Raw genomic sequence first — 240,604 nt, 5'->3', positions numbered from 1 at the left:
CTCTAAGGAACATTTTTGCCAAGCCAGTTCTTCACTCTTGAGCAAAGAGTGACTTTTTGGACCATCTGTTGTTCTGCAATCATGGGATTCTGTTTATAGGTCATATCCTAGTCACTGTCTCTGTATCATTGCTGGAAAGTGGAAAATAAATGATTACATCAAAAAGTTACATTTAGGGCTAGAGAGATGGCTCAGCCCTTAAAGGCTAGATTCACAACCCTCTCCCCCACCCCAAAAAGAAAGTACATTTAAGTGTGGCCAGTAGATACCTGTCTCTGTCTGTGTGTGTGTGTCTCACTCTTTAGTTTGAGATGGAATGTCATGTAGACCAGACTGGCTTCAAAGACTGTGTATCTAAGGAGCCTCCTTCCACTCCTGGTCCACCTTCTGAGCGCTGGGGTTACAGCTGTGGGAACACCATGCCCAATGCTATGGCAGTGCTAGGACTCAAACAGGGCTTCCATGTGTTCTGGGTAAGCACTCTGGCAGAGGAGTCATAGTCCCAGCCCCTTAGTGTTCCTGTTATCTTTGTAGTGATGAATACATTGCTAACAGGACTCAGGGAGCAGGGCTGCAGGGCACGGCATCCCATAGGCAGCTGCTGTGTATTTCCTCCATTTCTGGTGAGCCAATAGAAGCAGTTAATCCATCAGATGGTGTCATGCCTTTCTAGCACAGCACCTCTACAGAGTTGTTTTGAGACAGGTATAGCCCTGGGTAGTCTGGAACTTACAGAAATCAGAGTGGCCTTGAACACAGAGATCACCTGCCTGTGCTCCTGAGTGCTGTGATTAAAGGTGTACACCACCACGCTTGGTTTTACAGACATCTTTTTGAGGATTGTGTATGAAGAAGAAAGGCTAGAAACTGAATTTTGAAATTTGCAGCATAATCTGCCACTGTGGAAAAGTACCAGTTTGTTTACCAGTTCCTTGCTGCTAGTTGTAGTTTATGTGACAATTGATTAAATGCTGTGATTTAGGGGGACAGCAAGATGGCTCAGAGAATACAGGCGTTTGCTGTTTAAGTCTGGTAACCTGAATTCAATCCCCAGAATCCACATAAAGATGGGAGGAGAGAACAAACTCCAGAGTCGTCCTCTGTTCTCCACACATTCAGTGATAAGGATTTAAGGAGATGGAGAAAGGGCTCAGCAGTTAAGAGCACTTAACTGAACCCCGAGTTCAATTTCCAGCACTCATGTAGGGCAGATCACAACTACCTGTAACTTCATCTCCAAATGATGTGATCCCTCTTCTGCCCTCCTCAGGTACCTGCACTCACTTGTGCACAAACACAGACATACATACGCATGTAATTTTTTTTTTTTTTTTTTTTTTTTTTTTGGTAATTGAGGGGATTGGAGAGATGGTTTAGAGGTTAAGGTTAAGGGCACTGGCTGCTTTTCCAGAGGTCTCGAGTTCAATTCCCAGCAACCACATGGTGGCTCACAACCATTTGTAATGAGACCTGGTGCCCTCTCCTAGCCTGCAGGCATACATGCAGGCAGAACACTGTATACATAATAAATCAATCTTAAAAAATGAATCTTTAATGAATCATGCAAGGACAGATGCTGAGGTTCTGATTATACTGCCTCAGTGCTGTGCTCTCAGATTCCAGGGACAAGCTGGGTCCTTAACCTCCCAGAAGGCCAGAGCTGATAGCACCTGTTGAGTGACCATGGGAAGGATGGGTGTCCTGGAGTTTGGGATCCATTCTAAACACTACTGCAACTGGGTGGCACTCAGGAGGCAGAGGCAGAGGCAGGGACAGGAATATCTCTTGAGTTTGAGGCCAGCCTGGTCTACAGAGTTCCAGAACAGCCAGGGCTACACAGAAAACCTTGTCTCAAGGAAGAAAAAATTAGGTTTAGAGTTGAGATTCCCAGACACCTCAGGCACAGTGGCTCCAGTGTCTGGTTTCCTTTATCTGCTTATTTTAGGGAGGCTGAACAAGGTGCTGTATGCCCAAGAGAAATAAATCAGATCCTTTCTGATGAGCCTTCAACTCTAGTAAAACCCTTGGAAGAACCAAATGGGCAAGCATATTCCATGTGCTAGGTGGCAGATGGCATGGCTTTGGGAGAAAATATTGGTAGTGAAAACTGAAAAGTTTTGTTGGCTCTGTCCCTCCCAGGATCAACAATGTGTGGCCCTGCCTGCCCAGGGTACTACACACATTTGATGTGGGTGGTCAAGGATTCTTGGGGCCCTCAGTCTCCAGTCAGCTTTTACTTTACTGTTGCCCACAAAGGCTGAAACACAGTTGGCAGACAAGGCAGTAAGAGCTGAAGAGGACTGTAATGACTGTCACAGCACAGTGGGCTGGGTCCAGAAGGCAGCTGGGAGAATTCACACCACTCCAGCAAGCCTGATGACATTTAGTCTCCTCCTCAACACCTTAGAAATAGCCAAAGTAACAGAAGGCACTACAAGGAAGCAAGCACATCTTGCAAGCATAAAGCCACTTTCCTGTAATTTGACTCGCTGCATTGTGTCACAAAATAAAAATCAATGACAGAGCATCCTACATCTTCAAGAAGAATGTCAGGATGCAGAAGCACTGGTTCTGTGCAACATGAAGCCCTTTGCCATCCTGGATGCAAGAGGGATAAGAAGTGTACTTGTCATCTGCTTTTTGTTCTATGCTAGCCAGTGACTGACTACAGGGAAGCAATTGTGGTTAAGTTCTTGCTGAATATGGGGAAGGAGTGTCTACTGTGGCTTCCAAAATCACCACTGGCCTATTTCTCTGGATACTGCTAGCTAAAGGGCTCAGGCTCCCCTCTAGAGTGCCTGCCTGTATAATTTTCCTGATGCCACAGACCTCTCCAACCCAGAGCCCATGAATCCAGTCTGTTGCTGGCGCTTAAGGTGGAACAAATAGCCTGGGTGCCACCTGTTTTTCTCCTGGCTCTGGAGGATGTTGGGGAAGAATGGAATGGGTGGAGGTAGAGGTCTGTGGGGAAAGGTAACCTTTGCCCACATGTGACAGTAGTGCAGGTTCTCTCTCATTCACCCTGCAGTGGATGAGTTGCTGTGTTTACTGTTCCCCCATTATAGTCTAACATTAAGACACTTGGCAATAATGTATTTTAATGATGCCCAGTTTCTGTATGTTCTTTGAAGGTTTCTGTCTAGATAAAATTGTCTTTTGGAGCTGGGTGGTAGTGGCACACGCCTTTAATCCCAGCACTTGGGAGGCAGAGGCAAAGGGATAATTTCTGAGAGTTCCAGGACAGCTTGGTCTACAGATCGAGTTTCAGGACAGCTGGGGCTACACAGAAAAACCCTGTCTAGAGGAAAAAACAACAACAAAACACACACACACACACACACACACACACACACAAAGTCTTTTGAAAAAAAATAGTTCTTGCTGATTGAAAATGGAAAATCACTATCATGAATTCTTACTTTGAGAACAATGGATGTTTTTAATCACCGTTTCCCCAGGAAACAGGAATAAAACTGAGCAGCAGTCCATGATACGAAAATTGCCAGTGTTGGAAGAGAAGCATTGAGGCGATCTGGCTTTGCAGTGAGTCTACCCATAGCACTGGCTTTGGCCACAAGGTGGCGATCTTCACCTCAGAAAGTGTTCCTCAGGCTAAAAAGTTGAGACTTGCCCCTGGTTTATTTAACTTGTTAACATGGAGCCCTGTCTCCCTCCTGCTGCCAAAAGCATTGCAAGCTTGGGTCTCAGCTCAGCAGAGGATGTGGACATTAATAAAAAGTGGCACACTTTCCATGTGTAGTCTCTGTGGGATCACTGGTGCCTCGTGTGTTCACGTCACAGAGAGCCTTGGCCAGTGCTGGGGCCAAACCATCACTGGTGATCTTCCACCGTTTGCTCCAGAGTTCACAGAAACTCCTGATTCTCTGCCACCCAGGCTGAACTTCACCTCAGGCATACACAGTCCCAGAAATAGCATCTACCCAAGATTCTCTGACCATGGGTTGTCCTGTATGCCGTGGGGCTCCAACCTCTACTCAGCTGCCGCCCCAGCTGCTCCGTGGAGCTCCTGCCCCTTGGGCTCATCTTGTTTTGCTTTAAGGAAGTGTGTTGCTTTTAAACTACAGCACTGTCCTCTTTGCCCTTTCACTCCACTAGTGAGTGAATACACAAACGATATAAGCTAGGAGACAGATTAACAGATGAACTGTGTCTCAACAGAGCCGTGTCTCATCTGAGCAGCTGAGGTCACAGCTGCAGCCAAGTCTTCCCTGGAGTCTCAGGAGACACTGGATGCTCAGTGGCCCAGTGTTCTGGGGATTGGCCTGGGCCAATCCTCTTTGTGTAGATTCCCAGCTGTGTCATTTTACTCAGGAAGCCCCAGAGTTGGGGTGGTCCATAACCAGTGTTGCTGCTTGAGTGGAAACAAAGGTTGGGAGGTAGAACTAGTGAGAACTGCAGCCTTCCTTGCTGCTCATTTGGGATGAATGGACACACACACACTGACAAAACCCAGAGTAGGCGGGAAAGGCTGTGTTTTAAACTCTAGTCCATGTGGTTTTCTTGGTTTATGAGCATCCAGACCCAAGGCCTGCCACTGAAGCCTAGTTTGGGCTGCACATTTGCCTGTAGGGATGGTACTTTTTAGGGAAATCTCAACTGTTCTTCAGAATGACTTCTACCCACCAGCTAATACATTTCCTGGCATGGGAAGCATTCCAGAACAATAGACGAATGACAGTGGTTAGATTTAATTGTCAGCCACACTGTCTATGATCACCTGCGAAAGGAATCTCAGTGAAGGACCTTCTGGATAAGGTTGGCCTAAGTGCATGTCTAGACCTGCCCATGGGTGGCAGTGTGGGATCCTGTTGTATGAGTGACTTCAGGCTCCAACACACTGCACCCTAGAACTTTCTGTACATTGTTTTGTCAGGGTGTTTTATCCCAGCAACAGGAATGAAACCAAGAAACTTGCCTTCATCCTTTCATCATAAAGAATATGGAGAACACTCTAATGTTCTGATTCCCCTGAAGCACACAAAGCAGAACACTATGTAAGTCTATATATAACCTTTTGTTCCTGGAAAGTCTACCACATAAGCCCACAGGCCGCTGCCATTAATAATGAAGTCGGTAAACAGTGGTCCCCTAGAAAGTTCCCTAAGCAGCCTGCTTGGAGGCTTTGTCAATAAGGGATGCAGATGAGGTGTTCCCCTTAGTGGAACCATTCTGGAACAATCTTTGTAAAGTCCTGGTAAGCTTGGGGGTCTCTGGTCAGTCCCTGGCCCTACAAGACAGTGAGAGTAGAGAGGGGCACCCTTGAACCTTCGCAGTCCTAACATGTGTACCTCATTGGTGTTCTGGTGCTATGAGGCAGGCACGGGTCTGCCCAGGCTGGCAGAAGAAATGTCCCTGTGTACAGAATGGGACCACTTCTTCACGTGGGGCCACATGTTAGCTCAGGCCACTCCCTGTGTGTCAACTATGTGTATCATTTCCACATGTCCTCACATGTCTGTTTCTCCCTGCTCCCCTTTAAAAATGCCATTTCAAGTCCCACAGACCTGTTCCAAAGCCTACCCTGCTGTCTCTCTCCTTACTGGCTTCAGTTTGCCACCCTGAGCATGGGAGCAGGAGGGGAACAGCTTTTTAGTGTCTTTAATTAGGCAACAGGAAAAAACAAAGTCTGGCTGGAAACTACCACTTGAAGCTCGCCAAAAAAGCAGTGCAGGCTCCATATGCCGCAATAAGTGATGGCCACTGGCTTCAAGAACACCAGGGTGGGGCGGGACAGAGCCGACACTGCCTGACTCTTAGATAGGAAGCTGGTTCCATCTGCCCTTTTCCATCATTATCCTAACACATGTCTGTTTCCTTGTATGGGTTTGTTTATTATTTTTGGTGTTTTGAGACAGAGTTGCCATGAAGCCCAGGCTGGTTTTGAACTTATGACCCTCCTTCCTCCCTCCCTGGTGCTCAAATTCCAGGCTATCCTTTGATGTTTTATGTATGAAGGCAGGTGAAATGTCTTCTCTTGCTGGGCACTATAGCTCATGCCTCTAGTCCCAACACTTGGGAGACTGCAGCAGGAATATTGTCACGAATTTGAGGCAAGCCTGTCTACACAATGGCTGAGGCTACACAGTGTTTTCTATGTTTTCTAGGGCAGCCTAGGCTCCGGAGTAAGATTTGGTCTCAAGAAATTAAAAAAAAAAAAAAAAAAAAAAAGCCATGCCTTTAATCTCAGCACTCAAGAGGGAGAGGCAGGTGGACCTCTGTGAGTTTGAGGCCAGCCTGGTCGACAGAGTTAAGTTCCAGGAAACCCTGTCTTTAAAAAAAAAAAAAAAAAAGTATGTCTGTTGTGTGAATAGGCTCTGGAGGTCATTTTGAACACAAACCTGGGAATTATACAGTGGCATTTTTATTGCTACCTTCCCACGTCGAACTGCAGGGCATGGCGTTTCCCTTGCGGAAGCCTGTGGATATGTCACAGCTGGTGTTTTAGCCTGTTTCCAATTAGCAGGGAGAATTTGAAGGTATCTTGGAGCTGCTTGGTGGGAGCTAGCGTGCCACCCACTTGGTCTGCTGCAGTAACCTTCAGGGATCGTTTGCTGGTGAAAAGGCCCTTCCTTCCGCAGCACTTTTCCCTGGCTGTAGCAGCTGTACAGAACTAAACCTTCCCCCATGGTCGTGATTAGCCCACACATCCACTCTAAAAGGGAGTTCCAGTAGTGCATCCAACTGATAGGAGTAGCCAGTGGTTGAGAAGAACAAGGCCAGCACAGGCCACTGAGATACAACAGTGACTAACAGCACCTCCTAACTGGCCTGCCTTTCTTTTGCCTTCAAAGATAACTAGCTGATGAAAGGGACACCATCCTTTCCTTCCAAGCACTCAGGACACGGGGCACAGACAGGAAGCTGTTCGTTTTCCAAGGGAGGAGTTCATCTTGTTCCTCATCCCCCTCTCAGGGACACTGGCAGAAAAGCCCCTAATCCTAGGAAAGAGCTAGGCTTGGGCATCCCATCCCTTGCCCTACTCTTCGCAGTGCGGTCCATGGTGATTTCGCATCTCCCCTTGGAGGGGTCAGTGCTCAGCTTCCCTGTAAGGACACTGCGAAGTCCTAACTGCTTCCTGCCTTCTAAAAGCCAAGAGAAACATATGGTCATGCCTATGGTGTGTGTGTGTGTGTGTGTGTTGAACTCAGGACCTTATGCATGCTTGACAAGCATTCTTCCACCAAACTCTGTCTCCAATCCCAGTTCATTAGATTCTTGAAGGTTCTAGAACATTCCCCCTCCCCATCTCAAATAGAGCACTCAAGTGAAAAAGACTCATCATTAAGGACAGGAAGAACAGTGTGAAGGATAAGGTCCAGAGAGGCCTGCTTTATTTCTTTCTAGGTGATTGCATTTCAGGCTGGCAACATCCAATAGACTAAGTACCAACTAATGTTGTACCTCAACTACAAATCAACAATCCAATTCAGCAAGAACAACGGTGTCAATAGCTCATTGGGGGAGGATGGCTGGGTTTTCCAAAAGGGAAAAAAAAAAAAAAAATAGGTTTGAGCTGGTAAAGTGTTGAATGGAGCTGAAGGTGGGACCTGGGCACTTTGAACTGTGACAGACTAAAAACTCCTGGGAATCTCTAGAGCAAAGTCCAGATCCTACGAACATGGCTGGTGCTTCCCTTTTTGTGGTCAGTTCAGCTGCCTGGGCTGAGCAAAGGCAGGCAAGGCAAGGCTGACTCCAGCTGGCATGCCCTCTGTCCTCACACCACTAGAGCACAGCCCTTCCTGCAGGTTCCTAGGGAAAAGAAAATTCTCATTGCCTTTTGGATCCAGTTTGAAAAGAAAATGGAATAGGAAAGAGCTGCAGGTGCCTCTGCAGAGGTCCACTGGCCCTGTGCACAGAACCAGCCCACAGAGAGGTCCCTGACAGCTGCCAGCACTTCTCTGGAACTCAGGGCTCAGTGTTGGGGAGATGCCCAATGGGGAGAATTCATTACCAAAATCCCAAGCTGGTGGGAGCTGTTTGTATGGGCAGAAATGCAGACATGGTCAAGAGCAAGGAAGAAAGGTAGAGAGATCGAGAAACTAATCACACAGAAGCACACTATGAACTGTTAGCGCAACTATTCATTTTCCCGCCAAAACAAACACCCACAAGTTTCTCATAGATTTGTAGGTTCCCTGCCCAAGAACTCACTGCCACATTGTTTTTCCCAGACCAAGAAAGAATATGTCCTTCCTTCCAAAGCATGTTTTCATCAACAGTTCTCAGCTGATGGCCACTGAGGCCATGGGCCTTCCTCTGTAACTCCCATAGGTAGGAGCATCACAGCAAAGTTCCCTCTGGCTTGGGGTGTGTGTACTGACCCCAAAGTCAGAGCCCCAATCCACTGTCCCTGCTTGCTCACTCTGCAGAAGACCTGAAAGGTCCTTCACCAAGAGCTAGTGACCAGGAGAATGTGGCAGTTCCAGTGCTAGCTGGTCAGACCATCGTCACACATCCCAAACAGTCTCCAGACACAGTGGGCTCTGCCGCCACCGCTGTGAGGATGTGCACCCATGGCTGCTAGCTGAGCTGTTAATGCAGAAACAAGGCACCACAGAGGTTGGATACTTGGGTTGTGTGATTCAGGGCACGCTGGAAAAGTCCAAGGGCGGAGAGAAGGAAGGGGAGAAGACCGAGTCTTAAATACTGTCTCAGGAGGCCAGAGCCCACTAGATGGGCTCTGGCTTGAGCTTTTCTGCTAGGAAGTCATTCACAAAAGTCTCCACAATGGCTGGGGTGATCTCCTCTACATCCATCACGTACTTGGCCCGGGCTGACATGTCCAGAATTGTGAGCAAAGGCGCGGCCTCAGGCAGATTGGTGTAATCTCGCAGGGAGTCAGTCATGTCATCCTGGAAGTCACCAGAAGGGCAAGAAAACCGTAAGTTTTAACAAGAGAGTCTCCAGAGAGCATGGGAAAGGGATAGTGCCAGAATCCTGGAATGATGGGCTCCTATCAGAAGGATAAGCACTCCACCCAGCTTTAGGGATTCCTAGGTTCCGTTTCCTATATCCTCTAACCCAGGAAGCAAGCCACCTTTCTTCAGGAACACAAAAGCAACTTTAACATGCCCTCACTTTTGAAGATTATCAAGTCCTAATTGCTTGGTTTTGCAACCAGCTCTCAATACTTTGCAGACTTCACTGTGGATTACAGAGTCAGGATTTCAACTCTGGAACATTTTTCAACAAAAACAGCTTACTGTCTCCTGTGCCCTATGTGGGATGAAGGCAGGGGTGCCCAGCCAGCCTAGAAGCTACTTCACTGCATTTTTCTGAGAAGGAAGCCAGTGTTTTGCCATGCATCCCCAGCAGTTGTTCAGCTGAGTTCCCCCAGACACTCCTCATCCAAACAGTCAAGAAGACAAGGAAAAGCTTTATTTGTTGTTGTTTTGTCTTTTTTTTTTTTTTTTTTTTTTTTTTTTTTTTAAGACAGGTGTAGCACTGACCACGCCCATTGGGGGGTGGAGCTATGGGCGGAGGTGACCTGAGGAAGGAGGTCGGAGGGGGCCAGGAAGGCGCTCTCTTTCTGGCGTGACTCGGACAGGAGAGGATCGGGTTGAATTTCCTGGTGTTCATCTGTCTAGGTTGTAAGTTATTTCTCCCTGAATAAACATCTATTCGGCCTATTTGTTTATCCTGATCCTTATTTACCGCAATAGACAGGTTTTCTTGTGTTGCAGTCCTGGCTATCCTGGAATTCCCTTAGTAGAACAGGCTGGCCTCAAACTCACAGAGATCCACTTGCCTCTGCCTTCTGAGTGCTGGGATTAAAGGCATATACTATTACCAGTGGTGAAGGAAAAGTGTTTATGGAGAAACAACTATTTCAGGTGACCTTTCATGCTACATACCACAGGAAATAAGACTTTATACCATACAACATATAATATTCTAATAAAAAAAATTGAGTTGCTGTGCAGAGAAAGGGCTTGAGGTCTTCCTGACATTAAATGGGGGGTGAGCAGGAGGCACAAAATTTAAGCTCTCTGGTTCCTCAGATAAAGTTCATTGACATCAAGAAGGGCTGTCGGTGACATCTTCCTTCCTCATAAAATAGCATGTGCCTCCCAGTGAGGCCGGGTACTTCCACACCTTAGGCACTGATCACCGGATTTAGAGCTCAGGTTACTAAAAAATCCTCCATGATAAACAGAGGGAGGCACCTGGACAAATTCTGTTCATCTTGCCCCTTAGGAGGCTTGGACCAAGTCAAGAGCCCCAGTGCTTCTTCTGGCTCCCTCTGAGCAAACCAGAGAGATGAATTTTAATGTCCATGAAGGCTTCAGATTAACTACTTCTTGTCCCAAGGGACAGGACTGGGACAGAAAAACAACAAGAGGACTCTCCTAGCTCTGGGCCACAGTGCTAGGCTCAGTTAATTGATGTCTATGTTCCATCTCCCTGTCCCATGTTATCTTGTATAAGGACAGAAGGCTGGACCAAGCCAGCTGTCAAGACGAGAGCCTGGGTGGAGCAATGGATAATACAGGGGGCTCCGCCTAGCTTTGGGCCCATGGACGATGTCTCCCAATACCTGTCCTAGGTTTGAACTGGCCCATCTGTGGGAGGCAGAAGGGCCTTGGCCCCGGAGTCCCAGCAACCCCACCAGTTCTTTCTCTGTGACTTCTTTCTGTGTGGCCTTAGCAAGGGACATTGTGGAGCCTGGGGCCCCATCTCTATTACCCAGGATGCTATGAGAAGAAACCAGCTCCCTGTGCTCCCAGCCCTGCCTAAGGGGAGTTCATCCGTCACTTTCCTTCATCTATGAAACAAGATAGTATATGTTCCCACTCAGAGAGGTGAGGTACACCGGAGACTAGCAGGTGAAGTTCCTGGCAAGGCGCCTAGGGCACAGAAAACTGCAAAAGCTTTTCAGCTGGGCTCCTCATTCCCCGCCCCGCCCCCAGCCTGGCCCTTTCTCTTCTGCACCCATCTTTTCTTAGGAGCCATTCTCCAGGGGTTAGGGTTTAATACATGCAGAGCAGCCTTGCTGTGCTTTGTGTGGAGCGGCTGTGAGCCCCCAGGCAGGAGCCTCTGAACCCTCTTTGTTTCCCTCCACCCCAGGGCTGGGAAGGGCAACTGGAGCTGCCTGCAAGGGGCCCAGCGAGGCAGGCATTGAGGAGATGATGAATGGGTGGCTTAGGGTGTCTGGCTTCTCCTGGGATTCAGACAGTGTACAGGCTCTGACCAACTGGAGATTCAGACCTGTGCAGGAAGGGCTGGGGGGTGGCCTCGTAGATCCCCATTGATGTAAGCCTCAGAGGGTGCTGGGGTGGGGTAGAGAGGCAATGAGCATGTGCAGGAGGAGCCAGAAGTGCGCCTGCGCTGCTGATCACGGCCATCTTGCAGAACGCCGGGGGTGTAGGATGCAAACTCACAAGCTCCAGGTACCTGCTTAGGGAGTCTCTAAGGACCCACTCTCTGACCCTGGGAACATCCCTTGCTCAGTCTGGCACAGTGAGGGTCTTCAAGAACTAGGCCCTGGGTGCAAAAGATGGGGAATAGAGCAATTTCCAACTTCCCCAAGCACCTTCAGCTGTGTGAGTGACCTCGGGTGTCAGCTGGGTCAGAAGCCAGGGTCTAAGCCCACATTGCAGGCTGGTGCAGTGGGACTAGCCAAGCTGACACTTTGCAAAGCACTGGAGATGGTTCTGACTCAGCACCATGGATGGGAGTGAGGGTGGCTGACTGATGTTTGGGACAATGCTCTCCCAGCAGTGCATGGGGAACAGCCCTGGGAGGGTTTTCTAATGTTCTGAGGCTGCTGAGTGAGAAGGAGGGGAAGGAGACAGAGCAGGGATAGGAAATGCTTTGCTTTGTTGGTTTTGATGACTAAGGACACGCCTTTCCTCTTACATCTGTATGTGGCACAATCAGCTCGGACCCGGACCCAGAGGTCCCATCAAACCTCTGAAAGCTAAGATTATTCATGTCCTGAAGGTCCCCACTGTCAGCCTGCTCTGCACTCACCTCCCCGGCCACAAAGAACAACAGTGGTGCCTCCTCTTCTTTGGCTTTGTACTTGGCAATGATTTTCTCGGCTATTGGCTGGATCAGCTGTTTGGCAGCCTCAGATTCTCCATCGTCCTCAGAATCTGTGACAGGGAAAAAGAGGAAAAAGGACAAGAAACTCTGGATTGTCAACTAGTGGTAACCTGGGATGACCAGAGTGCTGGGCCTCTCCTCAGTGGGCTCACTAGGCACAGGTAAGATCTGTGAACAGGTCCAACCCCAGCTGCTGGCATGCAGACCTCGTCATGGAGTTTGTCACAAACCTGTCCAGGAAGCCGTGCTGCTTCCCTGCCAACACCTGAGCCCCACATAGCTTTTTTCCCAGTCAAAGAATGAGAACCATGATGGCTGGGAGGAAGCGAGTACGGTGATCCCCTCTGCAGCTCTGGTGGTGATGGGGTACCACAGCTGCCACCTTCACAACTGGTAACCAGACTTGCCAGGGAGGGGCCACAGGATAACACAAGGCATAGTCACACACAAGGCTCAGGCTGCTGAAGTCTGTGGTCAAAGGCCAGTGCAACATCCTCAAGTAGTAGAAGCTGGGAGAGGACAGGAGTCTACCCAGAAACGCCACACTGCCCACGAGGCTCAGGGTGTAGACATCAACACTCGGGACACCCCCATCTAATTCACTTTGTGACTCTACCCAACTTGTTTTGCCTCTCTGGGACTTTGTTTCCACATTTCTGGGGAAGACCAAAAGGTTCCTAAGTACCCTAAGTTCAGAGCTCTTTCCAAACAGGCTCCAGGGTGTGGGCATGAGGACCCACGACAGGCTAGACAGCCCCACAGCCCGAAGATTCCCCAGGGCTACTTCTCTTCAGCGGGTCTTCCTACCCAAGACCAGACCAGTGCTCTTAGCAGCTCCCATGCTGGGGATCCGACAACCAGACCCCAGAGAATGGAGCAGGGTGCTGAGTGTGCTCCCCAGGTCCTCCGTGAAGTTGGTGGGGGGCCGTTCCAACCATGGACCTAATAGGGTTCAGATGGAGGTGACCAGCAAAGTCCTATAGTTCTTGGCCATAGGTTGTAAAAGCACCCTGAGCCATCCTACTAGAATTCAGGGATACTTCTCTGTCCTTTTACTCGGAGAGGTATAGCTTCTGAGGGCGAAGGAGCAGGGAGGGGCCCCACCCCCACCCCCTGCTGCCCCAGTGGGCCTGGGCCAGCTCCAGTGGACCCCTGGAGTTGTTCATTATCGCATAGGAAAGTAAGTGGCAGCAGCTCTGGATGAGCCTTAGCCTAAGGGGGCTCCACCCCCTGCAGCTGCCAAGCAAGCAACCGCCCCCCCTTTTCCTTCCCAACAAAGGTTTTGTTCATGGGGGGCTGGGGGCGCCCTCCTGCTTGACCTATTTGCCCAGCTGGCAGCAGGAGCAGCACAGAAGGAAAGCTGAGCAGTAGTTGCTCCAGACCACCGCCTGCAGGGGGATAGCCATGAATAAATCATTGGGGTCAAAAGCAAGGCTGCTGGGGAGACAAAGACCCCCAGCTCAGCACTGTTAAAGACAGAAAGAGGCTGCAGGGACAGCCACCTCCCATGAGAGGTCCATTCTGACCTGGCCCCCACTGCCCCTCAGCTCCATACCTACAAAAAGGACGAGGCAGGGGCCTTCATTGAGCTGCACAGCATTGGAGTCTGAGAGCTCCAGCACGGGCTTCGGGTGCCACGGGAACTCCCTGCAGTCCTCATCATTGAGCACCTCCACTCGGCCCTGCCGAGTGATCACCTCCCCCTGTGGGTCCAGCACGATGAGCGTGGGGATACCTGCAAGGAAGAGAGCACTTACTTGGCCACTGTCCTGACAGTGTGCAGCCTGTGTTCCAGACTGGGGACACACACATAGTTACAGTGAGAATCCAGGCCAGGAACAGGAAGCCCTGGGCTGAATCTTAGCACAGTTGCTGAGTAGCTACAGAAGAGCTCTGGGTCTGTCTGTGTGGTGTCACTCCACGGGATGCTCAGCAAGCCTGTGTCTCGGGGTTCTCCGGTGGGGGTGGAGGTGGGGCGGGGAGTACTGTGAAGGAGCTGGAGTTCCCACCTTTCCCTGCTCCATCCACAGCAACTGAGTGATAAACTCAGAAAACAGGAAACACACACACACACACACACACACACACACACACACACACACACACACAGACACACACGGAACTGAGCATAGGGTCTTTAGGTGCAGCCAATCTGTCAGTGGTGGGCACACCCTAAGGAGACCCTCAAAGGCACAGCAGGCCTCCCCAATTAGCAGAGGGTCTAAAGCACACAGAGGTGGCATAGTGATCACATCCATAGACTCTTCTATATGGTGCATGGATGCACACACAGAGCAAGGCAATGATGTGAGCAGAATCCTTATACAATCACTAGGGTCATCCCAAGAGCACCAAGGAGCACAGCCCCAGTGAACAGGGATGTACAGGAAAGGAAGGCAGAGGACACCTGGGCCAGTGCAGGCCTTTGGCACACTCTCCAGCCATAGCCTTGCTGCCTGAGGAGAATCCAGTATACTCTCAGAGGAGCAGTCCCCAGGGCGGGCAGGACATGGGAGTCTGGACTGGAGAAAGAAATACCCAGAATGCTTTTCTGTGCAGGAATGCGCTCTACCTATAACCCTCACATGAACACTTGGGGGACGCCCTAAAAGTTGCTATAGCTGCTGTGGACTTGCTACCTCCTTGCTCTTTGTAACCCGCTCTCCACTGCTTCTCTTCTGGCCAGAGCTGCCACTCACACAGTCTGCCTTTGCCCTGACCTTTGGGGACACTTGTCTCTCCTCTGGTAGCTGGTCCCCTCCCTAGTAGAGCTCTCCAGGTACCCTTCCTTGGGGGCAGACCAGAGCCTGAATTTTATATGAAAGCCAGAACAATTTAGTATTTATAGGTTCTGAAGTTCCTGGTCAGTAAATCCCTCCACTGACATTTTACTTCTCCACGGGGCACACAGCAAGGCACAAGTCTGTCCCTGGTGCTTTGTAACCTGCTGTGGCAGTGGGCCCAGTGGGCAGGCAGCGTGGGCCTAGCTCCAAAAGGGATAAGTGAATCCATTTAGGTCACACCCATCAGAAGTAGCTGGATGGGCGTGACAGGGAGCAGGTGAAGAGAGCCCAGCCCCCGAGGCCCCCACTCCTGTGGACTCTGAAGTCTTGAATGGGAAGTTGTCCTTATGGTTGCCTTTCCCAAAGAGGCTGGGATCCACAGGGAGCCTGGGGCTGAAGGTCACAGGCCACAAGCCTAAGGACACACCAGTGAACCACAATGACATGTCCCCATCTCTAAAAAGCCTTGGCACAGGTCTTTAATCTGAACTGGTATTTCTGAAATTGGGCAGTTCTGAGCACTGGTAAAGCATAGCCCGCCCACTGCTATGATTAGACACAGCAGTGGGCCTGTTTTTAGCCTGGACTCAGGATGCAGACTTGGTATAGGAAGGGCCAAGAGGCACAGAGCTGGGGAGGGGAGGGAAGGGGAGGGGAGGGGAGGGGAGGGAAGGGAAAGGAAGGGAAAGAAAAAGAATGGAAAGAAAGGGAAGGGAACAAGACAAGTTTGCCATCCAGGAAGTCTGGGTCCTTTGTCTCATCCAATCATTGTGAGGGGATTCACTTGTTGCTCTCTTGAGTCCTGTGGCGACCAGGACAGGAGAACAAGGACTCAGGCTGGCTGCCAAAGAGAGCCCACTGCTGAGTCCCCGGAGATGCAGATCCTCTGGCCAGGCTCTCTCCACTTCATTCCCTTAGCTATGAAAAGCTAAAAAAGTCTTCTCTCAGCTTCAGTGCTTTGAACACCAAAGCTCAGCGTCTAGGAACCCAAGGCCGTGAGGTCCCCAGGGATAGGGCAGTGTCAGGAGTTAACTACAGCACACATAATACAGTCAGACTGGAACTGAAGAGGTCCAGGAGAGTACTTGGGCTCCCGTGTTCACCTTCATGTCCACCTTTCCCTTCAGGTGACCTTGGGCTTGACCTTTGAACCCTCTAAGAGCACACTCTGCCACTGAGTCAGAGAGCTGGCAAGGAGAAGGGCAGCTTGCCTCTAAAGCATCTGCTCTGCCCAGCACAACATAATTGCCATCTTAGTCATCCTCACAGGCTGTGGGGACCACCACGAGACCACCCAGACAGTCCCAATGGGATAGGCACACCAGCCTGCCTGTTGCGAGGGCTGTGGCTCCATCTCCAGGACATGGCCTTTGCCAAGGACTTCTCTCCCAGCACCAAGCTTGGGCCAGAGAGGTTCTGGGAACCACAGTCTCCCGAGCTACTTTCCTCTCTCTTCTTCCCTCCCTAGAGCAGTGGCAGATGTGAAGGGTGTCACCACCCCACTCTTCCCCTCCTGGGCATTCAGTCCCTGAAGCAGGCTTTCCCAAGTCAATACTTCAAAGAAAACAGGGTGAAGCTTTAAGAAACTTCAAGGGAACAGCAAATTTCTCATCAATGCAGTCATGCAAAATACCATCCACACCAGTGAGGGACTTCTTGTGGGAACAAAAGAGACAGCTTATCGCTGCTTGGCCCAGACTTGTTTCCCAGCCAGCAGGGATGGGTGTGTGTGGAGGTGGGGGGGGGGGGAGGAGAGGTGCAGATTCCTGGAGTTCTAAGAAGATCCCACAGTCCCTTAACTTCTTTCAGGCTCATTTCCAAAAGCTGCCAAATGGGGATGTCAGGTTCTATCTTAACTTGATTATGGGGAGGAATAAAAAGATGGAAATGTAGATTGTTTCATCGGAGTCCTGGGGATTCTGTACATGTTCCATAAGTGATAGCAAATATTATGAATCCACTCAGGTTTTAAAAAGTCCTCCCTGAGAAGGCAGAGCACAGAGGGTGGGAGCCATGTAGCAGAGAAGCAAAAGCCTCAAGCCAGGGTGAAGAATGTTAGCTAAGGACCAAGAGATATGAGTAAAAGTCCCACAACAGTAATGTCTGCCAAGCAAGAGGTCAACGCTCCCACCTGCAGCATCCCAAGCTCACCTTGTGAGCTCAGAACATATGCACTCCCATTCCCAAGGAAACAGTTTTGTGTGGATGGAAGGGTGGAGGTGGGACAAAGAAGCTGAAGTGGTCCAGGCACTTGAGAAAGAAAGGAGCCAGGAAGAGGAGCTCCTAGCTCTTGTCTGCATCCTGGATGGCAACTTCCGAAAGGGGCTCCCAGACCCCGAATACCAGGGGAAGGCAGGAGGAGAAAGCACACCCTGAGACAGGAAGTGCAAGCTAGGGCACAGTACTGAGAGATACTGGAAATGGCCATCATGGAGGATGCAGCCAACCGGAAAGGTTGTGATACACTGCTAAGAGGAAAACTCAGATGGCACAGCGCTACATGTACAAGTACATTACAGCTATGTGTAAGTATGTGAACAGTGATCAAAGGGACTCAGAAATGTGGAAACAGAGAGTAAGATAGGAGTACAGATGAGATAAGAGACATAGGTTAAGTTTAAATTTTAAGTAATGTAGTAATGTGGACTTTATGTTTAAAATAAAAATCAGAACTGAAGGGCAGTAAAGCTGGAGTGGGGATGACAAACCAAACCAAACCTTGGCAAAATCGCCAGCCAGTTCCACCCATCAGGTTTCCCTCGCCCTGCTGCCCCTCCCCAAAAGCTCTCCTATGCTTAGAGTGCTCAGGAGAGGGCAAAAGCAGCTGGTTTAGGTGGCAAAGCTCAGAAAAACTCAACTCAGGCCAGAGAGATGGGCTTGGACTTGGCCAGAAGATACAACAAAAGCAGCACCAAGAGACATGTATGGCTATGTTCTTATAAATCCAGAAACCAACTGTTAATCAAGAGTGAGCAGATCTGCCAGCTGGCACAGCCAGACTGCCCATCAACTTGGGAGCAGATAAGTCAGTCAGCACAGTTAACCAATGGAGTACTTCCCAGGCTTGAAAATAAACCAACTGGATATGAGTATTAGTGAGGATACATTTCAAAACCATAACGTAAGTGGAAAAAAAAATATCAAGTTGGAAAATTACATTATGACAGCATTTAAAGTATGCTTCTAAAAGACGCATGGAGGAAATGATACATTATTCATGGGTTCATATGCATGCAGGGAAATGCGGAAGCGACTTATGAGGTTACACAGTAGATATATGGTGGTGATTCCCAGGGGGAAAGAAGCAGAGGCGCACAAGGGCCTTCCTTGCCTTTGTCTGTTGTGCTCCCTTTGCTCATCTTTCCTTGTTTTTTTTTTTTTTTTTTTTTTTTTTGAGAGAGAGTTGGGTGTGCTGAGGAATGGACTCAGGACCCAGATTCTATTCTAAATATCCAAACAAAGTCTTCTTGGTGTAGTATGGGTGTTTATTACATAATCTTCTTTCTTTCCTCTATCTTTTTTTTTTTTTTCTTTTTATGTGCTCATGATTAAATGCAACCAACAAAACAGAACACCAAGGCCACTCAGTGGATTCCCAGGCTGCCCCGGCCGCCCTCCACCAGCAGACAGGCAGCTCTACACAGAGGCGCCAGCCCTTTGAATAAGAAGATTTGTCTTAAAAAAAAAAAAAAAAAAAAAAAAAAAGAAAGAAAGAAAGAAAAGAAAAAAGCCAGCATCAGCCACTTGCCCTCTATTGACTGAAAAGACACAGCTCTGAAAATGTCGAGTTTTTATGTTTACAGAATGCTTCAAATCCATTTTCTGAAGGAAGTAAGGAAGAGGACAAAGTAAGGGGCAGAAAGGGGAGGAGGGAAATGGAAGAGGAGGGACGCAGGGAATGGAGGGGGCGAAGAAAGAGTGAAAGATGGATTTAGCAAGAGGGGAAAGGAAACAGAAAGCTCTATACTGGGCACAGCAAGGCTCTACATTATAGCCACTAGCCAGAGCCACCTCCTGTCCTCCCACAGGCTAGGGGTGAAGGAGAGAGCAGAAAGACAGAAGTGCTTGGGTCCCTCGCCCAAGACAGAAGGGCCCCTAAGCCTCCTTGCAAAAGAACACGGTGTTCTGCAATACTCTCCAGCGGCCCCGGGTTACTTAGACAATGGCTAATGAGATTTGCCTTTTGCCAAGTGTGTCTAAATGGTTCCCTTAGAAAGGCATTTTTAAACAGCTTATAGGGCCACAAATTCCCCAGCCTGCACAGAGCCCTGGGAGCAGGGAGGCCTGTGGGGAATCCAGCTTTTTCAGGGAGACAAAGGGGATGGAGGGAAGCCAAATACCAAATCCTCAGCGAGCCAGGGTGGCCCCATGATGACTACAGTTTCTCACAAACCCAGGGCAGAGTCCAATCCATCTAAAGGGAGCCAGTGACCAGGCCACTGGCAGCTGCCAGAGTTTGGTCCATCTAACTTAGGGCAAACTTGTCAAGACCTGTGGCATAGCTACCCTGTGACAGAGGTGACTCACTCTCTGTGACACCTGAGCTAACTGTCAGCATTTGGTAAGGCCACTATGGACGAAGAATCTCCAATGTAGGGGCCTAGATCCCAAGACACTCAGGAGACACGTCCCTTTTACATGATATATTTTCACTCAAGCCGATCAAGACAATAGGAAGGGCCCAGGCGACTGTCAGATCAAGTCTCTCTCTCTCTCTCTCTCTCTCTCTCTCTCTCTCTCTCTCTCTCTCTCTCTCTTTCTCTCTCTCTCTCCCCTAGAGAGAAGAGACCAGGTGGAGAGGTAGCTCAGCCTGGATAGAGCTCAGAGAATGTTCCTAGCACTTCTCTGTGAAGCTACTTTATCAGTGTGGCATGGCATGGCCGCACAAAATTCTAACCCTAGCTCCTGGGAGGCAGAAGCAAGTGGAATATTACATCACATTTGAGGCCAGCCTGGTCTACATAGAAATGTCAGGCCAGCCAAGGCTACATAATGAGACCCTGTTTCAAAACAAGAAAGAAGGGACGGAGGGAGGGAGGGCATGTACCTCGTGCCTGTAATCTCAGCACCGGAAGGCTGACGTAGGAAGGTTACTACCACAGCCTGAGTTATATAGTGAATTCCAGTCTGTAAAGTGAGACTTTGTCTCAAAACTAAAGACAACCAAGGACTGGAGAGATGGCTCAGCCGTTAAGAGTACTGGCTCTAATTGCAGTGGACCCAGAGTTGATTCCCAGAAGCCATATGGTGACTCACATCCATCTGCAACTCGAATCTGACACCCTCTTCTGGCTTCTGAAAGCACCAAGCACATATGTGGTACACAGATATGCATACAGGAAAAACACCCGCACAAACACATCAAAGCTTAAGACAAAACAAAACAAAAACAACCAACAACAAAAAAAAAAACTCCTAAAAATAAATAAATAAAAGTTCAAATATACCTCCTGCTTGAGAAGCTCAGTTTCTAAGTGGTGCTATGATACGTCCCTATAAAGTGGGGTTCTGTAACGAGTATGGAGTAAGGCTGGTATCAAACAGGGTTCCTTCTTTTTAAATTTGTTATGTTTTTAAAGATTTATTCACCCATTCTCACTGCTGTGTGTGAGGAACAGGAATTCTCAAAACTTGATGTCCCTATAATGCTAAAGTCACGTGACAATAAGCGTCACTGTCAGTTTGACTGGGTTTGGAATCACCTGGGAGACAGAGGCCACAGCTGCTGAGGAGTCTGTTATGGCGTTTCTTATGGAGGGCTAACTGGGAGAGAAGACTCACTCTGAGTGTGGAAGGACCATCCCGGGGGCTATGGCCAGGACAGAATGAAGTGGAGAAAGGGCAAAAATCAGCAGTCACCATCCCCCTTTCCCTGCCACCAGAGCCAGCGGACTGTGAACTGGGTGGTTCGGTCACACCTTCCTCCTTCAAGCTGTCTACTAGGTACAGTGACAAACCGCTAACACGGGTGAAGATAGCAAGCCCATTGCCATCAGAAGCGGCTGCCGCTGGAGGACAACAAAGTCTCAACCTTAGGAAAGTCCTGGGTCCCAACCAGCCTACCAATAGGGCTCGCCTGTAGTCTTGAGAAAGGCCTGTAACCACAAGCTAGGGAGCCGCCCATGGCACAGCCTTGAGGGCTATGATGCTGGCAGGAGCCTCTTGTCCACTGAACAGTCACAACTAGACAGTCATGTCTCTTTTAAGGAGAAAACTGGGTCACTTTAGAGCGAGGAAATTTCATCCCATTGGTGGGAAAGTAAAAAACGCAACCCCATATATTTTTGTTTTTTTGTTTTTTGTTTTTTTCTGTGCAGAGATGGAACCTAAGAAAGCACCTACCCTTGTCTTTCCCAAGACAGAACCCATTTGGCTACAGGAAGGAGATGTTCATCTAGCAAAAGGAAGCATCTACCTTGTCTCTGTGATAGTAATTATTTCTGAACAACATTGTAACGCAAATCCAGTGGTCAACACTTGATAAAATGTCTTCAACTGAAAGACAGTATAAGCGCCACACACACACACACACACACACACACACACACACACACACACACACACACACGAAGCACTTCATCTGTATTACTTCTCAGCAGTTTTCTGTCAGAGGTTTATCATGCCCAGTTTGCAGAGGAGGAGACTGTAGCTCAAGAACTCCCAGCTATAGAACCAAAAGATTATCCTTTACTCTAAATGCCAGCGAAGCTCTGGAGGGGAGTTCTAGTCCAGGGACTTGGAAGCATGTGCTTCACAAGCCATCCACATCAGAAGCCACCATCTGAGGGGATGAGAAGCCTCTGTCTTACCAGAACAAGCATTTAAAAACAACCCCACCCCACCCTGTGCTTGCAGGAGACAAATATAGAAGACTGTTTGACCTTGCCAAGTCAGGGTAAGACAGCCATTCTACCTCCCTGCTGTTGTTGTGGTCTGTCAAGTTCTCTTGGCCTTAGCCAAAACTGGGTGTACCAACATTGCTGTGAGACCTAGGGTGACTGTTCAGGTGGCTTGCTGTTTCTGTCCTTGCTGCACCTTTTGGAAGTTGTCCATCCGCACTTCCTGTCTACTCTAGTATTGTTATTTTCCTTCTCAGGTCTTGATGAGGTTGAAGATTAAACTATCACAACTATTATTCTCTCTTCCTAGTTAGATATATTAGGTACTATACTTATGTTTTCCAGCTTAGGACAACTCTATTGTAAACTCCATTACGCCTTCACCCTAGGACTAGATATGTAGGTCATTTTGTTCTCGGTTTTCCTTTTCTTAGAGCACACTTGTTATTCACTGTTTTGTATATAGTTTTGTATTAAGCCTAAATCTTTTCTTTAGACTAAAAGGGGAATTGTAGTGAGATAGTCCTTCTGTGGCACTGACCATGCCCATTGTGGGGGTGGAGCCATGGGCAGAAGTGACCTGTGGAAGGAGGTTGGAGAGGGAGCCGGAAAAAGCTCTCTTGCTGGCGTGACTCGGACAGGAGAGCATCGGGTTGAATTTCCTGGTGTTCATCTGTCTAGGTTGTAAGTTATTTCTCCCTGAATAAACATCTATTCGGCCTATTTATTTATCCTGATCCTTATTTAACCGCGATATCTGGTGTCAGAAGTGGGATAAACCTTACACCCTACACCACCCCAGAACACCAAAGAGCAGCAGTAATGAGGTGTAAGTCATGTAGTATGCCATAAAATTCACTCCAAGTTACCTTTAAAAGATTTACTTTTTAAAGTTGTGTGTGTGTGTGTGTGTGTGTGTGTGTGTGTGTGTGTGTGTGTGTGTTATATACAAGCATGTCTATGTGGGTACCCAAGGAAGCTAGAAGAGGCCTTCAGATTCCCTGGAGCTTGAGCTACAGATCACTGTGAGCCTCCTGATGTGGATTCTGAGAATTGAACTTGGACCCTCTGCAAGAGTAGTGCAAGCTCTTAACCCCTGAGCCATCTTTCCAATCCCCAGTCCCCAAGTGATCCAGAGATCCACCTGCCTCTGCTTCCCAAGGGGTTAAAGGTGTACACTAGCATTGCCTGGCCCATGTAACCATGTAATTTTTTTTTAAATGTGAGGAATGTGAACACTCACAAAGTAAAACTGATGCCTTTTGTTGTTTGTTTGGTTGCTTTGGTCCTATTGAAACATAGTCTACCTATATAGTTTAGACTGGCTTGGTACTGGCACCTGCCTATATCTTCCAGATGCTAGGCTTACAGGCATGCACTACCATGCTTTGTTTCAAAGATGTTCTTCTCTGCTAAAAAGGAGGCCAGAGATGAAGGCCCAGATGGCCATCTTTCCATCCCGGTCACACAGAGTCCAGGCCTGGGATGCCTACCTTGGATTCCATACAGTCGGTTGAGACGCGACCGTCGTGCCTCATCAGTGTAGGGGACAGCGAGCCATGGCATCTCATTGAAGTACTGTTTGAAAGACTCCTCTGACCTACAAAAGATATGGAGAAAAATTTCTCTATCCTGTGTGTATTTCTGCTTGGTCCTTCCCGCCATTACCAAGTAGTACCAGCTTCTACAGGGTTGGGGTTCCTAACCTCAGGTTCCTAACCTAGCTCCTGGGGCACCAGGACACAAGCATTTGATAGTCTACTCATTCTGCTGTTAATCAAGAAGCAAATGACTCCATCCACGAGGTGGCTCCAAAACTCAAATGGCAGCCAGATGATGCCAACATCCCCTTTGCATCCTATCAATTATACCAATGCACAAATTTTCATCATCAACGAGGACACATTTAATTTTTAAAGGTTTATTTTATTTAATGTGTGCCTGCTTATTTGTGTGTTTGTGTTTTATGCAGGGACAAAAAAAAAAAAAAAAAAAAAAAAAAAAGCCAGAAAGGGACACTGGAGCTGGAGTTACAGGTGTTTGTGAGCTGTCCAAAAGATATGGGTATTAGAATCTGAATTCTAGTCTTCTGATGGGCAGTAACCACTGAGTAATCTCTCTAGTCCTGACACGTTCAACTTTTATAACAGGCCTGGACACACCACTGTTGTGCTCCCCATGTGTTTCTAGTTTGCATGCAGAGCTGTGGTGTGTACAGAACCACACACTCAGAACCAAACCTATACCTATACAGTACATACGAGAAATGCTAGAGAAGGTAAAATACACTTAGGTTATAGAAAACACATTTGGGCTAGCAATGTGCAATGACCAGGAAGGGCAAAAAGGATCCCTCTGAGTAATGGAAATGTTCTGTATCTTGACTATATGACACTACTGACATGGGCAAACATTCGAGGTAAAGCTCATTGAACTACAAACCTAAAATGGGTATATTTATTTGTATAGAAATTGTGTTTCCATAAAGGTGATACAGTTTAAAGCTTTAAACATCTTCAGGTTTGTCTCCAGTACCTTGCACTGAGATGGGGATCTGTGGGGTGTGACCATAAATAGCACAGGAAGTACAGCATGGCATCTTGAGAGCCCCTGTGACCAGGACTTGGGGAGGCAGAAGTTGCTGGTGTCTCAGCCTGGATCTTGGTTGGAGTTCTAAACTGAAGACTGCTGATTGATGAATGGAAGCAGGGACAACTGATACTAAATGGTCAAGGCTCAGGGACAAAAACCACACCCTCACTTGTGTGATTTCTTTCTTTTCTTTTCTCTTTCTTAATTTTATGCACACTGGTCTTTTATCTGTGTGTATGTCTGTAAGGGTATCAGAATCACTGAACTGGAGTTACAGTATACAGTTGTGAGCTATCATGTGGGTGCTAGAAATTGAATCTGGGTTCTCTGAAAGAACAGCCATTGCTTTTAACCACTGAGCCATTTCTCCAGCTCCTTCCCTCCCTTCCTTCCTTTTTTTTTTTTTTTTTTTCTAGTCAAGGTTTCACTGTGTAGCTCTGACTGCCCTGGAACTTGCTTTGTAGACCAGGCTGGCCTTGAACTCACAGAGATCCACCTGCCTCTGTCTCCTGAGTCCTGGGATTAAAGGAGTGTGCCACTGTCTGGCTTGTGTGATTTTTGCATCCATGTGCATTAAAGCAGACCTCGACAGAGTGGATGACCAGATTGAAGAAAATGAACACATATCCACACAAAACGGTCACTTTGTACTAGTCTCTACCCTATATTTCCATCCTCCACCCTATGTTTCCCCTTCACAATCTAGAAAGCTGAACCAAAACTGCATCTTGATTTCAGCTGACCACATCCTGGGCTGAGATGTGAGTGCCTCCATGCTTGCAGCAAGGCTTACCTCAGTTAATATCCCGGATTTGCCTATCTCAAGCCCTACTCTATGGCCTACACTGAGGAAGAAATATGAGGTGAAAGAAACTGGTATAAACCGTTACTAGAAAAGCGGTGTGGTGCTGGCACTTCAGGGTACACAGTACCTGTCTGCGCTGACAAAGATGATCTCAAACTTCTGGCCTGCTTCCTTGATCTTCCGGTAGGATTCCACTAGCACTCGAGTGAGGCTTCGGCAGGGTGGACACTGAAAGACAAGACCCCTGCCGTGTTACGAGCCTTCTCTACTTCTAGCCACTGGCCATCGGGGACCAGGTGAGAAGGGTAGGGCTGGGACAGCAAAATCCAGTTTATACAGGAGATAAGCAGCAAGCTTGCAACTCTGCATGGCACTCAGTAGGCATAGACCCTCCAGCCTAGGCAGTGTGCAGAAGGCAGCCATGAGATGCCTCCTCTTAGGGGGCCTGAGAAATCTCATCAGGATGGCTGCAGAGAGGACGTTTTTCTTGCTGCCACCATCATTCATAACATAAGCATTTACTGTCACCAATGAGCAAGGAAAGGCCAAGCCAGGGAAGTTCAGCCAGAGTCCCCCACCCTGAGAAGCTGAGCACTCTAGGCACAGTGGCGACACTCTTGCTTCCTTCAGCCTAAACCAAGGAGAGATCAAACACTCACCCAGTGTGCAGAGAAGTAGACTCCCACATGAGAGCCCTCCAGGCTGCTGCTCTCCAGTGATGGCCCATTATTTCTAAGCAAGGGCCCTGCGACAACTTCCCGGAAGGGTTTAGGTCCCCAGGGGAATTCCAGACCTGAAAAGGGCAACAGATTTGGAGAAGGTCAAGGCTCGATAGCCTGGGACCTGGGAGTACTCAGAACAGTAGGCATCACATAGTATTTATTAGCCCAGCCACAGGGTCTGTAGCCAATGCAGGAAAAAAGAACTCAGGCTAGCAAGATGGTCCCATGGCTAAAGGTATCTGGAGCCAGGCCTCATAGCCTAAGTTCAATCTCTGGGATGTGTAAAGGAAGGACAGAACAGGCTCCGAAGGAATCTGATCTCTACATGTATGCTAGGCATGTATGTGCCAACACATACACACAAATACAAATATACATGAAACAAGTTTTTAGGAAATGTAATTTACAAAAGAATTCATGCCTTATTACCACCTAGGTGTGGTTCTCACACCTGAAGATGAGAAGACCCCTCTCCAAAGGGCTAGCTTCAGATGCAGATGCAAGGTTAAAGACAGATAAGCAGAGCAGAAAGGAGACCAGACCAGACTTCCTAGGTCACTTCCTGATGGCTGGGTCTCCAGTACCTGCATGGGATACCACCCCAACCAGACAGCAATTCAATCTCATCCTGCCAGCTCCACGGTTACCACTGGAGAATGTTCCAATAGGAACCCACCCACTGTGGGATTTTCAAGTATGGTGCACCTGGGCCATATACCCAGAGGTTCTAAAGCAATGGGCCTGGGCTGGGGCCTAAGGAACCAAGTGAAGGTTGAAATGTCATAAAAATAGAAAACTCTAAAACCCAGCTGGTCAGCATTCTAAGGACACTTAGGCTCCCAGCAGGAAGAGGAACTAACATATTCCTAGTTCAACACATTGTTCTCTCAAGGGTGGTCCATGGCCCACTGTCTCAGAATTGCCTGAGGGGCCAGGGATGAGAGTCCAGTTAAAAATGCAAGTGTCCAAGCCCACCCAGAAACCAGAGGATATAAAACTCTATGGAGACGGTGCCTAGGTGCCCAGGCTGCCTGTACTATTAACAATCTCGGGAGTTGGTGGGGTGTGAGTTCACTATGTCCTGACTTTTATAAAGGGCAATACTTCTACACAGGAAATCTCCCTCTACTTCCCCCTCTTCCCCTCCCAGGTCTCACTATATAGCTCTGACTGGCCTGTACCTCACTATGTAGATCAGGTTGGCCTCAATTTGCACCACCATGTTCCTCTGCCTCCCAAGTGCTGGGATTAAAGGCAGGCATACCCTACCACAATGGCCTTTTTTTTTTTCTTCTTCTTCTTTTTTTCTCTTTCTTTTTTGTTTTGTTTTGTTTTTCTAGACAGGGCTTCTCTGTAGTTTGGAGCCTATCTTGGAACTTGCTCTGTAGATGACCATGCTGACTTCGAACTCACAAAGATCTGCCTGTCTCTACCTCCTGAGAGCTGGGATTAAAGGCTTGGGCCACCACCACCTGGCTGCTTTCTATTTTTTGAAAGTAGCTCAGTTTGGCTTTGAACTCAGAACTTTCTTAGCCTCCAGAATGTTGGGGCTTCAGGTATATATATCACTACACCCAGCTCTCTCTCTCTCTCTCTCTCTCTCTCTCTCTCTCTGTGTGTGTGTGTGTGTGTGTGTGTGTGTGTGTGTGTTTTATTATAAAACTTTTCAACCAGGGGTGAATCCTCTAGCTGGGTCAGTAAGCAAGGCACTGGAGATCTTGCAATTCCTGCAGTGCAAGGGGGAAGTGCAGACTGAGGCCAGACCCCAAGTAGGTGGTCCAGGCAGACTTCCCAGTACATAGCCAGCAGCCAGCAGCCAGCAGGTCAGCATGAGCAAGGCCATTGGGAACTGGGACTTAAACTGCACCAGACAAGGCGGTGCACTCATCACTGAGGACAAGAGAATAGAGATGGAAACTTAGCTGGATGACACGGTAGAGCATTCTGAATCCCCAAATCTGAGATCTAAACTTTTTTTTTTCTTCATTTTTCCATACAGGGTTTCTCTGTGTAGTCCTGGATATCCCCGGGCTCATTCTGTAGACCAGGCTGCCATCGAAATCACGTGACATCTGCCTATCTCTGTTTCCGGGGTGCTGGGGTTAAATGCATGCGACACCACTCACTGTCTGGCTCCAAACTTTTTTTGACAGTCATGAAATTTAAAGTTTCAGGCCTCAGCACTCAAGAGACTGAGACAGGAAAAGGGCACAGATTGGAGCAGCCTGAGCTATGAGGTAAGTTTCAAGGTAGCCTGGGAAAACAGTGAAGTCTTGACTCAACAAATAAACAAACAAGTAATTGCTGGGTGGTGGCGGCTCATGCAGCCTTTAATCCTAGCACTCAGGATCTGTGAGTTTGAGGCCAGCCTGGTCTACAAAGTGAGTTCCAAGACAGTCAGGGCTGTTACACAGAGAAACCCTATCTCAAACAACAAACAACCAAATCAATAAATAAAACCAAAAAATTTCAGATGTGAAGGTTAAGGAGAGTCAAATGGTAACATATATGAAAATGTTCCCAAATCTATAAAGTTCCAAAATCTGAAGTCTTTCTATTCTCATCCCAATTGAGGGCAGAGTCTAGGGTCACCTGCCCCAGGCACTATCCAGGAGGGATCCGATTCCACCTGTCAGCCCACGATCCTCAAGTCCAAATGTGCATCAGAGCTCATGGGAAGGGCCAGTGAGATTGTTGAGCGGGGAAAGGTGCCTGCTGCACACCCAAGGACCTTTTGCATAAAGGATACTCTATATCTTATTTTTTATTTACATCTACCTGTCTGTTGTGTGTGTGGAAGGCCAGTGGACAGTTTGTAGGGGTTGGCTCTCTCCTCCACCATGTTGGTTCTAGGAATGGAACTCAGCTTGTCAGGCTTGGCAGCAGGTTCTTTCATCCACTAAGTCTCCAGCCCTGTCGTCTCTGTGTATATTTTTTGTTTTTGTTGAGACAGGGTGTCACTGTGTATCTTTGGCTAGTCTGAGATTTGGCTAGGCTTGCTGTGTAGATCAGGCTGGTTTTGAACTCAGAGAAATCCACCTGCCTCTACCTCCTGGGATTAAAGGTACACACTGCCATGCCCAGCTACTCTACACTCCTCCCCACCCTCATGCATGTAACCTGGTAAGGTGCCTGCTGCCAGTGAACAGCACTAGAGGACAGTATCTGTGTCCTGGCTGCTTTTCAACAGCTTCCCCCAGCCCTCAAAGCTGAACATTCCTTCCCAGATCCCATCTGCTTTGGCCCAAGAATTAATGCCCCCCTAGAGGGACATTCTAAGCCTTTAAAAATCTTAACCATGACCTGGAAGATACAGTCATTTCATCAAGACCATATTCTCTAACCATGTAAACCTACTCATAGTACTTCATTAGTACTGCGGTCGAGGAGGGGATAGAGTGTTTGGGGTGGGGATGGGGAGGAGTCAGGCAAGCCCAACGTACCTTCTGGGTCATCTCGGATCACCAGGAGCCCATTTCTGCACACAACCTTCCCTGTGGTGGCATCTAGGAATATTAGCGATGGAATGTTGGAGATTCGGTATTTGTTCCAAAGTTTAAGCTAGAAAAAAGAAAAGTAACGATAAGGTGGTTAAAGCCAAACCGAATTAATTGCAGAGTTCTTTCAAGTCTTTCAGCCCCAGGAATAGACGGGTAGGAAAGCATTAGAAGGGGAAAATGATATGGGAATAACTGACTCATTCAGAGCTGCCGGGCAACAGGGATGGGTTAATTACAACCCCACATGCCCCTGTGGTCTCATAGAGTGTGGGGGACCTTGAGGCCTAGAAAGGTTCATGCTGTGACAGAGGTGGTTGATAGGGGGACATTTAGTCTCTCACTGATCCCTAGGGAACACCTGAAAGCCACAATAAGGAACTGCCACCTTTGGACAGCAATGGGACCTGTACCAGGTGACTTGGGAAGGAAGAGAATCACCTCCACCCAGCAGCAGGCAGCATGCAGCAACCAGTCACCAGCCAAGGAGGAGGGGACAGGCTTCCCAACAAGAAGTCATTAAAATGCACGGCTCTCTACACTTGTTCAGGCCTGTGGCTGGAATAGCATTTTTGCTATAGACTTGTGCCATTTGTCTTGCTGAATGAAGGCAAAAAACCTGCTCCAACCCTCAGCCCTCAGTGCCACTCCAAACAGCCTCTAGGCTGCTGACAGAGTGTTGACATTGGCAGGGAGAACTATTGGGTCTAAGAAAGATGCTGAGAACCTGGAACATCAAAGCCCTGGAGAAGCCGGATTTTCGCAGGCTCTATTGCTGGTTCACAGCCATGGGGCTAACACCCTTTCAGTGGGCTGCTGCATGCTCTGAAATGTAACCACCAAGCTCTAGCACCAAAACCATGAAGGGAAATGTTGGGTTAACTACATAGCTCCAAACAGAAAGAAGCAAAAGGCAGATGCAGAAGCATTGTAGGACTCTCTTCTGGGGAACCAGGGAGTCCAAGCAGGGAGGCTTAGCCACTGGCCAAACCAGGCAGGGACATGTGGAAGGGCAACAGGTCTCACAAAGTGGCTGCACCCAGCAGAGAGGAAGGAACATGAGGTTGGGGCTCTGGTAGTATTTAATGCAATTGCAGGCAGAGTCTCTGCCAAGAAGTTTGAGGCTTCTAGGTCTATAGAGACACATGGCTTTGCAGAAGGTTTGCTGGACCCTGCTTCAAACTGGGTGGCCATGCTTGATTGCTTACCAGCCCCACATTTCTGGTGGGCTCACAAAACAGCCTCTTAACAAGAGTGGCTGTGAGGGGCTGTGCCCAGCTGAGGACCACCACCGTCATTGCACAGAAGCCTGACCTTGACCCTGGGCTCAGATCAAGTATCCTATTGCTATTGTTTTGAGACCAGGTCTCATCACGTAACTCAGGCTGGTCTTGAATTCTGATCCTCTGTACCAGTCCTAACCCTAACCCTTGATGAATCTTTTTTTTTTTTTTTTTTTTTTAAAAGACAGGGTTTCTCTGTGTAATGGCCCTGACTGTCCTGAAACTTACCCTGTAGACCAGGCTGGCCTGGAAATCTGAGGTACGCCTACCTCTGCCTCCTGAGTGGTACCCAGCATATTTGTGAAACATTCTTTAGAGGTTTGAAAACAAACAAGGCATTCCACTGATATTAGTAACTGTTGTGCCAGAGTCTAACCAGGTTACTTAAAGGTGTCCAAGGTAGGGGGAGGGTTGTGCACTGGAGAGATGGCTCTGCATCAGAACCCAGCACCCATGTAACAAACCTCCATCCTTATATAAATATCTGTAACCCTAGCAGAGAGCAGGGAGCAGACAGGAGGATTGCTGGGGCTCGATGGTTTCCAGCCTAGCTGAGACTCAAGCCCCAGGTATAGAGAGACCCTGCCTCAAAGAAATAAGTGAGCAACAGAAGAGGGTACATAGTACCCTCTTCCCTGTGGGTAAACATACATGCACACACATAAAGGAAGGAAGGAGGAAAGGAAACAAGGAAGGAAGGAAAGAAGGAAGGAAGGAGGGAAGGAGAAAAATTTTTAAAGAGGAAGATTAAGATCACTGAATTAAATTTTTTGTTTAAACTGCAATTCTTGAGGGGGAAAAAGTAGTCACTTCAAAAAAATTGAGAAACAGCAAACCACAAAAATGAAAAGAGTTAACCCAGGATCCATTGCTTGGGAAAGCTGAGGCCATTCTCCACTCCTGCCAGCAGCAAGGGAGAGAGCCCATTTCTTAGTTCCCCTGCTAATGTTATCACTGATGTCCGCTTTTCCCATCAGATAGAGAAGATGCACCTCACTTTCCTTGCTATCTGTGGAACATTCCTTTACACTGTGTGAATATATGTTACTGTGATCGGGCCAGTAGCTGGACGGACAGGTAGTGGTTGGGCGGGACTTGCAGACAAAAAGAGAGCACAAAGAGGAAGGGGAGGAGTCTCAGAATCTCAAGCAGGCTCAGAGAGAATCATGCTGGAAGAAGGTACCGCCATGTGGCAGAGGGTAAATAAGAAATATGGGTTAATTTAAGTTGTAAGAGCTAGTTAGTAACAAGCCTAAACTAGCATTCAAACACTTACAATTAATAGTCTCCATGTGGTTATTTGGGAATTGGCTGGTAGGACAGAAAAGCCTATCCACAGCTATCTTATACTCACTGATGTTAGCACATGCATAGCTGGTAATACGTTGTCAGCTCATATACAGCTAACAACACATTAGGCTTTCTTCTGTTTTAGAATGGGAAAATGCTGAGATTAACTATGTAGCTGTAAACTGGGTGCCTACTATGTGCTAGGTCTCATCTAAACACAAAGGCATGAGAAAGAACAAGGCAGATGAAGTTATTGCCCTGGTAGAGCTCCTGCTCTCATGGGTTAAAAAAAAAAAATGACAAATAAGAATAGAAATGGGTCAGGTAGTGGTGGTGCATGTTTTTAATCCCAGCACTCAAGAGGCAGAGGCAAGAGGATATCTGTGAGTTTGACACCAGCCTGGTCTACAGAGCTAGTTCCAGGACAGGCTCCAAAGCTACAGAGAAACCCTGTCTTGGGGGGAAAAAAGAGTAGAAATGGAGCAACAATTTCAGACACTTGTAGGAACTAGAAAGAAAGCCTTGCAGGGAAAGAGCAAAGACATGCTTAGAAGAATGGCCCACATGCACATGCACATACACACATATACACATACGCATACACACATACACATATACACATGCACATATACAAAAGCACAAGTATACATGTATGATTGATGAATGACATGGGGACACAGACTTCTATCATGCAACAAAGCAAGTTATATGCATGGAGAAGGCCACCTTTAGCCCAAGGGACCTGTCAAAAGGCAGGAAGCTGGCTGCAAAGGCCAGAAGGGATATAGTCAAAGCTATAGCCCTAGTCCCTTACCTATATGTTTTAAGGAAATAGGGGTAGGGGTGTAGCTCAGTGGTAATAGACAGACAAATAGATGAACAGGCAGGCAAGCAGGCTGACTGACTGACCAGGCAACTGGAGTCCAGTTTTTTATTCTATTTTAATTTATGTGTATGTGTGCCACATGTAGGTACCCTTGGAAGCCAAAAGAGGATATTAGATCTCTTGGACCTGGACTTACAGATGGTTTAAGATGCCTGCCATGGGTGCTAGGAACAAGCAAGTGCTCTTAACTACTGAACCATCTCCCCAGCCCTACCCTAGTGGGGGCTATTGGGGGGAGGGGCATAAAAATTAATAATGATAGCAAAAAGAAAGATTGACAATACCAGTGTCCAGGCAACCTGGGCACTCAATGCTCTATAGAGAAGGTGCCTCTGCTAGATGAGAAGGACTCAGTGAGTGTAGACTTTTACACCTCATATCAGCATAGATAGCTTTCCTCCAAGGACCCACCATGGTAACTAAGAACTCCAATAACCCTTGCCTTCCATCCTATCCAGAGGGTAGTACTCCTTCCTCCTTGGGTCTCAGGAGCGTAGGAGGGTAGCAGGTCATGGCCGGTGTTTCCAATGATTGTTGGATCTTTGTTTCCAAGTCCAGGCGCACTGGCGTAAGGGAAACATTTGTTGCTTCTGTGCTTATAAGGGGCACTGAAAAGTTGATCCTCTTGTAGTCTAATTTTATGACAATGATCTATTTAGGAACTTAGTCATCAGTGAGCTGTCTGTGGCTTGGCACAGACTTTCTCAGGCTGTGGATCAAGGTTACTCAGCTTGGAAATAGTGCAGAAGGGCCAGAAACAATCATTTGGATCTTTTCTCTTTTAATATTTAAATTTTTACTCATTTATTGGAAGCAAGAGCAGGGTGCCAGATCCCTAGGGACTGGAGTTCCAGAATGTTGTGAGCTGCCATGTGGGTGATGGAAGAGCCAGAAATGCTCTTACCTGCTGAGCCATCTCCAGCTGTTCTTTTCCTTTCCTGAAATTTCCATGCATAAGCACACTACTTGTGTGCAGCTGCCCACCGAGACCTGAAGAGGGCATCAGATGCCCTGGAGTACAGATGGTTCTGGGTCTCCTGATGTGAGTGCTGGAGTCAAGCTCGGTGACCAACTCCTAACCAATGTGCCATCTGTCCAGTACCTTGCCCCTGACACCTGAACCAGAAAGCTGGCCCTTACTTAGGCTGACAAAGTCATCTTTGCCTATGCTGAGAGCTCTGCCACACTGAATGGATATGAAAAGTTGGTGCTTCAGGAATCATTCATTCTGCCTTAAAGTCCGCTGAAGGTTTCCCAGAGGCCTCTAAAAACAGGCTTCTTAGCCATGACAGCGTGGGAGGTGGTCACGCAAATATTCCATTGTAGAAAAATATACAGACAAGTTGGGCGGTGGTGGGACACACCTTTGATCCCAGCACTCTAGAGGCAGAGGCAGGTCAATCTCTGTGAGTTCAAGGCTAGCCTGGTCTACAAAGTGAATTCCTGAACAGCCAGGGCTAGTGGGGTCTGCAAAACTGTGGGTCCCAAATAGAGACCCTTTGTCTTTTTTTTTTTTAATTGTATTTACCGATCCCAGATCCCAGTTCCCTCTCCCTCCCTCCCTTCCTCTCTCTCTCACCTCTCCATGCCCCCCCAAACACCCTCCCCTCTCACCCCCCCCCACTCCACATGTAGGGTGATACCTTCCCAGAGGGGTCATCTAAATCTGTCCAGTCATTTGGAGTAGGGACTGGGCCCTCCCTCCTGCCTCTAGGTTAAGAGAGTTTCCCTCCATGGGGAATGTGCTCCCAAAGTCCTTTTGTGCACCAGGGATACAACCTGGTTCCACTGTCAGAGGTCCCTTAGACTGCCCAGGCCTTCTAACTGAGACCCACGTTCAGGGGAAGACCCTTTGTCTTAAAAGACTTCATATTGTACCGATCCTGACTTCGAAACAACAGGGAGAGCTGTGATGATAACCACCTTTGTGCCCACCATTCAGATATCCAACAGAAGCTGCACCTGCCTAAAACCTAAGCCACCAGCACTGCGAAGTGGGTGGCAAAAGCCAAGGTCCTGCTGCCAGAGTCCTGAGTCTTTTCAGGCTAATGATCACCCTTTGTCTTAGGGTAGGGATAATACCTAGATAACTTAGCACTGTGAGCTAAGTGTACCTTTTAAAAAGCACCCCAGCAGCCATGAGTAATGGGGCACACTTTTAATCCCAGCACTCAGGAGACAGAAGCAGATGGATCTCTGTGAATCTGAGTTCAGCCCTTGTCTACACTGAGAATACCAGGACAGCCAGAGCTACACAGAGAGACCCTATCACCTGCCACCCCCAAAGCACCTCCAAAAGTGAGCTCATAGTCATCTTGTTATTACAGTAAGCTTTGGGAGGGGGGTGCTAAGGACCGAACTGAGGGATTCATGCACTCCAGGCAAGTGCTCTGCCACCAAGCCCCAGAACTCCAAAACCACCCCACAACTCCAAAACCCCCAGATTTAATCATCAGCATTTCATCATCTAAATGTTTCATCTGGGGAGGAAACACGTCAGCATGGAGAACAGGCCATCTCCTGGCCCCAAACCTCACTAGATTCAGTGGGCAGGTCATGCCTTACTCTGAGCACATCATACCCACACTGTAGGGGATATAAGCCCAAGGAAGGGGGTCACATGTGGGAACACTTTGATTTTAGAAGCCACTTACACCTGGGATGCTTCATTAACACTGGCATCCAATTCATGCTTATTTCCCCCTTGTCTTGGCAGCATCCTTCTCAAAGCACGTCTCCCTGTCAGCTTTGTTTTACAGCCAATCAATCAAGTGCACAGTTAGTAGGCTGTGGATGAGAAGGTTTGCAGAATGGAGGCTTCCTTCCGGAAGTAGTTATTTTGCCATAAGTACCTTACGCAACACCAGACACTTGGAGGCCCTGTTTTATGTCAGCTATTTGTGGTTGCCTCTTAACTCCTCAACCTTGAGAGAGAGAGAGAGAGAGAGAGAGAGAGAGAGAGAGAGAGAGAGAGAGAGAGATTACTTACTTACTTACTTACTTATTTATTTATTTAGAGACAGGTTTCTCTGTATAACAGCCCTGGCTGTCCTGGAACCAGGTCCTGTAGACCAGGAGGCTTTCAAACTCAGAGATCCACCTGCCTCTGCCTCCTGAGTGCTGGGATTAAAGACCTGTGACACCTCTGCCTGGCTGATTTTCTTTTTAAAACAGTGATATTATGTTGCTCAGGCTAACCTTGAACTTCTGGTCTTGAGCCATCTATCACCTGCCTCATACTCCCTGCCTCATACTCCCACGTTGCTGGGACTACAGGCATGTGTCCTCATGCCCTGCTGGAATCTTTTTTGCTTTTGTCTCTGTGGTTTTGCTAAGTGAACCCTGATACCACATCTGGCTCTGGAAAGAATTCCTACTTGGTTTCCTGCCTCTGGCTTAAATGCCTAAAAGCATGGAAACATCGACACCTGATGCAGTTGGGGGGGTTAGGGGGGCAGGAGTAGGAGGAAGGAGGCGCTGAGTCAGGCTCTTCCCATCCAGCTGCCTTTGAACCTGAAGACTGGATGGGGGGGCAAGAGCTCACATTCCACTGGATTTGGGAGATTTTTGAAACCGATCAATGGCAAAGTAAGCATTTTAATCTTTTAAGGTGGTTCTGGGGGCCATACTTGGGGCCTTGGGTATGTCAGACAACAGTGCTCCTGAGCCACATCCCCAGTGTAACTTGTAAATCTTAAAAAGGGTCACATCGATGGCCACTGCTGCAGTTGCAAAGTGCAAGGGACTATACCCACATCTGCCCTCTCTCTGGTGACTACCCTGGCAAAGAGTCTATCCAAGGTTCATTCTGATGGTGTCTGCCATGCATAGGATCTTTTTTTCCAGTTTCCTAAAGGCCAGGTGACTGCAGTAGAATATGTCCCAGCAAACCCCGAACACTTGCAAGATCTAAATGTTAAAACATTAATGATTAGGACTGGGGAGATGGCTCACTGGATGTTTGCTGCATAAATATGATGACCTGTGAGGATACCCCAGCATCCATGGGACTACAGGCAGATATAGTTTCAGCTTGGGGGATCCACAGAGGATCACTGGGTCTTGCTGGCCAGCCAGACTAGCCAAAAAAAAAATAAAACAAAACAAAAAACAAAACTGCATGATCCATGCTCAGTGAGAAACTCTGACATAAGAGAACAAGGTGGGACATGATAGAGCAGGACACCTGACATCCTTCTCATCTACATATGCGTACGCGTGCGTGCGTGTGTGCCTGCGTGTGTGTGTGTGTGTGTGTGTGCGCGCGTGCGCGCGCACGCGTGTGCTCACGCACACTGATATACCTGTGTATATACAAAAGCACATGCAACCCCTCCTTTCCACACATATATACACCACCTGAAGACTTGATCCTTACTCCTCCCACAAATAAACAAATACTGATGATCAATTTGCCCAATTCAGAAGCAAGGAAACAAAAGGCCGCAGGAAAGAAACAAAGGGACAACATTAGCTCAACTTGGCAGAAATCACAAGGGATGACCAAACAGGCTATCCAGTTTCTAGACAGTTCCAATCGTGGGCCTGATGGCAGGTTCTGGTTCCAAGGTTGTGGTTGGAACTATCAGACCAGGGATGCTGGCCAGAAAATCTGAGATAGTGAGCCATGAAGCAATGCAGCAACTATCGAGGGGACAGGCCCGGAACTAGTCGATGGTAAAGATGTGAGCCGAGAGCAGAGCTCTTCTAAGTCACCCCATTAGCCAGCATCGACGTTTCTGGGAAATTCGACTTGGTGATTTCTGAGAAGGCCCAGTTCCACAGTGTGACCACAGATCTGCTCCCAGGCTGAGGACAGGCTCTTGCACTTGACAGAGGGGCTAAAGCTTTTATTTCTCAACAGCTGCTGCAAATCTGTGGGATGGAGCCAAAGCTAACACAGATGTAGGATTAATCAGCAAGCTGCATGGTCAAGTCAGCTGGAGCCTTCTCAGGCAAACGCCCCTGCCCTTCCTCCCAACACTGCAGTCAAAAGCCACCTTTCAGTGTGAGGCACTCACACAGATCCTTGAATTCCTCCCACCTTCCTAAATAAACACAACCCAAGGCCATTAAAGACAGCCAGAGGTAAACTCCCCCTCCTCCCACCTCCTTTTCAGGCTCTGGAGCCAGGATGCTGAGTCAGTTGAAGCCGCTCAGTGATCTCAGGGCAAGAGAGCTAACATCTCCCTGAGCGCCTCCATCTGTAAAATGGGTTAACAGAACTTGCAGACATGGACTGTGGTGAAGAATAGATGAGTCACTCTGAGTTCTCAGACTAAGTAAGGCCCAGCCCGGTGAGCAGATGTGTAATCGATGGACGCTGGCAATTGCCTCACACAGATAGCACTGTTGCTATCCCCACAGCGCCTTCTAACTGCTCCTGGAGACTCTTCTATTCCCAGAGTTCAGACCAGAGTTTTGATCCCTTTGCTCCTACAGCATGATTCCCAGGATGCGATTTGGACCGCGGCTGGAATTTGTGCAGCCTGGTCAAGCTGGTGGTCAAGGACAGTGGACTGGTGGAGGGATGGAATAGAAGGAAGGAGGGAGGGATACCAGGGCTCGTGGTCAGCAGACCAGCTGCCTAGCAACCCATCAGGCTGTTTAAATGGCTTCATGATCCAGTGTCCCCCTAGTTCCTTGTGGGGAACATTCTCTGAATCATACATAAACGATTTGTTTCAAATGCCAGTGGGATCAGGCCTCCTCCGCCTTTACCTAATAATGTCTTTGCCCCTATGTCCTACCCATCCCCATCCTTCCTTTGCCTGGAACTGGCCCAGAGAACAAAACAGCATGCAAGACCAAGAAAAAGATGCAGGGGCCAGGCTTTATGAGAACTCAACAGCCCCCATTGCACAATTTTAGCGCAGAATCTGGAGGGAGGAGGGCATCAGCGTCTCATTGGGTAATCCAGGCTGACTGACAACTCTCTATGTAGCCCAGGCTATCTTCGAATTTGAGATCTTCCTGCCCCAGTCTCCAGTATATAATAAGATTATGTGGGGCTTTGAGCGAATATGTATACATACAACATAAAACTGCTGGTGCCACCTGCTAGAGAAACAAGCCGAGACAAGAAGGAAGATTGACTTAATTGACTACAACCGGAAGAACTCCACATGTTAAATAAATCACCTGCACATGACTACCTCCACTGGAAAAAGATGAAGGGTCCTTAGCCGCCAGCCAGATCTTTAGTCAGCACCCTGTTTGTGGGAGGGCAGTAGGGAATCGTAAAATGGTCAGGGATGTGTTCTGGAGCCAGGATGCCTGGGCCCAAATCTTGACCCTGTGATACACAAGGCAGGTGATCTTTGCATCTGTTACATCATCTCTCAAAGCCTCAGTTTCCTCAGAGAAAAAAATGGGGATTATAATATTGCCTCACACCATACTGTGAGAATTAGGGTTTTAGAGTAGAGCTCGGTGCACAGGAAGAACTCCATAACGGCCAGAGAGAATGGTGAGAAAAATGGGAATGCACCTCGGTGGTAGAACACTTGCTTGGCTAGCATAAGGCTCTGGGTTCTATCCCCAGAACCACGGGGGGGAGGGGGGGGAACAGAGGGAGGGAGAAAGAGGACGGAGGGAGGGAATTGTTGATGTCACAAAAGCATACAACCACTTCTCATAGACCATAACTGGAAAAACAGGATGTACTCTCCAAGCATGGCCTAGCACCTATGTGGGCAACAGGTTCCGAGTCAGGTGGGGAGGGAAGGACCGACAGGACCTCTTAGGCCTTATATCCACTTGGAATTCCTTCAGACACACAGACAGGGTGACACCAGGTCCTGTCTGCCAGGTGAAAGCACCAAAGTCTCAAAGCTTTGCTTTTCTTGCAAGACACTTTCTACAACAATCCACTTCAGGCAGAGAAGGTGAAAACTCAGGTGCTACTTCTATCTCTTCTTCTGCCTGTGACAGCCAGTCCCCACACTTCGCTGATACATTGAAAGCTTTGCTTCCATAGTCACGCCTCAGGCCAAGGAGCCGGCAAGGGTTGCACACTATCCTTAGCAACCGCTGCCCCTTGCATCCTGCTCCAAGCCCGTCCCCCTCCAATTTTTTTTTTTTTTTTTTTTTTTTTTTTTTTGTTGAGGCAGGGTTTCTCTAACAGCCTTGGCTGTCCTGGAACTCACTCTGTAGATCAGGCTGGCCTCAAACTCTGCCTCCAGAGTGCTGGCATTAAAGGCATGCACCACCACTAAAGGTCCTTTTAAAAGTGCTAAAATTTGCTAGGCCATAGTGGCACAGTACTTAGGAGGCACAGATAGGCAAATTTCTGTGAGTTTGAGGCCATCCTGGTCTACAAAGCAAATTTCAGGACAGCCAGGGCAATATAGGAAGACCTTTCTCAGGAAAAAAAAAAAAAAAATCAAAATGCTAGAATTCAAAACCCCTCTAGATTCCTCTAGTCAGGGCTGGCATGGAACACCAGGTGCCTAATGCTTAGAATACAGCATCCTTTCCAGCACCATTTAAGGGGAGGGCATTTACCAAGCTGTTGAATTTCCTGCCTGAATGACTGGATGACTGGGGAGTCTCAGTGTTCTAAGACTACAAAGGGGCATATGGCTTCCAGGATCTTCCCTGCCAGCATCGCAGATGCAGCCTAGGGGAAGTGTCCAGGCTTCCCCATGCTGCAATTCCCACAAGCTGACAGAGGGATTGCCTACAGCCCATCTGGCCCCAAAACCTCCACTGGGTAGAGTGGTTTGAAACACCCTTTTAATAGCAGGCTGGAAGAGCTAAGGAATGGCTGTGAGTTTCCTCTGACATCAGGACAAATAGGCAATCTGTGGGACAGGCATCCCAACCCCAAAGGCAGTCATGTCCAGCAGGGAATAGAGCTTCTGTGGCTTATATCACTGCGGCTCTGCAGATAGAACTGGAAGACTGTTTCTGTCTCCCTATACTCACACAAGGCAGTTTTTACCCTTTCGCTTAGACACCAGGACCTTGGTCTGTACCCTTCTTTAAATGACATGTCGCCTGTTTTCAATCCATAGTTAGTGTCATAACCTAGAGGAGATTTTCTATACTAGTTCCTGACAGGGTCCACAAGGTTAAAACAAGAGAAGGGCAGAAGACTGGTATGGTGGTGCACACCTTTAATCTCAGCACTTGGGAGACAGAGGCTGGGGGATCTCTGAGTTCAAGGCCAGTCTGGTCCACAGAGTGAGTTCCAGGACAGCCAGGGCTACACAGGGAGACCCTGTCTCAAAAAAAATCAAAGGCTGCCAGGCATTGGTGGCTCACACCTTTGATCCCAGCACTCAGGAGGCAGAGGCAGGCGGATCTCTGTGAGTTCGAGGCCAGCCTGGTCTACAGACCTAGTTCTAGGACAGTCTTCAAAGCAATACAGAGAAACCACATCTCAGAAAACAAAACAAAACAAAAAACCCCAAACAACAACAAAAATCAAAGGGCAGGGGATGCCAGAAAGGAAGTCTAGGAATGATGGAACACCGTTTTGAAGAAGGACCATACCTTGCAGATTTGGGGATCTGCTTGTCCAGACAAGGTTGCTTCCTACCTGTTCTCCCTTATCTGGAAAGAAGTGGATGGAACCAATTTACCCCAACTGATTCCACCCTTGTGGCACCATAGTAGATATAAGGCAATCATTTACCAGAGCAGAAAAAAATGGGTCAGAGATGCTTCTCTGTTAGTTGTTGTTTTTGTTTTTAAGATTTATTTTTATTTTATGTGTATGGGTGTTTTGACAGCATGTATGTCTAAGAAACACATGTGTGCCCAGTGGCCCAAGGGCCAGAAGAGGACATCATTCCTGGAACCAGAGTTGGGGGTAATTGTGAGATGCAATATGGGAGGCTGGGAATCAAACCTTTGTCTTCTAGAAGGGCAGCCAGTGCTCTTAACCGCCGAGCCATCTCTCCAGCCCCCTGTTAGCATTTTAAATTGAAAAATAAATCATACCAAGAAACCTTCTGGGTCTGAAAACAGACACCCATCTGTTTCCTCTCAGAAACAGTGTTAGCCCAGGGGACAGGACAACAGGGTTCTTCCAGATTCCTCAGTTCTCACCAGGCTGACAAGCTAGGGCCTCACAGCTGCAGGCTGATCTGCTATGAACCTTCAAAGAGTACTGCACTTGCAGGGCGCATTTCTCACACACTGTTGCCCACTAGCCAATCCACCACGGATGAGAAAGAGACACTGACTGGACAAACTGAGGTGAGGGGTTTTTAGATGTGATCCACCAAGTTGACAGCAAGAGGGAATCCCATCCTTCCAGAATGTGCTCACCACCATGCAGGGCTTGCAATCAAAAGCCCATTTCAGCCCGCACTGAAAGGGCGCCTGCAGAGATGCAAACCCTCTGTCTTCAAGGCCTTCTGTGGAAGGTACTTAAGAAACATGGAGATGACTGAGTGTGCTAGCTGCTTCTCACATGTGATTCCACAGACTAGCACGAGAATGGAGCGAGCCACTATTGTGTTTCACACACTCATCATGGCTCCTAAACAGCTACTCACTAAGTTGCAATCCAAAACAGAAATCGAGCAGAGCAGATAGCCTCAGAAAGTTGTGCGGCTTCCAGCAGATCAGGAATGTGATTGCATAACGCCTCCTAAACCGAATGCTATAAATTACAAGCCAGCAGGCCCGACTTTTCCATGCAGGCTCTCCAAAATGAAAATAAGAGCAGGAAGTGTGGTTTGTGTGACTGGCAGCGATGTTTATCATTTCAGCGCAACCCATACCTGTCCCACTGTGGAGCCATTAGCACTCAGCGCAGCCCTCTTTCCAATTTCCTTCTTGATTGTTATTTCATCAGGGGATAAAATCTGTCCCCTCTCCCCTCTCTGGCAGCTTACAGAGATCTGCTTTCTTGGCAGAACTTTGAGAGTGCCCAGTTATAAATCCCTTGTCACCACTTTCCTGCTTCAGGAAGTCCCCACTGAGCCAGGGCCAAACGACAAGGAGAGGAAGCCTTTACAGTGATGTGAGAAATTCCCAGTCTGGTGGGAAGGAGATCAAAGATAGTCCTAAGTACTGGGTCTGCAAGGAGCCTGGCATGGGACAGCCCTCCATAAACTGGACTGGATAGGTCCAAGATGGTAACATCACCTCACTGGGAAGCCAGCATGCTAGACGCCTGCCTCCTCGGCTCTGAAAACTGCATCAGCCATCATGCCATGGGCTAGCTGTGTCCCCTCCTAAGAAGCTGTGATCGCCACGTCCCAAGATGCCTTTATATAGAAACAGACTGTGGCCTGCATTGTTCCCCTCTACCAGCCCTTGAAAGGATTCCATAGCACAATGAAATAAGGAACAGCAGGGAGAAAGAGAGGGAGGTAAATTGTTTGGAAACTAGAAGACAGGGTGGAAAAGATGAAATTCAAGACAGATGTGTGTGAGCCACAAACATATGTCCTTGAATTGATGCATCCAAAGGATTCGTGTAGAATAAGGGGAAAAGCGGTATAGGAAATACAGAAATAAATACAGGAGTGAGCATGGAATGTGGTGTTGCATTCCCCTCTTCTCACAAAGAAACATCAATTTATTGTTCTCTTTTTGCTAAGTAATGCCATTAACAGAGTATGAGGAGGATCAACGATGAAACCCTAGTAATGAAGCAGAGGTTGTCTGAAGTCCCTGTCACTCTCAAAAGGATGTCAACCACCAACAATTTACTTCCAATTACTGAGTGGTGTTGTTTTTAATCTCTAAAAGGCACTGATGCAAATAATAGCATTTGCCAGGTTCATGCCTTGCCATTAAGGAAAAAAAAAAAAAAAAAAAAAAAAATCAAGCAGGAAATTTAGATGGGCGTTTCCATTAAAACACAAACGTTTGAGTCTCGGGCCGGAAAGCCATTTTTACAATGCAGTATTAGTGCATGCATTACCTCTAAACAGCTAGTTCAAAGCCCCCACCCCCTCACCACAGTTGCAGAGAAAGAAAACACAAGTAGCCAGCTGCTCCTGGTAAGCTTCTCTCAGTTTAGGATGAAGGTGGCAGGGGGAGGACTGGGGTCACCTGGATGGACAAGTACCACTTTTAGGATACAGAGAGATTAAGATGGGCTTCTCAGCCTTTAAAAGAGAAGAGCAGAGCCTACCTAATAAGTATGCAAGCCAGCTTCCTCTTTAGTCTCTCTATCTGAGGTGCCTTTCCTGCCCCTACTCACACCTCCAGCAGCTGAAAGCCCAGCCCCTCCCTTCTTTCCTGAGCTCTAGCCCCAGGCCATAGGTGACTACAGCAGATACATACGAACACTTGGCCTTAAATGTGATCCTTCTCTCTCCTAGGAATGTAGTCCTGGATACAAAGATGAATTCAGCAAAATTAGAGGTGTGGGGATTGGAGAGATGGCTCAGGGTTCAGTTCCCAGCATGCACATGGCGCTCACAATTAATTGTGTGTGTGATTCTAGTTCTAAGTGGTTCAGCACCCTCTCTGACTGCCAGTGATGCATATATATAAATGCAGGCAAAGCATTCAAACATATACAACAAAAATAAATAAATCTTAAAAGAAAAATGACCAGAGGTATTGCAGGCTACCAGGGGACACCACATGGAACCTCTTAGGCCTTGGGACAACCTCTCCCTTCAAGCTCTTGGCCTCTGGCAGCTAGATTCTTTGTTCCTTTATCTCCAAAAAGTGATCATTTCCTATGTGTAGCAGGGATAGGAGCAAGGGAGAGATGCTAACAGACGATGGAAGAGGAAGGCGGGGCAAACACGGCAAGGGCAGGTGGGAATATTTTGTTGGGCCAGGGACAACAGAGAGGAAACAGCAGGAGGGAGGGGTGGCATCAAGACCTTGGACAAGAAGGGAACAGAGAGGAGCAAAGGGCAGAGACTGCAGCCCCAACAGGGTCCAAGCCTTCCAAAACCAGACCTGGTGTCTGGCCCTGCTATGTCCCAGCTGCACTCCATTTCCTGGATCTGGGTACCCGTGGGATTAACAACTATGAGTCTAACCCAATCTGCTTATGCCAGCCGGGGTGAATTTCTGTTTCTTATAAACAACTCCTGAGACAGAACCTAGGACAGATGTATGGCATGTCCGTGCAGGGAGAAGCTCTCCTTGCTTTACACAGCAGAGAAGGAAAACCCAAACTACCCGCACTCTGGGAGCTCTCAGAGGCCTTACAGCAGCCCTTCTCCCCATCCACTGCAGGCACAGCCCAAGCGCACCAAGCCCTATGTATACTAGGAGGTGTCTTATTATATTTTTCTTTTTGTACACAAATGTAATGCCCTTTCCATCTTAACTAATAACTTAACACATGCTTTGCCCACAGTTTTGCAATCTGAGGTTCAAAAGCATACCTAGAATACATTTCTTTTCCCTTCAAAATTTCGTAAGTGTAAGACTCACATGACATCTTGGCAACATTTGGGATTTGTTTTCTCTTTCCTTTATTAACAAAATTTTCACCTTTTCACTTAAAAGAAGCACCATGAGGCTTCTCCTTGGAATATCTGAATTACTACTGTTGTGCTTTGGGACAATTATGAACTAAAGTAAGGGTTACTTGAACAAAAGCACAGCTATCCCTCAACAATTTGCCTGTTAACAAAGAGGATTACGAAGAGACTAATGGGAGGGTAGCATACACAATGTGGATATGCAGGGTAACAGATGAGATCGAACAAAATGTCATCATACAACTTCAGAGCAGCATGCAGTTTAAAACCTACCAGCTGTTTCTTTTTAGAATTCTCCGTATAATGTTTTCAGATTGTGGGTAACTGAAACGTATGGAAGGCAAAACTTCAGATATGAGGAACCACTATATTATTCTTCTGCATGCCTGGGGCTCTAAGGAAGACACTTCCTCATGCTGGGGGTACAAGATGATTTGCCTAAAATGTCAGTACAAATTAGACCCAGGACTGATTTACTCTGTGCCAAGCACAAGGCCTAGAAATGCAGTACTTTTAAAATATAAGCTGAAAATACAATTTGCATGTCAGATGCATGCAGATGTGAGAGAAAATCAGTCTGCATCTTTGACTGTGGCTCCATGGGAAGGTGGCTGTGAACAAACCCCAACTTGCCAAGAAAAACTATTCCTTTATGTCCCCCAATTGTGGATCCTCCTCCAGACAGCTCTGTCTCCAAGGTGTGCCGCCCTAAAGCTGAGAGAGGAGGGAAGAAAGGCTCCCTGGCACATGCCTATCATCCCAGCAACTCAAGGGGACTGACACGGTAGGGCAGGCATGAGTTCAGTCATCCTGGGCTACATAGTGAGTACCAGATCAGCCAGAACTATCTAGAAAGATCGCTCCTCAACAAACAAATAATCAATGCTTGTCTTTTACAACACACTCCCAAGGTAGTTTCTGTTGTGATGTTGGGGGTGGACACAGAGCCTTGCATATATCATAAGGGTGTGCTCTACCTCTTAACTACATCCCAGCTCAATATAGTCTCAACTTGTGACAGCATGGAGGACATCCGGTGGCAGGCACGGCAGGTCCCCAACTTCAGTGTTAAAGGTCCAGTCAGGTATGCCAGCACCTTCCCATAGACTGGATTCAGAAGCTATGGGTGCCACGGGCACCACATGGGCAGTATACAGTTTCTGAGACTGAAACAGAAGCAATTTTCTCCTTCATGAGAGGCATGTCCCCATGAATCAGACCTCGGATTTTGCCATGAATCAGTTGCTTAGCAAACAAAGTGCTGTGGCCTTCTGAGCAGAAACCACACACAAATGAGCTCTCCATGAGGAACATTGGCTTTCTGGGACACACTGGCCATTTTAAAGAGCACAATAATCCTGTCAGCCTTCAGCAGAACCGAACTGTTAAATGTCAACACATTTTAGGCTGCTCTCTGGCCCACCCATATTAGAGTCCTGTGTCCAAATGCAGGGAAATTTGGTGGAAAAGCGGGGCTCTGGCTCCCTCGAGTTCTGTGCTTGGTTGAGCAACAGGGACCCCTGTGCTCCTGGCTCTCAAGCTGAGATGGCAATGCCAACAGGCAGGGAGGTGGGCTGAGAGAAGCCCTGTGCAAGGCCCTGCAGAAGAAGGGGTGCTTGGGAAGCTGGGAGCGACAGCTCAGTGGGTAAGGGCAGTTGCTACTTTTGCAGAGGACCTAGGTTCGGTTCCCAGTTTCCACATGGTGGCTTATAGCCACCCATAACTCCAGTCCCAGAAGCCCTGACACCTCTTCTGACCTCTGCAGGTACCAGGCATGCATCTGGTGTACATACATATGTACCGACAAACCTCTCACGCACATAAAATTAATCTATGAAAAATTCAAATAAAACGAACATCAGTAGGGTCCCCTTGTCCCCCACTCCATGAAGGGCAGGCTGGAGGACAGGGAAGTCACCGGGCTTTGATATCTTTTCACTTCCCTTAAAGTGCTCCCCCTAACCCCCCATGTCTCTACACCCCCACCACACACAAGCCCATCATCTGGGGAAACCATCATCCCTCATTGGCTTGCTGTGCTGCTTAAGCCAGATAGATGCAAAATCCAGATGCTGCCCCCCACGATAGTGCCCCTTTACCTGGCACAGTCACACACACACACACCCCTACTCTCGATTGCTTTGCTTAAAGACCCTAAATAGAGGCTTAATGTCAAAATAAAAACAGGAGAGCTGGAGTTTGGTCTGGCCCCTGTTGCTTGCAGAAGGCACGGGAGTTGCCTTTCTGAACTAGGGAGAGATTGCTGAGTTCTCTGGGAGTTTAACGACGAAGATAGAAGCAGACTTGGAAATGCAGAGTGGAAAAAGCATGCTGTAGTCCAGGCAGGGGAGCCAATCCCAGAGCAGCCTTCCACCTCAAACTCCTAAGGCCCCACGCCAGCTTCGGTGAAGGGAAGAAGGATCTGCCAGCCTGGCCAGGGAATGAAGCCTGTAGGCTCAGTCTGAGTTCTGCCTCCTGCCTTGGGCGACCCAATACGGCCTCGCCTGCCCGCATCACTGATAGCCCATCACAGCCATTGTCAGGTCACCCCTGTCAGGAAGCAGGCCAGGGTCCCTCCTGCCCACAGCTGTGACTTGTTCCCTAGCATTACCTCTAGAAAAAACTAGGATGGACTATGCAGACCATTCTGCTTGAAGTCCAAAAGGTTTGAGGGGCAAAAGTCTTTTCTCCCTTCAGTGGGCTCCTGAAGCTTAGAGTTGGCATCTAAGTTGGAAGTGTGTGGAGCAGAAATGGGGGGGGGGGGGAGTTGAGTGGGGAGGAAAAAGAGGGGAGGTAGCCCTGAGTAGAGTAGAGTTATGGACATCTGAGGCTATGCCAAACTTATCTGTGTCCACCCACCCCAAGGCTTGGAATTATCTCTAGCACACATGGAGCAGGAAATGGTTTCACTAACAATGTTTAACACAGCATTTCTCTAGGGGTATCTGCGTCAGAATCTGCAGGAATGGGGCACACACAGATTTCTCAGCTCCCCTGAGTCTCATTCTGGTGCTAGGGTGAAGCTCAAAAATTATAAAATTTAAGTGAGGTCCCAAGTTAGTCTCAGACCCACTAAGTATGAGCTCCATGGGCTCTTTAAGCATGGGCCCCTTTAACGGTCCGAAGATGTGAGATCAGGCACCCCTTCTTTGGGGGAGCCCTCTCTGCCTGCCTGCTGCCTGTGCTGAGTCAGATCGGGCCCCATTGGCTACCCAGGCCCTGTTGTGTCTCTGTTGAGAGCAATTCTACTGCCTAGTGAGTCAGTGTCAGTCAGTGGACCAGTGTCTTCCTTGCTGGCTGCAGACTCCTGTGGGGACCCTTTCCTCACCCATGTTTCTTAGCTCCCAGCCTAGGCCCACTGAGACAATGAAAATACTTACTCATGGCACTGGTCCAAAGGGGCCGTGTCTACTCTACTTCCCAACTCAGTAACCTTTTCCCTTGTTTTTCCTCAAGTGATAGACTTGAACTCAGGGCCTCACATCCAGCAAGTGCCCCTTTTACAATTCTCACTATGATGCCTTGGGATTTGCTGTGTAGACCAGGATGGCATTAAATTCCACCTGCCTGTGCCTCCTGAGTGCTGGGACTAAAGGCATGTGCCACCATGCCCAATGGAAAATTTTTTTCTTTTCTTTTTTTTTTTTTTGGTTTTTCGAGACAGGTTTTCTCTGTATTGTTTTAGAGCCTGTCCTGGAACTCACTCTGTAGACCAGACTGGTCTTGAACTCACTAAAGGCGTGCACCACCAATGCTTGGCTGCCCAATGAAAATTGTATTACATATTTTAACCTAACCCTTTTTTCTTAACATTTTAAACACATATCTATTTTTTTTTAAATCTATTTATTTATTTTGTTTTTTCGAGACAGGGTTTCTCTCTGTAGCTCTGTAGACCAGGCTGGCCTTGAACTCAACAGAGATTTGCTTGCCTGTGCCTCCCAAGTGCTGGGACTAAAGGCATGTGCCACCACCACCAGGCTCTAATTTTTATCTTACATGTATGAATGTCTTGTGTGCATGTATTTATGTGCACCACATGTATGCCTGGTGCCAGAGGAGGTCAGAAGATGACATCAGATCCCCTGGAACAGGAGTCACAAACAGTTCGAGACTGTTGTGGGTGCTGAGACTGAACCGGGTCCCCTTCAAGAGCAGAGGTGCTCTGAGCCATCTGTCAAGCCCCTTGAACTTTTGAGATGGAAACTTGCTAAGTGACCCAGGCTGGCTCGAATTTGCAACGCGTGCCCCTTTGGTCACCATGCCCACTCACACCTCACTGTTCCCAGGAAAGCTTTGCGAGGGTTTGAAATGTCCTTGTGCCAGCAAGTCCCTGAGAGAAGGGACCTTGCTGCAGAGGGAGTTTTGAGTCCCACAAGATTTCAGTCTCCCATGCTCACCTGAGCATGGTTCAAGAACTCAAGGTGCTTTCTATGCTGAAAAAACAAGAGAGGCTTCTGCTGACTATCTCAGGTCTGACTGTGCACTTCAGAGTTTGTGGTACCTGGGAGCTCACTATCTGAGGTCAAGAGCAGGAAAGTGACCCATTTCCTATCTATTCCAAGACAGCTTCTCAACGGCTAATGAAAGCTCGCCTGTTACCTCAGGATTGAAACATGGATAGAATTTCCCCAGATCCCATAAGCTTTGTTGAATTAGTCTCTGTCTGTCTGTCTGTTTCTTTCTTTCTGAAAATATGTCCCAGAAGGGAGCAATCCTCTCATTCTTCAACAAGTACAGGCCTGGTCCCTTCAGATCCACCACCAGTTCTGGCAGCCAAAATACCCACAAATGTTTAGCTCTGCCATGGGATATGTAGAATAAATTAAGTTTAGGGAGAAAATCATAAAACAAGCCTCTGCGCCTACAGACTGTATACCTTGGCAGGAGGAATGTGTGTGTTACAACAGATCTATCCAGCGAGCCAGAGAGCTCAATGAAAACCAGAGAAAATGATTCCTGTCATAGAGGCAGACGGCTTCGAAGCTGCTTCTCGGGGAGATGCAGACGCCAACCTCACCTTGCATCTGCCAAGTTCTTCTCTATGATGGCTGAGGAATGAAAAAGCCTCAAACCCTGACCAGCAGCAAATGGACAGCCAAAGGCTCTGGCTTTGTGAATACATGAGATGCTCCAGGGAAGTTTGGGACTCTGAGTGGATTTGTCTTCTGAAGAATACAAAATCACTGTAGGACAGGGTCTCTGGTGGGAACCTACCAGATGGGAAGTACAGCTCCACAGATCTTGCTAAGTACTTGGCTTTCTCTTGCAATTCACATTTCCAGGACTGAGCCTGCCCTGCCTTTGGGTGGTCAAGTTCACATGAACCAAGGTAGACATTGGCTAATTAAACTTATGGAGTCCAGCCACAGCATCCACAGGAGCACGGGACTTCCCTAAGGAGGGGAACCCACCCCTGACAAGAGAGATACCGGCGATGCTGGTTGGCTGGCTACTCTGCTAATTTCTTTTTCATTTTATTATTGTTTCTTTTTATTTTTAACTTATTTATTTTTATTTTATGAGCATTAGTGTTTTGCCTGTGTGCATGTCTATGTGAGGTTATCAGATCTTAGAGTTACAGACAAGTGTGAGCTGTCATATAGGTGCTAGGAATTGAACCTGGGTCCTCTAGAAGAGCGGTCAGTGCTCTTAACCACCAAGCCAGCCCCTTATTATTGTTTCTTTTTATCCTTTTGGGGGGCAGTGGTGTCTTTGTTTTGGGAGGGAGGTTTGTTTTCTTTATTTTGGTGAGTTCATTGTTTTTAAGAGACATGGCCTCTGAGCCCTGACCCTGCTGACTCAGCCTCCTAAGTGCTGACCTGATTGGGGTGTCCACCTGCTTTATCAATGGGGTTTCCCAGGCTGATGTTTTATACAGGACAGGCTACCTCATGCTTTTGTGGAACTCCCTGCCCCTTTTAACTACACTGGAGAACCAACCAGAAACTGTGATTACGCTATAGAATTTAAGGATCTTTACATCTTTGGACATGGAAAAATCATGAGCAGAGGGTATGAATCCATCTCAAGGCAACTGAGGTTGCAAGCCATGATGCAATCCTTCTGGAGAGCTGTGGGCACATAGGTTTATCCTGCAGGGCCAGCCTCAAACAGATTCAAGTAGGCTTCCTTCCATTCCGTTTCTCATCTTCAAAACTGGTTCATAATGAACCAAGAGCTGACACCATCTAACAACTAAATCTGTACACAAATCTTTATCATACATGAAAAAAGTTTGTCATCTCCAGGGAAGAACTGACCATGTCAACTGTGTCAGAAAGGGTCATCACCAATATTCTAAAGCAGAGTAACAACTTTCAGTTGACACTTGCCTGACTTTACTTGATTTTGGCTTAAGCTTTAAGTGAAGTAACAATGCCATATAACAAGCTCCTTCCTTTGCTTAAAAAAAAAAAAAATGGCTTTTGTGTTTGTGTGTGTGTGTGTGTGTGTGTGTGTTAATTAGAGGACAACTTTAAGAGTGTGTTCTCTTGTTCCACCATGTGGGTTCTAGGTTTTGAACATGGGTCCTCAGGCTTGGCTGCAAGTGCCTTTACCCATTGAACCATCTCACCAGCCTACTATTTCTTTAATCCACACCATAAATAATTTATCTCCAAGGGTCCACCAGAAACCAGGATCAGAGCTAGGCAGTCTGTTAAGAGTTTTCTTTCTTGTTGAAAGAAACTGAACACTTTTAAACTCTACTTTTTTCTTCATTATTACTGGGGGCAGGGGCACATGTGGAGGTCAGAGGGCAATTTTGTGGAGTCAGTTCTCCCCTTCCACGGGTTGGGTCATCAGGCTCACATGGCAAGCACCTTCACCCACTGTGTCATATCAGTGGCCCTCACATGCAAGGTCTGCTCAGTTTTATACCATGCCATTCTGAGCGGAAGCTTCTGGAAGCTGGAAGCACACACAGAGCACAGTCATTCAACCCATGACTGGGAAGTGAGAGGGAGGAAAAGCAACCAGGATCCCTCAGTCCTCTCCAAAGGGACTGGGCAAGTTTGGTTTCTTTTTTATTTTGTTTTTAACAAAGAACAATTGTCATTCAGGAAAAGAACCAAATTATTCCAGGAAATGTGTTCAGATGCAGTGCCTCATCCCCACTATGTTTTTAAGATGAGAACTTCTGAATATGGTCCCCCAGTCCCTGGGTCTCACTATGTAGCCAGACTGTCCTGGAGCTTGCTTAAATAGACTAAGCTGGCCTTGAACTCATAGAGATCCACCTGCCTCTGCCTCTAAGTGCTGTGATTAAAGTACCACCACACTCAACTGACCCCAAGCTGTATTTAACAGGACCTGTTTGGATGTAGACAGATAACCACATGGACTGATGGCTGGAAGTGTTCTGTGGAAGAGGATAAAGACACTCCCTAAATCACCAAAAGAGCTGAGCTCAGAGACACAGGGCAGTCTCCTATGAGGTCACTTGGAGTTTAGGTGATTTTTGGTGTGGGTTTTAATTGCTTGTAAGAGCTCCTAAACGTCAAATAAAGAGCAAGAATGTGAAACGTTAACTTCCCTGAGATGTTTATTCAAAAGATAAAAATTGGTTCCCTGTAACACTTAGGCAGGAGGGAATTAAAACTAGACACTGGAGGAGGAGGAGAGAGAAACCTAAATTACTCAAACACAAAACAGCGGCTGCTCCGACCCTCCAGAGAAGCCATTTCCCCACTCAGTCACATCCCTAACCAGCCTCCCAGCTCGGCTCCGGCTGTGCCAGTCAGTTCATCAAGGATGACTGAAGAGACCATCCAAACCCGACCAGACAGCTTCACTCTACCTGAAGAGCTTGCCTAATTTTCTCCAACTGTACTGCAGGATAGACTGCCATCTAGTATTTGTCTTTATAAAAACAAAACAGCTACTAAGAAAATTAACAGACTGAGTGGGGGATTGCTTCTAACAAGTTTCCTCTGGTCACCAACAAACCCAAGAGGCAGAGCCTGTGCCTGCCACAAAGAACAGCCCCCACACACAGGGATCGACACATAAGGCCACATCTATCAGGAGAAGTGAAATTTCTCTTAGCACACCAGCATATTGCTATATGTACTTTTGACTTAAATAAGAAATTTAAAATATTTTATTTATGCATTTGTGTATGTGCCTTGCATGTATGTGCACATGCCCATGGCAGCCACTGGATTGCCTGGAGCTAGAGTTACAGACAGTTGTGAGTTGCCTAACGTCAGTGCTGAGAACTGAACCTGGGTCTCATGGAAGAGTAGCTAGTACTCTAAACCACTGAGCCATCTCTCCAGCCCTTTGACTTTTCAACTTTGTATGTATTTAGCATTACAAGAACAAAGATAAAATTATGAGGGAGAAAAGCAAACCATAAAGTCGAATAGGAGCAGCATGTTACGAACCTGACTGTGAAAGCTGCCCCCGCACTGCACAGAGCAGGAGTGTGTGTGTGTGTGTGTGTGTGTGTGTGTGTGTGTGTGTGTGTGTGTGTGTGTGTGTTGTGGTCACCACTCTAATGCTTGCTTTTAGATTTACGTGACTTTTAGCACAAAGAGCTAAATGGAGTCTTGCACTTTGCCTGGTAGGGTTACTGGCAGATGTCGTTCAAGGTTCTCTCCATGGCACAAGGAGCACACAAATACAGAATGGAGAGCAAGGAGAGCCCCTGGGGTACTAGTTCTGAACTGGACATCTCAGGATGGGTTTAAGAACTGAGAAAATATTTCCTTGTCTTAGCACTTCCTCTGTGTCTGGAAGCAGTGACAACTTAGCAATGAGCCTCCTTCATATGAAATTACTGTTAAAAACTGCTTCAGCAAACCACGCATTCTCTTAGAGAAAGAGTTGATTCCCAGGCTGGGGCCACGACAAGTACCTCTCACTGGGTGCCAGAAAGGCACACAAGTGCTTCAAGACTGCTGGAGACAAGTAAATAAAAGGCTCAAGGGCCATCCGAAAAGACTCTTTCTGACCAATCTGAGATAATTAGAGCAATAAAAATATATTGAAGTTAATGGGCAATAGCAACTCAATAATAATAGTTAAAAAAAAATACCAACAAATCATGAGTTCAAAGTGATACTGGGGGGGGGGGGGCGCACAGGGGCCCTGTATAAAAGAATGAAAACCGATTGTGTGAGGGAGCAACAACATTCTGCAGTGACCAACGGAAAACAGACGAAGGAATGGAATATTCCTATGGTTTAAAGTATCACAGCACCGACTGCCTGTGATCCCAGAGACACAACACCTCCAAGTCCTTCAACTGTGTGTCTCTAAATAGATAACGAAACACAGTGGGAAATACACATTGCCTCCAGGGTCTACCTATGTAAGCTCTGGCTGGCCTGGAACTCATAGCCCTGCTGCTGTCTCCCAACTGCCGAGATAGTAAGTGTGTACCACCATGATGGCTTTTCCCTCTGATCTTCTTGACAAAAAATATATATAAAAGCATTTGACTTGAGTCTAATCTCAAAGAAACAACATAATAAATGGAGAATGTGGAGAATTCTACAAGACAACTGACCTGCATCCTTCATGTAACGTTGGACTTCTTGGATATGCTAAGGACTTCCCTTGTTCTGGGAAGTTACGTGATGAAATGTGTATGAGTAAAATACCACGATGTATGCATTCCATTTCCTCAGACTTTGGGGGAAAGCCCAGAGGTTGGGAGAGCTTGTTCCCTGGCCTGGCACAGCAGCATCTGAGAAAGCAGTGTAGCAAAATGTTTACAGCTGACACACTGAAGGGAGGAGTGTATCATGGGCACACAGTGCTTGGGTTCAAAAGTTCCCCAAATAAAAACATTGGGAGTTGGGTCGGCAGGACGGCTCAGTGGGTGAAATGCTGGCTGCTAAGACCCGAGTTCAATCTTCCAGACCCATATGGTGGAAGGAGAGAATGACTCCTACAAGTTGTCCTATGACCTCCATGTACACAACATGGTACACACACGCATGCCACACATACAAACTAACAATAAATTATTAAAAATTCAAGTTGGATGTGCTGGGCAGGGTGATGCCTGCCTTTATTCCCAGCACTCAGGAGGCAGAAGTAGGGGGATCTTTCAGCTCCAGGCCAGCCAGGGCTACATGGTGAGACCTTGTTTTTTAAAAAGAAAAAAGTTGTGAATGGATAGAATATATGTTTTCTTAAACTTTCATTTATTATGTGTCGGGGACGTGTGTGTGTCATGACAGATGTATGGAAATTACACTTTTTGAAATGAACTTAAGTAAATTCTCCCCTTCTACCCTTACATGGGTTCCAGGGCCAAACTCAAGTCATCCAGCTTGCACAGCAAACGCCTTTGCTCACTGAGCCATTTTGCCAGCCTACAGAATAAACCTTAATCCGTTTTCCTTCTCAGGGAATTAACAACAGTCAGTCACAGTGCTGCTTCTCGAAGTTGTAAAAGTACAAGGGAATGCTACATCAGAGCCATCTGTTCTCTGGTTCTCTGTACAGCACGGGATGGGACACCAACCTCAAAGGAACCAGGTCAGGGTGGCTATCTGCACAGAAGGAAGAAACAAAACAGAAACGCTGCCAACTCTGGTACGGAGTACAGACTGCCTTCCCTCCGTAGGTGTCTGTAAGGGACGGTGGGAGGCTCCAGAGGGACACAGCTTGTAATCCATTCCTTTCCAGAGAATTCTCTTGCCCGCCATCTCAGAAGATTTTCGATCACACTTCTACCAGAAACAATTTCCAAGAGAATTTTCAAAAAGCAGCCACAATTCTCCTAATCTCTCCCACATAGGCCCTTCTAATTAACTGTGCACCCAAGGAATGTGGGTGGCATTCATGGGGCAAAGGCAAGGATACACAGCCCACCAACCTGCCCTACAGTCTCCTGAGCATGGACATGACCCAGGAGTTGTTCAGTCTGCCTGCTGCTGGGAAGGGCTTCATGCCTTGAAGCCTTATCACATTTGGTGCAGTGAAGAGACTTAGAAACTCAAGAGCTCTTTCCAGAATTTTACCTCTAGCTCCCACTTCTCCTAAGTCTCAGACATACAGCCATACCAGTTTGTATAAAATCGTTCAAGGGTCATCTTGCCCATTATTTATTGAGAAAGATAAGAAAGTGGAGGTGGCCAGAAGTTCTGCCTTCCCAAATGCCACTAGTGTGCTCCATGTTCCCTTACATTATGTGATGTTTGCTTATTTCTTCTGTATTAAAGAGTAGCATTTTTCTAGCTAAAGAAAACCTGCATTTTACACTATCTGTCTAAAGCAGGAATTACACAGTTTTGTACCACAGCCTCACTCATCCCCTGCAAGAAGAATCCTGGCAGTGTCTCTCAAAGTTAACAATGTACATACCCTCTGGGTTAGCAATTTCAATTCTGGAAAGCGAGTCTACAGATATGCATGCATGGCTGTGTAAGAATGCTTATTGTAGCATTATTTAAAATAGCACAAGCCTAGGGAAAGGGTGAAGCAGCCACAGACAGGTAAATTATACTATATCTATCCAGTGAAATACATTGGAATTGTGAGGATGGAAGAGGATGACTGTGCACTGACAGACAAAGATCAGCAACTATAGTGATATGTTTTCAAGGTTTATTTGATTTGATTTGTGTGTGTGTGTGTGTGTGTGTTTTGTCTGCAGGTATGTATGTGCACTAAGTGATCTTCTGGTGCTCACTGAGGTCAGAGGGTGGCATTAGGTACCCTGGAAATGACATTACAGATGGTTGTGAGCTACCATGTGGATGTTGAGATTTGAGCCTGGGTCCTCTGAAAGAACAGATAGTGCTCTAAAATGCTAAGCCATCTCTCCGGTCCCTATATTAATATTTTAAGATTTATTTTTGCATATGAATCTGCACACATGCATGTGTGCTTAAGTACCAGTGCCTGCAGAGGTCAAAGGAGTCGTGTGCCCTTGGAGCTAGAGCTACAGGCAGTTGTGGGTGTTGAGAACTGAACTTGAGTCCTCTGTAAGAGCAGTTCACTTAACCACTGAGCCATCTCTCCAGTGCTATATTAATATTTTAAAAAATCAAGTGTGTTTTTATAAATAGAACAGACACCATTTATCTGCATATAGCAGAAGAATAATCCAGAAGGGTGTGTAAGAAACTTGAGTGATGACATCTCAGAAGTTAAGCCTTATTATTCCTCTTGCACAGCTCCCACATTTAACCATGTACATGTAGTCCTGCTTTTATAATTAAAGAAAAACAGGGGAGGAGGAAGGCCTCTTTAAGAAAGGTCCTGGCCACCTCAAGTCACTCCATTTCAGCCCATGCCCTATCAAGTAAATTTTTCTTTTTCTCTTTAACTGAATCAGCAATTAAAGGCTGCATGTGAACTAATCTGGTTGCTATCTCAAAATAGATGTTCTTAGCGAAACAAATGATTTAAACATGGGTCAGGGCAAGGGCAGCATTCAGATGCAGCTCTTCTGTAAACCCTCAGCTGCAGCCAGCCTAGAGTGCAAACATTTTACAGGACAGAAAACTGATGCCAGCCTCATCAGCAAGCTCCCTGGATGCGCCAGGGCATTCTTTCCAGGCTCTTAAAGCAATCCCCAGCACTGCATTCTCCCTTCTTTGGCAGGAAAAATCTAGCAAACCCATGCAGCTAAGCAACACTAAGAGTTTTTCTCCTAAGAGTAAGACAAAGCTTAAATACTTGGAGGCCAGAAAGTCTAAACAAGTATCCTAGCATCCAACTGAATGAGAAATGATGGGCAGAACCTCTAAGATGGAAAGGGGACTGGGGGAAAAGGCTTTGTCAGCAAGCATGAGGACATGAGTTTGGATTCCCAAAACTCACGGAAAAGCTGGGTGTCTGCAACTGTAGCGCTGGGAGAGCAGAGGCGGGTGGATTCCTGGAGTTCACTGGCCAATCAACCTAACCAAATTCATGAGCTCTAGGTTCAATGAGACCCTGTGGATAGTAATGGTCTGATTCAGTACCGGACACTGCATACTAGAATGCTAACATGCCAAGCAAGTTGTCCCCACTGGTACAATAGTGGCAAGATGGTTATGAAGGTAAACAACCACCTTCTGATTGGTTCTGAGGCCTGCTCCACAGTAAGAATTCATGTCTAGTACTATAAACCTGGTCAAAAGCCCATGTGTGGGGACATGCCGGTGTTGTTTCAATGAATGACTATATGCCAAACTGCCTTCTTATTGTTTAGACCCATAGATCTGTACTGCTCTCAACCCTGGTAAGAAACTTCTTTTTGCAGCATGTAGTAGTTAATGCAGAGACTACTCTTAACTGGTCAAAGGACTGAGACTAAGTGACTGAGTGCTAGTGGTGGCTCCCTCATCTACATCAACCCCCCCCATCCAAGCCTCAGGGGACATCTCAGAAAAGGGGGCAGAAAGAATATAAGGAGCCAGGGGTTGGGCACGAGAGTTATGAAACATGATCTAGACATGACATGGGTGACATACTCATCACCCCACCACAGCCTTAGTCGCTGTACAAAATCAAGCCAAGCAAATCAGAATTTCAGCATGGGTGAGGAAGGGGCTCCCAAAGCCCCACTCCTAACTGAGAAACTGGCAGTTGATGGTTGCTGACTGAGGGAGAGTTACTGGTAGGCTACCCGTGTTCCATTGGATCACCCTAAATCCATTCACAAATGATAACACTAATTGGATCCAGGAAGCTACTAAAAATAATAATTAAGATTTTTTAAAGATGACATGGGCCAGGTGGGACCTAGCACTTGGAGGCAAAGACAGGTAGAGCTCTGTGAGTTCGAGGCCAACCTGGTCTACAGAATGAGTTCCAGGACAGCCTCCAAAGCAATACAGAGAAAACTGTGAAGAAAAACCAAAAGCCAAGCAACCCCCCCCAAAAAAAATCCTAAATTGGAGTGATATGAGTTGGTGGGTCCCAGGAGATGAAGGGAAGTAGTAGTGGATGGAAACAATTAAAATACACTGTATACATGCTTGAAAACTTCAAACAATAAATAAAATTATTATTATTGTTGTTGTTTTCAGACAAGTTCTTATGATATAGCCTTGGCTGTCCTGAAACTCTACTTAGGCCAGGCTGACCCTGAACTCACAGAGCTTGGCTGGGATTAAAAGTGTGCACCAACATGTCTTCCATAATAAAAATATCATTAAAATTATTTTAAAAGGTGGAAGTAGTTGAGAAAGACACCCAGTACTGTCTTCTCCCACCCCCTCAAAACAAACAAGGAAACAAAAAGCCAAAGAAGCAATGATGCCAGTGAATCTAGACTTGGCGCAGGCTTGAACTCTAAGCATTAATGAAGTAGGAACTGGGAGATCATGAGTGAAAGGTTAGTCTAGGCAACACATCAAGTCTGGGGCCTGCCTGGACTGTAAGGTAAGCACCTGTGGCAAACAGAACAAAATAGAGTGTCTAAGTGAACGTCCTACTTAGTCATTAATTACCTGCAGAGTTCTAGGAAACTGACCCACCTTGGAGGCACCAAAGGTTGTGTGTGTGTGTGTGTATGTGTGTGTGTGTGTGTGGTTCTGTGTGTGTGTGTGTGCAGGGCTTGAGGGGGCCTCACAGTGGGACTCTGGAGATCATTTCCTCTGAAACTGAGAAACTCCAGTGAACTCCAATGAAAACCAATGAACTCACTTCTCCCTCCGCCCACCACCTAAACACCCTGCCATGTTTCCCAACCCTTCTCCCTCCTCAAGACTCGCTGAATCTTTCAGGGACCATCCCACCCCACATCTTCCTCAAACACTCATCATGCCAGCAGACTGCCCCCACCTGGGGTCCACCTATACCTAGAGTCCTTAGCCTCTTCAGAACAAGCACCCCAGTGCAGAACAGGCCCTGTGCTGGGCTCACCATCCAACCAATCTACCTGGGAAGAGGTCTTCCAGAAGGGAGAAAAGGAGCCAGGCATCTGGGGCATGCTTTAAGCCACTGGTCCTCCACAGGCTGATTTTGCTGCCGAGGGGACGACAACATCTGAGAACATTTCTGGTGTTGTAACTACAGACATGGGCTGTTGATAGCTGGCTTGGAGCAGGTAGAGCAATTGTAGGAATAAATGAACCAAGAAAGGACATATCAAGAAGACACTTTCCTTTAATCTTATAAGTCAACGCACTCAGTACAGAATACAGAACATACAGGCCCAAGTTGCTGCATCAAAGACCAGAAGTGGAAGGTCCCGCCAAGCCCATCTCAGTCTCCCCAGAAGCAAGACATCGGCTAAGTCTTGCCTCCTCACAGATGAAATGTCTACATTTGGAGTGCCCCATGCAAACAGCCCCTTTCTCTCTCATCCCCCCCCCCCCCCCCCCCCCCCGCTCATCATTTCTTAACTCCCAGCACACATCTGCTTCTTTTTAAAGGGCAGGCAGTCATGAGGCACATGGGGTGACATCAAAGGCCAGAATGTCTTGCAGAGGCCACCAGGACAGATGCTGTAGCTGCTCTTGAGTTCTTCACAGTGACCTAGGAGGGACTTACCAGGCATAAGCTCATTCCCTGTGGTCAGAGAGCTCTGGGAGCAAGTTAGAGTTCCAGGGGCCTGCCCAACACAGCTCTGTTCTGCTCTGGCAAGGCCACAAACCCCTAGTGATTACAGGCTGGCAGGAGCCTCAAGTACCCAAGTTGCCAATGAGACATGTGCTCAAGGAATTCTGGCAAAAGGCCCTGCCCCTTTCCATGTCCCCTCTTTACTTATCTTCTTCTCAGAGACCCATTTCTGCAACATTTGGATGGCATGCTTTAGAATGATGCCCTAAAAACTATCATGAGGATTTCTATAGAAACACTGAGGCCATTAGAAAGACTTCTTGGGATGATACCCGTGCTGTAAATGACTTGGACAAATTAGTGAAAAGGCAGAAAACATGAAAACATGTCAACAAGCTGAGATCAAACAATTTGTGTTTTTGTTTTTAATTTCTGTAGGCTTTGACATTCCATGGACAAGGAACTCCCGAGTCCTTCCTGTTCTGGAGGCATGTGCTTCATCTTTGATCTCAGCTGTGAACTGGCAAGCTGCTAAGATGTAGCATCATTCAGACGCCCCTGCAGAGGGAACATCCTGGAGGAGGGAGGGGGTTTGAAGCAAGCTTTAAGCCACTGGTTCTCAGCTGGGGTGATTTTGCTTCCCAAGGGACATTTGGCATCCTGGCACCTAGCAGGCACAAATTAAGGGTGCTGGGAAACATGGTACAAAGCGCAGGACCCACATTGAAAAATTATCTGGCTCAAAATGTTAGCATCGCTAAGGTTCTTGGTCCATTCTGCCTCTAGTCACTTCTTTAGTTCCAATCTGACAGCACAATAATGATGGATCAGTGAAACAATGGGAAGTTCACTCAGCCAGGGGCTGGTTCCGCGTGCCTGAGTGATGCCAAAAACACTTTGAACTTCCTGTGCAATTTTGAAGCTACGCATGGGCGAGCTCACTAGTTTCTCTTTTTAATTATTACTATCATCCTGCAGGAACATCATGGGATGAGAAGCGCTGAGTGGGTACAAATTTCTCTCTCCACGCTCTTCTGAGGAAATAGTTTGGAGTCACCAAGCACAGGGATCTATCTCCACAGCCACACATAGCCACCCATAACGGAAGGGCTGCATCTGCAGACCCAGGAAGAGAGACCAGTCTAGAGTGACAAGATAAGCAAGGGATTGATGACTAACACCACTTCAAGGGAGGTCTGTAGGTCATTCGGATTTCTGAGGAATCCTAACACATGCACTTTCTTTGGAAAGCTTCTCAGGTTGGAAAAATAGTCTGTTGCAATGGCTAGCAGGGTTGCACTTTGCAGCTACCCCCAGGCTTGTAACTGCTTTTCCAAGCAACATGCCTCACAGCATTTGTGTTGCTGTTTGCTCTATTTCCAGTGATATTTGGGGGTGGGAGTATGAGGCAGGAATGTGAAGATCTGGACATGCCCATAGAAGTATGTTATGCATGGAATTCTATATGCCATGTGTGCTGTGGCGGGGGTGGTGAATGAGTTGAGAGCTGTGGTTCTAATACAGAACAAAGGAGGCCTGAAGTAATACCAGCTGCAAGCAGAAGAAGCAGGCATGATGGAAAGTTCCAGGATTGAGGTGTAGCCTTTCAGCCATGCTGACACACACTCACAGCCAGGATACTGAACCGTGAGAAAGGAGAGAGATAGAGAGTGATTATGACTGACTACCCCCTCCATGCCATCTAAGAAGCCCACATCGTTTTACCTGGAACCGCTCTTCTTGGGCTCAGTCAACTAGTTTGCTCCAGTGGCTCACAGAACTCAAGCTGGAGTTTTACATGCAAGCCGGTACTTGTGAAAGCACAAAAGGAGCATGAGGGAATCAAAATCAATGGGTGAACACAGGGTTAAAGGCTTTCATAAGGAAGGCCTGCATGAACAGACTCAGTGAATGCTGAGACCCTGAACCAGACAAGGCAATCAGCCTTGGTCTGGCTCTTGAACACATCTTATCTTGGGCACTGCTCACATATTGCATGTCCCATTCTCTAAGCATGCCTCATGCCTTGCACAGAGAAGGTACATGAGTGCAGGAAATAAGAGCTGTGTTGATTCCACTGGCTGGGCCTACAACAGCACCTCCCGCCAGCTTCCTTCATTGATTGTGCCTTTGTTCCTCATTCATACAGGATAACTCCAGTCCACCACACATTGTGCACAATCAAAAACACTTCGCACTATGCTAAACAAGAATGAGGTGACCAGGGACTGCATTAAAAAACAGCGTTAGGAAGCATTTCCAGGTTCCTCCTACACGTGAAACCCTGTGTGAAAGGCTGGGTCATAAAAACAATTGACATATGGGACTTGCCCTTAAGGAAGCCCTGAGTCTGTAAGGAAGAAATGTGTAAATAAACCGTTAGGATACAGGGGAATGTAAGCATTATAATGCTTTGATAATGCAAGGGAAATCGGTTAATACACCTAAAATGCTGAGAACAATGTCTCGGGCTTATGAGTCATGCTACATAGGCACCAGCTATTTTCATTATTCAATCTGAAGCAAGTCAGGGCAAGCAAGAACTGCTTCTCCAAGAATGAGCTGCATTTGATCAGGAGGTAGGAAAGAGAAGGGGAAGGCATCTAAGACAGAGCAAGGGGCAGGGAGCCCATGTACTTAGGAAACAGCAAACTTCTGGGTTCTATAGAATAAAACGCTGTCAGAGATGGCAGGGGATCTATGGCGATGGTGAGGCAAGGGCCATGTGGCCTGCCCATCCTGACTAATACGTGACATTTTTGATAGAAACTATTGGAAACAAGGTTAGACCCAGACTAGAAAACTTGATCTGGACCTTGGGGACACTGGAGTAGAAGAAGACAGAAAAGTCAAAAGCTAGACCGGTGGGAAGATTTAGTGGATAAAGGTGCCACTAAGTCTGACTAGCTGTTCTATCCTTGGGACTGACACAGTGGAGAGGGCTGACCCCTGCAAGTTGTCTCCTGACCTCCACAACACACACACAAACAGACACAGACACACACACAGACACACACACACACACACACACACACACACACACCAGATAAAGGGTTTTTGTTTTTTTGTTTGTTTGTTTGTTTTCTTTTTTGATACAGGGTTTCTCTGTGTTGTTCTGGAACTTAACTCTGTAGACCAGGCTGGCCTCAAACTAACGGAGATCCACCTGCCTCTGCCTCCCAAGTGCTGGGATTAAAGACATATACCACCATGCCTGGTAATAAATACAGTGTTTTTGTTTTTAAGCACTCAAGGAGCAGAGGCAGGAGGATCATGAGTTTGAGGCCAGCCTAAGGTGATACTGTCTGTGAGGCTGTTTCAAAAAAAAAAAAAAAGAAAGGGAGGGAGGGAGGGAGGGAAGGAGGAAGGGAGGGAGGAAGGGAAGGAGGAAGAGAGGGAGGAGAAAAGAAAGGAAAAAGAAACTGGGGCTAGAGAGATGGCTCAGAGGTTATGAGCACTGGCTGTTCTTCCAGAGGACCTGAGTTCAATTTCCAGCAACCACACAGTAGCTCACAACCATATATAATGAGATCGGGTACCCTCTTCTGGTGTGCAAGCATGCATGTAGATGACTGTATACAAAATAAATAGAATCTTTAAAAAAGAAAGAAAGAAAAAAGAAGCCAACCATAATAATAACAATGTCAGCGATGGATGCCACAACAAATCTTGCAGCCAAGTAAAAACTGCACAGTGGAAAGGTCTTATAGAAGAGGCATCTGAAGGACCATTGTCTACAGGACAACCTCATCAAGACAAAGAAGGGTCAGCACGGCCAGGAGGCACCATCTGCACAGGGCCCACAGATGTGAGTGGGTGGTATGCTTAGGGAGCCCTGGAGCAGACCATGTATGTGGCTGAGTATGGAGTGTAAAGGTGTGTCCATGGGAGAGCAGGCAGAGAGCCAGTAGGCTTGGTGGTAGGAGGCCTTGAAGTCTAAGCCAAGAGGTAGAGAAAGGTCATTTGGAAACAGTATAGAAAGTCTTGGGAGTGGAGGCTGGTGGCTTCACTAAGGAACTACTGAATGACCTTGAATGACTTGTGCCCTGACCTAATTATGTTCAGAAGATGGGAGAAATGAGTTGAGAAACAGTATGGCATGTAGCTCAGCCAAATGCATCAGCGTGACACAGTTGTAAGAACTAACCAGGGGCTGGCGAGATGGCTCAGAGGTTAAGAGTACTGGCCATTCTTCCAGGGCTAGGGTTAAACTCCCAGCATTGACAAGGTGGCTCACAACCATCTGTAACTCCAATCCCAGAGGATCCAATCAATGCCTTCTTCTGACCTCTGCAGGCACTGCATACACGTGGTACACAGATAAATATGCAGGCAAAACAACCATAAGTATAAAATAAAATTAAACATTAAATTTTTAAAATTAAAAAAGAACCAGCTCACTAATCGAGACCTCATATATTTCTGGAATGTATGAATGAATGAATGAATGAATGAATGATGAATAGGGAGGGAGAGAGGGAAGAAGTAAGCAAAGTGTTTTGAGGGGAAAAAAACTGGTGGGAAATGATTTGGGTTTGAGGCTCAGAAAACTGGAGGTTCCTCTGGCAAGACACCACTTGTTAACTAATGACAGGGATGCCCAATAATAAAACCTCCCCTGAGTTGGCTGAACTTGGCCTTTGGTTCCAGGTTAAAGTCGGGGACTTTCTCTGTAGGTATCTCTTCCTGGCATTCCTGGCAACCAGCAGGGGGCAGCAAAAAGAATGATTCAAAGAAAGAACCTTGACTAAGTATGTTGGGTCTGAGCCAAAAGTCTCTAGAAACTTCTCACAGGTATGGAATCCAACCACAATACCCATGGTGGTGAAGTACTTTGTTCAGCCAAAAAGAAAGTGACGAACAAAAGACATGAGAATGACTGATGCTGGAGAAAGAATTTCCAAGTTATGTTTGGTTTGGTTAAAAAGGAACTCTACTTTCATTCCAAGCACATTTTCAAAAGTACCAAGTTCAAGGGTGAGATTTCACTAAAGGATTTTTTTTTTTAATTCAATAAATAAAAAACAGTGAGATCATAGTAGGTTTTGTTCAAGTGATTTTTTTTTTTTTTCCAGTGCTGGTGTAGAACCCAGGACTTCATGGACATAAGCAAATGTCCTGCCACACTCCTAACGAAAACCAAAACATCCTCAGCTCCATTAGGGCACAAATCCTGTTCATCTTTCTACACGGCATATATAAAATGATAGAAGTAATTCTGAACTGACTACCAAAGCTGGGGTTCACCTTAGCTCTGATTAGGAACACATGCAAGGACAAAGGGATCCAAATAATTATTTCTTCATTGCTTTTTTGAGCCTTTCTTAGAAAAGTAATGAGTTACACTTTTCCTTGAGAGAAAATCTTGGAAATGACCCATTTCCCCAACAGGGTAACATTTCCTATCATTCACACATGGGAGAGTTTAAAAAAAAAAAAAAAAAAAATTGATTTTAGCTTAGCTAGGCCAGGAAGAATTAAAAGTATTTTTTTTTTTTTTTTTTCTGATTAAAGCTAACCAGACTCAAAATAGAGAGTCCACCAAAAGAAAGCTCAGACTCTAAGGTGTGACCTTCGAGCTGGCAGGACCTCCCCACCAACCCCCATAGGAGACAAAGGAAGTAGTCAGAAAAGGAAGATCAGCTACCTGCTTCACTAAGGGGGTGTGGCTAAGCATCTGTCACTCAACTCCTTTACATGGGTTTAGAGCAGAACATCTTTTGGGCCCAATAGTCAAGGCTGACTATGCCAAGCATTGGGTGCAGGCCTATAATCTGAAAAGGCTGAAGCACAAGAGTAGGTCCCAGAGTAGCCTGCACCACATGGCAAGACCCTTTCTCAAAGAAAAGAAGGAAGGAAAGAGGCGGGGGAGGAGGGAGGGAGGGAGGGAGGGAGGGAGGGAGGGAAGGAGGGAGGGAGGGAGAAGAAAGAGTGAGAGGTACACGATAAGCTGACTGTGAAAGGTGGTTCACTTCCAAATCAAAAGCAAGCAGGGCTGTTGTTCTGGCAACAGAAAAGTCTGTCAAAATGAGGTTCTTGTCTACTAACCCCACAGCCTGGGCTTGAGCTCCAAGAATCTGGCTGGACCAAGCTCTGGTGTCCCAGAGCTCTCCTTCCTCTCTGCTCCTCAGATGCCAAGGAACTGTGTCCTGGCCTGTGCTTAGGGAGTGCACATGGGGGTCAGGACTTAGGACAAAGAGCAGACATGCAAGGTTGAATGGCTGTTTTGTCTTTAGATGGACATGAGCTATAAAAAGATTCTTTTAAGTAAACTGGAAAGGAACATGAGGGAATTTTTCAGAGAGCTGGAACATTTTACATCTTGTTTAGGATAGATAATTCTATAGGTATACCAGTTGTCCAACATACTGAACACGATGAAGAACTATGATTTTCTAAGTTATGGTGAAGTATACCTCTAATCCCAGCATTGGAGAGACGGGCAAGTGGACTGACGTAAGTTTAAAGCAAGCCTGTTCAACATAGCCTGTTCTAGACCAGCCAGTGCTACACCTTGAGACCCTATCTCAAAACCAACAACAAAAACACTGGTTCCTCTCTCCAAGAATACAGGTAACTAAGAATTCTAAAGTGTATGCAGGGTGCCTGTCTCCTGACTTGTTCCCACAAGGGATGCCACCTCCTTCCCTGTCTGTCTTTGCTATTGTTCTTTGTCTCAGTGAATGACACCAACTACACTCCACCCAGCTTCCCAAACCAGAAAATTAGGGTTCCTTCTACCTTCTTCTTCCTTACAGCTACAATCCCACAGGCATTTCCTAAAGCCACTCTTCTCATCTCTATCCCAGTCTGGACCCACGTTGCTGCCCCTGCCTCCTGACCATCTCCTCTGCCATACATAACACAACCTCCCTGTTAAAGACCTTCTGGCGTTCCCCATCATTTCAAGGATAACAATCAAATTCCTTAGCCAGATGCTCAAAGGCAGTGCCTTCTTTCTTGAAACCCATCTATAGCACCCTCCAACCGCCTCTCCCCTTACTGTTTTCCCCTCGCCCACATAAACACACCTACTACCTCATTACCTTCCTTAAGACTTTGATCAACATGACCTGGTTTTGGAAGTCTCTCCTAGGTGTCCTCTGCCTCCCTCCCTTCCTCCTTCCCTCCCTCCCCTTCACTTGACAGAGGGCTCTCTGATGGCTTTCTGTGACAAGGCCAAGCTCCGGGTACAACCACATGTCATGTGTCAGTTCATTTAATAGCAATTATGGCTCTGCAGAGTAATGACCGGGTTTCTATTTGTCTCCCAACCTAAATCATAAGTAGAGACCATTTTGTTCAATGTTTCCCTAGTACCTCCTCAGACAGTCCTCAAGAAAATTGCAGGTGCTAGAGCTTGACAAATATTTGCTGGATGAATGAAGGTCATGATGGTTAAGGCACAAAATGGCTTGCATTTCATTTTACTTTTCAATAAGCAAAGTAGCCATCTAGGACAGGCAACATACGGAGGTTTCTACCTAGCACACTTCAGCAAAACCCAGCTGTATCAAAAAGTATTTCTTAGGGATAGGTCACTCTAGTGCCTCAATTGCCTTAACTTCCTCTCTAGTTTTATAGCTCCTAACACTACCTCTTAGGAAGAGCCTGCCAGACGCACTGCATTGTCCTGACCTCTCACACAAAATCTCATTTAAATCCTAAGTGCCCCCAAAGGAGGCACTCCCATCATCATCACCCCAGCTTCACACATGAGCAAAGAGTCTAAGTAACTCTGATGAGGGCATCAGAGCCTTTGTCCTGCTCCAGGAAGGACAGAAAGCTGCTCCCACACCACAAAAGCCCATGTACCTCCTCCCTACCACTTGGCTACCATGCATTTCTGTGTTGCTATTATAAAGACACAGCCACTTCCTACAGAGTGGGTATCTACAATGATTGGAATATATCCCCCAAACTGCCAGATAGCTGTTGATAACTGAGATTCCACAGGATCATCAGGGTAGGGCATCCTTGATGGACTTGTGGGTTGAAAAGCCAGGAATGTTGATACACTTAGGAGGGAAAGGTAGGGAGAAATTTCTGTGAATTCAAAGCCAGCCTGTTTTACATGGAGAGTTACAGGCCAGCCAGAGACTGAGGTCCTGTCTCAACAGACAAACAAATAATAAACTAACGAACGAATGGAGAAGCAGCCTGGGCTGATACTTGCCAGTCTGCCTCATCATGTAATTTCCTTACCGGGTTTCTACATTAGCAAAGCAAGTGCTCCTCCTACCCATTAAGCCAAGTCCCTAGCCTCAAAACCTCTGTTCCTTATAAATTCCTCAGCCTGAAATATTTCATCACAGTACAAAACAGATTTGGACAGAAATCAGGATTCAAGCAACTCCAGCCTTGTTAGGGCAACTCAAAGGCAGGAGGGGAGGAAGAATGGGGGTCCACAAAGCCACATAGCTGGCAAGGGACAGAGCTGCCAGCAATGGAGCAAGAGACCCTGCTATCAAACAGCTGGCCACACAAGCCAGAGTTACCCACACGCAGATCCATTCTGTGGGGAGGGATGTTCAAACACAAGCAAGGGTGGGGGGGTGGGGGGCAGAGTGTGTTTATCATCTCCAATGGATTGTGATTAGAATAAAACCAAAACATCTTTAAAAAACAAACTATCTGCAATTAAAGCATGCAGGACTGAGAATAGGATTGCTATATGAAGGCTGCCCTGGGTGATGGATACACATATGTGTCACAGGCGACTCTGCAGAGAGAGAATGAAAAGTGACAGGACCTGGAAGACCCTTGCAGGAAGCCTTGAGCTCAGAGCTGGGCTGACAGCCATCCAGGACATGGAAGAGACATGATGGGCTTGGAGCCTCCTGAGAGGTGAAGGAGAGGTCTATGCTAATGAGAGTGAAATCATGGGCACACAGAGCCTCAAAATCCATATTAATGGGAGGAGACTGATGCAGACTCTGCTGAGCAGTGAGTACCACAGCATGGAAGCCAGCAGGGTCCCCAGGCCCACACAGCACTAGGAGAAAAGTGGAGAGTATGTGGGCCCCACCCTTCCCCTCTCCTGAGGAAGGGTGCCTGGCCCAGCCTCTTCCTCGACAACTGTGATGGGTGTATCAACCTACAGAACCCAAATCTTCGTAAGTGGAAAAGACCAAAAGAATTAAAAATTAGAAAGCAGAGCAAAACAAAAAACCACCATGAAGTTGCCACGCGCCTTTCTGTCTACACACCAGCACAGGCAGGACCGTGCCAGGGAGGCTGGAGAGGTGGAGCCTTGAGGGATAATATGAAGGCAGAGTCGTGTTCACCACACCCTGGCCTGGGCTCTCCCTGCTTGCCTTTAACACCCTGGCAGAAGCGGCTTGCTCCTTGTTGGCTGTGGTATAAGCAGCCTTTGTTCTTGGAGTTTAACCAGCACAGGCCTCAAGTTTCCATTCCATCCCAGTCCTCCATACTTCCTACCCCACCTTCGTGACCTTGGGCTAAAGAGAGAGAGCAGGCCAGGCAGGCCAGCTAAGCCAAGGCAGCTCCTCTCCCGAGAGCTCTTCTCCTGGGGTGACTTTCTGCTGTACTCCCCTAAAGCTAGACACTGTGGGGCTGTGGGGGGAGGACAACAAGGAATGCCCACAGACACACGTGTCCAGAGAAGCTCACTTGCCAAAGACACAGTGGCAGCTGTCCCACAGAGTGTACTGAAATGGAGACAGGCCAGTCATGACAGCATGACCTCCTGTGTGAACAAGCACCCTAAAGGCAGACTAGGGGCTGCTGGTGATGACGGCAGGCATGGTCAGCAAAACATGACAGACACTAAGGGCTGTACAAGCAAGCTTGTGGACACCTGTTTGGCACTGTTCCAGGGAAAGACGACACTTCTGAGGAGCACGGATGGGAATCACACTGGAAAGTCAGTCAAGTAGGGGACAGGCTAGGATGGAATCTACCCGTTAGCTCCCATGTCCTCCTTCCCTCCCTTCCTTCTGGAGGAGTACATGGACCAGGTCTGATTCTGTGGCTCAGGCAGGCCTGGAACTCAAGGGTCCCCTCTCCTGTGCTGGGATTTCCAGGTATGCGCCACCATGCCTGGCTTCTTTCTTTCTTCTTTCTCTTTCCTTTTTCCTCCCCCCTCCACCTCTGCTTCCTTCTCTCCCCTCTTTTGAACCCCCCCTTTTTTTAATGTGTATGGATATTTTGCCTGCATTTGTATATGTACATGATGTGTCCACGGAGACCAGAGGAGTGCCCTGGGCCCACCAAAACTGTTGAAATAGGATATTGGGAACCAAACCCAGGTCCTCTGGAATAGCAGCAGCAAGTGCTCTTAACCATCGAGTTGTCTCTCCAACACCCCCACATTCACACACACCTGCTTTTCTCCTGTGCCGGGAAATCAGCCCCAGGTCCTTGTGTAAAATAGGTCCATCCACACCTGAAAATATTCTCTGGTTCTTTTTTTCTAGATTTATCCTTATTGTTTTTAGTTATATGCGTGCATGGTGTGTGTGTGTGTGTGTGTGTGTGTGTGTGTGTGTGTGTGTATGTGTGTGTGTCTGTGTGTGTCTGTGTATGTGCATGAGCACACAAGTGCAGGTACCCTTGGAAACCACGGGTGTGAGATTTCCTGGACTGGAGTTACAGTTTTGCATCACCTGATGGGGTACTGGGAACCCAACTTGAGTCCTCTGGAAGAGCAGCAAGTGCTATTAATCACTGAGCCATCTCTCTAGCCACACTTCCTGGTTCTTAGTTTGGCTTTTTATCCACCTGACTAAAGGGGAAGTGTGATGTCTTAGAGGAGGAGGACTAGAAAAAGGAGTCACGCCCCATATGCACAAGAATTAATAAACTAAACTCATGTCTGACCTCAAGTGTTTCAGCATCTCTGGATGTCCTATTCACACACCTTTCTAAAACGTGAACAGTTATTAAGTAAGCACATATACTCCAATTGCTAATCTAAAAAGGGGGGAATAGGTAAAGCTTGTAGGGCTTCTTAGATGTTCAGCTGAGGACCCATAAGAAACGCAGAAAGGGTTAGGGATAGCTATGCCAAACAGCGCTGCCCCATGTCTCCTGGTGGGATGAAAAGGGACAAGGAGAGAATTCTGGGACCAGGGGGGTTTGTTCAGGGTAACATGGCCCATAATGATCAGGTAAGGTTTTTATAAAAGCTGTACTAACAGCTATTGCTTTATTTGCATGTGTGGCACTGGGGATGGAGTTCAGAGCTTTGAATATGCTAAGCACGAGTTCTGCCCCTGAACTACACACCCAGTCCTTTGTGTTAAGGGTTAAGGACTTTGCAGCCCATTTTCTTCTCCAGTGCTCAATTTCACCTGGTCACTTCTTAAGACACAAGCCATCATTCGAAGTGAATGGCTGTTTCCTATTCCCTTTGCTCATGCCCCATTCTGAGGAAAGGGCTCCCTGCCTGCCTCGGGGACTACAATGCTGGCCTTTGATGCTCTTGGACAGTTTTAAACCAGGGCTGCAAATATAGTTCAAAATCCTGGCACAGGATCACATGAGAGGCAGAAAGAGGCAGGGACAAGGCGGGGTCCATTCCTAGTAAAGCATCTGCTTCAAGGACCCATCCCATCTGACCAGAGTGCCGGGCTTCTCAACAAACACAGCTCCAGGGTCCCCAGTGTCAGGCCGGCCACAAAAACTATGCAAGGCTATGGTCTTGTACAGAATCTCGCCAACATTATTCTTGGCTCTGCTAACATTGCTTTGGCTTTAGAAAGTCAATAAATAAAGCAAGCAGAAGGTCCCCTAACACCCAGGCTGAACCAAAGGGTTTGCCCTTTACCGAGCTAGGGGGAATATTCAGTCCAAGGAGATACAACCTGCTGGATACCTGACACTTGCACATGGTTTTTCCTTGGGAGGCCAGCAGTGCCCAGGGAGGCTATGCTACATGAGAATAAATGTTGCTAAGCTACCAGCAGACACAGTGGCTAAGGAATAGCCAGGGACATGGGGTGGGGGATATCAACTGAAGAAAGGAAAAAGGGACAAGAAATACAACTGTACCTGAACAACAGCCTTAAAGACTGAAGGGTGATCACTGGTTGTTGAAAGTTTCAGTTCTAGAAGGGAGGGAAGGAGGGAGGGAGGGAGAGAGGGAGGGAAGGAGGGAGGGAGGGAGGGAGGGAGGGAGGGAGGGAGGGAGGGAGGGAGACAAAGACAGAGAGACAGGAGGGAGAGGGAGGAGAATGAACATGATCTCTAACACTTCTGCCTGGTGATCAGGGTGTAGCAACTGAACTTTTTTCCAGCAGAGGCTCCACCCGCTGGTTGACTGGCCAGACCTGTCCAGGAAAAGACTGTGGTGGCGAAGTGTTCCCAATGAGGTTGGGGAAGTTGGCATATAGCTGCACAGTAACAGGGCAGTGTATGTGTGCTGTCAACAACAATACCTTCTTTGGCACCATCTATTTGGAGATTTTCTAAATCCTAGGCAGTTGTCAGCCATTTATTCCTTTTACTAAGAGTCTTTGGCTTGGCAACTGGATAGTGGTGGCACACACCTTTAATTCCAATGCTTGTGAGGCAGAGGCAGGAGGATAGCTGTGAGCTTGAAGCCAGCCTGGTCTAAAAAGCAAGGATTTAATCCAAAACAATAAATAAATAAATCCTCTGAGCTTGCTTCCCCTCTGTGAAGAGGCCAAGAAAAGAATCCATTTTTATTTGTCAGAACTAGCCATAAGGTAAACAAATACAAAGAAAGTGTGTGCTGGCCAATTAAGGAGGAATGCAGGCGCTGGCAGAGACATGACCCAGTTTTTCCATTCACTGCCTGGGCATGAGCCACCCTGACTGCGTTTGCCTGGAGAGGAGGCTTTCCTTGCTCTGCTACAAGCCTACCTCCTTTTCCCTATAGAAAAACACACAGGCTTCCTTCTTACCTAATTCCCATTCAACAGAAAGGGAGTGGAAGAGAACCTGGGCTATGATGCCACAGAGGCCTGGGTTTGAACCCTTGTTCCAAGTATCTGCTCCCTCATTCACAAATCAGAAATGTCAGTCACCCTGACTCAGGTCACTGAGGTAACTAGGGGGTTGAAAGCATGTGGTCCATAGCAAACGTTCTTAGGAATGGTCTCAACGATTCAACTTGGGCTCACTGGGTACTAAAGGATGCTGCGATGCTGAAAGGAGACAGGGTTTGGGATCAAGGAACTGAAAATGCAAGAAGTAGGGTAAATTCATCTAAACGGGATGGGATGGGGGGACATTCAGCACGATTAAAAAAAGTGTTTTTAACTTTAAAAAAAGTCAAGAAATCATGGAGTGTTCTATGATCATTCATACTGAAAAATACAGCCAAGAAGCCAGAGGACTTCCCAGATAAACTGATACTCACATAAACACTGACATCCATTTAAAATTCCAGACTCAGAAGAATAAATAAATAAATAAATAAATAAATAAATAAATAAATAAGTGAAATAAATAAGCCAAAGAAATGGAAATCCAGAAGGCTAGCAGTTTCTCTGCTTCTTGGAGCACAGAGAGGAAGGCAGCACAGCTTCAACTGAGAGATGAATTCTGGTCAGGAATTGGGCTCAAGACTCAGCTCAACCCACATCGAGATGACCTTAGGCATCTCAGGAGGACTAAGTGAGAATATAGAGCGGTGAAACTGGTCCCTACACGTGTCAAATGCTGAATTAGTGATGAAGCTACTACTGCTGCTGCAGAGAGGCTCTGAGCACCATGCCTGTAGTGATGATGCAATTCAAGGCAAAAAGAGACTTCTGGAAGACAGAGAGAGATGAAAGACACACAGCTCCATCTGTGGGGGCTGCAGAATGCAAAATGAGGGTGGTGCCTGGGATTTCAAGTTTAAGGCCAGCGAGGAGCAGAGCACCAGAATGTTCCGTCTATGCTCTACCACATAACACGGAAAATACACGTCCCCCAACTCCCACTGCAAAGGGCATGTGGGAACTCAGCCAGTGCGTGATCCTTCTCACTAAATGCCCTAAACCCCGGAAGACAGGAACTTCAAAACAACAGAAGTCAACACCTGGTGTGCAGAGTGGCTTCATTAAGCAGTGTCAAACATGCCAAGGCCAGCTCAGTGTCTAGACCTGATTATTATGAAATAAACTTGATTAAGAACAAATCCCTCTTAAGAAGAGCAAAGAACTCAGCGAGTCTCGTGCGCATCGGAAGCTGTTCTCAATTATCCCTTTCTCCTGTGAACTTCACAAAGCGCCAGCAGGTGGGAGATAATTAAAGTTTTCATAAAACTTGTTTTACATGCCTCGGTTGGAACCTTTCTGTTCCATAAAGCTTCCCCTCTCTGGTCTAAAGAGGAACCCATAAAGAAGGGATTTTTTTTTCCCCTCTCAAAAGAATGTTTTTCTGGTTACATTTGGGGTTTTATGACTTGAGACAGATGAGGGTGGAGGAGGTAATTTATGGAAAGGGCTATTTCTTTTTATTCATATTTACATTCTATGAGGGAGTGAGTTTGCTTTCTGGACTCTCTCCCCATGCCTATCAGGGGAATGGAATCCTTGCTCCCATTTGACAAGATTCACGGAGCACTGAGAGGTCCACCGCTGACGATAACTAAGGCCCCTGCCTCCCCCAGCACACCGTGAACAAGAAGTGCTGACGAGGAAGGTCTGCACTGTCCCCTTCTAAAGCCTCTGTGACAGCGCTAATCTGATAGCTTGGTGTCCCACTCCCAACACAGAAACGCTACTTCTTCTTGGATAGTTTCACTCACCAGATCTAACCCTAACACAAGGCTGACACTATGAACGTTCATGGTCAAGCCTGGCATGGTGGCACACACCTTAGATCCCAGTGCTGGGGAGGCAGAGGCAAGTGGATCTCTGTATGTTCCAGGCCAGCCTGCTCTACATAGCAAGTTGCAGGCCAGCCAGGGCTACATGGAGAGGATAACAGCTAATAATCATACAGCTATCAATCCGTGAGGAGGCTAGTCATGCGGAGATGAGAAGGGCAAAGGTCATCCTTTCTAGAAAAGGGAGGCTAGGCAGTGAGAAATTAAGTAGGTTGCTTAAACACAGGGGGAGAAGATGGGGAGGGGGCAACAGGGCGGGATCTGATCCTATAACTTGGGCCTTTGGCGCTCGATAGACCAAACAGTGCATTTCATTTGACATTAACCTAAGAAACAACATCACGAACAACTCATTAATTGTAATTTGGAGTATTTTAATTGAACTGGGACCTCAGGTTTGCATTAAAGGGAAATTCAAGGAATTCAAAGAATGTATGGTGGATTGCAGCTGGAATATTGCCCACAGATCAACCACTTCCTCCTTGATGACTGTCCCCAGGCTCTCTTCTGCAGTTCAGAGATCAGGGACCCTGAGGTGGCCTTGCCAGCTCTGGAGCCTGGCATCGATCATTCCCACCCCCACCTTGCACCCAACCTTCACGGGTAAGTTGGCACTGGGGACACTGTGCTATGGTGGGCTGTCCTGTGAACTACAGAATTCTTCTTACCAGCAGACTCTCTGACCTCTACCCAGACACTAGTTATGACAACCAAAAGTACAGGTGGCTGTGACAGTGACAACGCCTCTGTATATGACCACAGTGAGTACATGTTATTTGTGTTAGCTCTCGTTGCCATAACAAAACACCTCAGACAATCAACTTCAAAAGAGGAAAGTTTACTTTGGCCCACAGGTTTAGAGATGTTACATAATGGTCAGCTGGCCCTTTGCTTTGGGTCCGTGGGAGGCAATACTTCATGGTGGGAGTGATGGTGGAGGAAACTCACCTTGTGGTGAGCCTGGTAAGCCAGAGAAAAAAGGAAGGGCCAGAATACAAAGATCTCCTTGAAGGATGCTCCAGCCCCAGCCCACAACAGGAAAGCCCCCTAATAGGCCCTACTTTTATTGGTTTCCCCACATCCCCATAGTACCTGGCTGGGGTTAAGCCTTTAACACTTGCACCCTTGGGAACATTCCAGATAGAAGACAACTGGGGACATCTCTGTAGTAGAGTGCTGCCTTGTATTCAGTTACCTCCAGGCTCTGGTGACCAGAGAGCCTGAATAACAGCTTTTTCTTTGTCTGTCTGTCTTTTTTTTTTTTTTTTTTTTTTTTTGTCTCTGAGAGACAGGCACCCCAACAAACACCAACTCCTGCTTTGTAACATCTGTTGGATCACACTCCCTTCCACCAGAATACACAGCTGAGATATAACTACAGCAAGGTCAAATCCCTCCCCTGGGTCCCCACTGGCAGCCAAACAGATACCCTGAGAGCTGTCCCCCAAACCCTTTTTGCCCGATTTCCTTTCCTTTATCCAGAGTCCTTTATAATTTCACCTCCTCTAAAGAAAGGAAGGAAGAAGTCGTTTCTTCAAGAAGAAAAAATGGGAGCCAACAGCACACACGTAAGGAGACATGTCGAGGGTCGTTAACTGCCATACAAGGCAGGGATGAGGACAGACCAGCAAGCATTACCTAAAGTGGCTACCAGCTCCTAATGGTTAATCTTGGTTGTCAACCTGACTGCACCGAGAAGTAAGGCATACCAACGAGACATGTGTGGGTGTGGAAACATTTCCATGTAGAAAGACCAGCCCTGAATGTGGGCCAGTACTTCCCACCCCCATTGTGGACTGAAAGGAAAAGGAGGCCCACCCGCAAAGGCACGCCTACTCTGTTCCCTAGCAGTGGAGTACTTTCCCTCTGTCACACCCTCTCTCCAGGATGCGCCAGCTCACTCCATGAAGCCCCTCCTCTCTCCAGGATGCGCCAGCTCACTCCAGGACCAGAAACCGACCCAGGTGAGCACAGATGGAACCTCTGCAACAATAAGCCCTTAAGCTGATTCTGTTGGACATTTGTTACAGCAATGAAAAACTAACACATGGCTCAGATAGAAGTCATCTTCCCCAAGATCACTCTAACAACATTGTCAATACCTTCCAACACTGAACACATCTATATAGGCTACTCCTATATCTCCCAGGGGTGTTGGGAAGGTTAAGTTGGTTTGTGTATGGAGTCTGGCACACAGAAAAGGGTTAAAACCAGATGTTTTTAGCTGTTATCTTAAGTGTTTCCATTTCACTTTAAACTAAAATCTCACTCACACTAGTCCAGGACATTTCTATGGAATTGGCACTGGTTTTGGAGCACACTGTTCCCGGTGATTGAATTTATCATCCAGTTTCAAACTTTGACCAACAGACACGGACTTTCCTAGACTTCTGAGACAATATGATGGACCCACCTGTCCTGGTTACTCACACACAGCCTCCTTACTTCCAGATGCCACATATCACAGAACAGTCTCTCCTTTTCTTCAAACTGGTCCTTTTCTAGGTTTGACTATTTAACTTACACCTCTCATGGACAAGTTTCCACAGTAGATAAATGCTGAATAGTAATGGAAACTGCAACCTGTGCAATAATAGTGCAAGTCTTCAGGAAAGCCACTGGCAACCCAGGTCTGCCGTGCCCAGGAAAATTAATTGCAGTGGGAGGGTGAAAACAGCCATCAGCTCCTGGCAGGCCCTAGGCAAGCCCAGGCCAGGCTCACCCGAGAGCGAGCAAGAATGCTTGGTCTTTGAGAAGGGGAGACAGAATCTAGGGTTCTGGTGGGAAAGGCAGTTGGGGGGGGGGGAGACTCAGAGATATCAGGCTGGGCAGGTAGCTCTGTGGGAAAGTTCTCATTTAGCATGGTTAGCACTTATGACACTCTGAGCCTAAATTCTGTTGCTGCAATGCAGGGAGGCAAACAATAACATGCAGGCCTGGTTTTTCTTTTTTCTTTTTTTTTAAACAGAGTAATTTTCAAATTTTATTTATTTATGATGTGCATTGATATTTTGCCTGCATGTGTGTCTGTGTGAGGGTGTCAGATCCCCTGGAACTAGAATTACAGACAGTTGTGAGCTGCCATGTGGTTGCTGGGAATTGAACCCAGGCTCTCTGGGAGAACAGCCAGTGCTCTTAACCACTGAGCCATCTCTCCAGCACCCAGGTCTGGCTTTTTAACAAAGGACAAACAGCTAGCAAAAAATCATGTGATTGGGGGTGGGGGCTCAATTTCTTCTTAACAGCTCCTTGCAGGGTCAGCTGCATTTTCAGCTTATCAGTCAGTCAGAGAGAAGCAATCACTTAACTTAATAAGGAAAGGAAAGTGCCAGGCAGCCTCGCTGATATCCTGCATGCTTCCGCTGTCTCAGAAAGAAAATAGAGAAATTACAGACAGTGCAAACTATTAGCTTCCTAATGCCTCTTCCCTGGTGACCAGCTAAGAGTTCCTCAGCTCGGTGTTAAATGAATTCCTCATTTACTATACTTAAGGACAACTTGACACTCTGCATCAGAAAGTTCTCTGAGTGCTCCGGTAACTGGGCAGTATGTAATTTTCAGATAACTACCCACCTACTGACAGGAATTTCTCCCCTCCCTGACATTCATCTTTGTGCCTATCAGGATATCAGGCCCTCTCTCAGTCTCCCTGAGGGGGCTGCTGCCCTCATACAGGGCTCAGGGCTTCTTGTTTCCTGGTGGCAGTGGCTCTCTGTACATTGTAGGCACTTACAGCACTCCTGGATTTCATCACCCCTGCCTCCCTGAGTCTAGACAAATACCCCCAAGGGGGAGCCTGAGAGCACTGACCTGGTTCTGCACATTATATTCTTTTAGGAAAACACACTCCGCTCAGTCCCCCACTGCCTGGGACACACTGGTACCATCTTTGCCTCTCAAGTCAACAGAAACTTGTTAGGAAGTCACCTCCTCTGAAAAACATCTTTTCTTCTCCACTCCTCTTTCCAAAAGAAGGGCAGGGCTGAGGCGCCTACGCTACACAGGCTCCTGGCTCTCTCTGCACACACACCTGGCTCTGTTCATGCACTTGGTTCTGGGTACACCTGGTTTTCCATGCACCTGGCTTTGCACGTGCTTTTGCCACAGCACTTCAGTCACAGCGTCACCATCACCTGCTTCCTTCACATAATATCTCATCTGCTCATTTGTTAGCGCATGGTGTTAACATGTGGTAAAGTATTGGGAACACTTGGTCTCCTGCTCTCAAGGGTGAGAGCCAATAAACAATACTATACAAGAGAGAAGTGGCTATTAGTTAGGGTTATAAAGAAAACAGAGGGACTGGAGAGATGGCTGGGCTTGTAAAGGCACTTGCTGCAGGCAGGAGCCTGGCAACCTGAGTTCAATTCCTGGATCCTACATAAAGATAGAAGGAGAGCATCTACTCTACAGAGTGTCCTCTGACCTACACATATACAGTGACACACACACACACACACACACACACACACACACACACGATGGGAGATGTCATTCTGTATATATGTTTCTCATACTGGTTAATGAATAAAGCACTGTTGGTCAATAGGAAAGCAAGACAGGCGGGACTAGGAGACAAGGAGGGTTGGAGGAAGTAGTAGGGAGGAGTCAGCATGTAGAGACCGGGGAGAGCACAATGCCAGCCCCTATCCAGTAAGATGAGACCACGTGGAAATACTTAGATTAATAGAAATGGGTTAATACTTAAGACAGAGCTAGCCGATAAAAAAGTAGTAACTGGTCAACAGCATAATATCTAATACAGGTTCTATGTGTTATTTGGGGCTGGTGCGGCTGTGGGACTGGCGGCAGAGGAAAAACCTTTCTTGTAACACACACACACACACACACACACACACACACACACACACACAGAGAGAGAGAGAGAGGTTTTAAATACACAAGTCAGTCAATAAATAGGGAAACTGAAGTTTGGAAACAATGATTTGCTCATGGCCATGGAGCTGCGTTCCTAGATCCATGTTCCTTCTTGCCACACTCTGTCTGTCTCCTCTAGGAACAGACAGACGTAGGCTAAGCAAAAATATTGAGAGAGATCTCTCTGCCCCGGAAGGCTTCTGGTAGGCCATGGGAATGGAATGGTGGTGAGTTTATTTACAAACAAAATGTATCTGCTAGTTCAAGGAGAAGAAAAACAAATGTCACTCATTTTTCAGATTCTCGCCACCAGGAAGGACCTCAACATTAGCACTTTATTAACAAGGCCAAAAATCACTCAAAAACTGGTGTCTATAAAGAAAGTGGCCAACAAATGCATGTTTTTCCTCTTAAAGGACGAGGAGGCCTCAGATGTTTAAACACTCAGGCTCATTCTGCAGTGATGGTCATAGGACTCCAGTTGCTGGGCTGGACACATCTTCTGAGATGTCAGGGGACATACTTGGACTTTAGGAAGAGATAGACCCTTCCTTCTGCTCTGGTGCACGTAACATCAAACCCCAACCTCACCATCCATAAAATGCAGGAAAGCCAGCAGGGATGGCATCTAAATTAAATGCACCAGCTCCTTTCCTTCTCCAGTTTAGTCCAGGGAAGAACCCTGGCCTGACTTATACCTCTCATGGAGATGTGAGGCCCAGATTCAACAGCCAGCTCTGCCCAGACTCTAGTTCCCGCACTCCAGTTTCCTTGGGCTCACCTTCACTGATGCTAAAACACAGAGGAAGGTCCCTCCCTTCAGCAGCAGTTACCGAGTTCAAGGACACACTGAAGGGGAAGCCAACACTGTGCCTGGAGGTTGTGGACACAACAAAACTGTTAGGTTCCATCCAATCAAGCCAGTGTCATCGAAACATTTAGTGTGAAGTTTCAACCTGGACTTGGTGTCCCAATGGATTGCCAACTGTCTGGAAGTTGGACAGTGATACCCAGCCGGGCTCCAGCCCTCCTCCACCATCTCTCAAAATATCCTTAGGTTCTCAGTTCTAGGCTGTGAGTCAAGATTGAACCAGAAACCAGAAGAAGCATTTCTACAGTCAACCCACTCCTCGATGACTTTACCCACAGTTCCCACAGACATTAAGAAGAAAGAGCTCTGTTCCTCTCCCAGTGTAATATTCCACATTAGCTCAGGAACTCTGGAGCCAGGAAGATAACAGAAAACGCTGTTTGTTATATGTCACGATGGAACCCAGGGCCTCGCCCATCTGGTAAGTGTTCTGTTGCTGAGCTACACCTATGACCCCTTAAAGAAAAAAATTAACACTGGTACTGTGAAGACAGCTCAGTCAGTAAAATTCTTGCCTACAAAGCAAGAGGACCACAGGCACCACGTAAGATGCTGAGTGTGGTGGCACACGCTGCAGTCCCAGTGGTACAGAAGCAGAGATGGGAACATTCCTGAAACTTGTTGTCCAGCTTCATCACTGAGTTCCAGGCAATAAAAGCATCATCACTATTAGGTAAAAACTTTTCTACTCTATCAGGTTTTTGTTTAAGGTTTGTTTTATTTTCTGTATATGAATGTTTTATCTGTATGCATGTGTGTGCACAGTATGTGTGCCTGCTGAATGAATCCCTTAGACCTGGGGCTATAAATGGTTTTGAGCTACCATGCGGGTGTTAGATATTGAACCTGGGTCCTCTGCAAGAACATCAAGTGCTCTTAACCCCTGAGCCATCTCTCTGGTCCCCAGTTTCTGTACAATAGTTCACTTAACACACAGGCCAACTCTTGGAACTCCAAGAGCTCCATTTTCTAGTTGGAACACTAATGTTCAAAGCGGCTAAGAAATTAGTGGGCTTCTTGGGGGCCATGCACAAGGCCCCAAATATCACAAAATGATGAGGAGGAGAAGGGTGGACTTGATTAAAGTCAGCCTGTGAGTGGCATGGCAGGATTTGAACCCAGGCTATTACCACAGTCATGACATCTGCCTTAACTCAAAGATTCAACTAGGCTGAGCCTCCTGGGCTGAGCCCTCAGAACCCTTCCCAATGAATAGCTGGTAACATTCATGTCTCTTGTTTGTAGAAGAGTTGGTTCTCCCTGGACAAGGAAGAGTTGAGATCGCATGGACAGACTCAGAACTCCAAGCTTTCCAAGTTTTGTGGGCTCAAGTAAGATTTGTAACATTAACTTTAGTGTAAAATTTTTTTGGAAGTGATTCACATAGAATTCCTGCCAACAATTTAATAATTAGACATATTTAGCTCAACCTCTGTCCATACATGCCTAACAACATCTGCTGATCTGACATGGACCCTGGAAGATGTACCAAGCCTGGAAGGAGGGCAGCTGGATCTGAGAAGGCCATGCACTGCAGTCAGCCCTGAGAGCACCTGCCAGTTTCTACCTGCATTACAGCCTCAGCCTGACTAACCTGTGCCGGCTGCATCTCATCCCACAGCTACCATGGACTAAAGGGAGGGGCCGTGGATGAAGGGACTGTGCAGGGTCAGTATTAAAGGAGCACTTTCCCGTCTTTCTACCCCGAGCTGCAGGTGTAAAGTGTTTGTTTTGAGGTGGCTGTTTCAGCCTCTCTCCCTACTCTGCACAGCACACATCAGTGGACTCATCCATATGGCGTCATTTTGTTAAGGGGAAGCCACTTGCACAGTGTGGACTAGATAATTCCTGGAAGGCTATGTTACTCAAATCACAGGAATTATATTAAAGTGATAGGCCTGGAGTGTGGCTCGGTAGCAGTGTCATATGTGCTGGATTCCATGTTCAGCATTGAGAACAAAAACAAAAGGGGTTTCACTTCTGTGTTTGAGACATCTCACTAGAAAGCCCAGACAAGCCTCAAACTCACAATCTTCCAGCCCCCACCTTCTGAGTACTGGGATTACAAAAGTATGCCAGCATACCCATCATAAACAAACAAACAAATGTGTATGCATGCATCCATATATATATGTATATATGTGTATACATATATATGTATATATACACAAATATTTTTTTGAAATTATCCCTACCCGTTTGATGCTTAACAGCTCTGAGATTCAGCTTCTTCGAATGCAAAGTTAAAGGAAAATAAAAACTGCCAATACAGCATCCCCCTCAACTACTGCAGGGATATCTATAATAATGACCAAACAGGGTTCTATGGGACTGTGCGTGGCGGATGACTGTTACTATGGCTGCCTTAAGGGAGGGCACCATTCTTACAGGTTAGTAGCACTCCCCCCTGAGCTCTACAAACACTTGCCAAACACCTGCCCTTCCTTCCCTGAAACATAAAAAACAGAACCAACATCAACAGTTCCCTAGCAAGCCAGGCTTGGGAACACAGGCCTGAATACCCAAAGCAGGGGGATTTCAAGTTCAAAGTCTGGCTGAGCTACAGAGCAAATCCAAGGCTAGCCTAGGCAACTTGGTAAGAACCTGTCAAACAAACAAACAAAAAATCCCTAGTATTGGTATCATATTAGAAGCCAGAAAGCTACTTTATAAGAAAAAAACCATTATGGTTTCTGAGTTATATTTAAACTGTTTTTTTTAAAATTATACTTATGTTCATGTCAGTGCAGATTTCTGTGGAAACCAGAAGAAAGTGTCAGATTTCCTGTGATCTGCCTGATGTGGGTGCTGGGAACTGAACCAGGGTCCTTGGGAAGAACAGCCAGCTCTTAACCACTGAGCCATCTCTCTAGCCCCCTAGAGCTGAATGTGGTGGCATTTTGTGGACAGGGCAAGAGGACCATCACAAATTCTATGTCAACCTGGTCTACATAATAATGTCCATGCCAGCCAGAGCTACAGAAAGCAAGTAAACAAACCAACAAACTAATGAAGGATGAGGGACAGGAGGGAGGGAAGGAAGGAGGGGCTGGAAAGATGGCTCAGCAGTTAAGAGCACTTGCTGCTCTTGAAGACCTAGTTTTGGTTTCCAGCACCCACAGTGGGCAGCTTACAACCACCTGTAACTCCAGTTACTGGGGAATCTGATGCCCTCTGCTGGCCTCCCAGGGTTCTGAATGCATATGGTGCACATACATGCAGGCACACATACACATGCATATATAAATTTTAAAATAAGTTAATTTTTGTAAAGAATAAGAGCATCTTGAGTGGAAATCATACTGCTGGTCATGGTCAGCAAATTCTTGAGGGAGCTAGCCAAGGGGACATGACAGTACAAAGGATGCATCTAAAAGGAGTTAATACAGAGAAAGACATCTGCACCCACCTCTACTTATCCTGTTCCTGCTGCCTCTGCATCCTAAGGCACCCAGAAAATTACCTATTAATTTAGATGATTGTTTCTGCCTGCAATATTTTAGGACTGAGAAGAGAATTAAATGTCTAAATATTTCTTACTAGCTGAACAAAAGACCTACTATACCCTTCCCATCTTCTATGGAATAGAGACAGCAATGTAAGCTTCAAGTGGCAATTAAGTGCCTAAGTGACTTGTGATCATTTTATGAAGAGTAGCTTAATGAAAAAAGAGAAAGCTTTTGTCTTCAAGAATTAATTGTAGGGATGGAGTGTGCTTAGTAGGAGACCATTTGCCCAGCATGCACAAGGGCCCCTAATACCATGGGGTGGGGGGGATTAACTGTCGCTAGAGAACATGTCTTTGTTTTCAAATCCACGTGCAGTATTTGACCACTCCAGGACAGGAGAACGCCAGCTCTGGAGGAGCTCGTGAAGACCCTCAACAGCATCCTCACCTCACAGCCAAAATCAACCTTTCTTACCGGTGCCCATGGGGCCCTCACGGAGTATCTCACAAAGGGGAGGAGGAGTGACTACAACTTGCACATCCAGACCAGTTTTGGGAAATCCTGAATCAACAGAAATTCTCCAGGTTTATCTGGTACCTGTTAGAGCTGCTGCACTGGTTACTTTTCTCATTGATGTCACAAAATACCCCAGAAAAACACCTTCAGGAAGAAAGTCTTTGTTCTAGTTCACAGTCTGAGAGCACAGTCCCTCAGAGAAGGCATGGTGGCAAGAAGACCAGGCGGCTGGTCACACTGTGTCCATCCCTAGTAACCTACCTCTGCTGGCCAGGTCCCACCCCCTGAAGGTCCCATGGCCTGCAGAAAGAGCACCCCCAATCGAAGAACATCACCCAAAGCATGGGCCTGTGTGGACAAGTCAGACAGAAACTGCAGCAGGAGCTGGGTCTGTCTCCAACCCCTCCCTCACCTCTCCCTTCTGTCTCCCTGCTCCCCGGCAGCGATGGGGTGAGCTGCTTGCCTGCATCATCCAGGTCATCCCTACTTCCCTCAAGGTCACAGACATGCTGCCTCACATCAAGCCCTACCATAACAGGGACAAACAGCCACCCAATGGGTCACTTGACACTGAGAGCCACAGTAAATCTTCTTTCTTCAAGTTTTTTTCTCATGTTTTGTCACAGTAACACATGTGACGAAACTTTGAGAGAAACTATAACAGCTAAATCCACATAGCACACAGGGCAGTGGTTCCCAAACACAGGTCAGGGGCTACATGGGGAGGGCTGCAGGGTCAGCAAAACAGTCCCTCAGCCACAAGGGAACCGAAAATTGTGAACAAACCAAACTCAAAAGCATATCCACCATTGGAAAAGGGGTCTATATGCTGGACAGCAGTACCACATGCTTTTAATCCCAGAACTTGGGAGGCAGAAGCAGGAGGATCTCTGTGAGTTTCAGGACAGCCAGAATTGTTATGTAGAAAAACATTGTCTCCAAAAATTTAAAAAAGAAGATGGAGAAGGAAGAGGAAGAATCTATGAAGCCTGTAAAATCTTTTGATGTTAAAAGAGCTCACATCTTAGCCTAGTACTGGTGGCACACACCTTTAGTCCCAGCACTCAGGAGGCAGAGGCAGAGGCAGAGGCAGGTGAATCTCTGTGAGTTCAAGGCCAGCCTGGACTACAAAGTGAATATCAGGACAGCCAGAACTGTTAATGTTAAGCAGAGAAACCCTTTCTCAAAAACAAACAAACAAACAAACAAACAAACAAAACAAAACAAAAAAAACATGTGAATGTGTGCGCACGCACGCGCACACACACACACACACACACACACACACACACACACACACTGTAAACCAGTCTAGAGCGTTTAATGAATAAACCGCCAGCAATTCCACTGTTCAGAGGAGAACATTATCTCAAAACAGTTTAAGTTAAAGAAAAAAGACATAAAATGTACAAGTCTTAGATTTGGGACCAGTAAGACGGCTCAGCAATTAGAGATGCCTGCCACCAAGCCTGATGACCTGTTCAATCCCCAAGACCCACGTGACGAAAGAGAACCAACTTCCACAGGTACTTTCTGTCTGTCCCCCTCCCCGACAGACAAACAGAGTTTTAGAACATCCTAGAGGATTTTGTCCTTCTGTTTTAATATCATTGAGGCATGATAAAAAAAAAATCTAACATTGCAATTGCTCCTTCCCTATAATCCTAGCACTCTGGAGGCAGAGGTAGGTAGATCCCTATGAGTTCATGACCATCCAGATGTACATAGCAAGTTCCAGACCAGCCAGCACTACATAATGATACCCTGTCTCAAACTAAACAATACAAAACCCAGAAACTAACAAGGAAATACTCCCAAATACAAATACTTCCCAACCCACTGGGATTGTAGAATGTGCCACTCTTCCACGTCAAAGAATAGAAGACATTGTACCTTTTTCAGTGATACCAAAGGGACAGAGTTCTTGTGTGCCTTTGAGGACAATCTCTGCATAACATTTTGACAGCCCTGCACTGAGGAGAGAAACAATAAAGGCACAGAGACCCTGCTGTGACACTGACTGTACACATAGAACACAGCACTGCTCTGTTCCTGCTGTGGTTTTACAGGATGAAACACACAGGTTTGATGGCTCGTGTTCCAAAGGACATGAGTCTTGAACTCCCGTGGGTACTTAAGATGAAGAGGGTTAACACAAAGCAGCTCACGGCAAATGACATCTGTCTTAGGAGATGTTAGCAAGTGATGCCCCTTCAATGGCTACATCTATTGTACAAAAGAAAGTCTGTGAAATATTCCCTCCATACACACAGGTTACTTGACAAGAGAAAAATCAACCTAAATGTCATTTTACCTACTCACTGGGAAGCGCTCCTGGAGAAGATGTACAAAAAGCAGTTTTTCTTCTAAGAAGTCCAGTTGTAGGTTGCAGCCACATGTCAAATCCTTTAAATCAAACAACCTATGACTCCCAATTCTAATTTTTCTAGGTGGCACAGATCAATGATAAAAGGTCTTCCCAATGCTGTGGGGTTGTCTTTAAAGCCCCCAGAGCATGATGCTGCCTTTTTCTTATTCTTTTTTTAAAGGAATTTATCATTGGTTCCAAGTTAAGCATTCAGTGGCTACAAATACTCAGAATTGATTGATTGATTGTTTTTTTTTTTTTTTAAACTATGTTTTTCATACAGCATTATTGCTTGGAGGAACAGATGCCAACAAATGTGGTCAGTATTATTTCCATTCTTCTGGCAATGCCTGTGCCGGTCAGCTCAATCCTGTCTGCCCTTGATTACTTCATCTTCAGTCACTAGCAAACTCAGAATGGCTTTTTCAAATAGAAACGGGGGGGGGGGTAGGAAGTGGGGGGGGGGTTGCATCGGGGCCCCTCTGATTAGTAGTGGAATTGGCAATGTGGACGGTGCTTTCTGACTTTCCCACACAGCTTAGCTGAGTGCAGACCAGGGAAAGAACTCCCTCACTCCAGGCAGACACCCTGGAGAGGCCAGTCAGTGTCCACGTTCTGAGGGCCTCTGGGCCTAAAGAAAGAGCCCTTCTCACTCTTATCTTTTTTAGATTTAAAAGAGGTTTTTTGTTTTGTTTTTTTTTTAGTAAAGTTTGCCAGTTAATTGCATTCTGAATACTCTCAAAAGACTCTGAGTTCCCACAGTACACATGTGTGTTCAATTTTATTGCTCGGCACTCGATATGTAGCTTTGCGGCTGTTCAAGGCCGCAAACATTATGTTTCTGTCTCCCCAGTGGATATACTAAGCTTGTTTTGTTTGTTTGTTTTCGACAGGGTCTCTCTGTGCAGCTCAGGATGTCCTGGAACCTGCTGTGTAGAGCAGGCTGGCCTCGAACTCACAGGAATCCGCCTGCCTCTGCCTCCCAAGTGCTGAGATTAAAGGTGTGTGCCACCACTGCCTGGCCAACCTTAAGTTTCTTATAGTTTTGGTTGTGAGCCTAGTCTTTAGTGGCTGAGCCATCTCTCCAGTCCTACCCTAAGTTTCTTAACAATAAAAGCCAGGCCCTGATTTCTCTTTAGAATTTTTTTAAAACTACATCAAGCCTATAAATTAATTTGGAAGAAATGATGCCTTTGCAATATTTCACATTTTCGGCTAAGAAGTCTATTTCTCCATTAATGTTTTTTTTTTCTTTTATAATGTTTAACTGCACTTTTGTAGTTTTTCCTAATTATAAACACAAAGCATGCATGTAGTAAAAATTCTCCTAGTTCAACACTAAGAGACAACCCCCTAACCAACTTTCCATATAGCTGTTCCTGTATAACACACACACACACACACACACACACACACACACACACACACACACACACACGAGTGTGTGAAATATCACTCATTTTACCCTTTTAAAAAGTTGGGCCAGTTATCAAATTATTACCTCTTAGCTGACAAAGAAAAGATATTTAAAGGTCACAAATCCAGGGATGGAGAGATGGCTCAGTGGTTAAGAGCACTGGCTGCTCTTGCAGAGGGTCCTTGGCTCCTTTCCCAGCACCCTCAGGGCAGCTCGTTCCAGAGGATCCAAGGCCCTCTTCTCAGCCACTCAGGCATCAGGCATGCATAGCCTCCACATACACACGGTGGCAAAACACCCACATATAGAAAATTCAATTAAGTTTTTTAAAAAGGTTATAAATCTATTTGCATAGATAGGTCAGGCGATAAAGTGTATCTAGGGTTGAGAGATGCACATCTTTTATTGGACAAACAGGATTCCACTCTCTGAACACACTATAATTTAAAGAGGCTTCTTTTTCCCTCTCTCAATCCGGGAATTCAACCCAAGGCCTTCTGCATGGACGCAAGTGCTTTAGCGATGTGGTCCACCCCCAGCTCGCCAACAAATCCTTTACTAACAGACACGTTTGTTTCACATTTTCTTTCGGCTGCAACGTCGCTTCAATAAACACTTTTGAACATTCCACATCTATGAACATTACTGTAGACACATTTGTTTATATTTGTAAGATGTGTTGGATAAATCCCTAGAAATTGAACTAGTAGTTCAGATTACATAGATTTTTAATTCTGGGTGGTGTTGCCAAAGAAACCCGTCAGTTTACACTCTACGCTTGTGCGGCTGCCTCTGCAGACTCTTGCCAACACTGTATGTCATCAAATACTCCTTTTGCCAACCCAACAGTCACATATTGTATTTCATTAGTTACACTTCTTTCATTCTAAGTGGAACCAGGTATCTTTTATAAATCAGTTTATATTTCTTTGTTCAAAATCTTTACTCAAATTGACTTTAAAAGCCTTCAATGCCTCAAGAAAAAACAAAACAAAAACAAACAAACAAAAAAAAAAAACAAGCGGTCCTAATCTCTGTATGTTAGAAATGTCTTTCCCAAACCTTGGTTTATCATTTGATCTGTTTTTTGGAATTCTGGAACATATGGAAGGTTTATATTGAAGTTACCCCATTTATGGTCACCAGAACAATCGAGGTGAATTTTCTGGACATGGATATCATCTCTCAGTACCCACAGGGGATCGGTTCCAAATCTGAGGACATTCACATGCTTCCTATAAAATGGCATTGTGCTTGCACATCTCCCCAATACTTTTAATCCTCTCTAGATTATTTACAATACTTAATACAATGTAAGATTTTATGTATGTGGTTTTTAATTGCTAAACAAACACCAATAAGAAAAAAGTCTACACAAGCTATACAGATGAGATTGCCTCTCCAGTTATTTGGGGGGGGGTTGTTTATTTGTTTGTTTGTTTTCCTAGACACTGTCTCACTCTCAGAACTTACTATATAGCCAGGCTGGGCATAGACTGGCATCAATCCTCCTGCCTGGTATCACAAATTAAAAACTACCAGGCCCACCAGGAGGTGGTGGCACATGCCTTTAATCCCAGCACTCAGGAGACAGAGGCAGGCGGATCTCTGTGAGTTTGAGATCAGCCTGGTCTACAAGCATTAGTTCCAGGACAGCCTCCAAAAACACAGAGAAACCCTGCCTCGAAAAACCAAACCAACCAAACAAACAAACAAAAAAAAAAAACCAAACCAAAACAACAACAAACAAAAAACCGACCAGGCCCAGGCCCTTCAGTATTTAAATCCCTGCACATGTTTGACCAGACGCTGGTTGAATCCAAGAATGTAAACACTGCACACACTAATTTCAAGAAAAAGTGGTTGAACAGAAATCATAGAATCACCAAAAATCCTTCCCCTGGCTTTATAAAATCTGGAAGAGAAACAGCTATTAACCAAGCCACTGTCAGGACCAGCAAAGTCAGCCATCAAGAGGGCATCTAGAGGCTGAGATGCAGCTCCTTTAGACAAACACATAAAACTGGATGTGGTGAAGTATACCTGTATTTGTGGAGGTAAGAGGATCAGAAGTTCAAGGTCACCCTCAGTTAAACAGTGTATTTGAAGTTAGCAAACCTTATCTATTAAAAATAATAATCAAACTGAGCAGTGGTGGCACACACCTTTAGCCCCAGCACTCAGGAGGCAGAGGCAGGCAGATCTCTGTGACTTTGAGGACAACCTGGTCTTCAGGGTGAGTTCCAGGATAGGCTCCAAAAGCTACAGAGAAACCGGGTCTCAAAAAGAAAGGGAAGGGAGATGAGGGGAGGGGGGGGGAGGGAAAGAGAGAGAGAGAAATTTCCTGTCTGCCAGCCACCTATCTGGATTTTGTTAAAATAGTAATATAAAATAAAATTGAAGAGATTTCAGGGTACGGTTAAATGAAAGCCCCTCCTGAAAAAAAAAAAAAAAAAAAACCATGAAATTACACTCCAGTTAGATAACCAGGGCACCCCCAGGGCAAGAGGATAGATGTCAGAACAAGCAAGTGAAACCCAGGTGAGTGAAACTCACAGGTCAGAGCTGACTTCCAGCCCCGCCCCCAGCTCCCCAGCCCCTCCCCCTCCCACTTCTTTTATCCTTGTTCCCTTGGAGTTTGGGTCTCCAAGCAATCAGTCCTGTGTTTTTATTTCTATGCTCAATTTTAAACCACATTTTAAAAAGCACTTCTTGAAAGGCAGAGATTGGGAGAAGAAATAGTGGTGCTCTGAAGAGCCCCTGTCTAGCTGCCAAAGCATTGTTTTAGTCAAATGTCAAATGAAAGGGGAGAGGCAGAATGATGATTTTATTTGAATTGCTTCCAAAGAAAAGCAACCTCTGGTGAAACTCGAGTCCCACTCTGCTGGAAACCCCGGCATGTAGACCACAGAAATGGAAGCAGAAAATTGCATCTTCCAGAAAGTGCAGTATCAAACAGGAGCAACCACGAGGAGTGATAAGCTTCGAGGTCCCTGTGGCTTGGGATGCGTTTTTTAGCCTTTTCTGCTCTTACCCCCGCTGAAAATGAAATTAACTTACAACACACCCTTCCCTTGCAGAGGGCTTTTGGAAATGATTAAAGGTTAACTCTCTTGTTTTAAGTAAGATCAACGTATTAAATTTCAAACTTACTGAACTGAAAAAAATAAGCAGTGAAACAAACATCTGAAACTTTAAAACCAAGGAAGGCTGGGAATATAGTTCAATGCTGGAGCATGCACTTCGCATGTGCAAGGCCCTGGGTTAAAATCTCAGCCCTGTTCTATGACAAAACCCATACAAATCAAATAAAACTAAAAGGATTTCAGGATGAGGGTAGAAGACAGTCCCTCCTAGTGAACACAAAATTGTACCCCAGCCACCTTAGCTACTAAGTACCCCACCCCCCAGTTTCTGCTGTCCCAGAGCCCTGCAGGGTAATAAGAACCCCCACATTACGCTCATAAATTACAGCAGCACCAGGCGACAAGGCTGGTCACCGCTCTGATCGCTTCCTTGGAAGGCAGATCTTTCCAGTGGTCTTTATCTTTGGCCATGAATCACATTTATTAGACATTCCTGTGTATTCTGTGACACATGCCGAAGTAACAAATCAAACAGACTTTGCCTCCAACAGGATGGCTGGTTCACGTGTGCAGGAACACAGTGATGGGTGGCCCTGACGCTATCAACACCTGAAACTAAAGTCAAACCACAGGTGGCATTTGTAGCAACCGGCCCAGCTCTTCCCGGCCCTTCTGAACCTACTCCCACTCTCTGATCACGCCATCTCACCCCTGACCCATCTTCACTCTCCATCCTTTCTGAACTGATGGGCTGATGGCTACAGGCCATCAAGGACTTGGCACAGACCCACCTCACTATCTCACCTGCTTCAGAAGGACTTTCCTGCTCTGTTCCATGTCCTGGAGAAAAAAGACCCAGGCCCCACCTCTGTAAGAGAATGCCACTAGTGCTACATAAAAGAGGGGCTAATGTTCCCTTTTAAAAATTATTTATGTTATTTTATCTTATGTAGGGCTTCACTATGCAGTCCAGGCTGGCCTCAGACTTAGATCCTCCTGCTTCAGCCTCCTGAGTGTTAAGATGATAAGCACAGGCCACTAAGCCCAGCTTCTGAGGCTGCCTTTGCAGGAGGCTCTGAGAGAACATGATGACTAAGCTGAGTCTCAGGGACACACAGAACAGCCAAGGGTGGAATTCACATCCCAAACAAAGAGAAGAGCATGCAAGTGGTGGAAAATGTTGCTGACACGCTGGAGTCAACTCCTTGTGAATCAAAAGACCTTTATGGAGCCCTTGCTTCATGGAAAGAGCCTGGCACACAACCGGGAATTCAATTATACGCTAAGTGAAATATCACTGTCATTTAAAAAAAAAAAAAAAAACAATACAAAACAAAACAAGGTTTCGTGTGTAAATCAGCAAACAGCCAAATGCAAACAAAGAAGCCACCAGAAAACACTCTCACCTCTCCTCAAACACCAGGGCCTTTTCCTTCTTTGTAACCAAAGAATGAAAAGTGCCACAAACACATCTGCCAAGCCCAGGGCCAGACGGGTGGCTGGTCTTGATGAAGGTTATTTTCTTTTATTACATTCCGTCAGGAGGAAAGTGAGTGAAGATGGCAGATGAAGTTCCCTGAATCCAGCTCACAGAGAATGCAATGCTGGGATGAAAATCAGTGGTCCCTGTAGTTTCCCTTCTCCTTCCCCACAGCCTCTTCTCTCCCCAGCTTATTCAGCTGTTCCCTGTGGGCAGACTTCCCTTCTTAGGTGATGTGTCCCATGGCCATCTCCTACGAGGCTACCAATGATGAATGATGTCTCATGGCAAAGTCCACTCTGGCACCTGAAAGCACCACCCTCCAGCTCTTCAGGAAATGGCCCCCTTCCCTTCTCCTGTTCCCACACCTGACCCTCTGCCTGTCCCCAAAGGCTGAGGCTGCCAGGGACACTCTGCTTTTTTCTATTTAAAGGTGAATTCATCTGCTCTCCAGCTCAGACAATACCTGGATTGTTGATGACCTCATGCATGGTTCACATGGAGATTCTGGACTCAGTCTGCCTCACTGTCTCTACTTGCTTACACCCAAGGGACCCTCCCAGTTAGGGTTTCCTCAAATCCACCTCTGTCTCTGGGACTTCACTACATGCAATACCACCTCAAAGCGTGGCCTCTGTCAAGTTTGTTCAATGTATCCCCGATGAGTACTTTTACAGTATTCAGTGCAGGAAAATGATGACAATAATCATTAAGTGGGTGTGAGGAATTTTGCCAGGGCCATCTCATCTAATCCCACGAACCCATGGGTAGGCACTAGCAATCCCCATTACCCAAGTGCGTTAAATGAGGCTGGCCAGCAGCATAGTTGGTACCAGCTCATAAATGACGGGCTGGCATGACATAGCAATGATGGCTACAATTCAGCCTTTAAGGAGACTTTCGATAAGGCTGGGGCTGTGAGGAAACAGGAGTTCCAGGCCATTTCCACACATGACTTAAAGCCCTACTATATTCAGCATTTCGCTCTTATATGGGGTGTGTCTGCTTACTATATCCCTACCTTTTCTTTTATGCCCTGAGTTAGGTTTCTACATCTTCAGTCACCTGTATTTTACCTGGTGACTGCCATGTTAATCATTCTTTCATGGCCTGGAAAACTCTGGTTATAAAATTATTTTTAATATTCATAAAATCATTCTCAAGATTCTTCCATTAGGAGTTCATTTGGATGAAGCAGAACATCTCAGAAGAAAATATAAAAAAGAATAAAAACTGGTTGGGCAGTGGTGGCACATGCCTTTAATCCCAGCACTCGGGAGGCAGAAGCAGGCGGATCTCTGTGAGTTTGAGTCTGGCCTATAGAGTGAGTTCAGGACAGGCTCCAAAACCACAGAAAACCCTGTTAACCCTGTTTCAAGAAAACCTAAAGAAAAAAAAGTGTGTGTGTGTGTGTGTGTGTGTGTGTGTGTGTGTGTGTACCACATGTATGTGTTGGATCCCCTAGCACTGGAGTTAAAGGTAGTTATCAAGCCACTCCTCATGGGTGCTGGGAAATGAACTTGAGTCTTCTGGAAGAGCAGCAAGTGCTAATCTTAACCATGGAGCCATCCCTCCAGTCCCTAAGGTATTTTTATAGACAACTGATTTCTTAAATGTATTTATTTATTTGGGTATGTGCATTTATGTTATGCCATGGTACATAAGGAAGGCAGAAGACAACTTGACATCGACATCCACTGAGCCATCTTGCTGGTCCCAGTTGCTTCTTTTAATATATTTTTAAAGGGGGTGACTCAGTGGTTAAGAACACTAGCTGCTCTTCCAGAGGACCTGATTTAATTCCCAGCACCAACATGGCAGTTCACAACCATTGGTAACTCCAGTTCCAGAGGATCTGACACCCTCTCTGGTCTCCATGGTTACCAGACATGCTCATAATACACATACATACATACCTTCAGGCAAAACACTCATACACATAAATAAAATAATTGTTTTGACTTTGAGGCTAGGTGTGATAGCTATTCCTGATTGTCAATGTGATTATATCTAGAATGAACTAAATCCAGAAATTGGAGGGCACACCTGTGGTCTGATCTTGAGGCTGGAAGGCATAGGTTTTTCATAAATATTTTGAGGCAGGAAGACACACCTTTAATCTGGTCCATACCTTCTCTGGAAGCCTATATGAAGAGAAGGGAAGAAGGAAGGTTTTCTTCTTTGCCTGTTTGCCCTCACCTTGACAGCACATTCATTCCTTCACTGACATTGGAGCTACTTTTTCAGAAATCCAGCATATACAGAAAACCATCTGAGACACCCAGCCTCATGGGACTGAGCAACTACTAGAGTCTTGGACTTCACATTCACAGCTAGCTGTTGATGGATTAGCTGGACTGCAGCCTGTAAGTCATCCCAATAAAGTCCATATATACATATATAAACATACTCACATATATAGAGAACCCTGACTAATATGTATGTAGACTAGGCTGGACTCAAACTCAGAGATCCATCTCTGCCTATGCCTCCTGAGTGCTGAAATTAAAAGTATGTGCAACTACACCTGACTTACAATAAAATTAAAAAGACCAGCTATCTTAGAAGTTACTATGTAGTTCAGGCTAATCTTGAACTCCTAACTCTGCCTCCATAATGCTACGAGTATAAGCATGCACCACTACACCTGTCAAAATAGTTATTTGTAACTGACATGTAATTGTATATATTTAGGGATAATTATTCATTTATGGTGTTTTGAAATAAGGCTATACTCCATGATCCACACTGACCTGGAACTCAAGTTTCTCCTGCCTCTGCTTTCCTTTGTACTAGGGAAACAGACATGTACCAGATGGATTTTTAAAAATGATACACCTTGGGTTTTTTGCTTTTTGGATTATGGGTATATGTGTGCATCTGTGTGTGAGGATATGCACATGAATGCAGGTGTCTAGAGAACAAAAAGAGGTGTCAGATCCCTGGAGCTATTGTTGCAGGTGATTGCCAGCCTCTGGATGCAGGTGCTGGGAATCAAATGGGTCTGCTAGAGAGTGGCATGCACTGCTAACCACTCAGCCATCTCTCCAGCCCCCAGTTAGGGATTTTAAGGAAACAACTATGAATTTGCATGGTTTAAAGAGACACTGTATCTGAGCAAAACTCAGAAAATAAGACATTCAACAATGTACTCTAGTTCACTGTTTGAGAACCTACAGCTTTCTGGATACTTCATGGTACCCTGGGGATGAAATGGAGAGCTAGGGACCCACAATGCCTATCTTCAGAGAGTTTACACGCTCACAGAGAAATAGATGCCAGACTGTCTCCAACATATACTGTTAGAAACTCCTAAAAGAGGGGCTGGAGAGATAGCTCAGAGGTTAAGAGCACTCTGACTTCTCTTCCAAAGGTCCTGAGTTCAATTCCCAGCAACCACATGGTGGCTCACAACCACCTGTAATGAAATCTGGTGTCTGGTTTTCAGGGACACGTGCAGACATAACACTTAATAAACAAATAAGTTTAAAATGAAAAGAAGAAGCAGCAGCTCCTGGAAAAACTGCCCAGGAGACTGCAAAGTACACTCAGCACTGGGAAGAACTGATCTGGGATCAGAAACAGGGCATGTTGAACAGCTGTTTAAACTAATGATGCCAATGCATATTTGATAACTCAGGATACTATTCATGTACCATAGACAAAAAGCATGCAACAGTTTGTGTGGTTTAACACTGTTCTTGAATTTTTAAAAAGATTCATTGTTGAAGTTTGGATCTGGGACGTCTTCCCAAAGGCCCATATGCTGGAGGTTTGACTTCCAGAGAAGCACTACTGAGATGTGGTGGTGAGACACTCTACTCTCCCGGCTCTAGGCAGGTGCTAAGCATTGGTAAAGCATCATTAAAATCTGTTAAAATACCTGTTAATAAGGCTCCTTAAGAGCATATTGCAAGCACTCCTGATGTTCTTTAAATAAGGAAAACCTTGGACAATTTGACTCCCTAATCAGCAGCTGTTGGACTCTTCCTTCTTGCTCAAACTACCTAGAGTAAAAGGCCTATCAGTCTACAACCAGCCAGGCTACCCTATGCCACCAGCCATCTGGAACACCTTACCAAAGCTTCGAGACAACTATGTAAAACACTGCAGGAGATTGTCCTGGCTCCTGGAAGCACAGCCCCAGCCAGCACTGTCTGTCTAAATAGTCTAATCAATCTTTGCTATCACAAGCCTGCATAAGCCATGCCCATGTTATTCAGAGAAAAACATTTCCCCCTGGCTGAGTGAGTACTTTGACCAGTAGCAAGGCCATGATTGGTCCACAACACAAGCCTCAATTACTATGATTGGTACTAGCTGCAAACTGTGCTTGGACAAACAAATGCCTATTTGGTCCAAACATCTCCTCAGGGGCTACATTCCCCAGTATCCAAACGTGGTCCCACCTGACAGAGGTAAAAATCCCAAGCTACCTAGCAGTGGCCACTGATAACTGGAGAAACAGCTGAACAGTTCACAAATGGCATGAAGGTGTGAAGAAAGGGGCCAGAAGCAGAGATGACGGGAAAGTGGAAAGCTGACAGGAAGGAACCAGAGAGGACCATCTGCAGGCCCTGGTCACCAGCAGTCCACACAGCCCCACAGCCCAGAGTCTCGGACCCAAGAATGAGAGCTGTAAAGCTGGCTGCTGCCAAGGGTCAGGATATGGGACCCTGGCAAAGGCTGACACTGGCTGCTGCTTCTTCCTGTTTTCTTCCTCAGCTTCATGGGGGGGGGGGCAGTGCAAGAGTGCATGCCTACCCCCAATTCTGTGATCTTGATCTCTTGATAATGTGAGCTCTCTATCTCTCTCCCTCGTTTTCTGAGACAAGGTCTCATGTATCCCAGGCGGACCTGGAATTCACTATGTAGCTGAGAATGACCTAAAACCCCTAATCCCCCTGCCAGATTACAGGCACACTCCACCATGCCTGGCTGATTTTTAATAGTTTTGTGGCAAAAACATACAGAGTGTAATTTTTACCATCTTCACCAGTGACACTAAGTGCATTCGCACAGCCATCTGCTCCACAGCGGTTCATCTTCCCAGCCCGAAGCTGGAAGCCCCGTCCCCATTAAACACCAACTCCCCATTCCCCTGCTTCCCTGGCCCCTGGCAACCCTCAAGCCTCATTTCATTTTAAAACGCAAACATTCAAAGACGGAGCCTCATTCACACTTTAGGCGTAAATTACTTTCACCTGCTAAACCTCCGTCACTCAAAAAAGACTGCCTGAGCTAAGCAGGCTAGAGCTACAGAGCTGAAGACAGGCAATGTGGCTTTAAACAGAGATGCTTTGAAATGAGCCCAGGGTCCTGGGAACAGTGGGGGTGAGGACCACAAGGCCCCACTGCCTCTGGCTGCTCTAAGGCACCACAAGGGAAGGGGCAGTGGAGGTGTCCAGGGCAGGACTGGAACACCCGCCCTGGTTTGAGTCCCAGCAATACAGGCTCACTCTTGAGACAGCAGAATGGACAGTGGTAAAGAACCACAGGGAGCTAAGGGCCAATGAGCTGAGGCCTCCCAGAACTCAACGGCAGGAATTTCCCCCACAGTACTTGACAGCTGGCCATGCTGCACCTGCCTGAACGCATCCACTGACAAGAGTATGCAGAGCCTGACATTCCCAAGCAGCACATCCAGATGGCTTTGGAAGTTCCCGAATCTGAGTTCTGAACAAGCTGTGGAGACCTCTGCCCTGCCCCCTTGCTCTCTCTTACTGCTAGTGCATGCTACTTTAAGAATTCTATCAGTGAGCAGTAGCTCCAGCCTCCTGACTTGCTTTATTCTTCTCTCATACAATACATCCTGAGCATAGTGTCCCCTCCCCCCCAACTCCTCTCAGCCACCCTTCCCACCTCCCCTCTCCTCCAGATCCACTCCTCTTCAGTTTCTCTTCAGACAAGAACAGGCCTCTCAGGGATACCAACCAAACAAGTTGCAATATGGCACAAACCCTCCTATCAAGGCTGGACCAGATAACCCGATAGGAGGGAAAGGGTCTAAATCGCAGGCAAAAGAGCCAGAGACATCCTCACTCCCACTGAACATGAAGCCACAACCAGAACATATATGCAGAGGATCCTAGTGCAGACCCACGCGGGCTCTGTGATTACCGATCCAGTTCTCTGTGAGCCCCCGAGACTGATCAGTTGATTCTGTGAGCCCTGTTCTCTACCCCTTTCTCTTCAGATCATATAAATCTTTATACTTTTACTGAATTTTTTTTTTTAGGATCTTCATATTCTATTGTAAGGCAGCCCCATGTTCGGCTTTCTCCAGCACTAGCTTACACCACCACCACCCCCCCCCCGGAAATTCTGTCCTGGTTCCAGCCACTGCAACAAGTTTCATAAAAATCCTTATTCCCCAGGGGGTAAGTATGAGGGTGGCCCTAATATCCAACACAGTAAAATCCATCATTCTAGTCTTTAGTGTGTCCCAAACTCCCTTTTTCCGGCCCAAACCGATGACTTCCTTGGCTGGCTCTGCTCTCCACCCCCACTCCACTGAATACTGACTGCAGCTTCTCTTTTGAAAGGAGCTGGTTTTTCACAAAGGAGTTTTTAATTACTTAGGAATTACAACAGAGCCACAGCTCAAACCTGTCTCTGCAAAATTACAAATGACTACCTGTCAGGAACCTTCAGGATCAATTGAGGCTCTCAAAGAGTCAAGAAGGTGTTACAGTGTCTGATTCCAGGCACATGCCGTCTGTCGCCTGTGTGGTTCCTTCTTCCTCCTCCCCCTGACAACAGCACTGTCCCGTATAGTCTTGTTATTTGCAGAGCCTCGTTCTGGACAATGAGAAGGTGTGCTGAGCCAGACTTTGTCCATCTTCTACCCAATGCAGCAAGAGAACTACTTACTAGATTATAAGAGGTGAATGTGTGATCTGATGGGGGCAGGGCGCCTGGGAGAAAGCGAAGGCAAAAGAAAGGAAGGTAGGGGTGGCAAGATGACTCCATCCATGGGGAAAGGTGTTCACCGCCTGATGACATGAGCTCCTTCCTGGGATCCATATGGTAGAGAGAGAGAGACACACACATGTATTCTGCAAGATGTCTTCTGACCAGCACACTCATACCCTAGCAGACACACAATACACATAAATATAATAAAACGAATAAAAATAGCCTTTTAATCCCTGCACTCGGGAGACAGAGGCAGGTGGATCTCTGTGAGTTCAAGGCCAGGACAGCCAAAGGTACAGAGACTCTGTCTCTAAACAAAACAAAAGAAAAAAAGAAAAAAGGAAAAGAAACGATGGGCACGCTGCTCCCAGAGAGGCCCTGCATGCCAGTCTGGAGACTCAGAGCTCCTGGAAGCAGAGAACAAAAGGAAGGAAAATGAAGAAAACAGTCTAAAAAGAGAGGGGTCAATCCTTCAACATTATGCCTCTAGCACAGGGTCCTTGGCTCAATCCCAAAAGTACGTCAATTAAAATAGTACCTGGAGTCAGCTGCCCAGCCCTGGCCAGCTTCCTCTCAGGTCACACCGGTATGCATCCTTCACCTACACCCCCACCCCATCGCTCCTGTTAGCAAAGTTCCCTTCTCTGAGGACTGAGCTGCTGGGAACTGAACAGGGGAGGAGTGGATAAATCCACACAGGTGAAAAACCACAGATAGGAAGCCTGAAGTACCTGTAGCCAGACCCCGGGAAGAATGATTGAACGCAGAGGACTGTGGGAAGGAGCTTCTGGGAGTGAAACTGCACAGACATTCTGCTTAGGAAGAACGTGTTCATGAGCCCAGGGTGTAGTGAGTGTGTGTGTGTGTGGGGGGGGTATCTTAACAATTCTTTTACAAGTGACACCTTACTGCTGCCTATTGGAGGCATGTAGGATTCCTGACATATCTGACTTCATAAGGGAAGCTGGCAATGAGATTCCCACGGGCTCTTGAAGATCCAGTTGTAAACCTCCGTGTCTGCTAACAGAGGGAACTTTCTCTCTGTGTTCAGAATAGCTTCCATTCTGGCCACTGCTCAGCTAGCTTAATTTCCCTCAGAAAAAAAAAAAAAAAAGGTACCAGGCACATCAATTACCTGTGCAGATAGATACCACAAAACCAGGAGACAAGTGATCACTTCCACTCTGCATTAAGACCAGCTGTGTAAATTCAACACGAAGAACACTGGCTTTTAGGATCTGTTTGCCATTCACACTTAATTTTCGTGGAGTGAAACTGAGGCCTTAGCACTGGTGCACTGTGTGTGTGCTTCGTCTGGCTTGCACAATGTTAAGAAGAAAAAAAAAACAACTTAATCTGAACAGCAGCATGTAAAACTCAACTGATTTCACATTTGGATATAAAACAAACAAACAAACAGACTTTACCCTTTTAGAGGACCTAACCATGGGCTCATGCTGCTACAGGATGGTGATCAACTGCAGGAACAGGCTGCCCTGGGACTGACCTCCACCCTCACTCACGGACAGGCCCCTACCTGTGTGTCTTACACTCTCCATGACCACTGCGCCCAGTTCCTTCCCTTCACCTGCCTGTCCTTCTACTGGCATCTGAACTGGTGATCTCTGTAGTGAAATGCTGGTTCTCACTATTAAATGTGTCCACTTAAATACCCATTTGATCTGTGCCTTAAGCTCCAGGTCCGTCCTCTCTCTCTCTTGGCTTTTACAGGTTTTGCTCTTCAGACACTGTCCCAAGTTTTTTTTCAGCGTGCCTCCCCAGCCTCTGGTTAACTTAATCCTCCCAACAGTCCAGGAAGGCTGGGTTTCCTGTGCACAGCGTGAGGGAGATCAACCGGCCAGCAGGAACCAAAGCCAGGATTTCAACTCAGGATCTGGGTTAATCCTGATCGAGCATTTCCCACCATACCTTGTACCCCTCAGCCCCTACAGACAGCTCCAATTCCAGGGTGTGACCCAAGCGGAAGAGGCTGACATGCAGACTGGAAAGCAGCTGGGCCACTCTGGACAAAGCCGCTTTTGGGACCCTTGCTTCATTTCCGTTTTTAATCTTCTAAAAAAGAAAACAACTGTGTCGTGGTGTTTTGTCCAAAGACAGCTGATTCTCATTTACACTTAACCTACGCTGAACTCACACACTAAATTTTAAAGATCTGCATTCAAAGATGCATTCTCTGCTGTAAGATCTCCTTGGTAACCCTTTTATGTATATGGGCAAAAAATAAAAGAAAATGCTTGGACCAAATCAGGGACTGGATTGAGAACGAAACCCATTGAAAAGCCAATTCAGGAAAATGTTCGGAGAAAGTTCCAGGATAGCGGCTGTGTAACGGGCAAGTCCAATCTAGAATGGCAGAGGCCTGGAAAGTCCCAGCAGACTAGGAAAAACACAACATTGAATTTTAAGTTCAGGGGAAGAGTCGGGCACGATGGCATATATCTGTAATCTCAGCACTTGAAGACAGAAGCAAGAGGATTATGAGTTGGAAGCCAGCCCCTGCTACAAAGAGAGACCCTCTCAAAATACCAAAGTGTTGGGGGAAGAAAGGGTGGGAACTAGAAATACAACCACATAAAACGAGGGAGCAAGTAGAGCCAGGTATGGTGGCACACCTTCCTGGGAGGCGGAGGCAGGCAGATGTGAGTTCAAGGCTAGCCTGGTCTACATATGAGTTCTGGGACAGCCAGGGCTACAGAGTGAGACCCTGTCTCAGGAAGGAAGGGGAGAGAAGGGAAGGGGAGGGGAGGGAAGGGAGGAAGGAAGGGTGTTAGAGGAAAACACTCAATGTCATCTGGCTTCTATATCAAACAGAGCTATCTGTAGGTATGCATACACTATACATACCACATGCCCCCAAAATAATACAGATCTAACCAGAAACTATAAATAGCGATACAGTCATATCAAGAGGATAAGGAGAACTAAGTTTAACAGGGAGAGCTACCTAAGTGTTACCTAAAGAAAGTACACGAGCAATAGTTCTCATGAAGCCTTCTGTGCTGGGCAGCACTGCATCTGGCCAGGTCTCCTTTCTACTCACAGGGCTCTCTAGAAGGCAGCCCTGGCTGGAAGCAGCTCCTCGGGGAGTCCTTCCTTTGGCCTCCTCTTTCTCGGTCCTTCTTACCCAGGGATGCCTTCCCTCTGCCCCTGGCCAAACAGGTCCAATCCAACCACCACAATATCCTCTCTAGCACACTTGGAGGTCCCGCTTCAGGGAGACAGACCTCTGAATTTTCTTTTCAGATTCCCCACGGACCCTAGTCTGTTTGTATTTTTCGCTCTGCTGTCTCACCTGCATGGTAGACACATGTACCTCCTCTTTTTGGCAGGATGAAGACTAGTTTCAAATCAGTTCCTGGGACTTTAATTCTCTTTCATTCCCTTTTTGGGGCTGCGCTCAGTGGTCCATCTACAGAGCAGCTAACATTGTTCAACTATTTCACGGAGTTGGTAATAAACTTAGGGAATGTGTTACCTAAGAGGAAAAACACGCATAAAATTGTGTCATTAGTGACAGCAGCTGTTCCCACTAAGGCACTAGGTACTTCGATGTTCGATGTTCTTCCGGGCTTCTGCTAATAACAGAGTAATCAGATGTACAAAGCTGGGTGTGGTGAATCGCACTTCAACTGATAACAATGATGAATTAGCAAGCAACGGCATTGCAGGCTGTGTTGAGGACTCTAAAGCTGTGTCTGGTCACCGCATCTACTGTTCACTCTGCAGAAGGAAATGGTAGTGGTCCTGTAATGGCCACTACCTTTCCTGGAACTGTCACTCAACATGAGGCTGCTCTTCTTGGCCAGCTCCAGATGGAAAGAGGAGTGAGGCTCGAGGCGTTTGCTGAAGACCTGGGTACCCACCATTGGGACACACAGGAGGCAAGCTACTGCCTCCCTGCTCTTACTTCTAAGTCAGAAATAGCCAGAGGACACTGGAGAGCCCCATGGAGTGCCGTCACGGGCCAGACTCAAAGGGCTCCCTGTTTCCCTATAATAGCGAATGACTTATGAGAAGCCAGACACAGCCAGGCCTCCCTACCACTCAGCTGTTTGGTCAAAGCTCACCTCACCTACTCACTGCCCCACAGGGCTGTGACAGATGGGCACCTCCCAGAAGTGTCTTCCCTCGCTGTGCCACCCCCAGCACTCCCATAAGGGTCACCTTTCTCTCTAGCTAGCTTTAGAGATTCTTTTAAATTGTTTTCTTTAAATTTTTTTATTATATTTGTGTGTGTGTGTGTACACATGTGCACATTAGCAGATGAGTGTAGGCACATATGTGTTCCGTGCAGAGGTCAGAGGACAACTTTGGGGAGTTATTTCTCTCCTCCCACCTGTGGGTCCCAGAGATCAAACTCAGGTGGCCATGCTTGGTGGCAAGCACCTTTCTTGACCCACTGAGCCATCTCACTGGCCCTGAGTTTCTGTGTTCTTAGAGGGGTTCCAGGCTCTTAGCACTTTTCTCAGGACATGGTGTTGGTGTAGGAAACTATCCTTGTCTGCTCCTTTCAAGCTGGATCTGCATCAGAGTCACCTAGAGGGCTGGGGCTCAGTGGTTAGAGCAATTTGCCCAGGAGTGTGAGCACTCCTCCCCATCCCTAGTACCATGGGGGAGGGGAAGCCTAGAGAGATGAACGGTCCTGGGCCCCAGTGCAGAGTTTCTGATTCAGAAGGGAAGGTGGGTGGGGCTGCAGTCCAAGAATTCACAGTTTCAATACATTCTCAGCTGGTGCCAAGGGTCCAGGTTTTGAAGCCACTACTCAATGCCAGCACCATGCACCATCACCTGCAGTAGATGGACTTTTCAGTCAGTCTTTCCCTGTCTCTTTTCTTCACTAGGCTTCCAAATAGATTAAAAATGTTTTTGTTTGCCTGCTGGTTTGGCTGTCGTTGGGTTTTTGGTGTGGTTTTGAGGTAAAGTGCTGCCTGGAACTCGAGGTCGGGATCTATTGTGACAAGGGCATTCGAGTCTAAATGCTAGGACCCCAGGTGTGCACCACCACACTGGCCTGTCGGTTTTATGACAGGGTCTTTCTGAATTGCTCACACTGCTACTGCACTGCTGGGTTCAAGTGACCCTCCTTCTTTCTCAGCCTCCAGAGTGGCCGGGATCTCAGATACACTGCCCAGATACACACTGCACTTTAAAATAATGTAATATAATTTAGCTGATAACATAGCTTTGGTTTAAACAAAATGAAGTAGTTTATATAGGAATGTGGGAAAGTATGATCCTTTTCTGTTTCTTTTCATTCCCCAAAGCTACCATTATTTGAGTGGGTGAGGTTCCACTTTTAAGTGTTGTATCTTTTGTCCCATATCTCAAATTACTTCCACACCTCTTAGATAATGGATGTCTCTGGTGCTATATCTCTGTTATTCTTTTTCAATGTAGTCTTAGTTTCTTAAAAAAAACAAAAACAAAAAGACCAGACCAAAAAACAAACAAACAAACAAAAAACTGATGAAAATAATTTATGAGAAGGGGTTTATGAGGAGAAGCGGATCTTGTCGGGGAGGCCGGGGCGGCATGAGCTGGAAGCAGCTGGTCACCTTGCATCCACAGTCAAGGAACAGTGCAATGAATGCACACTACTGCTCAGTGCCCTTTATACATCGAGGGTCCCAGCCAGGGAAACGGTGCTGCCCTCACAACGCTGGGTCTTCCTACGTGTTACCATAATCAAGCTAACCCTCCCTGTCCGGAGGCCCACCTCCCAAGTGGTTCAGATTTTTGTCAAGCTGACAACTGATACTACCCATCACAAACATTATTCAGTTGCTTTTCTGCTACAACTGTATTTAGCACATCAATCACACGGAGCACCTGGAGAAGCCAGCAGATTACCTCAGGCTGTGAAATCCGTGAGGGGCTCTATGGAGACAAGGATGGTTGGCTCGGTGATCATCCCAAGTAAAACGTGTGGCTGACTAGCAGGGCACATCTCTGTCTGTTTCCAGAAGTCTAGTGTGCAAGTCAGTGAGCTAAGTGGGCGAGAGCCACTGTCGATGAGGACAGGTTACCAACTGATCAGGGGCCCTGGCAGAGGACAAAATGACAGGAAAGAAAGTTCTCGCCATCTCTCCTGGTCTTTGGACATTCGAAACGAGGCTTTCCTGTCTCTTGACTCTAGGACCCTCACAAAGTTTCTGTCCTCAGACTAAGGCCTATATCTCCAGCTTCTGAAGTTCCGGCCTGGACTGTGCCACACCCACAGCATCCTAGGGTCTCCAGCTTACAGATCCCAATTCCCCTAGCAATCCTCTATGTCTGACCATTCATAAGCCATCAGGTATATAAAAGACAACCTGATTTTCCCATAAAATTTTGAAGCCCAACAAGAATTAATTATTCCAGTTCTCGTTCATTCTTCCCAACTCCCCTTTGGAGTGTCCTACCTTCCTCTCTATCCCAGGCTGGCTTCAAACTCACAATCCTGTCTTAGTCCCCAGGTACCTGAGAGTCCTAGGACAGCGGGCATTCCTGGCTTACCTCCTCCTCTTTTAAAGATGAGTCCATTCATTAGCACATAGTAGACACTGTTAACCCGCTCAGTTCAGTCTTCAAGACCAATCCATTCTGGCAGGGACACTTGTGCCACTCTCTCTGGCTATCACACTACTGAAACAATGGTCCCAGAGAGCCTGGAATTTTCTTTCCCAGGATCTCAAGCAGAGAGAAAGAAAAGATCGAGCCTAGTGTTATTCAGATCAGGGAAATTGTATCTCAGGAAAAAGGTTCACAGTTGTGATAATACTAGACCACCTTGCAGGCGAGCCTATGGCCTGCTCAAACAGTAATGGGTGGGACCAGTCTTGACCAGGACCTCATCTTGATCATGACCACTTAGCTATGCATTCCCCTTGCCCTCTACTAAACTCTAACTCCAATGTGGTCACATTGGATCAACCTCCTTTCTCTATTTTTCATTATTACTTGGCTCTCTGATTGGCATCCTGGGGAAGGAAGGCTGAGCTTAAGCATGTTAGGGCTTCCAGGGCGAAGACTCGGACCCTAACAGCTCTGATACCTAAGACAAAACAACCAAGCACATAGGAAGTTCTGGTTTTCTGATTTTGTACTGGGATTATTGCTTGCTGTCAGAGGAGCCAATGTTTGCTGATAAATGCACATCACGAGACAAAGGTAAGGCCTCTGGAGAAGAGTCTGGCCCAGGGAGAAAAGTCTGATGAATAAAAACGATAAGCAGCAAGGGATAAATTAAATGACTGTTCAAGGTGGGGGTGGGGAAGACACAAAGGGAGGAGGGAGAAAGACCCGATGCCCGCCTGTATAATAGGCATAGAAAGAAGATGGAGGGAGAGGGACTGATTTTCTAGTGTGAGGCTCAGTGTAGGCTCCATCTCCAAATCCCAGGCCAAATGAAAGCCTTGTACTGCCACAGGGCAGGGCAGGGCAGGGCAGCCTTCAGTACCCTTCTGCCAGCACAAGGACTGTGAGCAAATCCCATCAGCTCAACTCCTCACTGCAGTGCAAACTGACTCCTGGGGGCTTATCATGAAATTCCTCCTTTCATCTGGACCTCCCACCAACTTAAAACAATGCCTTGAAAACACACTCAAGACCCCTACGGTAAATCCATATCCCTATTATTCACAAACGTCTTACTAGAAAGCTATTTATCCTGAACTCTATGTGGTCAGCTTTAGAAAAATGTGCCTTCATTTAAGCAGCTTTTTTTTTTTCTAAAACAAATAAATAAAAGCCTCCACAAATACCAGGACATTATCAATTTGGACTAAATTCACAGATTCCAACACAGGCAGCCAAGATCCTCCAGCCTCGAGCACAAACATGCCTTGCCTTTTATTAATCGCAAAATAAACAGATGGGGGAGATGAGCGTGCTCACTACGCACGTTAACAAATGACGTGATGTTCGCAGGCTTCAATTAATTTTTAAGTAGGTATTTCATTTTGAACTTTATGATGATAAAAGTCATAAATGCAGACTCCGGGAAATGTAGGAAGTGCAGTAAGAAGAAAACCAGGGGTCATGGCTGGAAAAGCCTTTGAATTAGCAACTTATGGTCAATAAAATCCCATGGCTGGCCAACTTCCAGTCCAAGTTAGAACATTCTTCTATCCCGATTCCAGCATTGGACTGTGTCGCTGCTGGCTGTCACTCATCATTACATCGATTTGCTGTGTTCTTTAAAACCACCACAGGACTCCACACCAATTCCCAAGCTTCTGGGGATTCTCTTGTAAAAGTTACCACCTCATCTGTATTATGTGGTCTGTGGAGAAGCCAGAATCCTCTGGGCTTACAAATCCTGAGAAGTGGGGTTCAGGGTACCACTGGATTATTACAGTGTCAACCAGAAGCTACTTGCGGGCAGACAACCAGCAACCAGAAAGGGCAGTTCTGGGAAACAGAGAGCTATGAAATCAGGTCAGGGTATATGATCTGGGCCAGGAAGCTTAGAAAGCCCTGGAAGCTGCTGGGGAAGGCAGAAAAAGTCGACTTGAGATCGTGAAAAATGGTCACATTTGAAGGACAAACAGCAGCTTCGGGCTGGCTGCAGTGACCAAGCCCTCTGCAGGTGAACTACCTGCTGGTTCATTTGCTCTGTTTATTGACCACATACATGACGGTGAGCTATAGGAAGAGATCTGTCTAATGGAGCTGAGGGACAGACACCTATTGTGGGTACTGCCTGCTGCAACCTTTCTGAACAAAGCCACCTCTCCACTGCATGTCCAACCCAGATGAAACCAGGCCACACTGTTCCTCTTCTCTCCAAAGGGGGCCACAGTCTGCCCCCACCACACCCCCCAGCATCGTGAGTACACCACTCATATTCTGCCTACAACACAAGTCACATATTCAGGTATCGCTACTGTATGAACTTTTGTCATCTATATATCTATATGCCAGGACTCCTACCATGAGATGGAGCAGAGGCAGGAAAATGCCCAGAAGTTCATGGTTCAACTGGCCTGATGAACAGCAATGTCTCATTCAATATCTCTCTCTCTCTCTCTCTCTCTCTCTCTCTCTCTCACACATACACACACACACACATTTCTCGGTTTCTCTGTGTAGTCCTGACTGCCCTGGAACTCGCTCTGTAGACGAGGCTGACCTCAAACTCAGGGACCTGCCTGCCTCTACCTCCTAAGTGCTGGGATAAAGGTGTGTACCACCAAGCCTTACTGTTTTTATTATTTTTAAATTATGTGTGTCTGTGTGTGAGTCTGTGCATGTGAGTACAGGTACCTATGCAGACCCGAAGAGGGCATCAGGCCCCCTGGAGCCGGAGCTACCGGAGGCTGTGAGTGGCCTGATGCAGCAGGTGCTGGGAACCACACATGGGTCCTCTGCAAGAGCAGGACATGCTCTCGATGGCTGAGCCATCCCTCCAGACCCTTGCCTTAGGTTCTATGACCCAGTATCTATCACAGGCTGCCCTTCACTGCACTTGGCTGACTCATTTGGTGTGAAGCTTAATTACAGCTCTCTTCAACTAGAAGGTGGCCTAAGATTAATTAAGACACACATGATTTTAAAAGCTAATCAATAAAGAGGGTTGAGCTGGAAAAGAATGTGCAGGCTAACTTGCTTGACTGTAATATCCACTTCACAGGGCGTATGTGAATATCAAACAGCATACTGGGACTGGGGAGATGGCTTGGCAGGTGAGAGGGCTGGCTGTGCATGCAAGAGGTCCTGAGTGTGACTCCCCAGAACCCATGTAAACATCCAGGCCTGGTCCTGCTACACTTGGAACCTTAACACTGGGGAGGTGGGGGACAGAGAGACAAGAGGACTCCCAGGGCCTGCTGGCTGCCAGCTCAGCTCCAAGTTCACTGAAAGATTGTGTTCCAAGGGAAGAAGACAGAATCATAGAGCAGGACACCAATGTCCTCCTCTAGCAACCTCATGTACCTGCACACACACATCGTGTACATATATCATAAAACACCACACATTTGTAAATACATTCCCCACATGTACATACACCACACACACACACACACACACACACACACACACACACACACACACACAAATGATGGCAGATCTCTAATAAGAAAACCTGAAATCCTAAATATTTATGGGCATCTCCTTTCTAGGATTGGTGAAGTTTTAGCTTTTGGAGTATTTAGAATTTGGGGTTTTCTGATCTGGGATATCCAAGCAGCAAAGTCTATGAAAATATTTCCAGATTCCAAACAAACAGAACCCTGAGACATTTCCAGGCCTAAGCTTTTCAAGCAAGAAGTAGTATTCAATCTGTATATCAAAGTCTCCGTAATGTATGAAAACCTGAAAGGACAGGAGGCAGAACTGAAATCATCCCAAGAAGGAAGTGGCCAGAGCAAACGGAGGAGTCCACATGCACATCACCCACAAGCTGCTTTGAGAACCTCGGAGACAAGGACCACCTCAAGGCCACTGGGCGCTCATCTCCACGCCCTGAATGTGAACAGCAACCTAAAGGGAAATGGGTGAAACAGAGAGAAGAAATTGTCCCCACGATCAGGAAGGACACTCGCTCACTGCCAGTTCAGCCTGACTTCCCTCAGCACATACCCACAAAGTTCCTGGGGTCCCCCACCCCTCCTTTCTGATCTGGGATATCCAGGCAGCAATTTCCCTGTCCTCAGCACAGATTCCAGGAAGGTATCCTGGAGACAGACATCAAAGGAAGGAAAGCTGGCAGCCTCAGAACAGGTCACACTGGTGGGGGAGCGCTAGAAGCCACATGAAAAGCTGAGAAGCCACAGGGCACTTTATTCTTCCTATTTATTATTATTATTACCACTATTATTATTTAAAGAGCTCAGAAATGTCTCTCGTTTTAGTTTTAGTTTAAGGACAGCAGGAAACAGCTTTGAAGTCATCACACAGCCCAGAGCAGCACTTAGTGACAGGACAGCCAGGGAAGAAAAATGCTGCATCCAGCGGAAAAAGCCAGAGGTATCCAGCACTGGCTTATGGGTTGGTCGCTCCTCGATAAATAATAACCCAGAAGCCTTGCACTTGGTTTAAGGACATGAGGAAGAAAAGGGGATTGCTGCTAGATAAAACTGGCGTCGCTGGGGCCAGATTTTAAAGTTACCGGGCCGTGATTAGAAGGGCCCTGCAGAGTATTGCACCCATGTATGTAGTCTGAGTGCAGAGACCCCAGGAGGGCCCCACTAATGTCCCCTGATGTGGAAGGGCAAGCACAGGAAGACCAGACTCGCTGGGGCAGGCACTCACTCTCCCAGTGCTCCTGCTCTTGCAAGCAGTATTTGAAAGTGTAGGATGGGCACAGGGGAGTAATGTGGCCACAGATGGGCTAAGAGCCTCTTTCCATGTGACAAGCAGGCACGTGGTCACAGTCACAGCTTACGGTCAGTAGGGAGATTTAACATGGCCTTATCTCAGCAGCTCCCACAAACACAGAAGAGAGAGCACAGATTTGTCCTGCCAGGACACACACATATGCACGCACGCACGCACGCACGCACGCACACACAGTCCCATCAGAATCTGAGGAGCTAAGGTGGTGACATGAGTGTATACTAACCAATAAAGTTCTGAAAGAAAGCTGTGTGGTGATGGTGCACACCTTTAGTCCCAGCACTCGGCAGGCAGAGGCAGGTGGATCTCTGTGAGTTTGAGGTCAGCCTGGTCTACAGGGTGAATTCCAGGACAGGTTCCAAAGCTACAGAGAAACCCTGTCTTGAAAAACAAACAAGAAACTGAAAAAAAAGTCTGTGGGCACCAAGGTGGAGTAGGACAAAGAAGATACATGCTCTGCCCGTGGACAGACGGAGGACCTGACAAGACTTTCTCAAGAAAAAACAATGAAGAGCACGAAGCCCTGAGAAACAGTCAAAACAAAAGCAAAATGTGGTCAGAAAATTTGGGAAAATGTATGCTTGCTTGTAAGCTTAAAATAATAATAATAATCATCATCATCCAAATAAAATGAGGAAATAATGGCAAATAGACATAAAAATGTAGTTGAGGCTGGGGTATATAACTCAGAGACAGAGTTTCTGCCTAGCATGACCAAGCAACAACAGTAATAACCCTATGCAAGAGTCAACACTCCGAGGAGGAAGGAAAGCAGTATCAAAATCATCTTTTTTCCCAGCGCTAGGATCAATCCCAGGGCCTTGTTCATGCTAGGCAAACCCTCTACCCCTGAGCTATGTCCAAATGCATGTGTGCTGTGGCAATTCTTCTAGGAACTTACCCTCGCCACTGAAGGCATACATAAAGAATACATAAATGTTTGTAACTTCTCTGATGACTGCAGGCAGCAAAGTCTGAAACTGGCTTTAGTCTTCCTTCACAGAGAATTATTAAATAAGTCATAGTGCAAGTGTGATGAAACAACATGTTGCCATCAGAGAGCGTCTTTCAGAAGAATATAGACTTACACGGAAGCATGATCAAAATACAGTCCGTGCCTATAAGATGGGCATGGTCATCAAATGTAAAGAAAAGCTAAGGATGCTTTACCTCTAATGGGGTCACTGTGGTGTGTGTGTGTGTTTCAATTTTCCTCAGTGACCCAATGTTAATGTTTGGGTTTGTTTGTTTGTTTGTTTGTATTGAGATGGGGGTCTCACCATGGACTGGAACTCGCTGTATTGTCCAGTCTTACCACAAACTCAGAGATCCTCCTGTCTCTGCCTCCCAAGTGCTAGGATTAAAGGCATTATGTAAGTTATACCAATGTTAGTTTTTTGTTTTTTTTTTTTAAAGGCAAATATCCTAATAAATGTTTTGGTTAAAAAAAAAAATTAAGTGGGAAAGATCCTGGGGCCACTTTAAAATACAACAGGTCTATGGAAAATCAACTGGATGGAAACCAAAGGCAACTTTCCTCATGAAGCTGTGCCTGGACCAATCCCCTCCCCACGTGGGATGGCCCCTTACAGCCTGTCTCACTTGACAACCCCAGAAGGCTCTTCAGAACCTTACACAGGACTGAGGACAGAGCTGTAAATCCACAGTATGTCTGCCCCACCCTGGGGATTTACTCCAGAGTTAGCCGATCTAGCCCCATCCTCCCTGATCTGAGGCAACATACTTCACTGCTGTAAAATAACCTGTCAATTCCTAAAGGTAAATATTAGGGTTAGCTTCTTCTCCAGCACCATAATTCTCTCTTAACTAAAATGTTTGCAGATTTTACATCTCTTGTACTTGTCTGTGTGAAAGGACCCACTGAGCAGCTGTTATTAACTACCTACATTAACAATCCAACTCCAAAGACATCCAAGAGAAGGAGCAGATAGGGAAAGGGAGGCTCCATGGGAATGTACCAGCCACAGGGTCCTGAGCTCACAAGGCTTCAAAGATGCCCAGGCAGGGTCTACAGTAACTGCCCCTCTCTCTGCAAGCCTCTTCTCCTCCTTGCCTTCCTCTTGCCCTCCTCACTGCCTGGTCCAGTCTCAGACACTGGTGATCACACCTTGTCATTAAGTCCAAGCTCCTTCCTCAGAAGATGATCATTAACAGTTGTTTTAGTTAATTCCCTGTGGAGAATTCATAAGTGGGGTTGGAGAGACAGCTCAGCAGTTGAGAGCACTTGGTGCTCTTGCAGAGGACCCAGGTTCCATTCCCAGCACCCACATGGGGGCTTAGAGACATCTGCAACTCGAATTGAAGGGGATCTCACTGCCTCTTCTGGCTTCTGTGGGCACCAGGCATGCAGGTGGTAGTCACACATACATGTAGGCAAAACACTCACATACACAGAGTAAAAGAAATAAATCTAAAAAAGCTTTCTGAAGAATCTCTAAGATGCTTCCATTAAAGATAAATAATAAATTTTTAAAAATGCGTAACCACACAGAAAAATAGAATTCACAAATCCACAAAGCAACCTTGTTTCTTTTAGGACGAAAGGAGATGTGCTCCGCAGCAGCAGAGTTCCTGTCTAGCACACACACAAAGATCAAGGTTTGATCCCCAGAACTGGAGAAAGAAGTCAGCTCCATACTATATCAACAGATAGCAGATAAGGATACTTACTGCATCTTGGAGGCACAATGGAATACTACTTAGCCATCAAGAGGGAATTCTGACACACATTCCAACATAAACTTTGAAGTAACATAAGCCAAACATAGAAAGACAAGTAGTGTGAGCTTTCACGTTTCCAAGGTTGTGAGTGCAGTCAAATTCATGTGTATAGAAAGTGGCGATTGCCAGCACAGAGGACAATGGTAAATCCCTGTTGTAACAAGTAAAGGCTCTCCGTTACTATGATGAAAACACACTGGGGTTGACAGTGGTGGCAGCTACAGATGCCCCTGAACTGTGCTAAGGAGGGGTCAGCTACGCTGGATATGCCTCCAATACCAGCAAAGGAGACTTCAGAGGACTGCAAGTTCAAAACCAGCCTGAGGGAACAAGAAGATGAAAATTGGTTAAACTATGCCACGTATATTATGCCATTTTTTTTTTTTTTATTTAATGGAAAGTGTAGCCAACACTTTCCTGAAACTCACGTCCCTCCTGCCTCTGCCTCCTTAGTGCTGATTATAGATGTGTGCCACTATGACTGGCTCCTTCAAACAAATCTTTTAATTCAGTTATCTACTCACCTGAAAATTATACACATACAACTTCACAAGCTATATAGTTTGCTTACACTTCCTTAAAGAATAAAGAAAGGAAGCTGGCCGCAGCGGCACACAGCTTTGATCCCAGAACTTGGGAGGCAGAGGCAGGTGGGTCTGTGTGAGTTCAAGACCAGCCTCTAAATAAACAAACAAACAACAAGCAAACAAATAGACCTTGAAAGTGGCAAGGTAACTCACTCTCATTCACATGCCATCCTTATGAGCCATAAGTTCAAGGGGTCACATACATTTCTGACTCCAAAGCTTGAGGTGTACAGTCAATCCTGTGCTGTCTGTCCTCCAATCAGCTGCAGATGCCTCACCCGTGCCACAAAGAGGCCATGGTCCCCCTCGCCTGTCTCCTGCTTCAGCCTTAAACACAGGAGGATTCTTCCAGTTGTATAGATGGCAATGGACCAGAAACATTGTTTTCATTTGTTGTTTGTTGCAAATAGCTAAAGGGCGCAGAGCTTTTCTCTCCCATCTTGGGCAAGCCACCAGCTTTCAAACAGTCCACGGGCTGGTTGAGTGTGGCGAGAACCCCTTCTCTCATTTTGACCTCAAAGATCCCAACCTCCGTTTTAAGACTCCTACCATTCTTCACTCTTAGACACTAAACAATAGAAAACTCCAGAAAAGTTCGGGCAGAGGTCAAGAGTTTAAAAATTACAGCTATCAGAGTCTGTGCTGCCATTCCCACCAGCCTGCACTGGGGCGATACTTTACATCAGCAGTAACAATGCCTGCCAACTGTGGAACACTCAAGGAGGAGAAAAGTGGGTCTAAAACAGAAGTTGGCTTTTCTAAAATGCTGTCAGACGCCCAAAGGGTTCACCAGAGAACTCCAGGAGCTGTGGCTCTATCCCTCTTTCTAACCCATCCTGCCGGCCAAAGCCATCTAACCAGGCTGAGCCTGGGCTCTGTAAGCAAGCCCAATCCCCGGGAAGCCACACCTGACTCTAAACTGTTTCTGCCTTTCTGTGCAAACCTCCATAGGCACCTAGATTACCAGGTACAAACACAGAGGTAGTGTTTAAGGCCACAACGAGCAACAGGCCACCCAACGAACAAGCTGGGACCTTAAACATGCTATTTGGTGAACAATGAAACATGCACAAATCAGATATCACATCTCATAGACTTTTCCTCAGAGGGCTGGTGGGGGGGAGGATAGTTCAGGGTTGTTTCGCTTGCCGCGAAAGCCTGAGTACCTGAGTTCGAATCCCCAGATCCCAGAAAGGCCAGACACATGGCATAAGCAGTTGCAATCCCAAATCTCCTTGGGAAAATGAAAGGGGGAGGCAGAAAAGTCTTAGAAGTTCACACCCCTGTCACCCTGGCAAATACAACAGAAAAAAAAAAAAGAAAGAAAAAAACCCAAATCCTGTCTCAAATAAAGTAGAAGAGCGGCTGAAGTCGTTCTCGAACACTCTCATCCACTTGCTGAAGTCGTTCTCGAACACTCTCATCCACTTGCAGATGCTTACAGTGCACACACAAACAAGTAAAAAGGAAGGAAAGCGTGGAGGAAGATTACACCATTCCATATCTGCACTCCCATGAGCTTCTCCTGGGGACGGAGAACCCCCATTAGCCTACCGCAGACCACACTCCTGCCACCTCCTGACTGACACACTAATGAGTTTGCCAGAAGAGAGCTGAACAAGTGAGCTGCTTTTTATTCCCAGGTCTCTCTCAAAAGTTAGACAACAGAAGATACACTAAAAAGGATGTCTGCTTCCAGAAATAATTACAGTAATAGAAAGACAGCGTGTGTCTTGTGGAAGAGCCACTGCCCTGTTTCATAAGCACACACGGACCTGTGTCAAATGCCCACAGTCCCTTAATGTTGGCCTTGTGGTCACTAGTGGGTCTTTAAAGAAACCCTGCAGAACGGACAAGAGTGTCCTTAGAAGTTAAACCCCTGGGCTGGGGTGTGAATAGAGAGCTTGCCTAACATGCCTGAGGCCCTGGATTCCATCTCCAGCACTACACAGACCAACTTGGCAGGATGGTCAGAAATGTAAGGTCATCCTGAAGATACAGCAGTTCAAGGCCAGCCTGGCATACATGTAACTCTGTCTTTAAAAAGAGGAGGAAGAGGAGGAGGTGGTGGTGGTGGTTACGCCCTTCAAACATGAGTATATATCAAGGGTGGAGGTTTCCATACCTTTAACCTCCCCCTAAGGATTGGGACCAGCACACAGCTATCCTAGCAACTCTTCCCACAGTGTCTGCAAGTGACTCTCTCACTTGAATTGTGGCAATTCTGCCTTTGCACAGAAACATTAATCTATCAGCAATGATCAGCCAATCAGGAGCTCCTTTAAGTTAGGCCAGCAAACCACAGGCTGGAAATGTCCTTGGGGTCCTGAGACCTCGGCTGTTTTCACCCTGGTGGCTGTTCAAAGAGCTCTTTCTTTGCTGCCAGGGACACTCCCTAGGGTAGGGAGAGATGGTATGTGTTGAAGGAGTTGGTCTAAGTGAAAAACAAGGAGCTGATGGATTCTAAGAGCTTGAAAGTTCAGGAGGCCATTGTATTCATCCAATTTCTGTTGCCATAACAAAATACCCGAGGCTGGGTTCTTTACAAAGAAAAGGTTTATAGTTCAAGATCAGGCAAATGCATACAGATGATACCCCACCCCCAATCCCAGCATGGTGGAGAAGCAGAAAAGGAAACAGCTACATGGAGAAGTGGTCAAAGGCAGGCATGGTCTCACACTCACAAGACTATGGCAATCCCTGTCCTGAGCTATATTCCCACTGTCTGATTACCTTCTATTAGGAGCCACCTCTTGAAGGTTCTGCCACCTCCTAGTTCTGCAACAATGTGGATCAAGTCACCAGCTCAGGAGCCTATGACGGAACATCCAGGCCATACAGCAGCCATCTTTAGGGAACTGAGCCTTTGAGCCACTTTGCTGAGCTTCCTTGGACAAGGGTCTGGCTGGTATACTCATTGCCTGCAACACAATTTACCTTTCTCCCCCTCTCTTCTACAGCCTGGCTGAGAAATCCCTCCAAAACAGAAGCCAAATCTCTGATTCTTTTTCTTTCAACAATTAAAAAAAAAAAAAATGATTATATGTATGTGTCGGTCTCTGTATGTATAAACATGGTGCACATTCCCACAAAGGCCTGAAAAGGGCATCAGACCTCCTGGCACTGGAGCTACAGACATTATGAGTTGCATGACATGGGTGCTAGGAACTGAACTCAGGTCCCCTGGAAGAACCCTTAACCATTTCACCATCTTTCCAGTTGCCACATTTACTTCTTGAAAACACCTCTACCATGCTCCTCACCAAACATGGTAGTGCCTGGGGAAAAAGAACAAGATATGGAGGGAAGACCCACAGCCCTGTGATTCCACCATAGCTCAGTGGGTATACCTCTTAATCTCTCTGAGCCTCAGTTTTCCTCTCTGTAGAATGGGGCTAATGCTAACTCCATTAGGACCCTTGTGATAAGTGAGACTGTGTACACAAAGTACCTCTTGTCCCTGTGCCTAGCATAGAAGGTATCTCTCTTTTCTTTTCTCTTCCTTTCTTTTCTTTTCTTTTGGTTTCTGGTTTTTCAAGACAGGGTTTCTTTCTGTACCTTTGGAGCCTGTTCCTGGAACTCGCTCTATAGACCAGGCTGGCCTCAAACTCAGAGATCCTCCTGCCTCTGCATCCTGAGTGCTGGGATTAAAGGTGTGCACCACCACTGCCTGGCGAAGGTGCCTCTAATGACAGCCTTTGTCAATTAGACAGTTCAGCACTGCTTCAGGACCAGAGTTCAAATCCTGGCTCCAACATTTGTCAGAGTGACTGCAAAAATAACCAGTTCAACATCACTTCCCTCCAGAGCTGTGTGAGGACAGCTGGTACCATGAGGCTTTAGGCAAAACAAGGACACCCAAGTCAAGGAAAGGCAGAGCCCCTTGGCTTATACTCATTTGCATAGTTACTCCCATCATCCCTCATTGCTGTGGCCCTGCTCTAGATCAGGAAGCACCTGTGCCTACAGCAGCAAGCAGAAACACATTCACACAGGAAATCATCGGGACCACTGAGCCCAGCTCCCATGTGTGAAGGAGCCTCCTGGACACAGGAGATGACTGCTTAGGACTGCTAGGAGACTGTGTGCAAGCATCACAGGCAGACCTGCTCTAGTGGTGCCCACCACTCTGCAGTGCCAAGCTGTGTTCCAGGCTGAAGCAGCGGCCTGGGGATGTGTGTTGTAACAGCTCCCCAGGGTACACTAACTCTCAGTCCGGGTGGAAATTCACAACTGATATTCCCATCAGAGTAAGTGCTTACAGGAAACAGCAGGGTCCCAGCCTGGCGCCCCACCTCTCCCCCTGCGCTCTGTGGCAGAGAGCCACAGAGTGGTATTCCTTCCCCACAGAAGTGTTAGAAACAGCAAATGGTGGCAGCTTCATCTTCCCTCCACTGGCCTCCTTGGCCATGGTCCACTTCCCTCACCAAATCTGGAAAGGAGTAGTTACCCCGCAGGGCTTCCAACCCCTGGCCAGTCTGAAAGACTCAGCCTGGTTGTGGCCACCAGGGTTCTGACAGGCAGACATAATCCATCCTTCAGTTTAGGCATCCAAGCCACTATACCCTGTGATCACGGCCATTTGGCCTGCAGCTTCCGTGATGGGGAGCCTCTAGAGCCAGGGGTAATCTGCCCCCCAGTATCAGGGCCCTGCTTAAAGTTAAAACAACCAGTGGTTGCGGACAGCATGATGCTTGAGAAGTCATTTCCTTAAAAAAAAAAAAAAAAAGTAAAGAAAGAAAAGAAATAAACAAACAGGGTTCCTGAAAAGAACCCTTTTTAACTCAGGAGGTAAGCCCACCTGCCTTACAAACCCAAGGCCCCTCAATCCACACCTGTCACAGTGGGAAATCTTTTAACTAGAGAAGGAGCAAGAGGGGGAATTCAGATCAACATCCCACAGTAAAGCTGGTAGCTTCACCCTTTCCCCGGAGGCAGGAAGAATCAAGGAAGAATTTCAGAATCTTTTTATACAATTAAAGAAAGGATCCGGTGGGGGGAAGGGAGCAGGCAGAGAGATGGAGTTTAAGGTTTGCTATTTTAAGCTCAAAATAAATCACCAAGGCCTAGTAGGTATGGTTTTCTTTTCAAGATCTTATCGAGGCAAAGACTGCTGCTGGTGTCTGAGTGGACCTCGGACTGAAAGAACCAAGTCAGGCTAGCAGGAGTCTCTGCCCACCCCCACCCCCCCACCTAAAGCAGAGTTCATCGTGTGCTTCCAGAATTTTACAGTCTTGAGTGATGGCTTTTAAATAATTCAGATTCCACTCTAATGAAGCTCAGAGATCACCATTAACTAGCTGTGAGCCGCTAGACAGAAAATGATGTCCCCAGGAACTGCACCCAAGATGGCACTGGGAGCAAGAACCAGATGGCATGGTGAAGGATCTGGCACCAGGCTGGTAGTGCCCTGGTTCTAACCAGTAAACACAGCAGCATAAGAAATCCACATTATTATTTTTTTCTTTTTCTTTTTCTAAGCTAGGGGTGGTGTAGTACGTCTAAGCATGTAGCCCAGGCTACCCTCAAACTTCTCCCCTGCCTCAGTGTCATGGTACATACACACTTGGCACTGAGTTTCCCAAGCTACTTTACGATCTCTTGCTGTGAAGTACTGCAAGGTTCTACAAGGTTCTACAGAGACCGCCTTTGATCCCTTGGGGACCAAAAGCAAACGAAACTCAGACAAACCCTAGTCCAGTGCATCAAAAGAGACACTTCTTAGCAATTTCACGGTCTACATACATTAAGACACGGGCCAGGGTTTGCGCTGGTGTGGCCATTTCATTTCATGCCATATGGCACTCTGGCTGGGCACTCGGATTTTCTTTTCTTTTTATCAAATCAAAAAAACAAAAGGACACCAATGGACTGGGATGTGCCTCAGTGTTAAAGAACTGGCCTAGCATGTGGAGGGCTCTGGGTTCCATCCCCAGCACTGCAGGAAGAAAGTATATGCATGATACCACACACACACACACACACACACACACACACACACACACACACACACACACACACACACCTTCCCTCCAAAAGGCCTCTCACATCAGCAGATCTTTCTAGAAACCCAAGCTGCAGGTAATTAGGAAACTCAGTATTCAGGCCTAGCTTACGGCCTGCACTCTGAGATAGCACAGTTCTCCTTTTTACAGACACGTGTTGTGAGAGCTGGGGCCTTTTACGATCAATACATTTTTTAAACATGTAAGCCGAGTGGTTGTCAGCTGTGGTGAAACAGCCTCTCTCTGCAAGCTCTTCTGCAAGCTGGCAAGCTTCTTCCATGTATGGAAGTGGCCGCACACTGTAAAACCTCAGGCAGGAGTCTGGACAGGCTGATGGGGGGCAGGGGCATTCCTTCCAGCAGGGCCTAAACTGGGTCAGAAGGGTGGGCAAAGGGGTTCCCCTTACTTGGGGAACCGAGGACTTGTCAGTAGAAATGGCTGCCAGGGCAGAAAGGATAAGAAGCTGAAAAACACGGGCACAGAACACTCAAGCAAGAAGGTGCCAACATGCAGAGGGTCGAACCCTGGGCGCAGGAGCCAGGCTGAACACTGGAAGGCTAGGCCCTACAGCTCACTCACATGCATGCCTCTGACCTCAGCCCCCTGGAATGCAGAATCCTCCACAACTCACCATCCATCACCAGAACTCCCTCAAGGCCAGCTCTGAGAAGGGTAGCTTCTGGTTTGTTTTGTTTCTATGGTCTGAGAAACTCCAGGCAGTTACTTCTTGCCAGGGCACGTCTCGGGCTTGCCAAAAAAGTTCAAGTCAAACTACCAAACTGGAATAGATAGAAGTTAGAGCCACAGGTGCTACTGACTAGATGACTCTCAGCAAGGCATGCTATGGTTCTCTGTCTCAGTGTTTGCATCTGTAAAGCAGGGAGGCACCCTGTGAAGCTTTAGAGGTGTACCTGGCAGAGTACAAACAATACCCCAGATGTTTTACTAACAGTAATAAGTATAAAGACTGCTCTAGGAGACTGGGAATGTAGCTTGGTGGCTAGACTGCTTGCTTAGCATGCACGAGGCTGTGGGTTCCGATCCCCAGCACTGCATAAACCAAATGTGGTAATCCATCCCTATAACCCTAGCAACAGAGACAGAAAGACCAAAAGTTCAAGTTCATCTTCAGCTAGAGACCAATAAGAGCTACCCAAGACTCAAAAACAAACAAAAAACTAAAAACCAGGGCTAGTTCTGGGAAAGCCAGGGCTACACAAAGAAACCCTGACTCGAAAAACACAACAAAACAAAAATTAGAAAGTAGCCAGGAATAATGTCTACAATTCCAGCACTCAGAAGGCTAAGGCAGGAGAATTATGAACTCAAAGCCAGCCTGGGTTACATAGCAAGCAAGATGCTGTCTCATTTAAAAATTAAAATATAATAATAATAATAATAATAATAATAATAATAATAATAAAAGCTGGGTGGTGGTAGTGACTCAAACCTTTAATCCTAGCACTCAGGAGGCAGAGGTAGATGAGAGTTCCAGGTCAGCTTGGTCTACTGAGTGAGTTCCAGGACAGCCAGGGCTACACAGAGAAACCCTGACTCAAAACAACCAGAATAAAATAAAATAAAAAAGAAAGAAATGGAAGGAAACCTCTCTTAGAACTGGAATTTACTTAAGAGTTCCCAAGATTATCACTTCAACATGTAATTAACATTAAAACTATTAATGAGTTATTTTATATTCTTATTCTCACACTGAATCTTTGATGTCTAGTATGCAATTATCACAGCACACCCCAATCACAACTGGCCACCTTGCAAAGTACTCAAGAGCCATGCTTGGCTTGTAGCTACCATACTGGATAGTATGGCTTGAGTCCACTCTGCACATTGCTAACACCTATCTACTCTCATCAATGGCCCTCATGACACCTATCCTCATCAATGGCCCTCATGAGGACACAGTCCCAAGCCCTAACATCCCTTCACCCTTTACCTCCCACCCACATCTTCCCCACTTAGCCACTAATTAATTAGCCGGTAATGTGTACTTAATGTCTATGGAGGGGAATGTGCCACTGTACTCAGGTGAAGCTCAAAGGAAAACCTTGTAAGGTCTGTTCTCTCCTACTTCCTTTCCATGGATTCCAGGGATTAAATTTAGGCAGTCAGGCTTGCACAGCAAGGGCCTGTACCTCTGAGTCATCTCACTGGCCCCATAGATAAGTTTTGTTCAATCATGAACTATATTGCTGTTGGCTATGAGCTCAGCTCAGTATTAATAAATTACATACATATGAATAATTTAAATTAAGTAGGAATATAAATTTATACTAGTTAATTTTTATGTTAGTGAAACATACAAATGTAAAAGTATCCAAAGAGAAGCACACATGAGACAATGTTAGAGTTGAGCAGCCAATGTAAACACTGAGTAGAGCCCAGCACTCAGGAGGCAGAGGCAGGCGGATCTCTGTGAGATGGAGGCCAGCCTGGTCTACAGAGCTAGTTCCAGGACAGGCTCCAAAGCATACAGAGAAACCCTGTCTCAAAAAAAAAAAAAAAAAAAAAAAAAAAAAAAAAACACCACTGAGTAGAGCTCATAGAAACCTAACCAGGTATCCACGAAAAGTATTAGCTAAATCACTGTTTGCAAGGATTTTACACAACAGACGTGCCAGGTTCAACGACAGTCAAGTGTACCCTGGTTTCACAGTTCATAATGTGGGAAGCCATAAGAAAAACAGAAAAAGAAATCGATGCAGTTTGGGTGTAGTGCTGAGCCCTGGACAAAGAAAGGCATGGAAGCCTGGGTGTGGGAGTGATTACAGCACAGAACACAGCACACTGTGGGATGCAGAGACTGGCTTTGCGGGGGTGGCGGGGGGTGGGGGGGGAGTGTGAAAATCTAGTTCCACACTCAAGCCAGTTACCTAGCATCCACATGTACAAAGGAGAACATAAGTACTGTCCTAATTCACAGTAGTTAGCTTGAAAAGCAGCTGCAACCAACCATAAAGTAAATTAGCAAATGCTGGAGCACTGATTCTAGGGGATGCTCAGGGTTAGGGTCCTGGGAGCTCTACTTGCAATGCTGTCATCAATTGGTGGGTAGATAACCTGTTTTATATGTGTTTCTGTAGGTCCCTCAACCACAGAGGGTACATCTGGGGACTCTAGCCTGAAGCCACACAAAGTGCCTAATCCTTCATTGGTATGTAGATTATGTGAGTTGCCCTGATCCTCTCCTTTGTACCACTACTTCTGTCCAGCATTGTGAATTATTTGAATATAGTGGGGAAGCAGCAAAACAGCTGTTCAGTTCTAATAACCAAGAAGGCTACTAACTGGACTTAAGGCAGGTAGCATACACAGCATGGATACACTGCTCAAAGGATGAGTCACATGCTGGGCAGAGAAGCACAATGTGAGATTTTTATCAGACACACAGCATGTAATTTCTGTTTTGTTTGGTGGGAATTGAACCTAGGGCTTCAAGCATGCTTGGCAAGCACTCCACCACTAAGCTATATCCTTGGCCCCCTAGCATGTGATTTAAAACGAACAAATTGTCTATCTGTGAAATTTTCCATTTAGTATTTTCAGACCACAGCTGACCGCGAGTAACTGAAACCATGTAAAGCAAAAGTATGGCTAAGGAAGGATCACTGTACCTACTCCATGAACTGTTGAAAGGAGTCAATAAGCAGCACCTAGTAACAGGGTCCCTGGAACCTAGTGGGAGCTCAATGAGTGATAACATTAATGATAATGGTGCGCTCTAACTCAAGAGATGTTCTGGACTCTATCACAGATATAAGCAGGACAAGCTATCTCAGATGCAGCACACCAGCCTCTCCCCCGGCCCCCTTGAGTACCATCTCTCATAAACACATGACAAGGATAAGCTTTTGTGTGATTTCATCCTACACAATAATAAACCCGTTAGAACTCTCCAGCTGTACACTATGCAACACTATTAACCTGTATGGATATCAAATGGCAAACTGGTAGGCCCTAATTATTACTTCATAAGGAATCGGTGCCCATTTTAAAGAATCCAAAAGGAGGGAGATGACTGTGCCTATCTATGTATGTATGTCTCCTGGTGGGAGACAATCACAGCCACATTCGGTCTTGTGGCTTCACACTCTACTCCCTCTTTGTCCAGCAAACTTCAAGTCATACTCCTAAGAGGTGTATTAGGGTTTCATTGAGTATATGAAACTACACCAAGATAAGCAATGGATAAGAACTCACTGCAGGGCAGGAGAGATGGCTTAGAGATTAAGAGTACTCACTGTTCCTCTAGGGGACCAAAACCTGGTTCCCAGCACCATACGGTGGCTTACAACCATCTGTAATTCCAACTCCAGTGGAATGTAACACCTCTAGCCTCTGCGGGTATAGACACTCCCGTACACACACACACACACACACACACACACACACACACACACACACACACACACACGTGTGCGCGCGCGCAATTAAAAAGAATCAGGGAGGGTGTTGAGACAAGATCTCTACATAGCCTGGCTGTCCTGGAACTCACTATGTTGACCAGGCTGGGCTTCAACTCAGAGATTCTCCTACCTCTGCCTCCCAAGTGCTGGGATTAAAGGCATGCCTGGCCCAAAAATAAATTCTTAAAAATAAACAGCTAGTTTTAAGGAGGTAGGGATGTAGCTTGGTTGGTAGAGTGCTTGCCTGATATACATGAAACTCTGAGTTTGACTCCTAGCACTACATAAACCGGGCTACACATCTGTAATCCCAGCACTTTGGAAGCGGAGGTAGAAAAATAGAAGTTACAGGTTATACTTAGCTATATGGCAAGTTTGAGGCCAGCCTGGGTTACATAAGACCTTATCTATCTAAAAATAAAATAATAACTGGCTTTTGGAATGCATTTGAACTCCTAAGTTTCGGAACATCTGTATTCCCACCCCCACAAAGTCACAGGTGTGACCCCCAAGTCCCCCTTTCAAAGGCCTAAGCTCAGGCTTACGATGTGTTAAATTCCTGTTTTCCTGTGTTCCTGCTCAGGTTGGAAAGACCTCCTGAAAGCAACAGGCCAAGTTCCCATGACCTCAGGCTCGGGGACTAGTGCCAAGGGCTCTCTTGGGTCACAGCTATCTCTCAACACAACACGGGAAGGGTGCTAACTGCCTGGACAGGCAGCAGGATAGCGCATCCTCTCCCTTCCTGAGGGGCCAACAGGAAAAAATATACCGCGGCCACTGGGCCATCTGAGTGGAATTTCTTCTCTCTGACACTTTGGACTCACAGTGGGACAGCTGTCTCTTTTTCCATTCCTGCTTTACATTTCACTCATTTCAGCTGGAGCTCTGCCCCAGAGAACCGTGTGCCCGCTGTGTAGAACGGAAACAAAACTCGTTTGTTTTCTCTACACAAGTTACAGCCACTTGAGGCTTTCCACATAGGAGGTCTGACCTATGTCCCCAGCCTGCCCCTGGCCTGCCACAGGAGCAGGATCCTGGGACCAGGAGAGTGTCCCTTTTGCTAGAGACCAGGACACACACCCTCACATGGGAAAACAGCACTGTGGCATCCCCTCTTTTCAGCGCGCTTACCTCTCTAGCCTATGAACAAAATAAAATTTGGCAACGGCTCGCAGATACTGGGCGGACTTTTTAAGGTCTATTAGAACAGATGCTAAGCAACACCACTGAGAAGACACGAAGAAGAACCAGAGCCTCATCTCCTCGGAGCCTCAGTTTCCTCGCTGGTAAATGTAGACGATTTCTACACAGCCCTCAACAGCTTCCAAGGTGGCATTCAATAGTCACATCGCCCAATACCATAAACTTGTTTATGTGATTAAACATAAATAATCAGATGAGTCCGTGCTGTGAAACTTTGAAACTCACTCCTCTCCCCCAACATGAAGTCTATGTTGTATGCTGCTCAGGTCTCAAACTATGAACTCAAGTAATCCTCCTGCCTTAGCTTTCCAAGTAGCTGGGACTATACACATACCATACTCAGTTCTGAGATTCCATTTCCTCTTTCCACTTTAGCCCTGCTGGTCCTTAAACACCAGTCCAAATTCTTCATACTTTATTTCAACAAATACTTGTGACAAGTATTTATTAATGCCGGGTGGTGGTGCTCACCTTTACTCCCAGCACTCAAGAAGCAGAGGCAGGCGGATCTCTGTGAGTTCAAGCCAGTCTGGTCCACTGATGGAGTTTCAGGCCAGCCAGGGATACACAGGAACACCTCCCTCCCCCCCCCCAGGGGTGGGGTGGGGACAGGTAAGATCATGAACACAACACAAATGAGTCAAATAAGGACATAATGAGGAGGCATAGGGTCCCCAAGGGCAGGACACTTCCTAGTCTAGAAGAACAAAGCAGCAGTCACCACCACCTGACCAAGTGTTGTGGTGGCAAGCACAGCAGGAAGGCTTTTATATTTCTCATGGGCTCACACCACCACAGCAACCCAACAAGGTAGGAACTAGGAATGAAAAAGATGAAAGTAACTTGACTGAGCCCTCAAAGCTAAAGAGGAGGAGACACAGGTGAGGTTCTAAGGGACAGTGGCTTCTCAGATAACTCTGGGTTCTTGAGGCTTCTGCTGCTAACTGCATCTTTACTTGAACCAATACATAAACACTAACAGAATGTATATTATGTATATATAGCATACACATAATATATATATATGTATACACACACATATATACATATATATACATACACATACACACACACACACACACACACACATATATATATATATATATATTCCATGCATGCATTATCTCCCCAACTAAACTCTAAGTGCCTTGGACAACAGAATCTACTTAAGGAGGAAGGGGAGAGCAGACTACATTGAGTTGTCTTCTAATACACCATCACATACACCAATTTTTAAAAAGTATTTCATTTGCTTTATTTAATGAATAGGATCAACTAACACAGTGCCTTCATTACACTCCAAGTACATTTATTTAAAAAAAAAAAAAAAATGCATCCCTAGCCAGGCAGCGGTACATACCTTTAATCCTAGCACTTGGGAAGCAGAGGCAGATGGATCTCTGTGAGTTAGATGCTATACTATAGCCTGGTCCACAAAGTGAGTTCTACTGTAGTCAGGCTACACAGGGAAACGCTGTCTTGAAACCAACAAAAAAGCATTCCTGCAATCTGGCCCTGATTGAGGTTCACTGGTTTGAGTTTGGTCTCTGATTCTGTGTATGGGGGTAGGGGAGTGTCTCAACAACTGGCCAAGGAGCTCCAGAAATCTGCCTGTCTCTGCCCCACTGATGTTACCGAGTGCAGCACTAAACTGAGCTTCGGCTGGGTGATGGGGATCTGAACTCAAGATTCTCACGCTTGCACAGCAAGCACTTTGTCCACTGAGCCATCACCCCAGTCCTGGAGTTTGGTCGCCTCGGTCCAAAAAGCATTCTGTGGCATGTCTGCAATTTAGACCTTTCTCACTCCAAACCCAAAACTAAACCTGAGAGACCTTGAACAAGGACCACTGCCACCTACTTCTGAGCGTCATCATCCACAAAATCACACCTCACCAAATGTATTTCCAGATGATCTGACAAAGGAGCTGATGCTTCCTTAACAAGGTGAAACTGTCCCCACAGATGGCCGATAGCCATGTCACTCAGCAGTCTCCAAATCACGTCACCTCCTCCGCCCCACATTTACATTCTCTACCCGATCAGATGAACCTTCTCTTCTTGGCTTTCTCCTCCATTCCCACGTGGTTATTTATATCTGGGACATCTTTCCTTCTTAATCCACTGGACTACCCGCCCACTCATTTGAAAAGGTCACTTTCAAGTTATTCTTTCCAGAAGGCTTTCTTGAAGTCCCTGGCTTCAAGCTGGGGCTCCCCAAACCCTGCAGTCCCTATGTTAAGAGGCAAGGATGACCATGGCTCCTCAGCCGCTAATGAATGGATGGAGCAAATACTCCAGCCAAGCTAAGATGCAAGCTCTTTCCAGCAAGAGACACTTTTATTTACTCCACAACTGTGGATTTTTTTTTTAATCATAAAACTGATCCTATTCAAAACATCTGGAAATCAGAGACACCACTGTCTTAACCATGATCAAGCTGGCATATTTATTTCAATCTTTTTTTTTTTTTTAATGTATCTGCTTAATGCTATGCTGAAATCATGCTATGTATGTAATTTGGGATCCTGCTTCTTTGCACACAACAGAAGTATTGCTAGCCCTCAGGTTCAGCAAAGCCTGTTCCACACCATTCTGAGGTATGGTGACATATGGAGCTACTCTGAGGCTAGTGATCATTTGGAGTGTTTTTAATGTCTTTCTGTTGTTTACAGAGGAACGCTGTTGTCCTGGGATTAGAGCAGGTTGAGGTGAGTGAGTGCCAGGCCCATTTATTCTGTGCTGCAGGCTACATTCAGGACCAAACCTAAATGGACACTAACTCTTCCCGTTCTTAAGCCAACAGGCATGGGCCACCCAGCCCAGCAGTTACAGGGGTGCTGGGGGCATGGATTCAGGTTCTCATGCTTGCTGCGCACGCTCCACTTCATGACTCACTGGATCTTTGCAAATTTCACCTTTCATAACTGCTCGTCTCTATCTGTTTAACAAACACTCCCAGAGCGACCCTTTTGTTCCTTCATAAGCAACCTAACTACATGACCCATAAGAAAATTAATTTTAGCTTTTCTCAGCTACTTCATGCAGAAGAGAATAAGGAATGTTCTGAGGAAAGGGGAAGATGCTCAATCTTCCGTGAGAGGCCTTTGATGTTACCCTTGTACATTTTTCTCAAAGCAACAGATGCATTCCCAAGACAGCAGGGGAGAGGGGCTCTAAATGGAAGACATAACACTATGAACACCAGACCCTAAAGCCAACAGCCTTCAATAATGAAAAGAACTGCCCCTTCGTTTTCCTGTTTCAGGTCTTCAGATGTGAGGGGTGTTGGGTTTTCTGAAAATACAGTACACTTCAGCACATAAAATCTGGATTAAATACAAGCTACCTGATAGTAGTTACCACAAAAGGCCAGGCATAATACAAATGCCCAGCATGGGGAAATCTTTTGTTCTTGGATTAATCAGAACGCTTCTAGAAGGAAAGATGACTGCCAGCTTTAGAAAATGAACTTCTGAACTTATCCAAATGGGCAGTGGGAATTTCACCGCTTTGTGTCTATCCGGGAGAGGGCCTCTCATGGAGGAGTGAAAAACTGTCTTCCAAGGGCTCCAGCCACTGCACCAGGGGAACATGCCATGCCAGAGCTTTTACTTCCAAGCACAGTGTGGTCCTGGGATTTTGTATGCTTAAGTTCATGTGTAAGTCTGTGCCAAAGATCATACAAAGTTACACAAGTTAGTTACACAGGACTCTTTTTTTTTTTTTTTTTTTGTCTCCATCGACCACCTGTTAGTGAAGTCAAAAATTATAATAGCTGGGTGTGCTAGTAACACCTTTAATCCCGGCATTCTGAAGAAAGAGGCAGGCAGATCTCCGTGGGTTCAAGGCCAGTCTGGTACTGCATAGTAAGTTCTAGGCTGATATAGGAAGCATAGTGAGAGCCTGTCTCTAAATAAATAAATTAATATTAAATGGGAACTTAAAAGTATGTATAGGATAGCCATGTGCACATATACATATTTGCAGATGTTCAAATGCCACTGAAGAGATGTACTCTGATCATGTTAGTGGTCATAGGAGAGTCAGTCTATGGTCTGCAATGACAGTTGAGATTTTTTCCTGCATGCTCTCCTTTTATTTGAATTGTGATTAATGCTATTGTTGTTGTATTTAATACAGATTTTATGTGCCATCATCATCATCATTTGTGTGGTGCTGAGGATGAACTGAACTCAGGGTTTGGGGCATTTCAGCCAAGTAGTCTATCACTAAGTCACATTCCAAGACCAGAAGTTTTTAATGTACTACCCGTCAAGAAAGCAAATTGATTTCAAATGCTAAATCCATTGTGCAATAAGCACTTAAGCACACATTTCTGGACTAGGAGAGATGGCTCAGAGGTTAAGAGCACAGGCTGCACTTCCAGAGGTCTCGAGTTCAATTCCCAGAAACCACATGGTGACCCACAACCACCTGTAATGAGATCTAGTGTCCCCTTCTGGTGTGCAGACAGAACACTGTACATATAATAAACAAATAAATCTTTTTTAAAAAGTACACATTTCTATATGAAATATACACACACACACATAATTTTTTTCTGGAAGAGTACAAAACACTATTATCATGGGTTATTTTGGGGAAGAGGATTATTTTATGGTCTGAAACTGAAATTTGGGGCTGGAGAGATGGCTCAGTGGTTAAGAACACATACTGCTCTTCCCAAGGATCTGAATTCAATTCCTTACATCCACATTAGGCAGCTTACAACTGCCTGTAACCCCAGCTCCAGGGGATCTCACATCTCTGACTTTAGTGGGCACTTGTACTCATGTGCACATCTTCCTCCCCAAGCACACAATTAAATAATAAATAATAAAATAATAAAAATTAAAGAGAAAGCTATGTCTCTAAGGGCCAGGCATGGTGGTGCACGCCTTTAATGCCAGCAATCAGGAGGCAGAGGCAGGTGGATCTCTGTGAGTTCAAAGCCAGCCTGGTCTACAGAGTGACTTCCAGGACAGCCAGGGCTGTTTCACAGAGAAACCCTGTCTCAAAAAAAAAAAAAAAAAAAAAAAAAAAAAAAACAAGTAAAAAAGAAAAGAAAAGAAACTTCCCTTGCAAATGGGAAAGATTTCATATACTAAATCAAGGGCTCTAAGTGCCTTTCATGTCCCCGGTCAGCAGAAAACCTGTTATTTGTGCTGGATACTGACAGGCAAGCCCTGCCTTCCTTGTGAAGGCACACTGGGTCTTGCTTGTAGGGATCTATACTGGCCTGAAAGTAGTGAATTTGGCTCTGGGGAGCACGCACTGGATTTGCTGCAAGCAGAACACTGCAAACCTAGTGTGCTGCCGCTCTCTGCAAATGCAGACGTTTCCTAAATCCTAGAGAAAAGCACTGCGTCCAAGTGGTATTAAGTAGTACTTTACTCTTAAGAACATTTGTACAAGCTTAGAACAGCTCGTCTAAGTGTGGGATCTGGGGACCTTGTGCAAACTGAGGAAACTTCATTTCTCCCCGAAAGAGCTTTGGGGTACTTAATTCTAACTCATCCCCAGGCCTAACATGTGAACAGTCAGGAATCTTCCATGCCAAACTGTGCCAGATCTAAGAGATTTGTGTGAAATCTTTTTGTTGTTGTTGTTTTTGTTTTAGGGAAAAGGTTTTGTTAAATAGCTCACAATGGCCTTGAATTCTCGTTCCTTCTGCCTCCATTTCCCAAATGCTGGAATTATATGGGCAATAATAAAGGGGCAAATATAGTTAGGTAGAAAATAAATCCTTTTCAAAATAAGATAAAATTCTTAAAACAAATGGACTGATTTGTCCTACAAAGTCAAATATTAAGAAAAACAAATCTTGGGCTGGAGAGATGGCTCAGAGGTTAAGAGCACTGGCTGCTCTTCCAGAGGTCCTGAGTTCAATTCCCAGCAACCACATGATGTCTCACAACCATCCATGATGAGACATGGTACCCTCTTCTGGCCTGCAGGGATACATGCAGACAGAACAATGTATATAGTAATAAATTTTTAAAAATTATTTATTAAAAAAAGAGCAAGAAAAACAAATCTTTCTAGGTCTGTCTATAAATTGACTAATTCTGAAAGTGAATGCCACACTTAATTAGCCAGTAGGACTCTCATGCTGGGGAGGAGACAGTGAGGAAAAGACTCCCTCAAGCTCTGTCAGGGCACTAATAAGCAGGTGAAGGGGGCTGCTGGAGTTGGGACAAGGCACTCAGTATAGTCACGTGGCCCTCAGACAGCACGGGCTCTGGGCTCTGGACATGGAGCACCCTCAGCTACCTGCCAACTGACAAGAGTACATGGACTTGGCTACAATGTCCTCCACAGGAAGCAAATGTACCAGCATGCCCTCCACACAGCAATCCTGCTCCTTTACGGTGGGATTTTAGCCAAGAGGAAGGAAAAGTGTGATAATATCAGCAGCCATTGTTGTGACCCACAGCAACAGTTAGAAGGAGCACTGGCTTTCCAAGGTACAGATCCTGCAAACCGCAGACTGGAGAGCTCATGGGATGACCCTCAGGATCCTACAGCTTATTCAGGTCAAGAAGAGATCGCTCAGGAGCAAGTGTGGTTAACAGTATAAGCCCTTTCACACCATCTTTCCTGAAGAGAGAAAGAGTAAAGAACTCCTGAGTTCTGCCATATTGAACATGCTAACCAAGGGAGAAGTGGGCTGACTGAAAAAGTAACGGGCTGTAATTACCCTGGAGGGGTCTCATTGCCTGGGGGGGGGGCGCTACCACCCAGGCTTAGTCAACATATATTAACCCCTGGATAAAGGTCAGGAGGATCACACATAATTCAAACGCGTAGTGGACACCTCAGCATACAAAATGATCTCAACAGAATGTAACCCGCCCACATCTAAACTGACTCTTGAAAATGAGAGGTCTGAGAACTGGGATTCTGTCCTCATCTGTCTAGTCATCAGACTGGTAGAGAAGACTGGAATTCTGGTTTTTGACTAAAAGATCAGTGTGTCAACCCAGTGAGATGTGACATCAGGAGAGTAAATGCAAGAGTGGGGGAGATTGCTCAGTGGGTATGAGCATTATTGCACAAGTATACTCACTTGGGTTCAAATCCTAAGCACCCAAGCAAAAAGCTGCGGGGGGGGGGGGGCACATATCTATCACCTTAGTGCTATACAGGTCAGAGACAAGAGGTTTGGGGTGGGGGGAAGGTCAGGCGCCAGTCTCGCTCTAGGTTCTGTGAGAGATCCTGTGTCAAAGGAGTAAGGCAGACAGTAATCAACATCTTCCTAGGGACCCACACACATACATGCACCCACACACACACGTGTGTGTTCCACAGACACATACATCACACACATAAACACACAAAAAAAAAAGAAAGGGGAAAGAAGAGAGAGGGATGTCAGGCTGGTGGGTAAATGCATTGCATGCTCAGGTAAGTCTAGAAAGATCTGGAACAAGGGGTGATGTGATCAGCTTACCCCTGTGTTTGCCTGTATTTCTTTTGTAGTTTGAGACAGGGTTTTTGTGTATAACCCTGGCTGTCCTAGAACTCTATAAACCAGGCTGGCCTTGAACTAAAGATCTGCCTGCCTTTGCCTCCTGAGTGCTGTGATTAAAGGCATGAGCCACCACTGGATAGCTGTTGCCTGTGGTTCTGAAACCAGGAGGTCATCTGGGAGAGGATGGCTAAAGCCAGAACAGGTTTCTTGAGAGGTAGTATGTGATCACCAGAAAATGTCCTGGCACAGCCAGCTATCTGCTAGGCATACTTTCTCTGAGAACACACCCAAATTGGCCACAGCCTCTGGGCCAATCAGCTGTGGATGGAACTCATACTTAGCCAATCAGGGTATTAGACATCCTGGCCTTAGTGACCAGTGCTGGATGGAGGGTAACCAAACTTGCTTCCTTCTGCTAGGGTTCTGAGGGGATGAAAAGGAAACCCAGAGCTGCTGGTGGCTGTGATGTCACTCTGAGGGACAGCCCACCCTAGTCCAAAGTTCAAACACACAGCACAGCAGAGTGGAGTGGTAGAAAACCATTAGGCCTCAAAACAGTGCACACCACACTTCTCAGCTATAGAGGCTAAGAAATATCCTTTCATCCAGGGGTTACTGACCACCATGAGAAAGGGACAGAAGCGTTCCGTTGAAAAGCTCAGGAGTGTGGCAAGGATGCAGAGCCAGAGAAAGCGGAAGAGAAGCACAAAGAAAGTGCATGAAGATGGGGAGTACAACTACAGGTTGTACTGTAAAATAGCAGTTGTGGACCTTACCTGGAACCAACCAAGCTGACTGTGGAGGGACAAATTATAAGAAATGATACTATAGCTGGGTGGTGGTGGCGCACGCCCTTGATCCCAGCACTTGGGAGGCAGAGGCAGATGAATCTCTGTGAGTTCAGGGCCAATCTGGCCTATGGAGTGAGTTCCAGGACAGCCAGGACTGTTTCACAGAGAAACCCTGTCTTTAAAAAGCTACTGTAGCTATGTCTTTAAAGAGTCAGTAAGTGCATTTCCCTGGAGGTCTCCGGGCAACACAGCACGGAGACACTTGCACATCCATGTTTACTGCGGCACTAAACACTTAGTGTGGCTAAGTTACGGAGCCCAGATGTCTGCCAAAGAGGGCTGGATGTAGAAAATGTGGTTTATATATACAATGAACTTTTTTTTTTTTCAGCCATAAGGAAAAATGCAGTTTGTAGGAAAGTGGATGCAACTGGAGATAATCATATTACACGAATTAAGCCTGTCTCAGAAAAACAAGTATGGAATGTTTTCTCTCATTTGTGCTTCCTAGATTTTACAGAGATACATAAAATCACTTGTGTATACAGGACATGAACATAGCAGTAAAACAGGATAGGGGAGCAATGGGCACTAACAGGAGGGGGAAAGGAAGGCAGGTGGGGGGGATATGATGAATGCATGGAAACCTCCTTATGTAGCACAATAAATACCACATACAGTGAATATACACAATGAAAACTTGCACAACTTTTTGTTTTGACATGGCAGTTCACTGTTCTGCTTTGTGTGTGTATTCTTGTGTGTGTACACACATCCAAGTAGAGGCCAGAGGTCAACACTGGGTATCTTCCTTAACTATCCAACACCTTATTTTTTGAGACAGAATCCCTCACTGAATCTGGAAATTGCAAATTCTGCTAACTGGCTAACTGCTAACCCCCCCAGGACCCTCTTGTCTACCTTCCCAGCATAGAGATTACAGGCAAAGACCACCAGCCCAGATTCACATGTCTACTAAGGGTCCAGTCCCCGTGCTTCTGAGGTGAGCCTTCGCCATCTCTCTAGCCCCGTGTAAAGATTGCTATGACAAAAGTTTACAAATAAATAGCAAGACTTTCTTCTAGTCCCAGTGTGAAAGAAAAAAACAAGACCCATTCAATAGAACTAAGTATTTGATTGAATTATCAGAGACATGGTCAGGAAATATTGTCACATTCAAAATAGGGACATGGAGTATTAGACAGATGGCTCAGCAGTTAAGAACACTGAGGCCCTTCCAGAAGACTGGAGTTTGGTCCCCAGATCACTGGGCAGCTCAGAACTGCCTGCACTCTAGCTCCAAAGGACTCAATGTCCTCTTCTGGCCTCTAAGGGCCACTGCACTCACGAAGCATATACTCACAGACACACATATACATGAATAAAGATTAAGTAAATCTCCTTTTCAAATAAATATATAGGGCAGGTTTGTTTGTTTTTTTAACTCAAGAGTCAAAGGTTGAAGGAAACCTGGATTCTAAGTCTATATTCTTTCCTCACTTGCTAAGGACTATACTTTAAATACTCACTTATAATGATGGGGTATTTCTGAAAGCCCATGGGTATAAATGATCTTAAAAGTTACAGGCAAGTAATGCCTGGCGCTGAAAAGCTCACACTCATAACCACATCCACGCCCCTTCAGGGCTGCCTGGGTCATGCTGTGATTTTTTTTTTCCCTATTGTGAGTTGTTCAGCCCAATCTTTAGATTTCACATCAAACCCTAAGAAATGAGTAACAGATGAGGCAGCTATGCTTAGAGCCACCAAGATCAAATGAAAACTCTCCTGACCTGATCATGTCTAAAGGGAAAAAAAGCAGTATCTCCAGGACTGTAAGCAGACTAGATCATTCAGATTTTTATCCCAGGGGTGCCAACCCAAAAAGACAAATAAAAACTGTAGAGTAGGGTGTACCTGGAGAAACTTCTGCAAGGAAAGCAAAGACCGTTCCCACGGCCCAGCAGCCCTCACCACCCCGTTTTGTGACGCTTCACCAACATCCAAGATGAAAGCGCCCTGAGTGTGGTAATGTTGCTTGGACTTATCTGTAACTGACATCTTTACAGACATAGCCCTGTGGGAAGTAGGGGGTTTGGGTGACAGAGTCAACGGAAGGGAGAGCTGAATGCGAAGTTTAAACTGTTTCTGAAAAAGGGTTTTTCTCATTTGTAGCTCTTACAAAGAAGAAAAAACACACTGTCTCTCTGGTCTGAGCGTTATGGCCAGTGAGCAACAGAATATTTACATTTCACTTGTAATCACAGATGCCCTAGTACAAACGTCTCCATCGCAGGGCTTCCCTCCAGAAGAACCGTGTAGGGCAGCGTGCAATTACTATACTTCTCCCTTGTCATAAAGCGGAGAGCACATGTTTGAGATTTCCCTGGAAGTTGGAACAGCCGTTACTGAGAGCCTCATAAAGGGGAGGACTGATTTAGTCCTAGATCTCCACAGGATACCTGAAGTTCAATTTTGTCACTGAACAAAAGCACTAAAGCCACCCCGCAGGCTTTGCATAGGATGAAGGGGAGCTGGGGGCACTTCACTGGCTGAACTAAAAAAAGCCAAATCATTAAAAAGAGAGGGGGAGGAAAGGGGGGGCTTAGAAATCACCACCACAGAAAGGGCAGCAGCAGCAGCAGCAGCAGCAAAGACATCTGGGCTCCCCTGCCTTGCCAACTGATAGCAAATGTGTTAAGTAGTTAAACTGCGTCTGACTCATCTCAGAGAGTTCCATGCACACTCAGAGTGAACTCACATCGAAGTCACCAGCCCGCCTCCTCCTGTGCCACGAAGCACATCTGATGTACATGTTTTGCAAGATACATTTTCAGGAACACAAAGGAAAGACTCAAACTTAAGAGAGACCAGCCAAACTTTCACCCAACACCATGAGCCCGGATCTCATCACTGGTTCTCTTTACTTCAATTCTACTCTTAACTTACTTAGAAATGTTTAAACTGAAATATTCACCACACTGATTACTAGTAGCTAGCAGAGGACTGGACATGCAGTTTGAGAAATGCAACACATTTATGAAATATAAAAGCATCAAATGACAGGTCTGCCTATGAGACTATTTTAGTGCACTAAGTCAACATTTCAAAAAAGGAGAGTCATGCCTTTTCCTATTTTTGAACACAGAATTATGGCCAATGCAACAACACAAGAAGCTACTGACTGTCCCCAGCAGGGACATCTATTTGCTCATCAAAGACTTTTTGAAATCCTTATTAAGGGGTGGGGGAACAGCTCAGTGTTAGTGTTTGCTTAGCATAAGCAAAGCCCTAGGTCTGATCTTTAGTAACAGACATACACACACAATCACACACATAGACACACACACTTACTCAGTCTCTCTCTCTCTTCACATACACACACACTCACACACACACTCTCTCTCTCTCTCTCTCTCACACACACACACACACACACATGCTTTAAAGTTCATTAAGACTCAAACAAACAAAAGGGCTGGAGAGATGGCTCAACAGTTACAGGAGCGCTTACTTGCAGAAAACCTGGTCCAATTCCCAGCAACCATGGGGCAGCTCACGACTGTCTGTAACTCCAGTTCCAGGGGATCTAATGCTCTTCTGATCTCTAAGGGCTCTTGCATCCACACAGTCACATAGTGCACAAACATACACATACATTAAAAAAAAAAAATCAAAATTAGCAGTGATGGTGTAGGCCTTTAGTCCCAGCACTTGGGAGGCAGAGGCAGGCGGATCTCTGTGAGTTTGAGGCCAGCCTGGTCTGCAGAGAGAGTTCCAGGACAGATTTCAAAGCTACACAGAGAAACCTTGTCCCGAAAAACCAAATAAATAAATAAATAAATAAATAAATAAAATTAAAATTAAAATTGGGGAAAGGCTACATAGAGTGGCAAACCACCTTTAATCCCTGCACACAGGAGGCAGGAAACAGAGGCAGGCTGATCTTTATGAGGTCAAGGCCAGCCTGGTCTACACAGTACATTCTAGGCCAGCTGAGGCTACACAATAGGACCTTGTTTCAAAAACATAAAACAAGAATAAGATGGGAATTCCAGCAACCAGGAGGCAGAAGCAGCAGAATCCAGAGTTCAAGGCCAGCCTTTCCTTAAAAAAGAGAAAGAAAAAAAGCTCAATATTCTAAAAACAAACAAACAAACACTACAAACTGTACAGAGTATATACAATTAACTTTGTTCAGTTTAGGCCAAATTGTTAACATCAAATACTAAAAATTAAGCTGTGTAATAGCAAAAACACACAATCCTTTAATCCCAGCACTCAGGGGGCAGAGGCAAGTGGATCTCTGTGAGTTAGAAGCTATCCTGGCCTACACAGTGAGTTCCAGAACAGTCTACCTCGAGGGAACAGTGATCAGAACACCACACTACACTCACAGATGTGTGTGTGTCATCAGCCGGATGACCTGAGCTCCATCCCCAGGGCCCACATAGTGAAAGCCAAGAGCCAACTGGCACAGGATGTCTTCCACATGCCACAAAGCACACTAAAAGATACTTTTTAATTAAAACAAATTGATAGAAATAGGAGAGCTTCTAAAAGAAGGACACCAGGAAACTCCAAACCCAGGCAGATCGGAGAAAGACATGGCATAGCCCAGAAATACAAGTGATAGAGTCCTATGGCACCAAAGGTGAGAGATGAGCAGCCGGACTTTTGACTTGATTGCAAAAGCGTTGAAGAGCCAAAGGATTCTTCATCAGGAGGATGATTAGGAGTTGTGAAGCTGTTTCTCTTTTTGGGGATTATAGGGATCCTAAGGGTTGAGCCCAGAGCTTCATGAATGTTACTCAGTTCCAGCCCAGAACTGTAGTTCTGAACTTGTCATTCAATTCTGGAATGACATAAAGGAATCCTGCTCAAGATGGTGGCAGAGGATCATTTGCTTAACTGAGTGTTGTTTTCCACTGGTCCGCAAAAAGAAAAAGTACAGACATGGTGAGAAGATGTTTAGAAATGCTTGTGAAACATCAGCAAACATGGGCATACAAGTCGGTGGTCCATGGTCTCATCTGCTTAAACAGTACAGCAGCCAGTATGTATTGTGTGAGGCAGGACAATGTACCAGTGTACGAATGACTGGAAATTTATTTATTCAAAAGGATGCCGCATAGACCATGTTCTGATCTGGAAAATGATTTGAGGGCTGAAGTTTAGAAGCAGAGAGCCCCAGACAAGACAGCTGGTAGGCAATGGTCCATAGGAGGAAATGGGAACGTAAGACCCACTGACCACACGAATGGACAAATGGGGGTCAGAGTTACCAGTTAAAACTAGCTAGAGCCTGAGCCTTCAGAGTGTGTGACTTGTGGAATAATGAAAGGTGGCTCTGCAGACTCAAAATCTAGGTAACTTTGAGAATCAAGACAAACTATAAAACAAGAGCCCATAAGAACTTGAAAACGCACAGGCTCCAAGTTCAGAACTCTTTTCCCTGAGGGCCTTGAATAAGCATAACGGCAAATTAATGAAATGCACAAAGTTAAGCACAAAGTTAAAATGGGGTACCACTGGGAATTCAGTCTGTGAAGAAAGAAAAACACAGCCTAGGCCAAGTCTACACTCTCCCCCAAATGAAGTGATGTGGCCAGGAGCTACACCTAGTTCAGAACCCTCAAGCCCTATTAGAAAAAAAAAGATGCCTGAGGGACCTTCTCAACCCCTACCCCAGCTATAAAACAACACAGAGAGAGCATCCTTCTACCAATTTGTACACATATTAAAATGAGCCTCCTACCAAAAGGGTTGGAGAGAAACCAGGGGTACGCTTCCACAGCTCAGAGGTACACTGTCCATTTTCCACGTGAAAGAGCATCCCTGCACTGCCTAGACTGGGTGGCTAGAGTCAGCCAAAGAGGTGCTTAACAGCTTTGGCAAGTCACAAAACAATGACAACATTCATGCTGCCTTCCAGAGTAGTATCTGGTCATCTCTGAGTTGATAGCCTTTACCACGCTTAGGCTGCAGGATCAGGGCTCAACCACAGTTGCTGACAACTATAAAAAGGGAGATCAGTGACCCTCAGTAATCTTCCACAAGTGTTATCTGACATTTATTTGCTTTTGTAGTTTCATTCTTTCGAATCTTGCTCCTCAGTTGTTACCATTTACAGGGCAATCCTTTTGTACACCTTTAAACCCAGCACTGGGGAAGCAGAGGCAGGCAGATCTGTGAGTTTGAGGCCAGGCTGGTCTACAGAGAGAATTCTAGGACAGGTTCCAAAGCTACAGAGAAACCCTGTCTCAAAACACAAAACAAACAAAAAACTACATCAGAAGAGATGGTAGAGCAGTTAGTAGAGTGCTGGCCTTAAGTGCACTAAGCCTCAAGCTCCATGTCTAGCATCACATAAACCTAGTGGGGCAGGCCTGTGATCCCAACACTAGGAAGGTCAAGACAGGAGGATGAGAGGCTCAAAGGCATAGTCAACTACACAGTGAGTTCAAGACCCACCTGGGCTGCACTAAGACCCTAAGAAAGGAAGAAAGGAAAGGCTGGGCCCTGGTAGCCCACACCTTTAATCCCAGCACTCCTGAGGCCACCTTGGTCTACAGAGCAAATTCCAGGCCAGTCCGGGCTACACAGAGAAACCCTGTCTCACAAAAAGGAAGCCAGGGAGGAAAAAGAAAGATCTATCAACAGGTTTGCAATTCTGTGTGCTGTGACACAGTCCAAAGAGTCAAGCTGCATAATTGATTTCTCAATATTGTAATATTTGTTAATAAATGATAGCAGCATTTATTGAGCATGTACCATTATGTCAGGCACAGGTATTATCACACAGATTCTGCAACAATCCTATAAGGCAGGTGCTATTATCCCCACTTTACCAATACGATCCTATGGCATGGAGATGCAGCATCCTGCACAAATACCAGACCCGGGACCTGAACCCAGGCAGAAACACAAAAGAAGTTTCATTTTTAGCCACTAACTGTTCCACTTCATGGAGAAGATAAGATTAAAACACACATTATAAATAATAAATGATGGGGAAAGCCTCTCCAAGAATATGGTTCTGATTGCTTTAATTGGACTGTTTGTCTGTTATTAGACTGATTCAAATGGAAACACAGTCCCCAAAGAGAGCCTGTCCTGGCTGGTTTGAGGCTCTTTAGGAACAAGGCAAAAGCCTCTAACATTCCAAGCCGTGTCTTTCTTGGCATCTTTCACTGTCTTGGAAGGGAGTAAGAGGCAAAGCCAGAAGTGTATGTCAGTGTTCTCTCACCACAAGGCATAAGAGGAAGGCCAGAGGACAAAGACCAGGGGACATGGAGCTTGAAGACTGGGTTGGCACCAGATCCTGTCACATTCAAAGTGCCCAAGGAATTCAACAGAAGCCCAGGCCATGGCTCTGACTTAGACTGCACTAAAGAAGCATCCAGAACAGCCCGAGTAGGGCTGTATGTCTGCAGGGTGACTCCCTGACTCCATCCAAAGCAAGTATGCAGGAGGCTGAGCCACAGCCATCCACCTCTGCTGATTTCCCATCCCGACTTCCTCCACCCCTTTCTGTCACTCAGAAAATGTGCACACCAAATCAAAGCCCCCTGTGGTTTGCTCCCCTGATGTCAGAGCGCCCAGTCCAGGCAAAGCAGGGCCTGTGGTTTCAAAACCAAAACTGGTGTTCACTCATGACACGGCTAAGTTGATCCTAGAGCCAGATCCTCCAGTTTCAACAATTAACTTTTCTTCATCTAAAGAGACAACTTGAATCCGAAACTCTAAATCATCACCAATTTCCAACCGTTCATCACATTGCTCTTCAGAAATCTGAAAAAAGTCCACTAGCTTACTTACTAAAACAAGCCCAACCGCCTTAACTTCAGGGTTACAGGCTTCCTGACACAGCCACGCCCATAAATGCACTCAAAGTTTGATTATCATCTAATTACAATTTCTATACAGCTATAGAATAATACATACGTTCTGGAAGGAAGAAGAAAAGCTTCTATTACCTTAGACCTACCACTAAATCAAACAGAAACAGGGAAGGCACTTTTCCATAAAGACAGAGGAGGGAGGAAGAAAGATAGTGATCCCTTTGACCTCAGGTGTTCTCACAGCTCCAATGGAGATGAGGGAGCTAGGCTAAATGCAAGCTGGACATATATGGCCATTCCCAGACTTCCTTACTATATAAAGGGGAAATTAATAAAAGAAGAAAAAGAGAAATACCATACAGCATTTTCATTCCCCACCATAATTTTTCAATTTTCTGTAGAGAAATGCCAGCCAATAACTAATTAGAACCATATCCTTTGTTATCCCAACGGGAAGAAACACACAAATGGTTTTAAAGACCAAATGTTAATGAGAACTTTTTAAAAAATGTAATCTGGAACTTGGGTTTCCCTTCAGTGTAAAACAAAACTTCTTTAAAGCATTTCTATAGTCGAGGAGACAGCCTGGCCAGATCCATCAACAAAACTGAAGTGTTCACCTACAAGTATCCTGAGCACTTTCCACTTAGGGTGAAATTGTGAACTCACTGATTTCTGTGCACCCCGATTTCAAACTGCAGAAGACAAAAACTCAGTTACAGAAGAGCAATGTGTTTTAGACCTCTTTGGTTTCAAGGTGGAAACCGCCCTTCCACAGTGAGTACATATCTCTTCCGATTTCCAAGTATATCTTTCTACAAGAAACCCAAGGAGTGAGGGAAGGCTTTTTTACCTGACAAGACACCACAACACTCAGACACTGAGTCACCTACTCTCCACCACAGGAGGGTTTCCAAAACTAGCCCCTAAAGAAACAAGATGAACTATAGAGTGTGATTTGGTAAAATGATACAAAAGATGAATTTGGGAAGCTGGGGGTGTGAGGGAAAGTGGAGGAAGGCATGCTTACTTAGTATATACAAGGATCCCATGCCTAGTATCAAACAAAAATGAATGAATGAATGAATACATGCATAAATAAATAAAATCAAACTTAATGTTTCAGATGCTGGCTAATGATTTAGGCACATCCGGCATTCTGAACTGTATTTTTAAATAAAAGCCTGCTGGCCTATACCATCCAGATGTTCATCTGAGTGGGACCAGCCAGGCCAGGCAAGAGCTATAGAACACTTCCTTTCATGCAAAGGGGTAAGCCAGCATAGAGTAAGCCTCTGTCATATCAAATATACCTCTATGAGAGTTGGGGGGGGGTAGAAGTGAGAGGCATTTCCAAACATCTCAGTCTGCCCCTATTTTTTATTTCCCAGCAGTTTTATTTCCCTGTCTGTAAAAACTACAATAGCCTGTAAATCTGAAACATTCTGCCATTCACTGTATATTTTTAAAAGCTAGAAATCATTTGTATTGCCCAATAAGGACATTATTTTAAACAGATTTTCGTCTACAACAGAAACATGTCATGACAATGAAAGTATTTTTTTCAATAAATGACTTTCTGAACATTATTTCTTCCCAAAAGGGTAATCAAAGCAACCACCAAAAAGAAAACAAAGAATTCCCATATTTTTAAGCAAAAAGTACTTGCCATGCATATTCATATCCTAGCAGGCATCTAAATCAAATAACTTGAAAAAGTAGTTAGGATGCAAGGTCTTGCTTCTGTGTGGTTAGTGGGCTGATGTTTTCCCAATGTTAAACTTAGCAACTGTATTTCTTAAGCTATATTTCAAACTTTAAATCTCACATCTGTGTCTTACACTGCTTTGGGATGAATGATTTACTCAGGACATATTGAGGTCAAATTATAAGCCTTTTGCTCTCACTAAATCTAAATCATTCGTCTCAACATGTTTCTGTACACATAAAAGGAACACGTGGCATGTGTTACCACTCTCCCTGGAGGAACCTAAATGCCCCCGGAGTAGCCTTTCTCCTGTGCGCCCCATAAACTGAGATGCTCTTCGGAAAACGAAAGGGCCGGATTCACACATTGCATTAGCCACGCGAATTAAGCAAGGGCACACCAAAACTTTTCTTGTTACCACTCATTGCAAAACGTCTTGAATTTGTTTTATTGAAACAAACGTCTTCACCCAACAGATACACTCTGAAACCCAAACTAATTTCATCAGCAAATTGGTGGGCCATTTGCTGTCTTGTCATTCATTTGTACCGATGGGATCATATCTGCATCTAATTCGAAGTACTCCAAGACAGCAAACGGCTCACCACGAAACTATGGCATCTACAAGGACGGGACTGTTCTGGGCCTGGGAAGATCGCTGGACAGCCAGACAATGAAAAGCTCCCCGGTGGCCACTAACTCAGCCCAGGGGGCGGGGCGGGGGGGGCAAGGGAAGAAAGGGGAAAAGGATTGAGCTCCTCTCTCTCATGAAGACGCCGTCAGCAGCAGCCTCCAGGTCCCTGGCCATTGGGGAGGGGGCCCTAGGAAGGCAAGATTTCTCTAGGAAAGAAAGGAAACTTCCTGGTGTGGGCATTATGGGAAGGGGCTAGTGCCCTCCCCCACACAATACAGGTATCTGCGGGAAGTCAAGTGGCTGGAGGAGGGTGGTGGTGGTCAGGGAGTGGGAAGGGCAGAGCAACGCCACCCATACACGATTCCCAATGCGTAGATCCGAGGGGTGTCAAACTTCCTAGCGTGGGCGCAATCAGGCACTGGCACCTAGGAGTTGCCGCGAGCGCCCTAACCCGCGGGGTCCTGGATGGGGCAAGGCGGGGGAGCCAGCCAAGACAGAGAAGGCAGGCCTGAGGACAGCGAGTGGGGGGCGGCGAGCAGCTGGCTCCCGGAGCGTGGTACGCGCCTGCAGGCCGGGGGCGCCGCCGGGCCCGCGCTACTCACCTTCCGGTGCTTCTCCTTGTAGGGCAGCGCCAGCCATGGCATGTCCCGCACGAAGTCCTGCCACTGCCGCTGGTCCTGGTCCGAGGACACGAAGACGATTTCCAGGCGGTGCGGGGGCTCTGGCTCAGCGGCCGCGCCCGCCCCCGCCCCGGCCCCCGGCCCGGCGGCCGTGTCCCCTCGCAGGCGGCTGTAGAAGGCGGCCAGGCTGGTGCTGAGCTGCGCGCAGGGGGCGCTCAGGCTGCACCCGAAGTAGAGCCCTAGCAGCGCGATGCCGCGGGCTCCCAGCGAGTGCACGTCCACCTCCTCGCCGCCGCCCGTCACCAGCTTGTCGCCCAGCAGCTCCTCCAGGAAGACCGACATCCTGGCCCACCGCAGCCCCGGCACGCGGGCGGGCGGGCGGGCTCACGGCTGCTACCCGGCTCGCTGGTCCGCGCGGCGGGCGGAGGCAGAAGCGGCGGCGGCGGCGGCTAAGAGGAGAGCACCGCCCACAGGGCCGCCCGGCCACGCCCCTCCGTAACCACGCCCCTCCGTGGCTGGCCCGCGCTGTGCAGGCAGGCCCTCAGCAGCTGGCGCCTTGGCGCGGGCCTCCTGTACGTGGCCGAAGTAAGAAACCTGACCCGAGTTCTACACCAGGACCAGAATGCCCAGACCTAAGGCAGGAGAAGGGTCCCCCGAACTGGCGCTTTCGGAGACTGCCTAAGGAGTTCTGCACCGGTCCTTGCTCTCTTCCAGACTTTCTTACTCCCTTCCCTATACTATTCCTTAAGCCATCTCAAACCCCAAAGACCTCGTATAAAACTTGTAGGATTTAACGTCTTCTTTGTCCAATGTCACTGTATCAGGACAGGTCTTTTTCAACAGTCGTGTGTTTTGTGCTTGCTACTATAAGTAGACTGGTGGGCGCCACCTCTCTGTTCCATGTGCCAGGCACAAGAGAGAGAATTCATAAATACTTGTGTGCTGATTGAAAGTCACTGTGGGATTTCAGTCCACAGGTCGCTGGAACCATTCCCCGATGGGAAATGGCTCTCTTCCATTTCTGTAAATGTATGCAACAGATGGAGCAGCGTCTCCAAATCAGTGCTGGCTGCTCTCCTGACTGGGCTCTGTAACTTATCTCAGGTCTGCTGGTGGTTGAGAAAATTCTAAGGATTTTCCCCCCCATGTTTAAAGATGCTTTCCAATGCTTAGGAAGAACCTTGATTAAACAAATGGCCTTGTGGCAAAGTCTCCTGTCCTCTGCCCCGCACACAGGACAAATGTATATACCATCACACACACACACACACACACACACACACACACACACACACACACACACACACAAGGACCATTGCTGTGTATCAGCTCAGCTACCAACAGTGACATTTTAAAAAGAAAACCTAACCATTGGGCAATCCTCCAAGGCTTTGAAAGTTATTTCTTTCGCATCTGCTGCCATCTAATGGAAGAATGAAACAGAAAAACTACCAGCACAGCACATAAGGTGCAAGATAACTAGCTGAACACAGAAGAATAATTACACAGGTTTCCTCCACTACAACACACACACACACACACACACAAGTGCATGATAGGAGAACATTTAACCTCAACCTCTGACACAAATACCCCCAAGGTCCTCGATGTGTTTAAGGTGGCAGGAAGAATTGTGTGTCAGCTCCATAAAATGTCTTCACACAAACCAGTGAAAGTCATTAAGGCAAAGGCAGAGTGGCCTGACAATCTCTACATATTGGTGCCAGAAATAGTGTCTGCTCCTGCCTTTAATCCCAGCACCTGTTTGAGGCTAACCTGGTCTACAATAACCAGGGATACATAGTGCCACCCTGTCTCAAAACCGCTAAATAAATAAATTTCATGTGTACATGTGTGTGTCATAGTATAGGGCATTGTGAACCACCCAGTGTAAATGTAGAGATCCAAACATGAATTCTCTAGCCCTCTTAACCTCTGAGCCAGCTCTCCAGCATCCCTAGAATCCTGTTTCTAAAGCCTTAAATGGATGGATGTTAACAGTACATTCCTGTCATTCCAGCCTTCTGGAGGTTGAAAGCAGGAGAATCTTAAATTCCAAGTTAGCCTGGGCTGCAGAGGATGGTTCTGTTTCAAAATAAATCCTGTGGTTTAAAATATTTTCTTTTCCCACCTGAGTCACATTTGAAATGCTCCTGAGCAGGTGTTTGGTTTCACATGTTTGGAAGCATGTTTGACAAACAGACATCTGTACTCAGACATCATCCGACAAATTCTAAAGATATGAAAGGAAGCCAGGCATGGTGGCACATACATTTAATCCCAGCACTCAGGAGACAGAAGCAGAGGCAGGCAGATCTCTGTGAGCCTGAGACCAGCCTGGTCTATGTAACAATTCCAGGCCAGCCAGGAATACATAGTGATAGCCTGTTTTAAAAAACAAAATGTGAAAAGTCTTTTAGCATTTATTTATGTATTTATTTTGAGACAGAAGTTTCTCTGTGTAGCCCTAGCTGTTCTGGAACCCACTCTGTAGACCAGGTTAGGCTGGCCTTGAACTCACAGAGATCTGCCTGCCTCTGCCTCCTGAGTGCTGGAACTAAAGGTGTGTACCACTACCATCCAGCTCAGCATTTGTGTCTTATGCAAGCCAAAGAACAGAGTATCAGGAGTAGAAATAAGTGAAGAGGGAGTCTGGGGAATTGGGGATTGAGGGAAATAGTGACATCATTGTTGAGTGCCAGTGTGGGTAAACTAGGTGCAAGGGTGATATGAAGAAGTGATTTGCTGAGCATTTTCCTTTCATTATTGTACAGGAAAGCAGTTTCCACTGGAGTATGTCCAAGCCAGCATCTGGCACCTGGGGAAGTGAGAGTTCGAACATGCTGCACGTGAAATATAAATACGATTTGGAGAATTGTTGGTGCAGCATGCCTTGGTGAGAAGCCAAAGCTTGCAGCTGCCTTTCAAAGGGGTGTGGAAGGAGGGGGTTTGCAATGGAAATTACTCCAAACTCATAATCCAGAGGGTGTTTGTTACGAAAAGCTCAATGATACTCACTTGAATTCCTGTAAAGAATTAGCCAATGTCCTTTGTCCTGGGGGAAAGAGTCACTGTCTTCTGTATGGGGTATAAGAGACACACTAAAGGAAGTTATCCCAGTCAGGACTCAACTAATTATATCATGCAAGTTTTAAATTGTGTATTAAAGAACCACAACATGCCTGATTTTGTAAGGGATGCATACTAGTTTCTTTTGAAAAATTACAGTCTGAGTCATATGATAATATTCAAAATACAACAGGACAAATATGAGTTTGCCACCTTTAAGATTCATAAATTTTCAAGGTCTCATGAAGGGGTAGCTTAGTGCTAGAGTAGCTGCATAGCATGCTAGAGTTCAGTTGCCTAGTACTAACTACAAAAAAAGATTCATAAATCAGGGCTGGCAAGATGCCTGGGCAGGTAAAGGTGCTTGCCATGTATCTTAGTTAGGATTTCTATCACTGTGACAAAACACCATGACCAAAAACAACTGGAGAAAAAAGGGTTAATTCTCTCTACAATTCCACACATTTGATGATGACAGTCCATCATCAAATGATTCAGAACAAGAATTCAAACAGTACAGGAACTTGGAGGCAGAAGCAGATATAGATGCCATGGAGGAGTGCGGTTTCCTGGCTTGCTCCTCATGGCTTGCTCAGCTGCCTTTTGTTTGTTTGTTTGTTTGTTTGTTTGTTTTCCAGGCAGGGTTACTCTGTGTTGCTTTGGAGTCTGTCCTGTCCTGTCCTGTCCTGGAACTAGCTCTGTTGACCAGGCTGGCCTCAAATTCACAAAGATCCGCCTGCCTCTGCCTCCCGAGTACTAGGATTAAAGGTGGCCCCACCTACAATAAGCTGGACATTCTCACATCAATTATTAATTAAGAAAATGTACTGTCAGGCTGGAGAGATCGCTAGGCAGTTAAGAGCACTTGGCTGTCTCCCAGAAGTGCTGAGTTTAATCCCCGGCAACCACATGGTGGCTCACAACCATCCATAATGAGATCTGGTGCCCTCTTCTGTCATGCAGGGATACATGCAGACAGAACACTGTATACATAACAAAAGAATCTTGAAAGAAAGAAAGGAAGGAAAAAGTACTGCAGACTTGCCTACAGACCAATTTTACACAGAGATTTTTTTACAGTTGAGAGTCCCTCTTCCCAAATGACTCTAGCATATATCAAGTTGACATAAAACTAGCCAGCACACCATGCAAGCCTAGACACCTGAGTTTGGTCCCTGGAACCTATGTAAAACTGGAAGGAGAGAACTGATACCACAAAGTTGTCTTCTCACTGTGGTATAATCTTTCTGTATGCTGGGAATATGTGTTGTTCTCATTTGTTGATAATAAAAGCTGCTTTGGCCTATAGCAAGGCAGAATATAGCTAGGTGGGAAAACCAAATGATACCGGGAGAAAGAAGAATAGAGTAGAGTAGAAAGAAAGAACAGTAGAGATGCAAGCCAGCCACCAAGAGACAAGATGCCAGATGACTAGTAAAAGATATGACCATGGGGCAATACATAGATTAATAGAAATGGTTTAATTTAAATGTAAGATCTAGTTAATAATAAGCCTGAACTACAGGCCAAATAGTTTGTAATTCATATTAGGCTACTGAGTGATTATTTAGAAGTGGCTGTGGGACAGCAGGACAGAGAAACCCCCACTTACATCTTCTGACTTTCACATGCATACCTACACTCACACACACACATCATGCATATACACATACATAAGTAAACACACACAAATTTAAAAAAAAATAAGATTTTGGGGTTGCAGAGATGACTAAGCAGTTAAGAGTACTTGCTGCCCTTCTAGAGGACCCAAGTTCAAATCCCAGACCTCATATAACTCCATTTCCAAGGGTTCTGGCGCCCTCTTCTGGCTTCCTCAGGTACCAGGAACATAGGTGGTACATAGACATACATACAAGCAAAAAACCCATACACATAAAATAATTTTTGAAAATTAAAGATCCTTCCAGGCAGTGGTAGCACACACCTTTATTCCCAGCACTCGGGAAGAAGCAGGCAAATCTCTGAGTTTGAGGCCAGCCTCATCTACAGAGTAAGTTCCAGGGCAGCCAGGGCTATATAGAGAAACCCTGTCTTGAAAAAAAAAAAAAAATTAAAGATCCATAAATCAGCATGGTGGTACATACCGATAATCCCAGCATTTAGGAGGCTAAGGTCAGAAAGATCTTGATTTAAATTTTTTTTTTTCTCAAGACAACATTTCTCTGTGTTGCTCCGGCTATCCCAGAGTTTGCTTTATAGAGAAGGCTGGCCTTCAATTCACACAGATCACCTGCCTCTGCCTCCAGAGTACTGGGACTAAATATGTGCCCCACCCAAAACTCCTTGCTCAAAAAAATCTTTAGAGAGTGGGGTGTTGGCGGTGCACACCTTTAATCCCAGCACTCAGGAGGCAGAGGCAAATGGATCTCTGTGAGTTTGAGATCAACCTGGTCTACAAGAGCTAGTTCCAGGACAGGCTCCAAAGATACACAGAGAAACCCTATTTCAACAAAAAAAAAATTTTTTAGATGTCTCAAAAAAGAAAATGTGATTCATCCAGATGGGCAACAGGAGGTGCAGGTGTGGGAGGGTATATGTGTGAAGAAAGTTCTAGCTTAGTCCACCTATAGCTTCCAGTTATTCTCTGGTGTCAGAAGACATTAGTCAAAGCCCCTTAAGTGAAAAGTTATTCGTCAAGGAACTGGAGAGATGACTCAGCAATTGAGGTTCAATTCCCAGGACCCACATGTCAGCTCACAACTATCTATATATAACTCCAGCCCCAGGAGATCTGATGCCATCTGCTTGCTTCCAAGCTACTGCACCCACTTGGTGCACAGACACACATTCAGGTAAACACATATAGGCATAAATTTAAATTAAATAACATCTAAAAATAAAGTCATTTGTTCAGTACTGACTGTCTACAACAAATCAGTGTCTGCTGGCACATACCTTCTACCAGCCAGAGGGCTTTGAAACTTCCCATTGTTACCATAGTCCTATGCAACTCACACCCATATGCAATATTCTGCCCTCAGCTTGGACTTTCTGTCTCTCTCCCTCGACTCTCCCCCCCACACCTTTTTAAAGCATGAACTGTAGACCAGGCTGTCCTTAAACTCATAGATCCACCTGCTTCTGTTTCCTGAGATTAATGCATGCTCCACCACAGCCAGCTCTGCTTGGACTTTCTCATTCCATCCTAACTTGAGCTGTTTCTTTTTCTCTTCTGCTCCAGCAGCAGACAGCACCCAAGAGAACTACAGACCAGCTTGGGTCTTACAGACACCAGGGAAGATATAATTAGGTTTTCTTCTAATTCAGCACATGACCTCTGAGCTGCCATCTTGTCTTCTGACAAAAGAGTTGCCAGCTCAGTATCACAATCTTCCCTGCAAATATAACTCACCTCTAACTTTCCCTGGTTCACTCTGATCCATGGTGGTAAGAGCCTAACCCTGTATCCTTGTGGCCAGAACAGACAACGTGCAGGGGGTGGCAGAACCTGACAGTTGCTGGGCTCACAACCAGGTTACAGTCAGATAAAGTCCCCAAATGTCCCCAGGGAAACACAGGAAATAATTTCTCCCATTTAAAGTACACTTGGAGGAGGCGCAAGTTTTCCATCAGATGAAACCTCTTCCACTGTTGGATGGTGATGGGAGAAGGAGATAGCAGATCACTCTAGACGCTCCCATCTATGATCTTGGCTAATAGTAGTTGTACAAAAGACTTTCTCCCTTGTGATCTTGGTCCATAGGAATTTCTCCATCTGATGGTTCCTGGTAGCTTGTTTCTCTCTGACCCTTCCTTTGGGATTTTATTGTTGCACTATAAGCAGATTGGTGGATTGGCATTTTATTTTTTAGTGCTGGGCATTGAACCCATGGCTCAGGCATGATAGGTAAGGACTGGATTAACTCTTTATAACATTCTCTGTTTCCCAAGGCCTACTATCCTGGAAGACTGCCTCAATTTCTCTCAGATCCAACTTTGACTCCCTCCCTCCCTTCTTTCTTTCTTCTCTTCTCCTCCTCCCTCTTCATTTTTCAAGACAAGGTTTCTCTGTGTAACAGTCCTGGAACTAGCTCTGTAGACCAGGCTGGCTTTGAACTCACAGAAACCCACCTGCCTCTGCCTCCTGAGTGCTGGAATTGATTAAAGGTGCGTGCCATTACCACCCGACTCCAACTTTAACTCTTAATGCCTGAACTGGAGTCCTGGGACGGTTGTTTAGAAGCGACTAAACACTAATCAACAGGGGATGGGACGAGGAAGAACAATACCAAGGCCTCAAAGTTGATTACAAAGAAGTCTAAGAGCGACTGGGGAGGCTGCTGCAAGAGTGGGAGAGAAAGCACGGTCAGAGCAGAGAGATCAGGCTGGAGAGACTGCACAGCAGGTAAGAGGACTTGCTGTTCTTCAGCCAAATTCAGTTCCCAGCAGGAATCCCTGTCTTACAACTGCTGGGCCACACCCACCTGAACTTCAGCTTCTGGGGATCTGATACTCTTTTCTGGCTTCCCTGGACACCTGAACACACACACACACACACACACACACACACACACACACACACACACACACACACACACACCATGTAATCTTTCAAAAAAAAAAATACTGACAAAACATCAAAGGACAGAGGGGTTCCTGTGTCACATGCAGCTGAGAAGTTTAGGAAAATGACTGACAGCTACGAAATCACTGGAGAGCTGGGCTGTGGTGGGGATCTTTGTGAGTTCAAGGACAGTTTGGTTTACAAAGAGTTTCAGGATAGCCAGGACTGTTTCACAGAGAAACCCTGTCTTGAAAAACCAACCAACCAACCAAACAAACAAACCACTGCTCGGTGGCCTGGTGGAGTCAGAAGCAAGAACAAAGAGGATTTTCTTTTCATGAGTGTTTCTCTTAGCTAAGACAGAAATAAATTGCCAGCCTGGTCTGAAGTTGTAGTATAGAGCTATAGTGTAGTGGCTGAGCTCTGCCTTGTATGAATCAGAATCACAACTACCACAATCCCCAATATCTATCTATCTATCTATCTATCTATCTATCTATCTATCTATCTATCTATCTATTTCAAGACAGAGTTCTCTGTGTAGCTCCAGTTGTCCTGGAACTCACTCTGTAGACCAGGCTGTCCTCAAACTCAGAGATCTACCTGTCTGTACTGGGATTACATGAGTCACCACTGCCCAGCTCATTTATGTCTCCTTCTTTCTCCTCAAAGGTTTAACTATATAATAAAATATCTATTGAACACCTTCACGCCATGTTTCAACACTTACTTATTACCATTATTTGATTTCAGAATACCAACCAGCCTGTAGTCCTAGCTCACTGAGGTAGCCTGATCACTGTTGCCTGACAGGGCACCAAAGCAGGCACGCACGCCCTCTGCTGAATGCTCCACAAACTGCAGCCTAGCAATAGCCCGGCCTTAATTCTCAGAACCGCTTCAGGGCGAGCGAGCGCACACCTTTCTGGGAAATGTAGTTGGACATTTGAGTTAGAACTACAAATCCCTGCACACACCGCACTGGAGCTACCTAGTTGAGGGGGTGTTCTGGAGACCACCAATGCTTTTAGCAATGCTTTACAAACTTGACTCTTTACAGGAAGCTTTGGGGATACACTATAGCTTCCTTGACGCTGATGCATAGGCCGACTTTTGCTTCTGCAGCTTCCTCATTGTGGCGAATCTGCCGCTGCGGCACGAGGGCTAGACACCTAGAGAAGCATGTGGAATCGGCTGTGGGAAGTACGACGCTGAAGGTTCTGGGTTCCTTGCGGTCATGGCGGCCACTGCCCCGAAAGCCGGGTCTTCAGCTCCAGAGTCGGCGAGTTCCGCCGAAGCTCCGCTGCAATACAGCCTTCTTCTGCAGTACCTGGTGGGTGACAAGCGTCAGCCCCGGCTCCTGGAGCCTGGCAGCCTGGGCGGGATCCCGAGTCCCTCCAAGAGCGAGGAGCAGAAGATGATCGAGAGGGCGATGGAAAGTTGCGCCTTCAAGGCTGTGCTAGCCTGCGTGGGAGGTGAGGCGAGGTTCGTGGGACCCTTGGGAGGCTGAGAACTTGGAGGGACTTGGGGTTCCTTGCTAAGACCACGCGCCTGGGAGGGAGTCAAAGGACCTGTGGGTTTCGACCTTGATTGCACCGGGATTGGCTCAATGAACCCGAAGATGCTGCTCATGATCCTGGGGTTAGCATTCACAGTTGGGAGTTAGAACGGAGAATCAGAACTACGGTCAGGGCCCTGCATATTGTTCAGTGGATGCTTTCGTTCATTCATTTATTCATTCAAAAAGTTGTAACTGAGCAACTGTCGTGTGTCAGGCAGTGGAAATATGGATCAAAGTGGCAAGAGTCCTGATAGAGAATTTCTAGGACGTGGGCCGAAGAGTGCTGTAGACGCATAGGGAATTGCAAATGCAAAGTCATAGAAATTTGAAGTTCATTCCAGCACTCGGGAGGCAGATGGATCTCTGTGAGTTTGAGGCCAGCCAGCTCTACATAGAGAGACCCCCATCTTAAAAACAAACAAACCAAAACCAAAATTATGAAGGCCAGTGTAATTCGACAGACAGTCGGGGTTGGGTAGGATGGACATTAAGAAAAAAAAAACACACTTCCGGTGTGCAGGTAAAAGGGTTGACTGTATTTGTGGATGAGTTTAAATTTCATTGGGAATGAAAGACATTTACGAAATTCAAATAGCAGGAGTAAAAGTCTTAAAAATTGGGGATGAAGAGGCAGTCAGATCTGAGTTCCAGGCCAACTTGGTCTGTATAGTGAATTCCTGGGCAGCCAGGGTTACATTATAGAGACACTTGTCTTCAAAAACAAAACAAAAAACCGACCAAACAAAAAGCAGATCTTAAGTGTAATAGAAGAGAGAGTATTGGAGCTGGAGTGACTGGAAAGCAGGGGAGGGGAGGCAGTGTCTAGTTTCATTGAAATTACATTGATCTTTTTTTTTTTTTTTTTGAAATTACATTAATCTTGAGGTGATGAGAAGATATCCATAAAGACATACAGAAATGGCTAGGGACAAAGTGCATTTGATAAGGTGCTTGTCATGCAAGCATGAAGATCTGAGTTCAATACCCAGCATTCCTGTAGAAGGCCGAGAATGGCTGGGTGAGATGACCCAGGTGGTTAATCCCAGCACTAGAGAGGCAGATCTGAGTTTGAGGCCAGCCTGGTCTACATAGCAAGCTCCAGGACAGCCTACACAGACAGATTATATATGCTGTGTCTCAAATAGATAAATCGACAGATAAATAGATAAATGTCATTTATGCCTGAAAATGACTTGTAATCTCATTCCTGAGAAAACAGGCAGGCAGATCCTTGGGACTCACTTACCAGCCAGCCTAGTCTAATCAGTTACCCTCTTTAAAAAAGAAAAAGGTGGTTGGGGGTAGTGGCATCTGATTCAACTGCAGCACTCCAAAGACAGGCAGGTAGATTTCTGAGTTTGAGGCTAGCTAGCCTGGTCTGCAGAGCAAGCAAGTTCTGGGACTGCTAGTACTGTTACACTGAGAAACCCTGTCTTGAAAACAAACAAATAAACAAAACAACAACAATGAAAGAGAGAGAGAGAGAGAGAAAGGTAAATGGTTCCTGAGGAGTGACACCCCAGGATTGAACTCTGGCCTACACATACACACAAAGAAATGTTCAAGGTTTAGACAAGTCATTTGTTGACAGCAAACTAGGCTTTCCCATATAATAGTCATACAACTTTGGTCACAGTTACTTAACCTCTCTGAGCTTTGGTTTAGAGAGGACAGCTGGGTGGTAGTGGCATACATTGTTAATCCAAGCACTTGGGAGGTAGAGGCAGGTGGGTCTCTTGGGTTTGAGCTAGCCTATAGTACACTAGCAAGTTCTAGGCCAGTCAGGACTACATAGTGAGGTCCTGTCTCAGACAAACAAAACAGCCACTGTGAAAAATAGAGTATTTCAGAATATGTGGTAATGCCTATCAGGAGACTGTTATGGACATTGGCATGGTTAAGGGAATATATACAAAGCTGATATATATACAAAGCCACTGTAGAGTGGCTGGTCTACAGAGAACAGAGGGTTAAAGCTCCAAGGCTGGGAAATGAAAGGAAGAAATCCTAGGAGAGTGAGGGGATAGACTCTGTGACTGGAGGAAGCAGGATCAAGATTGAATAGCAAGAAACCAGAAAGGCCATTTTCAAGTGTCATCCCAACATGGTAGTCCAGAATGTGCAAAAGAACTCTTATCTCTGCTTGCTTCTAGGATTTGTCTTGGGAGGTGCATTTGGAATCTTTACTGCTGGCATTGATACCAATGTAGGCTTTGACCCTAAGGACCCTTACCGGACACCAACTGCAAAAGAAGTTCTGAAAGACATGGGACAAAGAGGAATGTCCTATGCCAAAAATTTTGCCATTGTGGGCGCCATGTTTTCGTGTACTGAGTGTTTGGTAGAATCTGTAAGTGCCTCTTGCTTTGCTTTTAGAAATCCATGTCTGTTGACATTGCATGTCTCCCCCCAAAGACAGGGTTTCTCTATATAGCACTGACTGTTCTGGAACTGGCTCTGTAGACCAAGCTGGCCTCCAACTCACAGAGATCTACCTGCCACTGATTCCTGAGTGCTGGAATTAAAGATGTGAGCCACCACTACCTGCCCCCCCCTTTTTTTTAAAGTAATCATCTTTTTAAAAAATATAGATTAAGGCCAGATGGTGGTGGTGCATGCCTTTAATCTCAGCTCTTGAGAGGCAGAGGCAGTTGGATGTCTGTGAGTTCAAGGCCTGCCTGGTCTACTGTACAAAGCTAGTCCAGGAAAGCTAAGGCTGTTACAGAGAGAAACCCTGTCTCATAAAAACAAAACATAGACACACACATATTAAAAATTTTGTGTGTCTTAGTGTTTTTGCCTGCATGTATGTATGTACACCATGTGAATGCCTGGTGTTTAAGGAGACCAGAGGAAGGTATTTAAGTCTCTTGAGACTGGATTTATAGGCAGTTGTTAGCTGCCATTTGAGCCCTGAGAACTGAGCCAGGGTCTTTCTGGAAGAGCAGCCAGTGCTCTTAACCACTGAGCCATCAGCCCCCATTACAAAACTTTTAAAAGAGCGGTGTTCTTAGTGTTGTTCCTGGAATGTCAAGCCTTAGTCAGATATGGTCTGTGTTTGCAACCTCAGCCCAAAGGAGCTGAAGGAGAAGAGCATGAGATCTGGGCCAGCCTGAGCTACATAGGAGGACTTTGCCTCAAACAAATATTTTTAAAATGTCACATTTTGGTCTAGATTAGTCCCTAATGTGAACTTTTTGCATATTTATAATAGGGCTTGCCTTTTTTTTTTTTTTTTTTTAAATCTTTTATAGGCAAAAAGTGATTTTTTTCCTTATTTGGTGCTGGAGTTTGAACTTGGGGCTTTATGCATAGAGGATGTGCTCTACCACTGGGTCACAATTTCAACTCAAGTAATTATAGTTAATGATTTAAAGTTATACTGGAGCACATAAGAAATTTGGATTATTTCCCAAATTTCCTTCAGCCCTCTGGTGCCACCTGCAGGAAACACATATAAGCACATACACTTTTTTGGAATTGCCCTCTGGGTAGGACTAAGCTAGGCAGCTGGAAGCCCTGGGTTTTCTTCCCCAGTTGTCTTGTTGGCTCATTTCCCTGGCTCTAAACAGCATTTCTCCACCCACAGTACCGGGGAAAGTCAGACTGGAAGAACAGTGTCATCAGTGGCTGTATCACTGGAGGAGCCATTGGTTTCCGAGGTTAGTAAATAGCTCTCAAGTGCTTTTCTTTTGTGGTCCAGGACATCGTGCTGATGTTGACATTTCCCAACATGAGTGTTCTAAGGATGCTTGATATTCTTCCCTCTGACAGATAAATCCTGACTGCTTCTGTGTTGATGCGGTTCTGGAAACTTGCTTATATCTCCATCTAAGTTAGGCTTTTTCATCCTTGGCACTCTAGAGATTTTGTACCAGTTAAAATCTTTTCCTTTCTTTTTAAACATTACTTATTTTTATTTGTATGGTTGTTTTGCCTGCATGTATAGGTCTGTGTACCACATGCGTGCCTGGTGCCACCGGAGGGCATCAGGTCCCCTGGACTGGAGCTATAGATATTAGTGAGTCATGTGGCTGGTCATCTGCAAGAGGAACAAGTCCTCTTTTTTAACTGCTGAGCCATCTCTCCAGACCCCCCCCCCCCAGATAAATCTTTGCCAATGTGTGCAGTGGGGTCACGTACACTGTAGGCTCTTTGGCCAGATGCCCACAGCTTTTTAGGATGGGACAACTAGAAGCATCCCCTGCTGTTGTCAGAAGCCATGTGAGGGGGGGGAAATCACTCATAGTCAACCATAGAGATAGCTCTTGCCTAGAAAAAAGAGCTTCTATGTTGAGTGTGTGAGACAGTGTGCTCATGATAAATAGTTGCCATGTAGGATAGTGTAGGAGCCTAGCTACGTCACTCCAGCCCTTAGCAGTCCACATATGCAGGCTGTGCTGAGACTGATTTCCTGGCATTTCAAGTTTCTGACCATTTTTTCCCTTATTTTATACAGTTGTCAGGGTTTTGTTTGTTTTCCAGTTCTGGGAACCAGACCCAGGTCCTTGTAAATACTAAGCAGTTTAGTACTGAGCTACAGCCCCAGTCCCATGGGTCATTTTAATTTTTGCATATAGATTTTAATAGCTGTGTCTTTTTGCATTTGGGGACTCTTAGATTTCTACTAATTGAAAGCTAAGGGCACACTAGACATGATGATACATGCATGTAAGCCTACCATTCAGGAAGAGTCAAGGGACCTTACTCAAAAAAACTAAGGGGGCTGATTGAAGAAGTGGCTCAGCTCAGATTATGTACATTCTTGTGGAGTTCCATTCCCCACATCCTCACAGCACCCTCAGGCACCTATGTACACATGGCATTCACTGTCTCTCTCTTCCTCTCTCTCTCTCACATACACACGCGCACACACACACACGCACACACACACACACACGCACACAATACATTTAAAATACAAGGGGGACAGGGAAGGACAGAGGAAAGATAAGTGCAGACATCCTTGAAATGTTAGATTATCGGCTAGAAAGAAGCCAGCCCTCATCTCCTTCCTGTTCCAGTGTGGAACATTGGCCTTAAGGATTTGAACTTTCCTAGAAGCAGCTTGTATTGCTGGGCTGCTCTCCATCACTCACAGTTTGACTTACCCCAGCAGAAGCTCTCATCTTCCAAGAGCCAGTGATCTGCCATCAGTAAAGCTACACTGGCTCCTCTCTGCCATGTGTGGTCTTCCTATAGTGTAGCTTTTTTAGGGCTGTGAGCTCAGCTCCCCCTAGCATTGCTTTGATCACCTTCCCAGGAATTTATTCCATAAACAGATCAGGGTATAAGACCATATGCTTTCATTTGATTCCAAGAGCCTCTTCCCTTAACTGGTTCTTGACTGTGAGGGGCTTGTTCCCTACAACTGGAATCAGTAAATGTTTAGAATTAGAAGAGGTAAGCAAATGTATAGTTAAATGAAGCTCAGTGGTTTGGATGGGATATGTTGCTTCATTGAAGTCTTAATGAGGCACGATGAGTTTGAATGACTGAACATGCTTAAATTGGTTTCTTTGCATCTGTGGTGCAAACTTTTTGTAAGTACAGTCCAGTGTAGCACCTGTTACTGTGGTAATGCTGCTTATGTTTGCTTTGCAGCTGGTGTAAAGGCTGGGGCCATAGGTTGTGGAGGTTTTGCTGCTTTCTCTGCTGCAATCGATTATTACCTACGATGAAAGAAACGCCTGGAAGGAGGGAGGATGCCCGCCACCTTCAGAGCTGTTTTTTGGAGCACTTTCTACACTCTTGGCATTGCTTCAGGGGCGAAGCCAATTGTTTCCCTCTTGGTGGTATGAGGGAACTATCTCGTTGTTCTCCGCCTCCAGCCATTGGAACAGCCACACTTTTCTACTTCTGAATTCCAAATAGGTTTGTCAGGGTAGATTGTATGCCTCCTTGCAGTAAAAAGACCAGGAGGCAGTGTGTTGACTGTTAAGAATTGAGCTCAGCTCAGGCTCAGTCCTGACCTCACTTGGCTCTCCAGCTATGAACAGGGAGGCGGCAGTATGTTTGCACATAGCCAGGAAGCTCTTCTGCCTTGAAACTCTATGCAAGCATTCATATTGAGTACCAGGGCAGGACAAAGTAAACTTAGGCCATCCAGGAAAGTATCTCATTTCAATTACTATCTTTGATATCCTTGTTAAAAATAGGTATACGGGGGCTGGCAAGATGGCTCAATGGTTAATAGCACTTGGCTGTTCTTCCAGAGGTCCCAGCACCCATATTATGGCTCAAAACAATCTGTAACTCGCGTTCCAGGGGTCCAAGGTCCTCCCTCTTCTGACCTCTGAGGGCACCAGACCCCACTGCATAGATATACAGCTTCCACACATAAGGCTAGCTAGCCCAAAGAGTGACAGACAGTTCAATGGGAAGACCGGGTAGTCTCTAAAGACCTCTGGGAACGCTAGTCTCACGGTTTGTGGAAACTGTATCTTTGTCACCACTCTGTTATCTGGGCCTCTCCCCAGAAGCACAGTCTAGCCATGTTCTCACATGCACTGCAGTATGCTGCAAACTCCCAGTGGGCCGGCTGATGCTCATGCATGTAGCTTGCAGAGCCCAGCCCAGTTTAAAGACACACAAGTACCTTCCTGTGGTTATCCTGCCAACTCATCATAACCACACCCCAGATCAAATGTGGAAGGCCTGCTCACTACCACCCTTCTTCCCCATTAAGCTTTTCTTTGGCTTTAGTTTTTTATTTCAACAGTTGAGCCCAGTTATACCATGGCAGAAAACAAGCCTTTTGTGTTTGGTCTGTGCTGCTGGACTACTTCACCGCAGTGTACGGTGAAGAAGGAATAACGGACTCAGTCCTGCCCCACTGTCAGCTGCGTAGGAGGCTCAGCAAAGACCTGTAACTGGCTGCCTTCACCTAGCATCCAGTCCTTTTTCCTGACTGTATACGAACCCTTCCACGCTTTCGTTGCTTTCTTCATCTCTATTCATCCTTAAGCAGAATTCAAAGACTCAACTTCAACACTGAGTCATTTGAATGTGTTTGTATATAAGTGATGATATCAGAGCCAGAGAAGCATCTTTTTGCTGCTTCCTTGGAATGGTGTTAGTGCACAGGGCTCATGTTCTTCTCTGCTGAATCCTTTCATCCTTTCATTTTGCTGAGGGAAAAACCAGGGTTTAGCATACACCTTTAATCTCAGTAATCGGCAGACAGGCAGGTGGATCTCTGAGTTTGAGGCCAGCCTGGTCCACAGAGAGAATTTCAGGGCAGCAAGAGCTACATACTGAGACCTTGTCTTGAAAAATGGAGAATACCCAAAGCTTCATACATGTGAGGCCGCTAGTCCCCAGTGAATTAACTCTGTATGATACCTGCCCTGTTTTCATAAGCATGAGGCTTCATTACTGAAAGACCAGCTGGAGCATAGGAGTGTTCCCAATACCTGTAAATTCTTCATCTGGGAACACCCTGAAGCAAGGATAGTTTCTACCTGGTACTTGTCAAAGTGCTCAGGTGCCTAAGGCCTTTGACCAGCTGGTCACCCACATGAGCCCCAATACAAGAAATGTTGCCAACACAACTGTCTTGGCAAAGAAGACCCTCCAGGCTGTCAGTAGACATCAGTTGACAAGCCGAGCCTTGTCCATGTGGACTATTCAATCAAGAAGAGATGAATAGCTTCCTGTTTTAGATGGCTGCAGGGTCAGTATGAGCTCATAAACCAAACAGTAATTTGCAGACACATCTGTTCCTGATCTTTGGAATAAACAGTGTCCAATGGCTTCGGCTGGTGGAAGTCCCACAGAAACCCTACTGGTTCTTCCAAAGAGGGGGTGGACTCTTGGTGGAGGATGCAGGTCTCTGACAAGCAAATTTAACCAAAGGCTGCCATAAAAGACATACCAATTTTGAGGAAAACGTAAGTTTGTGGATGGCCAACGGGGCACCTCTGCCGTCTTTGCCAGGAACACTCATGACCAGGTCCATAGTGAGTATCCTATGAAGGGAACTACAGCAGTGATAACTTAGAAATGTGTACAGAGTGAGAAGAGGTCTCACCTCACCAACTGCCATAGTCCCCAAAAGTCAGAAGAGAGGTTCCTGGAAACATCTGGGTGCAGCTGGGAGGACTTAAATATTTAGGTTGGTGATCTTCCCTGGACTACTGAGAACACAAACATCCACACCACAGGGCTGCTTTTGTGCAAATGTTGGGGCTTTGCATTTTTTTAATTAACATTTCCCTCTCACGTGGTTTACATCAATTTATAATAATCTACATTAAGTTTAAACAGAACAGAGACAAAAAAAAAAATATATCCATACCAACTTATTAGGGGTCCCATCCTACCTTGTCAGCAAAAGCTGGCAGCTCTCATTCACTGCCCAAGCAAGTACAGGCATGCCTGAGATTCCTGGACCCTGTGTCCCAGTGCCCTGCTGGCAGTGATGGGGTTCTGGGCAGCACGGCCCCTGTCGCAGGAAAAACACCAGACACTTCCTTGGTGTACCTCAGTTGAGGTCTGGCACCTGATTCGCCCTACTTGGGGTGGGATTTATAAATAATAGGAACCTTTAATAATTCTCAGCTCCTCCTCCAGCCTTCCTGCTGTTATATTGCCTAAGCAACCTGGGGACTTCAGTAGCTAGTGCCCAGAAGCCAACATTCCCTGTTTCAGAGACAGGAGGCACTGTTTTGATGGGCTCTGGTAATCTGTTACTGCCAATTCTTTGGAAGCAAGAACGCCACACACCACCACTTGAGTGCCAAGATAGTAGCTGGATGATGTGACCTCTATACTCACGGGCATTTCCCTTCACCTGTTTGAGACAGCAAGGTTCCTTGTTTAAACTGGTAATGGGCAGCTGGGAAGTTGGTATCCCTTTCTCCTGTATGCACAAACTGTACCGTTCTGTCAAAGACAACAGGAATGAACAGGACCCAAAAGAGCTCTGCCTCTCACCTAGCAGACACAACAGCTTGGGGGCCAGCAAACCCATCTTTAGACTTAGCCCTGAGCACACATAATGAGAGCTGGTCTCCCCAATCCTGAGGGCCAAGAATCAACTCTGCCACATAGAAGATACAGGAAGCTGTGTGGTAGTCCCCTATGACAGGAGCACCTTTTTTTCCCTGGTAAAAAAGGCTGGTAGTTGCTCCTCAGACTGAAACAGTGCTTTGGGAGTAAATCTCTCTAGTAACAAGCAATAGGTTGTAGAGCTGGGAATGACACCCACCGACCCTGTCCTCTAGAGCCCCAGCAGAACACACAAGGGAGGCAGCCTGTCCTCAATTTGTAGAATATTTGGGATTACCCACAGGGCTGGATTTAGGAGCTGGTGCAGTGCCAGGGCAGGACCATTCCAGTTGGGTTGTGCCTTCTGCTCCTAGGTCTGAAGCACGCATTGCAATGTGGCTGCCCCGTGGCAGTGCTTGGCTGTTGAGAGTGTAAAATCTAAGGCAAAAGTACCACGAGGTATGTGAGGTTCCAGGTTCCAGGACAGAGCCTGCTTTCATCTGGACACCTGACTCAGCCACAGAATTTGCCCTCCAGGAGTCTGGGCCCCACTAGGACAGCCTCTGCAGGTCTTCACTGTGAAGACTCGTCACTGCTTCCTGCTCCATCCACCTTGTTCCTTCTCTGCCTGGGAGTCCACCACACCCTCAGGTGCATTCCTGACCTCTCCTGATAACAGGACACTTGTGAGTCATTACACTCAAAGAAAACACAAGGGAAAAGGGAACAGAATTAAGCAGTAGAAGAAACAGTTGAAAATGCCTCATGGTAGGCAGGAGATACACAGATAAACCCCAGAAAGGGTAATTCTCAAATAGAACATTCCAGAAATCAGCTCTCCAGCTCTGTGCTAAGCTGAGGATTAGTGTGTCTCTGTCTCCTTATTCAACATTTGCACAGACAGCAAGGAAAGCAGGTGTGCTTCCACAGGTGGAGAGCAATGAGGCCAAGGGCGGCACGCAGCACATCGGACAGGATACCACTGCCCAGGGCCTCTGCAGAGCTTTCCAATGATGGAGCAAAACCCCACGCTGCACATGCATGCAGCAGGCTGGGAAGATGGAGAGGGCAGAGACACTGCCGGGAGCCTGCAATCTGGGAGCAGGGCCAAGAGAGGAGAAGTTGGCAGCAGTTACACAGCACAAAATAATAAAAGTTCCCAGACTGGACTCAGGCAGAAAGAAAGTGTCGGGAGAAATGGAAGAGCAAAGCAGGCTGTCTGTGCTCACACCAGCTCGGCCACTGCCTTTTCTGCATGACAAATACACATAAAACAATTCTCAGACAGCACGGAGGGAGCATCAGACATACGCAAAGGTACAGAGGTGGGAGCTGGGGTGTGGTGAGGAGGCTGGGGGCCAATCAGCTGGCTTTGTACAAGGTGGCACAAAAGATGCACGAGTTCCAGTTCTTGGAAGGTGGCTTCCTTTGGACGCTGGAGTGCTAGGCTGGGGTGGGGGGGGTTCTGTTGCAGTCTTTCAAGTCTATGCTGGGCCCCAGCTGGAGGGCTGGCTCTGGCCACCTCCCACAGCTGCCTGCCTCAGGCTACACATCTGTGGAGAAGTACAGTGTGTTCCGCTTCAGTTCTGCGAAGGAAATGGGAGGGTGCTGCAGGTAGTAAAGTAGGACCTGGACCTGTGGAGAAATAAGGAGACCGAGGTTGTGGTCCTAATGTTCCAGACACCCCTCGCCCCTCACCTTCTATGTCAAGAAGGAATGACTCCTGAGCTGCAACCAAGTCTGTTGTCCATGTAACACCCACCCCAGGCTCATTCTGGCTTCTTCCCCACCCCCTTTTTTTGGAAGCCCAGGTTCCCAGGTTCCTTCACTCTTTACGCACTAGAGGGTGCTGTAGGGCCAAGGGTCAGGGAGCCAGCCACTTCATGCCTATATCAAAAGGGGGCCTGGGATCAGATTTGGTTGGACCACCTATGATGGTGTTAAAGGTATCTCAGGAGAGCCTGACCCTGAAAGCAATCCCAAAGCTTTCATACATTAGGTCAACTCCCAGCCCTGAATCTTCTATACCTCTGAGACTGAGGCACTGTCAGGAAAGCATCTAGCCCCTGAACAGACATTCCTCAACTCTTGTCTAGACTCACTTTGTGTTTTGTACTAAGCAGGAATGATGCCCTGTAACCCTGTGCTTGGGTATCCTACGTCCCACTAATTCAGCTGCCTGGGGGTGGGGGTGGGGTGGAGCCTCTGAATTGTCTAGAGGCCTACACAGTGCCAGTAGTACCTGGGCCATGACATCATGGGACCAGATATCTGCAGCTGATGTGAGATGTGTTTTGCTCTCCACTTCTGAGGGTCTCAGTAACGTGGGGCCAAACACAGTGGCCAGGTTGTGAAGCGACATCTTGTTGATGGGTTCCTTCTCAGCAACCCTGAGGAAAGGAAGAAACAGAAGTCACTTCTCAGCAGCCCCAGGAGACCTGGCACCTGAAGAAGCTCCCTCGAGCATCAAGAAAGCAGTCACCCAGCTTCCCTTCCTACAGGTGGGAAGGACATTAGGCTAAGGGATTGAGGTCCTAGCTGTGTCCCAGTATATTTCTGTAACATACCCCTAGCTCCTAGGCTAAGTCACAACCTGATGGAAAACTGCCAGGCCAGGACTAACTATGAATAGCATCACCCTTGATTTAGATAAAATCATTACAATAAGATGCAGAATACATAGGGTATGGTGGCACACACCTTTAATCTCAGCATGAGGGAGGAAGAGGCAGAAGAATTTCTGTAAATTCAAGGTTAGCCTGGCCTACAAGAGTGAGTTCCAAGATAGCCAGAGCTGTTACATAGAGAAACCCCATCCTGAAAAACCAAAGACAGACAGACACACACAGAATAAGAGAGAGAGAGACTGAGAGAGAAAATGAACATAATACTGTTCTAAGAACTCTTCCAGTAATACTGCATACTGTCACTCATTTTGAGGCAAGTACCATTATGATACCCATTTTTGAGGTGAGGAAACCAAGAACAGAGAGGTTAAGTGCTTTACCCACAGCCATGACTGATAGGTGCTAGAGCTGGTTCCTGAACCCTGAGTAGTCTCCCCAAGAGTCCATACTCTTACTGTTGTTTTTCATTTGGAATCCAACAGTAAAACAGTTATGGGGAATCAACAGTGCACAGGACAGGTCAGGGAGGACATGCTGCCCAGATGCAGCTGTTAGCTGAGCCTGCAGTTTATACAGGCTGTGTTGTAGCAGGAACAGTTATAACCAGAGGCAAGTCTGAAGGCTGGATCCCCATTGCCTCTGAAGGGCCTGCTTTGGCTCTCCTGATTTTCACTGCTTCTCCTACGCATTAGACCAGGTCCTCTGCTGACATGTCCTCTGAGTGATAGTGGGAGCTGTCATCTGTAGTTACTGTCCAGGCAGGCTCAGTGTCACCAATCACATCAAGAATTCCTGACCTCCCCTGATTCTATACTAGGAAATGTTTCTAAGGCTTCAATACATACAAACCCTGGGCAGGGCCTCTCATCCTACTCGCAATGCAACTCCCACCCTCTAGGCAGGAGTCAAAAATGTGCCTGCTGACTGCTTTGGAAACAGGCAAACACTTCAATGCCAGCAGGCAGTTATGCAACTGGCTAGCAGACAGACAGACAGACAGACAGACAGAGACAGACACACACACACACACACACACACACACACACACCCAGATGTGGGCCCAGTTCCCAGGGTGGAAAACCTAATGAATTTTCCCTTCCCATTCCTTCTTAGTGTGTCTTCCCACAACGTTTGCTGAACTATCTGGGAACTGGTTGGGACTTTGTTTCTCTGCAAACCATGTCTCATGATGGGAAAAACAAGGCAGCAGCCCCAGCTGTGTCTAAGTCCCCACTGGTCCTGCAGAGGCTGGCCTGGCTGAACTACAGCCAGCACATGGACAGATGAGAGGATGAGCTCAGAGATGCTGGTCTAATGAAGCAAGTGGATTTAAGGAACACCAAATGACCCATCCTTCCAGTAGGTGTCTGTGATTAGTCCTGGGCTGAAGAGTGAGTGATGAGGATACCCTGGTACTAAAATGAATGTCACCTGAACAGTTCTGATTTGCTCTGACCATGGGAGGGGCAAGGGAAAGTGAGAATTGTCTTATTTGGAAGCTGCAGATTTTAAGTACAATTTCATTGCTAAGCCAAGCAATTCCCCACTGGGCTTGGGGGTCTCAGTTTCCCTTTCATAATGTATGGGTCAAGACCAGCAGGTTTCAAATTCTTTTTTTTTGGGGGGGGTGTTGAGACAGAATTTCTCTGTAGCTTTGTCCTGGAACTAGTTTTTGTAGACCAGGTCTCAAACTCACAGAGATCCACCTACCTCTGCCTCCTGAGAGCTGGGATTAAAGGCGTGCGGCACCACTGCCTGGCTATGTTTCAAATTCTTAACTGACTCACAATAAACACATTTGATGGTATAACCCAGGACACATATTTACAGACAACTGAACAAAACAGTACTTTTGCCTGCAGCACACCGTTGCTGCCCTTTCCGTTTCATTAGGAAAGAAAAAAAAAAAAAAAAAAAAAAAAATGCTGCATTGGGTTGGTGAGATGGCTCAGTGCTTAAAGGTCCTTGCAGCCAATTTTAACAACCAGAGTCCAGTCCTAGAACCCACATAGTAGGAAAGAATTGACTTCTACAAGTTGTCCTCTGACCTCCACATGTAAGCCATGGTGTGTGTGCAAACACACACACACATACTAAATGTAAACAAACCAAAAGTTATACTAACTAAATGGCTGCATTTGGGGCCCTCAGATTAAAACTAACCCAAGGGCCTGTGCTTTACCCACCATTCTATAAGGATCTCCTTATGTTTCCCAAGCTATTCTTGATTGTTCATGCAATCCCCCTGCTTCAGCATCCTGACAACAGGCACGTGCCACTGTGCCATGGCTAATTACTTTAGGCTGCAATTAGAAGCCACCGTTTCCTAATAGAATGTCTGAGTTCAGGAGGCTGAGAGCAATCACTCAGGCTTCTGTGGGTAGCCTAGCAGAGGTCAGTATCCCACCTTTCCTCCTTACCTTTTCAAGTGTTCCAGCAGGAAAAGGAAGGTGATGAGGTTGGGGTCAGGCAGGGAACGGAGTAGATGCATCATGCAGTTCTCCTTGGCAGCAGGGTCTGACAGGGCTGCAGGGGGAGAAAGGGCTAGGACAGGGCCTGGCTGGAGGGCCGGAAGCCTGGCCCAGAAGGAGAGCCTGGTCCATCACCAGAGGGCTCCCCTGGGATGCGCCACCACAACTAGTAACATGGCTAGAAGGCAGGCTGGGGGACCAGCCTCTTCCTTCTTTCCTGTGCTAGCCATTACCCCAGTGCCACAAGCCGCACTCTATGCTAGTTTAATCCAGTAGTTGCACAGTATTACTAGGGGTGGGAATGTTTCCTGTCCAACACTTCTGATGCTGGTGCCCAAATCAAACAGTCTCTCCTAGGTTTCACCTTCTCCATAGGGTCTCAAGCCTTGTCTGCTTCAGAAGATGGGAGATTGTGCCAGGCCTAGAAGTGACCCATGTAGGTGGGCACAGGAACTCCACTGGCTAGTACTTGGGCAATGAGGAGAGCTATTCTGTTGTCCCCAGTAAAGTATGGTTTAACAGCTTCCTCTCTGGCCCTGGGACCTACCCACTCAGGGCCTTTTCCCCTAAATGCCTGTGTTTCTAGGAAGCAGATCAAAATATGTAAGGAGGAGCCACAAAGGGGACACATAGGCAGAGGGACAGGTGAGCAAGAGTCTGCCTTAGCACCAGGCCCAGTAGGTAGCACCTCACTCTCAGGTCCTTTAGCCACAATGACAGAGAGTACACTGGCTATTGGCAGGGATGCATGGGGCATCTTCTTTTCATTTTAGCAGCCTAGGACACTTAGCCCAGCCAACCCTCAGAATGCCAGAAACCTCACCAATGCCCTCCATGAAGGCTGGGTAAAGTCGGTCTGTGAGGAGGGGCTCAGGCAGTTCTCGAAAGTAGAGCTTGAGGGTACCAGCAATGGCGTTGATATCCATGTCACTCAGCATCAGTAGGATGTCCTTGTTATCTGTGCAGGAGGGGGCAAAGTCTTGAGGCTGCACTGACTTGAGACGTCTACTCCTCAGTGGTAGCCCTCTGTACTGTCCCTCAAACTTGTACCCAAAGCACGTCAGCCTTTGGCTTCCCCTTAGACAGTCAGGACAAATGTGGTGCCCACTAGCTCTGTTATGTTAAACTAGCTGCTATTTGTGGGAAAGGACAGCAGGGGACAGGCTGGGGTCCCCTGTGGCTTCCCAGAAGAAAGGAGGGACATAACTTGTCACCCAGAGTACCAGAGCTACATCCACACCACATAGCACACACCTAATCACATGTTCCAGGGAGCCATATACCAGCATGCTCTTAGCCCTATCCTATCCTTACCTACCTGGACTTATTGCTGTTGGCCATCCTGAGCTCAGGCATCCTGAGCACCATGTATGTTACGGCCTGACCCCACAGGATGGAGAAGAGGAAACCGAGGGCCAGACCCCACCACAAAAGGGCTATGTTGAGGCAGACCTGCCCCATGGTAACAGAGCCCAGACACAGCGGGGAGGAACCTGAGCCAGCAATATATACTCTAAAGTCAAAATGGTCTCAATTTAAGTTCAGGTACAAAAATCTACAAGCGGATAACCCAGAGTCAGGGACCTGACCACTCTGAATGCCATCTGTATTTGTATGTAGCAGTGGCTAAGAAAATGAGTGGGGGAGACTAAGACAAGATGTAGAACATGTGACGTGTCAGGGGAACTCAGAATCAGCTCCCCTCACACTACAACAAAATACAGACCAAGCTGCTCTCCACCAGCTGCTAGGTACCGCCCATGCCCACTGGGCCTCCCTACTCACTGGCATCAAAGACGGCCTTCAGTGCCTGGATGTCCGTGGCCACCCCTGATATCCTGTAGATGCCAACCTCCTCGATGCCCCTCTTCTCCACCTCTTCTATACACTGCCGTACGATGTAGGGCACCTTGGAGCGCTCCCGCCTGCAGGACACGATACATAGGAGATGGATGGAGGGAGATTCGCACACTGGCTGTGCCCTCTACTTCCAAAACCGCATACCTCAGCCTTGGGTAGCTTAAGCCACTTGGGGTCAGGAGTCAAAGCAAGGAAGGCCTGGGGAAGAGGCTATCCCATTCCCTAAAGATGCTTGCTGAGGTACAGCAAGGAGCATAGGCGGGAGGAGTTTCAAAGACTAGGGAGAGAACATGGGCTGGAGCCAAATGCTTGTGGGTAGGGGCAGTTCAGTGGCAGAGCAGCTCTGTAGCAAGTGTGAGACCCTGGGTCCCAACTCTAGCAATGCAATAAAAAAAAAAAAAAAAAAGAAATGCTCAAGGGGAAAGGAAAGACAAGAAATGCCACGGGGAGACTGAGCAGCTAACCCACATGACCAGGGTAGGGAACAAAGTGCCCGGAGGGGCAGAGTGACCTAAAGGGCGTGGCCCTCCCCAGCCAGCCACCCTCTGGCTCCAGCTTACTGCTGCCAAGCTCAAATGTGGGCCTTCAGTCACCGTCACTTCTTGTTTACTGCAGGAAATAGATTCTGGTTTCCCCCCGGGACTGCCCACTGTTTCCATGTTGGACTACTTATTTCTAAAGCATCCTGGGAGCCATTTCTAGCCTCCAACTGCTTGCCTGTGGCGACTGACTGATTAAGCTGCTGGCACAGGCAAGGGGCTGGAAGGTGGGATGTGGCCTGCACCCAGGTACCAAAGCTACTTGGTCTCCAAGGCAGCACCTACTTGGTCACCACGCTGATTTTCACTCCAAAGACGCCGGTCTGCTTTTTGGATGGGGTCCTCTTCAGGCTCATGTCACGGCTGGTGAACTTCATGGAGAATTCCACTTTGATCTGGTCAGGGGGTGGAGTAGGTATAAATCCCCCAGGGCATGAGTGTCACCAAACATAGAGGCTCTCTACCCAGGACTGTAAACAGGGCTACCCTCAAGATGGCAGGGTTCCATGCACACCTGCAATTGGGATGGGGAAGGGTGTGGCCAAAAGAGGGAGACACATGCAGCCTATGGCCTATTGTAGGGTGGCAGGAGGATGCCCACCATGGCTCAGATGTCCTTACCCCATTCATTTCAATCACATCCGTATGCCAGTTCTTGGTTTCCACAGTCTGCGGATCCAGCTGGGGTGGGGGATGAGGCAAAGAGGACAGGTCAGAGCCCAGCTAAGGGTGGAAAGGCAGAAGCCTAGATGCTGACCTTGAAATCAACCTGTTGAAGTAGCTTGAGCCCACACCACCTCCCCCACACCAAGTCTTTCCCGGGGAAGAATCCCGGGACCCGACTCCCTGAAGGAGAGGAGGGCACTTCTATGAGACACCATCCTTGTCACACTGTGATAGCTCCTGACCCCCACTTTACAGTTAGACGGGCCTCGTCACCTCATTTCACAGGCACAACAGCTGCACACTCTAAGAGCACAACATACAGTACACACTTAGATGACCATGGGAAATGAGGGGACACCAGGGCTTCCTGATTTCCTCGAGGGCCTCGAGCCCTTGGCACCTACTAGAAGAACGAGAGGCTCAAACCACACTATGCCCACGTGCCATATCCCCAGCTACTCTACCCCCACCCCAGCACACTTTGAAGTCAACATCTCAACATTACTATGGCAAGTTTAAGTAGCTGTAAAAAACATCATTTCCAGGATAATGTAAATATTGACATCTTAAAATGATGACATCACTCTTTAAGTATATGCAGTGGAATCTAATTACCATAGTGATTTAACACCCACCATCATCCACTTAAACACATGAATGAGCTCATCTTTTGAGGCGACAAGACCCATCTGACAATGTGGTCATCAGGAGCCAGCGCAGTGTGATTGATGGGCACAGGGCCTCATAGAAGTTGCCTCTCTCCTTGAAGGGATTAGCTGATTCAACTCTCCCTGACCACCTTTATCCTTGGCAAATCTCTACACCTTCGGGGATACATGTGCCTCTAACAGGCCTCTGTCCCCACAGAGGGGGAAAAAGAGATGTGTGCGGGTCAGCCCAGGTCCTTCCTGCGTCTGCCACTGAGTCTGGGGCTATACCTGGCTGGCTCTGGGCCTGCATCTAGGCTGCAGAGGCTCAAGCCTGTGTCCAACAGTCAGTTCCTTGCAGAGGAGAAATGGGATTGAGACTAGGAGGAAGAAGCTGCACAGGCAGAACCAATACACACATCTTCCTTGGGCATAACCCTGCCCACAGGATGGCCTCCAATGAAGACAGCTACCAGCATGACTGCTGCCTAGGCCCTCTCATTCAGGAGGCTTGAGACCAAGGATTCTACTGAGTCCCAAAAGAAGCCCCAACTTTGGCCTTCCTTTCCTGAACCTCCATTCTCTCTCAGCTTTTGTCCCCAAATCCCTGACGGACAGCACAGCTTGCTTTTTCCTACTACCTTTACCGCATCTAGACTGCTGGGTCTTAGAGACAGGGCCTCTGTCTACCCTTCCCTAGTTGACTGAGACAGCTGCATCCCTTGCTTTGAAGATTTCTGAGACAGGGTCTTGCTATGTCACCCTGGCTGCCCTGGAACTCTGAATCCTCCTGCCTCACTCAGCCTCTGAGTGCTGGGATTTCAGATGTGCACAATCCTGCCTGGCTTATGACCAATCCTTTAGAAAGCAAGTCTTTCTAAGTACTAGCAGAAGTCTCAGGCTACGTGATGGTCCCGACACCTAGCTGGGTTCACCTCACATCCCTTTCTTGTCTTAATGTCCTACGACCTGGCACCTCCTCTTGACAGAGCCAATGGTCCTGAACCCCTGGAGCAGCATCTGGACATGGCAGGGATTAGTATTCAGGGCTGGCCTGAGGCTCCCTTTCTACCTCATGAGTTTGGGTGGGTCACAGGAAGCTCCAAAGCCTTGACTTCCTCACAGTGGTGGCCATGTCTACCTCACAGGGTTGCCTTCAAACATTCTGTGTAAGTCTGGCACTTTGACAAACTCTTTGCACACACATTTCATTTAATCAACAAAACCCATCAGTGTGGTCTAAGCCTTCACAGTTCTTCCCATTCTGAAGTTGAGGACACAGAGACTTACAGTACAAGGAACCTGCCCAGTGTCCTGGGGAGTGTGCACTGGGTGCAGTTATGTCCCTGACTTAACTCTCCTTCCTCATCTGTAGGGCACCAGAGACTTACAGTACAAAGAACCTGCCCAGTGTCCTGGGGAGTGTGCACTGGGTGCAGTCACGCCCCTGACTTAACTCTCCTTCCTCATCTGTAGGGCACCAGCAGCATGCTTAACTTGGCACCCTGCACTTGCAGTGTTGGCTGCCGGCACCATGACTTTCTCAGAAGACACACTAGGCCTCCTGGTGCGGAGTCTGCCGTCTAGCTGTTTCTAGACCAAACTTCTCATTTCTTCTCTTCCCCACATGAGTCTCTTTTCCTATGAACATTCTGTTGATGTTGTTTGTTGAGACAAAGTTTCTCTGTCTGTGTAGCTGTGGCTGTCCTAGAACTTGCTCTGAAGACTAGGCTGGCCTTGAACTCACAGAGGTCCGCCTGCCTCTACCTCCTGAGTGCAGGGATTAAAGGTGTGCGCCACCCACCGCCTCTAGCTCCTGGGAGCTTTTGAAACAGGTAAAGCTCCTGCTGATGCTGAGGTCTAGCTCTAGCTTGCTCTGGGTTCACATGCTCCAGCCTTTCTCAGGGCAGCTGTGGGTAAGGCGCCCTTCTTGTTTTATTTATTTACTTATTTTTAGTTCACATCACTATCATGTCCTTGGTTTCTGCCACAGGTGTGGTCCTAGCACTCCCTTAAGAAGACCCGTCCAGCTTCTCGGTGCCCTGACAATGACACTCAGTTTCCCAGGAGGCCGCAGCCTTGAGGAACCAAGTCTATTTCAGGATGTCATTTAAATACAGAGAAGGGAGGGTGGGGAGCTGAGAGGGACATGGCACATTTTCCAGAGAAATGATGCTGCCTAACTTGCTGGGACTATTTATAACCCCTGGGAACTGTGGACTCTGCTATTTCCTGATTAGATTAGTGCTCAGGGTACAGGAGCCAGCCCTGGGGACAGCCATTAGTCCCAGAAGACAGGTGCCATCCATGGGTCCCAGGCACAGGCACTGAGTGAAGACATCAGACTTTCAGATGGGGCTTGTGGGGGCTGAGTAGGGGACATCCGCAGGTAAGATACCTCACTACAGTGAGGCTCCTCTAGGGTGGGGCTCAGGCAAAAGAGAAACAGGTCCCAAAACACCTTAGAGGAAGTTATTAAGCAGTGGCCATAAACACACAGCAACTCAACTGTCTGTTCATTTAGCCTCAATCCCATTGTGGCCACACACGCCCCCTCCCTTTAGACTACTGTCCAAGAGTACACCAGGCCATGAGCCACATGATACAGGGGCTGCTGGAACTCCAGTTAACTGTCAGTCTTTTTAGACCAATGTGGCCCTGTATTTACGGCAGGAAGCATCAACATGGTCTTAGAAAGGGTGAGGCCCAGAAGCTCCAAGGATAGAGGACAGACACAATGTGAGCTCTGGGAACACACTCAGAAGTGGAAGCCCTTCCTCACCAGGCCCGGCTGGTGACAGCCCAGGCAGGTGACCCATCACTTCTCGGCCACTTCCCTGTGCCTGGCATTTAGGAAATACACAGCAAGTCTGTGCTACTCTTCCCAGGCTCTATCAGTTGACAAAGCCACCTCCAAGCCTGAATCCTTCTGACCGCAGGGCCACATTCCACCTTGCCACATGTCCTCTATGACACAGCTAGCCCACCGGGGAATGGTGACTGTGTTCTTTCACCTTTTAACATGCCCTCATGTGGGCTGTGTAATCTTCAGTAAGAGGCCTCTCTATGAGCAGCCGGGGACAAACAGAAAGTCAGAACCGGCGCCCAGTGGCTCAGTGGATGATGCACACCCCCGATGACGACAGTGTTCAGCAAGGCTCCAGGCCACCTCTGAAAGTGGGGCCCCTTTCTTAGAGCCCCCTTTATCACTGCTACAGCACTTGAGACGAGACCAGAGGCTTTGAAAAACTCAGCCTTCTGCACTAGCCCCTGATTCCTGCCCCCAGGCTGCTCCTGCCATTCCTACCATTCCTATTTTACTCTGCCTGTGGTCTCCTGAGACTGAGACTCAACCTCGCCCTTTTCTGGAAGGGAACAGACTTCCCTCAAAGTCTTAGAGATTTATAAAAATGAAATGCTCTCTAACATGGGCAGTAAATCCAGTGTGCCAAAGCTGCTTTACTAAGAGGCAGTGCAGGAACACCACGTGACTCAAGAAATTCAATAAAACCAGCTGCTGACTAAATGAAAGGTAGTCTGGATGTTCCTCGGGGTCATTGTGTACTGTGTTTGCTGTGGGTACCATCCCTGTGGCTCTGATACCAAGGGCCACAGTGGTGGGCTCAGTCTGACTTTCCCTTGCCTTCAGTATAGTCACAGGCTTAGGGCTGGATCCCTTGGGAAACTAAGCCAGCCTGTCATTGGGACATACCACAGGCTTGAGAGGCACAGCAGGGCAGGCAGTGGGGAAAGGGCTCTGCCAAGAGACAGCCTCGCCTTCCTGCAGCAGGGCACTTAAGATTCTGTCAACGTGGCTGCTGAGCTCAGAGAAGGTCAGAGGAGCATGCCTCCATCCTGCCTTCCAGCTCAGCAACTGGGTCAGGAAAGACCAGGGTCAGGCTCAGGAAACTCACTTCTTCCCAGTGGCCTGGCAGCCTCACCATGAAGCCTAGCCAGCTCTGTCTTTCTGGCCCTCTCCCCCAGGCTGCTCTGAAGGTGCTCTGTGACCAGCTTGTCCATCTCCTCCCAAGCCAGTCACAGGTGAGCCAGGCTGACTCCCTATCCCAAGATACCCAGTGAGGAGGCCCCTTTGCTTCTACTTGCTTCCCCTCCCCCTCTCAAGAACTTTGAAGTTCCCAAGGCCCACATATGGAAGGGGTTTAGCAGCTCTGAAGGAGGCTTTTATTGAAGCCAGGTTAGCTCCTTAGTCTCATAGCAACCTGCCTTTTCCAGCGCTCCATCCAGGGCGCTCAGCCTATCCTGTGTAGACCTCACTCTTAGCCTCTGGCTGGGCATGGCTGAACTTTGAAGAGAAGCAGACAAAATTCAAAACTGGGCCACTTCTGGACCTTCACCTTTCCTCTAACCCAAGGGCTCTGCCAAGACCTTCCTCACTCAGGGCTAACCTGAGGATTTCACCCCAGGGCCAAGCTGCAAGTGAAAAGCAAGTATTTTACCCTGCCCCTGCCCCAGGCCAAGCTGGGGTCAGCAGGGCAGCAAGGGCAGGGTCAGCAGCCCAGTCTGGAGATGTTCAGGACAAAAAGCAATGGAGGCAACCCTCAGCTGCCGGAGGTAGTCGGCTTTCCAAAGTCCATGCTGGCTGCTGTCAGATTGCCAAGGGTTTGAAAGACCACCATGGGCTCAAAAGTCCTGACTTATACTATTTTCCTAAGAAGTGCAAAGTCCTTTTCTAAAACTGACTTTACCTCCCCATCCTGGCTAGGAACATTTTTTCCCTAGGTACAGAGCGTACTTCTATAGTGAAAATGGGGACACCGGTAATTCCATTGTGCAGCTCTGAACAGATTCTTCTCCAGAACTCACATCTGCTCCGAGTCATGTTGACACACATCTCAACAGCATCCCTGTGACATCCAGGTACAGCATGTGGGGCCAGGTGGTACACCCTACCCGCAAAGCAGATGGGCAGGACCCTGCCCTCCACTAGTTCCCATCTAGGTTATCATCTGGCTGCACAGTACCCTGATAACTGGACATATGAGAAACAGTCACAGGGACTGAGGAAGTTCTGGGCTTCCTTCTTGGAGGCCACATAAGGCTGGTGGTATAGGTGAGAGCCTATACATAGAGCCCAGCTGCTTAGATTTAAGAGCCAGCTCCTCCGCTAAACACCATATGACATCATCTGGGTCATTCTCTAAGCTTCCATTCCCTCACGTATAAAGTGGCATGAATAATACTAGCACTTACCTCACAGAGTATCTAAAGCTAAGACTGATGCCCCGCACCCGGGTCATGCTCAAAAGGCAGTTGTGCTGAAAGGCTCTAGTGGCTTCCTTCTTGGTTGCTGACAAGTCCCTATGCCTTCAATCTTTGATCCCTCCACTCTGCATGACCTTTGCCTGCTTCTGAACACACCTATCCTAGGGCTTCTGTCCCAGACCTTTCATAGCCAAACCCATGGAAAGTTCATCATGTAAATTCTCCATGCTATGCTTCCCAACCCCTCCTCTCTAACCCGCTACTCTTATTTTCTTTTCTTCACAAACAATCCAGCCTGAAATGACCCTACTTGCTGGCTGACTTCTTAGATCAGGCCTCCCTGTCTGGGCCCCTCTATATCCTTTGGCCCTGCACACAGGAAGTGCTCCATCAACATCCATGCCCCAGGATATGGGGAATGGAGACAGCAATAGCTTTATACCAGGGTTCCTTCAAGACAGGAGCCAAACATTGCCATTTGCTTCTCTTTTCCCCTGTTTAGTGAATGGCTGGCCATGGCCCACATGCATCCATGTGACCTCTCCCATCCATACTCTCCTGCGCATGGAGAGTTTAAAGCTTATGGGAATTAAGTCCTGGCCAAGACCATCATATGAGCTGGATCACAGAGGTCATCCCATTCGGCTCCCGTGCTGCACAATGCCGGGAAGAAGAGATTTACCTAAGGTCTCACAGCAACTTCAGCCATTTTTCCAGGACTGAAAAAATGAGCTCCATAGCTCCTACCAGCTTAGTGTACTTTCTCCTCTAGAATCGGTGTCACACAAGTCTCAAGGAGGCCTTCTAGAGGATAAGCGCAGCACTCAAGGTCCTGATGGGAATGGGCGCAGTGGGTGCTACTGCGCCGGCTATGTTTGAGGCACAAGCTATAGTGAGGATCACTGTCCAGGATAGAGATACTTGCAGGTTCTGTCTCAGGGCATGTTTCAATCTAAGCCGGGCTAGGGCACATTTTCTCAGGCACCTTTCCTTCTCTGCAGAAGCCCAGGAATAGCTCCCATGACTCCTGGAGGACCAAGGACAATACAACACACCTGGTCTATGGCTCCAGGAAACCTAAGACTGATACTGGCTTTCTCCTGGGCATTAAGCAGGCCCCAAGAGCAGGGGAGCTGTAGGCCACCAGGGAGCTGATAGAATGCTAGTGTTCTTTCTTGTCCCCAGAATGCTGTGACAGAGGAAAGGAAGACAAACAGTCCATTGTCAGCTCAGCAGAGGGCTGAGTCCCTGCATATGAGTGCCCTTCACCAACATGAGGTAACACCCCAGACAACACCTGCAGAGGTTTCAGAGATCCTTCTTAAACCCTCCATAGCTCTATCCTCCTGGACCTGAAACAATACTATCTCTGCACACTACTGTAGTCCTGAGTGCCAGCAGCTCTGGCCTTTGAGGAACCACTTTGGTTGGCAGGCTCAGCAATCTCTGGTCCAAGGCCATCTAAAAGCAGGGCACCAAGCCCAGGAGGGTCAACTGGCCATCCTGTGTATAGATCAGACAGGCTGGAGTGCACCAGAGAGGCCTGGCACTTAACACATACAGTACCAAGAGCTAAGGCAAGTTCATCCTGAGCAAGGATTTCCACCTCAAGGTGTATGAATCCTGTACAATAGCACACACTGTATACAGAGTGGCTCTGCATCCGCACGGGGCTACAGTATATCAGATATGCCGGCACAGACTCCTGCTATGGAGAGATAGCTCAGTGGAAAGGTGGGGAAAGTGGGATAGAGACTATTTGTGTGGCCCCAGAGGTCAGAGCTCCTCACTCCAGGAGATGTAAGCATAATGGCTGTCCCCATAGAGGTCTGGGAGGAAGAGGGTTGTAGGGGTCTCTAGTCCTTGGGGGGAAGTGCTCTTGTTCTTTTGCCTATGGCTGAAAGAATACTACGGGATGCAGCTGGGCCTGTGAATGGCAAAGGCACACAAAGCAAGTTTCTCCTATTTGAGAATGAGGATTTAGGGAAGCTGGCAGCAGGGCAGAGCATCAGGCAGCCACCGCCAGAGCATTTCCAGTTGCAGAAGCTTTTAATATCTCTCCTCCCTACCTCTTTCTCAGAAAGGGTCTTACTACGTAGCACAGGCTAGACTCAGATATGTGGTGGTCCTCCTGCCTCAGCTCTGAAGACTGGGATTACAAGCTTGTGCCACCACACACAGTGTTATGGTCTCTCTTGATGTTCAGAGCCAGAATGAATGAATGAGCCCAAAACATGTGTGTATCTTATATCCGGTACTCTTGAACCCTCAATGGCAGGAACAGCTAGGAAATGGCTAACTAAGTGAATATTTTGGGATGTGCATGCTGTATGCAACCCTGTGCTGAAAAGACCTGTCAAACTAAATGACACGCTAGAGGGGAGCTGCCCTGTCCTAACAATGGAATCTTCCTCCTCCATGGTCCTCCTGAGCTCTAAGGTCCCCCAGACAAATGACCTCAAGGTGCCCTGTATCTTTCTTTTCTCAGGTACCACCTCGGGCCCCTTCCCCCATTTTTGGTTTTTAGAGTCAGGGTTTCTCTGTGTAGCTGTGTAGATCAGGTGGGTCTTGGACTCAGAGATTTACCTGCCTCTGCCTCCCAAGTGCTGGGATCAAAGGCGTGCGCCACCAACACCCGGTCCACCCCGAAACCCTTTATGTAAGCAGGATGCAGCTAATAGCTGTCACAGAACAGGTAATCGTAGCAACATCAGTCCCCTCTTGCCAATAGCTCTTCAAAAGCCTGGACTTCTCAGGCCCACATGATCATTCTCTGAAGCAGAGACAAAAGGCAGCAGAAGCTTTCCTTAACTCGCTTCTGGTCCCCATATCTTCAGTTTAGCCTGAATCCCACTTCTGGCCAGTACCTGGTCTGAATGAGAAGCACTTTTCTTTGTCTTGGTGAGTGAAATAGGAAAAGTCTTGATTTCCTCACTAAACAAATGTCTGGCCTAGCCTTGCTTCAGGCCTCTTATTTAGCCTCTACGATTCCCACAAGGGCCCCTATTAAACCTCTGACTGTTCCATGATTAGGAAAAAACAATCTAGACCAGGCAGGATTGGAGGAAGGGCAAAAACCCTGAGCTTGCTCTACTTGAATGTGATTGGAGAAAAAAGAAAGAAAGGAAGGAAGGAAGGAAGAAAAGAAAGAAAGGAAAAGAGGAGGGAGGGTGGGAGGGAGGGAAGAAGGAAGGAAGGGAGGAAGGAAGAAAGGAAGGAGAAAAGGACAAACTGAAATGCAAGTTAAATACTACACGTCCTGGCGGAGCCCACAAAGCCAAATGCCACGTGTGTCCTCTGCTAAATGCTTACACAACAAACCAACCACCAAGCCAGGGCCTAGAATGAGGCTCCAGCCCAAGAACTCTTCTTGCACACAAGAGTAACTTACTCCAGCACTGCCCCTAGGAGAGTCCCTGCCCTTTGGTCTCTGTCCCTCCAGCAAACAGAGGTTTCACACTATTTCAAAGGCTCCATTTTAATATCAAAACCTTTCTATCAGAACAGACTTTTCAGCCCTAGTGTGAGGTCCCAGATGAGTCACCCTCTTGTCCCCTCCAGCTTTAGTTTGGGGGGAGCAGATGGCTACAAGTATCTCAACATTCATGACATCAAATTCCTAGGGCATGGTTAATGAGTTAATATGGTGGTCCCTCCTGCCACGCTGGGCAGAACCTTGCCCCTGCCTCACCTAAAGTCCTGCCTAATCTCAGCACCCTTAGCCTGGCAGTGAGCCACTCTGAAGCTATAGCAGGATGGGAAAAACAGGCCTCCCCCACTCCCAACTACTGGCCTATGCACAAAGATGCAGGCTCAGGAGGGTGGATGTCCCCCTGTTACCTGCAGTGTCAATGACATGGACACACTCTGTCACACAGCATGTGCTAGGGGACTGAATCACCAGCTACAAAGCACAGTCCTGCACCACAGCCACCCTGCAGTCACACTGACACCAATGGGCTCAGCAGCCCAGCACCTGGCTGGCCTGCCACCCTCAGCCAGGGATCACATGAGAAACACACTGCTAGATACCACTGGAAGCCAGGCCAGCCAGTGAGTTCCTAAAGTGGCTTCTGTTCTGCCAGCCACAAATGAAAGGAGAACTGAAAATGTGGCTTTCAAGGTTTAGAATTTTAACCCTACCCACCAGGTACCCAAGGAGGCAGGTAGACTGCAAGGCTCCGACTGGCTAGCTTTAGGTCAGGGACCTGCTGGGACAGTTTCTTGCCAACCTTGAGGTTTGGGAATGATGTGCTCTGGGGTGGTGTCTGCTGGCCTCAGCAAGACCCAGGGTGGGGATGGCTCCAAGCTGCCGGCAACAGACAGCTGCCTCAGCACAGAGGGGCTCTGGTAGCTGCCAGGGCCAGTAGGGCTCTGCTTGCTTGGTCCCCAGGGAGACTGAAGGTGACACAGGGACCAAAGCAGGATAGCTCAAGTTGCTGCCCTGACTAGCACTTTCCAGGACTGATGTCACCTCTACAGGGTCAAGTATGCCTCACTGGCCGGAGATCAAACAGGAGCCTATGGGACCAAGACCAATCTTCTTTGCAGGTGCAGGTTAGCATAGATCTTGGCTGAGGACCTTCCTCTAAGTTACAGGGAGACTTGCAAGTCCCATCACAGACTCCATGTCGGTCACTAAATTGAAGGATTACCAAAGCTGTGGCTAGCCAGCACTGGCACCCTGTAACAACTTAGGCAGTTGATCCAGTCTGCAGAGTTATCAAGAGCTTACTGTGTGCTGGGCACTGGGTCTGGCTTCCCCTTGGCTGCCTAAGGCCAGGGCCTAAAGCCAGCCCAAGGCAGCCTGCCCAGCTGCAGGACAGTCAGCTTCTATCTCAGACATTAATCCCAACTCAGGTTTGGGGCTGTAGCAAGACCCTGTAGGCAGCTTGCCCTGGCATAGTTTGGTCAGGAACCCCCTGGCATGCTGTGTGAGTTGCTGGATACCCAGTTGATGCCAGACCAGCAGTTGTCTGGGTGTTCTCTGAAGAAGCAGTCTACAGCCCCCAGACTCAGCACATTACTCCCTCTCCACAACCAGTCCTTCCTCCCTGGTGGCAACAATCCTTTCAGCTTGCACAAAGAGAGCTCACATGGCAGACCATGCTGAGGTACCCATCAGCAAAAGGATAGAGAGCTGATATCTATAAGAGATGGTTGGGGGAAATCATGCTTGTGCTGGGCTCCTGGGAGGGCAGTGACCCAGTGAAGCTGTCTATCTACTTCTATTCCTGCCAGCTTATATTCAGGAGGAAGCCAGACAGAGTCCGCTTGCTTAGGAGACAACCCTCCTGCTGGGAGAGGGGCAGATACAGAGAAGACAGCCAGGGTTAGGGTGGGGGTTGCCATTAGCATTTATCACTTAAGTTCAAGCCACTTAAAGCATATCCATACCCATATACCAGCCTCTGCCTTGGGACTTCTGAGAGCCAGCAGGAGCAGGGAGCAGTAGTGCAGAGGTAGACAATCCCCAGGAGCCCCAGTCCTCCCATAGCTCTGCAACCCTTCATCCCCCTGCCACCCCTCCAGACCCTGCTAGCACCTTATGGCGGAGCAGCTTACTGCGCACTCGGCCCCAGAGCCGGGCGCCTGTATTGGGCACGCGCTTGCTCCCTGGCTCCTCCAGCTGATCCAGGCAGCAGTGCTCCAGGGATTCGCACACTGACTTCAGGCTGCAGTCGGGCTGAGGCAGGATGTCCGTCATGCCGGCAGCCAGCCTGCAGGTCCAGCTCCGGGCAGAAATGCAGAGAGGCGCACAAGCGGCTCTGGAGAGAGCTACCACCAGAGCCGCTGTCTGCACAGCTTAGCAGGGATTGTTAGTGGGGCAGTCCCGAAGCAGCGGGTGTGGGGCTCCGGTTTCTCTTCTCCTCCCTCTGCGTCCTCCTCCTCCTTTCCCCTCCCAGGAGACTACAGCCAGGAAGCAGCAGAGTCAGAGCACACCACCAGGGCCCAGTGCCTCCCCTCAGGCAGCCTGCTTCCCTCTCAGGTGAGCTGCAGCTCCTGGGTGTGCGCCACAGCTGGCTGCAGACAGGCCATCCGCTCAACAATCCCGCCCCACCGAAGGAAGTGACTCAAAGGAGGATTTGGAGCTGCCCCATCCCAAACCGAGCAGGCCAGGGGTTTTAACTCTTGGCAAGCTGGGGCTCCTCCTCACCCACCCCCTATCTCTCCTTCTAGCCTCTACTAAATAAAGTTTGACAAGCAGTTAAGCACAAGCCAATTCCTAGTCGTTAACTCTTTCACCACCAGGCTGCTCCTGGAGCTTGGATAGGTAGGTATCAAGGAAGCTTGAGGCCAAACCAATGGAGACTTCTAGTGGCCACAATTGCATCTGGCTATGAAGAGCTGCCCACCTCCCTTGCAAAGGTCTGCTTTCAAGTTCCACTTTCCTACTCACTCAATTCCTGCCCATGAGCCTCAGTGCCAACCTGGTGGCAAGGCCAGACACTTGTTTATGCTCCCAAGCCTCCTGTGGCAAATGTACAGGATAAAGACGAAGCCCCAGCAGGTATCAGGTCCCTGTGACCAAGAACTTTGTGAAACCATATGTGACTCTGGTCATGGGTGTCTGACATGGAGGTGCTCCTCCAATGCTGCAGCCCTGTACAGCTCGCCAACAAAAACTTCTGCTCTAAGAGCAGAGGACGCACACCCAATTTATAAACAGGCACAGGAGCAGCTGCAGTATCTTGGGAGAACTAACAAGTGCCCCCCCCCTTTCTCCTGAGAGGGTTTCTCATGTAACACTGGCTCTGTAGACCAGGATGGACTCAAACTCAGATATCTATCTGTCTCTGCCTCCCCAGTGTTGGGATTAAAGACATGCACCACCATGCCCAGCAAGCTCTTGTTCTAACTGAAGAATGAGAAGTAACTCTTTTCTCAAGCTAATCTTAGAGGTAAGAGAAAAGCCAGACCCCTAGTTGGCTATATGCAATCCAGGCGTCCTGACCATCCACCATGCAAAGTTGGGCATGTACAGAAGTAAACCTGGATCCACACAGTGCCAATCAAGAACCAAGCACCATGCATGGGGCTTTCAACACTGCACTTACATTACAGGACTGGTCATGTTTCCAATTTGGAGTTGTGAGAACTGGGGCTCAGAGAAGCAACAGTCTGGCCTGAGGTATCACATACAGCTGTAGCTAGGAAGGGACAGTGAGAGCCCTCCAAAGCCCCCATGGGATGCAATCACTGCCTGGATAGAGTGTGGATAGTTCTCAGGATCTGGGCAAAAGTGACAGATTTGGGTATAGGAACCAGTCCTGGCCCTCTGAATACCCCTGCTGGGTCTTAATCAGTGACAGTCCCTGGGGTTTTCTATTTTTGCCCTTGGCACCTTTCTGAGAAAGTTTAACTGAAGGGCCAGCCAAGAATCGGTCAGAGAAGACTGCTCCTTTTTGAGTGATTACCACCACACGACCCTCTCTTTGTAGAGACTAAAAACTTCCCTCTAACCTTATGAGGACCAAACATTCCTACTTTACATTCGAGGGAACAGAGTGACTAGAGTAGAATGAAGTCAGCACAGTGCCTCTGCTCTCCTCACTTAGAAGGAATGACACTTTGGGCAGTGCAGGTGACACTCTGAGTTTTACGTGGGTTCCATGAGGAGGACCTGACTAAGTGCCTGACCCTGGAGTAGGGGCTGAGAAATCAGGTGAACTACAAGCCAGCTATGACAAAGCTGCCATCCTGACGGTGACAGGGAGGAGATGGGACTTAACTCTCAACAGGAGGCAGAAGGGTGTTTGTGCACATACTATGTAACACATGAAGATGAAGGTGTCCTCTCTCTGCCTTCAGGAAGCCCAGGGGATATACCATCAGGATGGTGAAGATAAAGTTCCACAAGAGTTGAGAGAAAGCTCAATTTTAGCTGGAGGGAATAGGGGATGCTTTGAGGAAATGAGGCACTACATGCATGGGTAAAGTCACTCGCTCCATCCCTCCCACAGGTCTCTGCTATGCTCAGCATCCCTTTCACAAAGGTGCAATGGCTGGTTGCATAACTAACTGGAAGGCACCAACTGAACTGCTCACCTCATTCACCTGCTGCAGACACACAGCTGGTATTTGGTGCTGGCTGGTTAATTTCAGAATGGCTGACACTGGCTGCTTCTTCCCTCTAGCTGGGTCAAATGCCACAGAGTGCAGTCTCAGGGAATCATGTACTGCTCCCCAATACTGGTGTGTGGGAGAAAAGGGGCAGGATAAATCCTGTTCCCAGAGTCCTACACTTGTCTGTCTTAAGAACCCCAGGTTCAACACTTGTCTGGGTAAAGCAAGCTCTGATTGGATGAGCAATGGCCAACTGGTCTCCATGGTGACAAAGGTGCCTTAGCAGATGGGTAGCTGAGTTGGGAGGCTCTTCCCTGGAGATACTCAGCTTTTCTTTCCTCTCTAAGGACTGAGGCCATCCTCTGGGAACAGCACAGATCTGCCTTCTCTTCTCCAAGCCTCACTCATTCCTTCCTGAAATTTGTGACCTAGGAGCAGGGTAGAGGAGGGGATGTGTAAGATGAACACCCCAGCAATTTCCTTAAAAGCAGCAGTCTAAATAGTGGTCTCTATGGCCAATCACAGACTGTCCTCATCTTTGCTTTACATAGGCTAGGCTCACACCAGCCTGGCCACCCAGGAAGCAATCACATCCCCTCCTGCTATGTCCTCCCTGTCTCTTCAGCCACACCTGGCAGAACCATCCCTGAGGACATGCAGGGCCCCTGAGTCTGGATAAACAGAACTTGGGTGGTAAAATCTCATGGTTGAACAGATGTTGCTGCCTTCAGAATTAAAAACATCCCTGATGGACTGTCACATTTTTCCTGACTCCCTCCCTTGGCTCTTGGCCAGAGCAAGAAGTAGCTGTCCCTAGGGCAAGGGACCCTAGGCTATGTGTAGAGAAAGGGAACCCTCTAAGCAGCAGATTTGACTGAAGCAAAACTGGGTTAAGTGATCAGCGGTGACGTTGCTCAGGGAAAAGAGGTCAAAAGGGATAATGCCCAGCCCCAAACACAGGCTGGGTCTCCCACAGAGGGACAGAGTCTCCCATAGTACTACCTTGCCCAACAGCTATGGGTGGGAGAGCTTTCAGGTAAGTCTTCCAGCCTATGAACACAGGAGGAAGGTTCTTAAAATCTCAGAATATGGAGGCTGCCTCTGTAGAGTGAGCTCTGTTTTCTCAGAACAACTTTCATCTCCTCTTAGTCCAGACTGGAGCCCCAATCCCTTGCCCTTTTCTTGTAGCTCAAATGCCAGCTCCCCACTTGGGGAGTCCCCATTGAAGGCTCAAAAGTGATAGGGGAAGTGCCCCAAAACAGGCCACTCAGGAGAATCCTGGTGGAATGCAGGAGCCTAGGGGTGAGGGTAGGGAGGGAGCCTGAGTCAGAAGAGAGTGACATGACACAGGGCCTAAAGGGACAGAGCTGGAAGGCTGACTAATGGAGGGCAAGGCATGCTGAGGTTGCTGGGTACAGGGGAGTGTTGAAGGTAAGCACTGGGTCCAGAGAGACCAGGTTCTGTGGAAGAGCCATGCCAGCTGGCAATGAGATGGCATATTACAAGAGAAAAAAGCGGGGGACAGCAGCGGGGCCTAGCCTCTCAACATGGATGGCTTTGCAGGTAGACCCTACGTTCCTGTGTGCAGTTATCTTGATAAGTGCCCATCTGTGCTGGGTAGTTTTATCTCAACTTCATCCAAGCTAAAGTCATCTGAGGGAAAGGAACCTCAACTAAGAAAATGCCTCCATAAGATCTGGCTGCATGCCTGGTGGTGGTGGTACACACCTTTAATCCCAGCACTCAGGAGGCAGATGCAGGTAGATCTCTGAGTTCCAGGATAGCCAGGGCTACACAGAGAAACCCTGTCTCAACAAAACAAAATCTGGCTGCAAGCAAACCTGTAGGGCATTTCTTCATTAGAGATTGATGAGGGAGGGTCCTTCTTCCACCCATTATAGGTGGTACCATTCCTGGGCTGGAGGTCCTGGGTTCTATAAGAAAACAGGCCGAGCAAGGCATGGGAAGAAAGCCTGTAAGCAGCACACCTCTGTTATGGAATAATCTTTCTATACACTGTGAAGATGTGTCTTTGCCAAGGTAACCTCTGATTGGATTAATAAAATGCTAATGGGCAAAAGCTAGACAGGAAGAGGTTAGGTGGGACTTGCAGACAGGGAAAAAGAGAGTGCAGGGGTGAGGTGGGGTGTTACCAGCCAGATACAGAGGAAGCAGGAGATGAAAATGCAAAAAAGGTACCACAACGTGGTAGAGTGTACATAAGAAATATGGGTTAATTTAAGATGTAAGAGCTAGTTAGTAACAAGCCTAAGCTATTGCTGAGCATTTATAAGTAATAATAAGTCTCAGTGTGGTTATTTGGGAGATAGCTGGTGGGACAGAGCTGATTGGCAGGACAGAAAAACTCTGTCTACAAATGGAACACAATGTGGGTCAAGGCCATTTATATCCATATAAAACCTTTAAAAGCTTATAAAAAGATTCCAAACACACAAAAATGGATCCAAACAGTTTCTTAGCCCCACAGTCTCTCACGTGGGCCATGGTACAGAGAGGCATCTCCCAGCTTCTGCCTTCAGGCTTGAGTCATCAGCGCAAGCCCCACCAGCATGCCATGAGCTAAGCTGCATGGTGGGTTTGTTTTGCTCATGCAGGCAGAAAAAGATTGCAGATATGCAGTAAAGACAGATCCAGATGGCGGGGGGGAAAAAAAAAACCCTCTAAATGGGTTACAGTGTGTTTAAAAATGTACATAGGCTTGGGAGAGAGAAGAGAAAGGGTGTAGACAGTCATAGAAAAAAATAGCAAAAGCCATGTAGAGATGAAAAATACACAGGTGATCTGGATCCTGTGTGTTATTGTGTTGTCTTTAAATTTTTTGATTGCTAATGAATGAGCAATAGCTGGTAAGATAAACACTGGATTATGAAAACTGTTGGATTAAACCAACCTATATATTTTAAAAATATCTTGACTTCAAAATCAAAGTTAAAAGATATGTTGCTTTGGGGAAGAGGTTATGCTTTTGTTCCCACAGAAAACAAAAAGGCTATGGATTTGTTCAAGGTTGAAGATGATCAGGTTTCATCGAGGAAGATCCCCTGAAAATCTTGGCTATAGACAAAGAGATTAACCCAAGGGCTGGAGAGATGGTTCAGTGGTTGAGCACTGGCTGCTCAATTCCCAGCAACCACATGGTGGCTCAACAACCATCTATAATGACATCTGGGCCCTCTTCTGGCATGCAGGCATACATGTAGACAGAATACTGTATACACAATTAAAGAATCTTAAAAAGAAAAAAAAAAAAAAAAAAAAAAACCAAACTACAAAACACATAATGGCTATTTTACCTGTTCAAACATAAAACGAACAAAAACATCATCTTTGGCTGATTTGTATACAGTGCACAGTCTATACCTGAATCATTTTGGATATATATGACACCTTTAAAAGTTTATGTATTTTCAGAGCAAGGGGACCAGACACCAATAAAAACGGATGGCCCAGGTGATCCAACATCTCAAAATGCTTTTGTTGCAGTTTCCTCAGAGTTCTGCATCCAGAACAGCGTCAAGGCTGCTGGCTGAGATGATCCAGCCTCACAGAATACTCTAGCCAAGATTAAACATTATCCTAAATTTTCTCAGGGTCCCCCAAATATGCCAGTGCCTCCAGACAATAGGAAGCAGCATACAGAAAACAACATTCACATTCCCAAAAGATAGTGATGGATATTTTTCTTAGTTTAGGGGGATTGGTTGCAAATTATTATTGGTCATGTTAAAAAAAAAGAAAAAACTATGCATAAGAATTCGATTCAAAGATTCTTTCAAATGATGCTCTAAAAGGGTAATTATTAAATCTACTTTAATTCAAAAAGCAACTATTAATCTTAAACATTTTACATTGGTATGGATTTTGGTTTATTGATACAAATTTAAAGTTATTTTTTGTTATACTGCATATATGTTTCTATTCTTGTTTGGTATGTAACTCATTTGTAAATGTAATATATAATTAAGAAATACAGGTTAGTAGTCATCTATAATAATTGAACTTATAGTCATATTAGATATCTTTTCAAGATTAAACACATACTTAGAAAGATGATCTTCAAACACTTCCAAAACCTACAAATTATGGCATTTAAAATGTTTTAATAACAGGGCCAGGCAGTGATGGCACACACCTTTATTTCCAGCATTCTGGAAGCAAAGGCAGGAGGATCTCTGTTTAAAGCCAGCCTGGTCTTCAAAGCGAGTTCCAGGATAGGCTCCAAAGCTACACAGAGAAACCCTGTCTCAAAAAACCAAAAATTTTAATAACACAAAGCTTTTCATGACAGTGAGACATATCTGCTCCTGGCAGCACCAATTTAGTTCAGAGAAGATGATAGGCATCAAAGAAACTCTATGTGGTGTTTACCTTCTTTGTGGCAAAAGCTAACCACTGGGTAAGGAAATTTCCCTTGCTTCAAATGCTGACAGTATATTGTTCAAACTAGACCAGCAGGATGCAAAAGAAAGTGACTGTCAAACCTTGCCAAAATAAGGTATTCTTAAAATAAGGTATTCTCAAAATGTCTGTCAGATATACTAGGCCTGTAGGTCAAAGATAGATGCCCCAATATTACAGAAAAACTTGGGGTGACTGTTCAGTCCCCATCATTATGTAACATTATATCCTTCTGGGGTCTCTGATGGAGTTAAAGACTAAGTGATTAGACTTAAAGTTTTCTTTAGTTATGATAAAAGGTAAATTAGGTATAAAACCTTAGACTCACAAAGATGAGACATAATATTTTCTCTAATTTTGTCAAATACAAATGGGCTGGATATTGTAACTGTAATTCTTTTTTAAAGATATTTATTTTATGTCATGAAATCCCATTACAGATGGTTGTGAGCCACCATGTGGATGCTGGGAATTGAACTTGAGTCCTCTGGAAGAGGAGCTAGTACTCTTAACCACTGAGCCATTTCTCCAGACCTGTAACTCTAATCCTTACTTGAAAACTGTTTTTGTTATATATAGTTTTGCTCTGTTAAAGTTAAAACCTTATTTAATTAGACTAAAAGGGGGAAATGTTATGGAACAATCGTTTTGTACACTGTGAAAAGATGTGTCTTTTCCAAGGTGCCTTCTGATTGGATTAATAAAGAGCTAAGGGCCAATAGCCAGGCAGGAAGAGCTTAGGTGGGACAGTCAGAAAGAGAGCACACACAGGGGTAGGGGGTGGGGTGGGGATGGGGATCACCAGCCAGATGCAGAGGAAGCAGGAGATAGACATGCTGTATGGAAAAACAAGGTACTGTCACGTGGTAAAGCATAGCTAACATATATGGGTTACTTTAAGATGTAAGAGGCAAGCTACTGGCAGAGCATTTATAATAAGTCTCAGTATGGATATTTGGGAGCTAACTGGAAGGACGGAGCTGACTGACTAGTGGCCATCGCCTCTCTATCAGCTCCTGTTTCCAGGCTTTTGCTCTGCTTGAGTTCCCGTATGTAGCACGACAAATAAAATACCCAGAGACACATACTGGGGTTCAGGCTTCAAGCTGAAGATCAGAGAAGCAAACCAGCCAAGCAAGTAGATCTTACATCTACACAACTGAAATGGCAATCCTGTCTCCACAAATCCTCAGAGGCAAAACAAAAAGTTCCTGTCTCCTCCTGCCTTTTATTCTTTTCTCTGCCCAGTCACATCACTCCTGTCTCCACCTCCCTAGTGCTGAGATTAAAGGAATGTGATCCCAGGTGCTGAGATCACCTTCATGTGAGTTGTTTCTGATGGAAGATGTCATTCTGTAAATATGTCTCTTGTACTGATTAATGAATAAAGCACTGTTGGCCAATAGCAAAGCAAGATAGGTGGGACTAGGAGACAAGGAGGATTCGAGGAAGTAGTAGGGAGGAGTCAACATGTAGAGAGTAGAGAGAACAGAGGTCCGGGCCCTCTCTCCAGTAAGATGAGATCATGTGGAAATACTTAGATTATAGAAATGGGTTAATATTTAAGACAGAGCTAGCCAGTAAGTAATGCTAGTAACAGGCCAACAGCATTATATCTAATACAGTGTCTTTGTGTTTTATCTGGGGCCAGGCGGGTGGAAAAACTACTCTTAACATATTTCTTTTAGGTTTGGATCAATTTCATGTAGTCAGTATGGCCTTGAACTAACAGAGATTGATCTATCTCTGAATCCTGAGTCCTGGGATTAAAGGTGTATGCCACCACTGCCTGGCCTCTATGGCTAACTAGTATCGCTGCTTTGCTATTTTGATCTCCAGTGGCTTTAATAAACAATATATCACCACATCTGCACTGACTTCCTTCAGTGATGATCAGTGAGGCTAGGTGGTGGCAGCACATGCTTTTAATTCCAGCACTCAGAAAGCAGAGGCAGGCAGATCTCTGTGAGTTCTAGTCCAGCATGGTCTTCAAAGTGAGTTCCAGGACAACCAGGGCTGTTGCACAGAGAAACCTAGTCTTAAAACACACACACACACACACACACACACACACACACACACACACAAATAAATAATTATGAACAGTGATTTGGAAGTGTAAGCCAAATGAATCCTTTCCTCCCCAAATTGCTTTTGGTCATGGTGTTTCATCACAGTAATAGTAACCCTAAGTAAGACACCACCCTAGCTAAAACACGTATACTGTTGGCTATCTTTTCAGGCTGAGAAATCAAGCCCTGTTTCTAAGACTATCATCCACTTAGTAAGTCCTTAGTATGTGTTATGTTCAGACCTTCACTAGGCCCAGCAATGGGAACCCTTAACACAAAGTCAGCAAGCAGCCAATAAGTAGAGCTAAGCCAAGGAGCTACTTTTCACTCACATATTCATCCATTGCTGAATAGATACCCACTACATGCTGGGCAGAGGCCTTCTTATAGCTCAAAGCAGAACTCAGCCTAATGGTAGCATGGCTACTCCCCACTGAGTGCCCGATGCCTGACTCAATAGATGCAATCAAGGCTCTTTAGGGAGTCTGCTCCCCTCCCAGGCCCCTGAGCTTCTCAAGAGCCCTTGCCCTGCCTGGTAAACATCCATGTATGGAATTACAGCAGTGTAAGCTCTGGAACCCCAAGTCTTTGTTCCTAAGCAGGTCATCCATAACTATAGACTGATGTCCAGGGTAAGGGTTGGGAGCAGGTTCCAGGATTGGCCCAAGGATAAAATATACACTCTAGCTAGGATGAAGAAACTACAAGCCCACCCAAGGTGACCTGCTCTCCTGCTGTCACCTCAGAAGCTGGTACTGGTGATTCCTATGGAGCTTCTCTTCATGTTGCCTGAACACCCCACATTGCTGTCCCCAGAGTTCACAGTCGCTGTAGATGGAGAAGGGAGGCTGAAATAGTCTAGGAGTTCATCTGCTGTGGAAAGGCTGGATGGACAGCATGTCCCTGGCAATCCCTTGTGTTTCTCACGGCACATTTGACCATAGAAAGGGTGGAAAATCTACTTGAGCCTTTGGGAACATTTTGATCATTTAGTTTAGAACTAAACCCACCCAGAGCCAGGGCGGGAAGAACACCCACTCCATCCCTACATGCCCATCTACTCCATCCTGATTACAGGACAGGACATAGGCAGCAGCCAGGAACACACACAGATGAGACCCCCCCCCCCCCCCGAGCCACTTGCCTGCTCCTTGTCACTGGAAGGTGTTACCAGACCTCCTGGCACAGCCAGTGAGCAGGGTCCCCAGAGGTGTGCTTTGGACACTCGGCACCTCTCAGGCCACACTACGTAGAAAGCATCCTGAAGCTGGAGTTACAGCTAGTTGTGAGTTACCATGTGGGTATTGGTAACCTGGATCTCCTGCAAGGGTAGTAAAAGCTCCTAACTGCTGAGCAGTCTCTTTCCAGACTTTCAAATAAAATTTTATGCCCCAATCTCCCTACCTCACAATCAGATTAAAAAAAAAAAAAAATGCAAAGAGCAGTGAGCCTGGCTGAGACTGGACCTGCTCTGTTCTCTAGCCCTCAGCCATCTCAGGGCCATTCATGTTCCCGCAGCACGTATCCAAGCTCTACAGGCTGAACCACAGGCCTGAGATCCTCCTTTCCAGTGTCTGTGGTTCAGAGTCAACAATTCAAGAGAAATGCAACTTCCTTTGACAGCAGCCACTGGCCCTCACTATTCCTCGGGGTAGGGGAAGTAGGGAATTATAGAGATTAAGAATATTTCTTTTTGGTGACAGGGTAGTTTTGGCTTGCCTGGAACTCACTATGTAAATCAGGATGGCCTTGAACTTCCAGAGATCTGCTTGTGTCTGCCTCCTGAGTGTTGGGGTTAAAGGTCAAGGCAACCATGCCCAGCTCAGATTAAGAGCTTTTATTCTCATTCAGAACTCAATTCTTAGCTCTACTTTTCAAAAACTGTAGGTGCCCTCCTACCTCTTAAGGGCTTCCAATGAGCTAAACTTATCCATTCATTTAGATCATTGTTCTCTAGGCCATCCTGGATTCTCAAGTCACTCTGGCCTCTGCCCGGAAGTGACTGATGCTCAGCAATTACATTCAAGGGTCTGAGCAGGCTACATGTGGAGTACAAATACTTAATTTCATTGGGTGAGGACTCACCCAGTAGCAAGCACAGTATCTATACCTCAATGACACGAACACCAGGCCCTCTTGGGGAAGGCAACAGAATACACTCTGGGTACCGAGTACTGGTACTCATGGGCAGTTTCAGTCATAACTCAGGGAGTTCCTTGGAATTTTTCTGTTGAGTCCTTTTCTTAAAGCTTTTGGAACAAATTAAAAGAGTCAGCACTAGATCACTTATTTGATTTCTTAGGCCGGCAAAGCAGCAGCCCCACCTGGAGGGAAGGCTCCTGATGTTTATCCAGGTTTGAGAAGACATGCTCTGGGAGACACCCACAGACACTCAACCTGCCTTCTGCCTCTGAGCCTGGGGGTCCCAAGCCAGAGCTAAGAGGATAGCACCCTTCCCATGGCATGCAAGGGGGTTTCAACGGCTTGAAGGAAGCAAGTAACAAGATCCTTCCTGGATTGGCTTCCCAGAGTGTCTCTCCTGGGACTAGAGGAGTGGCATCAAGCCTGCACACCAAGATGGAATTCCCAGACACAGAGAAGCAGGGAGGAGGGAGCTTCCATGTACTTCCTGTCAAATAAGTCCTGTCTCTCTTGTCTTCAAGGATGTGCTGGCAGAGTCCAGGTTCCCCAAGCCAGGGACACCAGGGCAATGGAGGCAGCTCAGCTGAGGCTTGCACTCTCACAGGTCTGCCCGTGCCCCCAAGACCAATGTACCTCATTCTCCATGCATGCCATCCCATCCAGACCAGCCTTGAAGAGAAAGAGTAGGGCCACTGGGCCAGGGAGACGGAATCTACAACAGCTGGAGCAGATGAGCTCTGGGCAGGACAGTCACCTGGATCCTCACAGGGGATGGTGTGTGAGGCAAGGAGCAACACCAAGCCTGCCCCCATGTGTCTCCAGGACTATCAAGTGTAGTGACTGTGGCAAAGGAAGGCACCCCACCCGGGGCAGCCCTGAGAGCAGCTGGCAGGGAATGGGGAGCAGGGGGAACAGAGCTTGGAAGCTGCCTGTTCGTGTGTATCTGGCACAGCAAGACGCAGGCAGGGAACCCATCTTTCAGAGAGCCTATCCTCATGTTTTAGGGTAGGGGGCTGAGATGGGTGTACCAGGATGGGTGGAGGGACAAGAGGGAAGGGGTCACTGGCCAAGGCTTCCCCAAACCAGGCCCCCGACTTCCATTCCAATTAAAACATGCCCTCTCCCAGGGAACAGGGACCTGGCTGTGGTCACCATGTTTATAAACAAAGCCTGGTGAACAAACAGGGCAAATGTCAAGGACTTCCATTAACAGTCTTGTCATCTACTCAGGGAAAGATGACAGGTCACCTGGGCAGTGTCCCAGAACCAGGCCACCAGGGCAAGAACTGGTCCACTTCGGAAGCCGGAGGGTAGGAGCTAGAATAGGGGAACCCTTGACTCCTGCTCCAGCAGCCTCCTGACCCAGGCTTCCTCCAAGCTCTCTCCCTCTGCAGAGTAACTGAGACCAGAAGCAGCTCTCCCACAGCTGACAAAGGCCCCTTGTTCCAGGGTTCCTCACACTGTGCTCTGAGCCAGCCAGCGGAGAGCAGCCCAAAGAGAAGAGCCCAGCTGCTCCACGCAGGGCAGGTCCACCTCAGATGCTCCACCACAGCTGGTATAATTGTGTTCCCTGAAGAGAACAGAGCCTGATGTGGCCACCCCGGCTCAAACACAGAGGACCTTGCCGGTAGTAAGTAGTCTTAGGAAGGGACTTCCTGACAAGATTCACCCGGGGGCCCTACAATGTGTGTGTGTGTGTGGGGGGGGCAGCTGGGCCTGCCAGCTTAGGTCAGAGGCCCTCGTCATCACCCTGTCCCAAGGGCATCAGGGACTCTCACATTCAGTTCTCATCATAACTCGGATTACAGACAAGGAAGCCAAGGCGAGCATGGATGATCAACTCACTCCACTCTCCCAAATAACGAACAGGAGCAAGACACAGAGTCTTGGATCTGCCTGGCCTCCAAGCCCCTTCAAGGCTGGTTGAAGGAGCAAATCCTCTCATTTTTTTTTTTTTTTTTTTTTTTTTTTTTTTACTTTGTCAGAAGTCCTGTCCTCTCATCCTCTGCTTTGTGACATACGGAGTGCCCAGCAGATGAATTCCAGGATAAAATAGTGAAAGCCATGGCAGTGCACTCTGAGCTCTGACCTGCTGCTCCAGGTAGACTCCATTCCTGCGAATCCCACAAGATGGCAGTGCAGAGGGGAAAGAAACTGAGGCTCCAAAAGGGCCAGAGAGCGAGGGAGGAATTAGTTCTCTGACCCGCAGCCCAGGGCTCCTCCCGCAGTCTCAGCCCATCAGACAACACACTCAACAACTGGCAAGGGGAGGGTGCACAGGAGAGCTGGGCAAGAACAGAAAGGAGACAGACTGGACAGGTGCTCCTTAGGGGGCGAAGGTCAGAGGTGGCTTAACCAAACTGTGCTCCTAGTGTGTCCTCCGGTCATGGCTCTGCTGTCTCTTCACAGGTCACAGTAACAAGTATACACGAAGCTAGGAAAGACTACGAAATCCCCACCTTCAAAACTAGGCTTTGTTTTATTTTGTTTCCCACTTAAAACTATGAGAGTCTAAGGTGGAGCAAATGCAAATGTCCACAGATGGATAAACGGTGTACCCATTTATAACATGCCGTATATCCGTAATAGTGAAGCATTACTCGTGATAGGTCTAATGTGTGGTATATCCACAGTAGTGAAGTATTATTCAGCCCTCAAAAGGAAGGAAAGGGGAAGACTAATGGGACAGGCAGAAGAATGGTGGCTGCCAGAGGCTGGGGGAGGGGAGAAGGGCAGTTAGCAAGGGGTAAGGAGTTGTCAGAGAAGAAAGTGAAAAGCTCCAAAGCCACATGATGGCGATGGGTACAAGAAATGTGTGGGCAGAGTCCCACAGGTTATCCTCTGACCTGTGTGTGCTGTGGTATGTGTGCTCCGCCCTACCTCTCTCTCCTGCCCCACAAAACAACAAACAAGAGGGGTGAAGCAGGGCACAGTGGCACGTTCCTATAATCCTATAACTAGGGGACAGAGGCAAGAGGATCAGGAATTCAAAGCCAGTCTTGGCCACACAGAGACTATGAGGCCAGCCTGGGCTACATGAACCCCTGTATGGGGGAAGAGAAAATTAAGAGTGTTTAAACACTGTCAGATCTGCCAATCTGGGCACTGGAAGTAGGGAACTGGCCTTCATGACTTCCTCCATTTATTTATAAGCGCTCTGATCCCTTTTAAGTGGCTTGGTCATAAATGTCAAAGAAATCCCCCTTGCTTTCCTTTCCCCTTCAGATCCAGCCAGCCATGACAGGTTGGACCCTGGGAATATGCTAATCAGCCGGCGGGTAGGTCTCAGTTGGGGAGATCACATCTGGAGTCTGGAGTGGTGTTGCTGGAAATAGACTAGGATAAACAGAGATGAGTCCCCTGGGAGCAGGGAACCAAAGTAGACTAATGGGGGATGCTTCAGGCTGAGCTGTTACCCTGGCCTGACTGGGCTGTGGATAGGCCAGCAGGGAGACATAGTGGGAGGCTGTACAGAGAATCTGCAAGTAATGACCCTGTGGGTCTGGAAAGAAAGGGATGACTCCTAAGCCTGGAAGAGAGATAGACCAAGCTGGTAAGGTGCTTCAATAAATCTGAAGTCACATATTGTCACCATTCTACCTATGAGCACTCCTATTTACTCACCTACCCATCACCAACCAAGCTTGGCCAACTCTGGATGGGGGATCTCTGAAACTGTCAGACCACAGACAAGTTGTGTGAAGGCAGGCATGTCACTCATCCTTTTTGGTCTTGGATTGAATTCCATTGGCATCAAACCCTACAGACCATCTTTTATTCACTCCTTCACCCCCTTCCCACTTGCCTGGCCCACAGCCCCTCCTGTTCAGTGCAAGCTGGATGCTTTAATTTCCTGGGTCACTCCCTGAACATTCCTGCCCCCATGCACTTTCCATGAAGGTCCCTCCCACAAATGCCTGCTTCCCGGTTCTGCTGACCCAGAGTCTGCCCACTTGCTAAAGTAACAAAGCCTTAAGAGGGCAATTATCATGCCTCTTTATTTATAAACTGATTAAAAGTACTTTCAATAATGTGCTTTTAAAATGTGTATCTAAAGACTATGTACAGGCCTAGACAGGGGTTTATGATACTATGCCATGAAAATAGAAAAAAAAAAATACAAAACACACACTATGATTAAGCCTACTTAAAGGTATTTAAACCCAGGATGCGAAAAGGCACAAAATTAAACACTAAAGGGTCCTGTTCCAGGGCTATGGGTCAGGGTGAGAGGGTTAGTGATTGTCAAGTCTCTTTACCATGACTGCAATTTTGTTGTTGTTGTTTTTTGAGACAGGGTTTCTCTGTGTAGCTTTGGAGCTTCTCCTAGCTCTTGTTCTGTAGACCAGGCTGGCTTTGAACTCACGGAGATCCACCTGCCTCTGCCTCCCGAGTGCTGGGACTAAAGGTGAGCACCACCACTGCCTGGCTTGACTGCAATTTTTTAATACAAACAAATCGTGCTTTGGGAATTAAAGATTCAGCACTCTCAGATCCTTCTTGAAGCCTTTCTACCTCCAGTCCCTGATGGCTTTGCCCTCATTAGTTTCTACCCCTTCCTTTCACAGAGCACTCTGGCAGTGGGCTCTGGTGTTGGTGGCAGAGGCTAGCTCTAAGTCAGGTGCTGGCTCTCCTGACTTCATGCCCAGAACCCTGGACAGGTTGTTTACTCCCACTGTCCTTATCCTTATAACCCTCCCGGCCCACAGGGTACCATAGCAGAGGGCTTTTGCAGTGCTGGGCTCTCTGACAGCCTGGGATGTAATGGCATACACCCCTTCAGTCTGACAGGGCACCCTGTGCTTCTGAGTGCTCATTGCAGGGCACTATAATCTCCCACCTCCAAATGTTTAACCCTGACTGGCTTTTCCATGCAATCTACTTCTTTCTAGGTGTACTAGGCAGAAATATCCTGTGTCCAGAGGTGCTGGACTCTAACCAAACTAACACTGCTCTAACCAAAGATAGGCTGAAGCTCTTCTCTTCTTATGCCAGAGAGCAGAGCATCACTCCAGTTCCTTGACTGGGACATTAACCATGTCAAGACCCAGGCTGCAAGACTTCTTGATAAAAGACTAAGATGCAGAGACATAGCACCAAGGGAACAGTGTGGCCTTCTCTACATGCCATCAGCAGGGGCACCTTGGCCTCAGTGTCCTCATGTTTGATGTAGGACAGACATGGAGATCCTTTCCCTGCAGAGCTGTAGCAGAATCACATAGACAGCCCTTGGATATGAGCTTCTAAGAGCAGAGCCTGGACACACATGATAATGGCTAGTGCTGCCATTTGTCTGCACTAAATCCAGCACCAACCCAGCCTCCAGCTCTGCTACCACCACAGCCAGAAGACAGCAGCTCATCACAAGAGCAAGTGCTCAGTGCTCAGAAGAGGGGTCCCCTCACTGGCACCTGGCTGGGCTCAGTGGAGAGGACCTAGGGAGAAAGGGGCAGAGTAGTGTGCTTTCTCTCCACTTTCCCATCTAGCATTCCTTGGGTCTTAGCTCTACCATAAAGCCAGCTTTGGCTCTGCCCCCGGGCCCACTGAAAGGAAGCAACCTGGGCTCCAGAGCTAGGTGGGTGACCCTTCCTTAGGCGCTTGGCAGCAACAGCTCTGTGGGGCCTGACCATGTGGGACTGTCCAGTGCGGACTATGCATCCAGCCTGGCTATCCTGAGTAGCTCTGAGGTAGAGCCACTGCAAGACTGGACCACAACACCCCCTCCGCAGACTGGTGAGGTGTCTCCATGGCTCAGAGCCCAGGGCTGTGCTCAGGAGGCTGAGTGCTAGCGAACTTCAAAGGCCTCTAGAGGCCCTGGGCTTTGAGCTGCCCACTCACTGGCCTGGTCAGCTGGCAGCAGGAACGTTTGTGTTTCTTTTAATACTGACTCCCAGGCATTTAGCATTCCTCGAAGCTTAAACACAGAAACATTTCCCTTAGCAGAATGTGCTTTCTGCTTTGCCAAATACAACCTGGCAGCCTCCCCTCCCCCACCACCTCCATCTGCTCCTGTCTCCAAGAGTCAATGATTTATGGTGTTTCCTCTGGACCTTAGCAGCACCGTGAGGGCAGAAGCAATAGGGCTGCCATCCGGGTGGGAAGCCTCCTGGCCCTGGTATCTGAATTGTAGAGAGGCTGTGGGCCATAATGCTCACTGAGCTGGCTGCCTGTCACCCTTTCATTTCACAGCCATCAATGGCCCAGGCAGGACGGCAGCTTCTCACATCTCTTGGCCGTGTCTGCTAACACTGGCCAGGCCAGCCTGGAACCCATTCCCTGCCTATTTCTTGGGCCTTGCCCAAGGGAATGGAGATGGGATTCCTGCTACTTAAGAGGACATGTGACAGGGATTGGATTTAAAGAGCTTTCTGTCATCATCCTCATTTCAGAAACAATGAAGGGCTGGCACATGGTTGCCTAGCAGCATTGTCTCCCTGGAGACAGTACCAAGGAACAGGGTACAGGTCCCTCAGCATCAGGAAATCTGTGCTTAGGAACATGGGCAGATGGCTGGGCCTCTACTGGAGGGCACCATCCCTCTCCTTACATATAGAATGCAAGGCAGGTGGGGGATGGGGACACCCACACAATTCACAATGGCACCCAGTCAAAAACCAGACATAAAACTTCAGCCTCAACATGCACCAGAGAATAAGCATTTCCTAACAAAAGGCCTAGAGAGATGGTTCAGAGGACCCAGGTTTGGTTCCCAACACACATTTGGCAGCACACAATTGTCCTTAACTCCAGGGGTTCCAACACCCTCCTCTGGTTCTGTGGGCACCAGGCACATACATGGTGAACATACCACACATGCAGATAAAAGATGCATAAACATAAAAGCAAATGTTAAAAAATAAATCCAAAAACGTGAAGCTCCCTGCTCAAGACTAACCCAGTGTGCCTGATGAGGTCAAGGGCTAAGAAACTTGGAGCACCCATGCCTATGGCCCAGCCTCGCCATTGACTTCATGGTCACAGAATCTATACACACTATGTGCTAAGCATGAGGCCACACAAAGTGCCAGGCAGCAATGTGAATGGCTCCATGCTAAAACTGCAACAATGCCCACAAGATCCTTTCCCTTATTTCCATCTTCAGTGCACAAAGAAACACAATGGAATGTGTGCACTCACGCTGAGGCTCTAACTCTACTGATATTCCAAGGCCCTACCCTGAGACAGTGACTCCCAACACAGGTGAGGGCAGTGTGGCAATGTGGAGTCCAGCAGCCCAGCTGATCCGAACAGTGAACACTGGCGGACATGTGACCCCTTCTGTCTCACGCCCATAGCAGATATTGCTCATTACAAACAGCTATCTCTTTTCCTACTTACGACATCCTCTGGATGCTTTCCAACACAGTGTCACACGAAAAGCCACCAACAAACTGAAAGTGACTGTGAAAACAAAGGCAGCTACCTCCCTTACATCTATCTATCCTGCAGAAACATGGTGGTCTAGCTGGGCCAGGTAAGGCAGGTTGGGATCTAGTAACTATGAACACAGCAAGGAGCCAACTTTGGGCCAAAGTCACAAAAGGCCAGATGACGTGCAAGAAGGACTCCTTAACTGTCTCACCCTGGCTCCTTACCTGGATCTGCCCCTTGCCCATGATCTTGTCCACAATCTCGTTGTTGTCTTTGTTGACCTTGGTCTTGTCATAGCACTTCTCATAGCACAGGATCCTCAGGGACTGTGAACCCTCCAGCTCAATCTCAAACTCCTGGTGACAGATGGAAGGAACAACGGGTGTTGAGTCTTTGAAGGACTTGTGGTTTCCTGCCTCCCAGCAAATGTGGGCCTTAGTTGTGCAAGGCTGGGGTGAGCAGGACTCAGAAGAACCGTATCATAAGACACAGAGGGGGCACTTGGTCTTTCTGGAGCTCCTGGGGACCTCTATGTGACTGGTGGAGTAGGGCTTAGTAACTTTCGCTAAAACCCCAGGGTTCACTGACCTAAATGCTGGTCTGATGCCTAGTGGGAAGTAAGGGGTAAGGGAGGCACAGCTGGTCCAGCCAGTGCTGTAGCCACCCCCAGCAGAGAGGCACGCTCAAAGCCTCCTCTACTCACCTCATCCCACTTGGGCTCTGTTGTGTCCCGAAATACCCTGGTTTTGGCTTTGCTGACAAAATAGCCAAAGGAATCCACCTCCAGAGTGCAGTACAGGTCTGTAGGGGAAGGACAGACACACCAAGTGAGGCCCGAACAGGAACGGGGCCAGGGCACATGTAGTGGTAGGAAGTAAGGGGTACAAGCTCTGAGGGACAGGGCCTGAGCTTTGGTATCAAGGGTGCACAGATCCTATATCATCTCTACAGACAATACAACCTGGGCAAATCCTTGGAGCCTCAGCTTCCCATGTACAAAGCAGAAATTACATTAGTGACCATAGGGAGACGCCAGGAGACCAGGAAATAAGCATGCCAAGGCACTGGCTACTCTCTGGCCACACTCTTGTTTTTCTCTGGGTATGCTGTGGGTATTCAGTGTCACTCAGCATTTTACAGCTCCTAAACATCCAGGGACAAAGGGGACCTGCTTCCAGTCTTTCAAGTGCTCACAGCAGGTGAGGTGAATTATAAGTGATACAACATTGTGACAGGTGCCAAGACTAGACCACCCCTAGCATGATGGGGACACAAGCAGAGGCCTGTTCACCCCCGAAGCATGGAAGGTTTCCCAGCATGGCTGACTGAATGAATGGCTGTCCAAGGGCCAACAGCATGAGCTTGTTATAAGGAAGCAAGAGCCCTGAATTTCAGAGCCTGTGTGAAGTCATTTCACATCCCCGTGACTCAGTTTCCTCATGTGGCAAACAGTCAGAACTATAAACTGACTGGACAGGAAGCAGAATAAGAAGTTTAATTGAAAATAGGTGGTGGTTAGCTGGGCATTGGTGGTGCACACCTTTAATCCCAGCACTCGGGAGGCAGAGGCAGGTGGATCTCTGTGAGCTTGAGGCCAGACTGGTCTACAAGAGCTAGTTCTCCAAAGCTACCAGAAAAACCCTGTCTTGAAAACAAAACAAAACAAAACAAACAAACAAACAAAAAAGGAAATAGGTGGTGGTACCGAATGCCTTTAATCCCAATATTTGGGAGGCAGAGGCAGGATATTTCTCTGAGCTCTAGGACAGCTAGAGCTAGTGAGACCTTGTCTTGAAAAAATGTTTACTTGGGATAGGATATTACTCAGGGGTAAAATATTTACCTAGTATGTGCAAGAAATAAGGATCCATCCCCAATACCCCAAACACTGCATACACACAGTAATATCTAAACCCACTTTTAGGGCAATAAAAACAAATGTAATTGCCTTAATTTTTCTTTCTTTTTTTGAAGCATGGTAATACACCTTTTAATTCCAGTACTCACGAGGCAGAGGCAGGTGGATCTCTGTGAGTATGAAGCCAGCCTGGTCTACAGAGCAACTTTTAGTCAACCAGGGCTACATATAGATAGTCTCAAGCAAAATTTAGAAAAAAAAAAATCTGTTTTATATTTACTTTATGTATATGAGTGTTTTGCCTGCACACATGTCTATGTACCACATATGTACTTGGTGCTTGTGAAGGCCAGAAGGTGTGAGATCCCATGGAACTGGACTTACAGATGGCTGTGACCCATCATGTGGGTGCTGGGAACCGAACCCAGGTCTTCTTCAGGAGCAACAAGTGCTCTTAACCACTGAGCCATCTCTCTAGGCCTGTGATAGCAGCCTTTTACTGAGAAGTAAACTGAGGCTCAGAAAGGTTAGAAAACATGCCCAGGGTCACAGAGTTTATAATCATGAAACCTGGGTTTGAGTTTAGGTGTCTGGGGCTCTAGAGGAAAAGCTTAAAGGAGAGTAGATCTTAAAGACAAAGGGCAAAGCCAATTTCCATGACAAGAGGAATTGGCTTCTAGATCTTGAGGAAAGTCCCATAACTCCAGGCAGGACCCAAGCTTGGGGAGATCAGAGACCAGCTGAGGGGAGGGAGCCTTGCATAGTGGGACCATAGGGCCTTGCTATGAGAGGGGCAGTGGCCACTCAGCTTCTTCCTAGGGTTGAGGGGGCACTTACTGGCTGATTGTTTAAACCCCTTGGCAGAGTGGACGATGACATGAAGGAAACCATACAGTCCTGGAGACTCGTCATCTGCAAGAGAGCAAAGACTGGAGGATAGAGGCGTCTAGACTCATTAGCTCTTTCATCCAGGACTGGTGGGAAGGCACACAGGGCACCTTGGTACACAGCACCACCTGGTGGCCAGCTGGGAAACAAGGCCAAAACCCCTGGTTTCCCACAGTGTGAGCCGCCCTAGGAAGGGAGGGGTCCTTCTCCCTTCTGTGGAGACTGGGAACTAGAACAAATGTCTCAGGTCAGGCGTTTAATACCTTCCCTCCCTCTGAACATAGCTTATCCCATGGTTGCCCTCCTCTGCCTAATCTTTCAAAACGGAAATGAACTGATTTGAGTCATTCTGTTCTAATGGAAAAGGCTCAGAGGAAGGCTTGGTCCTAGTTTGGGACACAAAGGTCCCCAAGTGAGCCCCAAATCCCAGCACTGGGGAGGCAGAGAGCCTGCCAGCACCAGGGAGCACACTCTGCGCCAGTTTCTAGCCTCATCACTGCTCTCTCCTGTAGACTCCTGGAATTACAGCACCACCCAAACTCCTTTGCTAGGCATTCGAGGCCTTCCAAACCTAAAACACCTGACCTGATTTCTCATATCCTTCCCCAGTCTGCCTATTGTCTGTCTCATCCTTCCCCCCCAGGCCCCTTCCCCATCCTGCAGCCTTATGCTCTGGTTTGGAGACTTCTTCAAGAACTCAACACCACCTCAGTGCTCCAGGGCCTGGATTTTTCTCTCAAACTAGAGGGGGCCAAGGAACACCTGAGCCCTCGAGAGAGTACCTCCCAATTACAATCCCTGTGCACTGGCAAGAGAATAGTTCCAGCCACACTGGGCAGAGAGCTCGGTCATTAGCACCCACGACCATCCTCTTTGGTCCTTGCAGAAGATCTCTAGCAATGTCCAGTAGCCTGGACCTGCTGGCTGGGCAGACTGGAGTTCCAAATCTTACCATCTTTATTGCTGGTGACAGGAATGTTATGCACAGTCCTAAGCTTGAAACAGGATCCCGTGAGCACCTGCAGCTCCACAGAGCTCAGGACAAAGGCCTGGAGATCTGTGGGAGGAGCCAAGAGGGGACAGAGCTTCACTACAGGTCCACTAGGGCCTGCTGCTCTTCCTCAAAGGGAATCAGCTTAGTTTCTAGTGCTGGAGTGGGTTCTTCGGGCGGAGGGAAAGTCCTGCAGGTATCCACATAAGCACAGTTGTGGGTGCTGTCAGCAGGGGCAGTAAGTAAAGGGGCTCATGTGTGTCAGTGGGAAGCAGGAAGAGGGGAGTACAGCCAACCCAGAGCCTTAGGCGACCTGTTATGAATTCCCTATGTGCCTAATCAAAACTCAACTGATGGTAACATCCCAAGAATGCCACCTCTCTGGCATCTTAAGAGGTGACTACACTGGGCATAACAAGCTGGGAAAGACACAAGCCCCTTTGCTGCTAAGGATGCCTTGAGAATAGTGTGGGACTGGGTGGGACTTTACCCTTCTTCTGTAGCTTCTGGATCGCTTCTCTCCACTCCGACCTCTCATAGTCAGAGGATAGAAGAAACAGATAACTCTGGAGGGAGAGAGGACAGTTCAGTGCAATGACCACAGCTGAACAAGGTGCACCCCCAACTTTTAGGCTTCCTATCAAAGCCCTTCTTACTCAGGTCCCTCTGAGGCTGAAGGAGGCAGAAAGGGTGGGCCTGTCCTTTTAGGAAGCCAAGTAACAAGAATGGCAGTAGCAGTGCCAATGGTGGCCAGCAGAGGGCAGAAGCTTCCTGCTAGCAAGGAGAGCATGTCTGGGGCTAGAGCTGTGGTAGCTTTCTTGGGAAATGGGGGTCCCAGTCAGGGTCCCTGACTGCCATGTGTCAGTGCAGGAAGCCACAGAGAGTGGGCAGCCCTGAATTAAGGGAACAGGCGACCCTCCACCCTGTTCCTCCTGACCTTTCCATTCCGATTGTGTATCCGGAACGGGATTGTGGGGGAATTGAGCAGCAGCAAGAATTCATTCTCAAACATCTTCTTTTTGAGGCGCTCAATGGCTCGGCTCTGTCCCTTGTTGGCTTTCTGCAGGGGACGAGACAACAAGAGATGTTTTCCCTTGACAAAGACTTCACATCTCGCTCAGCTGCGCTAAGCACAACTTTCTTCTGTGCACTAATCAGTTTTTATTTACTATATTGCATGAGGTTTTTGATATCTAGGTATGCATCTTCCAAAAGCCAGCTAATTCCCTAACCTCTGTGCATTTTTCATTCACATGCAACTAACACAAGGCCCCAGCCCTGACTCCCTTTATAGAACATCCATTGTCAGGCTGGACAACTAGACCACCCCAAAGCCAGAGCCCCCCAAAATAAGGCTTCTTCTCACAGACTCGATACGTGACCTCCCACACTCTACCCTGTGACTCAGTGGCTTCTACTAGAAAGCTCTCAGACACCTTTCAACATTGAGTCTCAGTTACTGTAGGGCCTCTGAACCTGGCCCATCTGCTACCAAAGCTTGCCCTGCTTGTTACAAGTTCACCCCGCACTGCCCTAGTGGCTTTCTCCAATTTTCAAACTTTCTATTTTATCAAAGAAGCTTCCTGTGCTTCAAATCTCAGGGTCACTAACAACCCCAGGCTCTTTAATTTGAATGAACCTCATGCTTTTTCCTTCGTGGACATGTGTGTGCTCACATGTGTGATCTCATATTTGTGTAGGCCTAAAGTCTTGATAGCCAGCTTGGTCTGGGTGATTCCAAGTGTTGGAATTACAGAAGGGCCCCCTGCTCAGTCAGGATTTACATGGGTTCTATTTGTCTAAAACTCTCTGGTTTTCTTGCTTGCATGGCAAGCAGTTAAACCACTGAGCCATCTCCCCAGCCCTTAACATAAGAGTCTAACAAAACTCTAACAAACCTCACAGCCAGCCCTGTGGCAGTGGTTCTCACATTCTGAAGGCAGAGGTGACTCTGCCAACTGAATGCACACAACTGCCGAACCATGTCACTTGCAGGGACTTTAGACATAGGGCAGTAGTGTGCACTGTAGACCTGCCTCCTACAGGGAAGGCACTAGGAACAACCCAAATGCACACATACATGTTTGGCATCTGAGACAGAATATACTATCACTACTGTATGTATACATAATAAATAAATCTTTAAAATTTTATTATTATATTTATTTTTTATTTATTTTGAGACAGGGCTTCTGTGTATGTATCCTTGCAGGCCAGAAGAGGGCACCACATCTCATTTTAGATAGTTTGAGCCACCATGTGGTTGCTGTTACACAGAGAAACTCTATCTCAAAAAACAAACAAAAAATATTTATTTTTATTTTACGTGCATTGGTTTTTGCCTGCATGTAAGCCAGATCCCTAAAATTAGAGCTGTAGACAAGTGTAAGCTGCAATGTAGGTGCTAAGAATTGAATACAGGTACTCTGGAAGAGCAGCCACTGCTCTTAACTGATGAGCCATCTCTCCAGTCCAAGAATCTTAGCTTTCTTTCTTAGTATATGCTTCAGTGACTAACAGATGAGGTTGGCCAACTATAGTACTCAGGTCCCCTCGTCCTGTTTATTTGCCCTTTGCTTTTTCCCAAGAAAGCCTCTCATCCCTCCTCTCGCCCTTTCTACATCCTTCAACAAATGTGGTTACTGAGGAAGCATTCCACAATTAAACCCACTAGGTTCTAAGCACTGGTCCTTGGCCCTCCCTCAGCACTGAAACAGGCTGGGGCTCCCATTCTTGTACCCTGACTCCACTATAACACCCTCAAGCTTTCAGCATGCCACCCCCCCCCACCTCCCCAGAACACCCAGCTCAAAAACAGCCCCAGGCCATGCACTTACCTCCTTCTGAATCTCACTCTTAAGGGCAGAGATCTTCATTTTCATGTCCTCTAGCTCGTGGTCTGGGAAGGGGTGCACCTGGGGACTGGCCTCTGACTCCTCAGGGGATGGGAACACTAAATCAGCCAGGGGGATGTACCACTTACAGTCATACTGTTGATGCTTTCTGTAAGCAAGCAGAGAGACATGAGCTGAGCAGAGTGGCCCCTTCAATGCAAACTGCTCACAAAGAGCAAGGAACCACCCACAAAGGGATCTGCGGGCACTCCTGGGACTTCAAGCACACACATGGGGAGCCCTGAGGATCAGGCTTGGGTTAGCCAGCAGTGAGGCCTGTTCTTCACCTTGATAGTTTTCCACCCAGTAGGCCTGGCGCTTCTAAATATCCAAATCATTGTGTATCGAGAAGAATGAAGCCTTGCTGGCTGGGCTCATGTTTTTCCACCACGTGACTCACTCCCCTCTAGTCTATCCACCCTGAAGCTCACATTCATTGCCCTTTAGAGTAGGATGGGCTACAGATGCTATTCTGAATGCCAGTTCTGATCCATAGGGATCACACAGCAGCTGAGGGTTACAAAACTACATCCAAGCTGGGTGTGGTGGCACATGACTTTACTCCCAGCAGAGGCAGGTGGGTCTCTATAAATTCAAGGCCAGCCTGATCTACATAGACAGGCAAGGCTACATAGTAAGACCTCATCCCAACCAACCAACCAACCAACCAACCAACCAATCAACTTATCAAGCAAGCAAGCTAGCTTGTGGGAAAGTGTGCTATGATTGATTATTAATGTCTGCTGTGGGAGAAGGACTGAAGCTGGAGGCTAAAGCTCCATGTCTTATTAGTCATGCTGCAGTCCTTGTCCCTCATTACTTCCCTTCCCAGCAGACAATGGGGGCTCGTAAACATAACACAGGCGCATAAACCCAGAGCAATGCTTAGCGCTGGCATCTCTGTGGTCTAGTTTCTGGGAGTCATGTCCTCAAATGAAGCCCATAATGACCTTCTCCCTGCTTTGACTTCCTCGTAGAATTAGATTTGTTCCTAGTTCTGGTCCCTTATGTTTCAATAAGCACACAGGTCTTCCTCTTCAGTGTGAGGCATCGTATTTAGCACATAATAGGTTATAAATGTAGATGGAAGAATATGTGAGTAAATATGGAGCAACTCTTTCTGGTCATGCACAGAGAGTATCCACGTTACTGACAAGGAGCTTCTAAGTTAGATTAGGGTTCAAATTCCATCTCCCCACTTCTAGCTGTGTGACCTTAGGCAACTTACTTGCCTTCTCTTTGACCTCTGATTGTGAGACAGGGAAAACAGTAACCACTTTATGAAGATGATAGGGAGATCAGAAATAACATATCTGAAGCATCTGTCACAGCACCTGCAGTGGCAGGAGCCAGATGTAATAAATATTCACAGCCAGGAGTGGTGGCACACGCCTTTAATCCCAGCACTCGGGAGGCAGAGGCCGGTGGATGGATTTTGTGAGCTCAAGGCCAGCCTGGTCTACAAATCAAGTTCCATAACAGCTAGGACTGTTACACAGAGAAACCTTGTCTTGAAAAACAAAATAAAACCTTTGTCTAACGAGGAGCGAATTCTTCAGTAAATTATGGCATAGCCATTTAATATGCCAAAAAGGGAAGTGGTGGTTGTGATATTTAGCAGCAGTAAGATAAGTGCATGACAGGAATAGAGAAGGCAGAGCTCAAGCTAGATGAAGTGGCACACGCCTTATTTAAGTACTGGGGAGGCAGAGGTGGCAGATCTCTATGAGTTCAAGGTCTGCATAGTGAGTTCCAAGACAGCCAGAGAGGTACACAGTGAGATACTGTTTTGAAAATACCAAAAAATAAAAAAAAGCAGAGCCCCAAATTGGGCATTCTTTATTAGCACAGCTATGAGGAAAGAGCGTGCGTGCACATGCGCGCACACACACACACACACACACACACACACACACACACACACACGTTGGAAAAAAGAAATATAGTCACAGAAGACTTAACACTTGTATTTAAGCAGGTTATTTTTTCCCTGTAATACATTACCTCTATAATTAACATAACAAGATTTCTTTTTAGAAGAGGCTACACAGTACAACTGAATTGAACATATGTGTGTACGGTCTCACACTGTAACCCTGGAAGCCTTAAACTTGCTGCAATCTTCCTGTGTCAGCCTCCCTACAGACATGAGCCTGGCTAACATGCCTAACAAACGGCCCAGGCTGCTGAGGTTTCCTTATTGGACATTCTGGGTGTACTCGACTGTGGCCCCACTCCCCACATTCTTACCCTGCAGAGGTCTTCTTCAGCTTGGCACACAGTAGGACATCTGTGAAGAGAAAGACGTGCCGCAGCTTCCGGGAGCTCTCAGACATTTCTACCAGGAAGCCATCCTTCACCAGCTGCCGAGTCTGAGGGAGACAGGACACCCCCACCTGCTCAGAGAGGAGAGCAGCAAGGGCCCAGCCTGCACTGTACTGGTTCTGGAGTGTTGGCTGGTCGGAACCCAGACCCTACCCTTCTCAGCTGTGGACCCCGCTAACCTCAGACGTGTTGTCTGTACAGCTCAGTGGGTGGCATCTGCCTTGTGAAGCAGCATTCACTGTGGGATAGCACAGTGCAGGGCACAGAGCATGCCATTAACGTCACTTGGTAATGGCACCCTCTTCCAGGGCTCTCAGCATCTTCCCCTGATTTAAAAACCCTCCGGAATGACTTGGTTTCTCCATTCCTTGGCCACGAACACCTCCAACCTCACAGCCCCTCCCAATGGAGAGTTTGATCTAGTTTCAGCTCTTCTTGCCCAGCCAACACACTCAGGCTCGTCCATGCTACTTCTCAGTGGATTCTTCAACTATGCATGAAAAACCCTGGAATTCCCCAAGGGGTGGGGGGCGGGAGGACTGTGGTGATCAGAACAGTCAGAAGCATTTTGCTGCACATGAGGCATGTAACGTTTCCTCTCTGCCACCCTCAGAGCTGGCTTCTCCTGAGCTGTCATCAGTTACTCCAGCCTTCTCTGTGTGCAGTATGTATTGTGACCTACATACACTACTGTCTGTGGGTGAGCCATGTTGAAAGGATATGATTAAGACAACCTGAAACTGATAGTGCTCTATGCCTTCTAGAGATTTTTTTCAGATATCCCCAGAGTTGTGCCATTTTCTGGGGTGTTGCAAACCAGGGCTGGGAACTTCATACAGACAGCTCCATGCCCCATTAATCATGCTCCAGACCCTGTCCCTCATTACTTCCCTTCCCAGCAGACATGGGAGGCTCATAAATGTAACAAAGGAACATAAACCCAGCCAGCCTTCCCTCCTAAATGCTGCTTAATGATCTCGATTAGAGGAAAGGCACTCAATGTGGGCTAGACTGTTGACCCCTGAGGGTCACAGTCTCCCCAGTTCTTCACACTGCTACCCCACTCTTCCACCAGGAAGCTTCCCACACCACCCCAGGGGAGCCGAAATGCAACATCTAAGTGTTTCCAAGGACACTGCAGCAGTCTGGGTGTCCTAAACCATATCCAACACTGGCGTTTTTTTTGCTGTTGCGCCCGCCCGTTACCTAGCTCTGGCCTACCTATTGTGTAGACTAAGCTTCTCCCAGGGATTCCCTGAGAGCATCTTCCCAATAGGAGCAAGGAGATGTGTCAGGAGTAAGGTATCCAGAGGTCCAGCTTCTGGTGGGGGGCCATGTTTACAGCCCAGTAAACATTTGATTCTGATAATTTTGTTTGAGGATCCCTGTGCCAGTTTCAAGAGATTGTCTAGGCTCAGTTCCCTTTCCTGTCTTACCAGGTTATTATAGGAACAATGAGAGAACAATCTTAAAGCTCTTTAACTAGGACTTGACATGCTATAGGTATGGCCAAGGGATACATGCCTCCCTTTAGCTGTGGGTACATAGGACACTCAGCATGATGCCCTGGCACCAAGAACATCAGAGACAAGGGACCTGGCCAACTGTCTACTCAGTCTAGGTGTGAAGTTGTGCAGGGCCCAGAACTCACCTCCCCCTTGGGGGTTGTAACTGCAGTCCGGCGGGGATCAATGTCCTCATTAATGCTAGACAGGAAATTCTGGGAGATTCGAAGGGCATCCTGGAGCAGTGGGTAGTCCGGGTGGTCCACAGGTGTGTGCTTCAACAGATCCTGGGAAAGGATGGGATGGTGAGTTGGAGTGGTTCAAGTTCACTGAGAAGACAGTGGGGAGCATTCAATCCTCCAAAGCATTCTGAGGGGACACTCTAGGATCCACAGTCTAATCCAGCTATGTCTGTCACTGGAACTGAAAAACCAGGGTCAGAGCAGTGGTGAAGGCAATGTTCCTTTGACTTCTGCTGTAGTCATGACTCTTTTCCCTAGGGGCAGCAGCTGGGTCAAGCCTTATCTCACCAAACAGCTGGGGAATGCTCTTCTGCCTACTGCACAGCTGCTCCCAGGACCCTGGAGACCACAAGGCAGGGGATGAAGCCACAGCAAGTGTCTGCCTCCTAGGGAGCATTTGGCCAAATATCAAGCTCAGTAGCCAAGCTATATTTAGGACCTGGCCCTGTTGGCATGATTACCATAGGCTAGAAAGGCACAATCAGGGCCCAGGGACCCTCTGCCTTACTCCCCAAATGGAGTTTCAATGACTCCAATGCCTTCAACTGATTCCTAACCCACCCCTGGCCACTCTGAGGCCCCACACTCACGTGTAGGACCAGGGTGCTCCGGGTGACTCGGTCAATAGGCTTGTAGAGTAGAGCTGTAAAGAAGGCCAAAAAAGGAAACGGGACTATGAAGTGCAAACTCTGCATCGTGGAGATGGGCTTTTTACCTTTAATCCTGTCTTGCTTCTCCAAATGAACACTCACTTGGCTTCCAAGTGGCAACACCTTAGCTCTGTTTTTACTTCATGAACAGGCCAAATAAAAGGAACAGGGAGCACACATAGCTCTGTCCATTCGGGCCCCCTCTCCACTTCCTCTCTTCACCCAGTCCTGTGCTGACCAGGCTCTCACAGCCGAAGAGCCTCTGGACCCCATCTGCAACCACACAGACTCACCCAGGTAGACCCTGAAACAGTTCAACATGCAGTGGTGCCCTCGGGACTCCAGGATGGCAGGAGGCACCTGACCCTTTTCCAGAAAGGGTGCCTCCCTCACGCCAATCGCTCCCACGCTCATAGTCTAGGGCAGCACACCCAGCTGGGGACCATGCACTGCATTCATTTTCACATATTTGGCCTCAGCACCATTAAAAGACTTTTCTTCATGCTCTCAACTCCACTGACAGGATCAGCTAAGGGGCCAACCTGGTAGTTCAGTGCTGGCCCTACACCCACATCTTCAAGTTCTGGGGCCAGGACCTTTGGCTTCCTGTCATTGGTACTCAAAGGTTAAAGAAAGAGAACCCTAAGTGAATATCTCACAGAATCTGGCCAGATCCTAGACATTTCACGCTGGGAAACCCCAAACCAGAGTCTCTCAAAGCCTTGTCCAGTGCTAAGGATGTATTTTTGAGGCGTGCTAAGCGCCCTGTCTGTAGCCCTCACTTAGCTGCCCATTAGGCAGCTCTTAAAAGTAACAGATGCCCCCTCTACACTCCATCAACTAAAATAAATCTCCAAAGGATTAAAAAAAAAAAAAAAGCCATTTTGCTGACATGGACATGTAAAGCAGCTGGAAAACCCTGTTTTATGCAAATACAACACCCTGTAACTTTTTTGTAACCTTTTTTAAACGGCCATTTCTAGCAACCCCGATGGCCTGTGGGAGATCCATGGGTTTGGGGTGTACCAGGACAGTGAGAGAAAAGCTTGGGTGTGTGCATGGGTCTTATTTCTGAGGATGTCTAAGGCACCCCACACCCACCTGTGGCTCAAGCATCTGCACCACAGCAGGAAGAGTCACCCCAGAACCACTAAGACCTGACAGCAGGCACAAGACAGGCTGGGGTGGGCCCGGAGGAGTCCCATCCCCCAGGAAAGCTGACACTGCACCATCATCCTCTACAGCCATCACTGGGTCCCAGGAGGAAGAGGTTTCTGACTAAGCTCAGAGTCTGCAGAAATGGTGGATCCGGTTTCAGGGGGGCTATTAATATGCCTAAAGTCACCTCGAGAGTCCATCTGACAGGGCAATGGAATGAATTCTGAGGTTGTGGTGCTGGCCAAGGGGGATCAGTTGGGTGGGAGGGAATCAATCAGGCAAGGGTGTCCCTGGTGCCTTTGCCCCCCCCCCAACTCCACAGCCCTGCCCCTCCTTGTTCCAGGGCTCTGTAAGGCAGCCTGTTTTCTACTCATGCATTGTGCTTTCCTCACTCTCCCTGGGATAGGTGCTGCCCAACAAGTTGTCTTGCTTGTCTCTCTCTCCCTCCTCCAGGAAGCCCTCACTGACCAGACCTTCACAAACACCAAAAATCAGATCACCAACATCCAGCTGGTCTCTTCCCAGGTTTCATGGAACTGCCTCGTGTGCACTGTTCCCTGTCATTAAGAAAAGACACGATTTTCACTAGCTCATTCCCCCACCCCCACAGAGAGGCTATCTCTGTGTAACAGTCCCGGCTGTCCTGGAACTTGCTTTGTAGACCAGTCTCGAACTCACAGAGATCCGCCTGCCTCTGCCTCCCAAGTGCTGGGATTAAAGGTGTGAGCCGCCACTGCCACTATTACCTGGCTCACTAACCCATTTTTACAGTGCAGAAACTCAGGCACATGTTACCTGCCTATAATCACAAAGCCAGAGGTAGCTGGGTTTTGAATCTGGGTTCACCCGTGTGCTTACAATTGAACTGCCTTCTTCAAGAGAGAGAGTGGCCAATGGAATTCCATATGTAAGAGCTCTGGGAAAGACTCCATCTGCCTCGGGGAGTGCTTGCTCCTCTCCTTACTTCCCACTTTGAAGCAGACTTCAAAGATTATGGCATCATGGGGACCAAAGAGACCCTGGACTCAGGTCTTGGGCCTGCTTCAGTAAGACTTCCTTCTCAGGAGGGAAGAGGGAGCAGAGGGTGACCCTTTGCCTTGTTAGAAAAGCAGCACAGACACTTAAGCAGGCCCTCAGCCAGGCCCAGCATTTCCTCCCTGACCCCTGACAGGGCTTCAAGTCCTGCTCCTCACTGAGCCCAGCCTGTTGGAATTAGCTGAAGGGCAGCACAAAGGCTGCTGCTACCCTGAGCAGGGACACAGAGCAACACAGGGGACACAGGAGGAACAGCAGTCCCAAACTGCTAGATCCCTAACGGACAGAGGCCTTTAGGAAAGAGCTGGAAACCTCATCCAGCATCTTTCCTCCAGCAAACTGCCACCCCCTCCCCACACACAGTCAGTTCAGCCTGTAACGGGAGCCCCAGGTTACCACGGAGATAGGCACAAAAAGTGACTGAGGAGGGCGCAGACGAAACGCCTGGTGGGAGGGAAGAGGAAGGTCCTTAACCAGCTACCTGCCTCCCTGACACACATGGACCCACAGCAACGAGCCTGGAGGGAGCATGTGCCCCTAACACCCTTCCAGGGGCAACTCAGGCCACCTACCAGGTCTGGACAACTCCCTGCCTGCACCTGCTTCGGTATCCTAGCAGGAGCCTGGCTAACAGCATGTGCCTGTCCCAGGACATCTCACCCCGACTGAAGGAGTGGCACAGAGGATAGCATGCTCCAGGTCCTTTCTACTGAAGTGGGTGTGTGACCTTCACAAAGCAGCAGCCAGCCACACCCCCCTCTCAAGGGGACCTTCGGCACTGAGTGCTGCAACCTGGGCTCTGGGTCTTCAAGGGCTAGAAACACTGCCCTGGAAAACAACCAGCTACTCCCTGTTCTCCCAGAGCTGTCCAGAGGGGAGGCAGCATGTGCACTGAGCACACAATACACTTGGCTGCTCAGCATCCTCTCTGCTCACGAAACAAAGAAACTCACAACTTCTTTCTCCAGCCCAGGCTGGCGCCCTCAGCCTTGAGGTGCAGCTGTCCAGACTGTCCCTTTCTGCTGTTCCCAGCTGTCCCTAGCCCTACCTTAGGCCTTCAGGTACAGCCTGTCACCTTCCTTAGCCTCTTTAGCAAGTTGTTCAATGCCTCTCATGCATGCACATGCTAAACCACCAGTTTCACACAGCCTCAGGAGTACCTGAACCCTTTTAGCCTGGTCCTTCCATTTCAAAGATACTCTGCCCCTCTGCCGTATAGCTTCTGGATCTCAACTCCAGACTAACCACAAAGCCAATGCAGGAGGGTCCAACCACATGACCATCCTCCCTTCCCTGCATCCTCTAATCCTGCTGAAGTCCATCCTAGCCAGCCCCCAGATGGCTTAAGACATGCCACTTCCCACGAAGAGGTGCCTGGGTTACCATAGGTGCAGTTACAGCAGAAGCGAATGATGAGGAGGATTTCCATGGCAGCCTTTATCCCTGCAGCAGGGACCTGCAGCCATTGCTCCAGGTTCCTGGCTCTCCAAAACAGTCCAGCCACTCGGCCACCTTGCTGGCTGCTGCTGTACAACCTCCAGAATCAGGCAGCCGCTTCCTTCGAGTGCTCATCCAACAAGGGGGAGGGCAGGAGCGTGGAGAGGCAGGAGGAGGAAGGGAGGGGAGGAGGGAGGAGGGACCAAATGCCTGCTGGCATCCTAAGGAGGAGCACGTTTGTAGCTGGCCTGCTGCCTAGGGAGGAGGCAGGCACATAGGCACGCTCGCGCATGCATACACACACGCGCGCGCGCGTGCGCGCACACACACACACACACACACACACACACACACACACACACACACACACACACACACAGACAGGGAGGCCACCACATTCACACAGCCCATAGTTCACTGAAACAAAGGAAGACAACTGTAATCCAGTACGTTCCCCCCAAAGTACCTTCCATGGTGACTGATGTATGGCTGTCCTTAGAGTCCTTGGGTCCTTTCACTTTGAGTTCCTGTGAAAGAGAGGAGAAAAATCACTGCCTGGTCTGTCCCCCAGCTTCCCTCTCTTATGCTGAGCTCAGAGGGAAGAGGGGCTCTGAAGACCAGGGCATAAGTAATAAGAGACAGAAAGGCAAACTTTGGGAACCCGAGTTAGGACTGATTGCTAGAAAGCTCTGTGGCAAAAAGGACTTCTAAGACCTGCCCCTGATGCCCCTGACTATAGAGAATGAGTGTGGCCAAGAGTAGGGACTTTCCCCACTGCCAACCACTTCTTTAGCCCTGGGAAGACAGACTGAACTCAACAAGCATCAGGTATGCAGGCTGACCTCTGGGCATGAACACCCCTGAGCCAAGACAGAGGGATCTGCACACCTGCACAATAAACAGAGACGAGATGGGTTTGGAGCACACAGGGCAGTCTAAGCTGTACCCTCCCCACACAAGGACTAACCAAGCCCCGGCCCTGTTGGCACTCCCCACTATCTCTCCTGGAACCTATGACAAGTGACCCAAGAATGGATGCTGGAAACAGAATTTGGGGACAGAGTTTATTAGATTGAAACGTCTTCCATCTACTTTAGACAAAGAACTACCTCAGCTTTTGCTAGCCAACAGGACAGCACAGCCTGCATTTGCAGCTGAAATGCAATCCTCACTAGGCAAGTCCTCCTGGGAGACAAGGGGCAAGGTGAGGCCAAGGTCACATTCCTATGTGATACTGCCTGCTGGGGGGGGGGGGAAGGCCCATACAGTAGGAGCTCATTTCCTGCACCACCTCCAGCTGTTTCTAGACAGAGAAAACCCCCAGGAAATGAGCCATGCACGTGGTGGTAGGGGTAGGGTGGGGGGTTAACTCGGCTTCTCTAGACGAGTCTGTCTCTCACTGGTGCCTGGATTCCCTGCTTTAAGGGATTTTGGTCCACACCCCCTCCAGTGCAGCCTAGAGGTATGAAATCACTGCTGCTGCAGAGAAGGGCCTAATTGCAGTAATTAAGTGGCAGCGCCAGCAGGAAGCATCAGCGTCATCTTCCCTGAGTGAGTCAAGATGAGCAGCCACCTGGCAGAGGGCCACGGTCCTGGCTGTCCTCTGGAATAGGCTCTGGGGGTAGGGTGGGGGTACTTAAAGCAAGACACAGGCGAGTGGATGCAGGGGGTGCTTGCACATGGATGCACAGAGAACAGGCAGTCAGCCAGGCTAAGAGGGGACTTCACAGCCTCTGGACACTCTCTAGGCCATGTTGACCTCTGGGTACCCAGGGCCATAACAGCCACTAAGAACACACACCAGGGAGTCCAGTTCATTCCCAGGGAAGGCGGGATATTGAAAGGAAGCATCATTTCTCCAGCTCATGATTTCACCAAGAGGGACTTCCACACCCTTGTCCTGTCCTCCCAGGGGCTTGGGAGAAGAAACTGAGCACGAGCCTCTCTGCTTTGAGGCTTTCCCATTCTTCTAGAAACTGAACAGAACATGTGTTTCCAGAGGTGACGCATCAGCTCCATGAGACTGGAACCCAAATCTCCAAGTTCACGTTTGCTTTTTCTAATAATCAAACTGCCATTTTCTCCCCTCTTAAAAATATTTATGTATTTAGGATTTTTCTTCCTCCATTCCTCCCCATCCCTCTCTTTCTTAAGATGGGTCTCACTATCTATATTGCCTTGGCTGGCCTGGAAGTGGCTATGTAGGCCAGACTGGCCTCGAACTCACAGAGATCTACTTATCTCTGCCTCCTGAGTGCTGGATTAAAACCGTATCATCACACCTGGTTTCACATTTTCATCTCCATCTGCCCAATCGCCGTGTGGTCTCTGGACTGATTCTAACTTAGGTGTAATGTAGAACCCCAGCATTAGTATAATGTGTTTCCTTTACTCTTCTAGCACCAAAGCTGGGGAAAGGGGTATTTTCTAAAACTATAGAAGCACCCCCACTCCCCAGGTCCCTCTAAAATAGAGACTCTTTGGAGTTCCAGTGGGTACATCCTCCAAGGCTGGTGGCTTATGAGTGTAACAGGGGTCTTTCTGGATAAAGAATGAGTTGAGCTGAAGGACTCTAGAGGACCAGCATCTCACCACCCCTTTCTGGATAGAAATGCCAAAGCCAAGAGGGTCACAGAGGTGCACATCTAGCACCCAGGAGGCAGAGGCAGGAGGATTGCTGCAAGTCTGAGGCCAGCCTGGGTGAAACAATGAATTCCAGGCCAGCCAAGACTATGTGGCAAGACCTTGTCTCAAAAACAGTAACAACAACAAAAATGCCAATGGTAAGTGACTTCATACCTCTACCTACCACACACATGTGCAGGAGGGAAAGGCTTGGTGGCAGACATGTTCCTGGCCAAAGGGGTTTAAGGGCTTCTTCTGTCCTTAATAGACCCTTGTGGATTCCATGAGACTGGAATCTTAGATCTGCAAGTTCCTTTCAAATCTATTTACTTGGTCCAGAGTTTCTCAAACTTCCCTTCCTGATGGTAAGTCAGGATCTTGTCAGAATGTAAACCCCTGCCACTAATATACCCGCCCCCCAATCAGAGGATCCGGGCCATCAGGGCACACATCTGTAATCCCAGAACTCAAGAGGTTGAGGCCGGAAGATTGTGGCCTGAGCTGCACAGAGTGACAGTGAGAGAGAGAGAGAGAGAGAGAGAGAGAGAGAGAGAGAGAGAGAGAGAGAGAGAGAGAGAGAGAGAGATCTCCAAGAAAGGAGGAGCCTAGGCACCTGCACTTTAAGCAGTGCTTCTGGTGATTTCTTTTTTAAAATCATCTGTACACAAGCATAACCTTGTACGGGTATGTACACTCGAGTACCGAACTCAGATCTTGTAAAGAACAGCGGAGCTTTTAATTGTGGGCCAGGCCATCATCTTTTCAACCAAACCCCCATCAGGAAAGTTTTGAGATTAGCTGGGCAGGTCCAAACAGCTCATCCCACAGCAGAAAAAAACAAAGGCAAAGAGGAGAAATAAAGGCCAAGGGTTGGGAAGTTGCTTGGGGACATCACAGGAAATATTGCCCTCCCCCTTTACTTTTTTTTTGCCTCTTCTGTTCTACTTTCTAATCTGGAAAAATAAATCAAACTAATCAATATTCTTGTATTAAGAGGAAAAATGTCAGTTGCAAGAAAGCAAATGTCAGGCTGAGCATTATTGTGGTGAACAGCTTCCCTGGGGCAAGCAAGGGAGGAGTCCATAAACTTAGAGGTTTCTCAAACGGTTACCAGAGCCCAGGATGAATGGGTGGCTGTAGGAAGAGCTGCCCACCTCAGAGATCTTCTGGAACTGGTTGTTGGACTGGCTGCACTTCTCAGCTGTCTCCAAAGCGACTTTATAGTTATCCACAAATGCTTTGTACACGCCAAGCTGGCTGGCCTGCAGGGAGGAGACAGGGGATGTGGGGAGTGAAGGTGGAGAGGGGGATGGAGAGACAATCAGTGAATGGATGAACATTGAACCTGAGCTCCTGAAGCCCCCTTAGCACTCAGAACCTCTAACCCACCTCCAAAAGGCTTGCTGGAAACCAGGGGAAAGGCGGAGATGAACATACTACAATGTCCCTTTGAACTTGACAGTTTCCATGGAAACTGTCTCAGCCAATAGGTTAGCAAGGGGGTACCAGGAGTGGGCAGGGCAGGCCTTTTGTTGGCACGCCAGAAATCCAAGATATGGTTAATACTTGTTTTTTTGTATTGTTGGTTTTGTTGTTATTGTTCTGTTTTTTCCTTTAGTACCATCAAGGCCTCCCAGGGCTTGAAGCCCTTAATGCCTTACCCTTCTTTCACATCTTGGAATTAAACAGAGCAGGGGAGACAAAGCAGCTGGTAAGCAGGCATAGCTTCCTCAGCCTCCTTCTCCATGCTGAGTCCCTTACCTCCTCAGCTTCCAAGGAGCCAGAACCTCTGCCTCACTATACACCTGCCACCTGGACCCTAATACACTTGTCTTGACTGTCAAGAGCCTCATTGCCATCATGAGACTAGGATGGGCCCCATCACCCTTTCTTCAAAAAGGAAAACTGAGGCTTGCTAATTTAATTGCTTAAGTATTTATGGCAAGCCTTCTCTGGGCTGTGCACAAGTATTTCTTCTTGAGAGAACAAAGAGTAGGCATGCAAATTAAAGCTACAATTCCATGCTGTGTCCATTTGAAGAGTCAAAAAGTACAGTCTAATGGAATTGAGCTTTGGTTCCCTCAGACTACTGTATGTCCATACAACGAATTTGTCAATGACTAATGAAACTGACCACAGGCACAACTGCAGCCTATGGCTTAGCAAATCTACAACCTACCATTAACACAAACCACACCACTAGGTTGTCTAACACAGCTGCTATGAGTCACATATGAATAATAAACATGTACAATGTGGTCAGTGCAAACTGACATATGTTACATGTAAAAACTTCACATTGGAGCCCAAGTGTGGTCACACACCTTTAAACCTAGCATTCAGGAAGCAGAGGCAGATAGGTCTTAAGTCCTATACGGTCTACATAGCCACTTCCAGGACAGCTAAGAAAACACAGTGAGACCCTGTCTCAACAAACAATAATAAAGCCACACTGGATTTCAAAGACTTGGTATAGAAAAGAGGATATAAACTATCCCATATATATATATTCCCCCCTTGTTTTTTGAAACAGTGTCTCATGTATTCCAGGCTGGCCTCAGATTTGCTATGTAGTTGAGAATGACCCTGAACTCCTTATCCATTTGCCTCTAGTCCTGAGATCACAGGCATGTGCCACCATGCTAGCAACCCCCCCCCATTGTTTTTTTAATTTAATTTAATTTTATATGTGTGGGTGTTTTACCTGTATCTATGCCTATGCACCACATTATAGGCAGTTGTAAGCCACACACTATGTGGGTACTGGAAACCAATTCTGGGTCATCTGCAAGAGCAGGAAGCACTCTTAACTGCTCAGCCATTACTCCAACTCTTTTAAAAATTTTATTATTTGTATGTGTATGATGGAAGTGTGTTGAGTACAAGTGCCCATATGCCACAGCATTCAGGTCAGAAGACAATGTTCAGGGACTGGAGAGATGGCTCTGCAGTTAAGAGCACTGGCCACTCTTCCAAAGGACTGGGGTTCAATTCTTAGCGGCTCACACTGGCTGTGACTCCAATCCCAGGTGATCTAAAGTCCTCCTCTAGCTTCAGTGGGCACCTACATGGTGCACACACACACACATTTAGGCAAAAACACTTGCATGCAAAAAATAGTCAGGAGTCAGTTACATCTTTCTATTATTTGGAATCCAGGGACTGAACTTAGGTCATGGTGTTTTAGGTACTAAGTCATCTCACCATCTCTGTGTGTCTCCCTTTTTCTTTTCTTTTCTCTCTGGTCTTATTGTAGTGCCCAGTTGGCCTCAAATGCCTGGGTTCGAGTGATCCTTTGGCCTCAGTCTCCCTGGCAGGTGGGAGACCAAGCAGGCACTCCCACACCCTCCTTGTATTTGTTTGTTTTCTGTTTTCCTAGAGCTCAAACCCAGAGCTTGGGTATGGGAAGCAACCGCCTTATCATGGAGCTATTTCCAGTCTTTATTTTTACTTTTTAAAAAACTGTGGTTCCTAGGATTGAGAACAAAGCTAAGTGTTAGAGTTTGCCTATGTGTACGAGGCCCTGGGTTTGAACCCCACTATTGCTTTTTTAAAAAAGTGGCTACTAGGACATTTCAGTTTATTTATGTGGGACTAACAAGACAGCTCAGTGAGCAAAATAGCTTATTGCACTGAGTTCAGTTCCTTAAGGTAATAATCGACTCCTGAAAGTTCCCCTCTGACCTCTACACACACACCATGTGTTAATAATAATAATTAATAAAATAATTGAGAATTATATGCAGCTCACAACCTATTTCCATTGGCCAACACTACTCATGAAAAAGCTGGAGATGATTGCACCCAAGGAGGCCTGAGCAAGGAGACTCAAAGCCTGCCTTCTCCTTCTTCCTTATGGTAAGAGAGGTGAGCAAATGCTCACAAATACGGGAACTCAGTCGGACACAGTTCAGATGAATGAACACTGATGCGTATCAAAGCCAAGTGGTGACTGAACTGCAGAAAGCTTACACACACACATGCACATTTTAAAAGTACATGCAGTACCACAAGAATCTGAAATAGCAAAAATACAAACTGGAGTCTACACAGCTCCACATCAGATTCCCAGCAAGCTGCTTTAAGAGGAAAAGGGAAAGGAGTAGACTTCACTTTTATTTATACTACTTTTTATTTTTATTTTGCTTACTGTTGATGAGACAGGGTCACCCTATATTACCAAAGGTGACCTTAAACTCCCGATATTTCTGTTTCCAACTCCCAAGTGCTAGAATTACAGATGTGTACCATCAGATGTATACAGGTATAGGAGTCAGCCTATACCCGACTCCCTTTTTACTTTTTACTTACTCTTTTATTTTGAGGAAAGGTCTCACTAAGTTGCCCAATCTGGCCTTGAACTTGTAATTATCCTATTTCAGCCTTAATTTTTATTAGAAAGTTCTACTGGCAAGATGACTCATCAGGTAAAGGCACTTGCCACATAGCCTGGTGACTGGAATTTGATCCCCAGAATCCATGTAATAGTGGGAGGAGAGAATAGATACACCCTTCCCCAAGTGCTCATATACACTGAACACTCACACAGATGTCAATAATAATAATATAGTAATAATAAAATGGTTTATAAGAGGGAGGGAGAGGGAAGAGGAGGAAGGAGAGGACAAAACAGAAACATAAAATAATAGAAAAAAGGGGGAATGTCTATGCTGACCCTAACACCTGCTACTCTGAGAGCTACAGATACAGTTGCCTATTATATTATCCTCTAGATTTTCTGGTTTAAATTTTTTCCCCAATGAAGGACAGCTGCTGCAGGCTTACTTGGGAGCTTCTGCTTCCAACCAAGGTGCTAGGAAAGTGTGCTGCTCCTGGGCCCCATTCAGGATCACTGTTCCTTCAGGTTAGAAAGGCTGGGCAGGGGCCAGAGTGTGGCACCAGTGGCCTAGAGCCACCCAGGGAGATGGCCCTTCATGGATGCTGGTGAGGCTGCCCTTGGGATAGGGACATCAGAAAGGAGAGTATGAACAAGGGTGTTGGGGAGGAGAAAGGCCCAAGGAAAAACTTAACTCCAGGAGCTCCACACTGCAGTAGATGCCCTTGACAGACACTTCCCAAGTCAGCACAGTCTTCCAGGAAGGGCTCCTGTACCGTCTATTCTCGTGATTTCTTTTTCTTTCCTTTGCTTGCCTCCTATATCCCAGACTGGTCTCAAACTCACTATGTAACCCAGGTGACTTTTTACCTCCAGAGTGCAAGGGTTACAGGTGTGGTTAACCACACCCAGTTTTATTTAGAAAAGGGACTGAACTCAGGGCTTTCGGCAAGCTAGGCAAACACTCAAGCAGCTGAGCTACACCCTGTTACCATGAGAAAGACAAAGCACAGGGACATGTGTTGCTACCCTCTTGTGACCCAGAAGCCACCTGTGTGCAGGGGTAATGGGCCATGCCAGGTACTTTCATCTCCATAGTTATCCCAGGCTGGAAGGCTAGAGGCCCAGCCCACCAGGGTCATTAACTGGGAAGTGCAGGTTGCTTGGAAACAGGAGTTTGGCACAGGAGTGATCTCATAAAACAAACAGCAGAGATGCTAATTCCCCTCTCTTGGCAATGGATAATCAAATACCCAGAGACTTCATCTGAAATAAACTGTCTCCAGATGCCTAGCTTGCCCTGGCTCTGCCCAGGCCTCCCCAGGCAGGCAGCTGCAGGGTGGTAGACATCAGTTCATGATGCTGGGGGTTGGGGGCAGTGAGAAGCAAATTCATAACCAGACCAGTGGAGTTAAGACCAAGTGCACTGAGTCCAAATGACACAGACAAATTGGTGAAGCTATGCTCATACCTGCAATCCCAGCACTTGGGAGGTTGAGGCAGAAGGAGAGTTCCAAGTTCAAGGTTAGCCTGGGTTACAGAGACCCTGCACCAAAAAGCACTAGAAACGTCAAACTGGAGAACTCTGCCTCTTCACTCTGGCCCCTGCTCTTCCACCAGAACTCGTTTTCTACACCGTGAAGGCTGAGTTTCAGCTGCCCCATGCCAGTCATCTCAGACTTCTGTGAACACAGGGCAAGATGACTAGGTATTTACCAGCCCTGAATCAGGGGGAGCAGCTGGGGCCCCTACAACCTGAAGGATGGCGTTCTGGGAAACAACCCCTCCTGAGTACCTCTTCCTAAAACAGCAGTAATGACAACAGCAAAAGCAGCAGACATTTCTGGTTATTAATTCACTCCTGCCAATAATCCAATTGATTATTAGTACCCCTCTTTATAGAGGAGGAAGCTGAGAACAAGAGGCAGGACAAGCTGACACAGGTCCATCATCTTCGGCAGAGCTGGGATTCAAACCCAGCTGTGACCGGGCTCTAGTTGTGCTTGTCCCCACAACACTTGGGGTCTTAAAACCATGGCTGTCAGGACACAGGTATCTCTCCTTCAACACTCAAGTTCTCCCCAGCCCCAATCACGGTTACAATATATCTATCCGTCCTTTCATTCACTCGTCCATCATTGGGGCTGTTCAGGGAGTCTAATAAGAAGAAAATACAGACTGTTCCAGAGTTTATAGCTTCAGGGGGACAGACAGTTATAAGTGTTCATGAGGGACAAATACAGGGTTTGAAAAAGCTTCTGTGAGATCACTGTAACTTGGGAACAGACCAAGAAAAGCCATGTAGAGATAGGGAAGGTCATTTTATGTAGATAAAACCACAAGTCTGTAGAGGTCAGGAAGTCCCTTGATGTAAAGGGGACTCAGACAGAGCTAGGGGAGAGTGTGCATGTAAGCCTCGGCAACCAGGGGGCTTCTGTGAACATCTTCCAATACTAGGTCTTTGCTCCTCCCTTCCGAGCAGTAGCATGTAGAGCTGGCTGTTGTGCTCTCTCCTCTGGGGTTCAACCATTAGTCAGGACCATATCAGTCAACCTTCTGCAAAGGCAGCACTGGGATGCAATGGCCTCCCAATGCCTCAGGGGAGCGGTCCTTCTCCTGAAGCCTGTCACATGCCTCTTTGTCCATAGCGTGGCTGAGGACCTGCATCCTGGCAGAGGAAGCTCCATTCCAGTGTTCAAAGGACCCACGCCCCATACATACAAAAGCAGCATTCCCCCAAAACATTCACACACATGACCGGTCTCCACTCCTATCCCCATAAGTACTTTCAGGGCTAAGTTAAGATGTGGCTGTGGCGGCTGCTGTGGCTGAGGATCCAAGCCCAGTTGCCTGAAAGAACATAGACCTCGACTGTCCTCCAAGGGCTCAGAGATGACCCAGGCCTCAAGAAAACCAAGAAGGCTACAGTGACCAGTCTTCTCCCAAGGTCCTATTCCAACACCAGTCTGTCATGGAAACATGCCCTCGTGGGAGACTTACCAGCTTCTGGAAAAGGTGGCCCATGGTGACTTGGCTGTCCCATTGCTGCACCTTAGGGCAGAGGTTGTCGTAGAACTCCTTGTGGATCTCATAAATATCCTGGATCTTGTAGAAGATGGTCTCGATCTGCTGGATGGTGAGCACGGGCTGGGAGGTGGTGGCTGTGGCCTTCAGGGGTTTCATGGGCTGAAGAGGAAGAGGAACAACATGCAAAGGTGAGTATGAATGAAGCAGAGTGTTGGCAGGTCCCAGGCACACTGTGGCACTGATTGACATGCAGTGGCGCCCAAGTCCTGCCTAGACAAGGCCGCCAAAGGCAGAGCACACGAAACACAGTTTCTGCCTCAGATCTGTTATCACAGGGCCCAACAAGCCATATGCAAAGAGGGGGAACCCGACAGCAGCAATCTGCCATAGCAGCCAAAGCACATCCCTTCCCCCATCTGAACTCACAGCCTCTGGCCCATGGCTCACATGTGTTCACTGGTCCATTTAACAGGTCCCTAGTCTTTTCCACAAGGGCCTCATGCCCCAGTCATAAGCCTCTTTGTCATGCTTCAGTGGAAAGGGGTATTGTCTGGGAGTCTAAGAGCTCCTGAGCTGCTTCCTTTTGAGACACAGAATGTGGTTCTAGTACTCAGGGGATAAAACCATGAAGAGACTCAAGATCAGCTCAAGCCAGGTCTGCAATGGTAGCACTCCAGAAGCTGAGACAAGAAGACTGCAGACCAGTCTGGGCAACACAGTGAGAGCCTGTCTCAAAACAATACAAAACAACTGGCTCAGATTCACTGATAGCTCAGTTCCCATCACTTGCTAAGGGAGATGAGCAAGGACACACATGCCACCCTCCTACTTCCCACATCCGTGGCAGACATTGCTAAGCAAGCAGGATCTTTCCCACTGAGAGTGGTTTCGGTCTCAAGATTCTTTCTCAATGCCTGTTGACATGAAAATGAAAGCAACTGTCATCTTGATTATCTACACCAAGATCATCAGGGCCCACAAGTGCAAGAGGCAGAGATGATGGTAACTCGGCACCATCCCTAAGCACTGCCTGGGTTGATGGGGCTTTGGGTGCATTCTCTTTAGGAAGCCTTTGTTATTTTCTGTATCACCCATAATGAGACTGAGCAGCACCATGGCACATGCCTGTGGTCCCAGCTGCTCGGGAATCTGAGGCAGGAGTCTGATAACAGCCTGGAAAGCAAAGGGAAATACCCATCTCAAATTTTAAAGAAACGAATAAACACTATACTACAGTGGCTCAGCAGGGAGGACACATAACCAAAAGAGGGCAGCCTACATTAGATATGGCTGATATTCCATCTGAAGGCAGTATGGGAAGGGTTCTCCAATAGCGTGTGTTTTCCTGCAGACCTAGGAGCAGTGGAGATGACAGGGGTCTGGCCTGGGCTTACTAGAGCTGTTGACTCTGACAGGATGAGGTCATGAGCTGAGAGTGGGCGAGTCAACTGCTCAAAGTACTGGCCTGATGGGATCGTCTACATGGAGGGGAAGCAGAGCTATCGCTGGCTCCAGCCTCCTAGCCCAGCTGTACTCCATTTTCCTTCAGATGGTGGCTAAGCCCAAGTCTGCCCACAACAGCAAGTCTCAAATACCCAAACAATATCTGACTGTGGAATATTCCTTTACACTGTGTGAATATATGCCCCTGTGATTGGTTTAATAAGGAAGCTAGCTGGCCAATAGCTGAACAGAATAAGGTCAGGCAGGAGAGTCAAACTGAGAATGCTGGGAGAAAGAAGGGTGGAGAGAGGAGAGTTGCCAGCAGACGCAGGAGAAGCAAGATGGGCATGGTGTATCGAGAGAAGGTAGCAACCCACGTAGCAAAGCATAGATAACAAGTATGAGTTAATTTAAAATGTAAGAGTTAGCTAGTAACAAGCCTGAGCTATTGGCCAAGCATCTGTAATCGATATTAAGTCTCTTGTTTTGGTTATTTGGGAACTGAAATATCCTCCAGCATCTGACGTCTGACTTTGTTTGTCCTCCACGTTCTACCAAATCCAGATACAATGACAAAGCTGGGACTGAGAAGACTCCATTGACCCTCTTGACACTAGAACCAGATAACCTTCAGTACCATGTCCTTGCTAGAAAACAGAATGGGAGTCAACCTGGGCACTGGGGACTAGAGCACAGAGCCTGCCATTTAATAGTTGTGGGCAAGTCACTCGCCATTTCTGGGTGCGTCATCACTTCACCAGCAGGCTCCTGTGGGACTGAAACGGCATTACGTTCTCAAGAGAACCAATAGGAAGATCAAGTCTCAAAAGGCACACATTACATATCTAGGGCCTGGAGAGAAGGCTCAGTGGAGAAGATTGTTTCCTGCTCTTGCAGAGGACCTGGGTTCGGCCTTCAGAACCCAAATGCTAGTTCACAACTACTTGTGCACATGTGGTGCACAAAAACTCATGCAGGCATGCATGAATACACATAAAAATAATAAATCTTTAAAAACATAATAAAGTATCTGGTACGTATTTGGCATATAAAAGACAAGTAATATTGTTATTCATCCTGTGAAAAACGAACCAAGTGCCAGACATAAGGCCAATCCCCAACACCCAGTGGTATGCCTGGAACACATACAATCCCAGTCCTCATGGCGTTTCCAGTCTAGTAGAGGAGACAAATGAAACACAAGTAAATGATCCAGCATCTAATTATACACACCAGTAAGTGCAACTGACCCGAGAAAATAAGGAGAGGACCCCTTGAGGCTGATTGGTCAGATGGCTTCTCCAAAGAGAAGCTTCTAGATAGAAACAGGGAGGGCTACGGGGAGGGACTGTACTCATCACCATTTCCCTGATGGCTGACCTGGACACGGACCACACAAGCGTCCATGCAGTGACCCAGCATTCTGCAGAGAGAGTTAAGCAGAGAGAGGGGCCCAAGTCTAGTACGTGGGAGATCATTTTGATGATCCCGGATCTCCTTTCTTAAGAACATTAGGCTCTACTTGAAAAATGGACTGAAAGAAATCAAACAACTTGGTAGCCAGTGTGAGTCAGGATAATCCCAACTTGGAGTATAAATCCCAACCTAGTGGTTCCAAGACTGTACTGAAGTGGCTAAGGTAAGACTTCACGGAGGAGGCCTCTGAAGCAGGGGAGAGCTGAACAGATGGAGAGCTGCATGAACACACAGACAAGGATCAGGGGACTCCCCTTCAGACGTGACATGACAAGCTACCCTTTTCACCTTACCTAAGACCCAATGGACAGGTACAGTCTGCCACAGAGCCACAAAGCCACTTATCCTTATACCTTGGCATAATCCCTACTGTGGAGGGAGTAAAGGAATAGGAGACCTGTCCTGGGAAGCTTAAGATTTCTCAGAAGCTGGCTGCTGGGGAAGCACACACTGGTCAGCCTCCTACGCCAAGACAGGCCCAACAGCTCTGCTTCCTCCTAAACTTCCCACTGCCTACAAAAGGGGAAGAAAAGTACTCTAACCAGGACCAGTCACATGGGCACCCTGCACTGGAGGCATGGGACTTTCTCACAGATGAAGGACTTTTGCTCTCACCCCAATCTCCATGGGGAAGGGGGAAGGGCTGGCTGGTCCTCAGTTATTTTTTATCTGAAGACGTACGTACAGGCCTCTGGGCCAAGAGGAGCTCAAAGGCCAGTCCCTTCTTACTGAGCTTCGACCCAACATTGCCATTAGGGTTAGGGAGCTAAAGCACCTCAGCTACCTCCATTCTCCTCCATGGTCCAGCTGTACAGCAAGGCTGAGAGGCTGTGAGAATTCCTAGAGAGAACTCTTGAGTGTCCTCAACTCCAACCCTGGGAGCTTCTCCTGAAGGTAGGGCTGGGCCAGGTCTGATCTCACACGGTCATGTCTGCTTTGTCCTCCAGCAAGTGGCCTTTCGAAACAGGAGAAGAAATCTGCCCACTTCCTCCACCTTCTGCCTGTGAAGGCTTGGCCTCTGCCAGGCGCTGTTACTAACCTAGCCTTAGTTGCTTCTTGGAGCTCAGGGAGGAGGTAGAGTTAACCTATCACACAGATAAGCAAGTGGAGATGCCCTAGGACTATGAACTTGGACGTAAACAGCCAAAATGAAGGGCTAAGAGGAGGCGGCAATGAGGCTAGCTGTGGCTCTAAGGTGGGATGGGCTGTAGGCAACAGTCCACACCAGTATAGAACATATTCAGAACTACAACCCATTTAGTTTTCTTTCTTTTACAGCCTCCCACCCCCAAACCTTGGCTCCCAGACCTCTGCTGGGAACAGAGCCCCTATGTGGCTTTCCTCTCTGTGTGCTCCTGTCTGCCTGTGTGCACAGTCTTAAGTACTCAGGCCTAGTCCTTTCCATACCAGGAAGTACTGAGGGAAAAACAGACACTTCGCACCTCCAAGCAATTTTCCACTGAGGGATAAGGGGATCTGTGGTTAAGAGGAGAGGGAGAGAAAGTCAAAGAAATAGTTTTTGCCTCTAAGCTAGACCACCCAGGAAAAGTAGCAGTGAGCTCCTCAAGTGGCTGAAAGAGGAAGCCTCCCAAATCTATGAAGGAAGGAGGGACTGAGTCCTTATCTTTCAGGTTTGTCCTGGGAGCTAGAGGCTGGGGAAAGCCCAGCCCACCCACTCCCTGGGCCTCCCGACAATAAATCTTCCCACTTGTCTCTCCCCTCCTGAGAGGCCAGAGTGAGCAGGGTAGGGGTGGTGGGGTGTGCACTTGCACAGTAGTGCCTTTGGGTAGAAGCTGTAAAGAAGGCGTGGCAGGGAGACTTCCTCCTGGCCCCTGAATCTGTCTTTGCCCAGACGAGAACATCTGATGAAGGAGGTTGGAATGTTAATAGAGGCATGCCTCTGAGGGTTACTTCTCCTCCTCTATTGGGGTGTGTATGTGGGGGAGGGGAACACAAAACCTCCTGCAACCTCTGAAGTGCTGGGATTACAGGCACACACCATTATACCTGGCAAGACACCGATTTTCAAAACCACTATTATCTAGAACACAGGAGGCAGAAGCAGGAAGATAGTTCTAAGTTTGGGGTCAAACCAAACGGGGTGGTGGTGGTTCTTGCCTTTAGTTCCAGGACTCGGGAGGCAGAGGCAGGACTCTGTGAGTTTGAGGCCAGCCTGGTCTTCAAAGAAAGTACCAGGACAAGCTCCAAAGCTACACAGAGAAAGTGTCTCCAAAATCCAAAACCAAAACAAAACACTCCCACAAAACCAAAAAGAACACAGCAGCCTTCAACTGTCTTTGCTCAGCTCTGTAGGAAACAGTCACCATGCCAACACAGGCCCTTTTCAAAGAACTGAATACAATTCATGAGCTTCACCACAGTCTCACGAAGAGAGTATTTACTCCTTATGAACCCAGATTGCACACGGAAACAATGTGTGCTGGGAGGGTGTGAAGTGGGGGCTCATAGCCCGGCAGTCCAGAGCCTTTCAGATCTGCATTCCGCTAGCAATACAGTTTTGGGTACAGCGACCCCAGGTCTGTCTGTCTACTTAACTTTAGTACCCAGCATTGTACTAGGTCCCCAGAGGATGAGCTGATCTTCTCAACCCAAAGAGGGAGAAGTGGCAACTGTTTTGCTTCCATTAGTTAGCTGTGGTCATCCATGCTCTGAAAATACCAGTGTGTGTATGAACTTTTCAAGGCAGAGGCCATGCTACATGACTTTTATTATGGTATACAGCTACCATAGTTCAACTTTATTAACTTATTGTATCTAATTTGTCTATAGGTTTGTAGTCATAGGAAAAATACATAGTATATCTAGGATTCAGTACTATCCAGGGTTTTGCCGGAATTCACTATGGGTCTTGGAACAGATCCTCTGAGAACAGAGGGGAAACTATATCATCTTCAGATAAGAAAACTAAGGATCAAAGAGTTTATGCATAACTTTCCAAAGATAACAGTGTTATGTGTTTGTTTTAAGACAAGGTCTCATTATCTAGCCCAGGTTGGTATCTAACTCATGATTCGGTCCAGCCTCAGCCTCTGTCATGCTAGGATTATAAGCATACACTCTCACAGATGGTAAATCAGGCCTTTTTTTTTTTTTTCCTTTGAATCCACAAAACATTTTTGTTTGTTTTGTATTTCAAGAAAGGGTTTCTCTGTGTAATAGTTCTTGCTGTCCTGGAACTCTCTCTGTAGACTAGGTTGGCCTCAAACTCACAGAGATCGGCCTGCCTCTGCCTCTGCCTCCTGAGTGCTAGGATTAAAGGTGTACCCCACCACTACCCAGGGGATCCACAAAACATTTAAGAAATAATGTAGTGGTCCTGCATATAAGTGTAACCTTAGCTACAGAGTGAGTTGAAGACCAGTCTGAACTACATGAGAACAAAATGGAGAAAGAGGTGTAAGGGGAGGAGAGGGGCAGGGATAACTGTGCATCCTACACACATACACACCTTAAAAGCATCTGACCTCTACTGAGGATGATGCACACTGACAAGCTTTTTCAAACTGTTTTAAAATGCCGATTCAAACCTCTACACGTTCACAGCCCACCAAGGGGTCGAGATACAAAGTTTGAGAACAATGCACTATACCTGCTATTAACAGGCCATGCCCTAGTCCTGGCTCTAGATTTAGACCAGGCTCTTTCCTATCAGGCATTGTTTCCTATTTGGAAGTCATCACTGGGCTTATTAAACTCCCAAGGAGATCCTAAAACAAGCTCAGCACAGTATCCTGGAAAGTAGCTTTTACATTTCAATAGCCATTCCTTGGATAATAAATGTCAAAGACACTGAATGATGCCTCATATCACAGCAAGTATAAAAATGTCATTTATGAGGACCAACCTCTACTGATTTTTTGGGGCTTTTTGTTTGCTTGGTTTGTCATTTTAGGTTTCTTTCCTTCTTTTCTTTTTCCCCCAAGACAAAGACATGGTTTCTCTGTGTAGCCCTGGCTGTCCTGGAACTCATTCTGTAGGCCAGGCTGGCCTCGAACTCACAGAGATCTGCCTGTGTCTGCCTCTGCCTCCCAAGTGCTGGTGTCTTTTTTGTTTTTTTTTGAGACGAGATTTGGGGCTGGCCTGAAACTCACTATGTAGTCCACACTGGCTTTAAACCCATGATGATCCTCCTGCCTTTTTAAACAGTGTTTCATGCCATCTGACTGCACAGCACCCAGAAAAAAGAATTTACACTACACAACCACTCTGCATAATTCCCAGACGCATCTAATAAGCACCTTCCTCAAAGGCAAACGAGTCGGGGTGGCACTTTTATCACCACCCGATCTGAATTCACACAACACCACCTTCATCTTTACCGAGCGCTCAGGCTGGTCTAACGCTTCTGAGGCACAGCACTTTTAAAAACAGACATCTTCCATCTCACATTTCCCGACAGAGCCTTCAGGGTGGTGCTAATGGTCTCCTTCCCTAGGGAAGAGAAAGGACTTGGACCTGGGATGGCTGGAGTGACTGGTGTTGGGGAGGTAACAAAGTGCCTACCAGCACATGATGGCACTCTATCAATTCATACTACAATGTCACAGTTATCATGATTGATGAAAGTGCTTGCCCTCCTACAACTGTGTGTCTTTTCCTGCTTCTCACAGTAGGGTCATGGAGAGGTGGCAGTGACTGACCCAGTTCTCAGAGGCCCAGCTGTGAACAGTGGAAGCCGGGTGTCTATCCTGTGGGTCTCCCACCCCTCAAATGCCAAGAGCAGTTACAGAGTACCACCCTGGCTAACGGGGAGCCAGCCCCTCTTTCAGGTACTCACCAGCAACAGGGCTTCCAGCTGATTAATGTAGATTTCTTCACTGGCCAGAAACCCTGAGAGAACAAGCTTCCTCATCTCCAGGCCTTTCCCTGCCTCCACCTGCAAGGAAGCAAGCCAAAAGCCAACAGCTCATGAGAACAGGGCCACAGCTCAAGACACCTGCTTCTTTGCATTTCTTTTTTATCCCTTAACCAACATGTTTACAGCTGATCAAAAGCCACATGATTAACATTATTTCTGCTGTTTGTTTTCATACAGAATCCCACTCTGCAGCTCAAGCTGGTCGGGAACCCACAGCAATACTCCTGCCTCAACATCTCAAGTGCTGGGGTTGTCATCATGAACCTCCATGCCCTGCCAGATTTTCTATTATAAAAATTTTGGAAAATACTAAAATGTCAAAGGAACAGCAGCCACATTCCTGCTTTGTTTCTCTCCCACCCGTTCTTGGCACTTTGGCTCTCAACCATTTTCTACCTAGTGAACTTTCTAGTGGTGACTAGAGTCACGGAGGATTTGTTTTACCTCTGCTCTGAGGAGGGAAGAGGGGATACAGACATTTTTTCATGACTGAGGTTGAGCTTGGAAACGTAGGACAGAACAGCCAAAGGACAGACACCCCTTCCCCCCCCCCCAGAGGAAGTGATATATAAACTGAGACAGGGTTAGAGAGAAGGGGACGGAAATAGGTATGGGAGTCCTGGCCTTGTGGCCACTTGTGCTGAGGTCTTCCTGTCCTAGGGACTCAGCACCATAACAGGTGTCAGCTGTGGGCCGCCCCCACGCTTACCTCAGCCATTCCTCATGGTGTAAGGCACAGACCCATGCTAGATTTTCTTCCCTCTTGAATTCCTGTTCCCTTGTGGTGGCAATCATGCCTTGTTCAGCCTGGGTGCACCAACCAGAACAGTGGTTGGTACAGGGATAGCATTGCAAATTTACCTCCAGCAAAAAGCATGTAATTTTCACCATGCAGGACTTTCAAGTTTTATTCTTGGCTGCTCTTCAGTCTTCCACCCCTCTGCCATGTTTGGAAGCTTCCTTGGCTTCCTTGGCTATCTCCAGGATTGATTCCTCCCACCTAAATTCTAACCTCTGAATTCTACCTCTCTCCAGCCCACTGCAGTAAAATCAATCTCCCAAGAATGCCTTCTTTTTCAAAGACTTAATATAAATATTGTAAAACTCAATTAGGAAAGATAGGTTAGCTCATTTGTTCAGTCAACAAGTAGTTACTGAATGCACAGCAGCCCCCATGGCTCTCACAGGAAGCAAGCATAGCCCTATCCCTGATATCACCTGGTTTATAATCTAGCAGGAAAGACATTGAAATCAACAAAGACAAACAAATAAAGAGGACAAACTGTGACTTGGGCCACAGCATATCTTCCTTAAATGCCTTCAGTGGCCTCAGGGTCTTCCCTACCTTCCAATGTTTTCCAGAGCCAAAGCCTAGCAATTTCTGCCTTCCTAACAAGCTAGTCATACTCAGGCCTTGAAGTTGGGTTCTCCCAGTTGACAGTGCCTGATGCAATCTTCCCTTGGCTAAGTGACACCTCTTCTTAACAACACAGCTGAATGAAGTCTCACTTCCTCCCCCAACCTCAGGAACTATAAAAGATGCACAGTCTTGAGGTTACCTGCCTGGCTAGTGGATGTTGGGGAATATTATTTTAAGGTATATTACTTTTGTTTATATTGCATTTGTTGTAACTCTGTAAAGCTGTGTTACTTTGTCTTAAACACCTGATGGTCTAATAAAGAGCTGAATGGCCAATAGCAAGGCAGGAGAGAGAAATAGGCAGGGCTGGCAGGCAAGGAGAAATATGAGGAGAAATCTGGGAAAGAAGAGAAGGAACGAGAGAGGAAGCAGAGGAGGAGGAGGACGACTCCAGGGTCCAGCCACCCAGCAAGCCATGGAGTAAAAAACAAAGAAAACTATACAGGAACAGAGGAAGATAAAAGCCCAGAGGCAAAAGGTAGGCAAGAGTTGATCTGTGGTGGAGCATGCCTTTAGTTCCAGCACTGGGGAGGCAGAGGCAGGCGAATATCAGTGAGTTCAAGGCCAGCCTGGTCTATAGAGTGAGTTCCAGGACAGGCTCCAAAGCTACACAGAGAAACCCTGTCTCAAAAACACAAACCCAAACCAAAAAGGAAAGAGAGAGAGAAAGGAAGGAAGGGAGAAAGGCAGGAAGGAAGGAAGGAAGAAAGAAAAGCTGGCAAGAAACAAGCCAAGCTAAGGTCGGACATTCATAAGTAAGAAAAAGCCTCCATGTGTGATTTATTCGGGAGCTGGGGGGGGGGGCCCTCCACAACAGTCAAGAGTAAAACATCACACTACAAATAAGTGACCTCCCTCAGGCTTTTGCAACTTCAGTACACTCTTCTTCCCTAAGACAAGCCTCAATCCTGAGTCACACCTGACCTTTACTAAGAAAGGCTTTTAACTTCTCTCCACACTTGCCTTTCGGCCCTCAGGCACCCACACTGAAATGGCTTCTATATTTCTCCATTATACAATAGAAACAAATGAGACTGTAAAGAGGCAGAGCTGGGACCCACCCCAGCTCCTCCAACTCCTCTGCCTGTTACCCTTGGGATGTTCTCCCTCTCCTCCATCCTTTCCAAGCTTGTACTTTTATACCTGTTGCCTCAAACTGCTCTCTTCTGGGCATCAAATGCATTCCTTAATGTGAGCCAGAAAAGTGTATCAAGCTACCGGAAGTCTCTCAAGCCACAGAGAAAGCTCACCCCACTGTCCCTAAAAGCTTTCCAAATGAGTATTCTTCATATCTTTTCCTGAATGGTTCAAATGTCTGAAGGCTACAGGACCCCAACTCTCTGAAATGTCTTGCCCTGGAGTATGAATGACTTCACAGAGACGTCCACAAGTAACTCCCTCAAACCTATGACTGTTACTTTAATGACTAAGGGACGTGGTGGGTAGAATTAAACATAAGATTCCTATATTACCTAAGTGGGCCCTAAGTAGTCATAGGGTCCTTCTAAGAAGGAAGTAAAGGAGCAGGCAATGTGACAACCAGGTAGGAGGGGTAAAGGCTAAATTGCTGGCTTTTAGGCTAGAGAATGGGGCCTGGAGCCAGGGAATGTAGGAGAAAGGTGAAATGGATTTATTCCCCCGAGAGCTTCCAGAAGCTATGTAACACACTAAATCAGGATGGCTTTCTAGCCCTAAGTTTGTAGCGATTTTTTTCTGGCAGCAGTAGGAACCAGTGCAAACCCCCCATTAAGGAAGGGCAGAGTTATTTATTGATGGCTTCACAACTACCAGGACCTGTGCTAAGTGCTCTTCATAGGCATCTCACAATTTGGTAGGTGTAACAATCGGGGGCCCCCAGGCACAGAAGGTGCAAATGGCCAGTTGCTTGGAGACAGTCCAGCCTCCAACACATCCTGGAGTATGAGTCTGCAGCAGGGCTTCAGCCCTCAGGATCTACAGTGACCTCCCCCAGCTGCTTCCCAACTGACCTGCACTTGCCCTCGCACTGCAGACCCCTGTTCCCCTACTGTACCTCATTCCTCACTTGTTCCCCGACATCCAAGGATTTACCTGAGCATTTGGCAAACACCTTGCAGAGAGGTGTTTACACCTTAGACTCTTGAGATCTGACCATCTGCAGGCCCTTCTCTGAAGAAGCCTTTTTTCGACATGGAGTAAGACCCCTCCCTCACCTCATAAATCTACTATCCCTAAGACAGTTTTTGAGATGAGAGCTCTGGAAGATTTGATCTTAAAGGGTAATAATCAGTCATCCCCAAGTGTCCTCACTCGGGGCTATCCTCCTAAAATTCAGGCTAGGATGGGGCACCTGTGAGTTTGGTGATGTGAAATTAAGCTCTGTAAATTTTACTAACGGTAAGCCTGTTGCTCAGATAACACTCAAGGGCAAAGGGTGGCTTTCTCAAGAGATCATGTATGTTTCTGCTTTGGGACAATCTGGAAATAGCTATACCAGGTTCTTGAGTTACTGCCCAGCTTCTGCCTTCTTGCAATGTACTCAGTAACTTAAAATAAATAAATAACTAAATTTACAACTGTTTCTTTGGTCCTTGTGGGGGATTTGCTTGTCTCATAAAATACCAGGGCTAGGCATCCATTTGTTCCTTCACCACTACATGCTAGACACTGGTAACAAATGCAGAGATGCTTGTTCTCGGCATGTTTTCCGAGAATACCCATGTGCACCAAACCTCCCGGGCAAACGCTCTGCCATACAGCTAGCCTTTCCCCAACACAGGAAAGTTGTCACCTGTTTCTAGCCAATTAGGGCTTACAAATTGCAGCCCTAGTGACCCCCTTTATCCCCAGAAATTTACACAGTCTGCTAGGCTGAAAGTTTATCATCTCAGGCCTCTAAATCAACACACCAGGTCACTATGTAGTATCTATTGATAAGCTGTGGCTAGCTCTGGCCTGGGCTTCCGCAGTGCTCAGGGGCTAAATATAAAAAGCCTCCTAAGGTTTGGTTCTAGGCCAAGTCAAGAAACAATCTTTCCACGGTCCTTTATCTTTTCCAAGGCAACAGTGAGGGCTGAGCAGGCGGGGCTGGCTCTCACTGTGCTTTAAAGCCACAAGCTAAGTAGCAATGGTCTTAGAAGACAGTTTGCACCACTCAGCAAAGCTGGCCCCTGTCATACCTACAAGTACAGTATATGGAGTCTCTCCTCTCCCCAGGTGTCCCTTCCCTTGGTGGTAGAACATCATGTTCCACATTCCTGCTGTCTAAAGCCTTGGGCGGATTCACATACTCTACACATGTCTAAGAACCTCAACTGCTCATATCCCACCATCACAGCCTTGCCACACTAACATGTTACTGAGTCCTTCTATATGGCCTCAAATTTGTACTCCTCTGTCTCAGCCTCCAAGATTGGGATTACAGGTATGCGCCACTAAACACAGCGCCAGTGCTGACTCTCTGTCTTCTTTCTTCCTTCCTTCCTTCCTTCTTTTCCTTTTTTTTTTTTTTTTTTAGACACAAGTTCTCACTATGTAGACCAGGCTGGCTGGCCGTGAATTCATTCACAGAAATTCTCCTGCCTCTGCCTCCCAGATGCTGGGATTAAAAGGAGTGCTCTACCAGGCCCTGCCAAGTACTGATTTTTTTTTAAGCGCACTTTTATCCTAAGCCTTCTATCAAATCACAGGAATGATGTATGGGTCCTGTTTTTTCCTCATCTATGTTAAAATACATATACTTAACTTTAAAACATATATATCAAGGTATCACCTAAAATCATCCCTCAAGTCACCACCTCTGTGGCCCTTACTTCAGGAAACACCAAGGAGGTGATATGCCTCCCCACCGCAAAGGTGCTGGAGCTGGAGAAAAGCAGGAGAGACCCAAGCAAATGGTCAAGCAGAAATACAGGCATTTCAAACAACCCAGTCTCTTTTAAGCACAGGATAATACCTGAAGAGTTAACATGGAACACAAAAGGGCTTTTTATTCCTGACAAATGAGTTCCTTGAAATAGCAGCTTCCACCAGGCCCCACCCGTCAGCCCTATCTACCTTTAAATAGAACTGTGTGAAAATCTTTTTGGAAAAGTAGGCACTGTTTTACAGATGGGATGTGATGTTGCTATCAGTATCTGCATTATGAGTTTACAGATCATTAACTCCTCAAAGGAAGCTGGGTTGGTAGCAAGCTGCAGCTATGGCTCTGGAGAAAACTGCCAGCCAGTTTTGCATCTGTCCCTCAGGAAGATGAAGCACCTGGAAATTACAGTGAAAGCAGGATTGATTTATAAGGCCGGCAGTTGGGCAAGTGCACAGCAACACAACTACTGTTTAAGGTAAGTACTCCTGAAGCAAAGTAATAGCAAAGAGCAAATTGC

At 47.1% G+C, this 240,604-nt stretch overlaps 3 protein-coding genes across 4 annotated transcripts in view; 1 reads left to right on the top strand and 2 right to left on the bottom strand.

The window, feature by feature from the left end:
* Positions 1-7,323: 7,323 nt before the first annotated feature.
* On the bottom strand, positions 7,324-146,248 carry Nxn (nucleoredoxin). Its single transcript, XM_051179966.1, has 8 exons — positions 145,787-146,248; positions 29,254-29,371; positions 25,748-25,881; positions 25,216-25,316; positions 23,185-23,291; positions 13,625-13,804; positions 11,995-12,119; positions 7,324-8,873 (listed from the first exon to the last, which is right to left on the bottom strand). The coding sequence occupies exons 1-8, from the start codon at positions 146,144-146,146 to the stop codon at positions 8,691-8,693; spliced, it is 1,308 nt and encodes a 435-aa protein (XP_051035923.1). The 5' UTR covers positions 146,147-146,248; the 3' UTR covers positions 7,324-8,690.
* Positions 146,249-154,630: 8,382 nt separating this feature from the next.
* Timm22 (translocase of inner mitochondrial membrane 22) lies at positions 154,631-160,788 on the top strand. The gene is made up of 4 exons (XM_051179974.1): positions 154,631-154,873; positions 157,113-157,309; positions 158,549-158,621; positions 160,564-160,788. The coding sequence occupies exons 1-4, from the start codon at positions 154,636-154,638 to the stop codon at positions 160,638-160,640; spliced, it is 585 nt and encodes a 194-aa protein (XP_051035931.1). The 5' UTR covers positions 154,631-154,635; the 3' UTR covers positions 160,641-160,788.
* Positions 160,789-163,127: 2,339 nt separating this feature from the next.
* Positions 163,128-240,604, bottom strand: part of Abr (ABR activator of RhoGEF and GTPase) — a 199,350-nt gene continuing 121,873 nt past the window's right edge. For both annotated transcript variants that reach the window (XM_051179961.1, XM_051179960.1), the window contains 21 exons: positions 234,743-234,841; positions 226,999-227,184; positions 220,817-220,924; positions 217,504-217,564; positions 213,348-213,400; positions 212,662-212,802; positions 210,936-211,057; positions 208,629-208,794; positions 206,729-206,851; positions 206,282-206,357; positions 205,753-205,857; positions 204,750-204,824; positions 202,758-202,855; positions 202,279-202,410; positions 172,069-172,128; positions 171,733-171,842; positions 170,834-170,973; positions 169,872-170,006; positions 168,998-169,103; positions 166,193-166,340; positions 163,128-165,585 (listed from right to left, as the gene is read on the bottom strand). In XM_051179961.1, coding sequence (XP_051035918.1) covers positions 165,496-165,585; positions 166,193-166,340; positions 168,998-169,103; positions 169,872-170,006; positions 170,834-170,973; positions 171,733-171,842; positions 172,069-172,128; positions 202,279-202,410; positions 202,758-202,855; positions 204,750-204,824; positions 205,753-205,857; positions 206,282-206,357; positions 206,729-206,851; positions 208,629-208,794; positions 210,936-211,057; positions 212,662-212,802; positions 213,348-213,400; positions 217,504-217,564; positions 220,817-220,924; positions 226,999-227,184; positions 234,743-234,841 — 2,334 coding nt within the window. In that variant the 3' untranslated portion in view covers positions 163,128-165,495. The remainder of the gene's footprint in view (positions 165,586-166,192; positions 166,341-168,997; positions 169,104-169,871; positions 170,007-170,833; positions 170,974-171,732; positions 171,843-172,068; positions 172,129-202,278; positions 202,411-202,757; positions 202,856-204,749; positions 204,825-205,752; positions 205,858-206,281; positions 206,358-206,728; positions 206,852-208,628; positions 208,795-210,935; positions 211,058-212,661; positions 212,803-213,347; positions 213,401-217,503; positions 217,565-220,816; positions 220,925-226,998; positions 227,185-234,742; positions 234,842-240,604) is intronic.

This window comes from Phodopus roborovskii, unplaced genomic scaffold (assembly GCF_943737965.1).
Source record: "Phodopus roborovskii unplaced genomic scaffold, PHOROB, whole genome shotgun sequence".
Taxonomy (NCBI): Eukaryota; Metazoa; Chordata; class Mammalia; order Rodentia; family Cricetidae; genus Phodopus; species Phodopus roborovskii.
This window is presented reverse-complemented; position numbering and strand designations above follow the sequence as displayed.

What these genes read in the sequence shown, in the direction of transcription:
- Timm22 (XM_051179974.1), top strand. Translation starts at nt 154,636, where the DNA reads ATGGCGGCCACTGCCCCGAAAGCCGGGTCTTCAGCTCCAGAGTCGGCG. An exon ending in CTGAGTGTTTGGTAGAATCT is followed by an intron (nt 157,310 to 158,548) that starts GTAAGTGCCTCT and finishes CTCCACCCACAG; the next exon opens with TACCGGGGAAAGTCAGACTG. An exon ending in AGGAGCCATTGGTTTCCGAG is followed by an intron (nt 158,622 to 160,563) that starts GTTAGTAAATAG and finishes TTTGCTTTGCAG; the next exon opens with CTGGTGTAAAGGCTGGGGCC.
- Nxn (XM_051179966.1), bottom strand. Translation starts at nt 146,146, where the DNA reads ATGTCGGTCTTCCTGGAGGAGCTGCTGGGCGACAAGCTGGTGACGGGC. An exon ending in ACAAGGAGAAGCACCGGAAG is followed by an intron (nt 29,372 to 145,786) that starts GTGAGTAGCGCG and finishes TCTTTTTTCTAG; the next exon opens with CTTAAACTTTGGAACAAATA. An exon ending in GATCCGAGATGACCCAGAAG is followed by an intron (nt 25,882 to 29,253) that starts GTACGTTGGGCT and finishes TGCCCTTTTCAG; the next exon opens with GTCTGGAATTCCCCTGGGGA.